This window comes from Sinohyriopsis cumingii, chromosome 14 (genome assembly GCF_028554795.1).
Source record: "Sinohyriopsis cumingii isolate HCF-2022 chromosome 14, ASM2855479v2, whole genome shotgun sequence".
In the NCBI taxonomy this organism is placed as follows: domain Eukaryota; kingdom Metazoa; phylum Mollusca; class Bivalvia; order Unionida; family Unionidae; genus Sinohyriopsis; species Sinohyriopsis cumingii.
The window spans coordinates 24,229,414-24,517,771 of NC_142974.1; the positions used below are offsets into that span (position 1 = coordinate 24,229,414).

A 288,358-nucleotide genomic window follows, 5' to 3' on the forward strand; every position below is an offset into this window, starting at 1 on the left:
GAGTTATCGCACGTGATTTCTATACAATTTTTGAATTTTTGTGCAAGGAGGTCCATAAGGGTGGCACAATGAGTTACCGCACATGACATGACGCACATGACTGTCTATAACAAATTTGCTTTTTGTGCATGAAGGAGGTCCGTGGGGTGACATCAAGAGTTACTGCATGTGACTGTCTATAAATGTTTTGAATTTTTGTGCATCAAGGAGGTCCATGGGGATGACACCACGAGTTACTGACTGGGGGACACCAACCCAAACCCACCACATGTCTCTCGATGTCTCTCTGCCTCTCTCTTGCTCTCTATCTCTCTTTCTATCTCTCTTTCTCTCGTTATCTTACTGTTATGCTTGATATCAAGTTCACTTGTTTGCAGTGAATATTTTACTCAGTAAGTCTCATCAGAATCGGGAAAAGTTACATTTACCCTAGCTTCACTGAATACCTTATATCGCTTTACATTGAAAACTGAAACCTTTCCAATTAACCAGACCTCAGACTAGTACGCCAAATGTATTCTAAACAACACCTCTTTTATTCAAAGGTGTATGAAATTAATGATCAAGGTAATTTGTAATAGATGAACCACGTTGATCAAATGAGTCCAAAGTTTCATTAATTATGGGCACGAGACTTTCGTATGTTTTGAATAGTTGGTACAGTATCTGATACAACACCAATTTAATAGATTAGTGGTCCTGTACTACTTAGAACTTTTCTAAAATCAAATCCCCTTATTATGAAGAATAACATATCCAGAACACTTATATATTCCGAAACACCACCATGTTTCTAAACCATAGCAATATTAAGGATTTGGACCACTAATAATTTCTATACGAAAAATTACATTTGAGTTCATGACCACGTTATCATTTCTTAAATTTGTGCATTCAGTAGAGCGAAACACAAACGAAACACTGTGAAGAACATAAATAATCACAAAAAAACAAACATTGCGATAGATTCAACATTTTTAAAAATGGTGTCAGACTATTTCTTGAAAGGCACAATTTCAGTATCAAAGATAATATATATATGATTGCAAGTTTACGTGGTATGAAGGTTAGGTCATTGCTGGTAGTGGTATACAATGCCATTCAAGTGTAAAAAGCGTTGTCTTGTCTCTTTTAAGCATCACAAGATATGTCCTGCACTGTTTTAAAAAAGAATACAATCTACCGATTACATACAGTAATGCATGTAGCCAGATAGTCATGAACGATTCTAGCAGCAAAATAACATAATGTAACGTTATAAATAGCGAACATATTATATATTTCATGCGACCACATACACTAATTTGTATTCGGCTACATTTACGGTACAACTTGAGGATCTCATAAATTTCAGAAGGCTAATCTGTAACGTTTTCAACCTAAACAGAGATTGAATTTATTAAAGAAGTATTTGGTTGAAACCAGCAGATGGTCACTCATCCAGTAAAATAGCTGCTTTTGTATTCATCCAAATAAATATCAAAATAGAACGTAACCTTAAATTATTTGTGAGTTTGAAAGGATTTAATAAATATGGCAAATTACATGAAAATATAAATTCTAGTTGTAAATGGATAATTTATAACTTCTGCGGACAATGTGTCAAGCGTAAGGTATTATCTTGATAGCTTGTACCGTCCCAATGGCTGAGACTTTGCAGTGTAAAACAGAGACCAATATTACCGATATCTTTCCACCGATATTGAAATGACCTTGCTTACATACGGGAATTTCTTTTGGGAAAAAATAACGCAGGGTATATATAGAATAAATTGCACAAAATTGATGGAATGGTCAACGAGCCTCTTTAACTGCATATTACACAAGCAAGATATGTTCTTATGCTAATTATACGCTACTCACATGGATAAAGGGAGGCAGCCGGATACGTTTCAACAAAAGAGTACATTTTTAGTAGAACGGTTTAATTCTGAAGAAAATAATTTGAAATATTTCCATGAAAATTACCTCGACCTTTCTGCCAAATCTCTTGTGTCAATACGGTAGCACTAATTATAACAGACATGCTTCTGGCTAAAGCATCTTAGTAGAATGGTCAAATCTATTCATTAATTGATAATTTATACGTCCGAAACTTCTAAATTCAAATTTAGAATTAAAATAGCAAACCAATATTTTCAGACGGCTCTTTTTGTAAATGTAACTAAGAACCATAATAAAATCATGAATATAGTATTAGATAATACGATATTTATGAGGTTGTTGACTTTATGCTAAAGTTATATTTAACAAATAGGTGTGCTCTCTATACGACGAACCAGATGACGTATACAAAATTGAAACGGTTTTGGAGACCATGAGATTGAAACATAACAGGTATATATTAGTGAGATGAAACTGAAATAATTGAGTTGCGTAACAGTTTTGATAAGGCAATAGGTATTATTCTATTTAATTAAGCAATGTACGAACAGCACACATGTCTCAAAGAGACGAAAAAAGAATAATAAATAGACAACAGTGTTAAAGAATGTGAATAATTTGAATTTTTCAAACAGGATTAATTTCTAGAATATAAGGGTGTTAAATATTGCATAAGAAATAATGGCGTTACCTCAAGTACATCATGCGAATGTCTACTGAACATTCAGCCAGATTGAGAAACAGATGTGTATTTGAAACTTTGTTAATAAACAACATAACGGTATAAATGAAGAGCGCCATAAGGTGATTACGGTGTGGATAATATCTTATCGAGATAATCTGTGATACCACAGGAGAACTGAAAAGAGATAACAGTCAAACATATTATGTTATTCCAAATAATTTCAAACATCTTTAAAGTAAATACAATGTAAAAAGAAACAAAAATATAATGTGATGGAGGAGACTATCTTGCAACTACAGGGGCCCCGAGTGTCCGAGTGGTCTAAAGCACTCTCCGTTACGGATCACTGCCACCTCACTTCTGTCTGCGTGGGTTCGAGTCTAGGATTCAGCCAATGTGGGTATGTGAGAAAGCTTGCCAGTAGTTTATCGTGGGTCGGTGGTTCTTTCTGGGGTTTTCCCGGGTTCTTCCTCCACCATTAATACTGGCCGCCATGTATAGCCTATCGTGTGCTGAAAAATGGCGTTAAACCCAACAACCACCACGACCACCGTGCAACTACGTTTAATGCTACTTTGAACACTTATATCACACATTTATTTACGTTTAATGCGACAATGAACACTGATATCACACAGGTATTTACGTTTAATCCTACTGTGAACATTAATATCACAAAGGTATTTACGTTTAATGCTACAGTGAATATTAACATCACACAGGCATTTACGTTTAGTGCTACTGTAAACACTGATATCACAGCAGTATTTACGTTTAAGCTACAGTTAACACTGACATCACACAGGCATTTACGTTTAATGCTACAGTGAACACTAACATCAAACATGTATTTGCCTGTAATGCTACTGTGAACATTGACATCATAGGCATTTAGGTTTAATGCTACAGTGAACACTGACATCACACATATATTTACGTGTAATGCTACAGCGTACACGGACATAACACAGGTATTTACGTTTAATGCTACAGTGAACACTAACATCACACAGGTTTTCTGCACTGAAAACGTTTCACACATGCAAGGCATAAAACGTGTTGATATGAACACTTTAAAACGTCCAAAGTGGTTACTATGAAATGTTAAGCAAAATCTTGGTAAAGCAAATTAAACTGGGTCATATTTGTCGGTAAAGTCTATTTCTGGTATTTGCTACTTGCTTTTGGTAGACACAAGGTACAATGGTTATGTAAATCTGAATACAGCTTTCATGCATATTTTCAAGTGCAAAAGATGCAAGCTGAATTTAATTAACCCTTACACGATGCATTCAAATCAAATAACATTGTCATTGTTACGAACTAAATTACGTTAAAATTCCAAGAAAGCCTGACTGAACATCCATTACACGACAAAAGAAATACCAAACTAATAATGGACAGGAAGAATATAAAGTGTACACAAACGTTTTGCAAGCCTGCCCTTGCTGTTGAGTTAACTGCTAACATTCGTAAACGTAACTATGAAGCACGTAGCTGCTATTCCGTTCCTTCTATGTTTCAAAATCATTTTATTCTATCACGAAATTAATGCATTATGACGCAAGTGGGAAGAGTTTACGTGATAAATCCTCCGTAATCTGTTCATATAAAGGTTTCCGCCTGTCTTCACTTTACCGTGTTAGAAGCATTTTAATCCAATGAGGTGGATTGCAGTTATTTGAAGCAATTCAGCGGAACGCAGTTGAAATCTTATATTAGTTCTCGATCTGAAATACTCCTCTCATAATGACCGAGCTAAAAATCTCATTAAATAAAACAATAATTTTTACACAATATGAATATGCGAAGCTGCGGCAAAATATAGCTATGATCTTGGTGCTCATTTCTTGATTTCATTCATCCTTTGATTGAGTAAATGCCTTTGTTTTGAACTGTTCATGTATTTCAAGTAAGGTGTACAAACAATGTAGCAAACTATTGAGTCACTCATGATTCAAGATGGCGGTTTCTTTTATTTATGTATTGGAATTATTTTAAACACAAACTATAAATTGCTTTCGCAATAAATTGTACCTTGTATAATGTATATTCATAATTCTGCATTAAGGACAACAGTAAATTATTCGTACTGTTTCATTTTTATGATCGAGAAACACTGTTAAGCTAAAAGAGAATGTTTATTGATTTTCTGTCGAAAGAGGCCAGTCTTTATCTGCTTACTTTCTATTCAGTGCACAATAGTACAATGTGGCCATGGAAATCCAGTGTATTTTGTTTTATGGAAAGTATTAGTGGTCCATCCCCGGATATCGCGATGGTCTGGAAACATTTGGCCTTTTAAAATACGAATACGAGAGTATATACATTTTTAAAATTAAAGTTGTCCAGGTCTCCCCGTCCCTATATATGTTTACAATCAGACCAACTCAAAGTTTGGAGAGAACCCGTAGCACTGCGAGACTTTGACTTATATAGACCCATGTTATATTGAAATTTGGAAACGAATCGAATGCCAAAACAAACCTATGTAGTTTACTATATAAAGCTTTTAAAGACAACTATGTACACAAGGAAGTAAATGTATCATTGTCTGAATTGGTTATGAAAACCAAAACGATTTTACCGGCAAGTTAGGAGTTGAGGTCCGGGCTATGCAAGGAAATAAAATGTTAAATATTAATTATTAGCTTCGACTTTTATGATTAAACGCATCGTGACTGGAATCTATAGAGGAAACCATTAGCGAGTTAATCGGTCTGCAGTAGCATCACTGTCGCACACGTATTCGAATGTACTGGTTGTTCCATCTTTAGTGAAATTCATTAAAGATTACATTCTTCAAGATATGATATCGCTGCTCTGGTAATACGTGGAAGGAAGGATATAAAGATGATTGATGTATGGTTGGATTGTTGAACTGAATCTCAGCTTGGTGAAAGATTCTGGCACGTTACTCAAAATTGCACTATCTCTGCCAATTATTTGCGCTTTAGTTGTTATCTCGAGATGCCATTATGACATAACATTGTTTATATCGATAATTGATTTCCAAATAAATCAAAATATTTTTCCTACGTAAGAAATGCAACAACCTTTCTAACTTCCAAAGCTATATAAATCACGGTGGTATGTATATCTAATTTAATTGTTTATTTGTTAGTTTAATGTTTCCTTAAAATTTTCATCACATTCTATTGTAACGTAACATTGTATGCTTGAATTCACCTTGTCCAAAATCGAGTTTATTTCTGCTTGATCTTTTTTGTCTTATTTATTTTTTTAATATTTATTTCATTTATGTAAACAACTAATAATATTTATTTTCTCTACGTTATGAACTTATTATCAGGATTATTAATACGGTAAACAAGAAGGAGTAAATATGTTCATCAGGGTTAGGGTTTTGAAGATTCCAAAGTGAAATTGGTAGGTTATTGTGTTGTTCGTCAACAAGGCCCATTAGATCATTCCAGAAAGTTATTTCCATTAGGTAATGGTTATTTTTAGAAAATGCTAATTGTGACATGAGGTCAAGCAGGAAACTATGTTATTCTGTGACTAAGGATGTTAACAGTCGTGCTTTAACATCGAACACTTTAACTTGTATTTTGTTGTGACCAGTTTGGGCTGAATTTTATTTTCTTCAAATTATTGAATTCAAGTGATTATTTTCTCTGAAATACAAAACGGCTCTAATAAATAGAATTCAAACCTGGGATAATATTTCTGTGATTCAACAAGCTTCACTTGACTATCTGATCCTGTAACGCTATGAACTACCACTGTTTAACGTCTCATGAAACCCATAGCAATACTTCCCCCATGATGCAAAATTGCTCGACACGAATTACGTTGTCAGCTTTGACACCTTGTAAATCTTTATGGGAGGAATCAAATTTTCATTTTGTCAAAACCCTTAATTACTGCTGCAATATATTTTAGGGAAATTCTAAATATGGAAGCATAACCATGGACAGGATTCTTCCGACATAGACTCTGGAATATATTCAGGTGATATCGGCATCTCGGTTTAACCTTAAACATAAAGACTTTGACCTACGTTAGCAAGTTTGAAAATTATCGAGATCTCTATGGCATGAACATAAACACTCTTATTTGGCATTCAAAGACGAAATAAACTAACAATTATAATTGAGTCTAAGACCCAGCCTCTGTATCATATCTTGGAAAATGTCAAGATTCCAGCGCCAGAAAAATTCATGCACTAGATCGACGTGGAAAGACATTCAGATTGGCCCAAGGGTATATCCTTACTATAATCCCTGCTCATAGAACTAGACTCTGTATCAAATCTTGGAAACTGTCGAGATCCTAACTCAAGATTAATACACACACACTAGATGGGTATGGAAAGACTACATCAGATTGGCACCATGGTATATCCTTACTCTAATCCCACCGCAAAGTCTTCGCTTCATATGTTGGGAACTGTCGGAATCCCAACTCCAGAACAATACATATACTAGATAGTCCTGAAGTACGAATTCACATGTGCACGGGACATTGACCCTACGATATATTCTTACTCTCATCCAAACCAGGAACTTAGCCCGGGTGTCATAGCTTTGAAACTAGTATGGTTCAAATACTATAGGCATGTATATACTTACAGAGCATAACAGGACCAATACACAAACGCACCTACATTATACTACTGATACTTAACCCACAGGTAATACCTTGGAGACTATTGAAAGCTCCAACCCATAACCAGTTATGAACCTAAAGGAAATGATAAACAGAGCCAGTGTTGTAACTGATATTGTCCCTTGGGCTATATATACATTCTTAGCCGTTTCAAAATTGGACCTTTTCATATCAATCACATAAATGGCATGCCTCTATAAAATGCTCAGAATGAATAAGAGTAGCTTTCTATTTGACCTACTGTGAACACGTGTATAAAATGTTCAATAATACACCAGTCTCTAAATTTGTACTTGTTATATAAACATGCTTTATTCTAATTATAAACGTTGTGCCCCGGTTGAATAAAAGAAATACATACAATATGTAATGACACATAATGCACTTACCAGCCAGAAGGAATCATTTATCAGTCAACACATTAATCCACAAACAAATTTCACTGTAGCACTTGCAATATTTCCAGGACAGATAAATAAATTTTCAAAGAATCCGTGAACTTGAAAGTTTAGCACATGGTTATCCGCTAGAGTCCGGTTTTACGAGGGTCTGTTATACACGGGGGTAATTTTACAATCAATATTAAGAACAACACAAGTATGTGACACACAGTTTCACCTCCTCCAAAGAAAGGAATAGTTATATACGACAGTGATTCATCTCTAATTACCAATGAATAATCTAAAGCAAGATGTTACTCTCCGTTACAGCTTGTACTAAGTATAACTACAGTAGAGCTGAGTAGCCAATATAGTTTTATTATTTACAATATATCTTTCCAAAGTTGGAAATGATGAAAATAAAACAGTTTTTTGTAATAAATATTAATCAATTTTTGTCAATTTGATATAACATCCATATATTAAATGCGATAATACTTCATCATTATGCGACATTTTATGTTCTTATTTTTCTTTGCTCATGCATATAAACTGTGTAGTTCGGATGCAACGGTCACACCACAGCCCTTATTAACATATTTATATTCATGCGCCGCATGTATACATTGTACGTGAGCATTAGTGAAGAATTCTTTTTACTTTAAAGGAAAATATTGGGTTAGAAAAATAATCTACGTTGGGATTTGGACCAAGGCAAGGAAAATCCCAGTCGCGGGGTTACATTATATGTCTCCCCACTCGGGCAAGCCTCGTGGGGAGACAAATAATATAACCCCTTGACTGGGATTTCCTTGTCTCGGTCCAAACCCCAACATAGATTATATATGTGTCTTCTATTTTACTTCTGTCCCAAAAAATGCCGTGATGTGATGATACTGTAATGTAATTTACGTGTGGTAAAATATATTAGTGCACAGTTCCCAATTGAGTGCACTTTTTCGAGTTAATAGTATCTCATTCTGACTATTTGCTAGTTTTCGTAGAGAAACGAAGACTTAAACCATTGATGAAAACTAGCATCATCAATCCAAACAACACACACAATATGAAATGTATGTACTATATATGATCTGTTTAAATTCGGAAACTTAATTATACTGTATTACGATCTGGACTTAATCAATTTAGGCATCTTCATTTCCAACGTTGTAATCGTCTTTTATAGACATTTACAAGTTCCTTGTTCAGGGAATATCACAAGAAAGGAACGTAGATCCACGAATAACTACTAAATGAATACTTCGGCGATATATATGCATTAATGTGTGTTATCAGTGAAACTGTAATACTAATTTGACTATGAGGATTTTTAAAAGCTGTTACCTTACGGTTGAAAGTGTTTATTGTCGAAATTTTCTGTGGAATCATGTTGACAGCAGCAGAGTGACTTGAAAGCGAGTAGAGAGAATTAACGCAATTATCTCGTGACTTGATGATTTGACCTTACCCTCTGGGACACTGCTGAAAAGCTCAATGTGGCGTTGGTGATGAAAATGATTAAACGTAAAGATCTGTGTTTTTAAAAAGCAGGTTTATAAATTTCTTTTTTAATCAATGTTATTTGCTTTAATGTAACTGTTGGTAATAATGCCTTCTTGCAAAATAACTCTAATGCATCATTACGCACCCTCGCGACTGCTTTGCAAGCCACTATGTATTCTTACCTCTTAATCCAACGAATTTAAGTTGGTCCCAGAATGCTACCTAAAAGAAACATAGCAGTCTCTTGACACCTTAATAGGAAGCAAATAACTGAATGACCTAGCTGTAGCTTTCATCAGGCTTCATTCCAGAAACTAGCGATGGATATATATCCGTATAAAAGTCGACGCCGGGGACGAAATGATAAACACTCAAGTTTCAAGCATGGTAGAAATTTAAAGCTGCTCCACCTTTTTTCATAATGATGAACAAGATGACTTAAAGAAAGAGGTACACATCAAGCAATTTATCTCCAATTATGCTAATTATTGCGGCATTAATTATGTCTTTTACCCCTTGGTTATTTTAAATAACAATTTATCATAGGTTATGCAAGGCAACTGTCATAATCGATGCGTTATTTATGAATTCCTCGCCTATAGTAATGCTAAGAATAAACATTTAGATGCAATAAAACAGTAATCGGGAATTGGGATCACGTATGAATAGTAAAACAAACATTCTGCATCCAGTCTTCAAATAATAATCGTTTTAAAACAAAACTGTGCCTAATATTACAAAATACCGTTTCTTCAAATAAGTCATATTTAGCAATGAAAACTGAATACGCTCAGCTAACACTGAAAAATCTAAATTTATGACTTTTTCCCAACATCACATATAGGTCATATTCTCTAATTTCACTGCTTAGCCACAATAATAATTTATTTGGAAAATGTATCACCTTCTTTAGCTATTGTTCAGAGATTTCAATTTGCAAGACCACACACACACACACACACACACACACACACACACACATGCACACACACACACACACACATCATCATCATCATCATCATTGGCGACTCAGTCTCGAAAGACCATGCGAATAGCGCCCTTGGAGTGTTGTCTGTCTCTGTTGGCATCGTCTACTGCGACTGTGCAGGCCTATACGTGAGTGACGGTCCCTATTGCAATTGATGCAGTTATACTGGGAAGTCTGTGTTACTGTGGTTGCTGCCGCGTTCTTCTTTCTCTTACGTTTCTCCGCCGCTAACTGGCCTCTCCTCGCATCTGCGACTGATATGCCATTGTTTACCGTCAGTCTCCAGGTGCCTCGGTCCTCGGCCAGCTCTTCCCAGCCATCGGGTGAAATGTTGAATGCCTTCATGTCCCTCTTGCATACATCCTTGAAACGGAGTGAGGGGCGGCCGACTCTTCTCATGCCAGTGGCCAGCTGTCCATATAGGATATCCTATGGCAGCCTTCCATCCTCCATGCGTCAGATGTGTCCCAGCCATCGAATGCGGCGTTTGCTCAACAGGGAGTATATGCTGGGGGTACTTGCATGCTGCAGGATCTCGCTGTGTGGAACACGGTCTTGCCAGCTGATTTTCAGGATGCGTTTTAGGCACCGTATATGGAAGGAGTTGAGCCGGTGTTCTTTCCTCATGTAGGTACTCCAGGTCTCACTTCCATATAGAAGGGTGCTGCGAACGCAGGCCTGGTAGACTCGGACCTTGGTGTGCTTCGTCAGCGCGTTGTTTTTCCACACCCTCTTCGTTAATCGAGCCATGATGGTGTTTGCCTTTCCAAGCCTTCTGTCCAGCTCCATATCAATCAAGTGTTGCTGATGGTTGACCCCAGGTAGGTAAAGTTGTTGACTGCTTCCAGGGTGACACCGTTGATTTTGATGGAAGGGGCAATGGTGGTATCTTGCACGCTGACATTTGTTTTTTCCAAGCTGATGGTGAGACCAAACTGCATGCAGGCATCAGCAAAACAGTCTCCCAGTCTCTGGAGGGCTTCCTCGGTGTGGTTCACAAGAGCTGCACAATCTGCAAAAAGCATCTCCCTGATGAGCACAGCTTTCACTTTGGTCTTTGAGCGCAGTCGTGCCAGGTTGAACAGCCTCCGGTCGGACCTGGTGTGTAGATATATGCCATCTGTGGACGTGTCGAAGGCGTAGGACAGGAGCAGGGACAAGACGATCCCAAAAAGTGTTGGTGCCAGGACGCAGCCCAGCTTCACACCGCTGTTAATTGGGAAGGAGGGTGAGGAGTATCCATCATACAGGACTGTTCCCTTCATATCTGCATGGAAAGAGATTATCATGCTGAGGAGTTTTGTGGGGCAACCGATCTTACTCGGAAGTTCAAAAAGGTCCTTCCTGCTGACCAAGTCAAAGGCCTTGGTGAGGTCGATGAACATCATGAAGAGTGGTTGACCTTGCTCTCTGCTCTTCTCTTGGAGTTGTCGTAGGGAGAAGATCATGTCTGTCGTCGACCTGCCTGCTCTGAAGCCGCACTGAGATTCCGGGAAACACGGTCCGCCAGCAACTGCAGCCTGTTGAGTATGATGCGGGCGTACACTTCACCAATGATACTCAAGAGCGAGATCCCTCTGTAATTATTACAGTCACTGCAATCGCCCTTGTTTTTGTAAAGGGTCACAATTGTGGCATCGCGCATGTCTTGGGGGACTACTCCTTCCTCCCATCAGAGGCAAAGTAGCTCATGCAGTGGTTTAATCGATGTTGGTTTTCCACGTTTGATAGCTTTGGGCGGGATGCTGTCACTACCTGGTGCTTTGTCGTTTGGAAGGGAGTCGATTGCCTTGCTGAGCTCCTCTAAGGTTGGCACTTTGTCGAGCTCTTCTATGATGGGCAGATTCTTTATGCTGCTGAGGGCTGTATCGGTGACTGACGTTTCTCGGGAGCATATCTCTGAGTAGTGCTCCACCCATCTGGCCATCTGTGTGTAAACGGTCAGAGACTGCTGGAGCTATGCACCTACCATTGCCTGTGCATCACAAACACCTTCTTCAAGTGTATGCCACAACACAAAGTGTCATGGAAACACCCTAGATATCATCACTGGCACCAGCTCGACATGGTCATCACCAGGTGCTCTGCCCTTAACAGCGTCCTCTCCACCAGAACCTACCACAGTGCAGACTGCGACTCCGACCATGCCCTCGTGAGCAGCTGAGTGCGACTACATCCCACACACTACACCACTCAAAACCAAAAGGACGTCGTCGCATAAACACCGCGCAGATGTCAGTCCCGCCAAAGGGGAGGAGTATGTGTCCGCCCTGGACAAGGCTCTCCAGGACCTTCCTGAGCACGACGCTACAGCCAAGTGGAACGCTATGAAGGGTGCCATCTACAGTACAGCTATGTCAACGTTTGGCAAGAAGGAACGACCCAGCCAGGACTGGTTCAACGCACACCTATCAAGGATGGAACCACAAATCGAGGAGAAACGAAAGGCCTTCATAGCTTACAAAAAATGACCTAATGAACGGACGGTTGCTGCTCTCAGAAGTGCGCGAAGAAACACCCAACGCATCGCTAGACAGCGTGCGAACGAGTACTGGCAACAACTGCGTGAAGAGATCCAGCGCAGTGCCGAGTCCGGACACATCCAAGGTATGTACAGTGGCATCAAGAAGGCTCTAGGCCCTACAGTGAAAGGGGTCGCTCCCCTGAAATCTCTGATGGGAGAGAAGATCACAGATATATATATATATATATATATATATATATATATATATATATATATATATATATATATATACTCCATGTTTAGTGTTGGAATTTCCATATATAAAAAAAACAATTACATGAAACACCAAAATTATCTGTAATATTATTCAGGTTATCAAAATAAGCTATATTTAATTACTAACTTTATAGAACAACCTGTCTGCACAAACATACTTACAACATTATTTCTCCACAAACATGCATACACCATTCTTTCTGCACAAACGTACATACGCCATTCTTTCTGCACAAACATAAGTGCACCATTCTTTCTGCACAAACCTGCATTCACCACTCTTTCTGCAGAAACATACATACACCATTCTTTCTGCGCAAACATAAAAACATCATTCTTTCTGCACAAACATACATACGCCATTCTTTCTGCACAAACATGCACACACCATTACTTCTGCACAAACATGCATACACCATTCTTTCTGCACAAACATACATACACCATTACTATTGCACAAACATACATACACCATTCTTTCTGCACAAACATACATACACATACATGCAATTACTGGGATAAATGTATAATCTATACGTACATGCAAATAATGCAATATCTCACGGCAAAAAATCAATTAATGCAAAATGTAGTACATATTGAGAGAAACCAAAAACAGACATGTAGTTCACATCGATGCAATATACAATATATACTGAGGGAGATCCTGAAACACTTATGTAGTTTACATCAATGCAATATGCAACACATATTGAGGGAGATCATAAAACAGTTATATAGTCCACATCGATGCAATATACATTACTTGGTAAGGGAGACCATAACACAGTTATGCATTTAACGTCGATGCAGTCTGTAAAGGCAAAGCTACATGTATGTTTTGTTCCGAGCAGGCGAATAATAAACTCAGATACGGTGTAGGAATTAGGCAAAATACATGTGTTTTTTTATTCACACATTATTGTCCATGCTTATAATGTATAGTTAACGAATGAATCAGGCAACTGACCTTTTATGATCAAATCGCCGTGTTCGTAACCGGGGCTAAAACGGTGTATCGTCGGTTTCCTACATTGCAGATATAGTGACTAATTCTTTAGTCTTGAATGTGAGGAATATAGTGTTGTATGTGACATATGAATATTCATTCATAGGCAAGTGGATTTCTTTCCTTACTTCTAAAATAGAACATAGGTTATGACACGCATATTTTACTGAATATACCCTCTTTAAAAAAGCATCTGCCAGGGCAAACGATAGATAAACAGCTACTGCATTTTATATGATGCAGAAAGACCATATAAAAGGCAGTACTTTCGAACTCTCATTTAATATATGAAATTATTCATGCATTGAAATCAAAGGTGAAACTAAAAGCATATATCTTGTAAGAACAAGTAGATTCGATCTCTTCCTAATATGTTGACAAGATTTTTTAATATTTATTTGGATACTTTTAACAAGAATATTTTAAACAATATTGTGTTGTTTTAGGCGAATTAACTTATACTTGAACAATAGCAAGAATGTTACATGCAAACAAACTTCCATTCGTGTGCCCCAGTAATGAAAAGTCCCAGCAACATTGTAACAAGATTTGATTCGTCTAATTTTATATCACAGTCAAAACACTGCTCTCTGTGATACGTCTATCTTTCTGCTGCAAATGTTTGTCAGTTTTATCCTCAGATTTACAAAATAAATTCGACTCCTGAGTAATAGTAAAAGACACGAAACGTTCCTCCACTCAAACTTGCTCCTTATAACATATTTAAAATACTTTTGCTAAATGTATTCAGGATACATTTGCAATTTTAGATGATTTACGTTGTAAAGTATATCTTCTCTGTGCCATCAACGAGTGCAACGTTCCGAAGGTTGGTTCTTTGAATTCATAGACCAATTGTTTGACGTCTATGCCCACAGAATTCATCACTGTCTTCCTATTGGGAAACTCATTTGAAGTTTAAATGCTGTAATCACAGTCATTGTCCCTTAATTGGCCCTTTAACTTGACATGAATCCCTGAATCTTTCTTACTTTCTCGGGATTTTAAACTCTATATGCAAAATTTCATCGGCACTCTATTTGGTCTCGTTATTTCTGTCTTTAACTCTCATTTCTTTGATGTCTTTAGGACAACAGCTTCATATAATAACTCATTGTCAGTGATACTATCCAAAATAGTGTTGCCAGCCATAACTAATTTCCTCGGTGGTAGATACTGTGAATTTACGCATAAGCTCTTTGCTGCAACCTAAGGTACTGTAATATTATTCCAATTTTAACCAACTGTGACCGCATTTTTTAAAAATACAAAGGTGTGATGGCATTGTTTAATAATTTAAAAATATATATATCAATAATAATTCCCGAAATCTTATTAATGCACATTTATTGAATATTTCAAGTGTAAAAGGTGTTCTAATCTGGGTGTGTGACACAGAATGAATGACAGGACATCTATATCGATCTCCAGATCAGCCATGTAAGACTAAATGGATATATCATAATTACAGGGGGACATCATAAAACACAGTTATGTAGTTAACGTCAATCCAATATATATTATATACAGAAGGAGACTGAAGATACCGTTTTGTAGATTACATAATTTATTACTTATTTATTAAATGTTGTACAAAATGCAGAATAAAACAAAACTTAAATTCAGCTTAAATACTGAGGACATAAAATATAATGATATCAGTACAGTATCATGATCTGTATTTATGCTCTTACATTAAATAATTGTATAAACCTACTCCAAAATGGGTTGTTAACAGAGATTTCAACTGTTTAATATTCGTAACGATGCATTATTTGATCGAAGCACAGCTCCATAGCTTTGCTACTAGAAACTGTTAGCCGATACATGGCTCTTCCTACACATCAAATCTCTTATGAGTTTGCACGCCTTAAACAATGAGACAATTGCTTTAAAACCTCTAGCATCATGTAATCTAATGGAACAATGATGTTTTATAGTCTTGAAAACTTATTACACCTTTAAGTGCAAGATTCCCCAAATTCAGTACTTCAGAGGATAGTTTATTGTGTTTGTACAGGGGAAATAGAGCTCTTTGATTCAGTTTTTTTAAAGTCGATTCGTAATCCTGACTTTGCTTAAATAGGTGAATACTAAATGTACACCAGTGAAAAGACCATCAAATATGGCTTTATTTTACCATAGATTGTAACCTATTGCCTTTGATTAAAAGAATGTGCCACTTCCGGTTAGTGGATTAACAGGTCAATAATATGGGAATCCTAAACTTCGACCATAAATTGTGACGTTGCAATGATATTGATACACTTTAGAAAAAAAATGTCGGTCGTACTTATACTTGCTACACGAAGTTATATCTCTGGATTGTGTTTTTAATTCATGAATCTTCAAATTCCAACGAATTACTTTTATTTGAAATTCTCAGTGGGCTGCTAGTTACAGGAAACTTGTGTCCACTACGTAATCACTCATTGTGTACTTAGCTTGTCTAAGACAAGATCTGCTGTCTTAATGGTTAGACAACATGACGTTTTGTACTTTATAACATACGCACAAATATAATTCTTAATACACTTATTGTTTTTTACCCAATATAATTGAAACACTGAATAAGAATCGAAAATGTATCTCTCAATGTTCTAAACTGCTTGAAAGAAACACCTTTGGAGTTAAGAATTTGTATGCTGATAAAAAGGCCAGGTTATGCATGTTATAGTGATTAATCAGTTAATGTACCAACTGATTTTATTTTATTTATTTAGCTTTCGCACTTGATTTTGTTTACGCATTTGCACTTATCTTATTATAATCATGTCTACTGAAGCATGGAATATTTGAGATAATTAGGTACATGCATGGAATAATCAATAGATAAGTACATAAATAGATCGTAATTGTGTGTTTTTTCTTTTTGCATTTGAAGTTCAAATTCCAGTCATATGTGTATTTTGTTTTAGTACACTTAGAGTAGGTTTATAACGATGTTTGAATCTAAAGTTACTTTTCAGCCATACCTTTGGTTCTCTGAAAAGACATATCATGGGATTAGAAGACAGTATAATGTATGACTTGACTTTTTTAAGCTTGATGGTACAACATGTATTTTTAATGCTATGTTTAATTTTATGTTTTGCTTCATGATTTTATATGTCTACGTTCTGTCATGCCAAATATAGTGCCGTTGTTTGTCATTCTGGTATGTCTTGAAGTTACTGCATTCTTTGATTTCTTTATGTCATAATTTAGATTTGTTTCTACTTTACGTTACCTGTCTCTAGTTCCTGTTAGGTTTATACAACTCTAAAATGTTCTTCTTCCCATTTAGGATATGTTCTGAAACCCATTACATTCAAAATGAAAGCTTAATTGTGTAAATACACGTAATGGTTTTCAAAGCAATCCCTCAAAGCAAAATATAAAGAAGATTTAATTAACCTGTATTATGACTCAAGTTAATATGCATTCAGTCTACCAATTTTCCCTGAAACGTTAATAGAAGATAATGAAGATAAACATGGCATAAATTAGAAGTCAAAAATTGGTTTGCAAAAAGAAATATAAATATCCATAGAGAGATAAAGTGTATTTTAACTTCGAACGCGTTAATAAGAATTTCAATTGGCAATAACTGGAGTTTCGCAGATAAAACAACACGCGTTTCAAACATAAAACAACAACTAAAAGAAACATTTTCAAAGGAAATATCTTTCTGATTGGAAGTGGCATAACTGTTTTACATATTTTGTTATGTTGTCAAATCAAAACTATTTCGTCTAAGAGTATTCAAAACTATAGTATTGACAATACAGAAGTGGACAAGGAAAAATCATGCAAATCACAAAAATAAGATAAACCTCTATCCATCATACGCATTAACCTTTCTCACGTAATTAACACCATATCTTATAAAAATAGATAGATCTTGCATTAAACAAAAGATATACGGAATACCATCTCCCATGCTGCACCAACCACTCACGTTTAATGACTGCAACAGTAGAAACAAATTGTCTTTTGTCTGTCTCATCCTGAAAGACAAAGAAAATAATTTGACCTGGTAAACATAGCATGCGATATCAAGTAATAACGAAAATACTATAAAAATATATTAAATCATTCAAGATTGCTAACTTCCTCATGGCTGCGACTGGTGGTGAGATGGGAATGGTACGCCACCAGGAAGAAAACATTATATCATATTGAAAAACTTTAAAAAGGCTAAATGAATATTGCTAATAGTTTATTTAAAATAGCCAAAAGATAAACATCAGTTGTACCCGATGCGATATTAATAATCGTGTGATGAATATGTTATATTTCCTGTTCTTTTTTGAATATCTCTAATCGTATGGATCCATCGCCAGCTGTCTATGCAATAAACTATCTAAAATGTTTCAACAAATATTGCGCATCATTACTATAATCAATAATTATTATTTTTTCTATTTAAATCCTAATTAAGATGAGTCGTAAATTTGTTGCCGATCAGATTAAATTACTTCTTGTATATTGTTTTGCTATTTGGATTACAATTAACTTCAGGATGCTTATGGTATTAATAAATACGGAATGTTTTTAAAGTAAGTTTACTAACTCCTTATCGTTCAAGCAGTAGTAGCCATTTATGAAACCAAATTAGTTCGTCAAATAAATTTATCCGAATGTCGTGGCACAAAGTGCTATACCCTTCCTTTTTATATGGATTTTTAACGATTAATGTAATAAATGCTTAACGTTTTTTATATACAGATTAATTTCGTTGAGGTACAATTTTCGTTAAATAGAATTATATCAAAAAGAGTTTCATAAACAGATAATATGATTGTTCGAAAGCCATCAGATAGTAAGTGGAGTCTGTTACTTCAAATATTTATCTTAAGCCAACGTTATTGTTTCTATTTCGGAACCTAATGGCCATAAATGAGACTAACAAATAACGTGAAATTGGATTTTCATGCGAACACAGTGTTCAGCCTCAACATTCACGTTAGATTCTTTCTCGACTCCACTCTCATCTTTTCAATTCCTCCTTGATATGGCCATCTTAAAATCATTGCCTTTACACACTCTTTACGTCCATTGCATGTTGTATTTCGTTTTTCATTTTTCCATTTACCCCATCAATTATTGAAATAAGTATATATAAAAAAAACGGTCAGAAGCATCATCGTTTGTAAATTTCAGCAAATAATTTATTTCCCTAGCCTACAATGTAAAAAAATAAAAAAAAGAACATATAGTATTGCGAACTAAATCCCAAATAATCACAGAATTACTTAAAAGAATCTCAATGAATAAAGGTCAGATTCCATCTTAGCGGTATTAAAAATAGGTTTTGACGTTGAGGGTGTTGATGTGCATGTAGTGACCTTTGACATCGAATGTCCTGATGTACCAAAGGCCTGAATTGAAATGATGGGGCAACACTCTTTTGTTGATCACAGTAATATAGTCCAAGGTTTACTTGTTTAAATGCAGTATAATTTCAAGTTAACGTCGCTTTCAAAGGATATTTAAGGGGGATTTTGTATTCCCAGTGAGAAGAATAATTTGAATTAAATAATTTCACCCAAGTCAAAATACTGAACACAACAATGATTGACCTCTGTCCGGATGTTATCGCAGGAATAACTTATTTCTCCAGTAAACTAAGATTATAAAGCCCACTACTTGACATAGTTCACTGTTCAGCCCTCTCCAAAAACCTCAGTGGAAAAGTGCATTCTAAAAGATTATGTTATTAAAATTATAATAAAGAACATGGTAAAGATAACGTCCTTGACTCAGACTAAGATAAGGATTCGAATATTTAATCTACCTTAATAGAGAAATACAAACGATGTATTAATTAACTCTTTCCAGAATTTAAATAATCAATGATTCTGGTCAGGCAGACAATACAATTGATTTTCGACAAGGTAAGCTACAAACTGCAATTTTACATAATCTATGGAACATAATGAATAAAAGAACATAACAAACAATCCAAATTAAACATACACAATATATGCAACAACTAAATATACGTTTGGGGCACATGGCTGTGCGAAAAGTAAGTGTCTGAAGCAGGTTCTTCGGCACGTGACGGCAACATTATATTTACTGACATTAGCATTTGTCATTACAGCGGTCAAATAAAAACTATATCTTCAAATCTGTTTATCTACACACTGTTAAACCTAGACTTGATTTTCAGGATCCATATCGCGTACATATGCCTCCCGCGTTAACTAATTTTCCTGAATCTTCAATCAATTTCTTTATCTTTGCGTTCGTTTGTTGTACAATAATGTGTAATATATGTACTACAAATAAGCAGGACAATATAGTTCCAAAGCAAACGGGATAGCTGATTATGTAATTGATACATACGTTTATATGCAGTTTGAGAGTTTCAACTGTCCTGGTTATTGCATCAACATTGCGGTGTTTTTAAACTACTATGTAAAGGAATTTCATACATGAGGTTGAATGTCTTTTGCATTGCATTTGCTTGTCTGCATTTTTTTCGAATTGCATTTGGAATCAGGTTGCGACCATTTAGTGTAATATATCTGCATTTTTCTATATTGTTATTTTATGTACCTTGACAGTCTTTTCGTTTGACCTCGATCGCCTTATCACGTTTGCATAATTTTCTTACTGCGTTTGTAATCAAGATAATCTATATAACATGTATGCTTGAAATTATTCTTGCTCTAGTGCACCATTCATCATAATTCATTCAAATTTTAGAATATCTGTATATTTAAGATTTATTTTCGAAAAAAAGGTGCTCATGCTTCTTTACGCTAATGTGCCCCTTTTATTTAAATATCGTAATATTTTCAGCTGTTTCCCAATTGCGATTATCAACATTTCAATGTAACCGGCAATTTTATTTTACCATTCACCCATTTAATTTTGTGTCAACTTTGTCATATTGAATGACATAATGAGATATAAATTATTAATAATAGATGCCCTTTGTATTTGCTTCCCTTACGGCTTCCATATTATAAATGATTGGATCAATTCAGATTAATTATTTTGCGTTAGCTGTGTCATTATTACAAAAGATAGGAAAGTGGCATGTTCACTTCTTTTTTACGACTTCTACATGTACATGATGTTTAGGTAAACCAATACGCTGATCCACCACTTTGATGTTTTCTTGAATGAAAACAAATGTATTTGTCTGTGATGAGTTTAATTTCTTTGTCTATCAATTAAAGGTAGTAATACATCAACCTATTGTAGGGCTTCATTTTGATTGAAATACTTCCGCAGTCTATTCTTAGGAATTTTGTTAAACCATTCCGCTACAGATGGTTTCATTTGTGTGAGTCAGTTATATTAGTCCATGTGTTTTTCTTTCTGTCGCGTATTTAACGTTTTGGCTGTATAATGTAAAATATGATATTAGTTTTGGTCACACACGTCTGAACACACATGCATACATTTTCCTTATCATGAACGGTCCAAAAGAAATAGCGCTCATTCGAAGACCACAAAATTAGTGTATGGTCAAGACTCATTTTTCAGTTTTGAAGAGGCAGTGTTCTCTGCCATTGATTTGAGGATTGTCTTTCATGTAAACATCTGTGAGATAAATTGTAATAATTTTATTTTATAATCAGCACAAAATGTGCACATAGTGTTAGTATTACAACTATTTTTATTTTAGTAGCTTCTTTTGAATTTAATTGTTTTATATGTAACTGGTCTTAACATCAAAGAAGCTGTACACTTAAAAACAATACAATGCAAGTACGGAGTATTTTATTGTGTGTATCATTGACAACTGCACAGTCATTCTTTACAGACGATTCAACGTCATCATTTATTTGTTCACATATACTACATATTGCAAGTGAAATAAACGTTCTTTTTGTTTGGTTTTTGTGTGTTTGTTTTAAATCTAACCCACGTCTGACTAGTATGGTGATGTATCCGTCGATTATTATCACTGCTTCTAGTTATGTTTACGTTTTGCATCACACTGAAAAGACCCAACATAGCATAATATCACATTCTAATGACCTGCATTGTATTGTGTCACGTCAGCACCCCGCAATGTATTGCGTCACATCCTAAGAAACCTGTACTGTATTGTGTCACGGCTTATACTAGGTCTGCACTAATTAGGATCGTGTATTCACTAAACTGCATGTTTCCCTTTTCAAATAAATGGTATTTAATGAGACACTATCACTGAACAGCAAGAACAGAAAACTGTATTATCTGACAAAGTCAGAATGCAGCAATATTTCTAATTCCATGCAAAGGTTTGACCTAGAATAAAATTCAATTCAGTGAAACTACTGAAAGAGTCCCCTTACTGTCGCCCTTTTGTGACTCTCTGGCCTTTTGAGCAAACAAGTATGTTGACTCACGCTCATAGTACAGATATAAAGATAATCACACATTTGTAGACTCTCGCCCAGAGTATAGATATCAATATATTCACATATTCGTAGACTCTCGCTTAGAGTATAGATATCAATATATTCAAATATTCGCAGACTCTTGCTTAGAGTATATATATATCAATATATTCACATATTCGTAGGCTCTCGCTCAGAGTGTAGATATCAATATATTTACATATTCGTAGACTTTCGCTCAGAGTATAGATATCAATATATTCACCTATTCGTAGACTCTCGCTCAGAGTATAGAGATCAATATAGTCACATATTCGTAGACTCTCGCTCAGATTATATATATCAATATATTCACATATTCGTAGACTCTCGCTCAGAGTATAGATATCAATATTCACATCTTAGTAGTCAAAGTCATCATATTGGTGTGAAGATATTAATATATTAGTAGACTAACAGTCGCAATATAGATATCAAGAAATCCAGATTTTAGTACGCTCACAGTCTTATGTAGATATCAAGATATTCACATATTAGTATAATCACAGTCCTTATAAAATTATCAAGATCATCACATATTATTACACTAACAGTCATCATATACATATCACGATATTCAGATACTAATACACTCACAGTCATCATATACATATCACGATATTCAGATACTAATACACTCACAGTCATCATATACATATCACGATATTCAGATATTAATACACTCACAGTCATCATATACATATCACGATATTCAGATACTAATACACTCACAGTCATCATACACATATCACGATATTCAGATATTAATACCCTCACAGTCATCATATACATATCACGATATTCAGATACTAATACGCTCACAGTCATCATATACATATCACGATATTCAGATACTAATACGCTCACAGTCATCATATACAGATCACGATATTCAGATATTAATACGCTCACAGTCATCATATACATATCACGATATTCAGATACTAATACGCTCACAGTCATCATATGCAGATCACGATATTCAGATATTAATACACTCACAGTCATCATATACATATCACGATATTCAGATACTAATACGCTCACAGTCATCATATACAGATCACGATATTCAGATATTAATACGCTCACAGTCATCATATACATATCACGATATTCAGATACTAATACGCTCACCGCCATCATATGAATATTAAGATATTCAGATAATACCGTACGCCATACACAGTATTTATTTACAAGGCTGTCGATTTTCAATACAACTTTTTTTTGTCCTGAAGAAATGAACGCAAACAACATTTTATGGGGACTATCCAAGCCTGACGTAAGTGGGTTTTGTTTCCTTATTGATTTATTGTGTCTGTTTTGTTCATTTGTTTCTTATTTTGCTTTAGTGAGTTTGGTAGTGCCTTCTGGTTGTTAGTAATCTGGGGCTTTTTTGTCTCTCTAAGCCTCTAGTAGTATGTGCTGTATTTGAAGACATTTTTTATTGCATAAAGTCTTTAAGTATGTAGCTGTAATTTGTTTCCTTTTTGTTGTTGCTGTTCTTTTCGTTTTATCTTAACATTGACAATGAAGATAAAATTAAGCATTATTCATTTTGAGTACCAGTCTTTCCTATAGACAATCTACCCACTGTAATAACTCAGGCAGAAAATGGAATTCAATACATGCGCATACTGATGTTACAATCTCATTAATGAACTCGGTCACGTTCTTTGTTGAAACATAAAATAACCGCGTATTTTTTAAACACGTCTAGTTTGTATCTAATGTCAACTTCATATACATATATATATATATATATATATATATATATATATATAATATATATATACAAATGATACATGATTTAAATTTATGTTTCAGATTGTCATCTACGGGCAAATGAAGAACACTTATGAAAAATCCCAAAATCTTTTAATATTTCATTCTCGTTTCTAATTAATGTTGCATAGTGCCAAACATTTTGTTATTTGATATCGTAATATAAAAGAATAGCTGGAAAGTAAAATAAAAGTCACTACCGTCTTGTTCGATGATTTATTTTAGAACCTGCATCGTAGTTGTGATTTTGGATGATTAAAACTATTTGCCAGAACTTTTGGAAACTAAATATATATTGTTCATTCGAGTCTGGTGTTTTTACTCCTGTGGCAAGTTTTCGTTAATTTATCAATACTCCATTTTCGCTTGTTTTTTTATGTTTTTTCAGTGTCTTATATTTAACCCAGTGGCATTTCTGACGCAGTATGCGTTTTTAAAGTATGTGTGTTTAAATTTTCCCTTCGGGCTTCATTGCTAGATCATTCAATTTCGGCTCAAATTCTAGTGCAGAAAAGCTGTTTCAATTAAAGTTTCAAGTGTGCTGCACCAATAAGTCAGGACTATTTATTGTCTTTTAGCTTATTCTTGATCTTGTTGTTTTCGATACAGGATTTAAACTCAATGGTGATTGCAATATTTTATTAAAACTAATATTTGCTTCACATAAACTTTATATTATATTTCAAATCGAAACAACATCTCGTACGTGCATCAAGCCAAATTTAAAAAAAATACGAAAGATAGGAAGTAAAATGCAAGGAACAATCCTCTTTGCTGAAGGCAAAATTACGATAGTAGTGTAACAAGTTTACACAAGGAAAACGTATACACACCCAAACCAAAATAATATGACATGGGTACAGTGTTAGGCTATGGCCATAGTTGCCTTTGGATTTATTTTACAAATTTGACAAAATCACATGCATGGTTTTGTTTCGTTATGTAACATAGTATTGTCAAATAACATAAAAGAAAGCTATCCCGCGCTGTTATATCATTGCAATATGATGCCTAACAAAATAGATTACCAGCGCTGTTACAACATAACTTGCCCACGCTATGACCAAATATAGGTTCTTGTTAGGTTTTATAATGTCAGAGTGATCTAGAAATAAATGTAAATATTCTGGAAATTACACATCTACAACTGACAACAGAACAAATGTAAATTGCGAGATAATAGTAATAATAATAATAATAATAATAATATGGCAGGATACTGCTGTTCAGCTACCTGAGGCAATATCATTCATGGAAAATGATTCAGAATTGCATTTGTGGTAATACATTAATATATTGTTACTTTAAAACATATTGGAATTGGCGTTTTAAAAGCATGCAGCAAAAACACATTAGTCTTTGCGTGTTAAAGTTTGCTAAACTACCTAGCAGTGTCACGTGGAGATCGTCTACCGCCAGTTTAAAAAATAAAATCGGTAAAATGTTTCAGTGTAACTACAAAATCCTGTATATATTTATATATGTCTTGCTGTATGTATGCATGCATGTATGTATGTATGTATGCATGTATGTATGTTTTTATGTGCCTGCATGTGTTTGTGAAAATATATCTGACGTACATTATACAGCAGGTAGTCTTATGTAAACTCATATTTACGCATCCATGCAAAGCCGGTGTATTTTGCCCATACAGAATACTGGTGGTAATTATTTTCCAGCAAACTGGAAAAATGTCGGAATCGTGAAGATTGTCAAGCAAAATATATTTCTTCAATGACGAAGTTTTAGATTCATTGCGATAAATACCTACTTATATCTTTTCATTGCAAGACAGAATTAAGTTTAAGCAAAATAGTTGAGATCTGCGAAATGTCTGTCTATTCTCAATATTGCCAAAATATTTACGATGTATTCCTTACAAATGTCATGAGGATATTTTAGGCACTTGATAAAGATTTTGTATTTGTTTTATTTTTTTATTTTTTTTTTCTTCTGTTTTTATTGTTTTTGGTCATTTTGTTTTGTTGTGACGAGAGTTGGTTTGTTCGAATAACAAAATTTAATATTTAACCAAAATTACAATCCATTTGATTTGTACTGTCCATTTGATATTTACATTAAAGGCATCGTCAATGTTTTCATTCGAATTGACTAAAAAGCAATTCATAGAAAGACATCATATAAAATATCAAGGTAATATTAACGTGTAACCTTTACTTCGGAATATCATATCTTATTCGCATGTTATAAAACAAACAATGGCAACACGACAGCCGGTCCTTGAATCAGAACTACAGCTACAGAGCTTTGCCAAAGGAATCTATATGAATGCATTCCAGTCAAAAGCCTGGAAGCAGTTGCTGACATTTTCAGAAAATGTATAGGAATTAGAGAATACTTAAGTATATGTTGTTATAGGTACACTTTGTAGATACGTTTATTGGACGCATATAATTACAACTTTTCATGCTATGCACAAACAAACCTTCTGTGAGTAATTAGCAAGACTTTAATTAGGGCTCATATAAAAAACGATCAGAGACGGGAACGAAACTGAGTTTCATATAAATGGGAATCCTGTTTAAGAACAATTGGAACTGAGAAGACGAACAACTGCTTGTTATCCGTTGGCAGAACTAAAATTTGGACATTAACCTTTTATGACATGTGCTGCACCCTTGTTAACTTTTCCACACCCATTGATCCAAATGCAAACCATTGTTAACCTTTCCATATTTCTTGATCTAATTGCAAACCATTGTCAACATTTCCACAGTCATTAATCTAAATACTAATCCTTGTTAACCTTTCGACACCCATTGATCTAAATACAAATCCTTGTTAACTTTTCCACAAACATTGATCTAAATGCAAACCCTTGTTTACCATTCCATACTCATTGATCTAATTGCAAACCATTGTCAACATATCCACACTCATAGATCTAAATACAAATTCGTGTTAACTTTTCCACACCCATTGATCTAAAAATGCAAACTATTGTTAGCATTTTCATACTCATTGACCTAGATGTAAACATTTGTTAACATTTCCACACTCACTGATCTAAATTCAGACTTGTATAAACATTTCCACACTCGTTGATCTGCAAACAAACCACTGTTGGCATCCTCACGCCCAATAACTGAGATGCAAATTCTTGTTAAAATCCCCACATCCATTGATATAAATACAAACCCTTGTTAACCTTTCCATACTCATTGATCTAAACACAAAACATGTGTTAATATTTCCACAATCATTCATGTAAATGCAAGCCCTAACTAACATTTCCACACCCACTGATCTAAATGCAAAACCTTGTTAATATGTCTACACTCATTGCTCTAAATACAAACCCATATTACTTTTTCCACACTAATTTATCTAAATGCTCACGTATATTTACATTTCCACAGTCATTGATCAAAATGCAAACCCGTGTTAATATTTCCACACCCAGTGATCTAAATGCACACCCATATTTACATTTCCACACTCATTGATCTAAATTTAGAATTGTATTAACATTCCCAAACTCGCTGGTCTTAATATAAACAACTATTAACATTTCCATTAGAAGGAGATACACGATTTGGCTACAGTCGACTTTTGATCGTACAATGAAGTAAAATACAAAATGTCCCACACAATGACGACCGTTGATCTTGTAACGACATACAAAATTGCTACACAGTGACAACAGATGATCATGTAATGAAATGTGAAACTCATAAAATATGGCGACTGTTGATCTTTTAATGAAATACGAGACTACTAACATAACGTCGACTGTTGATCTAGTAATGAAGAAAGAAAGTCATACACAATGACCATTCTTGTAATGAAGTACGAAATCACTACACAATGACGACTGTTGACCTTGCAATGAAGAAAGAAACTCTCACACAGTGACAGCTTCTGGAGCAGTAAATGACAGTAAAGATTTAGCTCTGATAGTAGTCTTCCAAATAATATTATACCTATCAGAAACAATCGTTCTTTTCATGACATTCCTCTGTAAATAATCTAACACCCGTCACAAGAAACTTCGCGTTTCAATTGACTCTTTCCTAAATGTCGTGTCGTATGATTCGTTTATACATTTGCCACAAGTCTCTTATATATTCATATAAGAAGAATGATTAGGCAAAATCCGTCTCGCCCATGTCTCAATTATTGTAGTTTCCATGTACAGCAGGCAACATGTACTGCTTACGTGTAAAACTAATGTTGTTCAATTGTGCATCATAAACCACAGTGGTGCATCATTGTTTCACAACCTTCAGTTGGAAATGACTATTACCGGGTCAATACAGCTGTGTCACGTTTTGGTTACATATCATTATATATATATATATATATATATATATATATATATATATATATATATATATATATATATATATATATATATATATATATATATATATATATATATAATTCATGGCTAGGTGTTTCGCACACTTAATAACGATGTAACTCCTCATCTATATCAAGTTCAAACCTTACCATTTCTTTGATTTGATTGTGGTTGAACGGAGACTGTCTGTCTTTCCTTTATGGCATTGTCTATATTTATCTCACTCGTTGGCAAAACCTTAAACGTTGCTCATATATCCTCTAGGTAGGCTGCTTTAAAAAAAAAGGTTTCATTTCAACAGGTCATATATCCTGAATTCAAAAATATTAAAATAATTGTTCCAAGTGCTAGGCCTATCATTTAAGGTCAGCATCCTTTAATGAATGTAATATTTGTGTAATTTTATATGCATGAGCAATTTTTAGACTGATATTTCCATTTATAATTTGCTGATTCTGTTTGTGGATCGTGGTCTGGTTTCTAGCTTAGAAAGATGTTATGATTTGTGCAGAAAAACATACTAGCAAAATCCTTTTAAAGTGATTTAATAGTTGCACGTTGATTTCGACCAACCAATACAATCAATAAATTAAACAGATCGACGGCAGTATTTGTCTCTGCCACGCCGAAACAAAACGGTACCTTTCTGTAGCACCGACAGTGCGTTCATATATTTCCTTACGTATTGAAAACGTATCTGAGAAGCGACGCTATTTACAGGGATGACTCTTGTATTGCAGTTCTTTAAATTGTTTTTTGTGTGTTCATTTTGCAGAAGCCCATGTAACATGTCGTGTAAGTGTAAGCCTTAAAATTATTCTCTCTCTAAAGTGCATTAAAACCAACAGGTGTGCGATGAGAATCATCGGGAGTTATTAATTGTGCAGCTTGTTTGAGCGAACGATTTTGTAATTTTATTTGTGTGTTAACTGTTTTAAATCATTTTAAATATCACAACGCTGCGTGGATCTCCGCAAGAAAACAGATGAAGACTTGACATGAACCTTAGTCTTTAATCTAGCATAGGTTAAGATCTGACATTCGTTATTAATAATTGATATCTGCCTTTAATGTGCATTGCATATTTGACCTCTGTCCGTGATTGATGACCGAGTTTTAGTCCGTACCTGATATTGGCCTGGCTTGTAAATTATATATAGGTTGTTTACTTGAATCTGAGTTTAAAAATTAGCCTTGGCAATGCCTATAAAAGGTTTGGAAGTGATCATGTTTACAGTTGTTAAATTATTCATTAAGATAAATAAATATATATATATATATATATATATATATACCAGTCCTTTCGAATCAATGATCGGAGGATGTTTTGCTATTGTTACTGTGTTCATTCATAGTATGAAGGGAATCATTTAATTACATTTTTCATTGGAACTAGAAAATGTTTATTGACGGTTTGGACTAGCAAGTGCAATTTTGGTTTATTGTGAATTCATTTAAAGACAGTTTCTGCTATATAATCGTGATATGTCATGATTATTGGTACACCATTACTTTATTTAGTTCACAAACATGCATGTTCAATTTAAATTTTCACTATGTACGCTAGAGAAATATATTTTACAAAACTCTTTGGTGTGACCTCTTTCTGTCACTTAGTTTAAGACAATTGAGTCGTAAAATCTTGAAATTTTCTGAAATAAGATCTAGACATCAAGTATTAAAGAATAAAGGTGAGAAAAAGAATTATAAAATGGAAAAGGTCAAGGATTTGCAGTCTTTTTGACCTGCCAATGGTGTATTTTTTCCATCCTTATGAATCGAAAGTATGCTTGATTGTCGGATTGCATGCACGCTAAGATACTCGTAGATTATGACCGATTATGATATGAGAAAGTCTCTAACTTTATTCATCAATTACGCCAGAGAGAAGGGAAGCTTGTAGCTACAGTCTTTGTAAGATCTAATCTGTCATTATTGACAGATTTCAAATATGCGTTCAACTTGGGTCAGTTTTGACCTAAATAAAAAAATAATAAACAAATCACATAGTGACATTAATAATAATGTCTTACGTCAAGAATCACGTGGTTAGTAGCTGAATCATACAAATAAACTTGCAGATTCATTGCATGAAATCTATGTTGATTCGGTATTTTTTATCTGAAAAATAAACTCTTACTATTGTGCACATTTCATAGGAAAGTATACAATTTGTAGAATATTTTAAATATCAAGTGTTGGATTTGTTTCATAAATTTCATTATAAATTAGTTCTCCTAAGAGATTCTACATGTCACATATTTTATATGAAATGCAGATTACGAGAATAATCTCAGACAGTTGTGTAGTCACAGAAAATTGATTACTCATGTGAGAATGAATGTCATATTATATCTAGTCACGAAGCAGCTAATGACATTATATCAAGCATCGCGTTATATCAAGCATCGCGTTAAGTCAAGGCCCTATGATGAGTATGACAGCTTTAAATGTGTAGCTCACGGAAAGAGGGAGCACAACACCTCTGGCCATGAATTCTGCATGTGACGGCAAGTTTGCATCGGTGCACGTTATGATCAACGAATGAAAAATAATCTCTATTAGCTTATGGACGATGCTAGTACAAAATAAGAAAACATTGGGTCTCAATCGTTTCTAACAGATTTAACAAATAACTTAAACCTCTTTAAAATGAGGCACACGGAAGCTATGGTTCAATGGCAAAATACGTCAGATCAAGATGAATAATAAAATTGTAGTTATTGATGTGCGCAGGGAAGTATTTATGAACATAATTGTGTTTGGCAACGTGTATGCATGTGTTACTCCACTACACGAAACACGTGCCCCCTCTGAAATGGCAGCTAGCATATACATTACACGATGAGTACATTCAGGGGTCGTATAACAGAATCATGTATCATGTAATATCATGCATTATGTATCCCTTCCAACAAACGGTTGCATGATTACCCTTGTATTTCAAATGATAAGTTGTCTTAAATGAACTGATCGAAATTTAGACAATGTCCATTATTATAAGCACAGAGATTTAAAATAAGATTGTGAAGTAGAATTCACCAAGGGTGAGAATTAATCTTACCACTGCATCTCAATCTTGCAGTTGTGTTATTAGATAATATTATGTTATAATTTAAAAATCCAACTCGAAAATGTAGTTTTATTTTCTTCATTTTCATTCTTAATTTTTCATATTATAATTTAAATATGAAATCAAACACGTTAGCGGGTTATTATCGATTTCATGCATGACTCTTGCACCGACTTCGCTTTTTCCCAACCTGGACATGCGCTCGTCGTCTGAAATGGAAAGAATTCTTTGTCGGGCAGAAATAAGCTTTCAGCTATATGTACAAACTTGATGGATTTTTTTTGTTTAAAACAAAACGATAGTTACATGAAATTATATTTATACACATACTTAAACATATCATCAGATATCAAGCAATATATTCGAACCTTTTTCCTTCATTATATCTCCACGACAGCATAATACAGTCGCGGACATTTCTTCGACCCCTACGGTCTCAAAAATATTTAACTTTATGACGTTCTTTTTCTCTACTGCGCTTCCTATTAGGACACAATACCAGATTCAACATATAAACTATACTTTGTACTCAAAAAGATAATTTTGAAAGGGCATTGACTCACATATTGTTCTTGTAAACAAATCCGTCACTATAGAGATCGCAGTCTGTAGTGCAAAACAAAAATATTAAGTTACACAAGATTGTATTCAGAGGACGAAAACGTGATTCAGTAGCTATTTTTATCATCAATATCGTTCAAAACTTAGAAAAACTGCGAAAATCAATATCTACAACGCGTTTATCCTTTGATTAATTACTTCACAACGAACTCTTGAAATTAAACATGTACTTAAAAGAATTTTAGCAGCATGATAAAATGTCAAACAAAGGTATATTCTTCATCTCTTGTAAAACAAATTCCTTCAACTGAGAATTGATAAATATCTAGGAAACACCATATTGCATATTGTATTCACTGACTGTAAGAGGCAAAATGCAAAGTTTTATTGAATCCCAGCCCTCTAGCCGTGAAAGAGGTCTAATTCAGTCCAAACCATATTGGAACCTTTCCGACGAGAATTGGCAGCTGTCGCTTAGTTGTCTTTCGTCATACATACATACATACATACATACATACATACATACATACATACATACATACATACATATATACATGCATGCATGCATGCATATGTGATGTTATGTACATTTAATTGTAAACGATAGTTACATGAAATTATACTTATACACATACTTAAACATATCATCAGATATCAAGCAATATATTCGAACCTTTTTCCTTCATTATATCTCCCCGACAGCATAATACAGTCGCGGTCATTTCTCCGACCCTTAAGTTCTCAAAAATATTTAACTTTATGACGTTCTTTTTCTCTACTGCGCTTCCTATTAGGACACAATACCAGATTCAACATATAAACTGTACTTTGTACTCAAAAAGATAATTTTGAAAGGGCATTGACTCACATATTGTTCTTGTAAACAAATCCGTCAGTAGAGAGATCGCGGTCTGAAGTGCAAAACAAAAATATTAAGTTTCATAAGATTGTGTTCAGAGGACGAAAACATGATTTCAGTAGCTACTGTTGTCATCAATATCGTGCAAAGAACTATATTATCTTGTGACTGTGATGATTTTAACAGTTATGATTTAACATCTAGCACTTTAAGTAGTATTATTTTGTGACCCATTTGGCCTGATGTCATTTTGTCTCTTTGTTCGCTTTTGTTCTAGGGAAATAAATTATTTGTTAAATTTTACAAAGCCTTTTGTCTTCACTCTTTTCTCTTACCTATTTTAAGAGCATAGACTCGTAACAGAAAATTTGGCGCTCGTCCTTGGGATACGAATTTTGCTAAAATGTTTCAGAAAACAGTTTTTGAAATTTCATTTCCCCTAGTTTCGGAATTTTTCAAATCCCAAGTATTATTTGATATTTTTGATCTCTTTATTGAAATCAACAAGCTTTTCACAATATTATCTAAAGTAGAGAAGTTTATTTCAAATCCTACTCAGGAGTGTTTGGAAATTTTGCAAATGGAATCATAGCTAAAAACGTTGGAGATAGAGTTAAGACAGATTCAGTTTCAGGTAGAAAAGATGAAGATGCAAACAAGATCATAAAAGACAATGGCTAAAGGAAAGGGAGAAAACACGAATGCAACTGAAAAATAAACACAGGATAGGAAAATGCAAAGATATAAGGAAAACATGGAATTGGTATTAGATTAAAAGAATTAGAGCTGGCAAATGGAAAACACTACCCCACTTTTGATTGTTTAAGAAATATCAATTGAGTAACCCCTTTTCTGTAGAAAGAAGTAGATCAATATTTGTGCTCACTGTGAGAAAAGTTCTGAAATTTTGAAATGGTCAAGAGAGCACTGGACTCTATCATTACGATGGGAACTACTGGTAAAGCTCGTGATATTGAAATTTCGCTGTCACTATATAATAGTGCTGAATACGGTCTGGTTTAGGAATGCATCTTAAAGGATTATGAATACGTACCCGAGGCGTATCGACAATGTTTCAGGAATTCTAGGAAATCAAATATCCCGACCTCTGTCGAATTTGCATGGGAAAAAGTACGACAACGTGATAGGTGGTGTTCTTACAAAAAGGTTAATAAAGATTACGAAAATCTCAGACAACTCACATTAGTGGAAGAATTCAAGAGCTGTGTCCATAGTGATTAAAGGATTTATCCTGATGAACATGAGGTCGAAACTTTAAAAAAGGCTGCTCGTACTGTTGACGAATATTCCTTAAATCATAACATTTTTTTGTAAGCAAGTCTTCTATTCAGCTGTCTTCTGGTAAAAAAAAGTATTTCAGCCTAATACGAACCCTTCCAAATTTCAATCTTGCAGAACATTTAGAAATCGAGAATCTGATAAGATTGATCAGAAGTCCTTATCTCTTCCATACGCTTACCTATTGTAAGAAGAAAGAATACGGTATTCCTGATTGCTACATATTGAAACATAAGCATTAGAATAAAGACAGACTATTCCAAATGCTCTTATCCTAAAGAGGTCAAGGTCACGGTTATGTATTGAAAGCAATGCATTTGTTGGGTATAATCTCAGTCTGATTTTATTATGGATAATTATGAACCATTCATGTCGAAGGGTTCTCTATCACCCATGAGTCATTCGGACAGTCCTATCCCTATTACAATTTTAAGGGACACAGGACCTTCTCAAAATTGTTTATTGTCAGGTACTTTGCCTTTCTATGAGAAATCTTCTTGGAATATAGTGCGGCTTTGTTAGTATTCCTCTCCATTGTGTATATATGTCATCAGACTTATTGTCCAGTGATAGTCGTGCAGTGTATGTTTTACCCCTTGAGGGCGTTAATTTATTATAGGCAACGACGCCGCTGGATATAAGATTTTGGTTAATCAACTTGTAACTGACAAGCCTTGTTTGGGTCAGAAAGTCGATCAAACTTAATAGAATACCCTGATTTTTACCCAACGTCTGCAATTCATATAGCTATGGCAAAGAAAGTTCTTGAGAATGATAATAACACATGTGTTGGTCAGGCTTTTGATGAGGTTACGTCTACGCCTTGTTTGGATCAGTGAAAGGGTATTCATCACAGTGATCCTATTGCAGCTAATCACTCTCTTTATTTTAATCAGGGTGACAAATGACAATCACTTGTAGCCGAACGGATAAAAGACCCTGAGATCTCCTGATTGTATAAAAGGACCATTAATGAAACTGAAGCCACATAAGTACCTGCTTGTTATTTCATTAAAATGGGATTCTTATGAAAAAAAATATGGAGACAACCAGAGGTACCTGCTTGTAAAGAGTGGTCAGTGAACTATCAAAGTGTAGTTCCAAAATCATACAGACAGGGAATTCTTAGTCTGGCCCATGACAATCCGTTGGCTGGTCTTTTAGGGATTAATAAGACTTATCACATGATCTTGAATCACTTCTTTTGGCCAAAAATCAAAAGTGATGTTTGTAAATACTACAAATCTTGTCATTCCTGTCAAATGGTACTAAACCAGATCAGAAGATTCACATGGCTCATGTGCAACATATTCCTGCATTTGACGAGCCATTTAGCATAATAATGGTAGATTGTGTCGGTCTCTTATCTAAGATCAAATCAGGTAACTAATACTTACTGACCATAATGTGTGCGTGAACAACATTCCAAGAGGAAATTCCTTTGAGGAATATTTTAACTAAAACAAAAGTAAAAGCTGTGATTAAAATTATACTCAATTTGGGCTTCCTAAATCTGTCAAATCTAATCAAGACTCAAAGTTTATGTCGGGATTTTTGCAGCACGTTATGTACGAATTAGGCATCCAGCAACTTAAGTCAAAAGTGAAAGCTTGACACAATTACAATGGAGATAACTTTTTGAGTCTGGTAATTGAGTTCTGTCTCTTTTGCTCATTCTTCAAAATCTTCTTTAGATTAGGTATTACGGCCATTACAAAATTAAGAAGAAAACTAATGAGTTAAATTATAATAATAGTACTCCTGTGACGTAAATAAATTAAAGGAGTACCAGTATGTTGATATAGATAGCCAGGTTAATCATGCAATTAATTTAGTTGTATCTGTCCCACTGAGTGAGGATTTAAGCGAACGAATGCACTGGAACTCTGATTTTGGAATAATAAATCTTCGGAATTCAGAAATGATGAACAATCTTGACGAAAAACTTACACATTTACAGCAATAAGAAAAGAGTGAAATAAAAGAGTTATTACTTGAATGTGAGCACTTATTTCCAGATGTTCCTACATGAACAAACAAAATATACCATGACATTGAAATTGTACATTCCAAAGCTGTGAAACAATGCCCGTAGCGGATGGACCCTCTCAAACAGGAATACTTGAGAAAAAAAAAAATCAGTATTTGCTGGAAAATGATTTCATAGAGCCCGGTAAAAATGAGTGGAGTGTACCATGTATACTTGTTCCGAAACCAGATAATACTTATCGCGCGTTCAGTGATTACCGAAAGGTGAACAACGTGGCTTAAACAGATTCTTTTCCATTACCAAGAATCGACGACTGCATTGATAAAATTGGAAATGCAAAGTATGTAATAAAAATGACCTTTTGAACGTAATTTGGCACATTCCACTGACAATAAAGGGCATAGGAAATTTCGGCATTCGTGCTCCAGATGGACTTTATCAATATAAAGTGATGTCGTTTGAGATCAAGATTTCACCAAGTATTTTTCAACGTTTAATGAACATGATTACCTCTGGTCTTGATAAGTGTGATGCTTACATCAATGATGTCATCATTTACAACAAAACCTGGAAGGAACATTTAGCGACAATTCGGAAAAAAATTTGACAGACTCACTGATGCAAGTTTGACAATTAATTTGTCCAAAAGTGAGTTATTCCGTGCTTGTGTAAAATTTCTACGACATATCGTGGGATATGGCCAAGTTAAACCTATAGATGCTAAGGTTAAGGGTATTTCTGAATTCCCTGTGCCTATCAGTAAAAAGCAACTAAAAATCCAAATTTTGGGTATGGCTGGATACAGTCGGAAATCTCGTTCCAATTTTTCTATAATTGCTGAACCCTTGACTAATGTAATTAACACGAAAACCAAATTTAATTGGTCTGAAAAATGTCAGGAAGCTTTTGATAAGTTAAACGCCATGCTTAAGAGTGCACCAATTCTTACAGTCCCAAATTTCAGCCAATCATTTAAACTGTATGTTGATGCAAGTGATTTTCGGCATTTAGCAGTATTGATTCAAAAAGATAAAAAATAGTGTTGATCATCCGGTTTGCTATATTTCTAAGAAATTAAAAGAAGCACCATAGAAATTGTTATACAACCGAGAAGGAATGATTAGCTTTCATATTGGTATTACAACAATTTGAAGTTTACGTTAGTTCAGCTCCTGCTCCGATTATTGTGTTCAGTCATCACAACCCACCTACTTTCATCGGCAAGATGGGAAACAGAAATCAGAGATTATTAGGGTAGAGTTTATTGTTGCAGTAATATATATTGACATCAGGCACATCAAGGGAAATGCAATTTAATAGCAGATGCATATTTACGTGTATAGAAATATATTGTTTCATGTATACTTCGATTATTAATAAGATTTTAGCTTATGTTTTTTATCACCACATGCATATTTGACTTCTAGCAAAACTAATGCTTTGCTGCATAAATCTTTATTTTTCTTTATGAAGGGAAGTGTTATATATATTTAATATAATCGTTTGTTTGTTAATTAAATTTGTTTTATTTCATTACATGCCTTTGTAATGTAACATTGTATGTTGCACTTGATCTTGTCAAAAACTGAGCTGATTTCTGATTAACCTGACTGACATTTTTATCTTATTTATGTGAACAACTAGTAATAGCTTCTTTATTCTCTATGTGTATGAGCTTATTATCGGGCTCATTGTTTAGGTAAACAAGGCGGAGTAAATATGTTGATCAGGGTCAGGGGTTTTAAGATTACTAAGTGAATGTTGATGGCTATTGTGCTGTATATAAATAAGGTTCATTAGATCATTCTAAAACATACATACATACATACATACATACATACATACATACATACATACATACATACATACATACATAAGTAGTGAATGGCGCCACATTAGGGACAATGGGACTTCGCATTAAAAACACCCCTGGGCCACTTTAGGGACAATGGAAATTTAACATGGAGAAAAACGCTGGGCCACTTTAGGGACAATGGGATTTTAACATAGAGTTTGGGTCTGTCTAGGGACAAGGGAAATTAACATGGGAATAGAGTTTGGGTTTGTCTAGGGACAAGGGAAATTGAATATGGGATTTTTTTTAAAAGATTTTTTAAATTTAAATTTAAATTTAAATTTAAAAAAGGGTAGGCAATTGAAAGGCTATCTCTTTTCGAGAAATATGGCTGGCCCTGAAAAGGGCCTTTGGGTTTTCTTCTTCTTCTTCTTCTTCTTCTTCTTCTTCTGCTTCTAATTTCTTCTTTTCCTCCACCAACTTCTTATTTTCTCTCCTACACTCTTTCTCTTCTTTTCTTTCTTTTTTTTTCTCCTCCTCTTCTTTCTCCTTGTCTTCCTCCTCTTCTTTCTTCCTCTTCTCATTTTCTTCTTCTTTTTCAATTTTTTCGTTCCATTTGCTTATTCTTATTCTTTCCTCTTCATCCTCCTTCTCCTCCTTTATCTCTTTCATGACACCACTAATCTTGTCCTTTACCTTTTTTAAGTTATTAATTTCCATCTTTACACGATGGGGACTATAGGAATAATGGTCTTCAACGAGTCTTATTAACATCTGTTCCATCATTCCTAAGTTGTCTAAAACGTCTTGCAATGCTTGGATTTTGTCCATTTGGTTAGAAGCCATCTTCTTTGTAGAATGGTTTGAACGACGAATACTGTGGGTTCTTATAGTGAAAGCGCGGACGTGAAGGAAAACATCCCCCTAAAACATAAAATTGATATTACCTAGATCATGACCTAACATCGTGCAGACGTGAAAGAAAACATCCCTACTTTTCTCATTTCATATAATATACTATCCACATAAGTGAAGCAACAATAAACAAACCCCAAATCTACTATTCACACACGCAAATCATTAAAACAAAATTCATAATCTACTATCCACACAATCGTATGTAAGCGCTTACAAAACCCAAACTATACTCTCCACATACGCTAAGAAACAATAAACAAAATCCATAATCTACTATTTACACAAACTTACGTCAGCAGTTACAAACACAAACACAAACACACAAAATAAACAATAAAGAAACCCATAATCTACTATTTACACCAGCCTACGTTAACAATTACAAACACAAACACAAACACATACATTCTCACTATTAATAAAGAGTTAGTGTTTATATTCACACTACTCTACATACACACATTGGCAAATCGATCGTTATTTCTTTTCCAGAGTATTGGGTAGCCCTTAAAAGGGCTGTTTTTTTTTTTTTTTTTTTTTTTTTTTTTTGTTTGCTATGGCATTCTTTTTTAGTTTCTAAGAATGCGATGTCCTCTGAGGATAGACTTTCTGGCGATAGGTCTGCTTCTTCGGAAAGAGAAGAAGAACTCTTTGGTGTCGATACGACAATCGACAAAGCCTCTGTCAGCTTCAGGTTGCTGCTGCTGTTGTTTTTGCTGCTGTTGCTGCTGTCTCTGAAGTCTGTACTTCTCTGTCCATTCTTCTTTCTCCCTGTTCATTTCTTCTCTGAAGAGCTCTTCTATCAGGTCTTCAGTGACTTTTAACATTCTCACATTCTCTATTTCTTCTGGCTTCGGTATCAGACTGTGTCTGACCCTATGCAAATTCACGTAGGCTTCGTTGAGCTTAGCTAGTTTGGAGCACATCTTCTTAGGAGGATGAGTCGACAATGGATGGTTAGACTGGAAACAAACCGGTTCTTAAAGTCAAAGCGCGGACGTGAAGGAAAACATCCCCCACACGGTTTTCGAGTCGCAACGTTCAGTGAGTGTCATGAGAGGGATAGTAAGAAATGAAAGAGCATCAATCCAACATTCTTATAGCTAAACAAAAGACAAAGGCATTTTTTTCAAAACACAACATTTTTTATTCAAAAATCACTTAACACTAAACAACAACTCTAACATTTTTTAACAATAATCCAACAATATAACATCAAACAATTTTTTTTCAAATCACTAACATTTTTTTCTCAATTTTACAATCTACTTTAAACATGGCTGACAACGTTGTGAATGAAATTGTGATTTCCACTTTTGGAAATCATTAGGCCATTGATGGACACTACGTTTCCTAGCTTGAGACAAAAGATAAGCATAATGGTCACAAAACCATCGATCTACTTTCACATCGTTTCTAGTAGAAGAACGAGGATCAAAATGAGTCACTAAATGTTCTAAGGAATAGCCCAGGCTGCGATGATGCAGAAAATACACACAGTACTGTCCACACACCAAGGAATCTGTGCCTTGTAATTTCACGTTATTGAATCGGGTGATCTAAGCATTTCTCATAAAGTCGATGATATCGTCTTCCAAAGAGGTAATCCGTACGAATCGAAATATTCCACACATCCTTCTTGAGGAAAGTAGACGGCTACCCAGTGGGTTCCTGGGAGATGACTTTCGTCCGTGTTGATCACGTAAGCTTGATGGTCTTGAGGTTTGCGATGAGGGAGTTCATCTTTAGCACAGACGACAGGATTCCAAGAAGCCGTATACGAACTGTGGTTCAAAAGGTAATAAAGTTCCCAGGTATCCATTGATTTGTGTGTGCTTTTTTCTTCTTCACAGGTAATAATAAGTCGTCAATTCGATCCTGACTTTTTGCTTGAAAATGTCTGACGAATAAACGGTTATTCGTTCTGTTTCCTCACTCTGATTCAGGAGAGCTTCGATACGATGGATCTCTTGAGTGGTTAATGGTGGACAAGAATGTTCACGCAAGTCTTTATACCACTGGTGCAACACGTCTTTGTTCGAGATGAGACTCCAAGCTTCGTCCAGATATTCGTCCAATTTTTCTTCTTGACTCAACATCAGGCATTTATCGTGTTGAATTTGACTGGGATGATCGTTTTGACATCCATAGCAATTTTTCTTGATCAATTGCGTCATTTTTTTCGGCTAAGTGTTTGGCAAAACAGGAGACTAAATGGGCTTCTTGTTCTGGCCATCCTGACTTCATCATGATCACTTCTTCTTTTTCCACGGTCTCCTCACATTCCATCTTTAAAGTTTCTCCACTAGGTAAAGAGGGATAACAGTCTTCCATAGCTTCTAATAGTCTAGAATGACTTCTCTTAAACTGTTGATTTCTATCGTATTATCGAATTCTGCATACAGGATGACGTTCAACGTTACATCTTCAGGACCGTCCCGTTTTGCAAACTGAATTTCCACACGAATCTGGCCGGATTTTATAGGGTGGAAATGTCCCTCGTCGCTGCCTTGGTCTGGAGTGAAATCGAAAGCCCACAAAGCGTAGCCTCCTGCATAATCCTCGTACGTAATGCCGTGACTGGTGTTGGTTCCTAACTGTCCGGTGGCTTCGTACAGGGACAAGTACGATCTCAAGTAATTCTTCTTCTCAAAGTCGGGTTCGAAAGGTCGGATACACAAGGTCTTGCCATCGCGACTGACTTTGATCTTGGACACTTTGTAATGATGAAAGTTGAAAGGATTTTTTTTTAAGGCTCCGTTGAAGGCTTCATTCGAGACCATACCAAGGATCAAACGTTTGGGTAGCTGTCCTTGGAACAGATGATCTTCGATCATGGATCGCTGTCCCCTAGGAATGGTGAAGGTTTTCACTTCCACGCGTAGTATGGGATACTTGGCGGTCGTTCTGCTCAACGTCTGACTGATGTCGTTTCCCACTTTAGGTAACACTTCTACGCGTCGTACGTAGAGCCTGGCTTCCTCGATGACAGTTTTGCAAGCGACAGTACCTATCAAATGGGAAGCGGCACTGCTACGATTCAGTCTCAGGCGAACATTCACCCCGTTCAGCAAATATTTCTCTTGCAACCACATGTCCAAATGCAAACGATCCATTAGTTCTAAACTTTGGTTGGGTTCTATGATTCTCTTTCTTCGTTCTAGAAATCCATCATTTGTTGATTTAGTTTTATCCTTTGTATCAATTTCGAAATTTTCAAACTCGCCTGCATCGTCAGCTTCCCATAGTACGCAGGCAGTGAGGTGAGTGTTCTTGGCGTCTATTCCGTACGTCAAGAGATTTTCCAGGTACGCTCGATAAGGGTAAGTATCCATGCTGCTGCTGACCAGTTTGTTGTTCAAGTACAAGTCCACTCAGCTAAACAAGGAATGCATGAAATTGTTAATGGGAGCTATTGCCTCATCGCCATCTAGGGGCGAATTGTCCTCATCGACAACTTTGACTTTCAAGTACAAGTAACTGCTATTCAGATCGATGTAATCTTCGGGCTGTCCTTTGATTTCAAACTCGATGGGAGCAGAGGCTGTCAATGAGGAGACGGGGTGAAATTCCACCCATTGGGATTCTTGAATCGTCATCATGGTGGGGGGGCATGACAAACAGATCCAGTTCCTTCTTGGAACAAGCGCAAGACTCTCGGTGCATCATTTTTTTTCTGTGTTTCAATAGTCGAAAACGTCTAAGTCTCGAACGGTTCTTCTTCTTTTCTTGATCTTTCTCGCTTGAAGTCTGGTGAAAGGGTATTTTCTTCGTCGTCTCTTTCTGCCTTGTCCTTGCTGAAATGCCTGATTCGGTAGCGTGCAGGGCATTTATAGGTGTGTCTCGTCGGCCCAAAATGTCTTTGCCCGTTTGCAGCAAGACATTTTTGCCTGCCCTCATGAAGGCTTCTTTAGGGTTTTGTTTGTCGATGATGACATTTTGGAGAAATTCTTTGCCTTGCGTCAGTGCCGCATCTTTCAAGGCGTGCAATCCGCGTGTCACCATCGGTTTCAACACCGGGGCCACCGAACGAAAGGCCGATTTTAACATGTCTCCTAAACCGTGTCCTCGCTGTCGTGCAACCCCTCGGTACACTGGATACATGACTTACTTACGAGTCGTGAGAAAACCGTTTTCGAAAATGGAGTTTCACCGTGACTTTTCCTTTGGTGAATGGAATATTTTGTCCCAAATCTCCTTTTATAGCAATGTTGACCGTGTCCAAATACGACTTGCTGACAGGCAAATAGTGAGGATGTACAAATTCGCGGTGGACGTGGTAAGTGTTTCCACCTTCCTGGTCACTGGTCGTGGCACTATCCACTTTGAAAGGAATGACACGCAGTAACGGTACAGAGGTGTGTCCCACCACGTTATACTCCACCACATCGGAGTACACGAACATCAAATTCAGTCCTTGGTTCAGTTCTACAGGGAATCGAAAATACTTGTAAAATTCCGTATTGCTGTTGATCTTCGGATTAAAATTTGTAGCCATTTTTGTGTCTCCACCTAAAATATCAAACAAGTCACGATTGAAACTGATGGACAACATTTGGGTATCCGGAAATTTCATCAGTAAGCGACGAGCTGTTTTGTGGTACTCCAGGGTGACACATTTTTTTATTCTGTTCAGGGCTTTGCCAAAGGCTAACTCGAACCTGTCCGCAATAGTGTCTACCAAATGTTGGCCACTAAAATAAAACCCTGCCGGAATTTTCAAGGTGTAGATATTGAAGGGTGAATTGCTGGCTGATCTTGTGATCCCTGAAAACCCACCGATGTCATTCATGGCTTCTTGTAATTGTTGGTTCAGGATTTCGACCTCAAAAGTGTTTTGCTTTTCGGTGATGTTTTGGATATGTGTAGGGTGAATCATTTCTACCAAACCCACTTCCCAATGGGCTTCGTGATCTAAGGGGATGGCTTGAGGTAATTTGGCCGTGTAACAGCACAACGTGTTGTGGGGAAACACCTCCATGGAACTGTCACTGGGTAAGGTTAAGTAAAATTGGTTTTCGTGACTCACTGGGTAAGGTTAAGTAAAATTGGTTTTCGTGACTCATAATTCAAGAGTTCTGTGGCTGTCCGAGGGGTTACTGGAAGTCAGAGGCGTGTCTCCGCCCAAAATGGGGTTCTGGTTGTGGTTGGACTGGTGACTGGCACTGACACTGGCACTGGACACAAGGTTCCCGTGGTTCCCGTTGGAGGAGAATTTCAGGGAGGGATTGGGAAGCAGGTAACCGATGCAACTGCTCAATAAAATGGTCCACAATTGTTTGTCTCCTTGTTGCAAACTCAGATTGGCAATGGCTGCCCCGATGACACAATACACCACGAAGATTTGGCAGAAAAAGACGATTTGCGTTTTAGGCACACGTTCTCCGCACCACACCCACAAGGGTTGTTTTTGTAAATCTTGCACAGAAGAACTAGGTGAAGGAGGAGTGGTCGACGTAGCTGCGTCTGCTGTGTGAAAGGGCATGATGGTCATTTTGTTTTATAGTCGATGACTTGCGATGCGTCGATCCATGAATCAAAACTGGGTGGATATCCTTTCCAACGTACTTCTTTGACACGTCGTTTGCCCACTTTACGGGTTCTGCGTTCGAGAATGCTTCGATGTCGTACACGTCGTCTTCTTTTTTGGTGACACGTTGTAACTCGGGCAAATAAAACGTTCCTTTGAGCACTTCTCCGTTCATGTCTTCCAATTTATAGACGGTAGGATGACGGCCATGCACTCGTCCAGTGACGCGAAACAATTCGGTCGTCCAGTTAGGTAAGTAACCTTTGTCGAACGTGCGTTTGGTTTTGCCAATGCGCACCCAATCTCCTACGACCAACTCTCCACTTTTCTTGGGGACAGCCCTCGTCGGCGATGTACCAAACAGGCGCTCAAACACCAACACTTCGTTCTCGGGAGTCACGTCTTGCGGGGCACGTCCAATGCTTCGATGGTAAGATTGGTTGTACGCTTGCACCAGGTGCGGTAAGATGTCGATGTACTTCAGAGTGTGGTGATGCGTAAAATATTTCCACATGCGTTCTTTCAAAGTGCGTTGAAAACGTTCCACAATGCTGGCTTTGGTTTCGGGATTCTCGGTGGTAAAAAAATGAATGTCACGTTTCTTTAATTCTTTTTGGAAAGCTTGGTTCAGAAATTCGGTGCCTTTGTCCGTTTGCCATCGAAGAGGGTGACGACCGCTTTGTTTCAGCACTCGTTGCAGGGCTCGCACTAACTCGCTGCTCGATTTGGAAGTCAAGGGCACGACCCAGGCAAATTTGAAAAAGACGTCGATGACACAAAACAAATATTTGTAGCCACGATTGTAGCTGGCCAAATGAGAGACATCGGCTAAATCGGCTTGCCATTGATGATCGATGCCTTCCACTCGGGTGCGACTTCTGGCAAACTTGCGTCGAATGGGTTTGTGTAAAGTGTAGGTAGCTTGTTCTTGTAACCATCGTTGCACTTGAGGTAAACGGAGACTTTTCAGTCGCGTTTTGGCAGCACGATACAATTTTTGAACTCCTGCGTAACCTGCAGGATGCGAGGGATCGTAGTAAATGCTGGCTAAGACTTTTTCCATTTTTTTGTGTTTGTGTGTTAATAAGACACCCACTCTTGGAGGATGCTACTCTTTTTCTCTTGGGGTATTTTCTTGGATTGCAATGCTTTGCGTGTGCGACCGGCAATAGGTGTTGAAGAGGACGAGGATGTCTGAGCCAGGGATATCGGTTCTTGTTTCACTTCTGTCTTCACTTCTGTCTTCACTTTCTTTTTCTCTTGTGATGAAGAAGGGGTGGCCATCATCTTTTTAATCCATCCAATTCTGGAGGTAGGTGGTGTTGTTAACTTGCGTACTTTTTCTGGTGGAGTTTGAAACCCTTCTTCTTCTTCTTCTTTTCCTTTTCCTGTCTTGGTCACGGGTACTGGTGGTACTTGTACTGGTACTGGTACTGGTACTGGTGATGGTGCTGGACTTTTCATCATGGTCTTAAAATCTTTCAAAGTGGGTAGAGCTGTTTCGTCTAAAGCTTTTTGGTGAAAGAGTTCCAGTCGTTGCAAAAGTTGACCGTACTTTTGCGATTTTTCTGTTTTGGACAAATCTTGGCGATCCATCAAGGACTGCAATTCGTGTTGTAACTGGGACATCTCGCTCAAATTGGGATTGGGAGGTAAATGCGGGGTGCGTTGTTCTTGCCACCGATGGTATTCCATCCATCGTTTGTAAGGCACTAAAGCTAGTTTTCGTCCTTCCATGGGTTGTAAGGGGTCGAATATGAGATCTTGGGACTTCCGAAGGCCTTTTCATCTTGCTCCCACTAGTCCTCCCAACATGGCTCCCAAGACTCCTTTCAGTATGGGGCCTAACAAGAGAGGCAAAATGCCTCCACGTTGCACTGACATCTTTTTCTTTTGACGAATGGGAATTTTCTTTCGAACCATTTGGCAAAGAACGTGACGATGTTTGCTTAAGCATTGTTTCTGGTGTTTGGACAAAGGGATCGTGCCTTTCAAGACGTTCAAACAACATTCGCACACGGTATCGATGACCTCTTTGGAGGCTGTTTGAATGAGTTTTTTTCGTAGGGGTGGAGAAGCTTTGGACAGGACAGATAACATGTCCCTATGTTTGGCTAAACGTGGTGTCAGTCCTTTCCTTTTCTTTCCTTGGGGTTTTCTGGAGGGTGACATCTTTGAATCTTCAGGAGCACCAAAAAAACACTGATACCCTACTTGGTCACAGGCCTTTTTTATACTGGAACGCGTCGCCACTGATTGTCTTTACGTCGTATCAGTTTGAGGACAGGCATGACACGTCGTGCAGGGGTACGCAACGGACTAAATCGAGCCAGTTCTTGCTTGGACAAATCCAGTAAACTTTGTAACATGCCCGATCTTTCATGGACTTTGATTTTGGGAGAAGGTACTTTGTGAGCAGCAGCCACTACCACTAAATTGGAGGGTCCTGCCATTGGGGAAGTTCTTTTGGGGGTCATCAACGGAGAAGTTCTTGGTGTAATCAATGTCTCCAAGTACTCTTCAGTTCCTGGTGTCATCAACGGAGAAGTGGACAAACGTGAGGATGCCGGAGACGCAGATACTGCCGTGGCAGATCGTGGTTTGCGAGTGTAAGGTTGCGTCCTGGCCGAAGTGCCTCTCTTGCGACTAGCTTTCTGTGGACTTTTCTTTTTCTGGGGACTTTTTCTCTGTTTCTTTTTCTGGGGGCTTCTTTTCTTTTTCCGGGGTGGTGGTGTCTGGTCAGAGGAGGGTCCTGCCACTGGAGAAGTTCTCCTTGGGGACCTGGTCTTTTTCTTCTTGGGGCTTCGTTGGACTTTTGTCTTGGGCATAACTTTGGGGGCATTAGGATCCCATCTTAAGAGTGAGCGAATGATGACCCCTCCTAGAGTACCGCTCCCTCCAGGTTTCAAAATGATTTGTTTTTTGGTTTGAGTGTCGATGCGGGGATCGGCCAGTTTGACCAAAGCGACTTTGTTTCGATCAAAAAAGCGTTTGGTTTGATGAGGAATCTGAATGATTCCTTGGAGTAATTGACGTGCCGTCACCGTGAACCATCGTAAGACTTCTTTGAGACTAGCTTCTAAGACACGAGCTCGTGTTTGTGGATCTTTTTCTCGACTGATGCCATACAAGGCACGAATCAATTTGACGGGAAGATGCGACTGAAGGGACGTCATGTTCACACTGTGTGAGACAGACGAAAAAGGGTCTGAGGTTTTTATAGATTTTTTTATGGGGAGTGAAATGAAGTCGAGGACGGAAACGTGTACAGGACAGGCCCTCCGTCTTGGCACCAGTGGTGAAACAAGTGGGTACGAAATCGCAAATCCTCGGGAGTCGTAGGTTTCAAATCGACGAGTAAATAGGCGTGTGGCGTTTGAGTGGCATCGTCGTACGCCTGAGTCAGCCAAGGCGTTCCTAACTGTTTGGCTAAGACTTGCACTTGCGATTTATCTCGAGGGCTTTTAAACAAGACCACGTAATGCGCATTGATACTGATGGTGCGATGGGCTTTACTTTGTTGAAACAAATTTTGGGTGATGTAAACGACACTGGCATTACGGTGATGCCCTTTGCGCGTGAACCACAGTTTAATTTCTTCTTCGTCTTCTCCTAACATGTCGTCGAAAATGACCAAATGGGTTTGACGGGAGTCAGAGACGATGCCGTCATCTTCTTTAGGAATGCCTTCCACAAACACGATGGAATCGCCTTGACTTTCTCGCAAGAGGTTGTACGCCGATTGCCACTCTTTGTAACACCACACGATCCGTTGAGGTGGCCGATCGATCAAATGATGTTTATGTTCGATCAATCTTTTGACGAATTCAGTTTTGCCTGAACCGCTAGGTCCAGCAATGAGCATGTTAAAGGGATGGCGAAGATACAAAGCCTCCCAACTGGCACGATCTAAGTGTTCGTCGATGACTTTGACAGTAGAGGAAGAGGGAGCAGAGACAGCAGAGGTAGCCATGGTGTGAGAAATGTCACTTGTGACACGAAAAGCAAACAAGACAAGAGTTTATATACTTTTTCAGAACACGTTATTGCATGTTTTTTTCAAACATGAATACGAAAGACAAAAATACATAAAAGCCAAAGGCTTAAGTACAAGAATAAAAGGCACATGATAAAACCATGAACGTGGAATAAAAACAAGTGTCTGTACAACAACCACATGTTTTGGGTAAAGTTCTAACCAGTTCTATAGTAGGGGGTAAGGTCACACAAGTGTCCTCCCGAAAGGGTCTTTCAGACCTGTCCACGACAGTACTGTCCTGGGTGACGGGTTCTTCTGGCACCGTCACTAACACAGGTTGAAAAGTAACTTTTTTCCTTGAATAACTCTCGTGCATACTGGGCCATCTCTTGTGTCCAAGCCTCAAAACCCTGGTCTCGGTGATGTCCAACATTTGACTCCTAACCAATCTGGTTTCTTCTTCGTCAACGACATGGTAAGTTACTTCAATGAACAATGAACTATCGATCTTGCCTAGGGTTCCTTTTTATATACAGACCAATAACGACGTGACCGTACGGCAACGTAAAGTGATTGGGAAGTCGCACTCGCTTCTGGTATACAATTTGACAGACTTTTTCCAAGGGTCGACTGACGATGTGGTGAGTGGGTAAACGTACAATCTTGTTCGGTTGATAGGTGGTCACTTTAAAGTTTCCATCCTCTCCCGATTGCAAGGCTTCTTTCAATACCCCAAAGTTGACCACTCGACTGGTACAATAATTCAGAGTCAGTCCTTTCACTTTGCACGTCGTGTGCACTTCTCCTTGTTTGTCCCGGTATTCGTAGCCGTAATTTTTGGGGCCGCCCCTGACGAAACTTAGAATCCTGTCGTCGGGATGCTCGTCTGTCCAGGCTCCTAAACGGTCTCCTTCGATGTCAGGGTGCTGTTGACTGGGGTGATGGATGTAAATGCAACTGTCCGTGTCAAAGTACAGGACGCGTTCTTCTAACAGTTCTAAAGCTTCGTACAATTTTAAGCGAGCATGAGCTGTCACGTAAGCCGCAATGATGACATTTCCAAAAGGGTCGTCTTGTACAAAGTCCAGATCTTCTTCGTAATTGACCAAGATCAAATCCTCTCGAACGACGTCCACGTGTTTCATGTATTTGGTTTTGTCGTGAATCATCTGGAAGTAGCGGGAAGGTTCTGTCAAATATTCCGTCTTGGGTAAACACGGTCGTTGTGCCATTTTACCCCACAAGCAATTTAACATCACTTTGGCAAACGATCGCCTGCCTTCGTTTTTTTTCGATGTGGTCTAAAGAGATGCCTTCTTGTTCGTAGTATTTCTCTTTGAATTTTATTTGGTCTTCGGGAGTGTGACACCAGGAAGGATAGCCGCTGGCTTCTTGTTTCAGTTTAAAAAAGGCATCCACGTAGTCGGCGAAAATGCCTTTTTGAGTAGGGTCACCCTTGTGGTACTGTTGTGTCTTGGGAAAGTGGCAAATTTCGTACACTTCTAACAGTTGGTATCCCATGTCCAGAGCTTTGAACAATTCTATGCTGACCCAGGTTCCCGTCAAGGCCCGTTCTTCCTGGGTGTGATGGCAAGGCTGATCGTGGTTGCACGTTTCGGCACAAGTACGGCACAAGGGAAACATCAGTTTGCCTTGACAATGGTGAGGTAAGACGGGATGGTATAGGTTCGTGGGAGGCAAAACTTTACACTTGATCAAGCCTTCGTATTGTCGAATATTTTTCAGGTCGATGTGTTCCGTTAACAATTGCGGGTGCCCTACAGGAAAGCGACAATATTTGCACACGTAGTGATACAGCGAACACACGTCCAAGTATTTGATTTCTTCTCCTTTCTCTTCGTCGGCTTGGTACAGCAAACAGGTGGCATTGGTCCTTCCTCCGTACAAACTATCCCTCGGGTTCAGCGGGTCCATGAACTGGTAACCTTCCACGAGGCGTTTAAACTCGGGATCGGTTTTCATACGGTGATCGTACTCGTGTTCCCACATTTCCACCACTTGGTATCCTTCCTGTTCTAACTTTAGGCGCCGCTTACAAGTGTCCTGGTACAAGTCTTCCATGGTTCGTTGCAAAAACTGATTTTTAGTGCCACGGTCAGGGTAACAGACGGGATATCCGTGAAATAAGCAACCGTTAAACTCGTACACGATCTTGGGGTTTTCTAAGTCTCAACCATCGACCGAATACGTTCCGATGGTCTTTTCGCCCCCTCCGTTGCGGGCATGCTGAATCCACTTGTCTTCCTTGTCGCACAAATAATGTAACCAACGTAGGGCTTTGACCGAGTATTGACGTTTGACAAAGTGGGTCGTTTGACGACCGATGACAGCCACAGTGTTTTCAGGCATGAATCGTTGTCGATACACTAAGGAACACGCTTTGGCAATGGTGCAAGCTTCTTTCAAAGGATCGACCCCTCCGTGTTCCATGAACAGTTCTCGAAATTTTCCACAGCAACGCCATAAAATGTCCACGTCGGAACGACAATACTTTAGCATTTCTTCCTGAAGGTCGATAGGGTCCGAGGCGTGAGCTTGGTACCAAGCGTAGAAAGCTTCTCGTTGTTCGGTACGCATGTTGTTGGGGTCGTAATAGTGAGCCTCAGGTAAATGGGGTAGAACGGCATGTTGATTGGCTTCCGTATTGAAAAAGTGAGGAAAGTACCCTTTAGCCATTTCTGTCATTCCAAACGTTTTAGGCATTCGACTCAAAGGCATGGCCAAGTAACTCATCGAATCTTTAAACTGCACTTGTCCCACTTGCATGAAAATGATTTTTGCTCCGTTCAAAGTCACTTTAGGACGCTCGATTGCCTTGTTCCGTATAGTATCTGAGAAGAAACTGTCCATCGTATCCGGAGAAATTGTGAGCCATCACTGTGGCATGACGATGACAATCTCCGTAACGTTCGATGTCCTCTTGGCTCCACGTCTTGTCGATGGGATCTAAGACCCATTGGGCAAAATCGGCTAACGTGTTCGGTCCTCGAAAGATTTTTTCACGCCCTCCAGGAATCTTGCTGCAGTGAGGGCAATGACTGAAGATAGGTTCTTGAATGCACTTCTCGCACGCTCGATGAGCCACGCAGAAATTAGGAACGTGAATGCCGGTCTCTTGCATGCATTCGAAATCGAAAAAGATGAAATTGCCTTTCTTCTTGTGACCGTCCTCTTTCTCTGGTGGGGGTTGGTATTTTTGCACGTACCATTCGTGTTCCAAGTCGACGATGTGGTGACAAATGTGACATTTTTTCTTTCCTCGACATACGTGTGCCTTGGTACTGTTGGTTCGTATGCCTTGTCTACACGTAGGGCACAATCTCAGGAGTTGACAAGCACATTTCTTCTGTGAACCTTGTGTTTTCAAATGTTGTTGGTAACAGGTAGGGCTGACAAATGTGCTCAGACAAGTCGAACAAGGCACTGGTTCTTCGCTCAGACAGGGTGGAGAAGCCAAACATCCTGGGCATTTCCATCCACAATGCTTGTGTTGCTCTCGATTATTATAACCATAGTCACATTTCTCACAGTAATGTCTGTATCCCAGGAATCCGGTGATAGTGGTAATGGTATCGAAATGGTCATCGTGATGATAAACATGAATGTATTTTCCGTCCTTAAAGTCTTGGCCTCGAAACAACAGAGGTCCGTGCATTTCTTGAGGGTGCACTTTCAAGGTGTAGCGTGGAGCTAGGGCATCTTGCAATTTTTGCATCTCAGGAATGCCACAGGGTGTGTCTTTGGACAGGCCAGCTTGTTGCAACAGGAGTTCTGCTTCGTTTCGTTGTTTGGTTCGGTTCGATTTTCGAATGTTCTCCCAGGTTCTTTTCCATTCTACCGTGTCGTTCTTGTTGGCATAGGTTCGTCCCACCACGATGGCACGGGCTAAGCACATCTGGTCTTGAGGGTTGTTAATTCGGACGAGACTCTTTTTGGTGTTGCGAAGGTCGTTCACCAGTAGGACCTTTTTGCGTCCTGTCCCTTGAGGAAGAGAGACGTGAGCCATTTTCAGTGTGGCTTTACCATCAGTGATGTCAAACTGGTCATTATATTGTTGTACGTGTTGAATCTTGTCCATGACTTTGGAAGGGGTTAGTTCTGCGGGTCTGCTAAACTCGATCCAAACAGGGGATTTCAAACCGTCGTGATCTATGGATAGTGTCAAGCGATCGTCTTCTTTGGGTTGACATTGTCGCTTGAGTGAGGTGAGCAAAGAATCCCACATCTCGGTGATAAACCCTTCTGCTTTCTCCAAGGGTACGTCGGCCTTGAAATCTTTAAACTTCACCGTGTAGGTGTAAGCCGTGGTTCTAAATTTTCTAGAGGAGCGCTTTTCCGTCTCTCGAATGGAATAGTACTTTTCAGGGTTGACTAAGGGTGGTGAACTTTGTTTAGAGGGTTCGGATTCTGGTTCACTCATGTCCTCTTCAAAATCACTGGCATGAATTTGTGCCAAGATTTCAGCCCTGGTACGAGGCGATAGATCACGTTTCTGCCTCTTACTTTCTTCTTCTTCTTCTTTCTTCTCGAATGAATAGGATCGTTTCATCTTGAGTGCAAAACGTCAAATGACTCAAGTTTAAACACCATAGACTAATTTATAGTCATGACAAACCAGCGTATATAAAAGGGTGTGTGTCTTGTCCTTTCACTATTCATTTCACTCTCAAACCGAGCACAACGATGGAAGAGACTACCCAGATGGAATGTTTCGTCAGAGCTTTGCGAGGGGTCATTAGAAAATTCTCTTCAGACCAGCCTACGGACTACTCTCCTTCCTTTCGAGATAAAAGTCAGGATACTTGCTATATCTGTCAAAAGAAAGGGCATTGGTCTTCAGAGTGTCCAGACCGTCAAAAAAGAAAAAAAAACAGGGGCTAAAAAAGACAAAAGTCAAGATACCTGTTATTATTGTAAAGAAAAAGGACATTGGTCTCCAGATTGCCCAAAAAAGAAACAAGAGGAGTCAGAAGAAAAGAAGGATTCTTCAGAAGAAGAGAGGGATTCTTCGAAAGAAGAGAGGGATTCTTCAGAGGAAGAAGAGGAAGAAAGAAGACAATTCTATTTAAAAGAGGCAAAGAAACAGGAGAAGAAAAGAAGAAGGGAAGAAAATGAGGAAAAACGGTGAAGAAATTCAAAAAACAGAGAGAATAAACAAGGAGAAAGAAGAAGTCAATGAACTTTTAATTAAAGTGTTATGTTGTGAATTGTGAATTGGATTGTAAAAAATGGATAAAAGAATACATTAATGATATAAGGTAAGTGTCTTTGAGTTTTGATTTTAAAATAAGAAGCTACACTCACGCACTCATACACAGACACGTACTATAAGGGTAAAATGGGTGGGGTTTATTTTTGAGTTATTGGCAAATTGAAATTGTATTTCTTTTCGAGAAATGTGGGTGGCCCTGAAAAGGGCCTTTTTTCTTTATGGTGTAGGAGTGAGTTTAACCAATCAACTTTAACTGCCTTAAGCCTTTGCCACGGCCAAGGCCTACTTCTGATGATTGGGTTGAAATCACTAAGGGTGGTACGATAGGCTTAGTCACAGGGTTGGCGTTTTTAGCTCGGGAAGGCCGTATTCTCTTCGGTCGTGATAAAGAAGTCTGATACATTTGTTTCAGACTTCTTAACTCCGCTAAAATGTCCAACAGTACCGTAGCCGTTTGATTTTCACCCTCTTGTTTCTTTGCTGCTACTTCTTCTTGCTGTTGTTGCTTTTGTTTTTTTCTTACCTCTTCTTGTTGCTGTTGCTGTTGCTGTAGGAGAAAAGCTTGTTCCGCTTCCTTTTGTCGTTGCATAAATTTCTCCAATTCTTCTTTCTGTCTCTGTCTAAAATTCTCCACTTGCGGTAATGAAGAATGAGACGAAGGTTCCGGAACAAATTCTTGCGAGGTAAGAAAATCCACAAAATCCCAATTCACCTCTTCTGAAAGTAAGTCCGGGTTCCCTTGGGCGGTCTCCCCTGCTGGTGCACCCCAATGGATCGTTTTCTGAATTTCCGTCATGTTGAATCACTGTCGCATAGATTGACTGCACACAAGCGCTAGCGAAGCTATATAGACCACGTGACGTCACAGACTGCTCTCTTCGGATTGGATGCGGGCTGACTGAATTTTGTAACGCGTGTTTGGATTGGTGAATGAACTCAATCCGTTTCAATCCTACCTCTACCTATAAATAAGCGCAGTTCAGTGCATTGATTCACTTGTTCTCGTCGCTTCAAGATGTGGACCGATGTGCAATCTTCTACGCTTGTGTCTTCCATGATGTTCCGGACGGACATACCCATGTATGTCCGATCGAAGTGGACCGTTGTCCACAGGACAAACACCAGTCTGTGGATACGTAGGATCTACGTAGAAAGACAAGGATGCCTCAAAAGAGTCCTGATTTACGGTCCTACAGTGAAACGCAACCTAAGGACAAGAAGAAGACCAATGCGGTGCCCTTTATGTTAATGGATACATTAACATAAACCCAAAGGCCCTTTTCAGGGCCAGCCATATTTCTCGAAAAGAGATAGCCTTTCAATTGCCTACCCTTTTTTAAATTTAAATTTAAATTTAAATTTAAAAAAAACTTTAAAAAAAAAAAAAAAATCCCATATTCAATTCCCCTTGTCCCTAGACAAACCCAAACTCTATTCCCATGTTAATTTCCCTTGTCCCTAGACAGACCCAAACTCTATGTTAAATTCCCATTGTCCCTAAAGTGGCCCAGAGTTTTTCTCCATGTTAAATTTCCATTGTCCCTAAAGTGGCCCAGGGGTGTTTTTAATGCTAAGTCCCATCGTCCCTAATGTGGCCCCATTCACTACTTACATACATACATACATACATACATACATACATACATACATACATACATACATGCATACATGTATGCATGCATGCATACATTACATACATGCATCCATACATACATGCATCCAACCTTAAATTCCTCCATTCATTCATCCATCTATATATATATATATATATATATATATATATATATATATATATATATATATATATATATATATATATATTCAACTCTGTATCAATCATTCTAACACACCGCTTTTGCAACTCGTTTCTAATTGAACGAATGTCAAAATTGTCGACAAAACAAATCCACGATATACCGTCGAACTCTTGTACATCCATGAATCTCCTTATGAAGCGATGCCAAAAAATTATACATTTATTTCTTTTTTCTTTTCAACAAAAATGTTCGAATGAGTGTTTCAGTCGAGAATCCAGACTTGTGTTTAGGGATTTAAGACACTACTGTTTTTGAAGTCAAGACCAATTAGAATCTTTAACCACCATCGCAGCATACACGTCTGGGTGAATGAAGATTGTTAGTAGTAATTAGCATAGGAAACAGCATTGCCCCTGGTCTGCCGGCTTATAATTCGATTCCAAATCTGTGTCTGTGCAATGTGCAGTTGGAGTCGACTTACGGGCGAGTATATGCGGTAATGGTTGTTTTACTGACACAAACATCCATTTTGCAGGCTCAGCTGACATTTCGCGAAGAAAGCTAAATGTGCGATAACACATTGTTTTTCCTTTTTTAAAATTTAAAAATGTCCAGTAATATTCTAAGTCTCATTCTACTTCGGATAACTGTTAGGACTGTTAGGATTTCATTGGAAAACTATGTCTTTGAAAAAAAGCGTCTTTGAAGGTTTGCATATTCTTTAATTTGACTTTCATTTTATGTGAGAGTAATAATGCTGTCACAGCAATCACATAATTATTTGAGATGCAGTAGATTGTAAATGTCATAGCTAATGCAGAGACTTTTGCCGGAACACCTGAGAAGATTGTGGACTCGACACACCATAAGCTAGATTTAGCGACCAATATAATTTGAGGGTGAAGAACACGAAAAAACCGGAAAGAACCACCATACCGAAACACTTCAAGCTACTGGCAAGCTTTCTCATATATTCTCATTGGCCAAGCCCGAGTCTCGAACCCAAGTGAATATAGATGAGATATCAGTGATCTTCAAAGGCAAAAGCTTGAGACCTCAAGTTGCCACCCTTTCCCTGAAGTCCGAAGATAGTATTACATGCGTGATTAATAACCGAGTGAATTCATCCTATGAGTAACCAGTAAATATTAGGTTTGTAAAGAAAAATGTACATGTTCTCTAAAAACGAATATTTATGTTTAAAACGATGCATCTTTTAAATCCGCAGAAAACACACACTATAAAATAATAATTTCGTTCCTCTGAAAGAAATTTGATTGTGTAGATGATCTGTTTTGCTTCAAATAGATATATACATTTACGTTTAACAAAAGAAACTAGTCTTTTTCTCTGAACATTCGTTGATTTCTGATTACTAGTGTTGATATTTTCCTAATATATCCAAAGGTCTGGCTGTATTGCATCAGCATTTAACATATTAAAAGGATTCATTGTTTTGATACAGATATAAAACTTACCTTATCAGAATTTTGCTTACGAAACGACATAAAGATAGACTACTGATGGTATCAAAATTGTGTGATTAGGTCTACGTTTTTATGAATAAACAGATTATATTGACATTTTCCTGTTTTGCATATATATACAAAAGTAACAAGACAAAGTAAAGACAACAAGTTTTGTAAAATTTAACAAATGGTGTATTTTTCTAGAAAAACAAGTTAAAAATGAGAAAAAGAACTTACGGTTTTACGAATCAAATCCAAAAATAATCCAAAATTTAAAAAAAATAATTCATGTTATTAAAAAGTCCTAAATGAATCTGATTTCGAGTCCCGACGAAATCCAAAATGTGAGGGCATGACGTATGATGTGGTCAGCGTTGTACTGATTTGTCAACAGTCTTTTTGTTGAATAACAGAAAATAATATTCTAGTTTTTGAATACTGTGTAAATTTTGATAAATGTCCTTGTCCAAGAATTAATCTAGAACACTAACATTTCCAGATAAATTATTTAACTTTTCAAGTGTTATGGCAAGAATAACTATTATTTATCAAAACATCAGTAATAAATCTAACAACAACGCGACACAAATGCCCGGATGTGGGTCAATCCTCTGGAAAAACCAGAGTTTGTAACGATTGCTACATGTTATTTGTCATGTACTCCAAGTATAGCATCGAATCTTCTTTATGAATCTTACGTTGAGAAAGAATTAAAAGAATAATAAAAAAGTTCTTTACTACAACTCTTACTGATTCTGAATCAAGGTCAGGAACTAGGTCAGCATTATATACAAAATTGTCTATTATTAGTTGCTTACTTTGAAAAATAACAAAATCTGTCCAGAACTGAACTCTATTCCAGTAAATAAAGTTCCATGATAGTAGTATGTAAAGGAATATTAAAAAAGTATATATATATATATATATATATATATATATATATATATATATATATATATATATATATATATATATATATATATATATATATATATATATATATATATATATGCATGCATGCATGCATGTATGTATGTATGTATGTATGTATGTATGTATGTAAATACGTGCCTGTGTGCGTGGTGCGTGTGTGTAAGCACTATCTCTCGCTTCAGATTTCAAGCAATAAAAATCATGTACAGTGTCAGTTGTGCTTCACCTATATAAATTAAGTCTATCCCGAAGATGTCGAATCATCTCAACTCGAATTACGGTGACATGTGCTTGGTTGCATCTAAATTGATTGTATATTGCACATGGGTGAGTAAACCTATTTGGATACTAAATGCATGTATCGTTACATAAACACTGAAGCCTTACGGAATATGTAATGACAAATGACTTTATGACCGCTAAAATATCAAGTCGTTTTAGCCCAGATGGGAGAACTCTATCGAAGAAAAAGACATTTAGCTCCATTTTTGCTCGGCAGGATATAGTCGGAAATGTTTTCAAAGTACCGCTGATGATCAAGCACATAATCACCCAAAACAAATTATTTGAACTGTCAGTCTCACTTCTTAAAATGAATTGAAATATGACGTGAGATTTGATGTTAATGCTGAATAAAAGTTTGCGTTATGATACTTAACATGTCAAATACATGCTTAATTATCTTTATTAGAAAATAAGAATATACACCCTCAAATGCCAACGCTCAAATCCTACTTTTCTACACGTGTGTAACAAGGAAAATCCACGTTCAGAGAGATATGAACTAAAGTAAATGACATGTAGTGTCATTGTTCTCTTGCATTTTGAAACAAGATCTCACACAATTCTATAGATTTTATCATGCAAATGTTTGTCGATAGCTCTTTTTGCGAAATAAAAAGGCCTTGAACGCTGAATTTGAAACGAAATAGAAAAGGATCACTTTCAGTTTGACGGAAAAAATTTCTGGTAATATCTTCTTTGATCTGGAAATAACATTTGATAATCGTGAAGAACGTAGTTTTACACAGTGATGGAAAGATTTATCTGCGTTCTGAATTTTGTTTTCTGAAAGCGTGTCTCTCTAAAGCCAAACCAAAATTTCTACAACTATCCGGTCAGCAGATGCGACGATTTTGATGTGCGCAGTTGTTTAGTTGTACCCGGTAGAATATATTTTTATTTTATGATCTTTACTGACGGATATTGGTCTTCTGTCTTATTTCGAGATATTATTTCAGTAAAGAACTGCAATGAAACAAACATGAATGCATGGTCTTCATCAAGATGAAATAATCCAAATGTGCGCGGACACTTTTGCAGAAAAATATTATTCAAAGTCTCTGTCAACAATTATCCAAGAATCTCCATACATGCATTAAATAGGATAGTAACAAGTCATTGTACTGCCAACTGAGATTAATTACGGAATATATAAATGCTCTCACGTAAGTAAGATCTTAGACGGGATGATGAATATTTCGACAAATAGCATTAAGATGGATATAGCAACAAACACTATTAAGATGGATGGAGAATCAGACCCTAAATGAAATAATGAGATATATGACACAGTACCAACAAAACACACACAGAATTATGTTTCTCATTCGTTTACTTCTTTCACAGTTTGATATTATGTACAACTAAACAAATCTCCTAAGCACAACTGATATTAACAAAACCAACTTTTGTATAATGTATTGGACACATCAAATGTGATGAGGATGAGGAAAATACTTTGAAAATTAACACTTCAGCCTAACGTTTTCTTTATATCCCTACGCAAAATCGAACTTGTTCTTTTAGCCGTCTTGGAAAGGAACACGAATGTAGTTTTGCGTCTGTACAAATAAATAATCAACACATACTGAAATATAAAAGTCCCATGGACAATTCAAATAGATGATGACATGATAATATATAGCTAGGTTCTATTAATAAAACCATTCTCTTAAAATGTAACGTTTATTCGTCTTCATAAAACTACAGTAATAAAAATGCTTCACTTCCCTATTCTTCTCACCAAGACGTAAATATGATGCATTACTTTTATATATATATATATATATATATATATATATACCAAGCAAAAAATATCTGGATGCGTGTGGCTTTACGAATCAGGAGATATTTAATTTTGTAACATTACCATTTTTATATGTGATCTTCATGTGATGTGGCTAGGTATTTATGTTTAGAACTTCATTATTATTATTATTATAAATGTCATTATCGTTGTTGTTTTTGTCACCAACAAAATATGCTACAGTTAAACTATTTATTAACGCATACACATACTTTGATGATCATCATCAATGTGAAGTAGGGCTTCTAGTGGGACAAGTTAAGGCTCTTAATTCTACAATATTAATGTGTAAGAGTTTTACCTTTCAAAAAGCTTTCTTCACATCCAGATTTACACACGGACCAACACGTTTCAAACCAACACTTCCATACAGACCAACCCGTGTCATCTTCACATGTATTGAAGACCAACACGTTTCAAAGACATTTACACATAGAAAAACACGTTTCATATCACATTTACACACAGACCAACATGTTTCAAATCCACATTTACACAAGACCAACTCGTTTCAAATATACACTTACACATAGACCAACTCGCTTTAATCCACATTTATACACAGACCAACACGTTTCAAACCGCCATGTATAGTCTATCCTGTGCTGAAAAATGGAGTTAAACCCTAGAACAATAACAACAACAAATCACACATACACACTCACCAACACATGTTAAATTCACATTTACGCACAAACCAACACGTTTCAAATCTCAATTTGCAAATAGAGAAGAAAACATTTCAGACTAAAGCAAAGAAAGCCAAAATACCGCCGAATAGAAGACAATTATATTTCTATTTCAACTTCAAATGCCTTGAAATGAAGATTAGCGATGTATTTGCTTATCAACATTTGAATAGGCGTTAAAAAGAGACCCGTGCACATAAAACAAACCTACGCACTAATTTAACTCCTTGTATGAATACGATATTAAACTTTTAGTGAGCGTGTATTTGCAGTCTGGCACATTCGATGCGCATCCTTCTCAATCGTTGAATTATGATGATGAATAAATGATGACAGACTTCTTAAAAAGAATTTAGAATTTCAAAGATGTCATTCTATCATATGTTTCAGAATGTCTTTTGGGGTTCTCGTTCGGCTATCGGCATTGGATGGTTAGTGTTAGGACTGGTAGTGTTAGGACTGGTCGGCCTGGTGTCAGGATTATGTGACGGTGAGACATGATGCTGCATGTCTGTGGCATGACGCCTCAGTAGAGTCGTCACTATAAACTGCCACAATGCCTACATCGTAGCGACACTACTGACTATTTGTTAAAGCTACGTTAAAAATCTAAATCACACATACACACATTTTGCTTTGTTTGTTGAATGTCTGTCACGAATATACAAATATAAAAAACAAAATTTAGATCAGGACTTGAGGAGATGGATCTGAAAGAAACAAGCCCCCGCCCACACACACATCCACCTGATGTGTGTATTCACCCAATTGTGATGGGCTGTGAATGCCTTAGCTTCGTGTCGTGAACATCATATGTGAGATCATTAAAACAAACTGATGTCAGTATCTATCATTTATACATGAGTACGTGCATTGTCACATGCTGCGATTCAAACACGAATAGGCTTTAATTCGTTAGCAGTTATGGCATTTATTTGTCAAATGAATATGCTTTAATTCGTTAGCAGTTACGGCATTTATTTGTCAAACGAATAGGCTTTAATTCGTTAGCAGTTACGGCATTTATTTGTCAAATGAATATGCTTTAATTCGTCAGTAGTTAGGGCATTTATTTGTCAAATGAATAGGCTTTAATTCGTAAGCAGTTAGGGCATTTATTTGTCAAACGAATAGGCTTTAATTCGTCAGTAGTTAGGGCATTTATTTGTCAAATAAATATGCTTTAATTCGTTAGCAGTTAGGGCATTTATTTGTCAAATGAATAGGCTTTAATTCGTTAGCAGTTAGGGCATTTATTTGTCAAACGAATAGGCTTTAATTTGTCAGTAGTTAGGGCATTTATTTGTCAAACGAATAGGCTTTAATTCGTAAGCAGTTAGGGCATTTATTTGACAAATGAATATGCTTTAATTCGTTAGCAGTTAGGGCATTTATTTGACAAATGAATAGGCTTTAATTAGTTAGCAGTTAGGGCATTATTTTCTCAACTTCTATCTGATGACATAACATAGTTCCGCTTGAATGAGCACTTGAAAATCAAAATGAATGTAATTATCATGATCAAGGAAACATCTGTCACTTTGTGATATAATATATTCGAGAGTCTCGTCTCTATCAAACAAACAGATCTACCTAGCAATATCTTTTACTGCATACGTTATATTAGAAGCCATAAATCATTTCGTCGAGAAATAATAATGGAAAAATAGCCATGTAAATGTTTCCTGATTATTAAACATAAATGACCAATCTACGAAGCAACTTCTCTCTGCTTTAATATATCCTAAGAAAATACATCAATGTTCTTATTATTTTGTTTCGATATTAGCTCATTAACACCCTTACCTGTAATACAAGAATGATTATAAATGATGCATGCACATATTTTATTCTATCACTCTCTCTCTCTCACTATAAATATATATATATATATATATATATATATATATATATATATATATATATATATATATATATATATATATATATATATATGGACGGTTGAGTGAGACATTTGGCGAAGCCTTTCTACTTTTTTAAACTCCAATATTTCCCCTCTAAACTGCCTTCTCTTCAAAGGTGAACATTTGAGAACAAAGTAGCAAATATTCCACATATATTGCCATGATTCGGTTCAAACAAGACGCCTGAGTGGCCGAGTTGCCTAAAGCGCTAACCGATCACTGCCATCTCACCTATGTGTGTGTTCGAGTCTCATGTGGTTATGTGAGAATACTTGCCAGTAACTTCTCGTGGGTCGGTGGTTCTTTCCGGTGTTTTCCCGGGTTTTTCCTCCACCATCGATACTGGCCGCCATGTATATCCTATATTGTGAATTAAATATGTGGAATGAGCACGTTCCATATATAAAGAAATCTCCTTAACGTCCCGCTGTACAAATCGGGCAATGTATCAACATAACGTTAAACAGTGCACGTGAGGTGCGCGGTTAGGGATTTGTTTCTGTATTGGGTATTCCATCAATGAAAAGGGTCAAATTGGAATCAGACGACTGGGCTGCCATTTATAAACAAAAAAGCAGCACACGATACCCACCACAATTATACAATTTACCGGCTTCATTTACAAGTGTAAGCTTAAGTTTGTATTGATATGCAAATGAAGGAGTACATATAGCTTTTCCGCAGGGGATTTTTGTGCGCTAAGCAAGCTCATTTGTGTAACAATTTCTATATTATTTACGTATTTATTGATTTACAGTGTAAAATATGAGTCATCAAGTACAGTTTTTGAAGTCTACAACAATCAGAAGAAGACTCAGCCTTAGACTCGGATTATTTCCTTGTGCTCAGGCAAACAGTCGCAGACATAAACAAATACACGCACATCCACACATGCACAAAAACGTGTACATCATCTCCAAAACTGACACAACAAGCAACAAACATTCTGAAAGGTGACAAGTAGCCTGCTATATTTATTCAACAGCCCGGAGTTTGCACGCCTTACACGAATCTGGTGAAAGAACATTGGCTCTCTTAGAAATGGGATGATATTGGGCATAAAAAAAGAAAACTTAAAAACAAGTACGGAAATATGGAGTGAGATGACATTTGTTTTAGATCTGGGTAAAAGTAAATGATCACGGATTCCAGTCCAGGATGAAACCCTTGATGACAACAATCTAACGAAACATCACATTTTATCTAGCTGGACTTAAAACCGTAGCAAGGTTGAAATATGTCAGTACTGACCAAGGATATCCTGAGTGTCAGGTTCTCCCACTTCATTAAATATGTGTGGGACATTTAGAGTTCGATCCCGTATTCAATGCTTAAGACACATTAATTAAATATGTGTGGGACATGCTTAAGACACATTTAATTAATTATGTGTTGGACATTTAGAGTTCAATCCCGTATTCAAGGCTTAAGACGCATTTAATTAAGTACGTGTGGGACACTTAGAGTTCAATCCCGTATTCAAGGCTTAATACACATTTAATTAAGTATGTGTGGGACATTTAGAGTTCGATCCCTTATTCAAGGTTTAAGACACATTGAATTAAATGTGAGTGTGACATTTATAGAGTTCGATCCCGTATTCAATGCTTAAGACACATTTAATTAAATATGTGTGGAACATTTAGAGTTCGATCCCGTATTCAAGGCTTAAGACACATTGAATTAAGTACGTGTGGGACATTTAGATTTCAATCCCGTATTCAAGGCTTAATACACATTTAATTAAGTACGTGTGGGACATTTAGAGTTCGATCCCTTATTCAAGGTTTAAGACACACTGAATTAAATTTGAGTGGGACATTTATAGAGTTTGATCCCGTATTCAATGCTAGACACAGTGAATTAAATTTGAGTGGGACATTTACAGAGTTGGATCTCGTATTCAATGCTTAAGACACCTTGAATTAAATATGTGTGGGATATTTAGAGGCCAATCCTGTATTCAAGGCTTAAGACACATTGAATTAAATATGTGTGGAACATTTAGAGTTCAATCCCGTATTCAAGGCTTAATACACATTTAATTAAGTACGTGTGGGGCATTTAGAGTTCGATCCCTTATTCAAGGTTTAAGACACACTGAATTAAATTTGAGTGGGACATTTATAGAGTTTGATCCCGTATTCAGTGCTAGACACAGTGAATTAAATTTGAGTGGGACATTTACAGAGTTGGATCCCGTATTCAATGCTTAAGACACCTTGAATTAAATATGTGTGGGGCATTTAGAGTTCAATCCCGTATTCAAGGCTTAAGCCAATTTTAATTAAATAGGTGTGGGACATTTAGAGTTCGATCCCGTATTCTAGGCTTAAGACACATTGAATTAAATTTGAGAGGGACATTTATAGAGTTTGATCCCGTATTCAATGCTTAAGACACATTGAATTAAGTATGTGTGGGACATTTAGAGCTCAATCCCGTATTCAATGCTTAAAACACATTTAATTAAATATGTGTAAGATATTTATAGAGTTCGATCCCGTATTCAATGCTTAAGACACATTGAATTAAATATGTGTGGGACATTTATAGTTCGATCCCGTATTCAATGCTTAAAACACATTGAATTAAATATGTGTGAGACATTTATAGAGTTCAATCCCGTATTCAAGGCTTAAGACACATTGAATTATATCTGCGTGGGACATTTAGAGTTCGATCCAGTATTCAAGGCTTACGACAAATTTTAATCTACTTCGTCCAGATATGCTTTTTGACAGCAAAGGCAATGTAATTCAGTTCGATATCGAATTTTAAATATTTTAATGGATTTATGAAATATATGATACAATGTTTCATGTGTAAACAAAATTGATTAAAATGGCAATGCATATCAATGTCCAGAATATTACATATATTACATATGGAAGTTCTGAAATATATACACTTCTGCATGCAGCACACACTTTCTATCCAGAACATAACAGCTCAATATATATATATATATATATATATATATATATATATATATATATATATATATATATATATATATATATATATATATATCCTTAAAACGTTATTACGCAATTCTTCTTTTCACTTTCACATAGTTTTATACGTTTAAAACCATATCAGCAGCAGCAGGCGAATGAATACTGTCCAAATTTAACAACATTAATCCGACTTGGATCTATTTTAACTGGAATGAACTGGACGAAATCTTTGATCATGGTTATTTTTTCTCCGGACTTGTGGATAGATCACATGATCGTGAAATATGGAGGGTGTTATACTGAAGCTCTCTTTCGGTTTAAAAATGAGCTATTCTCGTCAACTGAAGTGTAATAAATTTCTTCTCTCCCAGCAGGCAAATTATGCATTTGTACCAAATGAGATATCCTTCCAGGCGATCTTGTTACTTTGTATCGATGTTTGTCTTTATTGGAGCAGAAGTCATAACACGAGCATGAGCAAACAGAAATATGGTCGTTGAATTCGGGCAGTTCTTGAGCACCAGAAACAACGTTCCCATTGGCTGTGATAACATCCCCATCTAACCTAACCGCCGTCTGCGCAGCCGCGGCAGCCTCTAATTCATCCCTTCGTTCATCTTCAGTATTCATCGTTAAGAATCGAAGCACCAACAAATTCATAGCAGCAGATATCACGGTCAACCCAAAAAGAATAAATATCAAAGAAAATGCTACATACTCTGGTCGTTCCTGTAGAGAATTTTTAGTTTGAAGAGCGACAAAATCACCAAAACCTATTGTAGTTAACGTTATAAAGCAGTAATAAAAGGAATCTATATAGCTCCAATTTTCGTACGTTGAGAAGGCCCATGCGCCAAAAGTGAGCACTATTGTTGATAGGTTCATGGTTACTATAATAAGATTTGTTTGGGATATCTCGGAATTCTTCATCTTAAAGCATTTCTTCATCTGCTTCATGAGAAAGGTTACGAATGTATTGAGACGTTCGCCGACACTCTGGAACATCACGATACAGAGGGGAATTCCTGCCAGAGCGTAAAACATGCAGAAAATTTTTCCTCCTACTGTCTGGGGAGTGCTGTGGCCATAACCTGTAACGACAAGGTAAAATGATGTTACTAACCGGCATTTGTTGCAAGAATTAATGACGTGAAACACTATATAACCAAAGGAGCTGACTTGTCAATTCTGGTATATGTTGTAAGAATTAATTATGCAAAACTCTGCAAAAATAATGAATTGCCATCCTAGTATATATTGTAAGCATTAGTTATTTTATTATGTGTATCACTTGTAAAAGAAAAAGCCTTGTCCACCCTGTTATATATTACTAGCTTTAGTTAAGTGGAACGCTTATAACACATGTCCATTGTATGCATTAATTATGTGGAACAATTGTAACAAATAGCTTCGTCAAACCATTTATCTAGGTGTGGTATCTAATAGTTTCATCTGAAAATATTTAATTGGCCATTTGTTTATATTGCCATAGCTTACGGTCGATGATAGCAGGCTAATTTGTCCTCTTGTTTCAAAGGAAATATGGTTCCTGTGCGGTGCTACCTGCCCATGCGTGCATTGCATCCAATATTCCGACCTTTTGTTCTTTATTTTCTCTTTTTGCGTCAGCTCTTTTGTTGTCTGTTTTTAAAACAACAACCTTCATACGACGATCTACACAATGTTGTAGGAAAGAGAGGTTGAAAGTGACTGTGTGTGTACAAGGGATGGGATCAGTGGGGTTAATCAATTCGGATATATTTTAAACCCTGCCACACACTTGTTTCATTGCTTCATAGTAATACCATTCCAAACTTCAGTTGAATAAAGGACGAGGAGTTAAACTTCCATTTTAAAAATGATGCGGGAGGTCGTGGGTTCGAACCCCGGCCGACTCAAACCAAAGAAGTATACAAAAGTACTAGCAGCTGTCTCGCTTAACGCTCAGCAATAAGAGGATGGTGTTAAGTCTGGTCGGCCTGGTGTCAAGATAATGTGCCTATGTGGGACATAACGCTACAATTTTTCAGCATGATGTCACAGTGCTAGACGTCACTATAAACTGTCACGCTGATTGAAAGACTGTTAAAGCTATGTTAAAAATCCAACACACACATATACAAACATCTTAACTATGATATAATTACTTATCTTTGCACTTCTTACCAAATACTCGCACAAATGTCTGGTGATCGAACGTAACATATGTTTGAAACAGTTCTCCTACCTAATGGAATAAACCAGACTGGTATTCATTGAGGTACACGATACGCTATTAATTTAACTTTTTCTCCCTTGTTTTCCTTGTTGACTGTTTGCTTCATTGATGTTTGTTTTATCTTTTCTTTTCTGTTTATGGAAAAAAAGCTAAAGTATCAAACTTACTCTTAGCGTATTACTGGCGAAAACTGTAAAACAACAGCTCACTACTGAAAGGCGGAAAGATATATGTTCTACAGACCGATTAAAAGACGACATACACTATACACGCCGTATTGCAAATAAAAGCCAATGAAAAGAACTGAAACCACCTGTGCACTAATACCTTGAGCATACGCTCATGCAGTGAAAATAGTAATTTTAGGCATGGGGAATAATTTTTCTTCACACTTCATGCTGATACATTTAAATACGTTTTTTTTAAGAAAGGCCTTTTCGAACTTCCGTTTATATTAATGTCTTATTTGTTTAATTAATTTCGAAACATAGTTTGTCAAATCATGCACCTTTTTCGATCGATGCATATAGATGATACACATAATTCATCTTGTCTTTCCAATTGTACGAGAACACAGACAGTTCCACTTAGTACTTACGACTGGGAACCTGGCAAAGTTTCAATTACATTAAGAAGGAAACTAGGAAACGATCCAAGTAATAATGACCTATTTTGAACTACTTTGGATGGGTTTTCTAAAACACATAATATTTTGTTAGGAGGAAATGTTTGTTGAAGCAGTCAGAATTGTCTGGACTGTCAGTCTAATGTAATTAGTGCTGCGGAAATTATAGCGATTGGCTGTCGCCTAGGAATTAAGGTTGCCAGGAAAAGGCGCTTAATCCTGTTATTGTCGGATTTCAGCGTGTAAATAAGAGAAAAAATAATTCGTATGTGTACCGCAAACTAAAATCTACTTGCATCAAAGTTGATATCCTCAGGTGTTGATTACTGTGATTCTTTAAAACATATTTTTCTTGTTTACTCAACCAAAACCTTTTTTAACATCAAACCTGTGGGATAATCAAATAGCACACGTAATATCTAAGTATCCGTTTTCATAACATTTTTGCCTTTTCCTTTAAGCCCACTCACAATTAACAGCGTGTGTGAAATCTTATAATGATAATTGTTATACGTCATTACTCATACGTAATGAAAGATTATTCGATTTGTTAAGCCGTATAAATATCATCATCAAATAGCATTATTTCATACAGTAAGGCTTCTTGTTTCCTCGTGGGTTTGTTCTTTGGGCTTTGCCAATCAAAGGTTTTAGGAATTACGTCAACGCAATTAGCGCCAATATAACCATAGTTCAAACGGATATTACCCCTTATATATAAGTCAGGGTAAAAATATATCACAGCGATTCGTGTCCATATTTTGAATAAAAGTTAGAAGAAAAGAGAGCGATACGTTAGTACCCGTCCCAATGGTCCATCACAAACAAGGATGTAAGTATAGGGGTTTTAATGATGCATGGTGACAATCCGATCTGAATAAGTCTACATAGGATAAAGAAACCAAAGCCAAAAAGGTCAATGTCAATTCCATAGAGTACAAAGTCCACTACATTCTATAAACCACAATGTTTGACCGCTCCGCTGGACTAGTGGTTTGAGCGTCCGCCTCGGATGCGTGAGGTTGCGGTTTTGAACCTCGGCCGAGTCAAACCAAAGACGTATAAAAATGTTACTAGCAGCTGCCTCGATTGGCGCTCAGCATTAAGAGGTTAGTGTTAGGACTGGTCGGCCTGGTATCAGGATCAAGTGACTGGGTGTGACATGATGCTGCATTTTTTCAGCATGATGTCCCAGCGTAAGACATCACTATAAACTGTAACATTGCAGATATCGTAGCGAGTTGACTAAAAACGTGTTAAAGCTACATACAAAATCCCGGTTTTCTCTCGTAGTCGCCTATACTACAATGCAGGATGGCGCATTTGGGTCCAGCATGCGTCCTCAAACCAACGGGAATATCCATTTAAAGCAAAGAATGCAAGAAGAAAAACATGAGATAGGTACCAAGAAAGATAGATAATGTTAGCTTATGTTTTTATTACTTCTAATAATTTATATTAAGTTTAGGAAACGTTTTGTATAAATAAATATTCATTTTTCTTATATAGTATTTTATAATCATAGAAGATGTTATTCACCAGAATTATCATGAAACTTCACTCAATTTTTACTGAAACTAACATGGATTGAATTTAGTTGTCGGAGAAAATGGAGGCCGTAAAATGGTTCAAAACGACTTCAGATTTATATGAAACATGAATCAACATCAGCACCAAAACATTAAACCCCATCAGCACCACATCATGATCCCCATTAGCACCACAACATTAATCCCCATCAACACCAAAACATTAATTACCCATTAATACCACAACATTAATCCCCATCAGCACCACAACATTAATCCTCATCGACACCACAACATTAATCCCCATCAATACCACAACATGATTCCCCATCAGCACCACAACCATAATCCCCATCAGCACCACAACAGTAATCCCCATCAGTACCACAACATTAATCTCCATCCACCCCACAACACTAATCATCATCAGCACTACAACATCAATCCCTATCAGCACCACAACATTAATTTCCCATCAACACCACAACATTAATCGCCATAAGCATCCCAAAATCATCAGCATCCCAACATTAATACTCATCAGCACTACAACATGATTCCCCATCAGCACCACAACCTTAATCCCTATCACCACCACAACGTTAATCACCATCAGCACCACAACATTAATATCCGACAGCACCACAACCCTAATCCACATTAGCACCACAACGTTAATCCCCTTCATCACCACATTATGTATTACCCATCAGTACCACAATAGTAATCCCATTCAGCAGCACAACATTAATCCCCATCAGCACCATAACATTTATCCCTATAAGCACCATTACATTTATCCCATCAGCACCACAACCTTAATCTCCATCAGCACCACAACGTTAATACCCATCAGCCCCACAACATGAATTACCCATCAGCACCACAGCAGTAATCCCCATAAGTACCACAACCTTAATACCCAACATCATCAGCATCCCAACATTAATCTCTATCAGCACCACAACATGATTCCCCATCAAAACCACAACCTTAATCCCCATCAGCACCACAACATTAATTACCCATCAGCACCACAACAGTAATCCCCATCAGTACTACAGCTTTAATACCCATCAGCACCGCAACATTAATCCCCATCAGCACCACAACATCAACCCCTATCAGCACCACAACATTAATTTCCCATCAACACCACAACATTAATAACCATCAGCATCCCAACATTAATCGCTATTAGCGCCACAGCATGATTCCCCATCAGTACCACAACCTTAATTCCCATCAGCACCACAACCTTAATCTCCATCAGCACCACAACCTTAATCCCCATCAGCACCACAACATTAATTACCCATCAGCACCACAACAGTAATCCCCATCAGTACTACAGCCTTAATACCCATCAGCACCACAACATTAATCCCCATCAGCACCACAACATCAACCCCTATCAGCACCACAACATTAATTTCCCATCAACACCACAACATTAATCACCATCAGCATCCCAACATTAATCGCTATAAGCACCACAACATGATTCCCCATCAGCACCACAACCTTAATTCCCATCAGCACCACAACCTTAATCTCCATCAGCACCACAACCTTAATCCCCATCAGCCCCACTACTTTAACCCATATCAGCACCACAACATTAATCCCCATCAGCACCAATTTTATCTTTCACATGTCATGACACATATACTTCAAGAAAATTCTGTCACAGTAAAACAGATGCAATGCGAACAAAACAAAAACCAAACAATCCGACAAAACTTTGATAGGTAATTGTTTTGAAGTACACAATTAGATGTCATAACATCCGTCATGAAATTCTTTTCCAGATCCTCTGAGCACGAAAACGTAATAATATATAAATATCTTTAAAGACCATGAATACACAGCACAAATAATTAAATCTCTGGTCACTCCGATAAAATCTTCGGTGTGAAGAAATCATCTTGGTAATGGAACCAATATTGTTATTTAGATTTATTTTGATGGCGTAAAATTGTTATTCTCCAACTTCTCTATTCGGAGGAGAATTTGATTACATCATTACAAACGACACCCGGCTCCTTTGCTAGAGGACAAAACCTTTAGATAAGTCGCGAAATGGGACGGTCTAAAACTCTAATCGAAATCCTATGACCTGAATACTGATTTGTACATTTGAAATGAATTGACCTGTTATGGAGACTTTATTATATTCGCTCTTTTCACTTCAGGTACCTTTAATAATTTAAGTTTGCCTGGAAATGAATCCGAGGGTAAATTATAAGGGAGATTACATCTGCATAAGGTGATTACAAAGTACAGACGGAATACACAACGCCATGATTCGAATTTAAAAGAGGTTGAAAACATTTTGAACAGCTAAATTCAATGTATGGTCTTTGTTGCCATATTTTGTTACACTGTCCATGTAGAAAAGTCGGCAAAATGTGTATACATATTCTGAGTTAACGATCTCATTTGAATTTTATTTACTATCATTTCTATTTTGATAGTCACTATACATTCATGAAAATCAGCAGATGTTCGCAACACCAACCCGCAGACAATGATGACTGAATTCATTTTGGATTTGTTTATACGTACCTTTCTTAATTTCGTCTACAGTCGGTGTGAATGATTTAAATTTATGTCTGGCGACTATTGTTACATATTACCAACAGCGGAGGAAAATCAAATACAGTACACTGAATTTCATAAAACTCTAAAATGCTCTTGGGACGCTATCATAATTGCAGAAATGGTCCTTAAAGTTGGGAATTGCTCATACAACTCATTGTCGAAGATGAGATTTTTGTTTTTCGTTATTCGTCTCCATCCTATTTCCCCGAGAGGATCTAAAGTATTTGATTACCTAATTTACAATTCATATGAATTTCTCCCCCTGTGCCAAGGCCCTGCATATATCATAGCGAACTCATCTTGCTTCTCCACAATCTACCGAACACAAACTTAATTTACAGATTCCATGTCTCATGGGTTGTCGTCCAATTTTCCTAGGACACTAATAATACCCGTGAAGGAAGAATTGGTCACCTAATGTATTAAACTCCTAGGCAATATAAGTCATAACTTCTTGGTCATATTAACGTTTTGGATTAAAAATCGAGTCGTTTCCTGTGATACAGCGCTAGATTTAACAGAGATAGTGAGTAATACGTAAATAATTATGGACTTTGTACGAGACTGCTAGGACACTATACAGCAACAATCGCATCCCGACAGTCCCATAAAGGCACTCTAATCTGTATGATAATATTATTCTCTCTCTCTCTCTCTCTCTCTCTCTCTCTCTCTCTCTCTCTCTCGTGTGTGTGTGTGTGTCGAAAATCGGTCGTCCAGTGGTTTAGAGTAAGGATCTCAAAATGTACTTTACAAAATGGAGAATGCAGGGTGGTAAAGTGTAAACTCAAATCCACTGTTAACATTGTAACAAATACAAAGGACTAAGCCTAACAACAAGACAAATATATATATATATATATATATATATATATATATATATATATATATATATATATATATATATATATATATATATATATATATATATAATCTACATCATATACCTGAACAGAAAACAAAAGGACGATGGTATCTTGTCACTTTACATTTTATTTCTTTATGTGGCATATCTAATGCAATTGTGTTATTCCACTACCAAACCATGCGAATGTATGTATAACATGACTAACCTCCTAACCTGAACTACTACCAAACCATGTGAATCTATAAATAACATGATTGAGCGCCTAACCTGAACTACTACCAAACCATGCGAATCGATGTATAACATGACTGACCACCTAACCTGAATTACGCTTCTACATTAAGACTAATAATTACAGTACACCGATTCCGATACAATTTTGAAAAGACATCTCCCTTCGGGTGGGCGGCGAGTGTTAAGAATGTAAAATAATACTGTGGCTTGATCGTTTACATCGAAATTTAACTGTGTATATGAATTTGCCGGTATGTTTGTTAAACTATCCCATAAATGTTCAGATGTACCTAGTAAGATTCGTATGCTTTTCTCTTTTCTTGTGAATGTTAATTACAAAGATCTTGCGATGAAAGAAATGCATTTGCATCTAAATAAAGTGCCCAAATTAGACATGAATTTGCATCTAAATAAAGTGCCCACGGAAGACATGTATTTGCATCTAAATAAAGTGCCCACATAAGACATGTACTTGCATCTAAACAAAGTGCCCACATAAGACATGTATTGCAACTAAATAAAGTGCCCACATAAGACATGTTTTTGCATCTAAATAAATTGCCCAAATTAGACATTAATTTGCATCTAAATAAAGTGCCCACATAAGACATGTATTTGCATCTAAAAAAGTGCCCACATAAGACATGAATTTGCATCTAAATAAAGTGCCCACATAAGCCATGAATTTGCATCTAAATAAAGTGCCCACATAAGACATGTATTGGCATATAAATAAACTGTCCACATAAGACTTGTATTTGCATCTAAATAATGTGCCCACATAAAACACGTATTTGCATCTAAATAAAGTGGCCAAATTAGACATGAATTTGCATCTAAATAAACTGTCCACATAAGACATGTATTTGCTTCTAAATAAAGTGCCCACATAAGACATGTATTTGCATCTGAATAAAGTGCCCACATAAGACATGTATTGCAACTAAATAAAGTGCCCACATAAGACATGTGTTTGCATCTAAATAAAGTGCCCAAATTAGACATGAATTTGCATCTAAATAAAGTGCCCACATAAGACATGAATTTGCATCTAAATAAAGTGCCCACATAAGACATAAATTTGCATCTAAATAAAGTGCCCGCATAAGACATGTATTTGCATCTAAATAAAGTGCCCACATAAGACATGTATTGCAACTAAATAAAGTACCCAAATTAGACATGAATTTGCATCTAAATAAAGTACCCAAATTAGACATGAATTTGCATCTAAATAAAGTGTCCACATAAGACATGTATTTGCATCTAAATAAAGTATTTGCATCTAATAAAGTACCCAAATTAGACATGAATTTGCATCTAAATAAAGTACCCAAATTAGACATGAATTTGCATCTAAATAAACTGTCCACATACGACATGTATTTGCATCTAAATAAAGTGTCCACATAAGATATGTATTTGCATCTAAATAAAGTATTTGCATCTAATAAAGTACCAAATTAGACATGAATTTGCATCTAAATAAAGTGCCCACATAAGACATGTATTTGCATCTAAATAAAGTGCCCACATAAGACATGTATTGCAACTAAATAAAGTGCCCACATAAGACATGTGTTTGCATCTAAATAAAGTGCCCAAATTAGACATGTATTTGCATCTAAATAAAGTGCCCACATACGATATGTATTTGCATCTAAATAAAGTACCCACATAAGACATGCATTTGCATCTGAATAAAGTGCCTACATAAGACATGTATTACATCTAAATAAAGTGCCCACATAAGACATCTATTTGCATCTAAATAAGGTGCCATAATCGATAAATTGCATCACATATATTACTTCTCGTTAACAGTTTAGCCGTACATAAGATTTCTGAGCCACAGAGCAGTTCAATTTCAAGCCAACTTTGAGCAGGGCCATGTTGCTTTAAATGTGGAAGATTTCCCAGCGACATAGAAGGTAAGGGTCCAAACACATGCAAAAATATATATAATATAAAATTACGATGAAAGGCAGAAGACTGTTGCTGAAGTAAACGCAATCAATTTGGTGCAAATATTGACCCTGATATTTTACACACTGTCCAGTTATGTAATAGAGTTAATATTTATTTTATTTTTTTTCTTCATAGTTTCTCACACGATCTATTATTGAAAATATGTCCTTCACTGTCCGTGCTCAATAGGTCATTTTCTCAGCATTCATTTTGTAAAAACGTCAAGAAAAATCGGCCTTTCCAGCTATGAAATATTTTTCGTTTAAAAAGTCACTGTGTGGATGCGTAATATAAAGAAAACACTATAGCAGATCTTTGGTCATGTAATATAAGGACAGCTAAACAGTAAATGTTTGGACGGGTATTATAAGTATAATACGCCAAAGAGGATTCTTTACCGAGCGATTTCAACCCTGGCGTGAATCCCGCTAGAAGTCACTTGTTTCCCCTTGATTTCAAAGTACTGCTATACAACTGATGTTGCAAACTAGAAATTCCGACGCGCCCGGACTATACATAATTTTCCTCCAATTAATACATGACCACAAATGTCATTTCACAATTGCCTGTCAACCTCACATCTGCACGGTTTCTCCTCGTTACATTTTCATCGCATGGCGCCAGTTTTTCAGGCCGTGGAAATATACAACGCAGCCACCTAATACATGGAACTGTTTTCCTACGCTACCTTAGACCAGTCAATTTATGATTTTCAGCCTCATTTCGACCATAACTCTACACCATATTTGCCATCATTGTAACAATAAACGTCCTATACATGGTACAATCATACAATTCACTTGGATGCTTTCTGACATCGATTTCGTGTAGATTGGATAAATTTCCACAAGTTCCAATCAAGACATAATGCTGTAATTTCCTCCTGTAAGAATCCCAAAATCAACAATGCACAGTACCAATAGCTGGTAAACTGATGTTACAGAGCTAAAAACCAAAAGGCCAATTACATGGTTTGCACTTCAGCCTATCCTGAAAGCCGACGAGATTGCGGCCTTTACAAAACACAGCAATATTGTGTTGTCAATGTGTGGTACCCATACAGAAATTATGGACGAGAAGGGAAAGATGGGTAACCTCGCATGGACACCGATAAGTATAGGACCGGCTTGTATTCCAGTGTCCATCGAGGCCTTGCAATCATAACCCCAAAACAAAAGGAATTATAAGCCATTACAGGAAAGAGATGTTTACGTAACGTTTAATAAACAATCGAGAACAACGACATTTACTGTTATGGAGAATCCAGAAAACTCTGACAGAACTTTAAGACTGGTCCATTTAATGGATATTTCTATAGATTGTGTCATACATTGCAAACTGAGGCATCTTCAAGCATTGTTTTAAAATATTGAAGAGACATCCATCTTTTCCCTGTTTGTTTACTTGGATAAAGCCACTCGAAAAGGCACAAAATCAAGTGTAAAACATATAGGAATGCATGTAAATGTCAAGCCCTGACTAAACTGCTGTTTAAGTCATGTTTGTTCGAATACACTTCTACTTAATTAAAATAAAAACTAATGTACTGCAGTTAAACTGGTTGTATTATTTGATGTTTTGTGGGGGTTTTGTTTTGGGTTTTTTATTTAGTTCCATGTTTTGAATTTTTTATGTTTTTGTTGGTTCAAGAATATTCCTCAGCTGCGTGCCTAGTTTCCTTATTATTAGATGTTTAAGAACGGGAAAATGATAAAACGTTTGACAATTGCTTGGTGACGTAAAAGTACACATAAGCTATTATATCTTCACATATTACCAGTTTAACACATACGATGCAAGATGCAAAATGCGTTACTTGACATAAATATTTGCATTTTTTACTTTTCATTCATTGTTAACACCGTGGATTCAACCGTGAAACAGTATAACTTTTTTATCGAATTAATTGGAATGGAAAAAAACATGTATGATCAGACAATTATAAAATTGACTTTTTGAACATAAACATAAACATAATAAGTAAAATGTAAAACCTGGTAGCGACTAAGCTCGCAGGGTGTCACGTGCATGTAACGTAGTGGGTCTAGTGTGTGTTCTTCACGTGTGAAGTGAAGCTTTTGAGTTAGATGTATTATTTTATTCTACTTCTTTTTTATATAGCTCTTGAACTGCAAGAAATAAGAGTACAAATCGTAGAGACTTTTAACAGTGAACAGGCCCTGCATTTACTACCACTTCTTTTTCCCTCTTTATTTTTTTTTTTTTTTCACTACAACGAAACATGTAGAAAATCGCGGAATTTAATGGCTGAGACTCTAGGCACTTCCTGTGCCACTGTTTGCCTCACAGACTGACTTTGTAACTTGACGGTCCACCCAATATCTCCATTCTTTTAAGTTTCACGGTACTTAGCCTTAAAAAGCGAGATTCCAGTGTCCATAAAATTCGCACAGCAACTAATGTGTATAATGTAGTTTACTTGAGTTATACTTGAAACGGAGATTGGTTTGTTTTTAGAAATGAGAAACAAGGCAGTTTTTACGATAGACCAACGGTAAACTTTAAGTAATAAGTCAATAAATTATGTTTGAACCGCCTTCCCACATTAACATATTCGGAACTAAATATCGTAAAAGGGGGGATGGGGTAATGCCAGTTCATTATAAAATCTAGTATGAAAGTGGCAGTATCTAATACTTGCGCAGTTTATTCACTACTCGTGATATCACTGATAATATCTCGCCTGATTTTATGCAGACAGTGGGGCGTGAGATGAGATCTTAGCCTAATCGGATGGAAACAATATTAAACCGGAGACCCAGTTGGCCTAGTGATACAAGGCACTCGCCTTTACAGATCACTGACATCACACCTCCGTCCGCGTATGTTCCGTCTCAGCTCGGCTGATGCAGGCATGTGAGAAAGCTTGCCAGCAGCTTCCAGTGTGTCAATGGATCTTCCTAAGATTTTCATAAGTTTTTCCTCCGCCATGCATAGCCTCTCATTTGTTGAATAATGGCATTAAGTCGACAAAACCAAACAAAATTAAATAGCAATATATATATATATATATATATATATATATATATATATATATATATATATATATATATATATATATATATATATATATATATAAAAGTCCATTTAATTATGTAAATTACAAGCATTTTATTTTCTTTGTCCCAAGCCTTCTGCCCGTGTTATAATTGGTTGGGTAGCGTTGATTTGCCATCTAGGTATCAAAATCGGTTTAACTGATTGGAAATCTTTTGTTTTTTGTTTTTTTCTAACGCACAACTCTGTTCCGCTTTCACTACATATCTACGACTGACGACTATATTTCGAAGGGTATACTATGGCAAATCTAAATTTAGATATAAACGTAATCATAAGAGTTCACATTGCAAGTGCTGTTTGCAGTCAATTATACCCAGAAGTCACCCGGACGATGTAAACATAACATTATATGCACGTTTTTCGCATAAATCAAGGATAAGCTTTTATTGGCAAATTAAATGTATAATTATTCTCGTGTTTGTTTTGTTTTTTTTTCTTTTGAAGTCTCCCAGCATTGCGCGCGCGCGTTTGTGTGTGTGAGAGAGAGAAAGAGAGTTCACTCTTTTATCAACATTTTACGATTTTCCCAAATTGATTAATTTTACACATGTTTTGGATATAAAAGTACATTAGTATCTGCAATTACAACTGAAGCACTTTCAACGTTATTTTATTTTTATTTTTATATTGCTGGTTAGCTGATTAACGCATGTCAACCTTAGCATTTTAAGAAAATAAGCAATCTTACAGTAAAGCTGACGAGAATTTAAGTCAGAATATGACCAAAATCTGTGTCTGTGCGATTTGTTATGAGTAATCAGTAGAACAAACAACACAGACCCTGATGTGCAGGTCTATTATCTTTGTTGTTTGCAGTTTGACTCGACTTATTAGGGAGACCATGCGGTGGTTGGCTACAATGAACGATATACATTGGAGATCTTTTGACGCGTTGATAAACGGTATTGACAAACAATTAACGACTAGTATGATCGTACTACAGGAGTAAATCAAAGATCTGTCATTTACAACCGGCACAGGTTTACACGCAACATACTCAAGTGCTGATTACTATCAGCAATCAATAGTAGCTCACATCGTTGACTTAAACTGCAATCGTTGTTTTGCGAAGTGGACTACTGTAGTGGTCCACACAGGAAGGAGGCTCGTGAAAGCCAGTCTCAAACTTCACGTTTTGACTTTTGTTTCTTCTTCAAAACAGATCACTTCTGTCTTGACATACTAATAATGCGGACTACGTGTAACATTTATCTAAACTCCGGAACTGAAAAGATGACGAGCGTTTAAAACTACGCACCTCCGAAATTAAAGACTTGACAACGGCTGTGCTCCAATAAACATGGGCAATTTTACCGTTTGCAAAAGCACATACTAACACAATTTGTGAGAAATAATTATGTTTAGTTTAAATTACAATCAAGAGTTGTATCAGACTGACCTTAGCAAGTCATGTAAATAACCAAAGTAATAGGGCCAGTAGCTTTGAACTAATTTGTTACCTTTAACATATAAACGTGACCTCCGCATTGGTCGGCGAAGGGATAAAATCTATGGTTGGATAGTAAATCAAGAGATAGCAGAGGTGCTTATTTAGCGGCAATGGTTCAAATTGAATCCGTTTGTATAATACGTATGTCAGCTACCCAAACGAAATTTCGAAAAACCAAACATAGCTTTATTTTCGTAATTTTGATTTTGTTTGCATTCGATATTCGAAACAGTTTGTACATCAATATAGTTTTGTTAAATTCTGCTATATCTTTGTTCTGTGAAACCATACTGCATTTGCGTATTACATTCCAGCACCAAACAAATTCAATTGTAATCAAGACATGGTCTATGTAATTTAGAAACAGCACTCACCCACACTTTATCGTAATCTTTAGAATAATTTTGTATCGAGTTGTTTTATGACACAAGGCCAAAGTGTCAGACAGAATATTCTAAAACAATGAACGGAATAAATTGTAACTAAAACAAATACTGAAAATCATATACTGACTAATACAACGTCCGCCATTGCTGTAATGTAACATGATAAAATTATATTGATTTGTACTATGTGTATGTACCATCCACAATAATTGAAGCGAGACATAAGTAGAGCCTACGAGTGAACAAGTGTTAAATACGTAGCAATCAACCTGACTGCACACATTAGAAAAACTGGAGATTTACTAATTCTTGGTTTCACCAAAACTCCCTCTTTGAAGATGCTCAAATTAACAAATTAGAAACAATTAAGCTTACACTCTTTAGCATGACCGTTACACCTACAACAAAATGGATTCCAATCCACTAAGACAGGACACAATGCCTAACGTAAGCGTCTGTGTTTTATTTTAAACAACACGGGCTTTGTGGTTATATTGTGTTTGCATCAGTATCCAAGAATGAAATCTGCAATCTTATTTTGTGAATATCAAGAGGTCGGTTCATCTAAGAGACAGTATTTCTATTGTGATATATTATAACTGCTGTTGAAAAGTTTACAAACATTTAAATTCTGTACTTCTTTTGCCTGAGTATAATTGGTGGATTTGTGTATTTGAATGGTTTATCATTTTATCCAATGCAACTCATATAAAAATAAACTTAATGATTTGACATATAATAATAATAATATTAATAATCATAATAATAATGAGGACTTTGTATAGCGCCTAATCTTTAAAAGCTCAAAGCGCTTTACAACATTAGACAACACCTATAAGATAAAAAACATATAATAATGTTATTACAAAAACAAACACAATGAAATTAGAAGAACATTAAAAAATATAAAAATACATGCTGAGGATATTTCAGGTAGGAAACATTATTAGGTCTTTAAGTTTGTTCTTGCAGTCGAAATAAGTGAGTTTTGAGAGCCCTCTTGAATGGGATCACTGTGCCTTTGTGTCTAAGTTCAGTGGGCAATTCATTCCACGTTGCTGGGCCTTGGTATGCAAAAGAACGCTGTCCATATGACTTTGTTTTCATAGTGGGAATAATGAGTATACGATTGTCAGAAGAGGAGCGTAAGTAACTTGGTGTGTACACATGGGTGAGATCGGATAGGACTAGAGCCCGACAGTGAAACGTAGCACAGAAAACAAATTTTGTGTTTGATTCTGGATCGAATGGATAGCCAGTGTAGGGTACAGAACAGCGGTTAGGTGTGCTGTGATCTGTGATCGTGGTACGCTAAGCATGATCCTAGCAGCTGTGTTTATATATATATATATATATATATATATATATATATATATATATATATATATATATGATAAACCAATCACGATCTGGGATCAGTATTGTTCCACATCAACACTTGGCAAAAGTTACATGCTGAAACTGTATCTAATGCTCCACTTTGACGCGGAATGCATCATGTGGTTCGTTGCATTTCCTGTCGAAGATGGATGATGATGAGAGTTATCATTGCAACATCTTCACTTTTCAATTACTCCAATTTAAAGCATTCGCACACGTCCTTTTTCTTTAGAGTCGCAGCATCTGGGCATCGTGACTGTTGCATTAATCTCGTACCTAAAATGTGTATCGAGCTCTTCCATAAGACATTGTATTTCGTCTCCAACATGGTGCAACTTTTCCTCAGCAAAAGAGCATTTTTTTAAAACTCAGTTTACTTTCAGTACATTTTCCAAGGGTCTCTGTAAACGATGAGGAAAACAGTTTAACGATAATAAGATATGACCAGTTAAGCGTGTCTTGCAAGATAATCGCTTCGCAGATGTGTTGGCTTGGTTTTGTGGGCTTAACATCATTTTTCAGCGCATGATATTCTGTACATTGTGATCAGTATATTTTGCAGAGGAAGAACCCAGAAAATCCCCTGTAAGAACAACCGAGCCAAGGGAAATTAATGGCAAGCTTTCTCACATACTAACGTTGGCAAAGCATAGACTCGAACCCACGCAGACAGGGTGAGATATTAATGATCTGCATTGGTGATCCCCTCGGACGACTCGACCAATAGAGGCCCACGCAGATGTGTAAAGTATAAATGCAGCAGTAAAGGTAGATTCTCAATTGCATTATATTAATGCTGCTAAAGAACGTTAAATTCCATGTTTCATTTGAATCTTTTTTTAATGGTGTTAACCCATCTAAAAAGTTCATATTAAATCAGCAGCCTACTAATGTAATGAACCCATTTTGACCACTTAACATGTATCATACAGGCAAACCGAAAGTCATATCGTTCCAGGGTACCATTTGCTCCTATTGTCATTTAGGTGTTTGGGCAATAGCAGAGGAACTATTGCCTGCAACTGCAAGAATAAGTAATTAGGGATTAGTTTTTGGATGCATTTATTGTAAAAGACTATCCGATTCCTTGATATGAAAACAATATGTATACATAATTTATGATCCTTCTCCTTCGAAGACATCTTGTGTACGGTCTTTTCAATAATCGACGTAAAAGATTCAAACTGATTCAAAATTATATGGCCTTTGGAAGGTCCCGGTTAAATATTAAATAGCCTATGGAAGGTCCCGATATCACGATAAATGACCTATGAAAGGTCCTGGTGCCACATTAAATGGTCTGTGGAAGGTCCAGGCGCCATATTAAATTACCTACATGGAAGGTCCCGGTACCATATTAAATTACCTACATGGAAGGTCCCGGTACCATATTAAATTACCTATATGGTCCCGCTGCCATATTAAATGCTTATGGAAGGTACAGGTAACGCACTAACTAATTACAATAAGGTCGCGGTACCGTATTAAATGGCTTATGTAATGTCCCGGCACCACATTCAATGACATATAGAAGGTCCAGGTACCATATTAAATGACCAATGTAAGGTACATGTACCGTATTATACCTACATAACGACCGAATTGCTCATTTATTTATGACTTTAAATTTTACACATACCCCTACACTTTCTCAGCTCCAGTGCAAAATGACACATACTAAAGACATTATTGTCAGCGAAACATCAAAACTGTGCAGTGTTTCGTCTATTGACCCTTTACATCCCGAAGATGTCCATTCCTGTCCATGATGAACTTTAAAAAAAATAGAATTAGGATTCGTAATTTTCCAAACCGTAAGGAGCGAAAGAGATTAAAAGTGTATCCGTTTCAAACCCTAATAAAATAGAAAAGAATTCTTGTAAATGAAATGACAGAAAGCATCCCAGCTACAATAATTATTTGACATGGAAAAATAATGACATACTGGAGATAAAAATTGCCTTTTTCCGTCCTGCAGAATGGACGTGGTAAACAGTTGTCATCACAATCGTCCTTCTTTGCATGGGTCTACAAAACATGAATGCATACAACTTTACATTTGAACTTCGGATGATCTTAGATGTTAGAAGCAGACGACTTTTTTTTCTAATAGGCTGACAATTTTTCATCATGTCTTACTGGGATCTAAATTAAACAAATCTATGATTTCCACCGTAGACACAATCCGGCGGACATTCGTCGACCTCGAGGTGATGGATGCTGCATCAGACGGACACTGACATTGATTGACAGCATGGGCCTTGATAATACAAATGTGGATGATAAATAAATGTAAGCCTATTATATCCGTTGTCTGTATAAGAATTTCTCAAAAAGGTTAGACTGGTACTTGACTATTCCCACTGTCCATACAAGCATTTCTCAGAAAGGGCAGACTGGTATTCATTTTTCATAAAAATGATCTGAGCTGATTAAATAACAGTACTAATGACTTAATTGTAACTGTTATTTTAAAACATTTGTATTTGATATAACTTCCTCCAAAGTCCTAAGGTCTGTATACATCATAACGGCTTTAAAGCAGTCGTTGAAAATCTAACAAAAATATCATACAATTAAAAACAAATTTGTAACTTTGACAATCCCAAAACCTAATCAAGCTTGATAACTGTTTATGTTGCAGACAATTCCATATATGGTATTAATTTATATTTTAACATCAAATGGCAGCCCCATGTATGTATATATATATATATATATATATATATATATATATATATATATATATATATATAAAAACATTGCAACTTTACAAAAATATGAATATGTGAATATATATCATAAAGAAAGCTATTCGCTGTTTTTTAATGGTAACTTCTAATTCGCTCTATATGCTTCTTTTGTTATACGCAAACTAAACGCAAACTATGTTGACACTAACCTAACACTTTAACCCTACAGTGAGACAGTCTCAAGGGTCAATAAATGTGAATGTATATTTATCACTTTTTACTAGAACTTGACTTACAAACAACCTTAGAAAGCAATTAGCTAACAAACAAACAATAACAAATTCTGAATTGTTTCTGCTTTCATTCCGATTCACTCTAGAAACATCCTGTACCTGGATCTCGTTCTTCCCGATATTAATTATTATTCTAATTAATGTCCCACTTAGTCTGATGAAGACTTATATCGGTAGACGTCAGAAAAGATAAACTCGCAACACGCATATAATGTTAAACTGGTATTACAACACTGACACTATTCAAAGAGTTGACCAGCTCAGTATTTTATTCTGATTATATAAAACAGATCCTGCTTTGTTCCCAAACACCTGACAAATTCAGCCTGAATCCTCTTGTGTGTTTCCCCAGGTTTCGAAACTGAATTTATATATTGTTAGACCCACCACAGTTAGTTTCGGTGTTTATGATCTAATGACGTTTGGATAACATTTTCTGGTCTTGCTTTAAAGTGCCACAACAGTGTATCTACATTTATTCAGGGGGCCCCGAGTGGCCGAGTGGTCTAAAGCGCTCACCGTTCCGGATCACTGCCATCTCACCTCTGTCTGCGTATGTTCGAGTCCAAGGCTCGGCTAGTGTGGGTACGTGGGAAAGCCTGCCAGTAGCTTCTCGTGGGTCGGTGGTTCTTTCCTGGGTTTTCCAGGGTTCTTCCTCCACCAGTTATACTGGCCGCCATATATGGCCTATCTTGTGCTGAAAAATGGCGTTAAACCCTAGAACAACAACAACAACAACAGTTATTCAGTTCATTTCTTGGTGAAAGAGATTATATATTCAAAATACGAATGTAAAAAATCCGACTGAAAAATTTTCAGTAATAACTGCGTGGGAGCCTACCTAATATCGCGTTTGCACCTGTTTACGATAATAACTGAATGCAACCGCCGACCACTTCCGGTATTTAGTGAAAACAAAGCGTGACGTCACATTATCAACACTTGTTGTAAACAAAGGCTCAGTTGGTATCGTCACCCAAATTAATCCCCCCTCTATATTTCTAGAGGTGTTTTAGTCCCTCGCGTAATATCTCCATATGAACTTTACTACTTTTAATTAAAATGAATTTTCAAATTTATAAAACCTCTAAGAGATTAATTTTAATGTTTATGCATTGTGATATATAGTGCATCGTGTTTTATTTGCTCGTAACTCTTTCTTGTTGTTTTATGTATACTTGCCTCATGTGATATGTTTGATAGATCTATAATCTTTTGATATCTTCTTGTATGTGTGTTTATATTTTATATCACAAGTATGTTTCACGTATGTGTGCTTGATGTTGCAATTTTTATGTTATATTGTCTTACTTAACCATTCTCCTCCTACCCCCAGCTGTTATAAATTTGCCCTCATTTTATGTAAATTATACTATCTTTTACGCACTGTTTTTACGTTCTACAAGAGCACAACAAGCGGCGATCAGTTTATAAATGAGTGGCCAGAAACCGCGTTCTTTATAGTGTAATGTATAAATCAGAAGTATGTATTACGATACCAGTCTATATCCTAATTATTCACGTGCGAAACACTTGCAGCAATGTAGTTCATCAATTAAAAACAGGTGGTGCTAGTACGAAATACACAACCATCATGTAAAAAAAAAGTTTTTTTATTCCTTCTCCTCATCAGACGCAATTAGATACAACTCAGGTATTGCAAATTATCGTAAAGTTGCATCCCAACTCCGTCTGTGAATATGTAATTAGCAAAACATTCAATTGCTACGCAAAAAAGTTGATGAGCCAGCAGATCTGATAGCGTCTTTGTCTTTGGAATCGTATATCAGAAAGACAAAGCGGAAAATAACCCATGCATTTTTTTCCATATAAATAAAAAATCGTATTGAAGTGTATGTAACTCAAATATATACCGTGTCGACCAGGTAAACTTTCGTAAAACAAGGATGAAGGTTACACGTGGGTATATATATATATATATATATATATATATATATATATATATATATATATATACACACACACACACACGCACAATAAACTGACAACCAACAGTGCGAAACAAGTATCTAGCTAGCCTGAGCGCTTTCTACTATTTGATGAGTCTTTTTCAAAACCAAATACAAAACAGAGACAAGACAAACGGTTATGTTTGCGAACCTCTACATGGTATATTCTACAGGAATTCATCCTTTTAACTTTATTATGTTTCAACTAGATTATTTCAGCTTGTCGCATATACTGGAAAATATTTGTATTGACCTTGAAATTGATGAGCCACGCATATACGGGAAAGATATTTGTATTAACCTTGAAATTGATGAACCATAACGAGATCTGCTATTTTATGTAACTTTATGTAAACGCAAATTATATCCCGGATATTTCATTGTTGTAGAATTCATAGGCTATTAAACAAATTTAGAGAGTTATTTAAAACAAAATGTGTCGGCTACAAAAGATAATTTTAATAATAATAATAATAATAATAATAATAATAATAATAATAATAATCTGTACAATCGAGCGCTTTAGAAAACTCGGTAACACGGGGCCACAATAATAATAATAATAATAATAACAAATAGATCAGAAATCGCGTTAATAAAGAAATATAAAGTGATTTTATTCTTTGCGGAAATACACGTCTCTCGCTTAAAGATTTTAAAAAATGGGATGAGTGTATTATGGTAACACGTACCTAATTTCTACGAGCTTTTAGGACATGATCACGTGACCCCTGTTTACGTTTTAGAAGACGACATAACCTTTGTTTTGGAGACTTATTCTCAGCTGGGCTTTTTCTTACACTAGAAGTTGTATGTTGTGCTGTTTGGAGTTATTTCAAATTACTTGGATTGGAGTTATTTCAAATTACTTGGATTTAAAAAGGATTAATTCTTTCTTTCCTGGAAAATACATATGCTCACGAGAGATTCTTAATCAAAGACAGTTCTTGTAAAACAATTTTTGGATTTCCAAAACCGGAGTGATAATTTCTTGTTTCTACAAGGAACTGTAGACTTCAGCACTACATGTTACAGCACAGGTCATCGTCTTTCATCTTGGATTCTTTGTCGGGATTCGAACTTGAAATCAGTAGAACGTTGTGCTATTAGGACTACTAAAATTTTATTCTTGGATTATTCTTGGATTATTTTTGGATTTGATTCTCAAAACCGTAAGTTTATATTATTTCATTTTTACAGAATTTTCCAGGGAAATACATTATTGTATTTTTTCGAAGCTTGTTGTTTTCACTCTTTCTAGTGTTATTATTTATTCGAGCCTAAGCACGTGACATAAGTGTTATCCTGACCAACAGCACGTTCCCCTACAACGCATCAATGTTAAGTCCTCTCTTCTTACAATGTTTTTGATACAGTGTACCACGTGTAATATTTTGTTCTCCTTAAATTCCATCCATAGGGAAATATCATTGATAAGCATGGATGAACATATAGAAGTGTAATATAAAGCTCAAAAGCATATTGCTTGTATACAATTTCAAATGAAAACATTACCGGAATAAAACATATTGCTCTCGTTTCTACAATACTTCTGACAACATGTTGTTAGAATTGCATTTCGTGGAATTCCAGAATCACTTGAATGTGTCTATTTATCACCCGCCTGATTAAACACCAGCAATTCCTATCCTAATATACATATCGAGAAAGATATCATGTGAACTTTTCTTTATTCTCTGGTTATACATAACGCAGCTCACTGTTTTAAAACTGCCGAGGCTTGAACTGATGCCCGTTGCAATATGTAAGAAGTATAACCTACCACTTGATACGCATGAAAACCCTGACCAATTTTTAAAAAAAAATGAACGTAATTCCAAAGTACAATAGAGTGGTGTTTCGAAGGACGTACTGTTGCGTGGCTGTTCCAAAACACATTTTTGATTTTTAAACTTTATAAGCAATGCACGGGCAACGTGTTCTACCCCCGAACACCAACGTTACACTTGAAGCAAGAAATCACTTGCAGAATGTACACGCTGATGTGTGGAGTCCAAATGAAAACAGCAAATGCCTTGACCTGTGATAGCATATCAGGGTCTATTTTGTTTGTACAACTGAATGCACCGAACAAATTGCAAAACCCCAGATATGCCAGGGTATTTATTCAGTATTTGGAGTCGACAGATGGACTAGGCTTATATGAGAGAACAGCTGGTAACAAATTCATTCTGTAAAAACAATGTGTAACGGATATCGAAAACTGTTCTGCAAATAACTGATACCAACAAATAAAATTTCATACTCTGTACATATTTTTCGTGCCATTTATCCACAGGTAACATGAGATGTTCAGGTTCTAATGATATATAACCATTTGTTTGTGAAACAGAAATATGATGTTTGTAATTGTTCAAGATTTCCTCAGTAACATATTTTTGCAGTAGCACACATATATAGTTTGCTAAATCAATAACTGCATGACAGTGCTTATTCCGTTGTAAAGATGTGTTATACTGACTATTCTACTGATTATTTCTAACAAACTATAGATCCAGATCTGCCGGAGCATTATGCTTTATGGTTTGATCTATGTGATTACCATTTTGGACCGACTAATACGCGCGTAAAGACGGTACAGTGAAACTGCGTACGCCAGTCTCAGCTTTAATTTCCCTTGCAGGGGCTTAGTGTTTGTCTAGCCTTTGATATTGTTTTCATTCAAGTGGCTCTCGTTTTCGCCTTATGGAAGATCCACTTACCCTCCTCTGCCTGTTCCAGAATTAATGTACTAAATTTCGTATATCCTTATAAAACCAAATAAAAACCGTGTACAATGTCAGTATTGGAAGTACGTTTACGTTTGAACACATTATTTCATGTACCAGTCCATCAATTAACATGCAACAACCGATCGGCATCGTGGTTTCTTGATGCTACTTACACAAAATAAAGTTTGACTGCCCTGTATCGAGTCATCCGCATATCCGGCGTACGGTGTTAGATGACGCAGTTCTGCATATGCAACCGTATGTTCTCTCTTATAAATTGTTTAACAAACTATATCGATCCAGATCTGTCTGCGCATTAGGCATTATGATTTAATGTATGATGTTACCATTGTTGACCGACTAATTAATAAACGCACACGGACGGTACATAGAAGTTGTGCGTTCGTTCGTTTCAGGCTTAAATTTGCTTACAGATGATCATCGTTTGCATAGCCTTTGTTCTTGATTTCGCTCAAGTGCCTCTGTTTTCGATTCACCAAAGATCCACTTACCCTCTGCCAAAACCAACATTAATGTACTAAAATTCGTCTAGCCTTTTGATAAACGTGTATAATGCCATCATTAAAGTACGTCGAGGTTTGAGCACATGATTTCATGAACCAAACGATTAATCAATATGCAATAGCCGATCATTATCGTGGTCTGTGGCTGCTACTTACTCAAAATACAGTTTGATTTTCATGTATCGAGTCATATCTGCATATCCGGCTTCTGGAGTTAGATGACACAATTCTGAATAGGCAACCGTATTTTCTCGCATATAGGTTATTTATAAGCTGAGTCCGGCTGCAAATTACGCATTCCCATAGTTACCGTCGCTGACAGATCTGGTCTTGGCAGATTTTTAGGAGTAATGATTAGAACAAACTGCACAGACTCTGACCTGCCGGTGCATTAGACGACTGCAGATCAGAGTATATGCTGTTTGCAGTTGGATTCTGCTTACAAGCAAGCCAAAACGATAGCCATCAGCAATCAAACTTAATGGAAGAACAAATTTAAATTTCACACCTGCAATTCAAGTTATGTAATTCATATCTCATTTTCTTTTCAATGGATATGTTACACTTCTTCAATAATCGATTATCTTCAGAAGTTATCGAACATGACCTTTGCTATTGATATGATGTCAAGGCAAGGGAAGTATTGAATATATATATATATATATATATATATATATATATATATATATATATATATATATATATATATAATACAAATCATCTGGCGAATAACAATCCTTTAAAGTAAGGGATCACGTGTGTCAAGTCTTGATTAAGATAAATTCAATAAACTTACAATGAACAGTGCGAAACTAGTATCTAGCTAGCCTGAGCACTTTCGACTCTTGAATGAGTTTTTTTTTTTCAAAGGCAAATACAAAACATAGACAAGACAAACCAATAAAACAGTTTACAGTTTCGCAAACATAACCGTGTTTCTGTTTTATTTGTCTTGTCTATGTTTTGTATTTGCCTTTGAAAAAGATTCATTAAAGAGTCGAAAGCGCTCATGATAGCTAGATACTAGTTTCGCACTGTTCCTTGTATATAAAGCGTGCAATTTATCCGCAGGTAACATGAGATATTCAGGCTTAAGGATTTAAAACAATTGTTTGTGAAACGGGAAATATGATGCTTTTAACACATTAATCCCTGGAGGTTTTTGTCACTTTCGCCTGAAATTCGAGTAGGGAACACATTTTGAAAGCTATTTCTGAATACATCCTGATATATCAACTTCCAGGTGATTTTCAACTAACCTAATGCCTAGTTGTGTTAGAAACATCGTTTGTATTGGCTATTTGCCTCGCGCATGAGCAGAAGGGTAAAAGTTGGAGGTGTTTTTTCCTCTTTTTTTTTTTTTTGCTTAACGGACGCATTTTTTTTTTTTTCGTTTCAAGACCACTTCTTATTCCAAATGCTCATCTTATCCTACTTTTTGCAAAGGTTCATCTGTCTGTTTGCAGTTGATACCGGTCTGTCTTAGATCTGAGACCAAAAAGTCTAAAATCCGGACACAAAATCGGATTCCGACCAGGGCGAAGTTTGGATGGAAAACAATCGGGTCCCAAAAATTTGGGGTTTCCCTCTGTATTTTGTAGTGCAACTAGAACTTCCAGATTAATTAGTATCATTGTAGAGCCACCCACTTTAGTGTATCATGCATGACCATGACGCTACAGAGCTCCTCATTAGGCTACTAGCTTCTGCCACATAAACTGATCGACAGGGGTTAATTTGTTAATGGTTCAAGAGTTGCTCAGTGACATATTTTTTTTGAGTAGCACACATAACATTTGCTACATCAAAAATGATATGATAGTGTTCATTTCGTTGTAAAGATGTTTTATACTGGTCATTCTACAGACTATTTCTACAAACTGTATAGATCCAGATCTCCTGGTGCATAATGCTTGATGATTTCATATGTGCAGTTACCATTCTGGACCGACTAATTTGCGCGAACGAATGGTACATTGAAACTTCTGCGTACGCCAGTTTCGGGTTTAATTTTGTTTACAGGTGCTCGGTGTTTGTCTAGCCTTTATCTTAATTTCTCTCAAGTGTCTGTTTTCGCCTCATCGAAAATCCACTTACCCTCTGCCAATAATAAATATAATGTACTAAAAAGTTCGTCTAGCCGTAAACAAAATCGTGCATTATATCAGCATTACAAGTACATATTCGTTGGAACACAATATTTCGTGTACCAAACCGACAACTATTATGCATGACCGATTGGTATCGTGGTCTCTGGCTGCTACTTATACAAAATAAAGTTTGTCATGTACGAGTCATATCGCATATCAGGTGTCTGGAGTTAGGCGACGCAATTCTGCATTTGCAACCGTATCTAATCTCTTGTAAGTTGAGTCCGGCTGCAAACTAAACAGACCAATAGTTGCAATCGCATAATGCGCTGGCAGATCTGGCCTTGGCAGGTGTTTTTTTTTCAGGAGTAGTCAAAAGAACAAACTTCGTAGATTTTGACCTGCATCAGGAGAGGGCAGATTAGCATCTGTGTCGTTTACAGTTGGACACGACAGATCAGCGTCTGTGTCGTTTACAGTTGGACACTGCAGATCAGCGTCTGTGTCGTTTACAGTTGGACACTGCAGATCAGCGTCTGTGTCTCTTGCAGCTGAACACGGCAGATCAGCGTCTGTGTCGTTTGCACTTGGACACGGATAACACGCAAGAATAAACCATACCCATCAGTAATCTAAGAAAATATTAAAATTTCACACATGTAATTATAGTTAGGTAATTCACAGTGAATCATTTCTAAAGGGATATTCTGCACTTATGCAATAACCGATTATCTTCCAAAGTTATCAAATGTGGACTTTGCAACTGATGAATTCAAGGAATGTTTAGATGATTACAGCATTATGCACTTGGCCACCTCTATTAAACTTAATCTACTGTTGGTAAATACGAAAATTATTGCATTAGTTTCTTGCAAGATTGTTTACCAATCTCTCTAGCTGCTGGTCGAGGCAAGTAATAAACATTGCAATTGTTCAGTCAGTGGGGAACATGTAACAACGCTTGTCTTACTCTCACAGATTAAAAAGCTGTGGATCTCAACTCTCGCATTGCTTGTACCCTGACTAGTTTAAAGTTTACTGATTTGTTATTGTTGTTGGGTTTAACGCAATTTTCAACACCAGATAGGCTACACATGGCGGCCAGTATAAACAGTGGAGTAAGAACACGGGAAAATCACGGAAAGAACCACCGACTCACGAGAAGCTACTGGCAAGCTTTCTCACATACCCACATTGGATGAATCCGAGACTCGAACTCACGCAGACATAGTTGAGATGTCAATGAGCCGTAACGGAGCGCGCTTAAGACCGCTCCGCTACTCGGGCCCCTTACTGATTTGAATTCATAGCGACACCACTGGCAATCAACCGATCAATTACATGTCCGTATCTGGAAAGTCACAGTATGTTTGGTGTGTGTGTGTGTGTGTGTGTGTGTGTGTGTGTGTGTGTGTGTAAGATCTATGCAGTGCTGCATTTTATAGTCATGTCTAGCACTGGGACATCATGTCGCAGACATATAGCTTCATGTCCCACCCAGTCACATTATCCTTACAATAGGCCAACCAGTCCTATCACTAACCTAGTGATGCTGAACGCCAAGCGATGCAGCTGCAAACACCAATTTTATAAGTCTTTCGTATGACTCGACAAGGCGTTCGAACCCGAGACCTCCTGCATCCGAGGCGGACGCTCTAACCACTAGGCCAACGGAGCGGTCTGCTTCTTGATTGAAGTGGGAACAAACTTTCTAAACAATCAAATGCACGTGTTTCGCTGCATATGCTTGAGAAAAATGTCCAGAAAGCAGGCTTGTGATAAAAGTTACAACAATCCTCAGTTTCGCACCGGGAAGACACAAAATATGTTTATCCTGCTGAAAAAGACGAGAGTCAGAGAAACCTACATTGAAATGAACTCACTCATAAAATGCACGGAAAATTAAAACAAGACAAATTCCACGCTGATATTACAACCAATGGCCCAGTCTCAGAGCATTATGTACGGTACCCATTGTTGTCACACTCTGGCACTGGTACTTCTCAAATATTAATATAATTAGTAGTACGATTCCTAAACCAAATTGCATTTTGCACAATCAGCCATAATAAAGAGCATTTTACAAACAATCTCTGTAGAAAAAACAATTGCGTGTCGCAGCAGAAGTTTCCTAGAAAGTCTAAAATTATCGCATTTTGTAATTCGCTTTGTAGTTTTCAGTTTTTAAGCTACTTCCAAAGAAACAATTATTGTCCTCCATTTTTGCTTTAGAAACGTACAACCGATGAATACATTCGTTATGCCTTGGTCTGATTATTGTTTGGAGCTAGGAATAAGATGACACCAACAAAGGGAGGTAACTTGCGATCTTTACCTTGATTGCCGACAGCGTTTGATAATGAATACTGGTATGATTTTGGCAACTATTCCAAGCAATGGACATAATGTTCTCTATATCGGCAAACTTCAGCATTCCACTCATCGCGGTGCACAACTGGCATTCTTCTAGCCTACATATGTCTCAGAAAGTCAGATACCGCTCAATTCACGAGCCATGTAGCTTTTCTGACATAATCACATAATAGTATTACATAGGAAAGGTCTCACTATTTAGTGAATCAAAGACATGCATGAGTCTGGAATGAGCCCGTTGTTTTCTCCTACTTCCGAAGACATCGAGACAAAATTCCTTGTGAACAAAAGGTTTCAAACACTATCAATAACTGATTCTAGTTAATTAATGACCACACATCGCATACACTAATTTCTCACGAGCGTGGGTTTTTTTGTCTCATAATTGTATGACGTATTAGAAAGACCTTCTAAGCCGAATATTACTACTTCACGCAATGCAATACAAAATGCTACTTAAAACCCAATATGAAGAATTGTTCGTGTATGAAATTACTACATGCATAGACTTAAAACCATCCAGGGAATTCCCTATGGTAAAAAATTAAGGAAGGTCCATTTTACGAAATTATTCAAAGCTTTCATAAAGCCTCGTAAATACTGTACATTATGACCTCTGCTCCTAAAAATTACTCTGGTTTAGTATATCTTCCCATCATCGACTTCCCATAATCAACCAATAACCACCAAAATCTAGTAAAGTTGTAAATGTAGACTTTCAAGAAAATAGAATATGCCCTATTTTCATTAAAACATTGTGTAAGTTTTGATTATTTCTCTAATTCGCTGCATTTCTGTAATTAGCAGCAACAATGAGAGCATGGAAAAAATGGAGAAAGCTTCACGAAAAATAGTAAAATATCGGTAAAATTAAATCTAAAAATCTTAATCTAAATGACAAGATATCTTATATAACTACGTTATGAATTTTGAGCACGGAACTATCGATTAAACAAAAATTAAAAAAGATTAGCGTCATCGTGTTTTCTTCAAATTGATGAGATCGAGTTCCAGTCAAGACCTCTTTCAGTGATGTGTATTATAATCTTTAACACATGGCATTCTTCGTGCATCTGTGTTGTAGGTGCAGAACAATTACATTTTCATGTAACAAGTCATATTTCCTCAACTTGCAACAACGTGATTATTTTATGACAGTTTTATATAAATAGACTATTACCTAGAGATTAAACGCGTTTAACAGTCGTTGTACATGTATTATCCGGAACATAATAGCTAGCATGTACTTTTCCTATAGAGTTCACACCAAATCGTGATCCGTACGTTCCCGAACCTAATCATTTTGCACTGACACCAATGTTAACTTTGGAGAAAATTAAATTGTCATGTACACTAAAGTAGGTGAATCAGTAAACAACACTGTACCTTTGGACTGAACTAGGCACAAGCCTTGTGGACAATTAAATTGTTCAGAAAGCTTGATACCGATGAAGCTACATAAATCATCAGCTTCGCTCTGGCTTGGCACAAGATAATTTTAATCTCTTGGAAAAAAAGAAATCGTCTACTTGAACAGACAGGATATATGTAGAAGTTCAAATCACAGATAACAAAAATTCTATTTAAAATATTACAGCCAATGGCCCGATAACTAGGTATAAAAGCGGTATGCATTATTGACCCACTTGCTGATTCGTAGCCAGCTCAATTAATAATTAGCGCTCTAATTTATAAAGGCAATGAAACTAACTATTGACAGCAGTCTATTTGTAAGATGAACGATTTGTCCCTTACGCTAAGAATATTCAGGGGATATAAATTCCTTGCTGGAATAAATGTTATTGAGATTTCCTTATGGTTCCGCTCCGGAGTTTCGCACTTTTTGCATGAAGTTAAGGAAATGTAAAGAGCGGTTATTTCATGGATTTTCCCCAATGGCATTTCCGGTTACAAAACGGAATGCATATACCCTTGGTAGAGTGTAAAATACGGGATCGATTTTAGGATTTTAAAGTATAAATTTTAGAAACCTGTTTGGTGTGCAAATCTCAAAATGTTTGCTATGTTTGCGTGGTCATTTTCGCTTTCTGAACACGACAGGCAAATTTAAAATATCTGTAAAAAATGTAACAGAAAGGCACTTTCAGAAGATATTAATGCCTGAACTGTGGAAATTGATTTATATCTTAAAGCACAAGTAATTATATCGTGATTGCGTTGTTTCATTTTCTGAAAACACAATAAAATACAATTTCCTATTTTCTTCAGACAGCACCACTTTCCAAATAGTGATCCAATTAACTGTCATTCATTCATTAATTCATTTATTCATTCATTCATTAATTCATTCATTCATTCATTCATTCATTCATTCATTCATTCATTCATTCATTCATTCATTCATTAGTTTTCTGCAATGATGCAGGTCTGAGATATCCCTTTTTCCATTCTTTGCTTGACATTGCTCTACTCTTTATCACTTTGAGGTCATTCAGATGCATACTTTTTAGTTTTTCTCTTGTCTGCTTTCCATCCATCCATTCTCTCTTCCATTACGTCTCTTAATAGGTTTCACCTCTCAAGATATGCCCTATCCATCCTGTCTTCCTCTTCGAAATTGCTTGCAAGAATCTTCTCTTTTCACCTAATGAACAGGGTACTTCATTTCTTTTCTTATCACTCAAACTGAATTTGTCCATGCGTATCAGATCCAAATCTCCAAAACTCTTTACCTTCTTGTTACTTCCTAAATGTGCAAGCGTCTGATCCAAACAATGCTACACTACTTTCATTGTTTACAATATTCTTTTTCAAATCTGTGTTAATTGTCTGCGTTAGTAATTCTTTCTTCTTGTTAAATACATTATTTGCTGTTCAAATTATGTTTCACCTCTTCTTTACACCTTCCATCGTCCGTAATAAGATATTCTATACATCGGAACTTTCTCACTTGTTCAACTTGCTTGACATCAGTTGTGATATTGAGATACGTATTTATCTTTCTACATACTCTCATGACTTTAGTCTCATTTTGATCTACATATCGTACCGCTTATATTTCTTGTTTAAGGTGTTTATTAGCTTTTAATGCATTTTCTGACCCGGCAACCATGCCTTAGGCATCTGCAAAATCTTACATCCATCACCAGTCGTCCTCCAACTCTTACTCTTTCTACGTCTTTCATCGTCTTGCCCATCATCATTTCTGCATATATAGAGAATAGTAAGGGTGGTAACAAACATCCCTACCTGACTCCACGTCCAATCTGTCCTGGCTCAGAATTAACCTCTCCTACTCGTATTACTGCTTCTTGGCGCATGTAGCGATTGGTGATGAATCTACTGTCTCTCCAGTCAATTGTGATCTTCTTCAGTTACCCCAACAGTTTAACACAGTTTACTCCATCAAAAACATTGTCTAAGTCCACAAAACAAACGGAAATCCCATCTTTGTGTTCTATAGTGCGCTCACACGGAGTTATCACAACAACTTTAGCTTCACGAGTAAGAGAACTTTTCCACAATCTAAACTTCGTTTTACCATTGGACTGGTTTGTAGTTGTTTCCCAAAAATGCATTACTTGCACATTTATCTTGATTTATTATGCATGTGATATTAAACTAATTGTTCTCTTAACTGCGCAGTCTAGCGCATTTGGTTTACTTGGTAAGGTGACTGTTATTGACCTTGTGAAGTAATCTGGCCACTTCCCCGTATTCTATACATGTCCTTGCAAATTGATGTAAGCTCGTTTATTGCCATCTCTCCAAGCTTTTTGAGAATCTCTGCTGGAATGCAAACGATTTTTTCTGCTTTGTTAGTTCTTTGATTAAGTCTCTCACTTCCGAATCAATTACATAAGGTCCTTTCTGATCTTCCCCAATGATGTCTTCTTTTCCATGTTTTATGTCCTGCATACTCGGCTCTCTGTCTTTGTCATACAATTCTTCGATATATTATTTCCACCCTATCCTAATTAATCTTATTCTTTTAATAATGTGTCATCATGAAGGTCTCTGATCTTGGCATCCATTAAATCAATCATCCCTAACCTCGCAAGTGAGTTCAAGTAAATTGTCTCTGTTCGGTTATTCATTCGAAAGCACATTTACATGGGGTAATGAAATCAGACGTATGATGAGTGTGCTCGTAATAGGTCGTCATTTTGACCGAGGAAAAATATTAAGGTTTCTTCCGAAAATATGAACCCGTCATTTGATATATGATTTCATTTAAAAATTTAAAGGCATTTTGAACAATACGATCCAAGTAAACTGATTTCACCTACCAGAAGCAGGGCTGTAGCCAGTATGTAATATGTTACTGATACATTTCTTGCACTATCTATCTATCTATCTATCTATCTATCTATATATATATATATATATATATATATATATATATATATATATATATATATATATATATATATATATATATATATCCTTATTTGTATTAATGCTCTGTAAAGTATATTAATGAGTTAATGCATTTACATATTTCTGTACCTAGATACAATCTCGGGCACATCAAGACGACAAAACAAAGTCAGTGATTTTGCAATTACCCTCAATGACAATAAAAATGTTCAAGTATAAGTACATATTTAACATTAGACATTACAATCATGACAAAAAGTATATATCATACTCGGCCACCTCCCTACCTACATATCCATCCCGCCATTGACTTATATATCCATTGATTCATATTCAATTTTCGTTCCAGCTATATACTGATACATATTTACATCGACCCAAAAAACACATCATTTCTACACAAAAGCAAATAAGACTTTAACGGGCGTTGTTTAAAAAAAACGTAATTTTTTATGTAGCTGAATCTGTAGTGGCGCTAACATGGATTATGTACGGTAAAGAGCGCTATCGATTGGAACTTTGCACTTATCTGTACGGTTATAAGTCTGATATTGATTCCTGCATAATCACGGCTGGTACTGGCACGATTCACAGTCTGGTTTCCTTCCAATATCACTTTATTTTATGTGGTTCCTTGTAATTCTGTTAAAACAGCTTTTTGATTTTAACGAGATTTCCAATCTCCATCATATTGTTTTCGTAACTTTGAGGTGAATTACTTTCTTCTCATTTCATCTTTGGCATCAGAAGATGAAAAAAATAGTTTTTCAAACTCGTCTTTAAAATAAATTTTCGAAAATAATTCAGGTTAAAAATGCTCATAATGACGTTCTGATATAGTTAACCAGTTTTATGTAATTATCATCAGATTTCATCTCTTTCTTGTAGGAAAGAATAATCTACATACATATAATAAAATCTTATAAATAGAAATAACATAATTTGATGACACTGTGTTACACTATAATTATTTATTGAACAAACATTTAAAGCAAACAAAATAAAATAAAAATACAAAATACAGTTAGCCCTGATAGCCCTAATTATAGCAATAAGTGTATCCCGGGAATACTGTACCCGCATTCTTGACAGTCGAATGAAAGAATGGCCTCAGTCGATGTGTAATATTATGGTGGGACTGACAGGCAGCATTGCCGTAGCAATCCTCGTTACAACAGCGGTAAGATCATCGTCATTACCTGAGGACAGAGCATTAATCTTTCAAAACAATAGTGTGAGAACCATGCAAGTGGAAGACAAAGTTAACTCATAATGGCTGGCTGACGACTGTATCATTTATCTATGTCAATTGTTGGCCTAATGCTTTGTGGTTAGTCTTCCAATTACTCCAGCCAATCCGTCACTCAAGTCTCATTAAAAACGAGATTAATCTATCACGTATTTCCACGGATTTGTACCATTTTCGGGCTTATCTTGTATTTATCATCCCCATATCACAATGCTTTGAAAATACCAGTGGGGTGGATGTGGGGGGTAGAATACCTGCTTCGTTCCGTTAACTGCAAACATTGCAATAAAACCAAATTTTGGTAATCACAATACCAGTACGCCTGAATGACATCATTTTGTACAATTCACAATCCTTAGATTTCCGCTACATAAAGTATACATTCATTTGCCAGTTGTATTCATTGTCCGAAAGATGTGAAAATACTGATTTTTCGTCAGTTAATATAAGCAACTTTGTCTTTGCGAATGTCGAAACGAAACCAGCATTACCTGTCTTTAATGCAAATTCAATCGGACATTGCTGAACAAAGCCGTCGTTTGCAACAACATCCTTCGCTTTAATAGGCAGCAGTTTGAAAGTTGGACACATTGGACATGTTAGCTTAACATGTTTGCAAAAGAAAATTAATACAGTAAATCAGGTACGAGGTCCTTGATTGTTAGTCAGGTTTCTACTGACGCACGCAAGTTTTACATAGAAAAGTCATGTGCCTCTCTCTCTCTCTCTCTCTCTCTCTCTCTCTCTCTGATAATAGCATTTCAAACCACGTTGTTTTACAATTTTAACAATTCGCCTTGTGATCTAGTTGATGAAGTGATATATATGACAAATAGTCTTGCGATAGAAGAGCTAGCAGGATATAATGGGTTCGATACGCTTTACTGCATACCTCATGGATAACAGAGGTCATTAGGTACGGGCATATCGACATTCACTGCGTAGACTGGTAATTCTTTGTGCAAGATGATCACAATGGTGAACTATAAGGTTTAACACTTGTCTGCTAGAGAATTTGCAAAGTTTCTCGAGTTTTGGTAAACTCTAGTAAATATTTAATTTGCCGCAAAATTGTCTAGACAGTTATATAATTTATTATTCAGTAACGCATTCGAAAAGCAGGTAATGTGACATTTTGTATTGCAAAAAAGGGCGAATAGAGTTATTAATTTCACAATAAAATTGCCAGAAACCTATGTGTTGTGGCAAGCACATCATCAAAACACATCACAGTTACCATTATAGTCTATGATCTATGACAATTGCATTATACTTCGTCTGCCATTCTACCATCAAGTCCATGTGGTCGAGTATAAAGCTATTAATTCAATTTATTACGCTTTGCACCTGATATCGCGCTCTAAATATACTATTCCAGTCTAGTGATTTCATGTTTAAAGTCGTCTGCTGATACAAGGGTTCACTGGGTTCAGCCAAGGCATCTAATAGTACTCATTCCTTTTCTACCTTTCGCGTCAATTACGTTGCCAAGGAGTAACGCATTTGGCACATGACCACTGACGTCACGAAAAATTGTAGCCTAGACATCTAACGAGTTTCATTTCCAGTGTACACCATGAAAACAGCTTAAAAAATTGCAATAAACATAAGCATCACGATACGAATGGGTTAAATAGATTTTAACATTCTACATTCATCCTGCTCGAGACTCGTTAATTTGTTATTTCAGATTTTAGATCGGCACAAAGAAAAAAAATCGACGATACGAAAAACAATAAAATAAAAAAGTAAATAATCAAAGAAACAATCAAGGATATAAATACTGTCTTTTTATATTTATAACGAAACCTGTATATATTAAAGCTACGAAGTTCAAGTTTTAATGTAAATTTGTTGCATATAGTTTACTAGGTTATTTTAAATTGTTTTGTTTGTTCGGGAAATCCTAGTGTTACTGTTAAATTATCAGAGCATCGATGTCAAGAAAATGGCAAATAAATGGCAGTTCTTGGTATGACCTATCTATCCATGTGTGCACATAAGTAAATCATTTTTCGTTTGTACTTAATTTTCAACGAAGTTCATTTTATCCACATGGTATAATAATGGGGTCGAAGAGTCTGATGGGTGATACTAATCTAATTCAATACAATACGGCCTTGGCCCTTTCACATTCACTGCAAATAACATCACAGCAACCTATCGGACTGGACATAAAAGACTGACAGATTTAATTTTGTGCACCAAAAAAGAAAAAAATGACTCTGCCGAAGTATATAATAGAGAAGCCGACCATTGACGTAAACTGATCTGCCATTTTCGCTCCCAGTTGGACGGTAATATTCCTCAAGCAAACTACACGTCTCTTTTCACTTATCATATCGGCTACCAAGAAGTTATTTTAATGCGGGATTAACTACCGTTGTAAATACAATTTGCCACGTAACAATACGCACAGATTTACACACACCCTCCCCGAAAAGAATGTTTTATAGACAAACTAGGATCGAAAGCAAATTGTGAACCAAATGTTAGGATTTAAGCTTTCTGATCTGAACCCCTACCCAACTTTTAACCTAACATCGGATTGAAGAATACATTGTTGAATCGTGATGTTGGATTCTGCACTTTCTCCTTGCAGCTAAACAACTTGAAAACATAAGCAACTATAAGAATGGATTAAAGTCAAGTCTTTATATAACATAAACAAACCCCCCCAAAAAATAAAAAAAAAATACAACTAATAGAAAGTCTGACACATAATTTTGTACATAACCGTATATACTGGCTTATAAATCAAATCCATTTGTAAAATGAATAGAGCCAAAAATCCGTCATATAATGCGCCAGCAGATCACGGTCTATACAGCTTGTTAGGAGTAGAGACAACAGAACAAACAACATAGATACTGTCCTGCTGCAAAATTTCAAAACCCATCAAGAACATTTCTTTGAAATTTTGGTACACATTCCAAATTAGTGGTGCAGACTCGCTGTTGACAATTCTTGTTTATATATATATATATATATATATATATATATATATATATATATATATATATATATATATATATATAATGTTTTCCTCCATTTCATGTACTCGTCCATCCAACCATCCATCCATCCATCGTATACGGTTATAATTTATGGACGAAAACTTCAGAATCGTTTATATGCAGATAAGGGTCCATGATGTTTGTTCTGTTCTTACTCCAAACAATACTATATATATATATATATATATATATATAGAGAGAGAGAGAGAGAGAGAGAGAGAGAGAGAGAGAGAGAGAGCATATTAGTGACATTGATGAGCGTTTTTAAATTAGGCATTTTTTCCGTTTCAATCTGTTTTGGTTCATATTTTTCTCAGTCGGTCTTTTCATTTTATTGCGAGAGGGGGGTACTATAAATCGCTGCGTTTCTTTCTTGTTATTCGTGAGGCTTCAGACCTCGACTGCTTTGTTTAAGAGCGCCTGATACTGTGTTAGCTTTTCTATCATTATATTCTGTCTCTTACAGGACCGCTCTGGTGGCCAAGTGGTTAGAGTGTCCGCCTCGGATGCGGGAGGTTGTGGGTTCGATCCCAGGCCGAGTCATACCAAAGACTTACAAAAATGGTACTGACAGCTGCCTTGCTTGGCGCTCTATGAGGTTAGTGTTAGGTCTGGTCGGCCTGGTGTCAGGATAATGTGACTGGGTGGGACATCATGCTACATGTTTGCGGCATTATGCCCCAGTGCTAGATAGACATCACTATAAACTGCCACACTACAGTCATCGTAGTGATATGACTGAACAATTGTTTAAGCTACGTTAAAAATCCAAATCACAAACACACACAAACTGTATCTTGCAGACACCGTGCAACTGTTGTTTCAGATATGATGTCCATCCTACTATATGCCAATTACCTATATACCAGTATAAATTTGAAAGTTATTTTAAAAAAAATTATACGTGATTAAGTTTTAAAGATTATTCTTATCTAGGATGAGCATTGTAGAAATGTTTAGCATAAACAATCTGAATTTTAGCAAGAACACTGACATAAGACTACTGTAAACAAACGCAGTAATCCATCGTCTGCTTCTTAATGTGGCTAAGACGGGTACACCCCTTATATATCGTTGACTCGCATGTGAAACAAACGTATGTTTTCGAGACTTTGGAACGCATGTAGTTCTAAGACACTATAGTAAAACGTTAAAACATCATCAAGTCTAAACAGAAATGACCTGGTTCAACAACATAGTTATCAAAACAGCTGTATGTATTATTCGCTAATACGTCGAGACTTACTGCAAACATCACTGCATAATGCGCATGCAGATCAGGGTCCATGATATTTGCTCTGCTCTTACTCCTAACAATACCTCAGATACCCAGGTCTGCCGGCACTTTGTGCGATGTGAGATCGAGATAAATGCAGTTTGCAGTTGCACTTGATATATAATCGAGTGCAGACGATCTATTTGTAATAATAATAACTGATCTGCTTCCCTTATTTCATAGAAAAGATGACAGCCGTTTGATAATTCTTGGTTAAGTTCTCGATGTTGTTATGAATTATTATTCTTCCAAATCAATATTATTCATTTTATAGGGAGGCTTGTCCCAGTCTTGAGATGATACAGAAATGCAACAATTGATTACATTCGACCCAAGAGAGGTATATATAATAAGGACAGAGTACGACAGCAGCAACAATTTACAAGTCCTTTCAAAAGCTACATACAAGGTAAAAAAGGTGCATGCTATTCTACAACCTATGTCCGGGCTGTCAAACAAGAGGTCGCGATTTCGGAACATGCGGCGACACCCCATGTTGTTTTGTTTTCGTTTGTTTGTTTGTTTTTTTTCGTTTAATTTTATCTTCAAACTTTCTTTTAAATTCTCTCAGCCCAATTTTTGTTCTATTTCTTTTTACTTATTTATATGCTGTAATTTTCTCTATTTCATGCTTCACTATTAACAATCTATGGCACAAAGATTAGGTTCTGATAGAAGAAAAAAAATATAAAGTGTAACGCAAATTTCTAACTCGTGATGTACATTTTCTGTTGTATAAACAACAGTAAAGTCATGTTCTCTCATGGACAGTTTTATGTGGCATTATCGCGATCCCAAACTCCCATCAATATCAACGTTTACATCAAAGAAAACTCGACTCGACACACAGTCGACTGCCAGAAAATGATGAACGGTTCACTTCAACGGTTTTATTTAAATAAATGCTCCAACAGCAATAAACATGAATTTAGGTTGGTTGTTTTTTCTAAATTAAAAACAAGACTCATTGCAATGAAAAGATCTTTCTGGAAATAGTGTGAACCCCCCCCCCCCCCCCCCCCCAGGACGGCCTATTCAGCCGATTAGTTTTACTGGCCTATCGGATAAAGCGTTGCGAACCGTTTTGGATAGTTATCATTATTAACGATGCGTTTCTTGAGTGCCCACCCTACCCTAACCCCGCATAGAATGGGGTGCGGAAGCGACGGTTACGCCCCTGGAATTGACTGGTAAATCTTAAGGTCCTCATAAATTATTTGCATCAGTACTGATAAATCTGCTTCTTGACAAGTTTGCTGTGATTTTGTGCCGACTAATACTGTGCACTATCCATGACAGAGCAGGAACCATGTTATAGACCAGACGAGCGCATTATCCTCTGGATAGCGGGAATCGTGTAATATACTAAATTAGTCCATCGCCATTGGAGGGCATGAGCTGTGTGTTGGACTAATGCATTATCCTATGGAGATCAGAAACCGTGTAACAGACTAGTGTATTCTCCAATGGAGAGCAAGAACCGAATGACTCAAATAGTGCATTAACCATCCTAGGACAGGAACGGTATAATATACTAAATTAGGTCATTACCTATCAGAGTGCAGTAACCGTGTGTTAGACTAATGCATTATCCAATGGAGATCAGATACCGTGTAACGGACTAAACTATATCATTGTTCATTGGAGGACAGGAACCGTGTGATAATCTAGTGCATTTATCCAATGGATAGCAGGAACCATGAAATCGACTAAACTAGTGCATTGTCCATTTGGGGACAGGAGCCGTATAATAGACTAATGCATTATCGGGGGGGGGGGGGGGGGCAGGAACAATTTTATTGACTAAATGCAAAGTAAGAGCTAAAACCATGTACGATTGGTGATGTTTACTAAAATAAACGAATGTCTGACAATATTCAAAACGTTCGAGTTACATTTTGCAATGAATCGCTTACGATATCTCGTTATTATTATTTCCACAATGAAAGACTGTCACAGAATTACCTGACTGGAGGTGTTTATGACGTGAAGATCTTCTACCTAAAAAGGTATGGTTAATTAAATGTTTCATCAATCTTAATTAAAGTCCAAAAGTTTGAACACAATCAGATGATTTCTTTTTAATTAAACAAAGGGAAAGAAAGCTTTAGTCATAATGTTTGAATAGAAAGATAACATCAGACGTATGATCTGGACTATAAAGACATTCGAAAAGTTCTTTGTACAGCAACTAAAATAAATTCTGACAATAACCGCTCTCATTGCTACAACTGTGCAAAAAGGTATTTTTTCAGTTTGACCTACATTGAAAAAGAGACCGCGTGACATAGTTAGAGGTGAACGTCTGTTTTACTCCCAAAAGCACGTAATCATATGGAGATAGTTTAATGTCATGAACATAAATACAGAATCTATAATGACTGGTAGTAGTCGAGTTGGAAAGACGATTCACATCGATGTCAACGCGGTGTTCTTTATATGAACTATGCGAACAGGATGTTTTAATTATTTTACGATTATTCCGATTGATGTTTTGACATCTGCTTACTCAAAATCACCTAGCACAGCCGAACATTTTTTTACAAATAGTCAAACGTTCTGACTGAGATTGACGCATCAGATTCTATTCAGGACTCCATCGCTGTCTGAAGCTATTCCGGACTTCATCGGAGTTTGTTTATGTTTCATCTTTCTGCCTATAAATGCAATACATTGACCATTATGTCAACCTTTAAAGTGGTCGATCAGTCCAGACAGATTAATGATTCCGGACTTTCTTAACAATAAACAGATAAACGAATAATTCCCTACTCTGAATGAAAACGGTATTCAGATTAAACATTTTGCTAGAGATGTAAGTACGCATTAATCAAACCAAGTTGGAATTTAAATCCATCCATCTAGCCTTCCATCGATCCATCCCTCCATCCATTCATGTCTGCCTGTCTACTTACCTACCTACTTACCTGCCTACCTACCTACCTACTCTCTGCTCTTATTTCAGATACACACAAACACATACTTGCATACACACATGCATCCATCCATCCATCCATGCATGCTTGCATGCATGCATGCACGCGCACGCACACGCACGCACGCACGACATACATACATACATGCATGCATGCATGCAAACATACATACATACATACATACATACATACATACACGAAGGTTCAAATGTGTGGACTAACAGCTGTGATCGTCTAGATTCTTCTTGGAGTTCGTCATTATTATTATTAACATTGTCATCCTGCCGTCATCTATTTAGCATTAAGCAAGCACCTTTCATCAGCTTTTGATAATTTTGACGAGTATTTTGTAAGATCGTTACTATTTTAATAACGGTTAAACTTATTGCAGCAAACAATACATTTACATTACTAAATCATTTGTCTGCCTATATATATATATATATATATATATATATATATATATATATATATATATATATATATATGGTTTCGAGCTAGTAACAGTAGATTTTGTGTATAAAACTGTTTTACATCAATAATGGGGAGGGTTTAAAAGTAAATCAGAAATATGATAAAACATACTTAAGGGCTATTGGTAATGCACAGTTCAGTACATGTGGGTGGCTAATGGTGGTCTTATTAGGAAGAAATGTCCAAATATTATGGTAATTACGGTATCCCATTTCTTTCACTGAATTATCCTCCACCATTTAGGAGTGGTTAATAGTTAAATAAAGCTTGTACTAAAAATAATTCCGTTCCTTTTTGTCTACGGAATTGGTGCTGTTTTTTCTGCACATATTGTTTGCAAATCAAATGGATTCTAGTCAGGTCTGAACAACCTTGACAGTAGTTCCTAAAGCAATTTTCAAAACACTGTATTGGCCATATGCGGTATTTAATGATAAAGAATATTGTACGTTTCTATATATATTTTGGTAATAATAATAATCACAAAATGTTTTAGTCACAAACATTATGATATTCCCCAAAACAAAGTGTCTAGGATAATAATTAATTGTTTCTTTTCACAGGTCTTACTCTGCATCCTGAACAGTTGACTGTACTACAATTGACTGTACTACAATTGACTATACTACAACTGACTTGACTGTACTACAATTGACTAAATTGACTGTACTACATTTGTTACTTCAGCTTTCTAATCTTTATTAATTATTGAATCTTGAGTTAAAATCTCTAACTACTTTCATGCAATCCTCATACTGGCTTAACAGCACAATGTACGAAATCAAAAGACTTCCGTCTAATATTTTTCCTTTAGGTAGACCACATGCATCATTAATATGCCTCATTGTATTCTGGTTTTTAAAGCATCTTTGCAAATAGCTGTATGGTACAACGATACCAACTAATTTACCCAGTATTCAGATGTCATACACAAAAGACCATAAATAACTAGCAATCAGCACAATGTAATACGACTGTCAGTCAAGGGACCAGATTGACTGGACGGCGACCACTATGGCATTTCCCATTACGTGGCATCGTGATGTTTTCCACGTGCATTGTAGACAAGGGCCAATCTATACAAAAAATGTAACGCTCCTTGCATCTTGACCAGTCCTCATGCAGTAAGATAATTACAATGCAATAGCTCAATATTATCCCCATGCCGTGATCTATTGCGCGTAAAATACAATATTAAAGTGCCTATTTTATCTCATATAGCTGTTTTTTTTTATTCGTTAAACGGATTGCACTTGAACATTTAAAGTCACTTTTGTTAAGTTAATAATATACAACTTTAAACTCATTACATACTATACGGGATATTTGAATATAATAATAACAATAATAATAATAATAATAATAATAACAATACTAATGAGGACTTTGTATAGCGCCTAATCTTTAGAAGCTCTAAGCGCTTTATAACATTAGACAACACCTATAAGATAAAAAAAACATATAATAATATTATTACAAAAACAAACACCATGAAATTAGAAAAAAACATTAAAAAATATACGAATATACCCACACCCACCTGCTCGTTAAGCCAATTCGTATTACCAATAGCACTTAAATTCAAAACATTGCTTTTGTATGTGGCTTTCTTCGCGAGGTTTAGATTGGTTGGTCATTAACATACAATTATCGAACAAAACAACATCTGTTTAGCTGTGTACGGCTGGGTGGATGTACACGTAAAATATTTCCTTGCAACAGATGTACAAAACAATTTAAAAGGTAATGCAATATTTTTATGTCGTTGTTTGGAGCTTTTAAGAGAGATACTATGGTAGTCTACTTACCTGTAATGGATAGGTATCAATATATACACCTGTCCCGACTTATAAGGAGAAATTATGTTTTACTATGAACACCTCATCTTGTGGCTTTATATAGCTGTAGTGAAATATCCCTCTAATGGATAAGAGCAGCAAAAAACAAAGAAAAGATCGCCTTGTCTATTACGTTCCTATCAATGTTCTCTTTTTTTGGGATGGGGTGGGGTGTTAACGGCATTTCATACATTCTTTAGCTATATCATGCCAAAGAAACGGGAACTAAGTGCTGACCTCAAGACTCACCGAGGCAGCCGATCAGGGCATACATGGATGAGTATTGAACCTAGACCCTCAGATTATGAGTCTTATCGCTGCTACCCGTACCCAATATATATTCTCAGGTTAAAAACGTATTTTGCCGTAAATACAACGAATGAGGCGATCTTAACTTAAACGCCACATTTAAATTGTCATAGCTGAAAAAGAAAAGTATTTAGTCTTTTAAAACGTGGGAGGAGACACTCCTAATATTATAACCAAGTTCAGGGTTCATAGAATATGACATTATAACAACAATGCAAACCAATATACTCAGTCAGAAGAAAATCAAACTTATCATGCTTTTTCACAAAACAAACAACATTTAAGAATCAAAGTTGATGTTTCACAGCATTCAACAAGTAATAAAGCTTGAAAATCGATTACAAACTGCACAAATGGCCGTAGCGAAGAGAAAGCTTGAAAAATCGATTACAAACTGCCTATATGGCCTTAGAGGAGCGAAGTCCGTTTAGGCTAAGTGTCTAATCGATTGTCAAGCCTTCATATTCCTGTAAAATGTGCAGTTCAATTCTTACAGTTAGAAATAGTTATAAAACATAACATTCAAATTCAACTAATAAACTAATAAACAATAAAACTGTATTTTAACCACAGTTTGCAAATATTGTCAAGCACAAGCAAATGGCGTATAAATACATAAACAGTGTATTCTAGTGTGCTGAAAAAATAACTTCTAGTTTCTGCATATCATGAGGCAATTTTAACAAATCTAAATGTTTGCTACAAACGCTTTGAAAAAAATATTGTCAAGATATAGCTTCAAAAAAAGGAAATCTGAGTCATATTTCAGAAATAGAAGCGTATAGCAGATAGTTAAACTCGACTAATTTTAAAACGGGATCGGTATGAAGTAACGAAAACCTCGCATTAGTATTGCTCCAAGAGCAATAATAAGAGATAGTAGACCTATTGTTGTTTTCTGGATGACTAATTCAATTTTTAAACGTATCAACACTACTTTAACTTTTGCATTATCTTTTAACTGAAAATGAGTCATTTGGACCGTCATAAGGGTTCACTGGTTTTCTGATCTAGGGAGACTCATCACATATGGTACATGTACACGTATCCAGCTCATTCTCTACTTTTGCGTATTGTATATAGATTACATACATTCATACATACATACATATACATGCATTCATGCATGCATGCATACATACATACATACATACATACATACATACAGCCAGTTGCGTTATGTTGTCCCAATGAGTAATAGAATAGAGTGGTCTCTTCAATAGTTACATACATACATACATACATACATACATACATACATACATACATGGAACGTGACAGCCAGTTGCGTTATGTTGTCCCAATGAGTAATAGAATAGAGTGGTCTCTTCAATAGTTATCTTGGCTAAATAAAGCCAGTGCTTTCGTCGTCTTCGAGGATACAAGAACTCTTAATTTTTACATCTTTCAACACACTGTTCATCTCCGACGCCATCAGGCCATATAGCACTGTGTGCAATGATATATCTTGTAACAGATGTGTTCGACAAAGTCTTCGCTGGAATTTTGCATTCTAAAGGCTTGTAGTTGAAACAAAGAAAAAGAGACCATTTTAAAATGTATTATTTGGCTACAAAAACGATCTGGTCATCCCGACTCAAACAAAGCTTTTCGAAATGGACAAACACGACTGTAATTAGTTGTTTTTTATATAAATTTTATTTCTCTGTGTTATTTTCATCTATACCTATTTGTCATTGGCAGCTAGCTATGAAAAGGTTGCGAACTTCAAATAAACCAAAGGCATGCATCCAGTAATCCAGTGCAAAAACATAGTATTTAAAACAGATGACTGGAATTACATGATATATTACTGTAAAAACCCAAAATGGCGCTTTCGTGCTGGAAATCGCGACAACAAATTGAACCTAGCACGCACGTTTCCCTGCTTCACGCTATATTTCGATATCGATCTTAAAGAAGTTCCTAGATGTTATCGTCATAAATTGCACCTTAAGGCTATTTCCTCTGCCATCCTGTGGGTCTGTGCAATAAATTTGAAGACATAACAGCCATTGAACTATTGTATATTCTTTCATATGTTCCCCACGGCTTCCTTTGCCCCCGGATAAGTACACAAGGTAATGAGAGCATATACATTGCAATTGGAAGCTGGGTCGAAGTCAACTAACAATTAATTTCTTCAGCACCTGTTCTTAGTCAGAACGATATACAAGGGGGATAGTTAGCAAACGTATTTTTAAAACACGACTAAAAAAGAGACACGTATGGCACCAGTCACCGCTCATACCATTCATCCAGCTGTCAATCAATATATCTAAGCTACTTATAGTCTAGGTATATATTGACCAACCTATATCTACTACTTCTCCGTCTATCTGTGCATCTGTACTGCTTAATAATGTCAACGATCTGCTTGAATTGTGTCAAGTCTCGGTCACTGCATTCACCAATATCTATCTATCTATCTATCTATCTAACTGTCTGTCTGTATGTCTGTTAGTCTGTCTGTCTGTCCATGCATATGTTTTTCTACTACTTTACACAAACACACACACGCGCGCGCGCGCGCATGTGCTTCTTAGGAGTCTACCAACCGTTCTTTGTGTATTATATCCAACGGATTAATAAAATCCGTGTTTAAGGAGACATTACTTTGTTCATCGTAATAAATACAAGTGCTATCCTAATATGTATTTACAACTATGTAAGACTTAAGTAAAAAGGTTAAATGCTGGAATGTTTCATAAACCATATTGTTTCAGGTCAGACTGTTCTCAAATTGAGAATTCATTGGAATATGTCAACATACATTGTGCTGAAAGCGTTAACATCCATTATGTTGAAAACATTAAATATCCATAGTCTACAAGCGCATGCTAAAACCTATAGATTAACTGTAACCAGGTATTTCACCTCTAGAAAGGGGGAATACAGATATATACATTTTGCATGTCACTAAGTCAGAAAAGGTGAGAAAACACGTGCTCTTGATTTAATACGCTGATCAGATTGTCTATTCCTTAATGACCCTAATAATGGAAACCATGAAACCTATAAAAATGTAAGACTGTTTTTTATTAGCCAAACAAGTGAGATTAATGTTCGTAACGCCACTTTTGATTGGTTGATATTTTCAATCGCAAAGTCTTAGTTTTATGATCCGCAGACAATCAATGTAGCGTATTGTGGATGTAGCTGCTTAAATTTACCAGCATCTCGAGAAATATTCGTCTAGTTATATTAAAGTTGAATCCTAGATTATGTTCTTGAACATGTAATGCTGATGCCTTAGTGCACATGCATTTAGCGACAGCATTTAAATAATTAAGTCAGATTATAACTCCATATTTAGTAACTATAAGAGAAGCTGGAACAAACTGATCCCAGAATGCATCAGAGACGGAAGTAACATTCAAGCGACATGCAAATGTTCAAGGGAATTGGCTCATATTCGGCCATAATAAAGACCTGGGCAGTTTACTTGTATCAACTTTTCGAACTATGCTGTAACTGTTCAGTTCATAATTCATAAAACTGATCCAAAATGTATTTGTTTCAGTTCGAATAGGATTTATTCTCTTCATTTTCTTTAAACGGCAAAAAAGTTGAAGTCTCGAGTGGTCTCTAGTATGGAAAATACGATCTCAAAGAAAACAAAAGTCAAATATATCTACATGCACATGATATATCACAATTGTAAACATGTCCCACTTTCATGGACGCAAATACATTTTTAGCCTTACAAGACAGCTAAACTGTATATACTTCTGTTCGTTTGGTGTTGTACACCAAGGTTTACCACTGAATTGGGGGCCCGGAGTGGTCTAAAGCGCTCGCAGTTAAGGATCACTGCCATCTCACCTCTGGCTGCGTGGGTTTGAGTCTCGGGTTCGGCCAATATGGGTATGTGAGAAAGCTTGCCAGTAGCTTCTCGTGGGTCGGTGGTTCTTTCCGAGGTTTTCCCGTGTTCTTCCTCCACCATTTATACTGGCCGTCATGTATAGCCTATATTGTGTTGAAAACTGGCTTTAAGCCCAACAATAACAACAAAACAACAACAACAACAACAACCACTGAATTGTCCGACATTTTGTCCAGTATTTCTGACTATCGTCCATTAATTGATTACGAACGTATGCAGATGAGTTTTATTCAAGTTCTCTATTTACCACATTTCGTACTCCACATAATCGACTGTAGTTCAATTAACATTGTTTAGGCATGTAGTCACAGTTCCTTACCTAAGTACGTAATATCAATCTTTCTACTTGATCAGCTGAAGGCTGTGTTCCATGAATATTTATTAAACACTACGAAATCTCAAAAAGGAAGGTGGGTGGGGGATATTTAAAAGCACGTGTTCTCATCCAGAACATGATCATTGATTACATGATGTTACAACTTTTGACTTTGTTGATATAGACCGAGTGTAAGGCATTACTCAGTGGTAGGTAGTATTATAACATTCTACCATAGTTCTCTAGCAGTCAAAGGAATGACAAGGGGAGCATGGCCTAACTGCACTGCTGCTTACTGGGTAACAATAAGAACCTTTGTTATTGACTGAAGTGCAAACATCAGCTCGATATTTTGAAATAAATATTTTTCTCTCGGGACACTTCGACACTCGATTGATGTTAACGATATGCTAATTGTTTGAGTGTGTGAGTCTCCCTCCCCCCCCCCCCCCTCTCTCCGTTTGTGTCTGCCAAACAGGCAAACTGGAAATAACAGGTTAATAATATGTAGATGATTAAACATAAATACCGAAATGTATAGATTATAAATTCATCGCAATAATGGAAAGCTCCAGAAAATCTAACAATTATTTCATAATGTGCCCTAGACTACAACGGCACGGCACACAACACAGATTCCTTACATTTATACACAATGATATTTTGCAGCAACAAGTAAGGTTGTAGACATGACATCTCAAAGACTTTTTACAAATTCATGCATGCAAGACACCATCTAAAGATCTTACATGCAGGTGAATTAAAGCAGTTAGGATTCAGAAAGATCTATTTTTCATTAGCCAAAAATATATCCGAAAACTTAATTAAGTTTAGAACTGCAAATTATAGATTTCCAATTGAAACTGGTAGATGGGCTAATGTTTCCTAAAGCGAAAGTGCACATTCTGTCATTCTCAAGAAATGGGGACGAATATCACTAGCTTGACATTTTGTTTTCATGATGAAAGACAAACATTTTTACCTCATTTTTACACTTCCAGGACTAACGTTTATAAATATAAGCTAATTAATATATACATTTAACGTACGATTCTTAAAAAAATATATGCAGGTTTTTAGAACGTGTTTTCCGAATTTTGTAATCCGCGATAAGCATTATGTAATAGCATTACACGCTATATTGATGTAATAGCATTACACGCTATAATGATGTAATAGCATTATTTTCTATATTGATGCTCGTTTTCTTATATACCTCATATGTTGTGAACTTTACAATCTGAGTATAATGAAGCCTTGTCTTGTCTTGTCTTGTCTTGTCTTGTCCTGTTCTGTCCTGTCTTGTCTTATCTTGTTGCCTTCCCTTGCCTTGCCTTGTCATGTCTTGTCTTGTCTTGTCTTGTTTTGTCTAGTCTTATCTTGCCTTGTCTTGTCTTGTCTTGTCTCTTGTCTCTTGTCTTGTCTTGTCTTGTCTCGTCTCTTGTCTTGTTTTGTCTTGTCTTGGCTTGTCTTGCCTTGGCATGGTTTGTCTTGTCATGGCTTGGCTTGGTTTGTCCCATACGTGTGGATGAATTTGGTTTTTGGCTCACGGCCTATGAACAACTTTTTTCTTCTCATTTCAAGCAGTTTATTTTACTTTGCATAATCCTTTCTTCACATACAATTAAGTTTGCCAGTTATTTCATATAAATTGCAAGCATATATGTCTGTATGCACTCCAATTGAAGGCCTTTCAATATAGGATTTTAATTTTTCTCGCTTCAGAAAAAAAATCAATGGCCATTATACGAGAGGCTCGTGACAATTGAGCGACTGTCCAGCCATAAAAAAGAAGTGACCCAACTGAGTCGTTCGGTCCCGTCTAATTCGAGGCTTTTGCAGGCTACTTTTAGAACAATAGAAAAATACCGACGATGAATATGCATGTACCTTCTTCGTGCTATGGACAAAAATGTATAAGGAAAGAAATGAAGTGGAGAGAATCTCTTTATCTGGTAATTGCCGCAGTATTTTATAAACAAGTACATCCAGTGAGAATGGATCACATTATTTCGTGTGTGTTACTTGCTTAAAGTCATACCTTTTTTATTGACCTCTCTACAAAAGAAACTACATGTAGTCATCATTAAGCAGCATCATATAATTAGACCGTACACACATGATGTGCATACTATGTATCTTTTACTTATGTAACAGAGCTCTGGAGAGCGAAAATCACGCGTGGGTGCTGGCTGTAAAAGTATCTGAGCAAATTGTAATAGCTGAATGGCTCCAGCTGGAACAGGCAAGGGTGGAAGATTTCGTAAAGGTGGGCGAATATGGTAGCCCTTGACTTACTAATTTTGACACCCTTGAACTTGTCTGAAATCGTTGAAACTAAACTACTGTGCACACAAGAAGGAATTAAACTTTGATCTAACACTGGAAGTATAGGCACATAACTCAACACGTGTGTTGAATTGTATTGTTTTGCTTGCCTGAAAATGTATATTCATAATACTTGCTGGGGCTTTTCTTCCACTTAAAATGCGATTAAGGACTGCTTTTAGTCTAACTGATACTGCCAACTATTTCTTTATAAAGACAATGCCTATTTCATTACTTAAGGTCGGCGGACGAATACATAGGGATTTGTATACTTCAGACACAGATGGTAAATACTGTTTTATATTGTTCCACTTTAGACTGGTAGCGATATTTGCCTTTACATGGGAAAGTCTTTCTATTCTTAAAGGAGACTAGAAATCAAAATTTTCCTTTTACGAATGTAATTCTCTACAGATTTTAATTCGACTGCAATGTTTATAAATTAAATATCGTAAGCAGGTAGTGATTATATTGCGTGGAAGATACCACGACTCCGTAAATTGCCGAGTTTTTCCGAGTTTTGATGAGACGACAGATCACGTGGTACCGTGACGCTATACTAGCCAGTCCTCGAATACAAACATAAATATTGGCGAGCGAGGCAGACAGGAGGAGACCACATTTGGGTTGCACATTCAAAAATTGAATCTGCAGTCTGATATAATAGTTTATGTACTGTACTGGTAAGTACTAAAATAAATTTGTTAGGCACAGGCCCCGGGCTGGTGACTTAAATAAACTAAAGTCCTGAATGAAATTCCACAAGCCCGGACAGTTCATACCTGTCAACTCTCAAGCCGGGAGGAAAAACCTCCCGATTTGGGGGGTATTTCCTCATTTACCTCCCGATCTCGTAATATCTCTCAATTTCGCGCAGCGAAGTCCCGATTATTACATTATGTCTGTCAATTTTTATTTGTCAGAAGAAAAAACCACAACCCCAAACCATTTATAAATAGATATAACGTATGCAATCCGCAGTCTAAACTGCCACACTGCAGACATCGTAGCGATATGACTGAAAAATTGTTAAAGCTACGTTAAAAATTCAAATCACACGCACACACGTCTAAATCCGGCACTGGACGAAATAATTAATATCATACAACAGTTTTTTTTTTGTTTTTTTTTTCTTCAGTAAATAGAACGTGAAGATTAAACATTATTCAAGTAAATTTCAGATGTTTTTAAACAACTACAACAGTACTATAGTATAAAAAAAATTAAAAGAATAAAATTGTCACCAATTAGCTTAAATGAATGATCACTTTGAATTTTTTTCTGCAAACAAAATCGCATATCCATTTCTGCCAAAGAAACTCGGCCAGTTACCACCTGACATTCCTCTCCCGTATATGAAAAGTTTAATTACCATGATTAAATTACAAGAATAAAACAAAATATACCATGTAGTATATGTGGCCCTAAAGAACTAATTCTGAATAAACATTTTATTCAGCAAACAGTGTTACATGCATTAAGACTTAAACCTAAGGAAATAAGGTGGGGCATAAAACGTGAGAAAAACAGTTGCCAGATGTACGGTAACTTGTGACTGCAGATTTGAACTGTTAAAATGAAGTCCATGGCATCGTAAGTAACAACAAAATAGGCATCGTTTATTTGGTAATCAATTACTGGTGCTTACACATACACACACTGTCGAACATGGTTTCTTTGAAGTATGTCCAAAGGGCAATCCTTTTCACAAGATCAATACAAGGATAACGAGTATGTTCATTAGTCACACCAGCTTTATTGTTTGCTACTTAAATCAAAACTTTAGCTATTTTGCAATTTAGCCAGAGCTGACCAGAATATGCAAAAGGGGCTTGTCATGGGGGAATAATAAGGCGTATCACAGGGAGAAAAGGCACGTCCCATGGGCGGTCGCACATTGGGGCAAGGGAGTTGGGGTCAATAGCCCCACCACCCCGTTTCTATTGTCAGACAGTTAATGTGAAACTTTGACCTCTTTTCTTTTAATCGCTGCTTTTTAAACTGCCCAAGGAATAATTTTATATCAGTTAAAATTATTACAGATTACCGTTTATACATACTACATTTTTTTAATTTTAATTTTTATAAGATTACTGAAAATTGTGTTTTCTCGAAACACGACAGGTTTAGAATCTTATTTTTAGAAAAGCTTCCATTTGATTAAAATTCAAATCTAAATTTCACCTAGGACAGTGGTGATTTGATTTAGATTGTGCCGTGTTAAGGCATGTATGTCAACATCTTGAAAATACATTTACTCATTTCACCAGCGCGATCGAAGTTTCCTCAGGCAAACAATTTTTGTTTCAACAAGCCTGACGGGCACCTCACTTTGTATACAGGATGGGCCGGGACTAAAACCAGAAGGGGCCCAGGGTGTCGGGCTATCAGATTTGTTTTTAGCACTGCTGTTTTAGATAAAAGATATGTGGATTGATTGTTGCATTTTGTGGTCACTTACTCGTCCTTCTACCTATTTTCGTAACTCACACGTTTAACACTTTTCCCAGGATTTAAAATGTCCAAAGATATGTCTGGAACAGCGCCAACTTTTAGTCTAGGCCAAGCATTTGCGTACTTTTGAGCTGCCATTTTTTCATGATCCCTCTCGTAACATTCTTTTGAGAAATGTAACGAGCACATAGTGCTGTATGGTGTTGCCTTGAAATCGACTCGTTTGTAATAATGTACCCGTTCTTTCATTATGCCTTTATCTTTAGGAAAAAATATGTCCACAGGCATTTCTTAATGTTCTATTACACCCGTAAGCAACGCAAAACGGTATTGTCTTTTACTATGGCAACTCCCACTTGGGCTGCTGGAGTCGTTACTATGACGTCACAAAGTAACCGAATAGGCGCGGAAATTTTGCATACGAGGTCACGGAAATTCAGCTCCTAGAAGATAGGCCAATATTTAAATATTGGCATTACGGTCGCAGATGATACTTCAGAATAAGGTTTTCTGCTATAGTACTTTTATTATTATTCTATATTTCCATTGGTTTCTGGTCTCCTTTTGGCCTCATATGACGTGTATATCGTTTACAAATGGCATCAGTCGATCAAAAAGCTTTGCCTGAAACGGCGCGTCTTTTGCGTTGTCAGTTTGATGCTTGGTTTGCTAGACAGCAATTAGACCAATTGGTAGAGATGTAGAGTGGGGCAAGTAGATGAGTAAGTAGAAATTTTACATGAATCCTATAGATATAAAATATTAGAGAGGTGTATGCTATTGGAATGATTTAAGACCAAGAACAATATTCAGATATTAACGTACAAAATCCAGAAACAAATTGTTAGCCATACATTCCAAACTACAGGTAACATAAGTTGTTTATTTCTACTATATTTTTTTAAATATTTCACATTAATATTAAACATATTCCTAACTATTTGTTCAGGGTGAGATGAGGTAGAGGAAAACAAAATAAAGACGACGTATTCAATGAGAGTCTTCGCATACACAAATAGATGCTAAACATAGCAAATTCGAATCTGGACATACTCAAATAGAAGCTAGGCATCATCAAAAAGAGGCTGGATATAACCAAATAGCTTAGACAATTATGAACGAATTAAAATACGGGACAAATGATGCTCTCAGAGCTGGATATTAAATCAGTCAGATCCGCATTTTGGTTAAACAAAACCAACTACGATTTCATTGCGATATGATATCTTCCTATTCTGCATTACTAAATGCAATCACGGGATTATGACGTCAATCAGATTATATTCAAATCTCCAACAGTCCTGCAAGGACACCTGATGGGCACCAGTAAGAGGTCGTTTTCTGTCGACCTTATGGTTCACCAATCAGATCACGACTTTCCAATTTCTAAAAGTGACACACGCCATTCGTAACATTTCGTTATGACACACGCCATTCGTAACATTTCGTTATGACACACGCCATTCGTAACATTTCGTAACTAACAATAGCTGTCCCTAAAAAGAATTTGCAATGCTTTATCTGATAGGCTACTAAAATAAATGGACTGGGAATTCCAAAAGTAACCAAAACATAAACGCGTATCGGTGGCTGTTAAATCTCCAAGCAGAACTGTGGAGACCTGATTCATATGCTAGTAATCATAATAATTTCGACATACGTGATGCAACCGGCTTGACGCCCGGTTTGGGGGGATAGGGGTGCGCGTGGGTCAGGTCATATCATTCGTCGTTTGCTTTACATGTCTCGAATTGCATCATCATAGCATTTCCCAAAATGAGTCTTGGAAACTCTTGGGAATACTTTCTAACATGTTATTGGTTATGAATATTTAGTTTTAAAAAAAGTAGCAGGCTATTATGATTTTCTTCGCTATCTAAGACAAAGATATGAAAGGATAAAACCTTGGTCAATCACCTATTCGAATGAATCAAACAGGCGTGGTTGGTTGAATGCCGGAGATGATGACATGTCAAAATTATCAAAGCAGTACACTACTAAGTAGTCTTGACTACTTATGATATGACATTGCAGCAGAAAACCCTACAATCTTTTGCATACTTGACCACTTGTGCATATGGTAATGCCTTCTCCCTGACTAAAAGTAACTACACAGATCCAAATTCATCGATCCTGTTTGTTTTCGAATTGGCTTGGTTGCTTCAATTTTTGTGGCATGTTTTCATTTATTTCTCGAAAACTGCTTATACAAAATGATGAAGGCAGAACTCGCGCCAATTGCTATCGGGGAAATGCGATTTCCAGCAGTGAATCTAATGGTACTGTCGACGCAGTCAATTACTTTTACAATGTATGTGCTTTGAAGTGGCCTTGCAGGTCGTATTCGTCTTAGTATTAAAGTAAATACATATGTCGAGTATTAGATGTTAGACCATTCCTTGTAAATTTACAGTAGTTTTCATCATAAATTTTGCAATTATCTCATCGCAGCTGTGAATGTAGCTTTTAGTTTGCTTTTATGTTGGATCCTAATTTCCCCAAATATGCCAGCTAAAGTTGTTTTATAATTTTCAAGTAAAACTGACAGTTTTATTCAAGCTAGAATGACCGATCTGTTAGACCATTGCTTTTAAATTTACAGTAGTTTTCATCATAAATATAGCAATTAAATGTTCGCAGCTGTGAATATAGTTTTTAGTTTGATTTTATGTTGGATCGTAATTTTCCCAAATACGCCAGCTAAAGTTGTTTTACTTTCACGTAAAACGGACAATTTCATTCAAGCTAGAATGACTGAACGGGTGCACATACTCTGAAGCCTAGCAAAACACCGAGTTAGCCGAACGTCGACTTGATATTCATTAGAAAGAAAGAGTGTTTAACGCAACGCATTCTTGCTTCAGTCGTGGCATTGGTATATCCCAGAATCTCGGTCACTCGGCATAATTCGATTTTCATTTGTATGCAGTAGAAAACTAAACCGGGGCCCTGAACTGAACATGAGGTTCCCCAAATGTTTGGGAGTTATGGGGCCTTGTGAGAGCTGATTAATGTTTAGAAAATTAATTCACACTTTTTAAGTAAAAAACATAAATTATTCCCAGTCTAAAAATGGCATTTATTTTCTCCCTTTGTCTAATATCTGCCAATTGTCTATGCGGATACTCCCTGGGAAGGCCGAGTTAATCGTATCTTCTAGTCACGTTTAACCAGACTCTCGCGTGGTTCTGTATGATATCTGCTTTATGGTGTTCTGGTAAAATTGTTCATTGATATCTGTTGCACTCAGGAGGCACTTCAGCAAACTTTAACAGAATTTAAACTACAAAGACATATCTTCCAGCAATTATTTTTGTAGTATAAGTTTTCTGTACAATACAACTTAATCCAGACGCTAACTCAGGTGTCTGAACCACCTATGACAATGACCATGTCTTGATGAATTGTGATATCTCATCATCACGATGACAGATTATGTCACCTCATCTCATTAGCCAATGTAAACACATTCACAAAGTTTGGCAAATTCTCGTTCTAACCTTACAAGACAAATGGCCTTTTCTTGCCCACAGACTCTCGGTCAGAGATCGCACGAAGCCATATGAGAGGGCTGGTAGAATAAGACAGTGTATTCACTGAATCAAACTGTCGAAAATGTCAACACAAGCCTTTAACATTGTTGAACACGTAGATTCGACCGTCGCCGATGAGGGAATGACACATATGTATCACTTTAATAACGAACGTGAACCCAATAAAAATCGTTTGACCTTAGATGATGATGGCAATCATTTTGGAGGCGCAAAAATAACGTGTTTACTGAAGAGAAAATCGATAGACTTGGTGGTAAATGACATCAAAATCAACCAGTAATAAAAACTAAACGTATTACCGCACTGAATATGCACAAGGAACAACATGTGTAACATAAGTATCAAAATCTGATGTCTTACCAATCGAAAGTTTATTTGACAACATTTAATAACTGACAACATTCAGTAAGACAACACTCAGTAACTGACGTCATTCATTGGCTCTGATAATACTCAGTGATTTGGACAAAATTCAGTCTATTCATTGTGTCCTACCACGAAGCAACATTGCTAGGGTATATATTGTCACATTCCAATGTGTGTACAATATCATCGTTTCGTGTCTAATAACGACGAGGAACATCTTTTATCATTTATCACTTCATTTCTGTCTTTCATCACATGACCTTGTATATTGCAATCATAATGCAAACTGGAAAAATCTCCGTAATATTTCTACATCTCTTGAGTATTATTTCACAGTAATAAAGAAAAGCCTTTTCCATTAATTGCTGCGCATTTAGATCATGAAAAGTTCATGGGTTTAAGTTTGTCTCCCGCAAACATGACCTATTGTATTGAAATTATATATATATATATATATATATATATATATATATATATATATATATATATATATCAAAGCCCAATCTCCATTCGCTAAAGACGTTCGAGTTGCAATTGTCATTTTGTTTTGTTTTGTATTTGGTGTTGTTGCCTAAATTCATCTTCTATTTGTTATGTTGTCATGTTTAAAAGGAAAGGCAAATTTAGATCAAAGCTGGATGGACGACTATATCGTTATTTTTTCGTCCCGTTTAGCATTACGACTAACAGGGTAAATTTTATTATATGGAATATTTGCATTGGCTACAGTCTTCGAGCGATCTTTTTCTCATTTCAGACTCTCTTCCTTGCCATTACTGTTACTGTACGGTTACTGTTCTTTGAGCGCTGGTATATGTTTACATGTAATTTTTTTATTTTGTATATTAACAGAATATATGTTTCAATAGTTGCTTTCCTATCTGAAATTTGCATCAGTTGACTTTGATCGTCATTTTTGGTTCATGTTGACTTTGACCGTCATTTTTCATTCAAGAATGTGACAAAAAAGTGATATTGTAATACAGGATAGGAAATTGCACCCTATGGATCATAAGTTTTGTCCTATACGTGGCAATCACCTTTTCTAACCTTTGTGTGGAGTTTTCCTATCCATCTCCAATGCAAATGAAGCAATCGATTATTCCTAACCATCTACGTTCCTCCTTCTGTCACAGTTTTGTTCGGTTTTGCAATTAAGTCAGATTCAGATAATGTGGTGATTTATAAGATTTCAAACTGATCTTCATCATGTCGAAATAATTATTATATAAACTGAGAGTTGGGGCAGGGGCGTATGTACATGTTCCGTGGAATCAAATAACGACGACCGGCAAAGGATGCCTACTATGAACGAGCTAATTCTCCGTATAATTCTGATTCGGCTCAGCTGGATATTAGTCTTGCTGGTCGTAATTTCATAAAACGTTTTAACCTGAGCATGTTTGCAACAAAAGCATTTGCCCCGTCTAGAAATTTGCCGTCAGCGATATGTAAAGATATTACTTTTGGAATAAAAACCTAAATCGTGCTCATTTTACTGGACTGTCGTTCATTTTTGAATACTAATGTTTGGAAATCTGATCTAAGTAAACGCAACATTGAGATATTTTATGCAAGTTATACTTGATTACATAACTCAGATTGAGACCAATGAAGGAAAGCAGATTAAAACATACACATGGGATTAATGGTGAATAATTGATGCTGTAGTCTTGCTTGACACTTCGTCTGAAAGCATCAGCCAAATATACTACTTGGCAATATCATGATGGAGCCGACAATATTGAACTTAATCAAGCTGGTTGCATGTAGTACATGTTCATGATGTTCCTTAACTAAATTAATTAATAATCAGTCATATCTCTATCAACATGTAAAAAGGAACAGACCAATTACTTCCCGTAACACAATCAGATGAAATTGGATACTTTATATTACAGAATCTAAAATCACGAATGATTATAAAATAACGCACGCGATAATCAGCAAAATATGTTTGCTACATTCAGCTCTAATTTGCATTTTAGCATCACAACCTAAACTCTTCCGAGGAGATCAACTGGGGTTTTACATATCCGGTCTGACGATTTAGTGTAACTCTTTTTACTATCCAGTACAAGAAAGCATTATTAACAACCAGACTTTACATGTGTCTTGGAACTTCTTATACTAAAATGCCCCCTAAGTAATGCAACATTATTCAACAGCTTACATGGCTTGTTTGGGAATGGGGTGTTGTTTTTTTGGGGGGTGGGGTGGGGTGGGTGGTGACAGCGAAAATATTCAAGAAATAAAAGAAACACGTTGGTGAGTGCAAAAGATCAAGATGCAGTTTCACGTATGTGTACCATACATCAGCCCGTTCAGAACTTGGTAAGATCGTTAATAGACAATCAATAGTGATTGCAATGGTTTTTTTTTTTTTTTGGGGGGGGGAATTGATCGATACGTACATCGTGTGCTTACTAAAGCTGTGGACACCTCACAATGAATCAGCCTCTCTATAGGTTTGTAATCGATTCAAGACCTTATTTAAAAACAATATTTATCTGCCTTTAAAAAAGCGACCTTTAGAGTACATATACAAATTGTATGTTTCCTATTTATTTCAAAGTTGATCATGTAGAAAACAAACATCCAACTGTCACTACTGTTTTATCACCACGTCGACTGTTTAGGAACTGTAATTCATAGATTTTTGGAGGGTTACGCAAGGATGATTCTAATATAAGAAAGAAGAACCGGTAAGTTTCGAATCACTAACCAGCAATAGCAATATTATTTATAAGTCAAATCGGGTCTCTTGTTTCCAATAAATAATTTTCATGTCAAGCAGCTTATGTTTTGTGGTTGCCAAACAATAGAGAAATCAAAGGTGTATTGACTGTATATTGCTTTAATGATGTGTTATTATATGTATTGACTATATATTGTTGTAATGATGTGTGTTATTATACGTATTGACTATATATTGCCGTAATGATGTGTTATTGTATGTATTGACTATATATTGCTGTAATGAAGTGTTCTTAGATGTATTGACTATCTACTGTGGTAATGATGTGTTATTATATGTATTGACTATATATTGTTGTCAAAGGTGGTCATCTCTCATATAATAAATGCCATAAAAGGTGATCATTTGTTATGTACCAACTGTCCTCAAATCTGGTAATGCGTCTTCTAATAATTGCCCTCAAAGGTCATCATTTGTTATGTACAAAGTGTCCTCAAAGGTGGTTATCTCTCATATAATAAATGCCCCCAAAGGTGATCATTTGCTATGTAACAAGTGTCCTCAAAGGTGGTCATCTCTCATAAAATAAATGCCATCAAAGGTGATCATTTGTTATGTACAAAGGGTCCTTAAAGGTGGTCATCTGCTATATAATAAATGCCCTCAAATGTGATCATTTGTTATGTGCCAACTGTCCTCAAATGTGATCATTTGTTATGTGCCAAGTGTCCTCAAAGGTGGTCATCTAAAGGTGATCATTTGTACGCACCAAGTGTCCTCAAAGGTGGTAATCTCTCATATAATAAATGCCCTCAAATGTGATCATTTGTTATGTAACAAGTGTCTTTAAAGGTGGTCATCTCTCATATTATAAATGCCCTCAAAGGTGATCATTTGTTATGCACCAAGTCTCCTCAAAGGTGGTCATCTCTCATATAATAAATGCCCTCAAAGGTGATCATTTGTTACGTACAAAGTGTCCTAAAGGTGGTCATCTCTCATTTATTATATGCCCTCAAAGGTGATCATTTGTTTTCTAACAAGTGTTCTCAGAGGTGGTCATCTCTGATATAATAAATGCCCTCAAAGGTGATCATTTGTTATGTACCAAGTGTCCTCAAAGGTGGTCATCTCTCATATAATAAATGCCCTCCAAGGTGATCATTTGTTATGAAACAAGTGCCCTCAAAGATGGTCATCTGTCTTATGATAAATGCAATCAAAGGTGATCATTTGTTACATAACAAATGTCCGCAAAAGCGGTCAACTCTCATACAATAAATGCCTTCTAAGGTGATCAATTGTTATGTAACAAGTGTCATTTAATTTGGTCATCTCTCATATAATAAATTCCCTCAAAGGTGATCATTTGTTATGTAACAAGCGTCCTCAAAGGTGGTCATCTGTCTTATAATAAATGCCCTCAAAGGTGATCATTTGTTATGTATCAAGTGTCCTCAAAGGTGGTCATCTGTCTTATAATAAATGCCCTCAAAGGTGATCATTTGCTATGTAAAAAGTGTCTGCAAAGGTGGTCATCTGTCTTATAATAAATGCACTCAAAGGTGGTCATTTGTTATATATCAAGCGTCCTCAAAGGTGGTCATCTCTCATATAATAAATGCCCTCAAAGGTGATCATTTGTTATGTACCAAGTGTCCTCAAAGGTGGTCATCACTCATATAGTAAATGCCCTCAAAGGTGATCATTTGTTATGTAGCAAGTGCCCTCTAAGGTGGTGATCTGTCTTACAACAAATGCCCTCACAAGTGATCATTTGTTATGTACCAAGTGTCCTCAAAGGTGGTCATATCTCATATAATAAATGCCCTCAAAGGTGATCATTTGTTATGTAGCAAGTGTCTGTAAAGGTGGTCATCTCTCATATAACAAATGCCCTTAAAGGTGATCATTTGTTATGTAACAAGTGTCTTTAAAGGTGGTCATCTCTCATATAATAAATGCCCTCAAAGGTGATCTTTATTATGTAGCAAGTGCCCTCTAAGGTGGTGATCTGTCTTACAATAAATGCCCTCAAAGGTGATCATTTGTTATGTACCAAGTGTCCTCAATGGTGGTCATCTGTCTTACAACAAATGCCCTCAGATGTGATCATTTGTTATGTACCAAGTGTCCTCAAAGGTGGTCATATCTCATATAATAAATGCCCTCAAAGGTGATCATTTGTTATGTAGCAAGTGTCTGCAAAGGTGGTCATCTCTCATATAACAAATGCCCTTAAAGGTGATCATTTGTTATGTAACAAGTGTCTTTAAAGGTGGTCATCTCTCATATAATAAATGCCCTCAAAGGTGATCATTTGTTTTGTAACAAGTGTTCTCAGAGGTGGTCATCTCTGATATAATAAATGCCCTCAAAGGTGATCATTTGTTATATAACAAGTGTCCTCAAAGGTGGTCATCTCTCATATAATAAATGCCCTCCAAGGTGATCATTTGTTATGTAACAAGTGTCCTCAAAGGTGGTCACCTGTCTTATGATAAATGCCCTCAAAGGTGATCATTTGTTATATAACAAATGTCCGCAAAAGCGGTCAACACTCATACAATAAATGCCTTCTAAGGTGATCAATTGTTATGTAACAATTGTCATTTAATTTGGTCATCTCTCATATAATAAACTCCCTCAAAGGTGATCATTTGTTATGTAACAAGCGTCCTCAAAGGTGGTCATCTGTCTTATAATAAATGCCCTCAAAGGTGATCATTTGTTATGTATCAAGTGTCCTCAAAGGTGGTCATCTGTCTTATAATAAATGCCCTCAAAGGTGATCATTTGCTATGTAAAAAGTGTCTGCAAAGGTGGTCATCTGTCTTATAATAAATGCCCTCAAAGGTGGTCATTTGTTATATATCAAGTGTCCTCAAAGGTGGTCATCTCTCATATAATAAATGCCCTCAAAGGTGATCATTTGTTATGTACCAAGTGTCCTCATAATTGGTCATCACTCATATAGTAAATGCCCTCGAAGGTGATCAGTTGTTATGTAGCAAGTGCCCTCTAAGGTGGTGATCTGTCTTACAATAAATGCCCTCAAAGGTGATCATTTGTTATGTACCAAGTGTCCTCAATGGTGGTCATCTGTCTTACAACAAATGCCCTCAGATGTGATCATTTGTTATGTACCAAGTGTCCTCAAAGGTGGTCATATCCCATATAATAAATGCCCTCAAAGGTGATCATTTGTTATGTAGCAAGTGTCTGCAAAGGTGGTCATCTCTCATATAACAAATGCCCTTAAAGGTGATCACTTGTTATGTAACAAGTGTCCTCAAACGTGGTCATCTGTCTTATAATAAATACCCTTAAAGGTGATCATTTGTTATGTAACAAGTGTCTGCAAAGGTGGCCATCTATCATTTAATAAATGCCCTCAAACGTGATAATATGTAATGTAACAAATGCCCTCAAAGGTGGTCATCTGTCTTATAATAAATGCCCTCAAAGGTGGTCATTTGTTATATATCAAGTGTCCTCAAAGGTGGTCATCTCTGCTGTAATAAATGGCCTCAAAGGTGCTTATTTAGTATTTACCAAGTGTCATAATCGGTGGTCATCTATCTTATAACAAATGCCCTCAAATGTGATCATTTGTTATGTACCAAGTGTCCTCAAAGGTGGTCATCTCTCATATAATAAATGCCCTCAAAGGTGATCATTTGTTATGCACGAAGTGTCCTCAAAGGTGGTCATCTATCTTACAACAAATGCCCTCAAATGTGATCATTTGTTGTGTAGCAAGTGTCCTCAAAGGTGGTCATCTCTCATATAATAAATGCCATCAAAGGTGATCATTTGTTATGTTACAAGTGTTCTCAAAGGTGGTCATCTATCTTACAACAAATGCCCTCAAATGTGATCATTTGTTATGTAGCAAGTGTCCTCAATGGTGGTCATCTCTCATATAATAAAAGGCATCAAAGGTGATCATTTGTCATGTTACAAGTGTTCTCAAACGTGGTCATCTCTTATATAATAACTACCCTCAAAGGTGATCATTTGTTATGTAACAAATGTCGTCAAACGTGGTCATCTGTCTTACAATAAATGCCCTCAAAGGTGATCATTTATTATGGAACAAGTGTCCTCAAAGGTGGTTAACTGTTTTATAATAAATGCCCTCAAAGGTGATCATTTGTTATGTAACAAGTGTCATTTAATTTGGTCATCTCTCATATAATAAATGCCCTCAAAGATGATCATCTGTTATGTACCAAGTGTCCTCAAAGGTGGTCATCTCTCATGTAATAAATGCCCTCAAAGGTGACCATTTGTTATGTACCAAGTGTCCTCAATGGTGGTTATCTCTCAAAAGATAAATGCCCTCAAAGATGATCATTTGTTGTGTAATAACTGTCCGCAAAGGTGGTCATCTCTCATATAATAAATGCCCTCAAAGATGATCATTTGTTATGTACCATGTGTCCTCAATGGTGGTTATCTGTCTTATAATATATGCCCTCAAAGGTGATCATTTGTTATGTAACAAGTGTCCTTAAAGGTGGTCATCTATCATATCATAAATGCCATAAAAGGTGATCATTTGTTATATAACAAGTGTCCTCAAAGGTGGTCATCTGTCTTATAATAAATGCCCCCAAAAGTGATCATTTGTTATGTAACAAGTGTCCTCAAAGGTGGTCATCTGTTTTTGATAAATGCCCTCAAAGGTGATCAATTGTTATGTAACAAGCGTCCTCAAAGGTGGTCATCTGTCTCATAATAAATGCCCTCAAAGGTGATCATTTGTTATGTATCAAGTGTCTTCAAAGGTGGTCATCTGTCTTATAATAAATGCCCTCAAAGGTGATCATGAGCTATGTAAAAAGTGTCTGCAAAGGTGGTCATCTGTCTTATAATAAATGCCCTCAAAGGTGATCATTTGTTATGTACCAAGTGTCCTCATAAGTGGTCATCACTCTTATAGTAAATGCCCTCAAAGGTGATCTTTGTTATGTAGCAAGTGCCCTCTAAGGTGGTGATCTGTCTTACAATAAATGCCCTCAAAGGTGATCATTTGTTATGTACCAAGTGTCCTCAATGGTGGTCATCTGTCTTACAACAAATGCCCTCAGATGTGATCATTTGTTATGTACCAAGTGTCCTCAAAGGTGGTCATATCACATATAATAAATGCCCTCAAAGGTGATCATTTGTTATGTAGCAAGTGTCTGCAAAGGTGGTCATCTCTCATATAACAAATGCCCTTAAAGGTGATCATTTGTTATGTCACAAGTGTCTTTAAAGGTGGTCATCTCTCATATAATAAATGCCCTCAAAGGTGAGCATTTGTTTTGTAACAAGTGTTCTCAGAGGTGGTCATCTCTGATATAATAAATGCCCTCAAAGGTGTCATTTTTTATATACCAAGTGTCCTCAAAGGTGAGCATCTCTCATATAATAAATGCCCTCCAAGGTGATCATTTGTTATGTAACAAGTGTCCTCAAAGGTGGTCACCTGTCTTATGATAAATGCCCTCAAAGGTGATCATTTGTTATATAACAAATGTCCGCAAAAGCGGTCAACTCTCATACAATAAATGCCTTCTAAGGTGATCAATTGTTATGTAACAAGTGTCATTTAATTTGGTCATCTCTCATATAATAAATTCCCTCAAAGGTGATCATTTGTTATGTAACAAGCGTCCTCAAAGGTGGTCATATGTCTTAAAATAAATGCCCTCAAAGGTGATCATTTGCTATCTAAAAAGTGTCTGCAAAGGTGGTCATCTGTCTTATAATAAATACCCTCAAAGGTGGTCATTTGTTATATATCAAGTGTCCTCAAAGGTGGTCATCTCTCATATAATAAATGCCCTCAAAGGTGATCATTTGTTATGTACCAAGTGTCCTCATAAGTGGTCATCACTCATATAGTAAATGCCCTCAAAGGTGATCATTTGTTATGTAGCAAGTGCCCTCTAAGGTGGTGATCTGTCTTACAATAAATGCCCTTAAAGGTGATCATTTTGTTATGTAACAAGTGTCCTCAAACGTGGTCATCTGTCTTATAATAAATGCCCTCAAAGGTGATCATTTGTTATGTAACAAGTGTCTGCAAAGGTGTCCATCTATCATTGAATAAATGCCCTCAAAGGTGATAATATGTAATGTAACAAATGCCCTCAAAGGTGGTCATCTGTCTTATAATAAATGCCCTCAAAGGTGATCATTTGTTATATATCAAGTGTCCTCAAAGGTGGTCATCTCTCCTGTAATAAATGGCCTCAAAGGTGCTTATTTATTATTTACCAAGTGTCATAATCGGTGGTCATCTATCTTATAACAAATGCCCTCAAATGTGATCATTTGTTATGTACCAGTGTCCTCAAAGGTGGTCATCTCTCATATAATAAATGCCCTCAAAGGTGATCATTTGTTATGTACGAAGTGTCCTCAAAGGTGGTCATCTATCTTACAACAAATGCCCTCAAATGTGATCATTTGTTATGTAGCAAGTGTCCTCAAAGGTGGTCATCTCTCATATAATAAATGCCATCAAAGGTGATCATTTGTTATGTTACAAGTGTTCTCAAAGGTGGTCATCTATCTTACAACAAATGCCCTCAAATGTGATCATTTGTTATGTAGCAAGTGTCCTCAATGGTGGTCATCTCTCATATAATAAATGGCATCAAAGGTGATCATTTGTCATGTTACAAGTGTTCTCAAAGGTGGTCATCTCTTATATAATAACTACCCTCAAAGGTGATCATTTATTATGTAACAAATGTCGTCAAACGTGGTCATCTGTCTTACAATACATGCCCTCAAAGGTGATCATTTATTATGGAACAAGTGTCCTCAAAGGTGGTCAACTGTTTTATAATAAATGCCATCAAAGGTGATCATTTGTTATGTAACAAGTGTCATTTAATTTGGTCATCTCTCATATAATAAATGCCCTCAAAGATGATCATCTGTTATGTACCAAGTGTCCTCAAAGGTGGTCATCTCTCATGTAATAAATGCCCTCATAGGTGACCATTTGTTATGTACCAAGTGTCCTCAATGGTGGTTATCTCTCATATAATAAATGCCCTCAAAGATGATCATTTGTTATGTAATAACTGTCCGCAAAGGTGGTCATCTCTCATATAATAAATGCCCTCAAAGATGATCATTTGTTATGTACCAAGTGTCCTCGATGGTGGTTTTCTGTCTTATAATATATGCCATCAAAGGTGATCATTTGTTATGTAACAAGTGTCCTTAAAGGTGGTCATCTATCATATAATAAATGCCATAAAAGGTGATCATTTGTTATATAACAAGTGTCCTCAAAGGTGGTCATCTGTCTTATAATAAATGCCCCCAAAGGTGATCATTTGTTATGTAACAAGTGTCCTCAAAGGTGGTCATCTGTCTTACGATAAATGCCCTCAAAGGTGATCAATTGTTATGTAACAAGTGTCATTTAATTTGGTCATCTCTCATATAATAAATTCCCTCAAAGGTGATCATTTGTTATGTAACAAGCGTCCTCAAAGGTGGTCATCTGTCTTATAATAAATGCTCTCAAAGGTGATCATTTGCTATGTAAAATGTGTCTGCAAAGGTGGTCATCTGTCTTATAATAAATACCCTCAAAGGTGGTCATTTGTTATATATCAAGTGTCCTCAAAGGTGGTCATCTCTCATATAATAAATGCCCTCAAAGGTAATCATTTGTTATGTACCAAGTGTCCTCATAATTGGTCATCACTCATATAGTAAATGCCCTCAAAGGTCATCAGTTGTTATGTAGCAAGTGCCCTCTAAGGTGGTGATCTGTCTTACAATAAATGCCCTCAGAGGTGATCATTTGTTATGTACCAAGTGTCCTCAATGGTGGTCATCTGTCTTACAACAAATGCCCTCAGATGTGATGATTTGTTATGTACCAAGTGTCTTCAAAGGTGGTCATATCTCATATAATAAATGCCCTCAAAGGTGATCATTTGTTATGTAGCAAGTGTATGCAAAGGTGGTCATCTCTCATATAACAAATGCCCTTAAGGTGATCATTTGTTATGTAACAAGTGTCCTCAAACGTGGTCATCTGTCTTATAATAAATACCCTCAAAGGTGATCATTTGTTATGTAACAAGTGTCTGCAAAGGTGGCCATCTATCATTTAATAAATGCCCTCAAACGTGATAATATGTAATGTAACAAATGCCCTCAAAGGTGGTCATCTGTCTTATAATAAATGCCCTTAAAGGTGGTCATTTGTTATATATCAAGTGTCCTCAAAGGTGGTCATCTCTGCTGTAATAAATGGCCTCAAAGGTGCTTATTTAGCATTTATCAAGTGTCATAATCGGTGGTCATCTATCTTGTAATAAATGCCCTCAAAGGTGATCATTTGTTATGTACCTAGTGTCCTCAAAGGTGGTCATCTATCTTACAACAAATGCCCTCAAATGTGATCATTTGTTATGTAGCAAATGTCCTCAAAAGTGGTCATCTCTCATATAATAAATGCCATCAAAGGTGATCATTTGTTATGTTACAAGTGTTCTCAAAGGTGGTCATCTATCTTACAACAAATGCCCTCAAATGTGATCATTTGTTATCTAGCAAGTGTCCTCAATGGTGGTCATCTCTCATATAATAAAAGGCATCAAAGGTGATCATTTGTAATGTTACAAGTGTTCTCAAAGGTGGTCATCTCTTATATAATAACTACCCTCAAAGGTGATCATTTGTTATGTAACAAATGTCCTCAAACGTGGTCATCTGTCTTACAATAAATGCCCTCAAAGGTGATCATTTATTATGGAACAAGTGTCCTCAATGGTGGTTAACTGTTTTATAATAAATGCCTTCAAAGGTGATCATTTGTTATGTAACAAGTGTCATTTAATTTGGTCATCTCTCATATAATAAATGCCCTCAAAGATGATCATCTGTTATGTACCAAGTGTCCTCAAAGGTGGTCATCTCTCATGTAATAAATGCCCTCAAAGGTGACCATTTGTTATGTACCAAGTGTCCTCAATGGTGGTTATCTCTCATATAATAAATGCCCTCAAAGATGATCATTTGTTATGTAATAACTGTCCGCAAGGGTGGTCATCTCTCATATAATAAATGCCCTCATAGGTGACCATTTGTTATGTACCATGTGTCCTCAATGGTGGCTATCTGTCTTATAATATATGCCCTCAAAGGTGATCATTTGTTATGTAACAAGTGTCCTTAAAGGTGGTCATCTATCATATAATAAATGCCATAAAAGGTGATCATTTGTTATATAACAATTGTCCTCAAAGGTAGTAATCTGTCTTATAATAAATGCCCCCAAAGGTGATCATTTGTTATGTAACAAGTGTCCTCAAAGGTGGTCATCTGTCTTATGATAAATGCCCTCAAAGGTGATCAATTGTTATGTAACAAGCGTCTTCAAAGGTGGTCATCTGTCTTATAATAAATGCCCTCAAAGGTGATCATTTGCTATGTAAAAAGTGTCTGCAAAGGTGGTCATCTGTCTTATAATATATGCCCTCAAAGGTGATCATTTGTTATGTACCAAGTGTCCTCATAAGTGGTCATCACTCATATAGTAAATGCCCTCAAAGGTCATCTTTGTTATGTAGCAAGTGCCCTCTAAGGTGGTGATCTGTCTTACAATAAATGCCCTCAAAGGTGATCATTTGTTATGTACCAAGTGTCCTCAATGGTGGTCATCTGTCTTACAACAAATGCCCTCAGATGTGATCATTTGTTATGTACCAAGTGTCCTCAAAGGTGGTCATATCTCATATAATAAATGCCCTCAAAGGTGATCATTTATTATGTAGCAAGTGTCTGCAAAGGTGGTCATCTCTCATATAACAAATGCCCTTAAAGGTGATCATTTGTTATGTAACAAGTGTCTTTAAAGGTGGTCATCTCTCATATAATAAATGCCCTCAAAGGTGATCATTTGTTTTGTAACAAATGTTCTCAGAGGTGGTCATCTCTGATATAATAAATGCCCTCAAAGGTGTCATTTGTTATGTACCAAGTGTCCTCAAAGGTGGTCATCTCTCATATAATAAATGCCCTCCAAGATGATCATTTGTTATGAAACAAGTGCCCTCAAAGATGGTCACCTGTCTCATGATAAATGCCCTCAAAGGTGATCATTTCTTATATAACAAATGTCCGCAAAAGCGGTCAACTCTCATACAATAAAAGCCCTCTAAGGTGATCAATTGTTATGTAACAAGTGTCATTTAATTTGGTCATCTCTCATATAATAAATTCCTTCAAAGGTGATCATTTGTTATGTAACAAGCGTCCTCAAAGGTGGTCATATGTCTTATAATAAATGCCCTCAAAGGTGATCATTTGTTATGTATCAAGTGTCCTCAAAGGTGGTCATCTGTCTTATAATAAATGCTCTCAAAGGTGATCATTTGCTATGTAAAAAGTGTCTGCAAAGGTGGTCATCTGTCTTATAATAAATACCCTCAAAGGTGGTCATTTGTTATATATCAAGTGTCCTCAAAGGTGGTCATCTCTCATATAATAAATGCCCTCAAAGGTGATCATTTGTTATGTACCAAGTGTCCTCATAAGTGGTCATCACTCATATAGTAAATGCCCTCAAAGGTGATCATTTCTTATGCAGCAAGTGCCCTCTAAGGTGGTGATCTGTCTTACAATAAATGCCCTTAAAGGTGATCATTTGTTATGTAACAAGTGTCCTCAAACGTGGTCATCTGTCTTATAATAAATGCCCTCAAAGGTGATCATTTGTTATGTAACAAGTGTCTGCAAAGGTGTCCATCTATCATTGAATAAATGCCCTCAAAGGTGATAATATGTAATGTAACAAATGCCCTCAAAGGTGGTCATCTGTCTTATAATAAATGCCCTCAAAGGTGGTCATTTGTTATATATCAAGTGTCCTCAAAGGTGGTCATCTCTCCTGTAATAAATGGCCTCAAAGGTGCTTATTTATTATTTATCAAGTGTCATAATCGGTGGTCATCTATCTTATAACAAATGCCCTCAAATGTGATCATTTGTTATGTACCAGTGTCCTCAAAGGTGGTCATCTCTCATATAATAAATGCCCTCAAAGGTGATCATTTGTTATGTACCAAGTGTCCTCAATGGTGGTCATCTATCTTACAACAAATGCCCTCAAATGTGATCATTTGTTATGTAGCAAGTGTCCTCAAAGGTGGTCATCTCTCATATAATAAATGCCATCAAAGGTGATCATTTGTTATGTTACAAGTGTTCTCAAAGGTGGTTATCTATCTTACAACAAATGCCCTCAAATGTGATCATTTGTTATGTAGCAAGTGTCCTCAATGGTGGTCATCTCTCATATAATAAATGGCATCAAAGGTGATCATTTGTCATGTTACAAGTGTTCTCAAAGGTGGTCATCTCTTATGTAATAACTACCCTCAAAGGTGATCATTTGTTATGTAACAAATGTCGTCAAACGTGGTCATCTGTCTTACAATAAATGCCCTCAAAGGTGATCATTTATTATGGAACAAGTGTCCTCAAAGGTGGTCAACTGTTTTATAATAAATGCCCTCAAAGGTGATCATTTGTTATGTAACAAGTGTCATTTAATTTGGTCATCTCTCATATAATAAATGCCCTCAAAGATGATCATCTGTTATGTACCAAGTGTCCTCAAAGGTGGTCATCTCTCATGTAATAAATGCCCTCATAGGTGACCATTTGTTATGTACCAAGTGTCCTCAATGGTGGCTATCTCTCATATAATAAATGCCGTCAAAGATGATCATTTGTTATGTAACAACTGTCCGCAAAGGTGGTCATCTCTCATATAATAAATGCCCTCAAAGATGATCATCTGTTATGTACCAAGTGTCCTCAAAGGTGGTCATCTCTCATATAATAAATGCCCTCATAGGTGACCATTTGTTATGTACCAAGTGTCCTCAATGGTGGTTATCTGTCTTATAATATATGCCCTCAAAGGTGACCATTTGTTATGTAACAAGTGTCCTTAAAGGTGGTCATCTGTCTTACGATAAATGCCCCCAAAGGTGATCATTTGTTATGTAACAAGTGTCCTCAAAGGTGGTCATCTGTCTTATAATAAATGCCCCCAAAGGTGATCATTTGTTATGTAACAAGTGTCCTCAAAGGTGGTCATCTGTCTTACGATAAATGCCCTCAAAGGTGATCAATTGTTATGTAACAAGTGTCATTTAATTTGGTCATCTCTCATATAATAAATTCCCTGAAAGGTGATCATTTGTTATGTAACAAGTGTCTGCAAAGGTGGTCATCTCTCATATAATAAATGCCCACTAAGGTGATCATTTGATATGTACCAAGTGTCTACAAAGGTGGCCATCTCTCATATAATATATGCCCACTAAGGTGATCATTTGTTATGTAACAAGTGTACTCAAAGGTGGTCATCTATCTTATAATAAATGCCCTCAAATGTGATTATTTGTTATGTACCAAGTGTCCTCAAAGGTGGTCATCTCTCATATAATAAATGCCCTCAGATGTGATCATTTGTTATGCAACAAGTGTTCTCAAACGTGGTCATCTCTCATATAATAAATGCCCACTAAGGTGATAATTTTTTATGTAACAAGTGTCTTCTAAGGTTGTTATCTCTCATATAATAAATGCCCTCAAAGGTGATTATTTGTTATGTAACAAGTGTCCTGAAAGGTGGTCATCTGTCTTGTAATAAATGCCCTCAAAGGTGATCATTTGTTATGTACCAAGTGTTATCAAAGGTGGTCATCTGTCTTATAATAAATGCCCTCAAAGGTGAGCATTTGTTATGTAACATGTGTCCTCACAGGTTGTGATCTATTATGTAATAACTACCGTTGAAGGTAGACACATAGGTACTTGATAGCTGCCTTCAAAGGGATCCCTCTGCCACGTAATTATCATCAGGGATGGTGATATGTTATGTTATTATTTCCATCGAAAATATACATCTGCCATGCAATAACTGCCTTTCGAGGCCGGTAATCTTTTATCTAATAACTGCCTTCGCAGGTGGTCATCGGGTACTTAATAACTGTCCTCGTTTGTGGGCCTCTTTTACATAATATCTGTCCGCAAAGGTGATTATCTTCTAAGTAGTGACTGCCCTTAAATATGGTCATCTATTACGTAATAATTCATGCAGAATGTAGTCATCTAACTGCCACCTAAGCTGGTCATCGGACCTGTAATAAATGACCTCGAAAGTTCGTCATCTGCCATGTAATAACTAACCTAGAAGATCGTAATCTGCCATTTTATAACTACACTCAATGGAATCCATTTGTTACGTAATAAATTATGTCAAAGGTTTTCATCTGCTATGGAATAACTGCCACCAGAAGTCATCTGCAATGTAATAACGGTCTTCAAAAGAGGTCATCTGCCAAGCAATAAACAACTTTTAAGGCTGTCATCTACAACAGAATAACAAACCTCACAGGATGTCATCTACTTGTTATTATACGCAACACAGTCGCAATCGATAACCATAATATCAACGCATCAACCATAGTGAAAAAAGAAAAATAAACAAGCTGGATAGTCTCCTAAAGTGCACCAATTGCATAGCACTAGGCAAGGTAGGTAGTCCGACATTTATTGATTTAATAATGACTTGTGTCTGTTTTAAAGTCCTCTGATAAGTTCTGTTCCAGAATACGAAAGAATCTGAAATCATTGACAGACAGTACCCGGCAAAATTGGCATCTTCGACCATACGTACCCACGTGTGTTGTGTGTCAGAAACAAATCAAGCAACAAATATATACACAAGTGTACTAATCCATAAGGTCTTCTAACATGAAGCTCGAATATTATGTTTTGTAAATACAGTATTTCAAGGAGTTGTCATCCTTCAGAAGTTAACCACACATAACTAGTCCCGAAGAGTGTTTCCAGATTGCTCTGTTATAAAACCCATTTTCACTTCTTAATGATTCTTTCAAACTCTCATGGAAACAATTCAAAATTATTTTACTTCCTACACGAAAATGACGTTTATTTTTCTTTTCCATTTTCAAAATGATTTGTATTGACGTAAAATGATATATTGCACAGCAAGTTGGAACTCGTTTGCTTAATTTACCTACAACGATGCAGTTGATAAGGTAATACAACAAGCAGCTACCAGCAAGAGAAAACATTTCAGAAGTCAAAACAAAATCCAAAATCTTTGGCAAACGAATTAAACAGCAATATCATTCCGACAAAGACGGAGCTGTGCTGACAGATGCATTCAAATTGAAGCATAATAAATTATGTGGGCACTCTGCATAGGCTTTTCTATTAAAATACACTAATGAATCTGTACTTAATACGGCGTATCAAAATTAAGGCGAACAACAGTTGTTGACCATTTTTTTCTCCTGATGAAAAAGTGCATAAGCCAAGCAACCTAAATAAACTTGAAACAAAATCTCAATTAGGCTTTTGATGCCTTAACGTTCTGTTTGGTTATGCAAACTTAGTATAATGCTGACTCTCTCTCTCTCTCTCTCTCTCTGCATTTCTTTTTTTTTTTTTTTTTTTTTTAATTTGCAACGGAAGAGTTAAGCAGGTTTGATGAACTAATAAACGAAATCGAAATAATTATGCAGGCATTCTGATAAATATACTAACTATTGTAATAAAGTACTCTCCAAAAAGGGTGATTAAGGAAACTTAATGGATTACTTTGAACCCATAACATATGTTGTGCTTTAAAAGGTTGCAATAACAAATTGGATTTATCACGCAAGGCTCTCAGATTTACACTCGTGTTAACTACAGATGCATTGATGCCTGTGAAATAAGTTTCAGCACTATAATTTCATCTGTCTTGGCTGCAAGAAGATCTTGCGATAAATGCGCATTTAACATTCTGTAATCATCAAACTGCGATAAATGCGCATTGGACACTATGTAAACATCGAACTGCGATAAATGTGCATGAGACACTCTTTAGTCATCGAACTGCGATAAATGCACATTGGACACTAGTCATCGAACTGCGATAAATGTGCATTTAACACTTTGCAGTCATCCAATTGCTATAAATGCGAATTTAACACTGTAGTGATCGAGCTGCGATAAATACGCAATTAATACCTTGCAGTCCTCGAACTGCATTATTTCCAATTATTTATGTGTCTGATAATATCAAAAGATAATGGACATAATACATATTTAAAATTAAGTATTTCCCCCACCCCCAGTGTTTTTGTTGACATTTTGACTCCTTTACTATGAGCGAAACAGCAAGTACAGTGCACCAGCCAGTGATGTAAAATTAGAAGTGACAGAATTCCTCAAATTCTGTTGAACAAGAATATGTTGTTTTATTTTTTTAAATTTCATCTGACAAAACATTTATTGTAATGCATCACACATTTCAAAGTCATTAAAAGTATAAAATGATTATGTCGTACAGATCACTCAAAATGATTAAATCTTTCTCGGCCAATTAAAACTATAATCAATTAACGATAGAACAAGCTTCGATATCTACTGAAATATTTCGCAGAAACGATTTATAGGACAGCAAAGAGAGAGAGAGAGAGAGAGAGAGAGAGACGGACATTAGAACCAACAATAATGTGGCTGGATGCGGAGGCTAAGTCGACAAACATTGACAGATCGACTAACTACTCTTATGCCAGACCACAATACTGTACCTTGGAGTTTGTGTGACGAAAACCATGAAAGTATGAGCACAGATCATAAAATGTAATGTCATAATCACTGTTTACTGCAAAGAAGAAAATCTGCAGATCCTGAAACATTGCAGTCTTTCTTTGAAATGCAAATGAAGGATGAACAAAATGTAATTGAACGAAGATCAAACGCTATGCAAATGCCGAACAAATGAAAAATGAACGAAAACCGAACTATATACGTTATGCAGAAAACACTACTTGCCGCAAAAATCAAATGCTGAATCACAAACGAAAAACGATGAATGATAAATGGTGGATAATAAACCATCCAATTATGATTTTGCTGGATTCACATTTTTGTGTTTGCAAACGAATTATTGAAGGCACGTAAACAAACAACGCATGACCTAACAAATAAATGGTAAAAGATAAGACGATGAACGCTACACAAATTAATAGTTAGTTGAGGTGCTAATATAAAAAGAACCGAAATGCATTCGAAATGCATTGTGGGGTGGTTAGATTTCCGTGTCTGCACATACGCCTGGCCTGAAAGATCAAATAATTTGATATATTTTCAATCTAAACAAACCATAAAACATATCGATAACACACACACACACATACATACATAGATACATACATACATACATTATATATATAAATATATCCATACATACATTATATATATATATATATATATATATATATATATATATATATATATATATATATATATATATATATATGTATGTGTGTGTGTGTGTGTATATATATATATATATATATATATATGTGTGTGTGTGTGTGTGTGTGTGTGTGTAAAGAAAGAGAACGAGAAGTAAACGAAGATGATGAAGAAAAAGAATATGAACTGGATCCCGTTATCTATATAAAAAGCTTAAAAAATGATTTGCCCTTTATACATAATAGTCATTGTACTATCCTTCCTCGCAGTCTAGTCAAGTCGATAAGTTTACTTCACTTAGTAGCAGTTGAACTGATGTTCTTTGTGCGGTCACCATTTCTTACATGTATATGCTTTACTCTGACCTTACAATTCTCTCCAATTCCGAGAAAGTCAGTTGTGTTTATACGGCAGATTCTTGCCAATAATTGGACACAATATGAAGTAATTTAATTGGATTCGCTGCTCGTGTTACTTTGCCTCTATGCTCGGGCTTCGTTCCATAGTATTGCCATGCTCATAGTTAACTGTATCTTATTCACACAAAAAACGAAACATGTACAGCTTAAAGTTTAGAAATGGGCAGGAAGTTGGAATAGCTCTGAGAAGACACACACAAGTACCTTCTCTCTACCTTAGCCATACATAGCAATTACAATTCTGAATGAAGTCTTGAATGTTGAGGGTAAAGTTAAGACTATTGCTATCATGACTCAGTTCTTACATTGATTACACATATTTTCATTACTGTCTATGCTTGTTTATAAGACGATTCAAATTGCATAAAACAAAGATCCTCATATGCGATAGCATAATGGGCTTGCAGACCAAAGTATATATCGTTTGTTCTACTGATTAAGCGTAACAAACTGCACAGACCCAGATCTGCCGGCGCATTTTGAAACGGCAGATCTGGGTCTTTCAGTCTGCAATTTGACTAGGCATATAAATGGGTACAAACGGTGATCAGAGGATGGGTTTGATGATTAATCTTGGGAAGCTTCATCATTGGTATTGTTGGCGTTAGTATCGTATGTTTTCGATAGGGGAATCTGTTTTCATTCCCGTGCGCCTGTGCGTGCGTTTGTGTCTGATCACACAATGCAGCCCCACCTGTACATCGTTCAAGATGGGTACTTCAAACCTTGGGATACAATATGGATGTTTACAGATGTTCGAAATAGTTGTAAATTCCGTATTTGTTCTCACCCCTCTAACAACTCGAATAATCTTCTTGGGGTGCTTATGAGGAGTGATGACACTTTTCCGTTCATTCGGTATTGTACAAAATGTAAAGTGTGGACTATTTTATAGTGTCATTCGTGCTACACAGCACACGACACACAAAAATAAACCGTTAGACATAATTTTCATTTAATTTTTATTTTATTTTTCAATTTCAATTTATTACGCGGTGGCATGTTATGAGGGCAGTGAAACTTTCGCGTGAATGCATCCTTTTACTTTACCCAATGACTTTGCCAGGCGGATCAAACTTGGAGCGTGGTTCAAAACGGCTAAGCATTGGTGTATAAGGTTTAGGCACACCTTCACTTCTATCTGTCGAAGCTGTACCGGTGATTAATATTATTTTAGCTTGTTTATTTACGTAACATGCTTAATATATATATATATATATATATATATATATATATATATATATATATATATATATATATATATATATATATATATATATATATATATATATATATATATAATTATTATTATTATTATTATTATTATTATTATTATAATTCTGGCCAGATCATAAGGTAATTATTGAACTATCTTTGGCATTTACTTCTCTGATTATTGATTTCTTGAAAAAGATTTAGTCTCATTTGTTACAGAAAAGTTGACTTCCTTCCACACAGTCCTTTCTGTCCATAGCTTCTTTTATAGACAGGATGACAAGAAAGAAGGAGAATGATATATATATATATATATATATATATATATATATATATATATATATATATATATATATATATGCATGCTGTAAGAATTTAACTTTTCTTGCTGCTGCAACATTATATGTTCTTGAAGCAGAATGAAATGAAAACAAAAGACTGCAAAACAGTCAAGTTGTAAAGTTCTCTTTTTCTTCAATACTTAATAATGAACATGCAGTTAGTAAACTAGTTGAAAGTATTGGGTCTAAACCCGATACATACTAAAGGTTATACAATATCTCTAGAATGTGTTATGTATAATGAGATTGTTTTAAAATAAAGCTAATACGTTTTCATTGAACACGAATACCTGCCACTCCTTTTTGATGAAAATAAGGCGTGGCAAAACGAAACTAATATGAGACGGACGGGCCAAAAAATGTAATACAATTAAGTCCCGTTGATGGTCGTGACGGGACGTACATTATCATCTTCAAGCGTATGACAAGTTTACATAAATAACAGAAACACGTCACTGCTTCCAAAATTAGCTAATTAACGTGTTATTGCATCTGTATAATATGACAGAAGCTTGGGCCTATGAAGTACAACGTCGACGGTGCAGTTTTCAGTGAAATATACATGATTACAAGGCAGTTTTCAGTGATATATACATGATTACAAGGCTGTCTTCAGTGATATGTACATGATTACAAGGCTGTCTTCAGTGATATGTACATGCTCACAAGGCTGTTGTCAGTGAAATATACATGATTACAAGGCTGTTTTCAATGAAATATACATGATTACAAGGCTGTCTTCAGTGATATGTACATGCTCACAAGGCTGTTGTCAGTGAAATATACATGATTACAAGGCTGTTATCAGTGAAATATACATGATTACAAGGCAGTGTTCAGTTATATATATATATATATATATATATATATATATATATATATATATATATATATATATATATATAGTGATCGTGATGCTGTTTTCAGTTATATAAACATGAAATTTAAACGGTTATACAATACCTTTTCTCTGCTTGATATCGTAATACTCCGGTGATAGGCTTTTGTCGATATCTTCGAACTGCTAATACAACACTTTTGCAGCAGAACTAGTCTGGGTCAATCAGCTCTGTGTCTGATTTGTTCTGCAGTAATCTTGTAGCGAATTTGATGATATTGTCGACATTGTTTTTCTTTATTTGCATTCTCAAATCCTATATTTAATTATCTGGTTGGTGAAAGCGGATTTCTTTCCATTTTAGGCGAAATGGATGTTACACAAAATGAAGTTTCAAGGATGGTGCTTCACGTCACACTATCTCCAACGAGTAAATTAGCAGCAGTGCTTTGTTTTGTAATTGTAACTGATCAAATTAATATTTGCATACACTAATTAACCGCGATCTGTTCAAGAAGAAGTCTGATATACTATTTCCTTTTCCCAAATGGAATTGTTATTTTAAAGCATTCTCTTTGTTATAATGCCCACGCCAAAGTAAGACGAGATTAAATGGAGAAGACAATGACTGATTTAGTACATCACGAGAACCTACATGACAGCAATGTTTTTCATTAAAGTCAAGTTTTAGGAGTCTGTTTCCAAATGGTGATAATAAAGACTTTACGATCTAAATATATGAAATGATTTTGTTTATATACAATACAGATAATACTATCACACAAGTTAGAGAATTTTCAACTCGTACTCAATGGAGATTCGAACCTGGTTTCGCATGTAAACGGTACCCATCGCCTCGCCTAGACACACCAGCACACATTCCATCACGATTAAGCACATAGAAATGAGTTGCGTTGTGGTTTATATACAAAAGTTATTTCATATATTTGGATCAATAATAGGATACTTACATTTTAGCTTTCGTAACGGATACTTCCACCATTTTGTTTTACACAATTCCAAAACATTAGATTGTGAACGTGTTGGAGTTTCTGCACCTCGCTTGAATGTTGTTTCGTCTTCCAAAATATTTGATTATATATCTTGATAATTGATCAATCATACCGTATGAAGCATCTTTATAAGGTAATAATGACCTTTACCAGGTACAATAGTCCAAGGTCCAGGAAAATGCAAACTCTTATAAAATTATTCCTCCTGAGAGCCAAAATCAAAATCATATATTTATATACTGTACAACGGAGTTTTTACCAAAAGGAAGGGGGGGGGGGGGCAACAAAGAACACATGATTGTGATTAAATCTGGTGGAACTACCCTTCATTATAAACTATGCTATTATTGCTATAGTTTTATGCACTGAAAATCTGCATATTAGTGAAGAAATCTGCCTTTGTAAGCACATTATTGGAATATATAATCTATCTCATGTAAATTAGATGAGAGAAATGCTTGGGGAAGGGTGGGGCAGTCTTTATGGCTTCATATTAGCCTGCGCGTTTGAGATGGCATCCATCCGCATTGAAAAACATAAATCAAGTCTTACTAGTATGACGCAAGAAATGAAGGACTGTTAAGAAAATCTCGACTTATGTATATGTTAGTCCCGGTTTCGTTTGACCCTTGTCACCCCATGTTTGATATTTGGATATTTATGTTGGGGTGTAGGGTCAGAGCCCATTCCCTATGGAATTAGCCGACACCATGGGGTAGCCGCTTACTAGCCGGCCCAACAAACTTGAACGACCTTTCATCGAGACATACCTGCATGAAATCGATAGGAATATGATTTATTTTCTCAGAACGCGTGAGCATAGCATTCGTCAGGTCTTTAATCCGCTGACAGACGAGACGAAATTACGTCGTTGCTGAAATTTGACCTGGATATGGTCATTTGCATCCCGAGTCACATGACTATACAACTCTCGCAAGCAACATGTTCTCCGACTATTTTTTTCTTTTTCGTACATTACTGGTGGAGAAGGTGAAGAACAAATTCTTGGTATAGTATGCACGTATTTTGGCTTACATTATTGTATTAGTTTGAATGAACTGTTCGCCGACACCATTTTGTGTCAGCGTGGGGTAGCCGCTTACTAGTCGCTTTCACCCTTTCTTGTGTTACTGTTTATTCGAGCCTAAACACGTTACATAAGAAATTGGGGAGCTCGTCCTAAGGATAATTTTGTATTTTGGATAGAATATTCCAGAAAACTTTGTTTTTTTTTTTGAAATTTGAACTCCTCATGTTTTTTGAAATCTTAGTGAAATCGGCAAGCTTTTTCTAAAATGTCATCAAAAGTAGAAATCTGTCTTTCAAATCCTACCCATGAACAATTAGATTTTTTCAAAAAAGATGATTTGATTCAACTTGAAAGAAAATACGATCTTTGTGAAGTAAACGATTCCTTATCCAAACAGGAAATAAGAAATATTTTGGTTTAGTATTTGGCAGAAAGAATGTTTTGGATATATGTTTTTTGGTTTCGATCAGTAAGTGTGTATCAGACTCTGACGTAAAAATGAAGGAATTAGAATCAAAATACAAGATGGAATTGGAGTTTAGGAAGCTGGAGCTTCAGAAAGAAGAAAGAGAAAACAAATGCATTTACAAGCAGAAGAAAAAGAGAAAGAAAGACAAATGCAATTACAAGAAAAACAAATGCAGTTACAATAAGAAGGAGCAGAAGGAGAGACAGGAAAGAGAGAAAGAAGAACAAATGCACATGCATTTACAAGAAAAACAGATGCAAATACAGTTACAAGAAAAACAAGTAGATATGGAAGAAAAAGAAAAAGAAGAGAGGGAATATTAATGTAGAATGAAAGAAATGAAAGTGGCAAGTGAAAAGCACATTCATACTTCAAATCCAGATTTAAGTTTGGACCTTCCAAAGAATATTAGATTAGTGTCCCCTTTCAGAGAAATAGAAGTAGACAAATGTTTTACTCGTTTTGAAAACGTTGCTGAAAATTTGAAATGGCCAAGGGAGCATTGGACTCTGTCATTACAATGTGTACTCACTGGTAAGGCTAGTGATATTTACAATCTACTGCCAGTTCACCAAAGTGGTAAATACGATGTGGTTAAAGAATGCATCTTTAATGGTTATGAGTTAGTCCCTGAAGCTTATCGGCATAATTTCAGAAACTATAGAAAATAAGCTGGACAAACTTATGTCGAATTTGTTAGAGAAAAATAGCAATTATCTGATACATGGTGCTTAGCCAAGAAAGTTGAACGAGATTATGAAAGTCTCAAACAACTTGTATTACTTGATATTTCCTGTTTGTTTCAAAAGGCACTTAGTGAAACTGAAGCATCTGAAGTTTCTGTATGTTATTTCATTAAAATTGGAATTCTTTTGCGAAAATGGAGACCTCCCGAGGTACCTGTTGATCACGATTGGTCATTGAACTATCAACTTTTAGTCCCAAAACCTTACAGACAGAACATACTTAGTCTGGACCATGAAACTCCATTCGCTGGTCATTTATGGATCAATACAACTTATCACAAGATCTTAGCTCACTTCTATTGGGCAAAAAATCAAACGTGATGTTGGTAAATACTGTAGATCTTGTCATACCTGTCAATTGGTAGGAAAACCAAATCAGAAAATTCCCAAGGCTCATCTACATCCTATTCCTGCCTTTGACAAACCATTCAGTAGAATTATGGTAGATTGTGTTGGTCCCATACCTAAGACCAAGTCAGGTAATCAATACTTGTTGACCATTATGTGTGCGTCAACAAGGTTTCCAGAGACTACACCCTTGAGGAATTTAAAATCTAAAATAATAGGAAAAGCTTTGATAAAGTCTTTTACTCAGTGTGGCATTCACAACACTCTCCAATCGGGTCAAGGGTCAAATTTTAGGTCTGGAACTTTCCAGCCTATTATGCTTGAATTTGGCATTAAGCAATTCAAGTCAAAAGTGAAATTATGGTTTGACTGAAATAAAGCCGAGAGAACGTTTGAGTTTTGTAATAATAGAGTTCTGTCCCTATTGCTCATTCTTCCAATTTTTCTTTAGTTTAGAGTTTACGACCCTTGCAAAGTAAGAAGAAAATGAATGAGTTCAATTATAATATTTGTGCTCCTGGGATCTAAATAAATTATTGGAGTACCAGTATATTGAAAGAGATAGCCCGGTTGAACATGCAATTAATTTTGTTGTACCTGTCCCACTCATTGAAGAATTAAGTGAAGGAATATCATATGATTCTACTGATTTTGGAGTGACAAATCTTCGGAATTCAGAAATTATGATAGATCTAGACCAGAAAGCTTATTATTTGAATATGAGCACTTATTTCAAATGTTTCTAAAAGGACAAAAAAATTTGTTATGACGTTGAAATTGTACATTCTAGATCTGCCAAAAAAAAAACAAAAACGCCCGTATAGGATGAACCCTCTCAAACAGGAGTACTTGAAAAAAGAAATGCAATATTTGCTGGAGAAAGATTTTATAGAGCCCAATACAATGACTGGAGTCACCTTGCATACTTGTTCCAAAACCAGATCAAACTTTCGGTATGTGTACCGATTATAGGAAGGTGAATAGTGTGACAAAAACAGATTAATTCCCATTACCAAGAATTGACGACTGTATTGATAAGATCGGGAATGCCAAGTATGTGACCAAATTTGACCTTCTAAAAGGATTTTGGCAATTCCACTAACGGAGAGAGAAAAGGAAATTTCGGTACTCCTGACTCCAGATGGACTTTACCAATATAACGTAATGCCGTTTGGGATGAAAAGGTCGCGAAGTACATTTCAACGTCTCTTGAATAAGATTACCTCTGGTCTAGAAAATTTTGTTGCTTACATCGATGATGTCATCATCTACAACGACCTCTGGAAAGAACATTTAGCAACAATTCTGAAATTCTTTGACAGACTCACAGATGCATGTTTGACAATTGACGTATCTAAAGGTGAGTTCTGCCGTGCTAGTGTAACATTTCTAGGACATCGTGGGACACGGAAAAGTTAAGCCTATAGATGCTAAGGTCAAGGCTGTCTCTGAATTTTCCATGGCTGTAAATAAGAAGCAACTGATCCGATGTTTGGGTATGGCCGGATATAATAGAAAATGTTGTTCCTAATATTCTATACTTTCTGAACCCTGACAAATCTACTGAGTAAGAAAAACAAGTTCCTTTGGAGTGAAAAATGTCAGGAGGCTTTTGACAAGTTGAAAGCCATACTTAAAAGCGCGCAAGTTCTTACAGCTCCAAATTTCTTTTGAACTGTCTGTGGATGCAAGTGATGTTGGGGTTGGAGCAGTTTTGATTCAAGAAGATGAAAATTGTATTGATTATCCAGTGTGCTATTGTTCTAAGAAATTAAATAAGCGTCAAAGAAAGTATTCAACAATTGAGAAGGAATGTTTAGCTTTGATATTGGCATTACAACCACCTTCTTCGATTATTGTATTTATTGACCACAACCCGCTTACTTTCATCGGGAAGATGACAAACAAAAATCAAAGACTATTAAGGTAGAGTTTGTTATTACAGAAATATAATCTTGACATCAAGCACATCAAGGGAACAGATAATTTAATAGCAGACGCACTTTCCCGTACATAACAATGTATTATTTCATGTACACTGTGTGCAACTTATATGAGTTTTTTTTAACCTCATGTATAATTAGTCTGTGGTAAAAGAAAGCTTTATGTATAAATCGTTCTTGCTCTTTATGGGGGGGGGGAGTTTTATGTATATTTGATTTAATTATATCTGATTTAATATATATTTATTTCAATTTAGTTGTTTATCAGTTTTACTTTTTTTATTTTTCATGACATGATATTGTAATTTAAATTTATTCACTAGAGATGAGACTTTTTTCAGAAAATAGTTTGACCTTGACTGCTTGTTTTATAAACACCAGTTGTTGATCTAAATCCTGACCTTGATTCAAAATTTGTAGCAAACACGTAAACAAGTTCTATCTTTATTTCAAAATGATTGGTTGTTGTCGATGTCATGATGGGACTTTGTGTTTAAGATGTAAACAATTTTATTTTACTTTTATTTCTTAGAGTAAAATGATTGGTTTTCGTCAGGGCCACACTGGGTAGACGTGATCTTTAACATGTACTTAGTTTATTTGCAATTCCAGAACATGATCACGTGATCCATTGTTTACGTTTTAGAAGACCATATAACCTCTGTTTTGGAGAATTATTCTCAGTAGAAGCTGGGCTGTTACACTGGAATTTGTTACGTTGTGCTGTTTGGAGTTAATTCAAATTACTTGGTTTAGAATTATTTCAAATTGCTTGGATTCATGAGGATTAATTCTGTTATGTTCTTTGGAAAATACGTGTGCTCATGTAACATTGTTGAACAAGGACAGTTTTGTATAAAAATGTATTCAGCTACCATAAACCGGAGTGATAATTCTTGTTTCTACCAGGAACTGTATAATTCAACGCTACAGATTTCACCATACGTCATTGCCTTCGATCTTGGATTCTTCGTCGGGATTCAAACTTGAAATCAGTAGAACATTTTGTTATTAGGACTACTAAAATTGTATTCGTGGATAATTCTTGGATTTTGTCTTTGGATTTGATTCTATAAACCGTAAGTTCATTTTTTTTTTTAAAGACCTTTTCCAGAGAAATAAATTATTGTATTTTTTCAACGCTTGTTGTTTTCACCCTTTCTTGCTTTACTGTTTATTCGTGACATAATAATCATATCCCACTCAGTCACATTATCCTGACACCAAACCGACCAGTCCTAACACTAACATCTTAATGCTGAGCGCATAACGAGGGAACTGTAAGTACAATTTTTCTTTTATCAGTCTTAGGTATGAATCAGCAGGCGGTTCGAACCCGCGACCTTCAGCATCCGAATCGGATGTTCTAACCACTTAGGCCACCGGAGCGTTCGGAACTATTATAATATGGAATGAGTGCAATGGATTTATACACAAATATTTGCCTAAATTAAATGGCATACTGGCTATTAACCCACGCTTTGTTGCTCAGAAGAAGCTGACGACCAGGCAAAAATATACCATAGTAGCCGCTTTGAATACACAAATCGACGGCAGCGTGACCCATACAGGGAGAAGCAGGTAAATCATGTTTGTAGATTAAAGCCTTAATAAGGCTTAAAATTATTTTTTTTCCTATTGCATTGGTTTTAAACTGAGCTAAACCGGCTCAATTAGATGCAAAAAACAAATTCTGGGAATTTCTATTGAAAAAAATTTAAACATATTTTATTTATTGGCCTAACTGATGCAATAATGTTTATTTAAAACTTGCGACTTTCGAGGAGGCAAGTGTGAAAGGTTTTTATCAAGGTTTTGAATCAATCCGCTGGTAAACATGTAGTAACACAGAGAGATGAATATTAATACGGTGACTTAAAACGATGAGAACTATAAATCCTTTTGTCTCTCCAAGAGAAAATGCTTAACGTTCCAATTTTATGTCACGATGTCTCAGTCATTAATAATAATAATAATAATAATAATAACAACAATAACTGGCAAAATGTATGATACATTACACCACCCAATTTATATTTGACTACGTGCAGTGTCATATTGAATTATACAATAGAAACAACATCAAGTCGTGACTCAATTCAAGGGCCGTCTTCATGGTTTCGCATAACAGGTTTAAATATTCAATTCAACTATTTTCAGACAATCAGTTCAGCTATAACAAGTGAAACAAAAATGTAAGAGAAATGCCGTAATCAAGCAGACCTAATTATGTCCCTGGAGATTTCTCATCGTACGAACCACTTAATTTATTCTCATCCACGCAAATGTTCATGTTGAGATGCAAACGTTGATGACTGAACCGTAATAAATAAGCCAAATTGAAAAAGTGGGTGTTCTAGGAAAAGTTATCTCACCTTTCATTTTCCGGACACATCAATTTTAACGCTTGAGGAACGAAAACAATTTCGTGTAATAGATGACCCAGTGATAATCCGATAATATAAATTTGCAGCACAACAAAAGTACTTATTATATTCTCATTTTTTCCGTTCACTTTACATTGTCAATATCGTGCAATATTACCCGATACTGAACCCGCGCGACAATACACATATAACATTCACGTGCATAAAGGAACTGCTTTCTATTGTAAACAAACAACTGACGCAGACGCCAGCACTTTTGATGTGTACACACATCATGTACACACGCGCAAGATGCTCTTTACCTTGTGGTTGGTTAAATTTGTTTCTGAATGAAATTTTGTCGGAAGGATATACTGCACTCCCAAGGTCGTGCAGTATTCCATCCAATAAACTCGTCCCATAAAATGCAGTAACCTATAACTATTGAATCAAGAAAGCAAACAGTTTGTCGATAACCTAAAATGTGTGATGCTAATATTGAATCCGGTATTATTTGCAGCCTGCTCTTGCTTTCGGATCCAGAAATATGTCAAATTAAACTTGTCCATTTTATTGATGTCAAAAGTGCGTAGACTGGTCATCTGGTTATAAGTCTACTTATGACTTAAGTGCAATGAAAATATTTAAACAGCCTTGCTTACCCACATGGTTCTCCCATACGTAAGAAAAATATAAGTCTAGAAAAGGTAAATACATGTACGGGTAAAATTTCAAAAGAATGATTAAAGTAGAATGCTTCAAAACTTTTGTGCCGAATCATCATCCAAACAAAAATGTTAGAAACATTCCTTAATTGGGCATGTGATTAAATGTGGAGGACTTCCACAATACGCTGTGTCGTATTTCCAGTGTACTACGCCTGTCTCGTCGAATCAATCATGTAGAATTTACACACTTGAAAAACAGATGTTTCTTTCCCAAGTTCGGTTCGAATGTATTGTGAGTACAGAAGAAAACAACGTTTCCGTTAGATAGTATTGAGAACTTGTCATGACAATCCAGTACTTAATGGAAGTCTAAACCGTGGTGTGTCATCATGTATTCCCGGTATGCCAGCTTGATATGGTTTTATATTAAGTACCACTGTGAGTATATGCACAAATACAAAACCTCGTTAAACTAATTATTAGTCTCACTAGAGATTAAATTAAACGATCTTGGTACCGATAAGGTTTAGAAATAAGACTCAAATTTGAAAGCGTCTTTATTTTGTTTTGTTTTTAACTATATGGAATGAGAAAGACCACCCCACCCCCACAAAACCAACAATCCCTACACACACACACACACACACGCGCGCACTCACACACACATTTCTAGTTGGAAAATATTCGAGTTAGGTAAATTTATAATGTTTCGTGTAGTTTTGAACACAAATATTTGGATTTACTGCACACACTAGGCAACGTAAACTTCTTACTTTCAATGCCAAACAAACGTGAGATATACAATGCTGTCGGGCATTTCTGCGTACTTAAGGTTTCCGCCACCAATATTGAAGCAAACTGCATACCAAATTTGACCGATTGACGAAAATAAAATACTGCAATGCTTACCATTTGAAAAGAGGCAATTGTCACCAGAATATTACGTTCAAAATAACATTATTTTGGACACACGGGATAACACCCCTTTGTTTTCATGACTCGCGATATGTCGGCATATTCTGCGCATAGCTTTGAAAAGATGTAATATTTATTCATCGGGCTACGGAAATGAAATACATTACTTTGCACTATTTCTGTCAGCATTGCAGTCGAAAAATTAGGTCAGGTCTTTAGCTGGCTTAGAAAATTCAACGTAACATTGCCAATAAATGTCAAGAGATATTAAGCAAACAAAACGGATCTTGTAAACAAATTAGTAAAGCTCAACATTTAAAAAATTTTTAGCTATTGTTCTTTTAACAGAAACAACAATGAATAGGATGAAGTTTATAACGTCTCGTTCATGGGAAAAAATACCTATGAATTTAGAAACAGATTATAAGCCGGGCATCATCTTGAGAATCCTGTTCTAGCGGCAAGTTAACATTTTGTATAACAGACGATTTTATATGTGTGGGACAACTGCTTGCAAACTTGGAAACATGGATTAAAATGCAGTTTCGTTTTATGGTAAATATTTCCATCTTTTATTTAATGTATTTATTTATATGATTCTAAAAGACATATAGTCAACAGGATTTTCTGGGTTAAAAGTTCAAAAGTAAAAGTGGGCCTTCATGTTGACATTTAGAAATCACATTTTCATATGCGTTTAGGGTAGAAATGTGGAATTTTTTTCTTCAGATTATGAATATCACTTCTCCTAATTAACGGAAGATCGTTCTTTCTTGATACAAACTGGATTTTCGACCAGAACCACACGTGAACCAATGTTTACAGGAATGTCGTATCGTTGAGCAGAAATATCATACGCACAGAACTGGCCGACATGGTGGTATGCATAGAAAACACTGAAACATAAAATATAGACCACAGTTACCCAATATGAGCAGAAGACTGTTCCTTTTAAAAAGGTGCATGCTGTTGAAAATGTTGCATGAACCTACCACTAACTATTTATGACTAAATAATACGACGGAACTATTTTATACGTAATCCCTCGTTTGCTAAATTAAAATGCACTGCTTTGATGCACTTAAATGCGACCTTTGCAGTCAGGATTTAACGCCGAATACACAAGAGACACGCGGACGCGCGTCAGATCGCCTCACTATGGATATGTTTCGCCATTTCCACTGAAAGCGACTCGTATTTTGTTTTGTTTTTATGCATGTGGAATTTAGCTTAGATGTTATCTTAAATAAAAATGGCGGATCCAAGAATAGCATATTCTGGGTGGAGGTGGGTCGGGTTGGAGGTCGTAAATAGGAAGGTAAACGACATGAAACGCTTGATAGATGGCCTAGGGGACAAATCCATGGAAAGCTGGATTTGTGTGTGTGTGTGTGTGTGTGTGTGTGACTTTTTTATGTTGAGATGTCGCTAAACGCTAGCACGCACATGCATACACACCGTATTTGCCAATAGAACTGTCCTCAGTGACGATATTTGCTGGTACTGCTCTGTGCAGTCACTACCAACAGCAAACTGAACATTATCGAATGATACTGAACGATAGACAAACACACTCACCATATTCAAATCAAATGTTGTTGTGGTTGTTGTGGGGTTTAACGCCATTTTTCAGCACACGATAGGCTGGCTATACATGGCGGCCTGTATTAATGGTGGAGGACGAACCAGGGGAAACCCCCAGAAAGAACCACCAACCCACGAGAAGCTACTCGCAAGCTCTCTCACATACCCACATTGGCTGAATCTGAGACTCGAACCGGCGCAGACAGAGGTAAGATGGCAGTGATCCGTAACGGAGAGCGTTTTAGACCACTCGGGGCCCCCAAATCAAATGCAGAAGTGTGCGAGCCAAGGACAAAGCAGGGGGTCAGTTCTAGCAAATGAAGGATTATTGGGAAAAGAATGTACCCAGATACTAGCATGCTGTGGATGCTAATACACAAATCCAACCAAATAAATCAAAATAGAATGCATGACTCTACAAATCCGACCCCCCTGTACCTAAAACATTACATATAGCACACTGGATGCCAGGCTTAAATTTAAAAATCATTTGAAAAAACAACAAGCCCACATTGCAAATCTTGAAGATTAATTTTAAACTTTCAGATAATTTATTTCACTTCCTTGTATTTCTCAGGCTATCGCTCAAAATTGTTAGCACATTTTCATCCTTTTCCGTTCGAGTTAAAGTACCTCAGCATACGGTGATGGTACAGTAACTTGAAATTTTAATTGCTAATTGGAAAGACATCCACTGCTATTCAAATGTCATTAATCCAATCACTACCTGCACGAGAAAACAATTCAATACTTTGCCCTAAAACAGAATCTATTTTGGCAAATGCGTTACTGTTAAGACGGGTTCGCCGTTCCGCCAATGGCAGATAGTCTAAAACAAAACAACAATGATCTAATATGCAAACACATTTTAGGCAATTCCGTGAAGAATACTGAATGTTCCAAAGTGTACCTGACACGGGATATCAATACTTAACAATACAATCCGTTTGTAATTTTCCAAAAGCAAACTCAGTTTCTAGTGTCTAAATAAGCAAAACATTGGAAAGAGAGTCTCTAAATAAGGAAGGAACGAATGCTAAGCTTACATATATGTAACTCACTTCTCTCAGTTACAAATGTAATCAACAAAACATATGTTTCGATTTCAATGTCATGTCTGACTGAGTCCTTCAGAGAATGTTAAGTGGGAGTCTAAGTAGCAATTGTCATGCAATAATGTAAAAGTAACTGAATATAACATCACTCGATCATCTGCATACGATAATAACCGATACAATATGCACTGTGCATAATTTTCATTCCTGTCACTAATGAAATGTATCGGCTGACAATCTAGAAGGTATGGCGAAACGCGACTCACTTGAAGCTACATTTTAATTTGATAGTATGATTCCTGCTGTTTATATTGACCTTAAAACCTCCTATTACATAACTCCCGCGGGAAACATACATCGGCACGGGAAACATGAATCAGGACGGGAAACATGAGTCAGGAAACAAAACCCGAGTTAATTCCTACATCTGGCTTGTGCTTCACAGACATTTCGTTAAAATGCAAACTCTTTTAGCAGCAATGCCATCTTTAATGTCAAACTGTTTTAAACTAACCTGTTCATAATGGGGAGCAGGAGAAAGAATAGACTTTACACATTGAACTCAAGCTTCGATAATATCTTCGTCATACAAATAATACAACAGATAATGCCGTATGCAAATAGTAAAAATTAAAAATGAACTTTGAATAGGCTACTTTATTGCTATTAAGTACAAAAATTCCAATAATCCTAGTCATCGTGATCAATTATATATTCGCAAACATAACACAATCCGAAAGTTTCATATTTCGAAAGTTATATATATATATATATATATATATATATATATATATATATATATATATATATATATGCAGAGACACTGAGATAGAGAAATTTTATATTATTTTTATGGTTGCCCTATTTCATAGGTGAGGTGGTCTAACATGTATGTATGTATGTATGTATGTATGTATGTATGTGTCTGTGTGTGTGTCTGTGTGTGTGTATGTATGTATGTATGTATGTATGTATGTATGTATGTATGTATGTATGTATGTATGTATGTATGTATGTGTCTGTGTGTGTGTCTGTGTGTGTGTATGTATGTATGGATGGATGGATGGATGGATGTATGTAATGTATGTATGTATGTATGTATGTATGTATGTATGTATGTATGTATGCATGTGTGTATGCAAGTATGTATTTGTGTGTATCTGAAATAAGAGCAGAAAGATCACATACGAACCATTACATCATAGAGTCCAGACCGATTGACTGACTTTGTGGTTTAATTTTAGAAGCAGAAGACTATCGGAAAACTTTGGAATATTTGATTTCCAATATTGCCCATTTTTGCAGTTTTTTGTCAACATATATTTGTTCATCATATATTGACAATTATTAGAGTAGTAGCTGTTTGCGTACGTAACTAGATAGGACGTTTCCACCAATGTTCAAAACACCTTTTCTGACCAGTCAATACTGTCATTTTGCTATTAGGCACATGGCTTTCTGCGGTATCAGTTTGGCAGGTGAAGAAATATTGGATGTGCATTCCTGTACTTGTACAAGTTCAGTTGTGTGTGTGTGTGTGGGTGGGTGTGTGTTTGTCTGTGTGTGTGCAGAAATCAATGTATGTGAATACACGAATCACTGATCATGAGAGTGAGAAATATACATATTTTGTAAATTAAAACGTTTCTTGGAGACTGTTTGCTTTGATGGTTTGTACTATACATTACAATAATTCCATGACGTGCCTGCTTGTCCTCTATGCAGTTCAATTCCAGGTAAAGCGTATCTAAACAGCAATCCGCTTACAGACCCAGGTTTCAGGCCGAATTTGGCAAGAAAAGCATTCGTACCGTCCATACTCACTTACAAGGTCGGTCCATCTCCAAACAGAATATACATATACAGGCCGTCGAATAATCTGCCGGCAGATCAAGGTAGTTTTGTTTCTTGCGCTGATTAATTCTACTAAACTTCATAGACTCAAATCTGCATGGTCGTATTTCGACGGCAGATCTGAATATATGGGGCTTGAGTTGGATCTGGTGTGTAAGGAATAAAGACGGTACCACGTTTACAAGCGGTACATATGAACCGTTATAGACGGTGCCAGGTTAAAGAGCAGTAGTCGTCAGTGATATTAGACGGTACCACGCGTACAAGCATTACTTACAAGCAAGTATAGTCGGTACCACGTTTAAAAGCAGTACTTAATCAGCGAATATAGACTGTACCACATTTACACGCATTGCTGTTGTTGTTGTTGTTGTGTGGTTTAACGCCATTTTTCAGTACACGATAGGCTATACATGGCGGCCAGTATTAATGGTGGAGGAAGAACCCGGGAAAACCCCGGAAAGAACCACCGCCCCACGAGAAGCTACTGGAAAGCTTTCTCACATACCCACATTGGCTGAATCTTAGACTCGAACCGCCGCAGACAGAGGTGAGATGGCAGTGATCCGTAACGAAGAACGCTTTAGACCACTCGGCCACTCGGGGCCCCCGCATTGCTGTTTAATCAGTTTAGATATAGCTGAATACGCATAAAATAAATTAGTCAATTCATAAATACTCACATTTCTAGTGTAATAACTATCAGAGTGTGTGATAAAAATCACTTTGCTCAAATTAGTGTATTTTAAGTAAAAGTGAAAAAGGAAATATGTATAATAGTAGTAATCGAACAGACTACACGTGTATCAGGTAGTAATCCGTATTATCGAGGTGTTTTTATTTCTTGGGTTGTAGATCATGGAATTACGAAATAAACATTTAACAAAACCAATGTATTTTAGTATCTAAGTGTACCACTAATGTATTTTCATGATACGTAAACAGCTAATATTCACGACTTCTCTTGTAGAGATATTTGTCATTTTCAAAGACGCCAAGACAATAGAAAGAGAGGTTCCTTTAAGACTCACAGTACTAATTCAGTTCCCAAAGTAAACCTATGCAAAAACCATGATATTAAAGATTCAGTAACTTCAAATTTCTGAGTGCTCATGATCAAACCTATTATTTATCTGTATATATGAAACCTGGATGACAGCTTCTGTGTAGAGAAAAGGATATGAGCCGCGTCATTTTCTGGACCTACATCTGTTCGAAACATATGCTTTCACTTCCGCACCAAGGAGTCAAGTGCTAATTTTAGCCACGAGTGTTCCAAACCCTAGACTGTTAAAGGACTGAAAGTCCATCAATACAACAATGTCTCTATTTTGTTCGCTTACAATTAGGATAAGCTTTAAAAAGTTCTTTTTACCTGCAAAATAACTTTCATTATCAACCAATACTGGCCACACAAACCCATCAAGATATATATCTCTTCTATTTTATGTACACCCATTTCCAGGCTGATTCCCATTTTCCCATACAATTAGTACCTTGTGTCCTCTAGTTGCTGTCGAATTATGCAGTAGTGCACACCCAGTAGTAGGGAAAACAAACAACTCTAGATGATGTATTACAGATATGAGCACAAAATGAATCATCTGCATAAAATATACAAGTGAAACGTGTGTAAAACAAATCTTTTTCGATGCGAAGCAGTTTACTGCAAATACCGATGATACGCATTATCTAAATAACAAGGGCTTCAGAGCAAAGGCGTTCATAATCTCTCAAACGGTACTGTTTTTATTTTTTATTTTTTCGCCTCTCTTGCCAAGAGACATACTATCCTGCTGGGCCCTTTTTTTTCAACTGAATAGCTTTATTGTAATGGTAGATAGCGCCTCATGGTCTTTGAGCATGTGAAATTAATAATAGAACCTGGGAAAAAAACGTAATGTTTTTAACAGTTACGTACATAAAAACGAAGATGATTCAATATCGTTTAAGTCTATACAGAAAGAAAAACAAACGTTTTGGTGGTCCGATGCATACAGCTGTTATCATGTTCGGTATTTTCAATTTAGCTCCCAGTACGTGCATTGCATGCTAAATCGTCTAAGACTTGTTATCAGTTTAAAACATTACAATCGTACGTTCCGTGCAAACATACCACTGTTAATCGACACATCGTTTTCCGGTGTAATTCGCCTACATATAAACCCAGTGGATGAGGTGTGAGTGTACTTTTATCACTCTTATTTCCCGTATTAAAAAGTTCGTTCGTTCGTTCTGATAAAAAAAATAGAGGTGAAACTATTTACCAATGTGTCGATGCATTGATAATTTTCCGTTCTCTTACAAAGAACTAGAGGTGAACCGATTCACCGACGTATCGATGCATCGATAAATTTGCCGTTTGGATATATAGAGCTTCATGTAAAATGATTCAGCGATGTGTCGATGAATCGATAATTTTGCGGTCTCGATATACACGTTGATACTAAATTCGGAAAATAGATTCAAAGGGACATTTGCATTATAAAAGCTTCTTGTATTCTTTAAATAATAGTTAGCAGTCGTTAGTCACTTTGCTCTTTACGTGTATTGATATGTACTGTATGCTGGGTTGTTTTGCTGCGACACAAGACCTAATTCCCTCCTCCAATTCACGGCATTAAGTAACAGACAAGAACAATGCATAATATCTGTAAAAAAAAAAAAAATGTTTACTCGTGTGCATAAAATCTCTGAAAAAATTGTCGCATTATTTCCTCATTTTAATCTCCAAAAAATATAAGGCTACAGTGCTTAGTAATAGTACTGACAAAATAAGTAAATAAATAAATAACATTTTATGAGTGAGGTTCCAAGCAGGTCGACTCATACTGCATCCTAAATATCGACGTATTTTGAAACATAAATCCACTATAATTACGCACGTATGGTCGTCATATGTTCACAAGCAAACTAGCGATCTAATATAGGAAAGATCATAAATTATTCACGGTCTTCGAGGCAGAGTACAAATATTTTATGTATTATATATCCTTCCTAAAGGCTTCCCGTGATTATCCAGGTGACATAAGAGAGGCGACTTGAGATTTGTATTGCGAATTAAAGCCACAGACAACTAGTTTAATGACAGAAACGGCTCATCTCCGTTACAAGAATTAACGGCGCTTCAATATATCATAATATATTTAACACAGGCATCTCTAAACTGAGTCTCTACAGATGAGACACAGCATTCAGTTAACATAAAAGCTTAACACATAAGATACACGATTATATCTCGAGTTATAATGTAGTCCAAATTTATAGTAGTCCATAATCATGACAAAGCCTGCATCAAGTTTTTTCAAATTACGTCCGAGCGTCCGCCTCGGATGCGGGAGGTCGCGGGTACATGTATGCATGTATGTATGTATGTATGTATGCATGTATGTATGTATGTATGCATGTATGTATGTATGTATGTATGTATGTATGTATGTATGCATGCATGCATGCATGCATGCATGCATGCATGTATGTATGTATGTATGTATGAAAGAACACGTCTTGATACGATTCTGATACTAAAGAGAAGTCCATGTCAATAACATAAATTGAAAATTATGCCACAGATAAGAAGTGTCGCGCAAGAAACCAGCAGATTCGCTGGGAATGCTGAATTATTTTGCAATATCTGAGGTGATGATTCAATGTGTATCATTAAAAACATGGGTTTGTGTGTGAGTATGTGGGTAGATAAGTATTTTTTGCACACCAGAACAATCTATCTGCATGTCATTCAACAAAAAGAAAAGGTGTGTACATCACTGAAAAATAAACAACCCGGGGGGGGGGGGGGGGGTAGGGTGGAACCCGAATTAGGAAGCCCTGTGTAATACACATTAATCACAGGGGAACACGAACAGTAAGTACTTCATGCATGCAGGGTGATAGTAGGGGATGATAAGTTCGTTGTATGTTGTCGTATCAATAAATCTAACCCTGATTATACCGTTATCAATATCCATTTAAATATGGACGAGGCTGTTCGCACAGTCGCCGTGCACTTAGCTGCGAAAGACTATTTTTAACATAACTCGTCCTGAAATAACGGTATTAAGGCATACACTTAAAATGTATTTTCGAAACTGTAGACGTGAGTAACGTAATTCTTTCCTAATTTATGATACCACATCATAAAATAAAAATGAAATTAAAATTTTGAGAAAGGGATTCGATCCTGGGTCTTTGGCATGACAGGTCGAAATGTTCCCATTCGTCCCTAATGTGTTGATCGGTCGCCTCGTATTTAGTCTTTTATACTGCATTCACAGAGCGGCCATGCGAATAGTCTTTCCTAAAGTTAGGACACGGCGGCCGTGCGAATACATACTTTCGTTTAATATAAAGTCGCCACAAACAAATGACACATATATGATAAAAAAAACTTACCGATTGTTGTAATTACTGTAAGAGAGAAGTAGAAAGCACCAGCGAATTTCCATTGAATCCCGGCCTTGTAAGGATCGGACTTAATGATGTTATATCTCAGTCTGGAAAAGTCCGAATACGAAATATTGTATTTTTCTCGGATCATCTTTTCCTCTGCGAATAGTTCTCGTTTTCTCTCTATCTCGTATTCTGATTCAAGAGCATCAAACACAGCCGCTCCCACCAGTAGGTATGTAAATGTGCAGACAATAAGCGATAAGGTTCGAACGTTCTGCTTCTTCATAGTTTTAAACTAGCCGCATGGGGCTGCGGGTGCAACTACGACCCCTAGAGGTCCATGCAAACTGAACAAAATGGTCGACTTTTTCCTTGTTCCGAACTCCATCAAGGAAATACACCACGTATAGTGAATAACATGTATAATTTAACGGATGTTTTCAACATGATTTTCGACTGATTGCTTTCGGCAACATGGCTAATACGTTCCAGAAATATTATAGTGCAACTGTGTTGTTTAGTTCGAGTCTTTATTTCTTTTTTTATACGAATTTTGATTAAATCTTCAGTTTTTAAAAATGGATCTCGACTACTGTAAAACAATTATTATTTGGAATTAATTCCACGCCAGTCTTCGATTACCAGAAAAAAACTGACTCTACGAATCTTAATGCGCATATCTCCTGCAGTTGACTGCTCAGTGTTCTTTCACTTCCTACTGCTTCTCGTCAACGAGAACATAGTTTGTAAAATGTATTAACAAGCGTTGAATTATTCACGATCAAATATTAATAGTTAAAGCGTGTTATAATATTAACAGAGAACAAAATGTGACCTTTCCCCAGATCGAACGTTGCAATGATAGCTCATACAAATCTCATTTAAATCCTAACATATCGAATTAGATGGGCATTCAGTATGCATCCACAATGTGCGCGGAATACACTTCTGAATGTGAACACATCCTCCGACAGAATCAGGTAAACACTTGTCTCTTTTCCCATAAAATATGTATTCGGTACAATCGGCTGCGTGATAGGATGAAAATATTTGACTAGTATGCAGTGTACAGCGCCCTCACCGGAATGGAACAGGCAAGACGTGCTTATGCAGTGTGGCACACGATTCTTTTGATTTCAGATGAACACACTTACAATTAATTGGACATGTTGTTCCTACGCAAGTCATTAAGCAGAAACAGTTGGATTCTCAGATAATCTCCGATTTTCTACAACTAGTATGGTGCCATGGAAACACTCGGAACATGACCTTTGTTTCTATAATAACGTTTTGATGAACTGTCTGCTTTTCGCATCTGTGAATCCTGTATTTTAGTTGTGCAGAAAGCTTTGTCATTCGCTGGTCTGGAATCGAACTGTAATATATATATTGTAAAACTGTACTTATGTATATTTGTATTCAAATATGATCTGACATATTTGAATACGATGTTATTATTTCCCCTCCAAGTTTGTGATGAAGCATGAATAACTACGCGAAGGTATAAGTCCGCAGATCAGTCTAAGAATTAAATCCTGAATAGAATCTTTGGTTGCTTAATTATTTTGGAGTTATTCCGATAGCAATATCAAATGATGACGTGAAGGCCATATATCAAACGCACAGCGCTGAAGATCTACAATCCTTGTATCCACTCGTATGTTTTTCAGATGTCTACAAAGAAACAACAGCGGGATCCTTGCCAAATAACTTTCTAAATATCTTTGCCAAATAACCTTCACGATTAGGTTAGATCTAGGTTATCTTCGCACTTGTTTGTATCTGCAAAAAGACAAGCAAAAATATTTAAGTGAAGATCATTTTTATGCTTGTGCATTAACGTTCAAAGCATACATACGTGCGTAAATAAGTTGAATGATTTTTTTATATAAAGATTTTTAAATTTAAAAAAAAATTAGTCGATTTGTTAATTTGATTACGTTGGTCTCTTTTTGAATATATGGTTTTAAGTCTGAGCTACTATCCAATATCTTTTTACAAACACATGTTGACGTTTCCAATGGGATAAACCAATCAGATGACGATATTAGCTAATGGAACTGGTGCTTGACATGTTTCCCTATAAATTATGTAACTTCTGTGACCAATTTAATTTTGAAACTTCACTTTGAATAGTCAAATAAATATATTATAAACATTAATGGGAAAAAAGATTGAAGACTTTTCATTTTCGACCGTCGATAAGGTTTGAGTAACAAGAATGTATCTTTCCTACCGGAAACAAGGTTTCGGCTACAGAAGCTATAGTTTAGATATTGTTTACATTTGTTATGGATTATATGCTGCATATAATGAAAACAGAAACGGAGAGCATCCACTAGCTAACGTCAACTACTATCAACAAGAACGTCACCTTCTGCCAGCAATAACGTCGATTCACGTCAACACTAGCTAACGTCAACTACTATCACCACGAACGTCAACTCCTGTCAACACTGTATAACGTTAATTCATGTCAAAACTAACGCCAACAACTATCAGCACGAACGTCAGATCCCGTCAACATTATCTAACGTCAACTCCTGTGACTTCCACCTGTACGGTAAACTTACATGTTATTTCAACATTGATATTACTATTATTCAAAAAGATAGATAGATAGATAGACAGATAGATAGATAGATAGATAGATAGATAGATAGATAGATAGATGGATGGATGGATGGATGGATGGATAGATAGATAGATAGATAGATAGATAGATAGATAAAGATTTAACAACGAACACATTAACAACTTATATAGTTTCTTCGTAAGTGATATATACTCATCACCCTAAAAAGTTCGTTTCATAAGACTATATAGATTCCTGCATACCAGTGTATAAATGGATTCATTCTGTAATGACTATCCGCCGATATATGAAAATTTGTATTAAAGCATGAACGTATGCAGCCATTATTGTTAATCTAATTTGTCTTTAAATTCATCCATCCATACATCCATCCACCCATCAGTAATTATCTGAATCTATACCTATATACCTTCCTTAAGTTCTATTTTCTTTCTTGCTTTGAAAGGAGTTTGTTTCTTTTGGAAAACGACAAAATTAGTGACAAAATCAGCAAACAATTCAATGGTCATTAACCATGGACCTAATGGCAAGAAATATACAAGAGAAAGATTTTTTTCATATTTCTTGCAAAGGTTAATGACACTATTGTTTTGCTAATGTCTACTATCAGGAGTTAGTTTATGTAAAGAATATGAGGGATCTAGGCTGACTGAGATGAAGAAACATTGGTTAGTTTTTTTTAAACAACGGTTTGGGTTCTTTCCTAGTACATGTAACGTGTTTTACAATGAACCAACACAACCCCAACCATTCTTTAAACGTTCAATATTGACAGTAAAGTGTTATTTTGAATATTGTCATGTGACAAGGCGTCTAAGACAAACAGCATGGTCCTCATTCATGTTTAAAGTTCACTGGTATTCCAACAAATTGGCATGCTTCTAATCACCCCTTAAAAATCTCGAATATTGAGATATTTACCGCTTAGCAGACATGCATAAATACTTAAACCAAACCGGTGTTATCTGCAGCCCAAGTTAAGTATTTGATCTCTAACGTTAGTCTAACTGTAACAGGCATTCACCAAACAACTTAACAAGCTAACCCATTTTCAAGCTGAAGTAAATGTAACTTTAAGGTTTGTGCCCTCTACCTAAATTTATTTTTGGGATGGTGGGGTGTGGGTGGTAAATGCGAAATATATATATATATATATATATATATATATATATATATATATATATATATATATATATATATATATAGTTATTGTTGTAAATCTGGATACCAGATAATTGAGCGGCACACTTTACCTTAGGGATTCATGAGCGACAATATAAAAACATGGATTAATATTGTTGTAGTTACCCAATTAGGTTGAAAATAACACGAAAATAAAACATGACATCTAGTGGGCTAATATGCTATATTTACTGTAGCTGAGCAACAGTATTATTTCCTTGGGACTTTAAGCTTTCAAATTATTTCTCTTTTTCAACTCTGACGAAAGGGAGCCTTTCAATACTCTGCAAAACTTACAACAAAGGGCTTATTGCGCCTGCAAAAAACATATATTCTCGATCATTGTACAAGAAAGATAGACATGCGATAGAATAGCATGAGGGCTGGAACTACTAAATAAATTTATCACGAATTATATGATCAACCTACATGAAATAATCAAAATTTATTTTTACGCTATGTTTTTAAAACTATGTTATTGAATTCATTCAAAGCATTTTTTAAGATATAATATAGAACTGAACAATAATCAAACTCCGACGAAACTCAAAAGACTGTTCTTATAAGAGTACAAATTAATCAAGGTGACGTCAACTTACTTTCAAAGTGTTCCATCACACGTCTAAATTTCTGCAAACCGTTTAGTAACATTCTTTTATTTTACAAAATCGACCACAAAAGGTCTTATATCTACACCCATTCCTGAATTAACAGTTAAAAATTGATCTGAGATTAAGACAGTTTAATTGACACAAAATAAAATTACAAGATTTGAAACTTTCAACATTTGAACCAGTTGGTTACGGTTTGCTATCCACATGTACATTTGTTGTGAATTTGTCCACCAAATCACTCACTTATACATTTCATTGACTCTGTAGTTTACTTGTATTTCAATGTTTACTAAATCCCATCTGCTGCATATGAACACTAATGGAAAACCTCCTCCGATTAATACACGATTCTGTAAAACCAATATGCTGTCCATAAGCGTTTACAAAATACGATTAAAGTCACAATTTGTGCAGCTTTATATATATATATATATATATATATATATATATATATATATATATATATATATATATATATATATATATATATATATATTCTCTATGTGCCACGTAATTCAAATTATACCTCGTGAATATTGTAATAGTTATACCTAAGCCATGTTCTTCGGTTTTGTGTTCCAGAAAATGAGGCTAACTATCTCTAAATTTTATGCATCACAAGTATGTATCTCTCTCGTGGGCGTGGTTTGAAAAGGTCGCTGCAGAAAACACAAACAATCAGTCACGAAAACACAGAGATCGTTATCGTAGCTTAAATGGTTGGAGCATAAGACTCGGATGCTGGAGGTCGCGGAATTGAACTCGGACGGAGTCATATCAAAGACTTATAAAAAATGGTGCTAGCAGCTGCATCGTTCGGCGTTCAGCATTAGGAGGTTAGTGTTAGGATTGTAGTCGGTCTGGTGTGAAGATAATGTGAACGGGTCGGGCGTGATGCTACGTGTCTGCGGCATGATGACCCAGTGCAAGACATTATAAACTGCCACATTGCAGACATCGTAGCTATAAGACCAAAATTATTAAAGCTACGTTAAGTATAAAAAACACAGACAAAACATAACACATGATATCTCTCTCTCTCTCTCTCTCTCTCTCTCTCTCTGTGAATCTAGCAGGCTTCAGGTCATGTTTGTCAATTCAAGTGTATAATGTTTCATTGAATTAAATACGAATGCGATGCATCATTAGCTATACGATACATATCTAACGTTTGATAATTACCCACTTTTGAACGTACAAGTTTTGACTAATGCTTGTCGTTTTGCACCTGACATGTACAAAACACAAGTGGTATATCATATGAATTCGCGTCCAAGTCGGAGCCACCTAGAAACTATATAAAAACTCATCTGTCGTCGCATAATGAACCTTCAGATCTGGATCTCTGCAAATTTGTTAGCACTGTGCGACGGAAGAGCAAGTTCTATGTTTTTCCTCTTCAGTGTGTCCCTACTTTTCAGCAAGTATTTATGGTAATTAATTTTTTTTTAAATTACACCATAAAATGAACATAATGTCTGAAGACAGCCATGTCAGATCTATGACGTATTAATGTCTGACGACATCCATGCCCAATCTATGATACAATCATATCTGATGACAGCCATGCCCGACCTATGAAACATGTATATCTGGCGACGGCCATGCCCGATTTATGATACATTCATATCTGACGAAGGCCATGCCCAATATATGATACATGTATATCTGATGACGGCCATGCTATATCTATGATACACTAGTATCTGACGACAGCCATGCTCAATCTAGTACTCACTAATATCTGACGACATTCATGCCCAATTTATGATACACTAATATCTGACGACTGCTATGCCCAATCTAGTATAAACTCATAGCTGAAGACATTCATGCCCAATATATGATGCGTTCATATCTGACGACAGCATGCCTGATCTATGATACACTTTATATCTGACGACGGCCATGACCAATCTGTGATACACCAATATCTGACGGCGGCAATGACCAATCTAAGATATATTCATATCTGACGACAGCCATGCCCGATCTATGATACATTAATATCTGATGACGGCAAACCCCGAAATAAGATACATTTATATTTGACGATAGCCATGCCTGATCTATGATACACTAATATCTGATGACGGCCAAGCCCGATCTGTGATACATTTATATCTGACGACAGCCATTCCCGATCTATAATATTCTAATATCTAACGACGGCCATGACCAATTTAAGATACAGTTATATCTGACGACGGCCGCCCATGATCTATGATACATTAATAGCTGACGACCGCCATGGCCGATCTGATATGCTAAAATCTGGCGACAGCCAAGCCCAATCTGATACACTCACATCTGACAACATTAACTACCAAACTATTGGTATACACTCACATCTGACGATAGCCTTGTCTAATCTAGAATACGTCAACATACGACGATAGCTATGTCCGATCTATGATATACTAATATTAACTGACCATATCAGCATAGATTCCAAGTTTTAAAATTTGAGAAATCAACATACCAAAAAAAAATGGAGTATTAATTATTCGAAAGTGCTTATTCAAGGGAATACTGACCAGTCCTTTACTATAATTTCCACGCGGTCAAATAAGTACTTACCTTTCACATCTGAAAACTTCTGGTATAACACTTTATGTAAAATGTGGAGCATCAAACAAACATTAACCCAAATCATACTACACCGGAGCTATCAAGTACTCGGTTCATCGTTTCCCTTTAACTTTCAACAATATGACAACTAAACAGCGAATCTAATTTCCTCCGCTTGTCATTAAAGGTTAACTTTGAGACAAAAAAAAAGAGTATAGTTCGAGTAAACTGTCATACAGCAGTTTCAAACTGAATAATCTGTTAGACATAGCAAATCAATATATCCGAGATAATATCCATAAAATATGGTAAACATCTGGAAAGTATTACGAACCTCGCCTCCCTGTATAACCTAAATGAATATGAATGCATCTGTGCTTTAAAAAGCCAATAAAACCTTAATTACTTGCAAATACCGGAAAAAGGGAACACGTGCAGGAAGATACCAACCCTCAGAATCTAGTTTTCCGTTCATGCGTGTCAAAGAGCATCCTCATTGAAAGAGATGAGAAATTTTAATTTTGACATATCCGGTGGAACCGTTTCTCCTGTACTCCAGAAGAAAAATTCTTGCAAATTTCTCTATTTCTCGATTATTCCGAAAACATTTATCTATTTTCATGAACTGATTTTATGTCATTTCATCCATTTAAGTGTCTGTTACATATTGTCTTTCCGGTAAGATGATACGCAAATCAACGTCTGAAATGAAGAACTGTAGCAGACAAAAATCAGTTTTTGAAAAAAAATATATATGTATTAAATATATCTCCCTTTTATGTGAAATGAAAAGTCATTTTGATATCCTTACCTACAGAAGAAATCCATCAATTCATAACGTTCCATTTTATAACTCTAACCGCCATGTGCAAGATACCGGCGCAAACTGTCTTACCACTACCATGAGAGTGACTGACTACACGCTAATCTCACTTCTTTATACATTCATCATTCGTTCTAACTATATCACTGTTTCTGCGTCTGCGCTAGTAGAGGCCCTGATGGGAAAAACGCGCAGCATTTTTTTCCAATAATCACAGGAAAACATTGGTAACTCAGATGTACCTATGACAGCAGTACGATATAATTAATTCTGTATAAAAAGCAACTTTGAAGATGAAAACAATGGCCAGCAAACACAGTTCTCTTTATTACATATTGGAAATCAAATACGATTTCAACCGTTTTAAGAGCTGTGAGACTACAAAACCAAGATTACGAACCTGTTTACACAGCAGCAGAGTATTTCTCTATCTGAATTGGTAATTTCTAAGAAATAATCTTTCATTCTAAATATTTTAATATATAAAACTGGCATTTCTTAAATAAAATTATATTCTCTAAGACTTACGTAATACAACTGATTTCTGCAAGTGATCCATTTTTTGATCGCCCTCAGTTGATTCATATTGGGTTAAACACGTCGCCAGATGTTGTGGATAAAATCAAACATACAAATTGTTATCGATTGGCGCAGTTTGACCATATTATTTAGTAATATTCGGGTTGCCTTGTTACATAGCAGTAGGGTTGTTCTCCGACTTTTTTCAACAGATTGCCGTCTGATTTATAGACTGATCGTTGTAATTACGATATGTGTAGTGGAGTGGCTTGAGTCAAGTTGAGATTGGGATAGACTGGGGGTAAAGTTGAATAAATTTTCATCCTTAATGATTTTTATTGTATTTGTAATGCAACGTAAATTTAAATCACTGAAATAAATAATTGTGATCTAGTTTGAAAGATAAAACATCCAAACAATGGACACAATCTTAACTATGTTTCAGATAGCATTTATCTTTATACTCTGGCAGGCTTCATGTAAGGTAGAAGGGTGTTTTTGTGCCTTACTGTAATTCAGGTACAATAGGTGGAAAACATGTTATTTACTAGTTAGAGGCCTTTACTCGTCATATTCACCATCAAAGCACATTATCTTTGCAACTGTATATTGTCTCAGACATTTAAAAAAGGACAGCAAATAAAAGAAACAAAAAACAAATGCGGGAAATATCTGGTGTAATATATTAGTATGGATTCATGCATCTCTTCGTGATCAATTTATAGTGCCACAAAGAACAGAATCTTAAAGTTGGTTTATGTGTGCTTTCAGAGCGACGCTAGACCTTAAGCAGGAGGGTTAGGAAAGACTTATAGCTTTATTGAAAAGGCTTATGCGGGATTGAGACAGACCTAGTGCTATAGTACATTGACTTACGTGGAAAAGACTTAGAACTAGTGTTATAGTAAAATGGCTAATGAGGGCCGCAACTATACATATGATGAGAAAGACACACAAAGCAAAGGTGTATGTGTGTGCGCGAGGCATCTATTAGAACCATTTGTTTAAATCGTTGGCTCGTTGGGGTTCGAACACCCGACCACCCACATCCATGGCTAGTTCCCGTGTAAGGTGCTCTTGAAATGGATAAGGCACTTTGGTGCAGTGCCAGGATTAAAATATTCCCGTCGATCGTCTTGCACATAATTCTTTTTTCCTACGTAAACGCTTTTCCCTTTATGACACCGATATATATATATATATATATATATATATATATATATATATATATATATATATATATATATATATATATATATATAGTCTAAAATAAAAGTCTAAAGATGTTAGATTAGAAACAAATTCTTATTTATGAAAAAGGTGACTATCTAATCGTTAATTACACTGGTTTGTGAGGTCAGTTTCCCTTGTATGGCTGAACTCAACAGGTTACGATCTTGTGTTCTTGGACTGGTGAGGAGGAATTTGGATTGCTTGGATAAGATAGGGCCAATTTGTGAAAATGTAATGTATATGCGTTTGTCTTCTGCCACTATGACAAACATGGTTTGGTCAGTCCGCGTATTTTGCCGGCAGTCGAAATCTAATACACTCCAGGAAGTCAGTTAGTGCTATATCCTGCCTGTTTTGGAGGCTTACGATGTACCGAACTATTAAAATCCTCAAAAAGTGTGATACTTTGACCCCCCCCCCCCGAACTTACAGACAGATACGATGAATTGGATTAAAAGAAAGATACAGATTATGAAATTACTTCCATTAAAGTAATTATCATATTTCAAATCAGTAAGCACAGGAAATGAGTGCCGTTGCTCACAGTGGACAACAACAACTGTACTACTGTATAAAATGGTGTAGCTGTCTGTGTTGTAAATTATACATTGAAAAGACCAATGGACATAGTTTGCGAGTGATGTCCCTTTACATCACTTCGGATGTCATTCAGGGTAGATACACATTATGTACTCATATTTGTCATGAAAACTTCTTAAGCAAGATATCCCAAAATATGTTTTGTCTCTATTAACAGGCGACAAGTGTTCATAAAACATGAAATCTGTGTTATTTACACATATAACTTCTAAAAATACTGTTTACTCTGAATGACCTTTTACCTTTATAGCTCTTCCATGCATAAAAGCAACATTACAAGTGGTGTGTCGTTGTTGGTGTAGGGTTTAACGCCACTTTTCAGCACACGATAGGCTATACATGGCGGCCAGTATTAATGGTGGAGGAAGAACCCGAGAAAATTCCGGAAAGAACTACCAACCCACGATAAGCTGTTGGCAAGCTTTCTCACATACCCACATTGGCCGAATCCGAGATTCGAACCCACGCAGACAGAGGTGAGATGGTAGTGATCGGTAACGGAGAGCGCTTTAGACCACTCGGCCACTCGGGGTCCCCCAAGTGGTGTGTCAGTTCATCTATTGGCATAACAGATTTAGAAGTGGCGTTTTTAAAAATAAAAGTTTTGCATATTTACCCCAGAAACGCACTTTTACCTTATATTTTGTAGTATAATTAGTATCCTCTAAATTTATTAATACTTTTATCAGATGGAACATTAGGGAAAATGTGGCATACAATAGCAAGTATAAAAATGCATGATGAAACAAATATTAGCAATCCATCATTTTTCATCAGCTGTGGCCATTTTAATGATGTTTAATCACTGTTTGGATACTGCCTGCTCAGTACGTTTTAAATTCTATGATTATCTATAAATATCATTACGTAATTGTAACAATATCTTTTGTTCCTGGGTAGTAAGTGATTTTTTTCTAATTGCTCGAGTCTCAGAAGTACAGAAAACGGCTATTATATATATATATATATATATATATATATATATATATATATATATATATATATATATATATATATATATATATATATATCTGTGTGTGTGTGTGTGTGTTTTGTGGGTGGGTGGGTGGGTGGAGAGAAAGAGCTCCTCATGGAAATGATTTAATATTGAATTTATGAAAGGAGTTGAACTATGTCCAGCTTTTGTGAGCCAAGGCCAGCAAAAGCTGAACGTTATCGAAGGAGTTTCATAAATTTAATATTAAATCATTACCCGTTTGAGATACTGTTTTTCGCATAGATGTTTTTAATATAAGGGGAATATATAGAAAGAAGAAGAAATAATTTCTTCATTCTGACACGGACGATGTACCTTTTTTTTTTGTTGACTCAGTGAACATCGTTTCTCAACACAGAATATGTACGGATGCTTCGTGTGATGTCACATAGTCTGATTCATTGAGGTAATAGACGATCGATGTAACAATGTTGATACCTAAGGTAGGTCACTTTCAGTACTGGATGTTGGTGGATATTTATGTGAAAGGGTTATTACCGGATGAAGAAATTCCATATTCACTGTAATGTATTTGTGACCGGATATTTGAATTAGTTGATTTGGAACAGGAGATAGTGGGAATTGCATCACATAAGAGACATTAGATCGTTGAGCTATTTTACCGCGTAAAAATAAAGTGGTATGATAGGCCTAACGTTCTCATTAAGTTATAATAATAATAATAATAATAATAATAATAATAACACAAATAATTCTGTCTCATATGATGTAATTCAATATACTCGGGGAAAAAATGTAATTTACTGGTATTGGACACTAGCAAAGTTTATATTCTTGTCGGTTCACCCTTGCAGAGTACTAATTCATCCTCAATAGTAATCATATGCAAACACCATGATAGTAAAAATCCCAAAACTTTGAATTTCCGAATGTTCATGATCAAACCTATATTTATCAGCATAGCAACATCCTTGATGACAGCTTCTGTTAGAGAAAACAATATGAACCGCGATATTTGCTGGATCTACAAGTGTTTGAAACACGTGCTTTCAATTAAGCATCAATGAGTCATGTCTTAATTTCAGCAATGAGTTTTCCAAACTCAAGTCTGTTAAAAGAAATAATATTTCATAAATAAAACAATATTTCTGTTTTTCAGTAACCACTAGGATAAACTCTCAAAAGACTCTTTCTACTAAAGTCTTACTTTCATTATCAGCTAATATTGGCCAGCCAAACCCATCTATATTATTGTAACATCGCCCTTTTAGTAAGAGGGGCGGTTAATTGGATTTGGCTGGCGTTATCTAGAGGATCACCTCATTCGATATTATAGCCTGGCGGGAGTGAAAGAAGAAGGGAATTTTAACAGGGAACTGAGCGAAAATACTGGGAAGAAATAAAGCAATACGAGCCCCCTTTGACAAGAAAATAACAAATTTAATCAGAATAATTTATTAAAGGCAATTCCAATTCAAGTCAGATTATATCAATATAATTTAACTGGTGCGTCTAATTTGGAGTTGTTTCATCATCATAACGAGAGGTGACAAGAGCGCAATATCCACGACCGATTTGCATCACCTTCCTGTCTGGACCGTATATCAACGTCTCCTAGTTCATCCTTCCTAAGCTCTATGCTTTGCCCCTTAATGGACTTCTTGATCCTTTTATTCTGGCCTCGTCCTTCTTTCCTTGGACTTCTGTCTTCAGACTGTCTCGTTCCTCTCTCTCTCTCTCTCTCTCTCTCTCTCAGAAAGCTGTCCCTTATTGATGTTCTCTTACAGAACTTCTTTATGACTGTTCTCTTTTAGAACGTCTGCGTCCTAGCACTAAAACCTGTCTTTAGTTTTACAAGAATGCCACCTGGTCCATTTCTTGTTTAACGAGGAAAGCACTAGTCTCTTTATGCCTCCCCGTAGCCTACTACACTTCCTCCTTCCAGGAAATTTTCAGACTAAAGAATTTCGACTATGGTCGTCACTTTAAAGTCTGATTGTTCTACGGTGTACACATTAATTTATTCTGCCCAATCGTAGACAGAGGTCCCTATTTTTCCCAAAGAAATAATTCCTTTTATTAAGTTTAGACATCTCAGAATATGTGTACGACAGTGCGTGACAATTTCCCTTTGAAAAAATAAGTGGACGTAGGTACCTACCAAGCAGTTAGGGTTGGTAGCTCAAATGTTTGCTTTCTAAGGACCGTGTTAAGATACCCCGGTCAGTTTCACTGAGTTAGAATCCTACCCCTTTGAAGTTTACACTGACATGGGGGAGATGAACGAAGAAAAGTCAACTTGACCCTTCACAAAGACTTTTCTGGCTTAAGTGCGATAAAATGTAACTTTAATGTTCGGTCCAATTCAAAACTGGACACTTCAAAATTATATTTTATCTTCATCAATTTCTTTACTAGTTTCCATTCTTCAATATCATTGGTACCATGAGTCATTTAGGACGTATTGCATCCAGTACCGGATTATCTTAGTAGCAAAAGTAGCTTATGATACATACGGGCAATTCACTGTCAAGGGCCCCGCGCTAAATGTGTTCAAGCTATCAATTACCTACGTGTAAATAATACTATTACTGAAAATATCAGACATATTTGTTGTATTATCTGGCTGTATAGTAATGCAAAAAAGTGTTACGCTATTATTCGAGTTAAAAATGTATGTGCTTTAATATTTTTGTGTGTTTTCTTTAATTTAGGTCCCATTTATAACATATGTTACTGGCTCCGCACTAGCTTAATCCGGCGCTGTATGCATTGGTAACATTTCAGTACTGAAATAAAACACACTACGTCGGTTTTGCGATTTGTTAAAAGAGACAAGGGAGAAAAATGGAACATAGGCAGATAGCTATACACGTTGACCAGGAATAAATAAAATGATGCAATACTGGTCTCTAGTATTTAAAAATATTTGTAGAATTTGTCTTGGGACTGTGTTCTTTAAGAACAGACACGATTTCATGCATACATGAACAAATATAATTGAAAGGTTTATAATTCAAAACTTAACAATTTTCACAAATTGCTTTTTCTAGTCGTTTTAATTGCAGCGTAGCCTTATGACATGTAAATTTTGTTGGCAATTAAAGATATTTCAGAACTGTTCCCAAGAAAATACACTTGCTATAACCTCGAAGGAGATTATTGTTACTAGGCGTGTTGACCTCTCCATGACCAGATGGGACTCATGCAATCCGTGCTGTGTTGAGTTCGTCAGCCTATTGTCCGGACTTATCATCGAAAACAAGTTAATTTGCATGCGTGCTTGATGTTACTTGTTATCTCTGCTTTAAAGTTACATTAAACCAGACTCCCACGGGGGTTCTTCATCCTACGAAAACGTTACTAGCTTCCAGTGAAGGACGGTTTACAATATACGTTTATACCGCACTGTCTGGAAACGGAGCTTGACTACGTGTATAAAAAGATTATGCAGGACTAATGAAAGTTGTTTCAGGATAACCCATTCCCAGAGTACCGCTTTTGCAAAGGATGTCAATCATTATATATATATATATATATATATATATATATATATATATATATATATATATATATATATATATATATATATATATATATATATATATATATAATTAAGTATGTGTGTATGTATGTATGTATATATGTATGTATGTATGTGTGTGTGTGTGTGCGTGTGCATCAGTGCGTGCGTGTGTGTGTGTGTGGAGAAGCCATAAACTGAACACAATGCAAATAGTTATCAGCTAGTTAATCGGAATGTCTGTATTGATTGGGTGTCTACTTTTTTATTGAAACTTATATATATATATATATATATATATATATATATATATATATATATATATATATATATATATATATATATATATATATATCAAAGTAAGAGTTTGAATATATTGATCTAGTTTCTGATTTCGCTTTTGTGTTTCTTATTGCATGGTTCTTGTTTTTTTTACCGGGGTTGTATTCCTTTTTTGTTATAAAATAGATCCTTATTTCAAAGAGACCCGTCTCTTGACTTCTAAAATTTGGGGGTTTTTTTGTGTCCATTTAGCAACACCCAACATAATTTTCCGAAATTGTTATCTATATAACACACAGGCTCATTTACACTGGCAACAACTTTTGTAGCATAGCAATATATCGTAATATACAAAATAAAAAAAATCACCATTCATCAGTCTACATTTCGCTAATGCATATATAAGCCGATTACGTAACTCTACTGAACATTGTTATTAGAACCATACATTTCACGTGCCCTTTTTGCAAGAGCTGCCAGTCATTGGATAAAAAGGGAAAAGAAGACACATAAAAAACAGCATCAATTATGAAATCAGAAATCAGTAACAAATAAGAATATTTTAAATTGCAAAGTAGTATATTGTATCAGCCATTTAGTCCATATATTGCAATACTGGAATATGTATGAAAAATACTTGGCAATAATAAGTAACATTAATCTGATAGATGCTAGTGTTTTTGTATCATTCGTCTGTTAAACGGTTGCGTAACATAATTTGCATATATTCATGCCAACTATAGAAAAGTACCATCTACTTTTCAATGAAGCTTTGTATGAAAGACAAAATGGGTACTCATTTATTTTTTTTATTTATTAATATACTGTCTATCATCAAATGAAATAGCTTGCTAAGGCGTTTCATTCCTTTTTTCTGTCCCTGTTTATCAAAACACAGGTAGTGTTCTAACATGCTGGCACAAAAACATTTTAAAAGGTAATGCCATTGAACATTATGGGGCGACATATATTAAGGACTAACAATTCCAACACTGTATCCAGAATATCCGGAACTTCTTAAACATCCTAATGTCGAATTCTTCATGTAGGACATTAGCGGAACCTACCCGACCTCTTTCTCTCTCTCTCTCTCTCTCTCTCTCTCTCTCTCTCTCTCTCCGTTATTTCTTTGGGATTGGGAGGGGTGGTTTACATACTAATTTTAGGTACATTTCATATGCGTATTCTTCTTCTAATGAAAGTCAAAATTGTAAGCCTAACAATGACTCACGTAATATTTGTCCATAGCAATACTTCAAGATTACTATGAATAGACATGTATTTCTGATTCATTATAGTAACTAACGGTTGCATTAAATTAAGAAGAAAAATGCTATCATCCGCTTCATTTATATTATTAGCCGATTGATCTGTTCTGAAACTGTGGTAGCAATCTTTATATATATATATATATATATATATATAAACGTTATATAGACGATCCGGAGTGGTACTAGTCAATAACGGTTTCTAAAAATAACTCCTTTTCTTTATATCATGCGTCAGAGTGCATAAAAACAACCAGTCTGACCATCTGTCACCTGGGCTACAAATAGCTACTGGATAATGACCTTGATGCCAATTTTGATTCCTTGTAATAAAAGCCACAATCATTCGGTCTCGCTGTATTGTATACGTTTCGTTTCCTAGGCAACTGTTTTCCTAATACGTTCACAAACTGGCGAGCTTGGTGGGTCGATATCCATTTGATACATGACGCAATTTGATCCACTTTTGTGGGCGCCAGTGAAATCCTAATGAAAATGGGAGCATGCTAGGAGATTCTTTTAAAAATCCTGTTATTAACTAAGAACTTCAGTACGTCACAGATGTAATCTGTTGATATTTTGCTTTTTTCTTCTAATATTAGTTCTTTCTTATCGTAACCCAAGTGTTTCAAATCTTTTGGCTTACTGTGGTCATGCCTTTCTTATTTTTATCTGAATGGTTGTTGTTCAATCAGATCTTTTCCGTTGTTCGTCAGCTTTTCATGGTGTTACTTTTTATGAATGAATAAACCGACTTGTATATTATATATAGTAGCTGCGGTAACTAAGTACAGCTTAGTCAGAATTTGTTTAGAACGTACGTTCATATGCATGGAAAGGGAAGGCGGATATGAAGGCAGATATGTAAGTAGGTAAGGTATTCTTTATACCCAGACATGCCTGGAACATGTTCACACAATCGATCATCTTTCATTTTCTCTCTCATATTACTGACTTCTCTCTAAGTGTTTGTAATGTACTGCACACAAAATATAATGTGAACCCAAATATATTCAAATTATTGTATCGCTTTTCCGGTAGAATTGCATTTACATTCGTAATCATATTTCAGACAATTATAGTTCTAATGGTTCTGTATTCAAATGGTACTGTATTCAGCACGCCTTTAGTTCAGACATGAATAATTTATGCCAAACTTTGTGAATGGCATATAATGAAACATTTTTCAGCACTCAGTTACAGATCGTCTTGTCTCATTATTGGTGCTTTTTGTTGTTGTTATTTTCCCCTCAGATAATTTGTTAGCTGTAAAGTTTTTGACCGGATGGTGTGTCCCGAATGTAAATTTGTTTTGTGACTGGTTCAGTGCGTATTGCATATTTACCCGCTCTTTGATATTTTAAAAGAATATTTTAAAACACAAACCAAAAGATTTATTATTTAGCGTAATAGGATTTGTAGACTAATCGTGTTCTTGTCAAATTCTAAATTATAGTAGTAGTAGTAGTAGTAGTAGTAGTAGTATTCCAAATTAATTTGTTTTACAAAGTTCAAGTATATTTCTCACTAACAACTCATTGACCTATTTCGGAATAAAGAACGTTGTTTATGTCAACTAACTCATCGCTGTGCTTTTGTGATATTGACAGAGTCATGTAAAGCAAAACGCCATGAACTCTTGGAAAGATCAGTTCAATAGGGTGTTATGGACACATATCTGCATCTTCCAAGAGCTAAAGGCTCAAAATCGTGGAATCACCATTTTATTTGTTATCATTATGAAAGAGATTTAACACAAATTACAATGCGACTGCAATGCCAATTCATTATCAGAAAGCGAAGAAAATGGCGGATGCAAAGGTCATATAAAAAGTGTTTTGGTTGATTTCTCTATTTGTATTCCCATAAAACGAACAATGCTGCTGGCGGTACCTACCACAGGCAGTGTCCAAAAGACTCCCCATTTAACCCATATTTTCTGTCACTGTAGTACCTAATACTGACTGACAAACGAACTTGTCAGTTTTAGTCGAGATTTTCAGTGGCGATCGAGAACTATGCTTTCCATGAGAGAGTACTTAATTTATAACAAGAAGAAGAAGAAGAAGAATAATGATAATAATAATAATAATATAATATATACTTAATAATAATAATAATAATAATAATAATAATAATATAATTTATACTTAATAATGATGATAATGATGATGATGATGATGTTTATTTTTTCCTACAGGTCACTGGCCCATGATACTTATCCATACATCATGCGGTACAATAAGATGTTTTAGTGCGCAACTAAAGAACAACGTGTATTGGACTTGATATACATGAAAGTGATCATTTTTGCAATTTTTGAATTAAATGAGATACAAGTACGTATTGTGCAGTAATCACACAAAGGAATTTAAGGGGAACCCTAAAACCTGCATGGAATACGTTTTTATATCGATCTAAAATCTTATGTAGCAGAAGTCATTGATAAAACGGTTTCTCTAATCTTCAAGGCTTTTATAGTAAATATTACTAAATTAGTCATCATAATTTTACTAGTATCATTTTGTATAAAAGACCAAAAAATTTATAAAGTTGGATTTTTATATACAAAAGTGGGTAAATATTTTCTTCGCATTTCTCCATGTAGATGACAAGCAGTAATAAAATGGAATTCATTTTCGATGTTAAAGGTTAAAAATTCGACACAATCTTTCCTCATAGCAAATACTTTCATATTTTCCCGTGTTACCTCTGACTGGCAAATTCTCAACTCTGAGCATGGCGATTATATAACTAACATCACTATCTCCAGACAATTATAGCTATTTTTGACACGTGAGTTATGCTCCCAATGACCAATAGAAGAACAGTCTTTCCATCGACTTAATCTCATCCTGCAGCTTTTGCCTAAAACCATTTTCGCATCTCTGGCTCAACAAGCTAAGAAGTGTATTTCATCATGTACATCCTGAGTACACCAAACATAGCCAAGACGAATGTAACAAGAAGCCTTTTAAAGTGCCATACCAGTGTAGATAAAGTAAATAAAATTCAATATTATTTGAATAGAAAATAAACTTTGGAAGCGGTATAAAAAATTAAAAAAAACTGGAAAAGTTCGTCATGATAACTGAGAAATACGCTCAGCTGTTTTCGAAAATAATACACATCGGACCAATTTTATCGCTCGGTAATTTCCGGAGTGTGTAGATCGCCTGACGTCATATTTTGAACACACACCTTTCTTCCGTTTCTATGAAACATAAAGAAAACGCGTGTTCCGTGCCATATTAGTTAGTTTGAAAAGTTTTATCATCACAATCATGCCAAGAGGAGATCGTGGAGGTTCAGGCAGGGGCAGCGGGGGCAGGTGTGTTGGAGCAAATTGTGGGAATACAAATGCTGATGGGTTTTCCATGCATTCCTTCCCGAACGACCTAGCTACGATATCGTCGCCTCAGCTTGATTTGTTGTGGTTGACAAGGTACGAGTAAGGGTACTAATATCAGTACGAAGAAAGACCAAGCACTTCGTCTTAGGTGGACAAATTTTGTAAAAATCAAAAGAGCAAACTGGGACAGAGTTTTCTGCCCTCTGCTCCTTTCATTTCACACAAGAATGCTTCCCATTTAGGTATAGATTTGAGGTTGATCATATGGGTAGGGTACCAAAGAAAGTCAAACTCATTGATGGTGCTGTCCCGTCTATCCACTGTGTGAAGGAAACTGACAACCAAGCCAAGGTAACTGCAAATATATCAGAACCCTCAACACCACAGCATCAACTGTGTTGGCTTGAAATGTCACCATCAGAGGAAGTAACTTGTCAAGTGTCACCGCCAAAGTAAATAAGAAGGGGCTATTCAAAGAGAGAAAGCAGCAAGGGTGAGGTTTTAATGACAAGTACCATTCATTGTATTACGTCTATGATATTCAAATCAGTCACGACATCATTTCCATTTGTACCTTGTAGAGCGTTCTTTAATAGCCCCCCCCCCCCCCAAACATGCAGTAAATATCTAATAAATCAAGAACTTAGATTTAAACATTTGATAAATATTGTCAAAGTTTTCATGTTGCCTTAAACTTTGTTTCATCATGTGAATAAAAACATTTTCTTCTGCTGGTAGATTTAGAAGGCCTACATATATATGTCTTTGTTGGACTAACGTGTGAATCAGTTTACATATAAATATTTACAATCATGGCATGGTTTATTCCCATCCCCAGTTAATGAAAATACCTATTAAACAAAATGTAGTAGAAATGTTACAGTATTGTGTTATGATTTGGTGGTGGTGTTGTCAGGTTTAACAATTGTTCAGTCATATCATGATCAATTATTTTTAGTTAGTCAGTGAATAGCCATCAGTATAAGTGACTCATTAATGTTCTCTAATAAGGTACATTTTGTTTTAGATTATTGCTGCACACGAGGAACAATGTTCACAACAAACAGACAGTGAGTCAACTCAGGATCAAAGATTAGAAAATTTATTTGACATTATGAAAGAGGTATATAACATTCAGCTTAATTATTTGTATATATATATATATATATATATATATATATATATATATATATATATATATATTATGAGAGTGACATTTCTGAAAACAACATGCTTTAACAAAATGCAAGTCATATTTCTAGAAATAAAATAAAGGAAGTCCTACAACTTAAACGTTTGGAGAAAAGGATAGGTTCGCTCATCATAAGGAAAAAAATGTCGGTATCTAAAAATACATTTTTTTTAACGTTTGCAACACACCCTGTTATGGTGGACAGGGCTTTTATTGAATTCATCATAGGAAATTTGTTAGCCCAGCAATCATAATTCCCCCCCTCCCCCCATCTTGACTGTAAATTGTAGCATTGTTTACTATATCTGTTTTCCGGCATTTTTAGTATTCTTAGCCAATACTTCAAAATACGTGTATATCTTATACACTGCATAATAATTCTTCCTAATTCGTTATATACGAATGCATTTGGTATAGGCTTAGATTTACCAAGAATATATCTACAAAATGATAAATTAACTTTTTCAATTTCATTGACATCGTATAACCTCCAAACTTCAGCCCCATTGTTATCGTCGCGTCAAAAAGACGAAGCAATTCAGTCACGGATAATCTGCGAAATTTGGAAAGACTTTGCATCAAAATATTCATAGCTTTTAGGGCATGCAAGGATAGAGTTTTTTGACATAAACACCAAGAGTTATTTGAAGACAGGGGCTGCAAGGATAGAGTTTTTTGACATATACACCAAGAGTTATTTGAAGACAGGGCCTGCAAGGATATAGTTTTTTGACATATATACCAAGAGTTATTTGAAGACAGGGCCTGCAAGGGTAGAGTTTTTTGACATATACACCAAGAGTTATTTGAAGACAGGGCCTGCAAGGATAGAGTTTGTTTTACATATATACAAAGAGTTTTTTGAAATATACACCAAGAGTTATTTGAAGACAGTATGCATCCTCAATACTTATAATATGTTTCAGTGTTTACCTCTGTATGGTCATAGTACCACTTTTCGTAATTTCTGAGATAGCCACCTGTGCGAAATAAAAAACACTCTTTATTTCATATTCACTTTTAGTTTATACTTTAGGCAATATGCATGCAGCCTATTTAACATATTTTGCAACAGGTTAGCAGTGTCAGCAAAGACAGTTAAATCATCTGCATACAACAGTAAAAAAAGTTCTAAGGTTCTTACCGACACTCCGCTGTGATTTCTTCAGCTAAAAAGGGTTTCAAATCGTTCAGAAATAATCAAAAGAGTAATGGCAATAATAATAATAATAATAATTAATACTTAATAATAATAACACTTATACCTGATATATTTGATACTTAATTGGACATAGTCACAGCAGTTCTGAGAAATATTTCGTGTTTCGAGTATGAGATTTCGATACAAAGGAACGTGCGATAATTGTGTTACAATACGGATCCATCGATATCACACACACACACACACACACACACACACACACATATATATATATATATATATATATATATATATATATATATATATATATATATATATATATATGTATGTGTGTGTGTGTGTGTGCTCGCGCGCGCGCGAGCACAGTTACTTCTACTATTTTCTTATTTTAAGATAAAGTAAAATACTCCCTTAAAATACATATATTATACTGTTTTTCATATAGGTTCATATGATCAAGATGCGCATTATACTTTTGAAATTTTATCTAACTTACTTGAACAAGGCAGGTTGTAGCGTGGTAGCACTAGAACAAACAAATGCTTTACATGCACTATACCAAATGATTTACATGCACCATACATAATGTTTTACATGCACCATACCAATTGCTTTACATGCACCATACATAATGTTTTACATGCACCATACATAATGTTTTACATGCACTATACATAATGTTTTACATGCACCATACATAATGTTTTACATGCACTATACATAATGTTTTACATGCACTATACCAAATGTTTTACATGCACCATACAGAATGTTTTACATGCACCATACCAAATGCTTTACATGCACCATACATAATGTTTTACATGCACTATACAGAATGTTTTACATGCACCATACATAATGTTTTACATGCACTATACCAAATGTTTTACATGCACCATACAGAATGTTTTACATGCACCATACCAAATGCTTTACATGCACCATACACAATGTTTTACATGCACCATACAGAATGTTTTACATGCACCATACATAATGTTTTACATGCACTATACCAAATGTTTTACATGCACCATGCATAATGTGTTACATGCACCATACATAATGTTTTACATGCACTATACCAAATGTTTTACATGCACCATACATAATGTTTTACATGCACCATACATAATGTTTTACATGCACCATACATAATGTTTTACATGAACTATACATAATGTTTTACATGCACCATATATAATGTTTTACATGTACTATACATAATGTTTTACATACACCATACATAATGTTTTACATGCACCATACATAATGTTTTACATGCAATATACCAAATGCTTTACATGCACCATACATAATGTTTTACATGCACCATACATAATGTTTTACATGCACCATACCAAATGTTTTACATGCACCATACAGAATGTTTTACATGCACTATACAGAATGTTTTACATGCACTATACAGAATGTTTTACATGCACCATACATAATGTTTTACATGCACTATACATAATGTTTTACATGCACTATACATAATGTTTTACATGCACCATACCAAATGCTTTACATGCACCATACATAATGTTTTACATGCACCATACATAATGTTTTACATGCACTATACCAAATGTTTCACATGCACCATACAGAATGTTTTACATGCACTATACAGAATGTTTTACATGCACCATACAGAATGTTTTACATGCACCATACATAATGTTTTACATGCACTATACATAATGTTTTACATGCAATATACCAAATGTTTTACATGCACCATACAGAATGTTTTACATGCACCATACCAATTGCTTTACATGCACCATACATAATGTTTTACATGCACCATACCAAATGTTTTACATGCACCATACAGAATGTTTTACATGCACTATACCAAATGTTTTACATGCACCATACATAATGTTTTACATGCACCATACAGAATGTTTTACATGCACCATACATAATGTTTTACATGCACCATACATAATGTTTTACATGCACCATACAGAATGTTTTACATGCATTATACCAAATGTTTTACATGCACCATACAGAATGTTTTACATGCACTATACCAAATGTTTTACATGCACCATACATAATGTTTTACATGCACTATACAGAATGTTTTACATGCACCATACCAAATGCTTTACATGCACCATACATAATGTTTTACGTGCACCATACCAAATGTTTTACATGCAACATACAGAATGTTTTACATGCACTATACCAAATGTTTTACATGCACCATACATAATGTTTTACATGCACCATACAGAATGTTTCACACGCACCATACATAATGTTTTACATGCACCATACATAATGTTTTACATGCACCATACATAATGTTTTACATGCACCATACCAAATGTTTTACATGCACCATACATAATGTTTTACATGCACCATACATAATGTTTTACATGCACCATACAAAATGTTTTACATGCACCATACAGAATGTTTTACATGCACTATACCAAATGTTTTACATGCACCATACAGAATGTTTTACATGCACTATACAGAATGTTTTACATGCACCATACAGAATGTTTTACATGCACCATGCATAATGTTTTACATGCACTATACCAAATGTTTTACATGCACCATACATAATGTTTTACATGCACCATACCAAATGTTTTACATGCACCATACCAAATGTTTTACATGCACCATACAGAATGTTTTACATGCACTATACAGAATGTTTTACATGCACCATACAGAATGTTTTACATGCACCATACAGAATGTTTTACATGCACCATACAGAATGTTTTACATGCACTATACAGAATGTTTTACATGCACTATACAGAATGTTTTACATGCACCATACAGAATGTTTTACATGCACTATACAGAATGTTTTACATGCACCATTCAGAATGTTTTACATGCACCATACAGAATGTTTTACCTGCACCATACCAAACGTTTTACATGTACTATACAGAATGTTTTACATGCACTATACAGAATGTTTTACATGCACTATACCAAATGTTTTACATGCACCATACATAATGTTTTACATGCACCATACAGAATGTTTTACATCCACCATACAGAATGTTTTACATGCACTATACAGAATGTTTTACATGCACCATACCAAATGTTTTACATGCACCATACATAATGTTTTACATGCACTATACCAAATGTTTTACATGCACCATACATAATGTTTTACATGCACCATACATAATGTTTTACATGCACCATACATAATGTTTTACATGAACTATACATAATGTTTTACATGCACCATATATAATGTTTTACATGCACTATACATAATGTTTTAGATGCACCATACATAATGTTTTACATGCACCATACATAATGTTTTACATGCACCATACCAAATGCTTTACATGCACCATACATAATGTTTTACATGCACCATACATAATGTTTTACATGCACCATACCAAATCTTTTACATACACCATACAGAATGTTTTACATGCACTATACCGAATGTTTTACATGCACCATACAGAATGTTTTACATGCACTATACAGAATGTTTTACATGCACCATACAGAATGTTTTACATGCACCATACATAATGTTTTACATGCACTATACATAATGTTTTACATGCACTATACATAATGTTTTTACATGCACTATACCAAATGTTTTACATGCACCATACAGAATGTTTTACATGCACCATACCAAATGCTTTACATGCACCATACATAATGTTTTACATGCACCATACCAAATGTTTTACATGCACCATACAGAATGTTTTACATGCACTATACCAAATGTTTTACATGCACTATACATAATGTTTTACATGCACCATACAGAATGTTTTACATGCACCATACGTAATGTTTTACATGCACCATACATAATGTTTTACATGCACCATACAGAATGTTTTACATGCATTATACCAAATGTTTTACATGCACCATACAGAATCTTTTTCATGCACTATACCAAATGTTTTACATGCACCATACATAATATTTTAAATGCACCATACATAATGTTTTACATGCACCATACCAAATGCTTTACATGCACCATACATAATGTTTTACATGCACCATACCAAATGTTTTAGATGCAACATACAGAATGTTTTACATGCACTATACCAAATGTTTTACATGCACCATACATAATGCTTTACATGCACCATACAGAATGTTTTACATGCACCATACATAATGTTTTACATGCACCATACATAATGTTTTACATGCACCATACAGAATATTTTACATGCACCATACATAATGTTTTACATGCACCATACATAATGTTTTACATGCACCATACCAAATGTTTTACATGCACCATACAGAATGTTTTACATGCACCATACATAATGTTTTACATGCACTATACCAAATGTTTTACATGCACCATACATAATGTTTTACATGCACCATACAGAATGTTTTACATGCACCATACAGAATGTTTTACATGCACCATACATAATGTTTTACATGCACTATACCAAATGCTTTACATGCACCATGCCAAATGTTTTACATGCACCATACAGAATGTTTTACATGCACTATACAGAATGTTTTATATGCACCATAGAGAATGTTTTACATGCACTATACAGAATGTTTTACATGCACCATACAGAATCTTTTACATGCACCATACAGAATGTTTTACATGCACCATACAGAATGTTTTACATGCACTATACAGAATGTTTTACATGCACCATACATAATGTTTTACATGCACCATACAGAATGTTTTACATGCACCATACAGAATGTTTTACATGCACCATACAGAATGTTTTACATGCACCATACAGAATGTTTTACATGCACCATACATAATGTTTTACATGCACCATACATCATATTTTACATGCACCATACAGAATGTTTTACATGCACCATACAGAATGTTTTACATGCACTATACAGAATGTTTTACATGCACCATACCAAATGTTTTACATGCACCATACATAATGTTTTACATGCACTATACCAAATGTTTTACATGCACCATACCAAATGTTTTACATGTACGATACAGAATGTTTTACATGCACTATACAGAATGTTTTACATGCACCATACAGAATGGTTTACATGCACTATACAGAATGTTTTACATGCACCATGCAGAATGTTTTACATGCACCATACAGAATATTTTACATGCACTATACAGAATGTTTTACATGCACCATACAGAATGTTTTACATGCACTATACAGAATGTTTTACATGCACCATACAGAATGTTTTACATGCACCATACAGAATGTTTTACCTGCACCATACCAAACGTTTTACATGTACTATACAGAATTTTTTACATGCACTATACAGAATGTTTTACATGCACTATACCAAATGTTTTACATGCACCATACAGAATGTTTTACATGCACCATACCAAACGTTTTACATGCACCATACATAATGTTTTACATGCACCATACATAATGTTTTACATGCACTATACCAAATGTTTTACATGCACCATACATAATGTTTTACATGCACCATATATAATGTTTTACATGCACCATACCAAATGTTTTACATGCACCATACATAATGTTTTACATGCACCATACATAATGTTTTACATGCACCATACATAATGTTTTACATGCACCATACCAAATGTTTTACATGCACCATACATAATGTTTTACATGCACCATACATAATGTTTTACATGCACCATACCAAATGTTTTACATGCACCATACATAATGTTTTACATGCACCATACATAATGTTTTACATGCACCATACCAAATGTTTTACATGCACCATACATAATGTTTTACATGCACCATACCAAATGTTTTACGTGCACCATACATAATGTTTTACATGCACCATACATAATGTTTTACATGCAACATACATAATGTTTTACATCCAACATACGAAATGTTTTACATGCACCATACATAAAATGTTTTACATGCACCATACATAATGTTTTACATCCACCATACGAAATGTTTTACGTGCACCATACATAATGTTTTACATGCACCATACCAAATGTTTTACATGCACCATACATAATGTTTTACATGCACCATACCAAATGTTTTACATGCACCACACAAAATGTTTTACATGCACCATACAGAATGTTTTACATGCACTATACAGAATGTTTTACATGCACTATACCAAATGTTTTACATGCACCATACCAAATGTTTTACATGCACCATACCAAATGTTTTACATGCACCATACAGAATGTTTTACATGCACCATACCAAATGTTTTACATGCACCATACAGAATGTTTTACATGCACTATACAGAATGTTTTACATGCACCATACAGAATGTTTTACATGCACTATACCAAATGTTTTACATGCACCATACAGAATGTTTTACATGCACCATACCAAATGTTTTACATGCACCATACAGAATCTTTTACATGCACCATACAGAATGTTTTACATGCACTATACAGAATGTTTTACATGCACCATACCAAATGTTTTACATGCACCATACAGAATGTTTTACATGCACTATACAGAATGTTTTACATGCACCATACAGAATGTTTTACATGCACTATACAGAATGTTTTACATGCACCATACAGAATGTTTTACATGCACCATACATAATGTTTTACATGCACTATACCAAATGTTTTACATGCACCATACATAATGTTTTACATGCACTATACCAAATGTTTTACATGCACGATACATAATGTTTTACATGCACCATACATAATGTTTTACATGCACCATACCAAATGTTTTACATGCACCATACATAATGTTTTACATGCACCATACATAATGTTTTACATGCACCATACCAAATGTTTTACATGCACCATACATAATGTTTTACATGCACCATACCAAATGTTTTACGTGCACCATACATAATGTTTTACATGCACCATACATAATGTTTTACATGCAACATACATAATGTTTTACATCCAACATACGAAATGTTTTACATGCACCATACATAAAATGTTTTACATGCACCATACATAATGTTTTACATCCACCATACGAAATGTTTTACGTGCACCATACATAATGTTTTACATGCACCATACCAAATGTTTTACATGCACCATACATAATGTTTTACATGCACCATACCAAATGTTTTACATGCACCACACAAAATGTTTTACATGCACCATACAGAATGTTTTACATGCACTATACAGAATGTTTTACATGCACTATACCAAATGTTTTACATGCACCATACCAAATGTTTTACATGCACCATACCAAATGTTTTACATGCACCATACAGAATGTTTTACATGCACCATACCAAATGTTTTACATGCACCATACAGAATGTTTTACATGCACTATACAGAATGTTTTACATGCACCATACAGAATGTTTTACATGCACTATACCAAATGTTTTACATGCACCATACAGAATGTTTTACATGCACCATACCAAATGTTTTACATGCACCATACAGAATCTTTTACATGCACCATACAGAATGTTTTACATGCACTATACAGAATGTTTTACATGCACCATACCAAATGTTTTACATGCACCATACAGAATGTTTTACATGCACTATACAGAATGTTTTACATGCACCATACAGAATGTTTTACATGCACTATACAGAATGTTTTACATGCACCATACAGAATGTTTTACATGCACCATACATAATGTTTTACATGCACTATACCAAATGTTTTACATGCACCATACATAATGTTTTACATGCACTATACCAAATGTTTTACATGCACGATACAGAATGTTTTACATGCACCATACATAATGTTTTACATGCACCATACATAATGTTTTACATGCACCATACATAATGTTTTACATGCACCATACCAAATGCTTTACATGCACCATACATAATGTTTTACATGCACCATACCAAATGTTTTACATGCACCATACATAATGTTTTACATGCACCATACAGAATGTTTTACATGCACTATACCAAATGTTTTACATGCACTATACCAAATGATTTACATGCACCATACATAATGTTTTACATGCACCATACAGACTGTTTTACATGCACTATACCAAATGTTTTACATCCACCATACATAATGTTTTACATGCACTATACCAAATGTGTTACATGCACCATACATAATGTTTTACATGCACCATACAGAATGTTTTACATGCACTATACCATATGTTTTACATGCACCATATATAATGTTTTACATGCACCATACAGAATGTTTTACATGCACTATACCAAATGTTTTACATGCACCATACATAATGTTTTACATGCACCATATATAATGTTTTACATGCACTATACCAAATGTTTTACATGCACCATACATAATGTTTAACATGCACCATACATAATGTTTTACATGCACCATACATAATGTTTTACATGCACCATATATAATGTTTTACATGCACCATACATAATGTTTTACATCCACCATACATAATGTTTTACATGCACCATACATTATGTTTTACATGCACTTTACATAATATTTTACATGCACCATACAAAATGTTTTACATGTACCATACAAAATGTTTTACATGCACCATACATAATGTTTTACATGTAATATACATAGTGTTTTACATGCACCATATATAATGGTTTGCATGCACCATACATAATGTTTTACATGCACTATACAGAATGTTTTACATGCACTATACATAATGTTTTACATGCACCATATATAATGTTTTATATGCACCATACATAATGTTTTGCATGCACCATACATAGTGTTTTACATGCACCATACATAATGTATTACATGCACTATACATAATGTTTTACATGCACTATACATAATGTTTTACATGCACCATATATAATGTTTTACATGCACTATACCAAATGATATACATTCACTATACATAATGTTTTACATGCACCATACATAATGTTTTACATGCACCATACAGAATGTTTTACATGCACCATACATAATGTTTTACATGCACCATACAAAATGTTTTACATGCACCATACAGAATGTTTTACATGCACCATACCAAATGTTTTACATGTACCATACCAAATGTTTTACATGCACCATACAGAATGTTTTACATGCACTATACAGAATGTTTTACATGCACTGTACCAAATGTTTTACATGCACCATACCAAATGTTTTACATGCACCATACCAAATGTTTTACATGCACCATACAGAATGTTTTACATGCACCATACCAAATGTTTTACATGCACCATACAGAATGTTTTACATGCACTATACATAATGTTTTACATGCACCATACAGAATGTTTTACATGCACTATACCAAATGTTTTACATGCACCATACAGAATGTTTTACATGCACCATACCAAATGTTTTACATGCACCATACAGAATGTTTTACATGCACCATACAGAATGTTTTACATGCACTATACAGAATGTTTTACATGCACCATACCAAATGTTTTACATGCACCATACAGAATGTTTTACATGCACTATACAGAATGTTTTACATGCACCATACAGAATGTTTTACATGCACTATACAGAATGTTTTACATGCACCATACATAATGTTTTACATGCACCATACATAATGTTTTACATGCACTATACCAAATGTTTTACATGCACCATACATAAAGTTTTACATGCACTATACCAAATGTTTTACATGCACCATACAGAATGTTTTACATGCACTATACAGAATGTTTTACATGCACCATACAGAATGTTTTACATGCACCATACATAATGTTTTACATGCACCATACATAATGTTTTACATGCACCATACCAAATGCTTTACATGCACCATACATAATGTTTTACATGCACCATACCAAATGTTTTACATGCACCATACATAATGTTTTACATGCACCATACAGAATGTTTTACATGCACTATACCAAATGTTTTACATGCACCATACATAATGTTTTACATGCACCATACAGAATGTTTTACATGCACTATACCAAATGTTTTACATCCACCATACATAATGTTTTACATGCACTATACCAAATGTTTTACATGCACCATACATAATGTTTTACATGCACTTACAGAATGTTTTACATGCACTATACCAAATGTTTTACATGCACCATATATAATGTTTTACATGCACCATACAGAAGGTTTTGCATGCACTATACCAAATGTTTTACATGCACCATACATAATGTTTTACATGCACCATATATAATGTTTTACATGCACTATACCAAATGTTTTACATGCACCATACATAATGTTTAACATGCACCATACATAATGTTTTACATCCACCATACATAATGTTTTACATGCACCATATATAATGTTTTACATGCACCATACATAATGTTTTACATCCACCATACATAATGTTTTACATGCAGCATACATTATGTTTTACATGCACTTTACATAATATTTTACATGCACCATACAAAATGTTTTACATGCACCATACAAAATGTTTTACATGCACCATACATAATGTTTTACATGTAATATACATAGTGTTTTACATGCACCATATATAATGGTTTACATGCACCATACATAATGTTTTACATGCACTATACAGAATGTTTTACATGCACTATACATAATGTTTTACATGCACCATATATAATGTTTTACATGCACCATACATAATGTTTTGCATGCACCATACATAATGTTTTACATGCACCATACATAATGTTTTACATGCACTATACAGAATGTTTTACATGCACTATACATAATGTTTTACATGCACCATATATAATGTTTTACATGCACTATACCAAATGATATACATGCACTATACATAATGTTTTACATGCACCATACATAATGTTTTACATGCACCATACAGAATGTTTTACATGCACCATACATAATGTTTTACATGCACTATACATAATGTTTTACATGCACTATACCAAATGCTTTACATGCACCATACATAATGTTTTACATGCACCATACAGAATGTTTTACATGCACCATACATAATGTTTTACATGCACTATACATAATGTTTTACATGCACTATACCAAATGTTTTACATGCACCATACATAATGTTTCACATGGACCATACAGAATGTTTTACATGCACTATACCAAATGTTTTACATCCACCATATATAATGTTTTACATGCACCATACAGAATGTTTTGCATGCACTATACCAAATGTTTTACATGCACCATACATAATGTTTTACATGCACCATATATAATGTTTTACATGCACTATACCAAATGTTTTACATGCACCATACATAATGTTTAACATGCACCATACATAATGTTTTACATCCACCATACATAATGTTTTACATGCACCATATATAATGTTTTACATGCACCATACATAATGTTTTACATCCACCATACATAATGTTTTACATGCACCATACATTATGTTTTACATGCACTTTACATAATATTTTACATGCACCATACAAAATGTTTTACATGCACCATACAAAATGTTTTACATGCACCATACATAATGTTTTACATGTAATATACATAGTGTTTTACATGCACCATATATAATGGTTTACATGCACCATACATAATGTTTTACATGCACTATACAGAATGTTTTACATGCACTATACATAATGTTTTACATGCACCATATATAATGTTTTACATGCACCATACATAATGTTTTGCATGCACCATACATAATGTTTTACATGCACCATGCATAATGTTTTACATGCACTATACAGAATGTTTTACATGCACTATACATAATGTTTTACATGCACCATATATAATGTTTTACATGCACTATACATAATGTTTTACATGCACCATACATAATGTTTTACATGCACCATACATAATGTTTTACATGCACCATACATAATGTTTTACATGCACTATACATAATGTTTTACATGCACTATACCAAATGCTTTACATGCACCATACATAATGTTTTACATGCACCATACAGAATGTTTTACATGCACCATACATAATGTTTTACATGCACTATACCAAATGCTTTACATGCACCATACCAAATTGTTTTACATGCACTATACCAAATTTTACATGCTCCATGCCAAATTCTATACATGTACTATGCCAAAACCACTGCCTACACTCCAAAGTACATATATGCATTTTTTCTCTGTTCTGTAGCACGAATTATTTTTATCTAAAACAGTATCTACAAGCAGCTGTTGATGTTTTTCTGTCTGATTAATATTTTAAATCGTATGTTTGGCTTGGTTGAAACAGATTTGACCGATGCATTATGGGTTTGTGCAGTTGCGTCTTAATTATAAAGGAGTAAGAGAGGGCCGTTATTTTCACACTTCTGATATTCTCTAATACCAACTCCACTTGAATTGTGTGTGCGTTTGCTCCCGCGCGCCTTTCTCTTATACCCAACAAGACAGGCATACAGCTTCGCGGTAAACAACGCGCATTGCAAATCAACATTGGACAAAAGTGAATCGGTCAATAATGCTTACTAGCGTGTTGACGTAATCCAACGTGATTCTACTATACCACTTGGCGTTTTCACATCAAACAACAGCCAGCTAATCCTTAAGATATTAAATACCCCCTTCAGTGTATTAGATATTCACCCCCCAGTATATTAATTTCGTCCTTCAGTGTATCAAATACGTTCTGTAGTGTGTTAAATGTGTCCTTCCATTTATTGAATACGTCCTCCAGTGTAATGCATATGTCCTCCAGTGTATTAAATTCATTGTTCAGTATACTAAAATCGTTATCCAGTATTAAATACATTCTCCAGTGTACTAAATAATCATCTAGTGTATTAAATACATCCTCCAGTATATTAAATAGATACTCCAGTGTACTAAATAATCATCTAGTGTATTAAATACATCCTCCAGTGTATTAAATACATACTCCCGTGTGCTAAATAATCATCTAGTGTATTAAATACATCCTCCAGTGTATTAAATAATACTCCAGTGTACTAAATAATCATTCAGTGTATTGAATACATCCTCAAGTGTATTGAATACATCCTCAAGTGAATTGAATACATCGTCCAGTGTATTAAATACATCCTCCAGTGTACTAAATAATCATCCATTGTATTAAATACATCCTCAAGTGTATTGAATAAATCCTCAAGTGTATTACATACTTCCTCCAGTGTATTAAATACATCCTCAGTGTATTAAATACATACTCTCGTGTGCTAAATAATCATCTAGTGTATTAAATACATCCTCCAGTGTATTAAATACATACTCCAGTGTACTAAATAATTATCCAGTGTATTGAATACATCCTCAAGTGTATTGAATACATCCTCAAGTGTATTGAATACATCGTCCAGTGTATAAAATACATCCTCCAGTGTACTAAATAATCATCCAGTGTATTAAATACATCCTCAAGTGTATTGAATACATCCTCAGGTGTATTAAATACTTCCTCCAGTGTATTAAATACATCCTCCAGTGTATTAAATACATACTCCCGTGTGCTAAATAATCATCTAGTTATTAAATACATCCTCCAGTGTATTAAATAATACTCCAGTGTACTAAATAATCATTCAGTGTATTGAATACATCCTCAAGTGTATTGAATACATCCTCAAGTGTATTGAATACATCGTCCAGTGTATAAAATACATCCTCCAGTGTACTAAATAATCATCCAGTGTATTAAATACATCCTCAAGTGTATTGAATACATCCTCAAGTGTATTACATACTTCCTCCAGTGTATTAAATACATCCTCCAGTGTATTAAATACATACTCCCGTGTGCTAAATAATCATCTAGTGTATTAAATACATACTCCAGTGTACTAAATATTCATCCAGTGTATTGAATACATCCTCAAGTGTATTGAATACATCCTCAAGTGTATTGAATACATCGTCCAGTGTATAAAATACATCCTCCAGTGTACTAAATAATCATCCAGTGTATTAAATACATCCTCAAGTGTATTGAATACATCCTCAGGTGTATTAAATACTTCCTCCAGTGTATTAAATACATCCTCCAGTGTATTAAATACATACTCCCGTGTGCTCAATAATCATCTAGTGTATTAAATACATCCTCCAGTGTATTAAATAATACTCCAGTGTACTAAATAATCATTCAGTGTATTGAATACATCCTCAAGTGTATTGAATACATCCTCAAGTGTATTGAATACATCGCCCAATGTATTAATACATCCTCCAGTGTACTAAATAATCATCCAGTGTATTAAATACATCCTCAAGTGTATTGAATACATCCTCAAGTGTATTACATACTTCCTCCAGTGTATTAAATACATCCTCCAGTGTATTAAATACATACTCCCGTGTGCTAAATAATCATCTAGTGTATTAAATACATCCTCCAGTGTATTAAATACATACTCCAGTGTACTAAATAATCATCCAGTGTATTGAATACATCCTCAAGTGTATTGAATACATCGTCCAGTGTATAAAATACATCCTCCAGTGTACTAAATAATCATCCAGTGTATTAAATACATCCTCAAGTGTATTGAATACATCCTCAAGTGTATTACATACTTCCTCCAGTGTATTAAATACATCCTCCAGTGTATTAAATACATACTCCCGTGTGCTAAATAATCATCTAGTGTATTAAATACATACTCCAGTGTACTAAATATTCATCCAGTGTATTGAATACATCCTCAAGTGTATTGAATACATCCTCAAGTGTATTGAATACATCGTCCAGTGTATAAAATACATCCTCCAGTGTACTAAATAATCATCCAGTGTATTAAATACATCCTCAAGTGTATTGAATACATCCTCAGGTGTATTAAATACTTCCTCCAGTGTATTAAATACATCCTCAAGTGTATTAAATGCATACTCCCGTGTGCTCAATAATCATCTAGTGTATTAAATACATCCTCCAGTGTATTAAAAACATACTCCAGTGTACTAAATAATCATCCAGTGTATTAAATGCATCCTCAAGTGTATCGAATAAATCCTCCAGAGTATTTGGGCTGAAGATAATGAAATAACGTGAGCCTCGACAGCTAATGTACAGGTCATGCGCTTGATGTCATGGGATGATGAGACGTTAAATTCGTCTTTGAAAATCACATTCATTTCGTATTCGAAAATCAGTAATACCGCGACATTCAGAATGGAATTATATTACTGAAAGCCTCACGGACGACAGCTCGACGAGGAGATCATCACATTACATAGATTTGTCAATGGCATGTATTGATTTGCATTTAGCCCAACGTTCTCCCTCTGTCATGCAGTAAAATTGAAAGAAAAAACTAGCCAACCCCTGCATAACACCCCAGTTATTATTATTATTATTATTATTATTATTATTATTATTATTATTATTATTATTATTTACAGTAGTAGTAGTTGTGGTGGTAGTGGTGGTTGTGGCGTTATTAATATTAGTAGTGGTGGTGCTAGTGGTGGTAGTAATGTCTGAATGCTGGGGATCATTATTATCATAAGTAACTAACTTTTAGAATGTATAAGTCTATTTGAAAAAATGACAATATTACCTATGTCATGACAAACTACACTCTACATCAAGTCCAGGGTTCAGATCTAAAGAAGCATTAACAAACCAACCAAGGTCATTTTCATAATTATTTGTCCAGGATGCAATTTTAAAAGAACCGGAAACAGATAAACCTGTTGGTGCTGTTTTGTTTCGTTTTGTGTAAATGGTTTATATGTGATCGAATCCATTTTGGAAACTTATCATTATGAACTTTACTATGTTATTAAATGAAAAAAGCTTTCTGAAAAGATTATAGCAACTACCGAGCAAATCTAAACCTTTATAATATTATTGCAATAAAGATCAATCTTACTACATGTCGAAGCGGGTGGTTAATTACAAAGGCTCGCCAGAGAGACTTATGCCTAGACTGACGAGTTTATATGTACCATACTGTTGCCATATTGTACACGCTTCTAGTCGTTCTGTTTTGTGTCGGGAGGGAGGTAGACGATTATGATGAAATGTAGAAATATATTAGTCATTCTGTTTTATACCGAACTGGGAAGTAGTCTGTGTGATACAATGTAGAAATATATCAGCCATTATGTTTGGGCGGAAAGGAAAAGTATACTATTTAATAAAATGTAGAAATATATCATTCATTCTGTTTGCGCTGAAAGGGAACGTACACTATTTGATAAAATGTAAAAAATATTCAGCCATTCTGTTTGTGACGAAGGGGGAGGAAGGCTGTCTAATAAAATGTAGAAATATATCAGCCAACAAAAGAAAAAAGAAACATAGATCTGGTAATTATTGTGCATTGGCCTCTTACTTGAATATCAAACGATTAGAAACTAGCAGTGTTCAAACACTTTCTCAACGGCTCAGGTTTTTGTTTTTAATTTTTATTTGTTTTCTTTTGCTTTCTTTTGTGTGTTTTTATTGCTTTTTAAACACGTTAGTTTCCTGTTATTTATCTGTTGTGTTTTTGTCTTGCTAAATTGTGAATATTTAAAAAATGATATTTATTTATTTCTTGAACTATCATCCAACCTTAAATTCTATTTGGAACATGCTGGACGAATCTTGAAATACACAGTATTGTCCCCTGTACAAAATGGCATGTCGGCGCACCTTGTACCCGTTACCATCTTTATGTTACCCTGAAAGTATACTGAAAAAGCAAGAAATGCTGAAAAATTGTCTTGCTACTTCAGCAATGATCAGTTTTGTCATCGAAATGGTTTTATAATGCCTCTAGCACCCTTAGAGGAAAGCTTTACTTCGCCTTTTTTTATAGTCAGGCGACAACACTGATACACTGTACACTGACTGTACTAAGTAGTATTACAAATAAGGTGATGCTCTACAGTTTCGTATTTTGCGTATGGTTAGATGTTTAAAGAAAAGAAATTTCCCAGTTTTCCTAGCTGGTTATACTGGCTATTTAAAAAGACGTTGCATACCTCAGGCATTGTTAAAATATATTTTCCTTTTTTTTTTTTGGTGTATGATTGATGGGTGTAATATGGGATATATAATATAGAGCTTGGACTGAATTCAGATGTGCACCTATAAAAAGAAATGTTGCTTGCTTTATAAGGTTATTTTCACTTCTTTGACTTCAGAGGTAACTTGTTTTGTAATTAATTCACTAAAGTTTTATAAACTGGTATTGTCTAGTCAGGCTAAATTAATTTTCACTTTTATTTGTATAATAACCATTAACTATCAAATTTTGTTATATCCATGTAGAGCATGCATTGTATTTTTCAGCAACAAAACAAAGTCTATGTTCTTTCTTAAAACATGGCAATTTAGGTCTTTTTTATATATAAATATCCACATTAATATATAAGCTGTTTTGCTAAAAGTATAAGTATATTTATTACATCATTAGCCTGTGTTCTCTTTTTGATTGGAAATATTACATTTCTATGGAGAAAACTAAGTTGTTTGGCGTGACTGCACTTACTCTCGATCCATTGTAACATCTCGCTAAGAAATCTTTGTAATATGCTACAATCCCAGAACAAGTGGGATATCTTTCCAGCATGTGACGTACACAGAGACCACCTTGCGACAATTTTGACTGCTTTATGTAAAGAAGTTGTAACCTATGTAAAGTCTTCAATTACATTCTTTACAATTTGTGGTTTTATATGGTAGCATAAAATTAGAACCAATCTTTTTTTCCATGTTACTAAATTGAACATTCCTTTAACTTTTATTTTGTTCTTCATCTTTTTAAAATTTATATATCAAAACCATAACATCCTTTGATTTTAATGATGGTGTGTGCAAAAGGTTTTAAAAGGGTTGTTGTATACTTAAATTACAATTGAAGTTACATTTCATTTTATAAGATTTTGTAGCCGTTAGTATGCTTTAAAATTCAAGGAAGTTCGTTCAGAGGGAGGATCTAAGTGCGACGTTGTCGAAACATCGAGGGCCCATCTTCAATAATAAAGTCATTTACATAGATGATGCCTTTATGACACCATATTTTCTTAAAAACACCCTTACGTTCTATTTTTATGTCAGGATTAAACCTTACAGATGCTTCAGATGTATTAGCTTTTATGACTTTTAGCAATTAAAGTGAAATGCCAAAACATCTTTTCGAAAGGGATTAAGAATATGTCCCATGACCTGAACATCTGCGCCGAAAAAGTTGAAATGACCAAGATTTGGAAGCGAGGATTATAAGAGATGTTTTCATTTATAGTTCCCAGTGAACAGTCTCCTAAGCCATATAAGTTTTACAAAATATGTAACTTGAAAAACAAATACCACTTTATACCCCACTCATAATACTCTTATTTTAATTTTTTGGTGCATGCTATATTTTGTTACCTGCCCTATAAACTAGTAAAGAACGTATTGACTTTAATAGTTACCGGTTATGAACGGTTTTGTTGAGTTAACAAAAGATGAGAGTCTTTCGATTGTAACACTTTAACACTACCATCTTTGCAATTGTGGTGCAAGAATACGATTTTAAAAGTAAATTCTTAATTTCGTGAATGTTGGTAGGATGCTATGAATTGGGAAATTGCCTGCGTTTGTTGATACTTTGACCCCCAAGAAAGCAAATTCACTGCAGTCTCAATTGAGTTTATATTCAGAACAGAACTTCAATTTTCTACCTGTTCTGATTCCAAGCCATATTACATTTTTTATTTTTATTTTTATACTTAGACCTAAGAATTTTGTCAATATTGATATAAAAGATCTAAAGCAGATTTTAATGACTTTTTGGAACCATTTATGTTGAGTAATGCATCATCTGATTATTGAGAATTATCGTAGGTAATATCACCAACCATTTATTCCATTGAATTTCCTATGTCTTTTAATCATATGTGTCAATATCCACACGCACAAGATAAAGATATATTGGGACACAAGGTCGCCCTGTCTACAGCCGCTTTCAATATGAAATATTTAGATGTTTGTCTATTAATACCTAAACATGATTTGATGTTAAAATAAAAATATATTTAATAACCGATTCATTAAAATTAGAACAAATTACCTTATCTATGAACATGCATGCAGCAGACGCCTCTTTCGAAATAGATTAAAAGCAGAAAACCTGTAATTCTATTTATGGATAGCCTTGCTACATACGTTTGTTTTAGAAATTAATTAAGGTAGCAGACCTGGAATTGTATCTCTGAACAGCCATGCAACAGGCGGACGTTCCTGTCTAGTCCAAGCCTTTCCTCCTCCCATTTTCTTCTTAATCTCTTCAAGTTTTCCCCTTTTTCATCTAAATTTGATATATCGTTTGCACCATTTCTCTCTTCGGTTGACTGCATCTCCTTAAGCAGTTGATATTCATGTCGATCGTGAGGTTGTTTCTTGAAGAAATAGAATGGTATTGGAATTCTTCTAATTTAGAACAAGAACATATAAAAAAAACGTTGATCACTAAAAGTAAATTTCAGATCAGAAAATAAAATACATACTAAATTTTAAGATTGGTTGCGAGAACTGCGTTGGTATTTTACATTCTGAATGGCTTCTTTTACTCTCTTTTTGTATATTGGGTCTCCGAGTAGTGAATTCTTAAATGTCCAAACGTTTTTCATTTTGGTACCTTCTTAAAGACTATTTTCATTTGTACCAATTTTGTATCGTGGTTCAATGTTATCACTTTTGAACGAAATGCATATAATGAAAGAAACAAAAACTGAATATATTTATTTCCTTTAGAAATTTAATATATTATTTATTTTCTCGAGCTCCACCAATCCCTGCAATTAAATATGGCACAAAATGATGTCTCTGACATGAAGAAGTACATTCATTTGGCTAAATGTTCCATTGCTACTGTATATATATATATATATATATATATATATATATATATATATATATATATATATATATATATACGTGTGTGTGTGTGCGTGCGTGTGCGCTAGTTCTATGAATTATGGTGTAATAAAAGTAACTGCATGACATTGCTGGTTTATGGTGTGCTAACCATACAGAAAATATTCAGAAGGTGCCACAAAATGGTAATAAAAGAAACATACAAATTCTAGCTTTCATAATCTTTCATAATGTACAGAAACTGAGAAAACAAAGAAGTGAACAAGCAAACGAACAAAAGCAAAGTCAGAGGTACACTGTCAGGCAAAGATCTCTATAAAATGAAAAAACAGGTGTTGGTGCATTGGTCTTAAACACACACACACACACACACACACACACACACACACATGCGCTCAGAAATATACACACAGGCACACAGAAGAAAGACATATTATGTTATAAATGTGCAGAGCTCTGCCTGATCCCCATGAAGATGTTTCCATGCCCGCCCATATTTAACATTAGCTTTTAGGCCTATAACGTAGAAAGATTGTACAATTACATACACAGCGATACAACTACCAGATTGTCTATTGACATTTAAAGAACATGATCCAATAAAAACAATAGTACAGTATTAACAAAAACACAAAGACAAAATAAACCAAAATAAATAAATAAACTAAATATTTCCCGACAGGTCGTATTAACTACTTTAGCGATTGTACGTCACCAATGCACATACTTACGTTTAAGTGCCGACTTCGGCCACCACGAACCATTCCACCCAACTGAGGCGCCTAGACCACGCAATACCGATCACATCATTCTTTCTTACCTCCACGAAAATAAGAAAAAGGTGTAATTCTTAACTACGAGAAGAAGCATCCCAGTCAGAACTAATCGCAACGCATATCTCCCCTCGTGTCCAGCTAAACCCACACAGCCATGATACATCACTCTGTGACTAGAATAGGCACTCCCACCATCCCTCTTCTGTTAGAAGCATTAGGCTTTTGATGTGCGATGTGTTGAGTAGTTACCTCCCTTGCTTACGCGAACTTTATAGAAATACAAAGAATGTTGCAACAAAGCCGAATCTGCCAAAACAAAACAACGCAAATCAAATTAAACACAATGTTCAAAAAGATATGCACGTGAACCAAAATGAATTATGGCAGGCCGCACTATTTATAGAAACTCACATGCAGGCTACTCGTCAGTTGCCCTCTCTCTCTCTCTGAGCTTTAAGCCATTAGAAAGTCGACGACGCAGTTGCAGTCACAAATCCAGGTTTGTACAGCTCAGTGCATATCCTTTAGTTTTGCTTGCATGCAAAAGTTTATTTGGTCAAATCCGGCTAGTTGTGTTTGAACACGGGGGGAATAATGTTAAAGAAATTCATGGATGATACTGGTCAGATATGAACACTTTGGGCCAAATATAGACACATGCATATACATTAATAGTCGGAATAGTTATTGAAAACGTAGGACACTGTGACTCGTCCTGTATAGTCTGGTCTTTAGAGCTCAGTCAAACCCAAAGTGGGCTTCATGAGTGAAATGGTATTCCCGTATACTGATCTTATAAGATGGCGGTGCATAAGAGTACAAAAGGAATGCTGAATTTTTATGGCTGTTTATGGCTTTATCTTCAACAATTGGTGTTCATTCCATGTGAAAAGTAAGCAATGATTCCTGACATTCGATGCTGACTTCATAATTCTATTAGCATATGTATATTATTATAGGTTCCTATTCAATTATATTGCACATGCTCTGATATACGTGGCATTTACTGTGATGTACAAGACCCGTCTCACACCAGGTTTAACAACAACAACAGCCTATATACACATCTAACCAGTGACAAAATACTGCAGGGAATAACGCAGAACGTCTGACTTCACATTTTAAGTGTTCAATCCTAATGACAACATTCTGGCACAGAGCCTAGTTTGAGAAGAACGGGAACCAGGCATAAGAATAGAGAGAAATGAAAAGGGAAAGGACGGGTGAGACCACAGTTTGATAGTTTTTATCGATTAGTTCATTCAGTCAAAAAGCAGATGGAATTAATTGTGAGCAGTCTTGACTCTCTGACCATTAAGACCGAGAAAGTGGCTTTAAAAGATTATTTTCTACTAAGCTTAATCAGTCTGAAAGAAGATATACAGGCTGATTTTAAGGACGAATCCCTAAAATCGGCAGTGTAGCAGACGAGGTAGAAACTGTGCAGATAGACAATGGAAGAAGATGCAAGCTCTGAAGAACGAAACAGGAAGTAAGTATGACTTCATCCGGGGTCTTCAGCTAGCGCAGTCGAGAACGAAATATTTAGAGTCGATCTGAATAATTGTTTGGTTTGGAAAACAAAAAGGAACCCGCGAACTGGACTAAGCAGTGGAAAGAGTGGTGAGTCTTTTTTAAAACGGCAAAACGGGCGGAATGATAGAAATACTGCACATCGCCTCACTATGTTAGATAGAGACTTCAACAGGCTGGTCATCAGCAAGTTTATTTCCAACTTTAAGAATCTTGAATCCCGCTGTGACTGTAAGTTACTAACTGACTATGCCAGTCGACACAGGTTCCCAATGCTAACGCCTTCAATTCTCCGTTGGAAAGAATTCACAACTTAAAATATACAAACGAATTACTGGACATCACTCATTGTTCTAACTCGGTTCTTTGCTAATTAGCGATTTATTGATATACATAGTACAATCAATTCTTAGTATACATGCTACACATCATATGAGAACAGAAATTAAATCTTGTAATTCGTATCCGAGTAATATATGATGTTCCTACAATACAGGATATATATTACATGCAAACCTCATAATCCGAACATGTTCACGTCAGTTAAATATCGAATCATATCTTGAATGCATTAGTCATATAACACTCACGACAAATGAAAGAAAACAATTAACATCTGAACTTAAGAAAAATGAAGCATGAAAATAGAAATAATAAACTCAGCAATTATTTATAAACTTGTATCATTGGGCATATTTATGCGATTGAGAAAACACTTATGTGCCTTCATGAGCTCTCATTCGCTTGTCATCGGATAATACCTCTTGTGTCTTCCCGGGTTCTGGGTCCGTCAAATTTGCAGACGGTGGTCTGTCCGCTTGGACAAATTATAACGGGAAAACACTTTCTACTCCCCTGAAGTCAAGAAGTTCCTGCTGGGCTGAAAACTCGGACTGCCTAAATGTCGTTTTATGATACTTAAACCTTGCAATTTAGTCTGGAGAACAAAGCCCCTCGTTTAACATCGCCAATTAGGATTAATTTATCTAACCTACTTTTTTTTGTACTCATATAGAAGTCAGAATAATTCTATCTAGACCGCATTTATTAACAACTATTCTAAAAGTATCATGTTATGACATCTGTTTTAAATGGCCCGAGATTTCCCATGTTTTGGCTCTGGTGTGTCTTAGCTTTGTCATTTTTCGCAAAATGACCTTACGTTAACATATTTGTCTGACCGTTATCTCAGCCGGTCCTCTGTTAAAATCCAATCACGCTCCAACTAGAGCATATCCCATCATTCACAGGCTAGGATTTATTGCGAACCTAGCCCATACGTCAATCACTATGTTTACGTGTCGCGCTGACCACAACAACATGTACTGCGAAAATATCAGCAAACAAATAGCACCATTACAAGTATTAGTAGTAGAGATGAGTCGTAGCAGCAACACTAGTAGTATTAGTAGCAAGAATGGTAGAAATAGCAGAAGTGGTAGTGCAACAGTAATAGTAGCGAATGTGATTGCTGTAGAAGCAGCAGCTGTAGTACTTGAAGCAAATTTGGTAATGCTAGAAGCATCATTGTTAGTAGTAGTAGTAGTATCGACATCAATAGCAGCAGCATGGTAGCAGCAGGAGTAATAGCAGCAGCAGTAGTTGTAGTTGTACTTTTTAAAAAAAATTGTAGAAAACGGATGCAGTAGTAGTGGCTGCAGTACTATAGTAGATATAATGGTGGTAGTATCAACATAGCAGCAGCAGCAGTAGTAGTAGTAGTAGTAGTAGTAGTATTGCTAAAGCAATTGTGGTAGAAAGCAACTGTGGTAGTAGTGTCGGTAGTATTACAGTAGAGATTATAGCGGTAGGTCAATAGCAACTGCTGTTGCAGCATTAGCAGCAGAATTAGAGTTAGTCATACTTGTAGCAGTAGTGGTTGTTGTTTTGATTGGTTCATTTTTTAGGTCATTTTCACAGCCTTCCTTACGATAAGAGTGTTTGCAATACAGTTTACTGCCTATGACGGTAAGTCCTGGATGAGAGATTTAACAGGTTAACGAACACTTGATATGATACAAAGCCGCAGCTTATAAATCACTTGACAAGAGAAGAAAACAAAGGAAATCCTTGAAAGCTCCTCTTTTTTCAATAACACAGTTGAATGCCAAATGAAAATGATAGCGGAGCTAGGTTGATCAATAATAGTTAAATATTGTTCGGTGCGAGAAATTGTGTCATATGTGTAATAAATTAAAAGCAATAATTATACCAAGCAGGAGAGAATTCAAGACCCACCTCCCCAAAACGTGCTTACTCATCCCCATATTTAGCAATATTTGAATCAAGGAACATACAAATATAGCATTGCAAGCAATTATAAATAAGTTTCCGAACAGACAAACAGACGGTTGAAAGAACGGAATACTTGACTATTGCATTTCGTAAAGGACCGCCAAAACTGAAACTAAATTTTGGATTTTATTTCATAGAATTACCAGCAAGAGCACGAAAAAAGAATCACTTCATAAATTAACTTAAGTTACATGGTCATGATTTTTATATTCATTGTGTTGTTTTTTTGTATTTTTTTTTTCTTCTCTCATTTAAATCTTAAGAAAATCTGTACTCTTAGTATAATCATCACAAGAAAGGTTGATATATAGATTTGCGCTAACGGTCACAGTTGCCATATTGAATAGACATGCTTTGAGGAAATAAATGTCAATATTAACGCAGGTAAATCTGGTGTGTGCTTTTGTTTTCTTCTTCAGAATAAATTATTTTTATCAGATGAAGGTGAGCACGTATGGATTTTGAACAGCTGCTGTTCATTACTATGAAATGATTTAGATGTTATTACAGCTATCGCTGACATAAATGTTTGGTTGTAGCAAGGACTCCCCTTATCATGCTAGCATCATTTATCCCTTGTGAATTTGTACTGCTGATAGTGGCTTTGTGACCTAGTTGACTAGATTACAGTTGAACTTGAATAGTAGAACGTCAGGGTCCACTCAGTTAGGGTGCAATTATTTCAATACATGCTTTTGACAGTCGGGAGGGGTGGGGTGGGGCGAAGATTGAAATCACAACTTATAAAACACTAGTATGCAAGAACGATACAAAAAATAATACGACAGGAGGGGAATGTATGAAGGAACGGAAGAAAGAAAATAAATATTCACGGAAAGATTGACAGACCTATTTCGAAAACCGCATGGATTGAAATATACCATGATGACGATTTGTTCTCCACAGGGTTCCATCACAATGGAATGGACTACACATTATTGACATTCGTTTTCCTTTGGGTTCCATAATAATGGAATACACTATACAATGTTGACATTAATTTTCCATTAGGTTCCATCATAATTGAATGGAATATAAAAAGTCGGCAGATTTGTTTCCCATTACTCTACATCAAAATAGAATGGAATACAAAATGTGGACAGATTTCTTTCACCTTAGGTTACATCATATACATAATATAATGGACGTTATTATTAATAACCTCGTTATAATCACTGCTCCTTTATAAGCTATGACCGTAACTCGGCCATTTAAAATATGGAAGCTATCCATAAACCTCTCATTAGAAACATCTTTTAAGCATTCATCTTGTTCTCTTACAAACATACCATTATACATACAATTTAACTTATGTGGATTATTTCACGACCTTTCTTCCGTAACTGATTTGGCAATATATACACAATACACACGTGAAAAACTTAAATATTTGCAATTGTTTTAGTTATATACGATCCAGTGGTGAAAATCCGTCAAAGACACGTTTCAGAAAATAAACTTACGTCAGAGAAACAAAATGAAAAATAATACATTGTACCGTCAGTATATATATATATATATATATATATATATATATATATATATATATATATATATATATATATATATATATATATATATATATACATATATATATATATATATATATATATATATATATATATATATATATATATATATATATATATATATATATATATATATATATATATATATACATATACATATATATATATATATATATATATATATATATATGTGTGTGTGTGTGTGTGTGTGTATGCATGCATATATGAATATATATGTGTGTGTCTATACGTGTGTTTATATGTGCTATTGTCTGTGTTTATGCATATATTCGTGTGCGTATGTATGTATGTATGTATGTATGTATATATATATGTATATATATATAATAGTATGTGTGTTTGTGTGTGTCAATCATTTACACAATCAACATTATGCATGACCTTAGTTTTTGACGTTATTATTCAAGTACCTTCTTTCCTCTTTCACCTGAGTCTTAGCTTTCTTCTTTCTATTGTCCTCAAACGAAATTCGTAAACTTACGTTTCAACTCTATTTGAGCTTGCAATATCTCAAACAATAATTCAATAGTTACATCCGCATTATCGGGTCACGTATTGTTAATGATCATTTTTAAAAATCTGTACATGCTTATCTTCAGAAATTTTAAATTAGGCCCCACGAATACAGTAGAAGTGGAATTTTGCTCACTTCTCTAATGGAACCACAAATAATCCAGTCCGTTTAGCAAACACCTACAGCTCTAAATAAGAAATCGAAACTTCTGATAATACAATGGCTGCTGTCAATGACAGAAAGATAATGGGCATGATAACATTTCAAAAGAAAAGTATGGGATTGAATCAGCAATAGGGAACGTCTCTTACTTTATTTCTAATCTCGAGACAAAATAGTCCCAGAAGATATGAGTAATTTTAAATAGGCTTGAAGCCCAAACGTATGACTTCAGAGTTTCAAAATGAAGAGGGCAGAGTATTTATATCTTTAAAGCGTTAGAAATAATATTCCTGGCACGCAAAAAAAAAAAAACCAACTGAGATAGAAACTTGTGAAGCTTTCCGTCCGCCGATTTTCAATGAAGGATTATTATGTACTTTAATTGTACACACACACACACACACACACACACACACACACACACACACTCTCTCTTCCAGAGATAGATAGATAGATAGATAGATAGATAGATAGATAGATAGATAGATAGATAGATAGATATAGTATTCGTATGAAATTAGTTACATATATTTAGGTCACACTGATCTACTTCTGGTAGAAGTAAATAACCTCACTATGAGGTGTTTGCATCCACGAATTGCCTTTTATAATGGAATATATTTGTGTCAACAAGAATAATTTTGTGTTTGTCTGTCAGTTATTGATCCCACAGAAGACAAATGCTATTCGGACGTATTATAGTATTTTAACGAGTCGTCTAAGTCGGGAGGCCCCTTCCCATACTTCCTAGAGTAAACTGTTACAATTATGTTTCTTTACTAGTCACAAACATTACATTTGTCAGTGGCATGTCTTTGTCTTCTTTTCCACTGTGGGATTTACAGCATAGAAAAGAATGCCATTTATTAGATTGGTTCCAAATGATTGTATGATTATCTATAGCAGAGAACGTGTGCTTTCTATTTTATGCGCATGTGTTTTGTGTGTAAATATGTGTGTGTGTGTGTGTGTGTGTGTGTGTGTGTGTGTGTGAGTGCGTGTGTGTGTGATTTTGATTTTTAACTTAGCTTTAACAACTTTCAGCCATATCGTTACGATGTCTGCACGTTGGCAGCTTATAGTGACGTCTAGCATTGGGGCATCTTGCTGCAGACATGTGGAATCGTGTCCCACCCAGTCACATTATCCAGATAACAGGCCGACCAGTTAGACGTTCTATTATACCGACAAAACAAACTTCGACATAGTATATAGTTAAAGACCGAACTTAAATTGCCGGCATGTCAGCATGTCCTTTCAAAATTAGACGGTGACAGGTCAGCGTAACCGTATTTACTTTCCTTCTATCCGTCTCTACTTCCAACCTCTTCGGGTCATCAACTGTAAACTGACTGCCTGCTTTCCTTTCCCTCAACGTGGTGTATACAGATGGAGCTATATTTCCTTCAAATGAATATGATTCGCAAGCTAAATATTTGTCAGGTTTTTTTTTTTTCTTCTGGCGTCGAACAATATTCCTGCATTTATTTCAAATATGGTCTTATCGTAATTAAACAGAGCTAAGCTGTGGTCTTTTCTAGCTGCTACTTGGAGTCTTAACTGGAAATATGACATAACTCGGTCTCTTCGATAACTATTACAGCCCACGGTGGGCTATAAATTACTAGGCGAACAATGTCGGGCGATTTTCTAGGTTAAGAGAATTCACCACTTGATTACACAAATTAATTAATGGATTTCACGTCTGTCTTGACTACATTACTTGCTACACAATGATTCATTGACATAGACATAGTAAAATCGAATCTTTGCATACATGAAATTCATACAATACATAATTTATATTACATCTGAACGAGATATATCATATCAGTTCGAAAAAAAATCCATATAATGCATGCGTCATATACAAATTCGAGACAAATGCATGAAACCCTTAGCTTCCGAACTCACGAAAAAAGATGAATACATTTAAAACGAGTGATTTCAACAATTAATTACAAACTTACATCAGTGATTGTTGTATGCACCTGAAACAATACCTTGTGATTTCCCGAGTCTTGGTCCTTTTCTTATGAAGCCGAATCTCGCTCTGGTTCCGGGTCTTTCAAATTCTTCGAGTCCCACGTCCTTTTGATGATTCATTTAACGAGAGAAATTACTTATTAATTTCCACGGAATCCCTCACACTTCCCTTTCAGCAGAAAAACTTGGACTGACTAATTTTGTGAGGGACAATTCCACCAAAGCTTGCTTCAGTACAGCATTATGCTCAGTTGTATCATTTCTCATGAAATATATTTGCACGTTTCCATTTTTCAAAGCAAAAGCGACTTTCACGAAGATCGATTCAGTCGCTTTTCATGGGGATATTTCGTACAAAAACAATTCAATTAAACACTACTGTAAAATAAACTTTATGTTTTTGTCAGTATATGGCACATGGCGATACATAATTGCAATGGGTTATTTACCTATTTCAAAAGCTATGGTTATTTCCCTTTCAGCGGAACATACTTTAACGTTCACTTCTTTGAGTTATATTAAAGAAATTATAATTTCAGTGCTTCACAATAATCTGATCTTAGCCTAATTGAAATTCATTTTAAGGTTTGCGGCATATTGATAACATTTGCTGTTAATGTAAATGACAAATTGGTTCTGAGAAACTTTGCAAACAAAATTAAACTAGTTACTACATTTCATTGTTAGCCGCTTAATTTAAAAAGGGTAGTGACTTTTGTAGAAGCTTAGCTGCTGGTTTGTATGCCGTACACAATATATATATATATATATATATATATATATATATATATATATATATATATATATATATATATATATATATATATATATATATATATATAAAGCAGATACAGTCTTATGAACATGCTGTAATCACGATGAGTTATGAATGACATATGGCTTGACTTAAACATGGATGTGCTCTCTATCTTTGAAGTTCCCTCCGTGGTTTTGTTATCTGATCCCAATAATCAAGGTGTTATAACTGACCGTTCTAAAAACATGGAAGTTTCTGTTTCTGATGATAGCATGCACCGACGGTACAGAGATAACTGGTATGCAGGCTTTAAACATGAAAAACACTGGGGAACAAATTATAACAGAGAATGCAATTAAAAAAATAATAATCGTAATGAAGAGTTAAAAGCCAGAGAAAAAAAAGGCAAGAACTGACGTTTAATATATATATTTAATTAAACATGATGATGTAAAAATTTCAAACAGCCGTTGCAAAGATTTTATATATTATATAGTAAAGGAAGTAAGTATTCCTCTGCAGATGACGTAGTTGAAAACTCAACTACCTGTACAGTCAGTTTCATCATCGTTCAGCCACGTTTTCCTCATTTTAAGTCATTTTTACACTAAATTTCGGTGGATAAAAAAATTATAAATTAAAATTTCCAATGATGGATCTGCTTCATCAAGCCTCAATTGATGTATAGTTTCACTTAATTTTTAAGAATTCGTTGGGAGATGCGATAAAACACGGCTTCCTTGTGTATGACGCGATACTGTGTCGATAAAACGATAAAACCTTGAGAGACCTGCCAGATAAAGTACCAGACAGATAACGAATGCAGACGGCACATTTCTTTTTCTGCATATCAAGTCTGAAAAAATATCAGATTATGATTCGAGCTAATTATTTTGTCATTTCGAGCTTTCGATAAATGGGACGATTTAGCGGATAAAGGACATATACGATGAAGACCGGATTAAAGGAGAAGTAAAAGGACCATTTGCTCCAATTCTCCCACCCTGGCCTGGCGGAGTGCGGGGAGGCTGTACGGACCCACAATGCAGTGAAAATGGTAACTTAATCCGGAAATGCACATGCTCGAAAATGCACGAGTATTGCATATATGTCTGGTGAAAAAATAGTGTCATACAGATTATATCATTTTATTGATCCATTGCTGAGATTCAAACATGGGTCCGTGAGCTATCGCTTTACAGAGTAAGTGCGCATCTCCAGCAAAGCGTGGAACACAGTGGATATATGCATTCTTGCGTATCGGGTACACATGCAGGGCGTCCAGTAATTAACTCTCATCTAAGGACACAGTCATCGTGCATTCCTCACGGTGCATATAGCTTAATTAGAAAGCTGGCACATATAGCTTAATATAGACAGTTACGAATATTCATCGGGATAGGAGAAGTTCTATCTCTGGATATCACAGGGGGATACGTTCTCATATGTAGTGAATTATATATGGAGAAAGCACTCTCTCATAAATGTTAGAAAATTTTCTTTAATTTGTCCGCTATTGAGATCTGAACTTGGGTCCGAGGGTTACGACATTCTTATATGCACACACCAACCCCATACAATCTGGACTAAGAGCAGATAACTCAAAGTATTGAATATAATCTTGGATGTTGGGATTTGTGCGTAAAAGGTTACACTTGTATGGTGTTTTGGGGATCCAGTAACTAACTCTTTCTAAGAACAAAGTCAATCGCGCTTCCTCTGATATAACACATGAACTATGTTGCATGTTGTACGGCTTTAAGGTTGTTTTGTTTGAGTGGAGGTAAAAAAAATATTTTAAAATTATTTTCACGTCAAAAAGGAAAGTGCAACACTATATCGTACTTTAAGTAACGTTTTATGAGAGCCGAAACAGTAGCTATCAGGTCTAATTATTCTTAGATATGCATCAAAGAAATGCTTCGATTGTAATTGGACTACCCACTAGGTCGTCTACATTCGTAATTCTTCATTCCTCTTACACATTATCCGAGAGGTTGCTCTCGTGGTTTTATCGGCATCACTTCGCGCTATGTATGAAAGAGACTGCGGATGAATTCATACAAGAACATATGTCTCTGTAAGATTCTTGGAGTTATGAACTTGCAGTGGCGTTTTGAGAAGAAAACAAAATACAGCACACTAGTAGCAGTCTGAAATGACACCTGAATCTGACAGCTATTCGCCCGCCAGATATAATTACTAGTATTCAGTTCACGATGAGAATTTTCCCCAAATCGACTAAAAATGAATTGTAATCAATTTCCATCGGGCTTTTATGTAAGCTTTCGGAAACTGCTTCAGATAGTGAAATCACTGGAACAAGCATCGATCATTTGTCGGTCCGGAGGAAAGATTTTCACAGCAATAATCTTCTTCAAGTCATGTTTAATCCTCTACTTGTATTTGCATATCACGCAATAACCAACGGAAAGTTATTGCTCTTATCCCAAAACGCTTGGAGTCATGAACTGTATGGTACTTCTGCTCGCAATTATTGACATTTTTCATATCGGTCAGTATTACTGGTTTTTTGTTGTTGATTGTGCCTTATTCTCAACAGCAGTTCAAGACTCGGTGGTTTAGTGGTTAGCGTGCTGGACTCGTATTCAGTGGATGGCTGGTTCGAATCCTGTTCATACAAGCCAGGATAGGCTGCAATGATGTCTCTTTGCGCATGACACTCTACTATCATTGTCTTGACACTAAACACTCTTTCAAATACCAGTGTATCGTTTATCACCGACCAATTAGTCCCAAAGAGGAATTCAGGAGGGGAAATGTTAAAGTCACTGATAAATTACAACTCAAACGGTTATCATGAGAGGAAATCAGGAGGGAAACTGGTAAAGATACTTACAAAGTACAATTTCCATGACAAGGGGTTATGATAAAGAAGAACACAGGAAGAAAGCTTCTAAATGTATTCATCAGTTTCAATTCTCGTTTCAAAGGTTTATCATAAAAGGCAAGAAAGATTGGATCTACAAATTCGCTAATGGCGCTACAGTTTTTCTTTCTTTCTTTCTTTATTTATTTATTCGAATGTATATTGCAATGCTATTTTTTCATAACGAACGTTTCAACACACGTTCACAAACAAATAAAATGTTCAGATCGTTTAAGCTTGGCTAGAGGTAATTAACATTTGCCTTGTTAATCCATCAATTTGTGTCGTTAAAACGTTACAAGAAAACAATGCACATATGACAATAATAGAAAATGAACCAGACCACTGAGCAAGTCTCTGGTTTCTTCTATGTTTTCTGGTTTCTACCCAATCCTAGAAAACATCATGATAGTGTGTGTCTTTACAAGCATGTTGCACATATACGCATTCACTTGACGGCACATACCATTTCATGCGACATGGGTTCCGTACCAGATTATACCTGTGAACAGGTAGGTAGTCGCTCATTGAAACTCGATGTTTGCCTCTAAAACTCCTTATTTTCTTACAAAATAAAAGACCGCACCATTCCAACTACCGGGTAGAGAGCGCGTTTGTTTAAGCTTGAAAATTGTATTGCGCAATGAACATAAACTAAATAAAGTTGGAACTTATCTATATATCTATCTATATATCTATCTATCATTTAATATCATAGTGAAGTAGTGTATGTATGTATGTATGTATGTATGTATGTATGTATGTATGCATGCATGCATGCATGCATGCATGCATGCATGCATGTATGTATGTATGTATGTATGTATGTATGTATGTATGTATGTATGTATGTATGTCTGTATGTATGTATGTTTGTATGTATGTATGTATGTATGTATGTATGTATGTATGTATGCATGTGATGGCATGTCTGTACAACAATGTCTATTTTGTGTTTATTCTTGACTGACGTAAGGAATGTTATCATGTGCTTAAATGGGTAGGTACGACCAAATGTATCTAGATCGTGCATAATAGTTTTAGTAATGGCAGTAGCAGTAGTAGTTGATGCTGTAGTAATTGAAATAGTAGAAAAAGTAAACATAACCACTCTATTTCCGACAATGAGAATCGAACAGATTTAAAGGCACTTTCATTCAGCCTCTATCACTGATATTGTTTGTATCCGGGAAATACATACATGGTACTAAGAACGTTTAATCCTTGCAAGGCCGTTTAGACTAATAAACAAATTTTTAAAAATCCAAGATTGTCAAATACCACTGGGACTACACATTAAAAAGTGAACCATGGAAGTTTCATATCCATGGTAAGTCAGATTTTTAAAAAACATTTCCAGCATTACTAATGCCACACGAACTTCTCATAAAGGTGATTTGTCAAAAGTATCCGTTCCTGTATTGTTTACACTTAGCTAATCGACTATTTCGAATTTAGGAATGACAACTTTGATATCACATGGAAAAGGAGACCACTGGCGGTTGTATCCCTTTGAAGGTATAGTTACCGCAGACAGGACCCACTGCGTAGCTTGTCGGAAGTAAAATTATCCATATTTGTCATTTAGAATCTTCTAATAAAGCAGCAGTCTCAAATATCCTGTTGATTTAAACTCTAGCCTGCGGATCCTTGGATGTTCAAAAGAGCCCACCAACCCATCCCTTTAAACATCCCTTCTCCCAATACACGATTTAAAATGTAATTTTATTTTGTACCAAACGAGGAAATAAATCCGATTTTAAGCATAAAAATAAAATGCTGAACTTGCTTCTGAATCAAAGTTTTGACGATTAAATTCAATTTTTAGCATACAACCCCCACCTACCTTTTCGTACGTTTCTCACAATTTCAATTGCATTTATTCGCTCATGATAAGAAACATTAATTCTTCGAGATAACGGTAGGTTTTGGGATAATCTAATTGTTGCTATAAAGTAAATTTTGGACAACCTGAAAACTATTTGATTCTATATCATAGTTATATCAAGGCCAAATGAACGATGCAAAACATGGATTTTTTTCTTCTTCTGTTTACATTATTGTCAAGATTGATATATCGTACAGAAGCAAATTTTGGAGAGTCAAGTATCTTCTGCAAAATATAATTTCCACGCCCAAGGAAAATCGACTAATTATTTCAGGACTCACACTAATAATTCAGCTCCCATAGCAAATTAATGGAAACACCACAAAACTCAGTAACGAAAAATTTCTAAATAGGCATGACCAAACCTACATTTCTTAGTATAGACACATCCTTGGTAGAAGGTTTCGTGTAGAGCACCATTTAATCCACGTCATTTTTTGATCCACCTGTGTCCGAAACAAGTGTTCTTGACTCTGTACCTAGCTTATATCAACTTGTTGCGGATGCTGGAAACTATTTTTATTGACCTTTCAATCGATGAGCCATAATGACATCTGTTGTTGTATGTAAATTTAAGTAAGCGCAAATTATACCCCGGATAGTTCATTGTTATAGTAGTAATTATATGCTGTTAGGCAAATTTAGATAAATATTTACAAGAAAATATATCGGCTGCAAAAGATAATTTTATTTGTGCATGGCTGTCTTTTTCTAGTCTTCTTGGTTTAAACCGCTTGTTTTCAATTTTCTAAGGCGGCTTATCCAGTAAGATTCCTTTTCTTTCCTGGTTTCTGAACTCCATAATAAATCTAGAGGTTTAATTTCTGTAGAAACAGTCATGTGAAGTTTTGCAATCACATAATCACATTGGCTTTTATGTTTTATTTATCTTTCTTGTCTATGTTTTGTGTTTGTCTTTGAAAAAGACTCATTAAGAGTCGAAAGCGCTCAAAATAGTTAGATACTAGTTTTGCACTGATCGTCGTCAGTTTATTGCATATATATATATATATATATATATATATATATATATATATATATATATATATATATATATATATATATATTCCTCATACATTAAAAATTACATGGCAGCGGATTTGATATTCCAATACAATGTAATCTTCCTCTGGGTAGGTATAAGGTATACATGTATGAGAGGACATTTCTCTTCTTGCTTTAAAATAATTTGGTAATGTCATGGTTGGACAGTAGGTTGACGCCTAAAATCATATATTCCTAACCAGCCAACCCTTAGACCTTAACATCCATGCGGCACGAGCCAGGGGTCATAAATCAAAATCCATTATATCTACATTATTTGTATTCGTCCTATGACTGGATGCTGAAGGATTGGCAAATTATATTCCATAATGCCACTGCAACTGTAATGTTTGAATAGTTCATCTTTGCTTTGCTCTTAGGGAATCAAGGGGACGAGATCAAAAGTATACCCATCTTGCAGGTGGCAGTTATATAGGCAAACTATGTACTATGGTTAGGGAGTTTCCACCTAGTGGTTTATGAGGAAATGAAGTTACAGACAAACGGAAAGACAGAGGGAGCAGCAGAGTATACCACATTATTGATTATGCAAGAGTAACGAGGAAAATATCGAGTCCACATGAGACAACGTACATATTTATTTTTCCATCAACACAACGAACATTGATTGCTCACTGTTATGGAAAAGGAAATAATGTTTATATGTATAACTTAAGATTATAATATCGACATTTCCACAGAGTATATATAAATACATACATACATACACATATATCCATTTAGAAAATATCATTTACAAAGTATCATGATATGGGGAAGCATATATACATACTTACGTAAACACATTGTTGCCATATACATAGAGATGTTTGCACACTCTCTCCCTGTCTGTCTGTCAGTCTGTATCCGTCTCTCTCTCTCTCTCTCTCTCTCTCTCTCATATACAGACAATATTATCACCAAAGTATCAATATAGTTGGTAAGCATATACATACTTATATATACACATCACTCCCATATACATAAAGATGTATGCATACGCACACACTCTCAAAGTATGAAGATAATTGTTGTGCATTTATACATGCATACATATATACATCACACCTGTATATGGTAGCAGGAAACAATTTTGCCAGGCATTATCTTCTCAATTGGTAAACTGAAAATTCCATTTTCTTCTAGAATTTGTTACTTCAGTTATATACATACTTTTGTATGAATGATATACAATTAAATATTTATAACACGTTGTTGTATATTTGAATCATAATTGGTACCTAATTTGTTTTTATATGATCTTATCGCTCCAAGTATGTTTTGATAATGTATGAAATTAATATTAACAGAAAATCTATTTTTGCAAACTACCAAAACTTATCAAATAAAATGATTCACACATATCATGTTCTTTTCTAACCATGTTTTGTGACACAACTTGTCCCATCTGTTTTAATACAAGGATCATGCCGTATTTTTCTTTTTTAAACATGTTCATGTGTGACCATCATTTATGCATTCATTGCCTTTTTTAATTCATTCAGTTATCATAAAAATCGGAAAATAATATACAAAGATTAGGGACTGTCAAAAATCTGTGTAGCGACTGATTGTTGTTTTTTGTTCATGATCAAAACCCAAACCGTAACATCATACTGTTTTGCTGGATGTCGGTAGCCGTGCATTGGCTATGTGTAACATTCGCATCCATTTGTAAAATACGAAAAGTGTTTGATATCATATATATTCCTTGCAAGAAATATGTACCTGTATGTTAGTTAACATAATGAGGAAGTCTTCACGGACTCGTACATCATTGTTTTTTTCCGTGCATCTAATACATACAGAAGACAATATTACATCACTTTGAAGTATTAACTGACCTTCATTAACTCTTTACATCAGTTTGAAGTACTCACTCACCTTCATTTGCTCTTCACATCACTTTAAAGTATTCACTCACATTCATTAGCTCGTTACATCACTTTGAAGTATTCACTGACCGTCATTATCTCTTTGCATCACTTTGAAGTATTCAATCACATTAATTTGGTCTTTACATGACTTTGAAGTATTCACTCACCTTCATTACCTCTTTGCATCACTTTGAAGTATTCATTCACCGTCATTAGCTCTTTACATCACTATCAAGTATTCACTCACCTATATTTGCTCTTTACATCACTTTGAAGTATTCACTCACCTTCATTTGCTCTTTATATCACTTTGAAGTATTCACTCACATTCATTAGTTCTTTGCATCAGTTTGAAGTATTCACTCACCTTCCTTAGCTCCTTACATCACTTTGAAGTATTCACTGACCTTCATTAGCTCTTTACATCACTTTGAAGTATTCACTCACCTCCATTAGCTCTTTGCATCACTTTGAAGTATTCACTCACCTTCATTTGCTCTTTGCATCAGTGTGAAGTACTCACTCACCTTCATTTGCTCTTTACATCACTTTGAATTATTCACTGACCTTCATTAGCTCTTTACATCACTTTGAAGTATTCACTCACCTTCATTAGCTCTTTGCATCACTTTGAAGTATTCACTCACCTTCATTAGCTCTTTGCATCAGTTTGAAGTACTCACTGACCGCCATTAGCCTTTTACATCACTTTGAAGTATTAACCCACATTCATTTGCTCTATATATCACTTTGAAATATTCACTCACATTCATTAGCTCTTTGCATCACTTTGAAGTATTCACTCACCTTCATTAGCTCTTTACATCACTTTGAAGTATTCACTCACCTTCATTAGCTCTTTACATCACTTCGAAGTATTCACTCACCTTCATTAGCTCTTTACATCACTTTGAAGTTGTCACTCATCTTCATTTGCTCTTTGCATCACTTTGAAATATTCACTCACCTTCATTTGCTCTTTACATCACATTGAAGTATTAACCCACCTTCATTTGCTATTTACATCAATTTGAAGTATTCACTGACCTTCATTAGCTCTTTACATCATTTTGAAGTATTCACTGACCTTCATTAGCTCTTTACATCACTTTGAAGTATTCACTGACCTTCATTAGCTCTTTACATCTCTTTGAAGTATTCACTCACCTTCATTAGCTCTTTTCATCACTTTGAAGTATTCACTCACCTTCGTTTGCTCTTTACATCACTTTGAAGTATTCACTCACATTCATTAGCTCTTTGCATCAGTTTGAAGTAATCACTCACCTTTATTAGCTCTTTACATCACTTTGAAGTATTCACTGACCGTCATTAGCTCTTTATATCACTTTGAAGTATTCACTCACCTTCATTAGCTCTTTACATCACTTTGAAGTATTCACTCACCTTCATTAGCTCTTTACATCATTTTGAAGTTGTCACTCATCTTCATTTGCTCTTTGCATCACTTTGAAATATTCACTCACCTTCATTTGCTCTTTACATCACATTGAAGTATTAACCCACCTTCATTTGCTATTTACATCAATTTGAAGTATTCACTGACCTTCATTAGCTCTTTACATCATTTTGAAGTATTCACTGACCTTCATTAGCTCTTTACATCACTTTGAAGTATTCACTGACCTTCATTAGCTCTTTACATCTCTTTGAAGTATTCACTCACCTTCATTAGCTCTTTTCATCACTTTGAAGTATTCACTCACCTTCGTTTGCTCTTTACATCACTTTGAAGTATTCACTCACATTCATTAGCTCTTTGCATCAGTTTTGAAGTAATCACTCACCTTTATTAGCTCTTTACATCACTTTGAAGTATTCACTGACCGTCATTAGCTCTTTATATCACTTTGAAATATTCACTCACCTTTATGAGCTCTTTACATCACTTTGAAGTATTGACTGACCTTCATTAGCTCTTTACATCACTTTGAAGTATTCACTGACCTTCATTACCTCTTTACATCACTTTGAAGTATTCACTCACCTTCATTAGCTCTTTATATCACACTGAAGTATTCACTGACCGTCATTAGCTCTTTACATAACTTTGAGGTTTTCATTCACCTTCGTTTGCTCTTTACATCACTTTGAAGTGTTCACTGACCGTCATTAGCTCTTTATATCACTTTGAAGTATTCACTCACCTTTATTAGCTCTTTACATCACTTTGAAGTATTGACTGACCTTCCTTAGCTCTTTACATCACTTTGAAGTATTCACTGACCTTCATTAGCTCTTTACATCACTTTGAAGTATTCACTCACCTTCATTAGCTCTTTATATCACTTTGAAGTATTCACTGACCGTCATTAGCTCTTTATATCACTTTGAGGTTTTCATTCACCTTCGTTTGCTCTTTACATCACTTTGAAGTATTCATTCACCTTCATTAGCTCTTTATATCACTTTGAAGTATTCACTGACCGTCATTAGCTCTTTACATCACTTTGAGGTTTTCATTCACCTTCGTTTGCTCTTTACAACACTTTGAAGTAGTCACTCATCTTCATTAGCTCTTTGCATCACTTTGAAGTATTCACTCAGCTTCATTTGCTCTTTACATCACTTTGAAGTATTAACCCACCTTCATTTGCTCTTTATATCACTTTTAAATATTCACTCACATTCATTAGCTCTTTATATCACTTTGAAGTATTCACTCACCTTCATGAGCTCTTTACATCACTTTGAAGTATTCACTGACCGTCATTAGCTCTTTACATCAGTTTGAAGTATTAACTCACCTTCATTTGCTCTCTATATCACTTTGAATTATTCACTCACCTTCATTTGCTCTCTACATCACTTTGAAGTATTCACTGACCGTCATTAGCTCTTTATATCACTTTGAAGTATTCACTCACCTTCATTTGCTAATTACATCACTTTGAAGTTTTCATTCACCTTCGTTTGCTCTTTACATCACTTTGAAGTAGTCACTCATCTTCATTAGCTCTTTGCATCACTTTGAAGTATTCACTCACCTTCATTTGCTCTTTACATCACTTTGAAGTATTAACCCACCTTCATTTGCACTTTATATCACTTTGAAATATTCACTCACATTCATTATCTCTTCACATCACTTTGAAGTATTCTTTGACCGTCATTATCTCTTTATATCACTTTGAAGTATTCACTCACCTTCATTTGCTATTTACATCAATTTGAAGTATTCACTCACCTTCATTAGCTCTTTACATCACTTTGAAGTATTCACTCACCTTCATTAGCTCTTTACACCACTTTGAATTATTCACTGACCTTCATTAGCTCTTTACATCACTTTGAAGTATTCACTGACCGTCATTAGCTCTTTACATCACTTTGAAGTTTTCATTCACCTTCGTTTGCTCTTTGCATCACTTTTAAGTAGTCACTCATCTTCACTAGCCCTTTGCATCACTTTGAAGTATTCACTGACCTTCTTTTGCTCTTTACATCACTTTGAAGTATTAACCCACCTTCATTTGCACTTTATATCACTTTGAAATATTCACTCACATTCATTATCTCTTCACATCACTTTGAAGTATTCTTTGACCGTCATTATCTCTTTATATCACTTTGAAGTATTCACTCACCTTCATTTGATATTTACATCAATTTGAAGTATTCACTCACCTTCATTATTTCTTTGCATCACTTTGAAGTATTCACTCACCTTGATTAGCTCTTTACATCACTTTAAAGTATTCACTGACCTTCATTAGCTCGTTACATCACTTTAAATTATTCACTCACTTTCATGTGCTATTTACATCACTTTGAAGTATTCACCCACCTTCATTTGCTCGTTATATCACTTTGAAATATTTACTCACATTCATGAACTCTTTACATCACTTTGAAGTATTCGCTCACCTTCATTATTTCTTTGCATCACTTTGAAGTATTCACTCACCTTGATTAGCTCTTTACATCACTTTAAAGTATTCACTGACCTTCATTAGCTCGTTACATCACTTTAAATTATTCACTCACCTTCATTTGCTATTTACATCACTTTGAAGTATTCACCCACCTTCATTTGCTCGTTATATCACTTTGAAATATTTACTCACATTCATGAACTCTTTACATCACTTTGAAGTATTCACTGACCTTCATTAGCTCTTTACATCACTTTGAAGTATTCACCCACCTTCATTTGCTCTTTATATCACTTTGAAGTATTCACTCACCTTCATTTGCTATTTACATCAATTTGAAGTATTCACTCACCTTCATTATTTCTTTGCATCACTTTGAAGTATTCACTCACCTTCATTAGCTGTTTACATCACTTTAAAGTATTCACTTACCTTCATTAGCTCGTTAAATCACTTTAAATTATTCACTCACCTTCATTTGCTATTTACACCACTTGGAAGTATTCACCCAACTTCATTTGCTCGTTATATCACTTTGAAATATTTACTCACATTCATGAGCTCTTTACATCACTTTGAAGTATTCACTAACCTTCATTAGCTCTGTACATCACTTTGAAGTATTCACTGACCGTCATTAGCTCTTTATATCACTTTGAATTATTCACTCACCTTCATTTGCTAATTACAACAATGTGAAGTATTCACTGACCTTCATTAGCTCGTTGCATCACTTTAAAGTATTCACTCACCTTCATTAGCTCTTTACATCACTTTGAAGTATTCACTCACCTTCATTTGCTATTTACATCACTTTGAAGTATTCACTCACCTTCATTAGCTTTTTGCATCACTTTGAAGTATTCACTCACCTTTATTAGCTCTTTACATCACTTTGAAGTATTCACTCACCTTCATTAGCTTTTCAGGGATACTACCCATAATGCATAAAAATACTTCACAGACTACTATATATTTTTTTTTATTTTTAAGCTTATGATTATGATTTCTTCTTCTTCTTATCATTATTATGATTATTATTATTATTATTATTATTATTATTATTATTGCACAGATATTCAGGACGGCATTCTTTTTTTTTTAAATTGAAATTTAGCTCTTATCTTGTTCCACACAATCTGAATAATGTATTATTACAAGCTAAGTTAACGTTCTTAAAAAATGATGATCTAGATACCGATTGAAATGAAACGTTTTCGTCTGATACGGAATGAGATATTTTTGACACGTTGTTTTGTATTTGAACCTTTGAGTTCCATTTGACATCGTCTTTCACAGCTCAAACTTATTTTGCTAGCCATCGCAATAGCGCAGCAGCACTTGATTGGGGTCCAAACACGTAACATGCACGCATCCCTGTTACAAACGCAGTCTAAATGGTAAACAGTATGTGTAAATAAACTCACATCTATTTAAAAAAGTCAACAAATGCCGGTCCCACAGTTGAAAGAATATCCAGTAACAAATACATGAAATCTGGAAGTACTATACCCAGCAACATATTTAGTCCAAATTAAATACCAGTTCTGCAAACAGTACTAATAATTTCACATGAATATCTATCTAGTGGAATTGACACACTTTGGGTGGAAATACTGTTAACATTTTTAATGATGTCGATGAATATGGCACGTCTAATTTAACTCGGAGAGAACTGTGTGACACGACAAAGGAATTTCCATGGGTGATACAGTGTTTTGAAAAATTATATTATCTGTATGAAATTTTGCATTAATTTGGATGGAGTGCTGCTCTTTGAAGTATATATTTTGTCAAAAATATACTTTGTGATATTACTGATTGTATTATTAATTTTACTCGTGTCTGGGACTAACTTTTTACGCGGAAAATTTTAAATGGTGCAGCATCTAAACCAGAATAGTCGAAATACATTTTCCTCTTTCTCTCAAAGCAATTTCCATTAAAATAAATATGGGATAAACCGAATTTGAAATGAGTAATGAAACAATATTGAATTTATCAAATAAATAAGTACCAGCTTTTGCTCGCCAGGCAATATGAATATGGTGTTTTACGAACCTGCAAAACTCTTTCACTGACGAATTCGATGCGAAAGTCAATGTGATATGTTTTCTGTTTCACAAAGCGTCATATTCGGGGAAAACAAGTTTTATAATTGTTTATTTATATTATTTAACAAACAAGAACAGAATTTAATTTGTTTTACAATTGAACAAATGCCATTGTAGCTCCATGGCTCTAAGAACTCAACCTAAAGTCGTCACGTAACGCGCACACCGTCATGATCGTGCTATATGAAGAACAACAATGCCACACGAAGAAACGATTCTTATTATAGGATGTCAAGAAAATCGAGAGAAAAAACATTCTACACGGGAATCATAAAATGACATGATTTATCACAAATAACACGCCCCTGTGTCTATCGACACTTGGGCCATTTTCTCTAGAATTATATAATAAAAAGACATCTTTCTTAACACTGTTAACGAAATGCAACATTCTGTCTCAAGGTAATTTTAGCAACGATTCGAAACGATACGTCTCCACTGAGAGTTTCTATTGATGCCAGTGATGCTACCAAGGCCACACTCATTGCATAGAAAAACATTTTCTCATGTTTCTAATTTATGAAATTCTACAAGCAACGAAATAATGTCGAATTTTGAGTATTTACAAAACAAAATTCCAGTTTTAAATCATATCTCACATATTGTAGTTTAATTTCTGGAAGGAATCCGTACAACCAAATCCACACAGGAACTGCCTGTCGTTACACAATATTATCTCGTCATTAACAGAAGGTTCAGAGTACATACTGTTTCCATGGTGGCCACTAATGATAAATTATCACAGAGTGTTTCGAAAAATGTACATGTAGGATATTTTACTTGTTCAGCAATCTCAAATTCTTGATAGCTTTATACTGGTCAGGTATTTCCATGAGTGCATTTAGAGCGAATGCTGCCTGGGGATTCTTGTATTTTGACATTATCTCGTAAAAATTGACAAATTGAAAGTTGTCAAATCTCCTTTGTGGTAATTGGTCATCAAATTCGTCCATCGTGTCCCACGGGCCGTCCCCAACCCCAATCATGATGATGGACAGTGGGTAGTGTGAAGCTTTCTCGATGGACTTTCTCGTCTCTTCTACCTTACTAACTTGACCATCGGCAACAATCACCAGAATGTGGTACTGGATAATAATAATAATAATAATAATAATAATAATAATAATTTAAACTATTTTACTGCTGAATAAAGAACGGTTTATATAATCTCACTATGCAATTTTCAGCTTGATTAATCAATAAATTGATTGATTGTTTGGTCCAAAAAATAAGATATACAGACAGAAAACGAAAGCTGATCTGTGATGCGAAGAGAGAGTATGGATAGGAATGACTTACCATATTACCGGAATTTTTTACAATTTCAACAGCTTTATCAATTAAAGGGGCAAAATTAGTCGGTCCACAGAGATGCACCTTTGGCGTTATTTTCTCATATGCCTCCAGCACGTCCATGAAACCTCTGCATTCGCCCTGAAAATAATAATTCGACCTGCATCATAATCTTAGATCCGGTTGTTTGCAGTATATATATATATATATATATATATATATATATATATATATATATATATATATATATATATATAGATAGATAGATAGATAGACAGATAGATAAATAATGCAAGCAACAGTGAAATATATACACAAAGACAAGCACACGAGTGATATGTGTAGAATAATGCATATGTGTGTACTGGCACAAAGACAATATCTATCAATGATAACAAAAAAGAATAAATTAAAATAAAGGAACAAAACAACCAGAAATAAAGTCATGTTATACAAAGGGACGTATCAGCTGTGAAAAAGGCAATCAAGATTTGTTGAACTGGTTCACTTTTGTTAATCTGTTTTGAGATGACCTTCTTATTTAGGACATTTCGATATCCTCTCAATTACGACAACCATCTATGGAGCCAATGGCCTTCAGCCAGTAACGTTTGTCGTCTTTCATTCGTTTATAAATTTCCATTTGCTTTTTATTTCTTCTTTGTGTCAAAATGTGTCAGTTGTGGATGTGTGTGTGTGTGTGTACGCGCATATATTTTAGACTTTTTAGACCATGCTTTAGATCCATTTGTTTGGGAACTTGTTTCCCAAGTTTTATGTCACAGGGTGCAAACAATAAAAAAGTCTCTGGATCTGTTATGATAGTTACAAAAACGTTTTGACAAGATGAGTGTATAAGGATATTTTCTCCAACAACGTCTTAAGTCTCACATTTTTTGACTTGTCAGAATCGATATCATATGGGCATTTTAAAACGGTGGTATGCCTACGCACTGTGCACTATCCCAGTGGCACAGAATATACACGGATTGAGACTTTTTAATTCAAAAACTTTTGTATATATTAAAACTTTCTGTACGATTATAACGTTTCAACTTTTACGCCTTTGTTTGTTTGTTTTCTTTATCTTCTGTTTGTCTTTTGTTTTGTTTTAGTTGTCATCCCAACTGTTGTTTCAATCAACAAGATTGAATAATTACCTCTTCTGGTTTAAGTTTGAATACGCCATTGCCCAGCGTAATGCTGTCTCCAAAGCCAAATGCTGGTATGGTTCCATCAGCATCACGATTCAAAGGTTCTAAAACTTCTCCCAAAATGCAGATCACCTAACGGTTGACAAATAAAAGACAATGTTGTGACTTAAATGAATGACATAGAAAGTTTGGGGACTTCTCCAAAAACAAATATGCAATATATCTATACAAATCTAAAATTTGTTGCCATTAAATATTAAAGGAAGAAAATTGAGACACTTAACGCTTAAAATTAATATTGCTAATAACTAATATTATTTGAAATTTATGATACAGTCTTTTAAGGTTGAGATAGAAATAAATTTCAATTATATACCATTTCGTGCAGAGGAAGCAATTTGTTTTTATTTTATTTATTACACATTTTACAAACATTGTCGACATTTGCCACAGGGATACAGAATATAAGATAAGAATAAGAAAGATGCTTTACAATATTGTCACTACATTTCTTTATTAACAAAGATAAATGAGATCGTTTATTTACGAATAAAACAAAATGTTCATTTCTTCGACTGCAATATCGTTAAAGCTTTCAGTTACTTTGGAACATAAATATAATCGAATTGTGTGCAATATAGACATATTACATTGGGGAAACTACTCTAAATGTTAAAACTAAACTAGTGGAGAGACAATGATACGTCATTGCAAACCACACACGTTTTTGAAAGGGTTTTGATGTCAGAGTGAAAGCGCTTTAGGTAGTTCAATTTTGATGACTCGCCACACAACCGTTTTTCCGCCAAATCCACACCTCCCTCTCTCCACATTACCTCTGGATAATTGCTCAGTTGTCTAAAACCCCAGTATTCACTATATAATATATAACGTGCATTCTTGCTATAACTTCATGTGGAGAGTGCCATACCTTGCTCTCTTCATTGCATACATGTTGCACCGTAGCGAATTATTTTAATATATTCTGCATCCCTATATCTCGGCCCTTGTGGGTTATCAAAGAATAAAATTAATTTCATGCTAATTACCGTAAATTATCTTTGAATGTACGTCTATCATCAAACGCATTGACGGTGTTAAATTTGGCACCTTATGCTTTAGTCTCTGAGACAATAAAGATGTTGTGGCATGCAATGGTGATATCCCATTTAACCCATTTCCCATGACCTCTATGACTGTGGAGGCGTTATGGTATGCAGTTGTTATGTTCCATTGAACTTTCTATGCCATGGTACTCTAGGGCCGTAACGACGTTATGACATGCAATTGTGATGTTCCTATTTACTTTCTATGCTATGACATCGGTTCTGAGAGGACATGGTGCTATGCAGTTGTGGTGTCCCGTTTTCTTCTCTGTGCATGGGCTCTGGGACATATTAGTGTTTTGTTTTTTTTATTCTGCAATAGTCATGATCATCTTACCTCCTATCTCATGCTCCTCAATTGATTTGTCCCAACTGTACCATTGGCTTAATATTGGATGGCATCTACGCCAAAACGTTGTGTTGCAATAAAGTGAAAATGCCCTAGATCACATGTCCCCTGGGGCCAAAAAGTGTTATGATGTACATTATGAAGTTGTTAAACATCTCATTGTCGTTTTATTAGACAATATGTATTGGTCTCGTGAAAGGTATTTTTCAGAACATACAAAACAAATATGAGATAAAAGATCACTTTCAGTCTATACAGTTTTACAAATGTAAATATAAAATCGGTCGAAAAAGAATATGCGTATATTATCCCAAATTTGGGCCACATCTAAAGACAATGACATGTTATATTTTGCACCGACCTCTTGGTAAGGGTTCAAACTTTCAAGATCATGCAAGCTCTTCCCGCCAAATGTTTTAGTTCCCTGACTCCGATTGCTTATCGTGTAATCAATTCCTGTGAAGATATAAAGCGAAATGCATGTATGAACTGCTTACTACCACATATACACAAAGACTGAAAATTATATATATGTGTTATACAAGTTAGATAAATTTTAGTTCGTAATCTACGGAAATTCGAATCCAGGTCCGCGCGTAAACGGTACCCATGCCTTGCCTGCACGAACCAGTCCATATGTAATCACAACAATTAGCTAACATCACCAAAACAGGAGACTATAAAGTTATTAGCATGCGCACTCCTGTACCTTTTGTTCTAAGAAAAGTTAATGAGGCTTAATTATGTTTTTTGTTTTGTTTTGGATCAAGTCATAATTGTCATGCAAATTAGAAGAAAGGCAGATCTTACTTTAATGTTTTAGTTACAATTGATAATGCAGTTCGTATTTGAGCATATCAACACTGAACAGTGTATTATTTATATGTATAAATACATACAAAGAAATACATTTATATGCATAAATATATACGAAGGAATAAATTTATATGTATAAATATATACGAAGGAATAAATTTATATGTATAAATATATACGAAAGAATAAATTTCTATGTATAAATACATACGAAGGAATAAATTTGTATAAATATATACGAAGGAATACATTCATATGTATAAATAGATACGAAGGAATACAAAATCTTCTCAGCAGATTGAAATACAAGAGGGTGCGATTATGCCAGTCTTGAGTTTAATTGTCATTTGATTGACTGATCACATGTCATAATTTTTGTTGAGTGTGGTTTTGAGAGTAAAAATTGTTTTTATAATTTTCAGGCCTAAAATTCAAATTGAAATCTCTATACACTTCAATAATATTACTAACTTTGTATATTAAACATAGTGTGTCCATAGTTCACACCATAGTAAAAAGGCGATACAATGGAAAATGTATTTTTTAAATATGAACAAATATTTAAACAACATGCCACACTTTCTTTATTTGGATCGGTTAGTTTTCTTTCATTTATATTATTATTTACCAGACAGTTTCCTTCGTGTACACATAGTTTGCACAGCACGAAGTCGATTTATACTGAGCAATGGGCGAAAGGTTTAAATTTTTTAAGACTATCATAACATCACGTACACCAATGTAAACTAGCATGCAATGAATTTATTACATCAGTATCTACTGTATGTACTACATTAATATTTTCAGCTGAATAACTCGTTAGTTCGTGTTGCGAATCTCTTAGCTGTCAGTGTTAGTAATGCAAACGATTTCAAACAAGGCGCTGACATACTAGTTGCTTTCCTTTGGTTAAAGAACCAATACTGTAGGTGATGCATCTCGCCCAAATATTCTTCAAATGTACTGTAGGTTTTGTAACTTTGAATAATATAACAGATAATTAATTATAATGTTAAATATCATAATTAGTCTTGTGTCCTGGTCTGCAGGATAAAAAGATGGCTTAGTTTTCGATCACTACTGCAAAATGAGTGTTTTTAAGTATGAGAATGTGTACAAGTTGATGACACATCTCCTAGAGTAAATGGCTGCTTTCGAAATGTTCAGGTGTGATGTCCTGGGAAACTATGTGAATACCTTCAGGCTACTTTGAGAGCACATACATGATGGGCGTCCTTTATTGTTTAGTCACATACTAAAATTCCTAGCACTGACTCTCAGCATCATAGTTATGTGAAAATTAGAACCGGAATTCTTACTTTCACATCTTTCCTGTAAAACAGCGCCTTGTACACAAAAGGAAAAAGGGGTAGTACTCGACCGTATTAAAGTAGAGTGAGGCATACGGACACATAGAGACAGATGGACTATCCATTAGGAAGGAAAGCACATAGGTATGTTCGAAAATGTATGTTCAGAAATGAAGATATAAAGATAATGTAAACCGAAAATCAGTCTGCATGATTCTAGGCCTTCCGCTTCAATGGCGGCCCGCACTTCCTCAAGGGAGGTAAATTTGTCTTGAATAGCACTGAATTCAGTATTTCTGTCCTCAGTTTTTACATCCCAGCCCGAGTTGCATGCGAAGTCGTCGAGCTCATCAGTCATAGCGCTGGAAGCAATGTAATCGCCTTGTGTGCCAGATGTGATAGATATAATACTGTCGTCAGATCTGAAAGATTGTAACAGGTTTAATTTGCAGTAAGGCTTAGCACGTCATTAAATCAAAAGCAACACATATTTTATTCCATCATTTCTCCGTCTGTTAAGCATGCATTAAAACCACAAAAAAATTTACACATGATAAGATAGTCAATTGATTGTGATGAATATTATTTTGGCCTGACACAGGAATGTTCTAGTCCTCTATACAAAATAGTTAAGTATCCAAGTAGAGTGTTATAACTATCTAACTATATATATATATATATATATATATATATATATATATATATATATATATATATATATATATATATATATATATATATGTATGTATGTATGTATGTATGTATGTTAACTTCTCGTATTAGAATTGTTATTACTTGAGATCTGAAGAAACAGTATTGACAAACATGTTTTTGTTGTGTTTTTATTGTATATACAATCAACCTCCAGTGTTTAAAGAAGCAATGAAATTATTTATTTCGGGTAAAACATCTTCATATCTTGTCATTATTGTAAAATTTAATAATAATAATAATAATAATAATAATAATAACAACAACAACAGCAGCAGCAACAACAACAACAACAACAATAATAATAATAATAATAATAATAATAATAATAATATTATTATTATTATTATTATTATTATCTTCTCTTTGCATGGTCAAACGGAGACAGGAACCGTTAGTCCGATTTCTATAATAACAGTGTTTCGTAATCATCATTTAAAAGTCCCTCTTGGACAACACACACAAGTTTTCACTTAGATAAAGATGAAAGGAACAATAAGGTTTACTGAACGTTTTATCATATTTGTAAGAAAACAATATGGCAGATGACTCAGTGCCTAGCGGGCAAATTACGCCATGTAATATTTATAGCTCGATAAAGGTTGCTATTTCCGATGTCAACAGTTTTCATGCCTGTACTTGTATTACAGCCTACAACAGGGAAGTTATTTAGTACCGTATGCTACGGTCCATGTCACAAAATAGAAATTACAATCGTAATTAAGAGAAAGCCATCTGTTGACTATACATTTCGTAATATAGACTTACTTAATCGAAAAGTATAGTATAAACATCTTTAATACTATATCGAAAAGTATGGTATAAACATCTTTAATATTTAGATATATCATCTGACTAAACATTTGACATTCTCCTGAAGTTATAACAAAGAAACCTTTACTCTGATATTAATGCCGTCAGATGGTACGTGTGATAGGTAAGTGTGTGTGTAACAAAATATACAAGGTAAGTGTGTGTGTAACAAAATATACAAGGTGGTATTCATCTTATTCATTATCATGCATTTTCTTTTAAGCTTAATGTATATCAACCTTTTTTTTTCTCTCTCTCTCTCACTCTCTGTCTGTCTGTCTGTCTGTCTCATTAATTCATATTCAGTACACCCAAGTCTTTGTAGCGTTTTGCTAAAGATAAAAAGGCAAGTCTTGCGTAAAACAGTTTTCCGTTTCCAGTACTGATTTATACTGACTGTAATCAATATGTACCAGAATCTATGTCTCATACATACTTCAATATCATTTGTCCGAAACTGACACGGTAACATATGAGGATCAAATCTGTCTTGGAAATATAATCTCTTATGTCCAGTGGAATAATTTGCACAATATACTATTCCTTTCTCCCCGTCCATCTTCTAAATGTTCAAATACCTCCATAGTACATTACCTCTATACAGTACATATGTAGGACTCGTATCTTTTGTTAACTACAAATTCTTACCTGTGCATCCTCTCACTATATCCGAGGCCGGTAAGTGTGCTGTGCATCGTATTGTTTGACGTTTAAAAACGCACAACAAGGAAGTTCAATCAAAAATCATGAACATATTTAATATATGTGGTGTGTAATAACACTTGATTTGTAAAGCTTAAGCATACTTGTAATTTAATATCTTGGTCAACTAGAAAACCAGAAGGAGGAGTAATTTATTGCCCATTGTTTATAGGATGCATTTACAACTTTAGATATTTAGCCATGGAATAATATTGTTTTACACTCGAGCTTTGGAAAAGTGTTTCTAGTTAATAATAGCAACAGTGTCACAAGTGCAGGATTGCTTACGGAAAGCCTGGTGGAATATCAATTTTGTGCATACAAGTTCTGGGCCAGTTGGGTTTCAGATTAAGTCAAAGGTCACGATTGCTATGGATTGTTGTCTATTTTTTCAGTTGCCGAAGGAAACAATCAAGCGAAAACACGTTACGTTATAATCCTATTTTATATTTCTTTATTTATTTGGATCTCGTTTGATAAACCTTTTTACTGACGTGTTTACTCTCTCGTTGGGTGTTGTTCTGTAATGGGTTTGAAAATGTAGTGTTTTCCAAGTTCCCCTCGCTGTCAAAGGGTTAGAGGCTCGAAAATTTAAATGGTAACATTACATAAATGGATGTGATGAGATGTGATTTGGATTTTTAACGTAACTTTAACATTTTTTCAGTCATATCGCTACGATGTCTGCATTGTGGCAGTTTATAGTGATGTCTAGCACTGGGGCATCATGCCGCAGACACGTAGCATGATGTCCCACCCAGTCACATTATCCTGACACCAGGCCGACCAGTCCTAACACTAACCACTTAATGCTGAGCGCCAAGCGAGGCAGATGTTAGTACCATTTTTGAAAGTCTTTGGTATGACTCGGCCGGGGATCGAACTCACGACCTCCCGCATCTGAGGCGGTACATAAATGGAAACGTTCGCCATGTAAATTATTTTGTCTACTTACATGCATAGAGTTGTATGCATGCTAGTTTATAATGTATTATAGTTGGCTGATTTTCATTCGACATCTAGCATGTATAGTGTTTGGATAATATTATTAAAAGAAGCAAAAGCAATCAAATAAAAGTACTTCATTGTATAATTACACTAGAGAACATCATTGGTGAAATATTCTTCATATTACTTCATTCTTATATTTCCATGTGCAAAGTGTATCCTTATATCTTCGCATGCGAAAATACAAGATTTTCTCATGATGCCATGCCATGTTTGATTTAGTGCGCCTATGGAAGTTTTACTTTGAAGAAGTGAAACAGGTATTACGGGAACTAGATCAATAATACATGGAAACTGTTTTACCTTTAAGACCCGGACATTATTTTGGCTAACCATATTTTGACTTGCCACCGTTTCCTTTACAATATGGAATCGGGTCGCAATTAATACTTCCAGTTCAGTATCCACGAATTGAAGGTATTTTAGATTAACATATGATTTGTATTGATTGTCACACAGTGGAAAGGTCAGTACTGAGAAACAAATGCAGAGAACATATGGTAAAATTAATTGTGTTCTATGTCCATATGGGTGTGCCCCATATACTGACTTGCAAACCGTTGTAAACATCCAGTGTAACTGAATCAATCAGTCGGAACCGCTCTAGTGCTGACAGGGTAAAATAGGTATTAAAATGTTCTACAATGTAATTTATTGCAACAGATTAATTCATTTCAAGCTTACCATTACCGTCGCAGCTCAGATTTCACTAGATGACGCACTATATGTCCAAATTTAATTCATTCTTTATGCCATTTGTCAGATCTTTGCTCAGATCAGTTTGTTGTTGTTGTTGTGGGGTTTAACGCCATTTTTTAGCACATGATAGGCTATGCATGGCGGCCAGTATTAATGGTGGATGAAGAACCCTGGGCAGATCAGTTTTATAGGTGGAAATTGCTAAAACCTGGAAAGTATCTAAATAAATGAATGTGATTTAAAAAAAAGTACTTGTGCCCAGCATGTAATCTAAATATGAAACCAGTGCATGCAATCCTCTCTCTCTCTCTCTCTCTCTCTCTCTCTCTCATTAGAAATTTTTGTGTATTTACTAATGCGTAACTGGTAGGGTTTTGTTTTACTTCTTCTGGGTAACAGGGTTAAAAAAAGTATGACTCAAACATTATTTTTTTCGTTTCTCACGGTGTGCCACTTGAAGCCATTGAAATTAGGTACAACTCTGTGTGTGTGTGTGTGTGTGTGTGTGTGTGTGTGTGATATGGATTTTTAACGTAACTTCAACAATGTTTCAGTCATATCGCATCGATGTCTGCAGGGTGGCAGTTTATAGTGAAGTCTGACTATGGAGCATGGTGCCACAGATATGTAGCATCACGTCCCACCCAGACACCTTATCATTGATACCTGGCCGACCAGTCCTAACAGTAACCTCTTCATGCTGAGCGCAAAGCTTAGCAGCTGCTAGTACCATTTTAAAAGTTTTTGGTATGACTCATATGGGGTTCGAACCTGAGACCTCCCACTTCCAAGGCCGACGCTCTAACTACATAGAGCACCGGAGCGGTCCAAACGTTTGTATAAGCTCAGTAAAGCCTTGGAAGATACTATAAAGCGAATACGAATTACTATTCCATCAAGTTAATTCCCGTTCAGTAAACACTTCCACCTCTTCTCAAGATAACATATTTCTTAAAGTATTGCCTATTTTCATATGTGCCCTTATACCCAAAATACATTGGTCTTATAATAATTATAGATTTTATTTTTAATCCACGTGAATTGTCGTTCGTAGACCCAAACTTCTGAATGTAACCTGTTTATGGTTTTACATGTGCGCGTGTGTAAAGACATAACGATGGAGATAGCAATAAAAAATGAGAGAGAGAGAGAGAGAGAGAGAGGAACATAAATCAGTATTTTAAAAAAGAGAATTGGTCAGACACAAAGGATATACAGACTGAGAAATTTAGTCCTCAATTTATTCACAATACTTTGTTTGACACTCAAGCATTGTATTCCGTATAACTAAGACTTATCCAATTCTTCAATCAACATTCACACCACTTACGAGCGAAAAGTATGTTCCACTGGTTTGACAAAAGCGGCAAACGATGCTGCAACCAGTGGATTTATTGCCTGTTTCTTATCATATGATCTTACGTCATAGTGGCTTCTACTACTTTTTTACTTTATTTAATCGAAAGTACATTTGCTAAACATTCTATTTCTTTCGTATTTCTGCATTTAATGCGAAATTTGCTTTCAGTATTTATCTTATTATTGAAACTATTGCAACCAGAGAGATTTTTCCTCTTTTAATTCTACTGATTCCTTATTGATTGTATCTGATTACAACATAAATGCGTTGTTTACGTTCTCTGATTTTATTTAAGTGCGGACTTTCTTTCCTATTGTAACTGAAGACGGAAGCAAGATGTTTAACATGTTTGTGGTGTCTACCTGCATGATTCTAATCTTTCACAATAAGAGAGAGAGAGAGAGAGAGAGAGAGAGAGAGAGAGAGATTTTTAAAGAGACTAATAAATAATAGATTATTCAGAAATTATTAACATCAGGCTAGATCCTGAATGTGATAGCATACTTTAGGCTGAGTTTTCTTCTAAAGCAAAATTATACAAAATGGTTTCAAATTGTAAAAATTGTTAAAAGGTAATGCATATAAGGTACGTAACCGTCTAATGCATACGTATGACTTCAATTTAACAGTGAACGATTTTCTATAATGTACTTACTTAACGTGCATTCTTTGTGAAGTGTTATATGTTAAATGTGCTACGTGAGCTAAGACTCGTAAGTATAGGAAGTATACTAGTATATGCTAGTATATCATGAAGTGTGTTCTCTGAGCTAACCCTGTGTGTGTGTGCGTGCGTGTGTGTGTGTGTGTGTGTGTGTGTGTGTGTGTGTGATATGGATTTTTAACGTAACGTCAACAATTTTTCAGTCATATCGCAACGATGTCTGCAGGGTGGCAGTTTATAGCGATGTCTAGCAGTGGGGCATCATGTCGCAGACATGTAGCATCATGTCTCACCCAGTCACATTTTCCTGACAGCAGGCTGTCCTTAATTAACACTAGCCTCTTAATGCTGAGCGCCTAGCTGTTTTAAAACGTCTTTGGTATGACTAGGCCTGGGATGGAACCAGCAATCTCCCACATCCGAGGCGGACGCTCTAGCTACTAGGCCACTGGGGTAGTACTGAGCCAGCTTTGATGTAAAAATCTTCGATGCTTCATATTTCCTTCTATTAATTATTCATACGCTACACCTATATATGAGCATGTGGGTGTGGGTATGGGTATGTCTGTGTGTGCGTATGTGTGTGTGTGTGTGTGTGTGTCTGTGAGAGACAGAGAGAGAGAGAGAGAGAGAGGGACGGAGAGAGAGACTCTAATGTTTATCAAAATTTATTTATAACGACGCTCATCATTCAAAAACATTTCGGGTCGAGCAATTCATGAATTGTCAGAGACATGTGACCTCTTTTGAATGGATAATGTTTTGTAACTCAGATCTGGGGATTAGGTTTTACGACCAACATCGAACATTTAAAGCAGACAAATTATTTACAGATGAAACTTGGCTAATATTTATCATAATAGCTATGGAAGCAGCGTTATTCAAATAAAGTTTCTATCATTTTTAAAAGAAACTATTAAGGCGCCTCTGCATGATACGCTATACTGATTTGCATTTTGTAAGAAAGCTTCGATGTTTGATAGTCATTAAAGTAATACAAGTGATTAGTCTTTTGAAATATGCGAAACATTTTACACGTCAATCATGGATAAAGATTTGAAATCCGGATACTATGATCGGATTTGTATCAAACAATGAAATTATTTTCTCTAAGAACGGACAGAAGGAATAGTTGATATGTTTACTAACCTTTAAAGTCTAGTAGAGCTGGCTTTCTATATGGTATAACGGTACCAATTGCGCAAGTCCAGGTGGGCGGAGCTTAAGGTGTATGGAACATTGTATTCAGAATTAAAGAACAACACTAGCTGTGATTGGTGCATTATGTAAGAGTTGTACTTTCTGTTTGGCTTAAAAAAAATGTTGAGCCTCTTGGCAACATGTGAGTTTGTGTTAATTTCTATCTAGATCATATTTTGTATTTTTTATGATTTTTTTAAAATATGGTACACATGGCTGAAAATGTGCTTGTTGTGACTAGATAACTCTTACCCCTGTCTAGTTCCAGTAGAGTTATCTCTCTTAAATGCAATGGAGTACCTTGTTATGTCATTGTCAAATTGACAATCTAGCATTGTTCTATATGGCAGTGTGTGACATGCATGCCCAAGTAGGACAGAAAGTATATTTATTTCACAGAACATTAGCATTGAGGTATATGGAAAAACAATTGGTACCGTGATACCATATGCAATCGAATAAAATGAACCTGCTATATGTCATAAATCCTTATAAATATATTTCGCAAGAAAACATAAATTCAAATTAAGATATTTTTATGTTTCTAAAATGTCATCCTTATGCCAGAAAGTGATGAAAATAGCTGTTGTGTAATTTTATACGCTAATTACACAATGCTTGCAAGTTAATATTTCATGCAAGTACATCAGAATATTATAGGCCTATGAGATACGAAAAACATGAAAACAACTATTAAAATCATAATCTATATTCGGTTATCAGCATCTTTAATTTATAAGCATAATATACATATTCTTGAAATACAGCGTTCATTCTTATCATCTGTAGACATAACATAAGTGTATACTATTATCATTTACAGCAGTTAGAATGCCTCCCAGACCAGTACAATGTGGCTCAGATCAGTATAATGTCGCTCAGGTCAGAATAATGTAGACAGTCCTAACACTAACCTCTTCATGCTGAGCACCAAGCTAAGCAGGAGCTAGGGCCACTTTAAAAGGTTTTGTTATGACTCATACGGGGTTCGATCCTGAGACTTCCCGCTTCCAAGGCTGACGCTCTAATTACTGAGAGCACCAGAGCGGTCCAAACTTTTGTATATGCTCAGTAAAACCTTGGAAGATTCTAGAAAGCGAATGCATATTACTATTCCATCAATCTAAATTCCCGTTCAGTAAACACATCCACTTCTTCTTAAGAAAACATATTTCTTAAAGTGTTGCCGATTTTCATCTGTGCCCTTATACCCAAAACACATTGGTCTTACAATAATTATAGATTTTATTTTTAATCCACGTGGATTGTCGTTCGTAGACCCAAACTTCTGAATGTGACCTGTTTATGGTTTTACATGTGTAAAGACATAGCGATGGAGATAGCAATAAAAGATGAGAGAGAGAGAGAGAGAGAGAGAGAGGAACATAAAACAGTATTTAAAAAAAAGAGAATTGGTCAGACACAAAGGATATACAGACTGAGAAAATTAGTCCTCAATTTATTTACAATAGTTTGTTTGACACTCAAGCATAGGATTCCGTGTAACTAAGACTTATCCAGTTCTTCAATAAACATTCACACCCCTTACGAGCGAAAAGTATGTTCCACTGGTTTAACAAAAGCGGCAAACGATGCTGCAACCAGTGGATTTATTGCTTGTTTCTTATCATACGATCTTACGTCACAGTGGCTGATACCATCTTTTACTTTTTATAATCGAAAGTACATTTGCTAAACATTCTATTTTTTTCGTATTTCTGCATTTAATGCACACATTGCTTTCAGTATTTCTCTTATTATTGAAACTAATGCAACCTGCGGGATTTTTCCTCTTTTAATTCTACTGATTCCTTATTGATTGTATCGGATTAAAACATAAATGCGTTGTATATGTTCTCTGATTTTATTTAAGTGCGGACTTTCTTTCCTATTGTAACTGAACACTGAAGCAAGATGTTTAACATGTTTGTGGTGTCAACTTGCTTGATTCTAAACTTTCACAATAAGAGAAAGAGAGAGAGAGAGAGAGAAAGAGAGAGATATTTTTAAAGAGACTAATAAATAATAGATTATTCAGAAATTATTAATATCAGCCTAGACTCCTGAATGTGATATTATAAATTAGGCTGAGTTTTCTTCTAAAGCAAGATTATAAAAAATGGTTTCAAATTGTTAAAGTTGTTAAGGTACGTAACCGTCTAGTGCATTCGTATGACTTCAATTTAACAGTGAACGATTTTCTATAATGTACTTTCTTAACGTGCATTCATTGTGAAGTGTTATATGCTAAATGTGCTACGTGAGCTAACACTCGTACGTATAGGAAGTATACCAGTATATACCAGTATATCATGAAGTGTGTTCTCTGAGCAAACCCAGTGTGTGCGTGTGTCTGTGTGATATGGATTTTTGACGTAACTTCAATAATTTTTCAGTCATATCGCAACGATGTCTGCAGGGTGGCAGTTTATAATGATGTAGTAGTGGGGCATCATGCTTCAGACATGTAGCATCATTTCTCACCCAGTCACATTTTCCTGACAGCAGGCCGTCCTTTCTTAACACTAACCTCTTAATGCTGAGCGCATGGCGAGGCAGCTGTTAGTGCTGTTTTAAACTGTCTTTGGTAAGACTAGGCCGGGGATGGAACCAGCAATCTCCCACAACCGAGGCGGACGCTCTAACCACTAGGCCACTGGGGAAGTACTGATCCAACTGTAATGTAAAAATCTTCGATCCTTTATATTTTCTTCTATTCATTATTTATATATACGCTACACCTAGATATGAGCATGTGGGTGTGGGTATGTGTGTGTGTGTGTGTGTGTGTGAGAGAGAGAGAGAGAGAGTCTAATGTTTATCAAAATTTATTTATAACGACGCTGATCATTCATTAACAGTTCGGGTCGAGCAATTTATGAATTGTCAGAGACAAGTGACTTCTTTTGAGTGGATACCTGTTTTGTAACTCAGATCCGGGGATTAGGTTTTACGACCAACATTGTATATGTATTGGATCCTTAACTGCTTAACAGCCAGTCAACCAGTCTACTTGTGGACGAACAAAAATAAACAAACAAGAATAAACACAGAATACAAAGCCATTTGCGATGCGCTTATTGACCTTTAAATAGGTTCAGTTTATACCATTATTAATTTCAAAAAGTTCAGTTTCTGAAATATTGTTGACAATATAACAGATTACTAATATTGAGGACTTAAACTACAAAGCCAATTTAACCTGTTATTCCTAACTGGGAATTAACTTTGTAATCAGTTTAACAAAAGAAACCACTGTGACATGTTCAGTTACAGAGCATTAAAGAACTGAAGGAAGAGCAAGATTCCGATTCAGAGAAAAAAGAGCAAGAAAAGAAGGCACAATATATGGTCTCAATGGCCTACAAATGGTCATTTTCTAAGTATGTAATTATTTGTCGAATGTATACATTTTGTATTCTTACGTCAATATTCCTTGTGTTCGGAAGCTAAATTTTTGTATTTATTTGACTTGAATGCTATATGACGCATGTATTCGAAGAATGTCATACAACATTTCCCTGATTTAAATTTGTTGGAATTTACTTGTTTGTATCATGTATTCAAGAACTTTGATGCATTACGTCTGATACAAATTGTGAGAATATGTGAATTTATCTGTCTTAAATTATATGAATCATGTATGATAGGAATTTATTTTTTTATATCTGGAGATGTTATATCAATGAAATGCTAGTTAGCACGTAATATAGCTAAGAGAAGACGTAACATTCATTAATTCATTTGTGAAATTGAATTGTCAATTCTTTTCAACCGAGAATAGATGGTGCAAGCATTTATAACACCTGTCGACCGACATTTAGTCAAGCTAGTCATTGATATAGCCCAGAATAGGACGTACTAATTTATTAGGAGGCCTATCTATGTCATAGTTGAACTAGAAATGCTGAAAAGCTCCTAGGTAAATGACAACATAGTCATGGTAACTGAGTTGTGTATAAGTCGTCCGGCTGAGAACTGACCCATATAGGCCTTGTTTCTGTTGAATTACGAGGAGACGATATCTGACGTAACAAGGGTGCAAATATTGTTTGATCCCAAAAGAGAAAAACCTGACAAATATTTAGGTTACGTTTTTATTTATCCGAAGGGAAAATAGCTCCATAGATGTACCACCCAGTGCGAAATGAGAGCGCCAACCAAGTTACGGTTGATGATCCAAAAGAGGCTGGAGAGAGAGAGAGAGAGAGAGAGAGAGAGAGAGAGAGAGAGAGAGAGAGAGACTCTTTCAGACTCTAATGTTTATCAAAATGTATTTATAACGACACTGATCATTCAATAACAGTTCGGATCGAGCAATTGTTGAATCTTCAGAGACATTTGTCTTCTTTTGAGTGGATAATGTTTTGGAACTCAGATCTGGGGATTAGGATTTGCAACCAACATCGAACATTTAAAGGAGACAAATTATTTACAGATGAAATTTTGCTAATATTTATCACAAGAGCTATGGGAGCAGCGTTATTCCAATAAAGTTTCTATCATTTTTTTTTTAAAAAAAGTATTAAGGCGCCTCTGCAGTATACGGCATACTGATTTAGCATTTTGTAAGAAAGCTTCGATATTTGATTGTCATTAATGGGATACAAGTTATTCACCTTTTGAAATATGCGAAACATTTTACATGTCAATCACGGATACAGATTTGAAATCCAGATCCTATAATCGGGTTTGCATCAAACAACGGAATTATTTTCTCTAAGAACGAACCGAAGGAATAGTTGATATGTTTACTAACCTTCAAAGTCAACTAGAGCTGGCTTTCTATATGCAATCGAATAAAATGAACCTGCTATCTGTCATAAATCCTTATTAATATATTTCGCAAGAAAACAGAAATTCAAATTAAGATATTTTTATGTTTCTAAAATGTCATCCTTATGCCAGAAAGTGATGAAACTAGCTGTTGTGTAATTTTATACGCTAATTACACAATGTTTGCAAGTTAATATTTCATGCATGTACATCGGAATATCATAGGCCTATGAGATACGAAAAACATGAAAACAACTATTAAAATCATAATCTATATTCGGTTATCAGTATCTTTAATTTATGAGCATAATATACATATTCTTGAAATACAGCGTTCATTCTTATCATCTGTAGACATAACATAAGTGTATACTATTATCATTTACAGCAGTTAGAATGCCTCCCAGACCAGTACAATGTGGCTCAGATCAGTATAATGTCGCCCATATCATAATGTCGCCCATATCAGTATAATGTCGCCCATATCAGTATAATGTCGGTCAGATATGTTCAGTAAATGTATTGGATCCCTAACTGCTTAACAGCCAGTCAACCAGTCTACTTGTGGATAGAAAAACAACACAGAATACAAAGTCATTTGAGATGCACTTATTGACCTTTAAATAGGTTCAGTTTATGCCATTAGTACTTTCACAAAGTTCAATTTTTGTAATATTGTTGAGAATATAATAGATTACTAATCTCGAGAGCTTGAAATACAAAGCCAATTTAACCTGTTATTCCTGACTGGGAATTAACTTTGTAATCATTTCAACAAAAGTAACCACAGTGACATGTTCAGTTACAGAACATTAAGTAACTGAAGGAAAAGCAAGATTCGGATTCAGCGAAAAAAATCAAGATTCAAGAAGGCACAATATATGGTCTCAATGGGCTACAAATGTTCATTAATATGTTCTCCTTGTGTTCGGAAGCTAAATATTTGGATTTATTTGACTTGAATGATATATGACGCATGTATTCGAAGAATGTCATACAACAATTTCCTGATTTAAATATTTTGGAATTTACTCGTTGATGCATTACGTCTGATACAAATTGTGAGAATATGTGAATTTATCTGTCTTAAATTATATGAATCATGTATGGTACGAATTGATTTTTCTATATCTGGCCATGTTATATCATTGAAATGCTAGTTAGCACGTGATATAGTTAAGACAAGACGTCAAGTCCATTAATTCATTTGTAAAATTGAGTTGTGAATTCTTTTCAACCGAGAATCGATGGTGCAAGCATTTGGAACACCTGTAGACCGACATTTAGTCAAGCTAGTCATTGATATAGCCCAGAGCATGACGTAATAATTTATTAGGAGGACTAGTTATGTCATAGTTGAACTAGAAATGCTGAAAAGCTCCTAGGTAAATGACAACATAGTCATGGTAACTGAGTTGTGTATAAGTTGTCCGGCTGAGAACTGACCCATATTATCCTTTGTTTCTGTTGAATTACGAGATGATATCTGACGTAACAAGGGTGTTAATATTGTTCGATCCCAAAAGAGAAAAAACCTGACAAACACTTATGTTACGTTTTTATTTATTTGAAGGGAAAAAGAGCTCCATACATGGACCCAGTGCGGAAAGAGAGCAGCCAACCAAGGTATGGTGGATGAAACAAAACGAGCTGGAGAGAGAGAGAGAGAGAGAGAGAGAGAGAGAGAGAGAGAGAGAGAGAGAGAGAGAGAATACGGCCTGACTTGTTACCTGCATTGATTTTGAAAGGACCTTAAGCAACTAGGCCATGCAGCCATGCCGGCAATTTAAGGTCGATCATTCGTCGATTTTTTGATACCATTTGTCTTATTGGTATAAATAGTACGGCTTGCTGCAATTTTTTGAGCTTGGTACTTTTATGTCTAGAAGAAACTACCTCTTTCAATTGTTATATTGAATTTCATTTTGTTTATGTAATTCATTATATTGTTGTATTTTACATACGGGTATCGCATTGTTCTGTTCGATATCTTTTTTCATACCTCTGTTATTCCATCCATTAATTTCTTATTTTATTTTCTCGATCTGGCTAATTACGCCATGGTCGATCATCTCTTATATAGCGATAACGAAACTATAGCGATATAACAAGTGGGGCCACGCCCCACCAATATATCGCAATCTCCCCACCCACATACGACTCAGACGGCCCCGAAAAAACGAAGAAATAAAAATTGAAGTATTTTTAATTACGCAAACATTTTAGAATTTAGACAAATGTTCATCTCTCACCGTATTGTAATGAGTACGAGAATGGCACCTTGCTCAAAATTGTGGCCATTTGCATAAGGCAAGCTAAGATTTTCAAAGGATGACAAATGCAAGAAGAAAATGATTGTTTAAAATGTCATTGATCTTTTTTTGTCCATTGAGTACAATAGTGTTAGGAACAGAATAAAATATGGTAGAAAGTAATGTTCTATTTATTTACTAGATTGATGTACCACCACATCTTTTAATATAAAATTGCTAATGTCTTGTAGGCAGTAAAACTGGTGAATGTTTGGTTTCTAGCTACCACAATGCTATTTTGAAAACATTTTGGCTCATAAGAAATACACAATCTACTGACCTTTCTCGCAATCTGCAGTCGTCGCCAATTAAGATTTTGAAGTTGCTTAATGCAGTACTGAGTTTTCAAATATTAATACCAGTTCATACACAGAAGTCGTTCCTTATTATGAAATAAAAGATCTATAAACACAGTGAATGTAGCATATTTTATTCATATCTAAAATAACGAACTGAGATAGGAAGTCATGAAATTTTGCAATATGTACTTGTTCATAATAGGGATCATAAAACAGCCCTTAATCAATGTAGTGCTTTGCTTCATCTTTGCATACGAATGCACAATCTGAACTACATTTAAATACTGGCAAATTAAAAATGCCAATCCGGTTGAATTTCGTCCTTACATAATGCTTTATTTAACCATTTATAGATTATTTCCCATCCAACTGCTTTGTATGTGGGCATCTCCACATGCATTCAGCAGAGAGTGCGAGAATAAAATAAATGTTTTCTAATAAAAAGTCCTGAAATAAACCGAGTTCTAATCCCGATGAAGTCCAAAGTGGAAGACAATGACATCTTATGTAAAATATGCTGCAGTGTCAATAGTCTCTTGTTGAATCACATAAAAGATTATTCCAGTTTTTTATTTCTGTACAAATTTCGATAAATGTACTTGTCTGAGAAATAATTTAGAGCACTAGTACTTCCAGGGAAAAGAATCACTTGAATTCAAAATAATTTGAAGAAAGTAAAATAATTAGCCCACTCTGGAAGCAATATAAACAATTTGACGTCTCAAGTGTTAAGGCAGGACTGACTACTCTTTCTCAAAACATCATTAATAAGTCTAACTAAGAGAGAAAACAGATTCATGCATTAAGGTGCTATAATGTCATTGATTGTTAAAAATGAAAAACATTATCTCTCTTTCTACATAATTAGAAAGTCACTTCATATTATCACTCATCCTCCTGTAAAACTCAGCGAAGCACCTTCTGTTTTGTCTGGTGTATATTTGAAATTCACTGTAATAACCTCTGTATACCTTGATTTGTGTAGTAGGAATCCAGAGTGACTATGAACTTAGATGAGAATTAATTATCGAGTCGATAAGCGGGTGTGACCGAAACGCAAGATTTCCTTTATATTGTCCTGTAACCGGCTTAACCGGATTCGAATATATATATATATATATATATATATATATATATATATATATATATATATATATATATATATATATATATATATATATATACAATGATTGATTATAAAGATATTCACCTGGTCCTTGATGGGTGGATAAATATGAAAAATTTAGTACATCCTGCTCCGTCTCGTTTCTAGGCAATCTGTCACATGATGCTAAATTTGAAAAGATATCTAGAGTATGGACCATTTCTCTTCAATATCGGTCTCAAACTCAGTATTTAGAAGACACCATCTTGCACCATGGTTGCATTACGTGCAGACTACCATAGCAAATGGTCAACACCTCCAGGCAGCGGATTGGGTCGCCTATATCTGCATTACACTGTCACGTGCAGACCATATGTATGGTGAAACCATCGAAAGACATGCTAAAACAAGCGGGGACGTTTACAGACATTGCGGCAAGGAGAAGTTGCATCAATCGGCAACTAAAACTGAAGATCTAAACAACCATTGCCTTGCCGTCGCTGTATCATCCACGGATAAATTGGATAGTGTACAGGCACCACTGAAAAACGCTGAACCACATTCAGATTGGCTGCCTGAGGAAATTGATGAAAATAAGATGGCATGCTGGGGTCATACATCGACGGGTATTACAATCGTCAACTCTTTGATGGTGAAATTACAGTTGTAATCAACTGGCCAAGTCACCTCGATATCAGAAGAGCGACTAACAAAAATATTTTCTTCGGCGAGCCGAAGGAGACAATACGATCTCATGGTGGCCAAAGGAAAATTTTAAAGATTCCCTGAAATCATCCATAACACATTTTGACATTGTTCCCGAGACTTTTGAAGATCTCGCAGTGACTCAATCTTATAAATATTGGAGCTCCAGACTTGTAATAGAGCACGTCCTTGATTAATCAAAGAAAACCCCAAATAGTATCACCTGTCAATTCTGCCACAAAAATGTCAGAGCACAAATAGGCCTGGTCAGCCACTCGAGTTCTTACATAAATCAAATTAGTGATGTCATGTCATTTTCGAACTTGAAGACCTTACAACTCAATAATTGTTTAGTAGCACACTTTATAAAAGACATATGTGCAATTGATGATAACAAATACATGATTACAATTTCCACAAATTCCCATATTTGTTAGGAATGTTTGGAAACAGAATTTCACATTAAGTTCTCTCTCTCTCTCTTTATATATATATATATATATATATATATATATATATATATATATATATATATATATATATATATATATATATATATATATATATATATATATCTGGATTTTTGCACTCTAAATATAAATACAAATGTTGATTCCATCATGAAATAGATACGTATGGAAAAGCTAAGTTTTAGTACCTTCATAGGGTGCGGCATTATATCGCAGAGTGATATTTCTGATGAAATATTCTATTTTATATGTGATAGCTCTTAAAATACATCGGCAATGCTGAAATCGATCATTAGGACACACTATGAACAATCGAGCTTAGTACATTACTACAAGTCCCACATCCTTGTTTAAAAATTTGAGTCTTTATTGGGGTAGAATTTCACGTACATTTAGTTTATGATACACGATCTAACTTATCTATAGACGCTCTCGCATGCAGATAATTTGTTCTGTTACGTATAGTTGATTTAATTATATCTGATCTAATATACATTTATTTCAATTTAATTGTTTGTTTGTCAGTTTTAATTTGGTTTCATTACATGCTATTGTAATGTAAATTTATTCACTAGAGATGATACTTTTTCCAGAAAATATTTTGACCTTGACTGTTAGTTTTGTAAACATCAGGTGTTGCCTTAGATTCTGAACTTGATTAAAAATTAATTGCAATCATGTAAATAAGTTCTATTTTTATTTTAAAACGATTGGTTGTTGTTCAGGTCACGATGGGACTACGTTTTTAAGATGTAAATTTTTAAAAGCTTTTATTTCTTAGAGTAAAACGATTAGTTTTCGTCAGGGCCACACTGGGTGTACATGTAATTTAACAAGTAAATAATTTCGACGAGGTTATATAACATAATCACGTGACCCCCTTTTTGTTTTTTATAGTACGAAATAACCTTTGTTTTGGAGAGATATTCGCAGTAGTAGTTGGGATTTTTCTTCACACTGGAAGGTGTCTGTTGTTCTATTTGGAGTTATTTCAAATTAATTGGACTGAGAAGGATTAATTCTTTTTTCCCCTGGAAAATACGTGTGCTCATGTGAAATTGTTGAACAAGGACAGCTTTTATAAAAATTTATTTAGATTTCCAAAATCTGAGTAATATTTCTTGTTTCTGCAAGGAACTATAGACTTCAACACTATATATTACAGCATATGTCATCGTTTTCCATATTGGATTCTTCGTCGGGACTCGAACTTGAAGTCATTAGAACATTTTTTTATTAGGACTTATACAATTTCATTCGTAGATTATTCTTGGATTATTTTTGGATTTGATTCTATAAATCCGTAAATTCATATTTTGTCCCCCAATTTTTCCAGCATTTTTCCAGGGAAATAAATTATTGTATTTTTCAAAGTTTGTTGCTTTCACTCTTTCTTGTGTTACTGTTTTTTCGAGCCTAAACACGTCACAACTGTATGGACAAGAAATATCACAAATCATATTTCCATCATTAATTAGCATATTTACGGTGATATCTTTTATTTTACAACTGTTACATCCAACCTCCTTGTATACTATTAGGTTGAGCAAAATGATCAAACCTCACCATCCATATTTCCTTGAACTTTATGATAGCTCGGGTACCGTATCAATTATTTAGCCTGTAAATAGCATTCTTCTAAAAATCTTATATTTTTGGGATGAATAGTCACTTAGGTGCATACCATTTGCTTCATAAATTGTCCAAAGTCACTTGGTCAAATTAATTTCCCTGTGTTTACACAGAATAATGTAATTTTGACAGTTCCATATCCAACACCTTTACACTTCATATATTGATAAGTTACTGATCTATCACATAAAGAGACACATGTTATCTATTTTCAGACTTAGTCTGGTATTTAGAACAAGACAATAGACTTGGATTAGATTGTATGTTCTCTGGCAGTCAGGTGGTGCTATCAATGCCTCAGCAGGGCATGTCGCTAAGATTCACTTACAGTGCCATAGCGACCGATGTAATGCTTCAAAAACGTGGCTTATGTCTTACGAGAGAGACAAACATCACTGTGCAGTAAGACAGAGCCTCCCAGGAGTTGTAATTTTATATTATAGGATCATCTTTTAGCTGGTAACTGACAAAAACGCTGCAGTAAAACACGGTACTGGTCTCGTCACTGCGAGTAACTTGAGAGTGATAGTGTCTATACTAACACTTGGCTAAATACCTAACACAATAAATCTTGAACACAATACCTGCTATTGTTTGTATAGTGCGTATACATATGAACATTTGCACTTGCCTCATAAAATACTGAGTCATCGTGCTTCACTATTCCTGGAACAAATGCAATAATACATACCCGGTCTTAAATATGATTTATTGGTCAACGTTACTGCCTAAAAGTTACGTTTTCATTTGCAAATTATGTGCAAACATTTTGTTTAACGATTAATTATTTGCAATTTTTTATTTTCATTACACTTTTAGCATAATTCAATTTAGAAATGCTTTTTTAATTTACAACATTTGTTTCAAATAACAATCGTCTTTTATTAGAATTATATTTTGACTGCATTGACAAATTTCTATAGCTAATGAAGATAGAACAAATTTGGTTTTGTTGTCTTCAAATCATCTGAACCAAAAATTGCATCTTGCCGAACACCATCGTTACAAACTATCTATCAGTTGTCACACTCCTTGTGTGGCCTCCGAACCAATTAGATTCAGAGTTCAAATAAGTGTGGCATTCTAACAAAAGAAGTTGGCTAAAATGAGCCATACATAAGTTGGCCTACGATGACTCAGGTAGCAATATTAACGTCTGTTTTTAAAGTAATTTTCCTCTCTTTTTCTGTTGTGATCCTTGGATTATACTAGGCTAAATTGGTATAACTTTAAAGAAATTATTTCATTTTGTTACCATTGGAATATGATAATTATAATGCGATTGCCAGAGTGATTTTGCGCGAACGTGCCCACAAGTGAAACCACTGACCCATGGCACTTTGTCTTCTGTTCAGTTCATTGTCTCAGAAATGACAGAAAAGCCAGTGTATGCTAACACAAGAACCTAGCAGTGAGTTCATCTTTGAAGATACTTTATATTAACGCTTGATTTATTTGTATGTTGACACCCTGGAATGTTCAGTACTGACAAATAAATGGAGATGTTACAAAACCAAAATAATTTAAACCTGAGTCCGACTGTAATATTTCTGTCAATAATGATTCGGTCCCTTAGTAGTGAGAAACATTCGTGATCAGGAATTTAGAAAAACAAATAATTAACCCCAATGTTGACAAAAATTATCATCAGGATGGCTGAAAACAATAACTTGATTTAATAAACCCAAAGCCGACCACCTCGTGGGGAAACTAAATGGTTGGCCCCAAGCATCTGGCGTTTGTTAGTTCTGTTCGTGAATCGGATCCAGGGTAATTGCCGTTTCTAACTTATTATCGTGCTTCAAAATTTTACATAAATGCTGTATTTGCCTGCAAATTATGAAATGGCAGCATTGTGTACATATGTAGTTGCCAAATTTACCAACGATAACGAGTTTACATAGTTTGAGATGATAAATGTTAATTCGAAAGTTAGGTCACCTGCTTGAGTGACGTCATGGAAGCTGAAATCTGCTTACCACTGAAGCAGGGCGGTACTTGTGAGACTTTTCCCTTCAGTGTAGTCTTTACAAGAAGATTAGACATGGTATCAGTTTGAACTCATAGCGGCCTCCAATGATCGAACAGCTGAAGAGAGTTTAAAAACTGACACAGGAACGTTCGGAAGACGATGAAGTTAGAGAAGGTGTATGAAGAGGGTTTTGTTTGCCTTCAGTTACTATATACTTCCAATATGTAAAATTCATACAATTCATGTTAAGATTTTTGATTTAAAAAAAAATTACTCGGCAAATACGTCAATCAATTACTGGTAACTTGATTTATAACCAAAACTCGTTGCATGCAATATTGACTTTACTTCATTCTGACACTGAATTCATCAAATGGCGCTTATTTATGGAGCATAAATTTTATTATACATTTTTGCACTGACGGATACATGTTTGTATTCTAACTGTCATTGTTTAATGTCGTATCAAACCTAGTACAGTACAACATTTGGGCCTTCCCTGCATCCGCTGCAACCCTTACAAGCTTGTAAGCAGATCCCATGTTACACAAAATATGTACTTAACATTTTCATAATATAAGTCAAAGCTCAACACTTTATAAGCATTGCAATACTATTTAACACTTTAAATATTGATATATTTTCCGACTTGACTGTAAAACTGCTGACAAGATAGTCTCACCAACAGAAGTTCCCAGAGACGGATTTGTCTAGTGTTACTGACGCTGAGTTCCAACTTAATGGGCTGACTATACAAACCAAATAAAGAATTTAAAAAGAAAATAAATTTGCTTTAGATGAATAAAGAAAGGACTGAAAACAGAAAGAAGCAGAAACTATCAGGAAACAAAACTATAATTAGAAATATTTGTCACTAATTCATGCAGTACTCGATTGTTTTGTCTCATTTAAAATAGTTAATAAATACATGACCTGAGTACGCACGCTTCTTATGACAGAAAAGATGGTTCTACAACTATATTCGCATTCAGATCTGGTCAGAGCAAATTTCCAGATGGCCGACACAATACTATACAAAGTGACATTAGTGCATCAGATACAATTCATTTGTTGGCGGTCTGTAGACTATCTGGGAAAACTTGTGACTGCGTCAAGTTTAACCGCTTGCCCACTACCACCATCTTTCCAAATAACTAAAGATTGTCTGGTCGACATGGTCGATATACTTATCTCAATGTCACTAGTGTGCTACTGAACTTCGAACCCCGGACTGTAGGTTAAGACACCCATCGCCTTGCCCGTATATGCCCACTATTATGCTGCTAATGATGATGTTGTTACTGGTTATGTTGTTGCTGATGATAATAATGATGTATTATCAATAAATAAGAATAAGGTATGCACACATTTATTGCATGGTCATACGTCACATCCTGATATATGTTACATCATATTTGCTATATATACATACTAGGTAAAACCTTTACATAATATACATCGTAAAGTTATTGTATAGTGACATACATTCTAACTTTCCTGCTAAAAGTACATTTTATATAATATTTAGTTTTCCTTCAGTAGCCTTACCTTATCTTCGAGGGAATTCTGAGGGTTTCAACAAATAGCAATGAAGACAGAAATGAATTCTTCATCTACCGTTTGATGAATAAATTGTGTTCTATCTGCCGAAGTCTAAAACTTAACAAGGGTTTTTGAACGTTCCGTTGACCTCTGAGAAAACATTGATATTGTATCCAGTATATTAATCAAGCAAATTGCAAAACTTACTTTAAAGAAACAAACGTGTGAATATTAGTGAAACAGGGATCAGGAACATTACCAAGGAGTTCTGGGTTCGGTTACCAAGACATGTATGATCGGCTGAAATTTTTGTCCTTTGACAAAGCACTTTGAAGTCATATCACAACGTAATCTAACCCAGGGTTCTAAGCAGCACCTTAAAGTGGTATTAGGCCGACCAAACCAGCAATTTATGTGCGTCTGATCTACACCAATCGCTTTTCAAGAGACAGACAACTTGTAATAGATAACAATCGTCTTTCACGATAAAGACAATGTCTGATCAGCACCAATTGTCTTCCAAGAGACAGACAACTTATAATCCACATCAATTGTCTTCCAAGAGGTAACTTCTAATCAACACCAATCATCTTCAAAGAGACAGACAAAGTTATGTATTATACTTTCTGATAGCTTTAATATTTTGAAACTCACTAATCTAGGCTACATATAAATGAATTTAGTGACTGTCGCATTGAAATTTTTAAAACCAGTCTATTTGTCTGTCTCTCCTATATATAAACAAAGTAGAAACAACAACCTCATTGTCATGTACCCAATGTAAAATAAACGGAAGTATTACATTTGATAAATCTGTTGCCCATTTCATTACAGTTTGACTGTATGTTCAGAAAGGCTGAAATTGAATGATTCCGCATGATTATTCATTTCAAGAGGATCACAGCCAGTATTAAGTGGTGATTCAACGTTGATATAGTGCTTTTAAACTTGCATATTCAATAATAATATACCATGCTGTTACTGTAACTTTGCCTATATTGAGTGCCAGTGTCAGGCAAAGCTTTTGTAACTGTACAGATATGTTTAAATCAAATTCCTCATTTTTAACATTGCTGTCTAATACACATGTAGCAATAAATAGTTTGATTAAATGTTTTATATAGGTATATATACGTGTGTGCGTGTGTCCGTGTGTGTGTGAGTTAAGTTTTGAGACAGTGAGACAATCATCATTTATTTTATATTAGTCTTAGTTTATAAGTAAGGGCATCAGGGTAAAATAGTATTAGGTTTTGTTACTATTATTATGATCGTTATTTTAAATAATAATCATTATTATTATTATTATTATTATTATTATTATCATAGACGATATCTTAGCTGTTTCTAATTATTTGTGAATAGCCAAAAATTATTTACCCCAAAACAGACACCAAGATAAATTTTATTACAACGGGCTTTACAATTTGTTATATTGTTTAAGAGGCTACTTTTAAAGTTCCTAACTTCACAAAAAACGACAAAGTCAGCATTGTCTATCAAGTGAATTTGAAACTCCTTCTCTGACAAATATTGGAACTAACTACGTTTTTCTGAGTAATAAATAATAGTGTGCAATCCATAAGAACAAATATTCCAAACAGCTTCCATGAAAACGCTAAGGATCAACAATATACTTTGCATTACTTTGATTTTGGCATGAGAAGATTTAAAAAGGGTTTATTGATGAAATATCATGTCCAATCGACTGGTTCCGTTCTGGCTTTCTGTATGTGTAAATCAAATGATGACGCTATCAATATTACATTTTATGTTTGACTTTGCGTGGCCACAAAGACAAAATAACTCATGGTACTGCATGTGGCGCTTGTTATGCATTTTCCGTCTATGGTTTCTGCTTGTAGAGTGCTCAAAACCCAGCTGATGCAAACTTGGCAGGAATCCTCCTGGCTATGAGTTGCTGAATGCCTTTCAAATGTTCAAACATGATGCCGATCCGCAATAATTTGACATAATCATACAAAAAGCATCTGCATTAGAGTACCCGTAATTATATAAAATAGGATGTCGATAAGCCTTCAAATATTGCCACCTTAAATTAAGGTCGATTAAAAACTAAAGACGTTTCTTAGAACCGTTAATCCTCTTTCCTTTTTTCTTTACGGAAGCGTCCTTGCATAAACACCCTTTTCATTCCGTAGAAATAGGCTTATTCTTGACATGGAAGTCTGGGAACTACATCTTTTCTAACAGCAAACACACACACACCCTCCCAGGAAAAAGAAACAGCAGAAACATACTTGACTGTATTAGAGAAACATACAGCTGGCAATACTAGATCTTTATCAATGGTGCTGTTCTGCAACTCATTACACCTGAAATTACTAAAAAGATATTTAGTAGCTTGTTGGCAATAACAAAAGCATGAACTATTAATACTGCAAACCCAGTCATCAATATGGCTACCATTGCTAAACATATGGAAAAATAATAAAATAAAATAACTGCACCTTAAAATAAAGTCAAAAAGAGAAACTGAATATATATACAGAATGTGTCCTAAAATGACGACTTTTAAAGTTTGTATTTAATGTATTTAAAATATAAAGTTTCCCGATCCATTGCCCTAACGCAATGAAAGAATTACAATTTTGGCCATTTACAAACTAAACGTTATGTTCTAAAATTTGATAGTTCTCAAATTAAAGTTTCATTCGTGGAAATAATCCACACAAGCATACTTGAATTAGAAATATGACTTGTATTCCAATCGAGATAAATTAACCTCCACTCATCAAGAGATAATATAATGTAAGTACTATTTCATAGTGTAACTATTTCACAATAAATCAGCTAGTAATGATGAATTGTCACAGAGGATTTTAATGAAAGTACATATGTCTCTTCTACTCCATCAGTTTCAAAAGTTTGATAGCTTTATACTGGTCAGGTATTTCCATGAGGGCATTTAGAGCGAATGCTGCCTGGGGATTCTTGGCTGTTGACATTATCTCGTAAAAATTGACAAATTGAAAGTTGTCAAATCTTCTTTGTGGTAACTGGTCATCAAATTCGTCCATCATGTCCCATGGGCCATCCCCAACCCCTATCATGATGATAGACAGCGGGTAGTCGGAAGCATGCTCAATGGATTTCCTTGTCTGTTCTTCGTTACTGACTTGACCATCAGCAACAATCACCAGAATGTGGTACTAGGGAATAATAATAATAATAATAATAATAATAATAATTTGTTGCCAGCGCTGATTAAAGAACAGTTCATATAAATTCAGAGGATGCAATTTTGAAGTTGATTGATCAATAAATTGATTAATTAGTTGGTCGATGTATAGACTGAATGAAGAAAGGCTAACTTAAGAGGTAGAAGAATGACAAAGGAGAGGAGGGATGTAAGTTACTTACCATGTAACCAGAAGCTTTAACAATTTCTACAGATTTTTCAATCAAAGGAGCAAAGTTTGTCGGCCCACTTAGTCGTACCGTGGGCGTCACCTTCTCGTATACCTCCAGCACCTCCATGAAACCCTTGCACTCCCCCTAGATATAAGAGAGTAACATATCAGTTTGGCACATTGTTGTATAAACCTTATTGTATATAATATGTGTATATTATATTGCATCGCAACTGTGCCTTATTTAAAACTCTTTGTGCAATAGTTCGAAGCTGTGTGAGGTTAGCTTTTAATTTTCCCTTTGTTTAAACATTATCGTTATAATGTATAGTTTTATATTCTTTTCCGATCAAATATGTAAATATTCCTTGTCCTGCATGTGACACGTTTTGTATGTTTGTCCTTGCGAATTTATTTCGTTTCCTCTTGAGGGAGAATTTGATTAACGTGAAAACATTGAGAAATCTTGCTTGTTTCCCCTAGCGCTGTTTCACGGCAAAACAGAACAATTTAAATTCATGGGGTTCAGTTACGTTAACGTTTTGACAAAGGGAAAGTCCTAAGTCCAAAATGTTTGTAAATTTTCTTTGTTAGTAAGACTCACTCTGATCGCTAAAATGTAAGTTTGAGATACCAGAAAGCATTTTGCTGTTATCTACGTGAATCGATATAGTGTGCGCCCTCTGCATACCCAGCACACTGGTCCATAAAACAATGTTATGACGATTACGTCCCGTCTCTATAAAGCTGTGACAATTAAATATTTTCGGTGACTTTCCGGTTCTAAATTATATAATAAGGTGTCACAATAATCAGTTCATACATGAATCGGAATGCTAGGTCAATAAAATGTGTTTGTGTTCCAGATTGCAGCTCTTATATCACTCGATTTTGAAGCTATGCCGGGTTTGAAGTTACCCTCTCCAAGCTTTTCTTTGCGTGTTTCAAAACTACAAAAATACAGATAATTTCCATCTTAGGACCCTAGGGAAGCCACCAGCTGAATTGAGGAAAACCAAAATTGGCAACCGTGTGTTCATACGAAGCATATTTTACTTTGGCAGATAAAATATTGTAAAAATAATATATATTTGATGTGTAAGTAGACATGTGAATGTTTACACAGTCGTATTTACCAGGATCAAATGCAGCATAATATTGCAGACATGAGTCATCTTGCCTTCATTAAAAGAGTCACATAGATCCAACCTAAATGGTTTTAATTATGTTAATCAAAACAAAGTCCAATAACATGAACACGTTGTTTTATGGTCATGAAGATGTTTATTGTTTTATATAAATGATAATCAGCTTTCTTTTATGTATATCATTTGTAAGCAGCTCCTCAGCGTATAACACCTATTTTCGATGACTCAGACATCGAATGGTGCTCTATTTTAGGTGGAGAACTCATGGTAACTAGAAATATAAAAGCGCAACCGATATGAAAGGAGAGTATGATTCGTGTTCTTGGGTATATTTATTTAACTGAAAGCTGAAAAAACGTTTTATTACACATCCATTTTATATTTGGTACATTTGATTTTATAAGATGCATGCGATGGTTGGTTGTTTGTTTGGATGGTTTTATTGGCACTTTAGCACTTTATTTGGCTGTATGATGCCGAGACGTGTGTGCGTGTGAGATTTTAACGTAGTTTAAAAAATATTCAGTCATATTGCTATGATGTTGGCAGTGTGGCTGTTTATAGTGTGGTCTAGCACTGGCGCATCGTGCCGCAGACAGGTAGCGTCATGTCCCATCCAGGCACATTCTCCTGACACCAGACCGAACAGTCCTATCGTTACCTTCTCAATGCTGGGCGCCAAGCGAGGCAGCTGCTAGTACCATTTTAACAAGTAGTTAGTATGACTCGGCCTGGGTTCAAATCCGCGACCTTTTGCATCCGAGGCGGCCGCTTTAACCACTTAGGCCACCGAAGTGTGATGCCAAGCTAATTTAGCGATGTGCTTTAATCAAGAATCGAGTCCGATGAATGGGAACAGCTAAGCATTGAATCTACGAAGATTCGTTTACGAAACTGTTTAGGATAGGATGCATAATTAAAATATATTTTACAAACAAACGGGTACATGGTAATATTATTTACTGCAATAGACTGCTGTTCATAACATACATGCCAAATAGAGGAAAATGAACCCATCCTCATATAATTATAAAATATAACCATGACAATTATGAAAGATTACATTGATTGAGCCTTGTCATCATTGTCGTCCATTTTCCTTTCTTAATCGTCGTTGTCATTATTGTTGTTGATCGAATATTTACCTCCTCTGCTTTAAGCTTGAAGATGCCTTTGTCCTGCGTTCTGGTATCTCCAAAGCCAAAGACAGGTATTCCCCCGTCTGGATCATTATTCAGAGGCTCTAGAACTTCTCCCAAAATGCAAATTACCTGACGATCAACGAAGAATCAAAACTAAATTTCATTATCAAAATAACGAACTACAATCCTGGCAATAAGTGTACTTCTTCCAAGCATTGTTGTTAGAACTAAAATCCAAGTTTCTTGACGGAAATTAAATATGTAGCTAGGTACAACCAGATGTTAACAAAAATAACATTATTATTGACAAAATGTAACTCTCCTTGTAACTTTTACTATTATTGTGCAAGTTGCGATTAAAATAAATTACAATTTACTGGCATGCTAAGTAATGTTTCATTTTATTTCCATTAAGAATAAAAAAATAAATTGACTTTCTGCAAATACAACACTTAAATCATCCAAGCATGGGGACGTAGCCATGTTTCCACGAATAAAAAAATAAATTGACTTTCTGCAAATACAACACTTAAATCATCCAAGCATGGGGACGTGAGTTGATCATTGGCCCTGCTTGATCCAGTAAAAGTCAACTGTTGTTAAGTATGGTTTTACAATGGTTAACATGGTTGTGCGGAGTGGGTCATCGGCCGCTGACCAACCGTGTTATGGTGTTTTAAAACACGTTCAAAAAGCGTTAAGTGACAAAAGATAGCCAAGAACTTTTATCTATGTCAAGACGACTTTTATCGTCAACAGTCAATTTCTTTTCCATAATTTTTCTTTCGATGAAAGCAAAAGTGTGTTTGTAGTATATGAAAATGTGCTGTTTGAGAACCAAGTCCATTCCGCACAGGTATTTGCAGAAGGCATGCAGGAAACACTGAAGGCATCTACGTGACGTAAAGATGCGCACATATACCCAAAATGATTTGTGACAACTGTAACACGATCATGATATTTCATGAAAGTGACACGCGTGGTCTTAGAAATATTCATTGGACTTGGTGTTCCACGGACCAATATCGTGGCATGTTTGCGCGAATCACCTAGGATTCGCATAGATTTCTCACCATTGATTTGACAAGAACATCCAAGGGTAATATTGTGCGGGTCTGTACACGAACGTGTCTAACACGCCAAATTAACAATCAATACAGCAATTATAGAAAATGTCTTCCAGTAAGGTCATCCAAGAGTATGGAAAGCGACGCCGTAAAGTCACTCAAAAACAACAAGGATTGATTCAAAATGTGACAGAAGGCCACAAAAATGTAAAATATATGTTGCAGTCGCGACAAACTGCAGGAGCAGACCTGACAGCCGAATTTGAACAAACATTTGAGCCGCTGATTAAACTCACAAAGGAAATAGACGAATATAGCGAGGATATTATGAAAGCTACAATAGCCACCGTACAACAAGTGTGGCACTAATGGGAACATAAGCAACACCTCTTCCAGTCCTTACGATGGCTCAGCGCACCAACGATATAAAAAATATGCAAGAGCAACTGCAGACTCTATCACTCGTCAATGAAGACCTTGGCGAAAGTGGAGAAGCCTCTGGTGTTTTCGCAAAAGGCACTCATCTCATGTACCTGATGAGGTCACAAGAAAAGCACTGGACAGGATATTAGATGTGTCGTCCGAGTACAAGTTAAAGATACACATACCAGTTCAATATTTTAAGGAAACAGTCATGTATATGTTGTCTTATCAGACTTCCTGTCTGGACAGAGTACATGGTAGAATGTTATCAAAGACACGTGATAAATAATGAACGTTGAATGGACTAAAATGATATTCAGGGAGATTGCACGAAAGAAACAAGCTACCGATGATCTATGGGTTCAATTTGGAGAAAGGCTTGATGCGTATATGATTGTGTGGAAAAAATTTATAGAAAGATTGGGTCCACTTGAACCATGGATCGAACCATAGCCTCCTGTGGACCCAGACCTCGATATTACATATATTACAGAGGAACAACTTATACTAGAGGAAGAATACGCATTTCAGGAAGACGAAAACATTTTAAATAGTGGCTAGAAAAAAAATAATTCATCTCTATTTCGTACAGACGATGAACGCAAACATTGGCAAGGTGTACACATAAAATAGTGGCAAGAAGTACAGCTGTTTAAAGAAGAACTTACATGTGTTGGCCAGAGTGTAGTTGTAAACCCAACAGATGGAAACGGTCTTTCCAAACATGTACAATTAAAAGCTACACAACCCGAAGAAAGCCGTCTTTAGTAAGGCAGCAAAGAAGGATTCAGACATATGTGGTACCTGCACCAACATCCACACCGGAAGAAAAATCGAAATGGGCTCAAGAATAAGTAAAAACGTGGCATGGGCAAGAATAAAGAAAAAATGCATTGAGAAACGACAAAATCTGAGAAGGACTTTGTGAACTGTGTGAGCCTAACGACCTCGCTGATTGATTGGAAACACTCGTGGGATCAGTTCGTACGGACAACAACACGCCCGAAGTCATCCATGAAGCCGCTTTGATTTGTCAGCGGTTGCTCACCAATACTATTATAGACAAAGATAAATAACATTTGCTGATGTGTGAACCTTTTGAAAATATCCATGATATATACGACGAACAAAGTTTGTACACTCATTACTAGTTATGAAACAATTGAGACGGTTGCTTTATTTACTTGAAATCTATGCTGCGATGCAATATGTTGTTGTAAATACCACCCAGAGTGTTAACTCGAATATTACAATTTCATAAACGAAACCAAAATTCATTGTGACTTTCCTGCATCTGTTACCACTGGTGAACCAAGAATACTTAAGTTCGCCATGTTATCGATGCAAGAGTGTTACAGTTTTCCTAATGTCCTATCACAACCGAATAGCTCATTTGTGTACTTGCAGCAATCAGAATATTATGAAAATGTAATTGCTTGCGTACTACACATAAATCACGTAATTAAGAAATTCAACGAAAAATCACATTGGTGACCGGCAAAGACTCAAAAACTTATATATGTGCCAATGAGCGCAAACTCAGTTTGGTTATCACATTTGAATCTCAGACGTATGCGGTTGATATGAAGCAATCGCCAGTTTTAGGTTGGCCTGACAACATTCCAGATGATAAACGATTTATAGCGAGTGGGTTATGATAGCACGTCCGATATTGTCAGAAATTCACCAACGACTCAGATCAATTTAACTTGTGATGCTGTCAGTGGCAGAAATGAAAGCAGATCTGATATAGATTGCACCCATGTATCTTCCATGTAATAATAATCGGTTAACACGTATTCTTTTTTCCTCTAGGATCAAGACGGGCACGTCGAGGATCTGCGCGATGAAATAATATTAACAATACAAATATACATGAGAGATCGAACTGACATTTCAATATAATAATGACAGTGTTGCGTGTACGTGTGAAACCCTTGTGCGTTGTTCACGCATGAAAACCCGTTTACGTGACGTATTAAATAATTGGCCTCAGTGATGTTCGTGGATTGTTCATGAGACAATCATACTCACCATCTGTGGTCATATATGGACCGGTATTAAAACATTGACAATGGTTTGCAGATTTCCCAATATGACTACAATACACTGTACCATATTTATTACTTTTCATTGGAACATCTGCAGTTTATTAGGACATCCATTGTCGACCTGTAATTTATAGCACGGATAGGTTTGGCTAATTACAGATGCAATGTTGTGATATTTTGTGACAAGACTCTGTTGTTGGCGGGTGCTGTTAGTCGAATGAAGGTCATCGATGAACCAGTGGAAAATTCATAGAATTCATAATTAAACATTTAGATATTTAATAAAAATGTCATATCACGAAGCGAATGTTGACCTTAGTGAGAGTCCGCTGACACAAATACGAGACGCAATCAAAAGCAACTTTCTCCATAAAAAAATAATGAAAATATTCCGGTGTGGTTGACCCAAACACATCTCGGTCAGCTTAATGCAGCAAAATATTCTAAAATCCTCAATGACTTGAAAATGATCCAAGTCATAGGTGACACAAATGCAAAAGACCTGTGGAATATTTTCATTCCTTGCATCCATCCATGATATTATTAGCATAAGTTGCTCCAGCCGTTGCAAAAGCTGCGGAGCTAGTGGCTGTGGGAACTGCATCAAAAATAGCAATTAAAAAGGCGGTTGGCGGTCGTCGAGTTGGTCTTATCAAACTGGGACAAACCTTCAATTACCAGGAAAGAGTCCTCGAAAACTCTCGGGCAGAGGTCTTCGATTACTAGGTCGCAGAAGATCACGCCGTTGACCAATCTTGGTTTAATCACGATGACAGAATCAATCAAAAATTTTTGTGGTGTCTTTATGCAAAACGAATTTGAAACTGGCAGTGTCAAACTGGATTTTACAACATGACCTGGCACTAATTAGATTGTATATGTGGCAACACTTCAACATCGTTCTGACTTGTATTGACTAGCTCCACAAACTGAAGATGTTATTTAACCAGACACTTTGGACAACAATCATTGTTTTATTCGATTATGCCAGAACAGACCCTGGTGGAAGGGTCTATATGTGGTCATCTTATCAATGGAGCCTTCACCAACACCGCAAGCACTTACTGATTTCACATTAAAGTACGTTTAATATTATACAAAATGTATATTAACATTTAAGGATATTACTCTGCCCGACGACACTGTGCAAATGTGAATCTGAGCCGATTTACCACCAAAGCGGATTTGTCCAGTTTACTAATTGTAATGTTGTTGGTATTGATGCAGGTGAGCGTGTGATTTTTGACGATCACAATGGAAAACTTAAGACGTCTAACATTGACGTTCAGGATATTTTTGTCACGCTCAAAGGCGTTGTTGGAAAGAACCTGATTGAAGTCAGATAAAATGGGGGAATCAGAAACAGTGTTGTGTCGTTTGAGTTTATCTAAGACTTTGACAATTTTGAAACAAGACAATATATAATTAATCAAACCGCCAGCGTGCCAACACCACCACGTGTAGTAACGTTCTGTACTGAAATTCTAGTAATATTAGTCAAAGCAGGAGACGAAAATAATAACGTTCCAAACTTAAGCAAATGGACAACTTATTTTCAGCTGTCTTGATAGAAATATCTTTGCTGGTCATAAAAGTCACATTTTAAAAGTGCGCTATTCCAGATCATAATTGTTTATCAATACTAGAATGAAATTTACTTGAGGTCGAATGGTATGTTGACAAATAATAAGCGACATCATGGTCTTGATAATGTACATGTAATATCATGCCTGATAGTAAAATTATAAATTCTTACACAGTGGTACTATCAACATCGTTAGATTCAAAAGGTGCAGGCGTAATCGGTGTGCTATTTTATGAAAGGAGTGCCAATCATCAGAATGCACAATCGCCAGAGATTGAAGTATTCCCGAGGAAAAGGTTTTCTATAATTTTATGACAATTTTAACAGTAAAAAAGAATAACTGATTAGAAACACGAGTACGAGATGCGCCTGCGCGTGATGATCTGAACGGAAAAGATCAGACTGTCATACAATTAAAATATGCGATTGTATTATCAATAGAATAATTATGACAAAACTACAGTCTAATCAGCGTGATAAAATAATCGAATTGGAACATTAGTTACGAGACGAAATTACAAAGAGAACCGTGCTAATCATGAAATACTAACACCCGTGGTCGTAGACGCTCTTTTGGTCTTGTTTCGGCATCGACTATTGGTCTTGGTGTAACTGAAATTTCGGCAACAGCAACCATCGTGGGTGCACCAATCCGAATTATTGTTGGTACTATATCAATATTAACCGGTGTCTCTGGTAATATCAGCAAATTAATTTCGATGCGAGTGCATTCATGAATACCTGAGTTCTAATTGCAGATCAGCCTTAATGCCATCTTTTAGCTGTATTCTTTTGCAATCGAGGACAACATAATCGGTGGGGATGTGGAAATTCACAATTTTTAAATAACAAACAGCGCCAATTTACAAAAGGTAGGAATCGTATAATGTTAAAATAGCGATGGAAAATAAGATATCTTGGTTCCTGTATCAAACCTCTAGCTGCTGGTGCTACATTAAATTGATTGTGTTGCTGCATTGTGTCGATTTGTATCGTATTCGACCACATTTCTAACAAGCACAGTAACACAGAGTAAAGCCAAGAAGTGGTAAATGACTGTTTTGTTCTTTTTCAGGTTGTTTGAGGCATTGACGTCCCACGTAGACTCTACCTCCATGACTGGTCGCATGTGTGGATTATTACGTTGCTAAACATGCATGGGTCACAACTGGGCTAAGTAAGTCATGAGAATAGAGGCTATGACTGGGTGTCAGATACGACAAAGGGCCAAAACCCAAACGTCATTGTTTGCTACTACTACCAGGAACAAATCAAGGTTTATATTTATCTATCAAGTCATATTGGTGCAAAGCCTATATAGATACCGACACTGTGGCACGGTATGGACACGTTACCATTTTGAACAGTTTAATTTTAATCTGAAATACGCCACAACATAATCGTACTCGAAGAGTGCTTCATTGTCACACTGTATAGCTTCTATTCAAGTAGAGGCTGAAATGAGTTTAGGTACAAAGACGCAGTTTAGGTACAAAGACGCAGTTTAGGTACAAAGGCGAAGTTTAGGTATAAGGACACATACAAGATTAGTTTTTGCTGTAGTGAATTTTATTTGAACATCAAATAGGGGTGTTATCATTAAAAGTAATGTATCTAATATTTGAAAAGAAGATTCATTTACAAGAAACATGACGGACCTTATATCCACTTGGACGGACATTGAGATGGCACGAACATATCCACTCTTTTCCAAGACTGTTGTTGAAAAATAAGTACATTACTTTCTATTGGAGGGTATTTGTTACCCATACATTTTATTGATGTAGATATCAAATCGTTCCTTACAGAATAGGCGTATATTATTGTAAAGGTTCGCCATACAAAAATGTGACTGTCTTATAAGGTAAGAGTGGATTACTTTGACCTACTGACCTCTTGATAAGGGTTCAAACCTCCAAGATCATGCAAACTCTTCCCGCCAAATGTTTTCTTTCCCTGGCTCCGGTTGCTAATTGTATAGTCGATTCCTTCATAAATATAAAACGATATACATATCAAAACTGCTTAGTGTCACATGGAATGGAAATTAGACAGGTATGATATAGGTTTGTAACATATGATTATCTACTCCTTTTCTCTTGCGATCACTTCTTGAATATAATAGCCACACCTGAACTTATTTGTGCAAAAGTTCATGACCTTTAATGGAATGTACGTTTTCAGCAAGTTAAAGTTTTCATACAAAAAGATTAGTAAAATAACCAAATATTGTTTAATTTATTATCAACAAACGTTGACTCAGTTCTTCTTATAGTCGCTTGAAAATATTAAAAGGAGGAAGTCATAACCACCAGAGGGTGAATAGATCAAGGTAACAACTAGAGGGTAGAGACTAGTCAAACATGGACTACCAGAGAGTGGAGAATAGATCAAGGCTAGCTGCTTTTGAACAAATACACTCTGTAGGTAATTCCTTATTACCAGCCTTCGAATAAGAAAATTTCTATTAGGACCTCGTGCTCGAATTCGCTGCTAAACATCTATAAAGTAATTAGATCAAAAACTCTTTTGATACCAAGACTCCTGAAACAAACTTAATTGAACATCAGCGCCTTTTCTCTACATCATCCACTTCTCAATGATTCGGTTGTATTTAAGACAGTAAACTGCTTAGTAATCTTTGCAGACACTGTTCCATTGTAAATAAGTTGCATGATTGATTGTAATTTTGAAGGAAAGTTGAATCAGGCCAGGTAGTCAAGGAGTATATGTTTCCTCCGTCTTAACGTCATTTAGGTACTGTCAAGAAATTACGAAAAATCCTCACACAGAGATCCAACTTCTGACATCTGATTGGCTAATGTTAATTAGTTAATTGATTTAATGTAAGATTTTAGTTCAATGTGATTTTCTGTGATAGAATGTTTTAAAACGTTTCGCACCTGCAACCCAAATTGACATTCGCATATGCTGCAGGATCACACACACACACACACACACACACACACACACACATATGGGGCCCCGAGTGGCCGAGTGGTCTAAAGCGCTGTCCATTACGGATCACTGCTATCTCACCTCTGTCTGCGTGGGTTCGAGTCTAGGATTCGGCCAATGTGGGTATGTGAGAAAGCTTGCCAGTAGCTTCTCGTGGGTCGGTGGTTCTTCGCGGGGTTTTCCTGGGTTCTTCCTCCACTATTAATACTGGCCGCCATGCATAGCCTATCGTGTGCTGAAATATGGCGTTAAACACCACCACCACAACAAAAACAACACACACACATATATATCTATATCTATATATATATATATATATATATATATATATATATATATATATATATATATATATAGTGTGTGTGTTTCATTAGACCACAGCCATCACATATAAGTAATATCATTGTTAAGTATCTTTTTAAAACATGACGTAATGCTATTCACACTTATTATATTTCTTTGATTGGTATATTAGTTACCTATCAGTTTACGTTTGTGTATATACTGTTGGGATCATCTGAAGAAACTGCACCTTCAGCGAAGGGAATATAAAAGTTGGTGGCCACCCAGACTAGGGTTTTGTTGCTAACCTGCTAAAACCAGATTGGACAGAAATATCGAACTATTAAGGTTGATCTCGGCGACCTATTTAAACAGCATAGCAACCCAGTTTTGGAACCCGATTCATGGGTGACGGACCACTGATATGTAGGTTTCTAGGCCGAATTAATGTTTCTTACAACCAGTAAACTAATATACAATGAAACATTGAGTAATATTTGTTCCTGACACTTCTTTAAAGTCTTTTAAGTTACATTGTTAGTTTGCGTGACCAATCTCTTATTGCCTTTCTTAGCAATGCAAGCTATTGTTTTGCTTACACAGTATAAATGCAACTTAATTAGCATTCTTCTTACTAAATCGACCAAAGTCTACACGGTCATTCTTGTAACTTAAACTGTGAGCAAAATATATGGCATAGTGTTCAGGCACTACAAAAGTATGAATCTGTTTAACTATTTGGATGTGCATCGCCATGTAAAACGATGGAATAAATCAAGAGTACTTTCCGCAGAAATTCGGCGTTATAGATATGTTGGTGGTTATATTATCTGTATGCCAAATACAAAAAGTCTTGAAGATAGCTCTCATTTGCATAGTTGTGTGAGAAATAAAAAGCGTAATGCATTTTCTGGATCCGATAATTTCCTTGACATGCATCGATTTACTTGCCAAATTAAAAAGGGAGTAACCAGAAAGTAACACAGTAGTGAGAAGCAATAAGCAGACTAGGGAGGAAACCCTACGCATGGAGAGAGAGAGAGAGAGAGAGAGAGAGAGAGAGAGTCTACCGAAGATAAGTCTGCATGATTCTAGGCCCTCTGATTTTATACCAGCCCGCACGCCGTCAAGCGAGGTAAATCTGTCTTCAATTACACTACATTCACTTTTTTCTTCCTCTCTTTTTGCACTCTTGGAAGCGTTGAATGCGAATTTGTTGAGTTCCAAACTTAAAGTGGTAGAAGCCAAGTCATCGTCGCCAAGCGTGCCAAATGAGGAACTGTCTTTGGATCTGAAATATTCTCACACTGTAAATTCGAAATACATGATAGAATATCCTTATCGGAGTTGTCAATAGTATCCATCCTACTTCATCACGTCACCTCCCATGCATCTCTTCTCCCTTTGATTCAAGATGCAATTCACTGCCTAAAAAGTTGTGCGCGCCTAGGGATCGCATACGACATGATAGTACATTAATGTGATGAAGGGATTGTCTTCGGGATGGATCCAGGAATGTTCCCATATTCAACGCCAAATATTTTAATTATGTGTAAGTTAAATATTGCTATAATGGAGACTGCGTGTCTTAGTGGCATAAAGCTTGACTCGCATTCTCAAGGTAGCGGTTTCAAATCTTAACCTGATCAGTCCAGGTAGGCTGTTGAGGTGTGTCCCTAGGTATAGAAGACTCATTTGTATGATGATGTGCGTCTATAAACGAAAGAATTAAAAAAAAAAAACGTGCATATGGCCGTTTCAGATGTATTATATTCCATTATAATGTTTGGAAAGCAGAACAGTTTTATAACAGTTCGCTTTACTGTAATTGTCACTTAACTAACTTTGTTGCAAATTCAATTCCATATATATATATATATATATATATATATATATATATATATATATATATATATATATATATATATATATATATATATATATATATAACCCATACGACAGAAAATTCTACTTGTTTTGCTAACCTTACTTTCCTTATCTCAGTCTAGTCGTCTCAGACCAGTCGTCTCAGTCAAGGTGTCCACGCGGTCAGAACTACTTTAAAAAAAGGAAACACTTGTTGTCATCTGCTGTGCCTGGTGTAATTGTACCAAAATCAAACAACAACAACAGCAATAGATATATAACAAAAACATAGTAACTTTAGTTAAATTCATCTTTGAGAACACACCATGCAAAAACATTTCGAGAGAGACAAAGGCAAACGCATATGATGTCGAGCTTTTTGGTATTATGCTTGTTCGTTCCACACAGCATGGTCAATTTTATCCTATATGCAGGCCTAGCTCAGTACATTTTCAGGTCAGCGTCATTAAATGAAGCTAAAGCTACCTAACTAGTTTTAAATGCTACGTGTGAAACAAATTATATACTGTTAGCTACAGTTAATGACGCTGACCTGAAAAATGGCTGTGCTACAGATAGGATAAAATTCTCAATGTTGTGTGAAATAAACTATAACAGAAAACACTGATCCATGCACATATACTATAGACCTATACACTTCATAGCCTCCCAACTCTCTTAACAACTACGGAAAACTTAGTAACAGCCAGAAAAGTGTTATATAAAACATGCTTTATTCTAATTTTGTTATGCATTTCCATTGTGCCCAGGTTGAATCAAAAATATACGTTCACTATTTAATGACAAATAATGCACTTCCCAGCCAGAAGGGATCATTTATCCGTCGACACATTAATCCATAAGCAAATTTCACTGTAGCACTTGCCATATTTCCAAGACAGAAAAATAAATGTTCAAAAAGAATCTGTGAACGTGAAAGTTTAGCACATGGTTATCCGCTAGAGTCCGTTTTCGGGGGATCTATTATAAACGGGGGTAATTTTACAATCAATATTAAGGACAACAGAAGTATGTCACAAACAGTTTCACCTCCTGTAAAGAAAATAATAGTTATATACGATAGTGACACTGATCTCTAATTACCCATCAGTAATCTAAGGCAAGATGTTGCTCTTCGTTCCAGCTTGTACTAGGTAAAACTACAGTAGAGCTGAGTAGCCAATATCGTTTTATTATTTACAAAATATCTTTTCAAAATTGGAACTGATGAAAATAAAACAGTTTCTTGTAATAAATTTTAATTATTTATTGTCAGTTTCATATAACATCCATATCTTAAATGTGATAATACATCATTACAATGCGACTTTTTATGTTGTTATTTTTCTTTGCTCACTCGTAAAAACTGTGTACTTCGGACGTAACGGTCACACCACAGCCCTCATTAACATATTTATTTTCATGCGCCGCATGTAAACATTGGAAAAAAACACTAGTGAATAATTCTTTTTACTTGATAGGAAAATAGTGGGTGAGAAAAATAATCTACGTTTTGGTTTGGACCGAGACAAGGAAATCCCAGTCGCGGGGTTATATTATATTTCCCCCAATTCGAGCAAGCCTTGTGGGGGGACAAATAATATAACCCCCGACTGGGATTTCCTTGTCTCAGTCCAAACCCCAACATAGATTATATATATATATATATATATATATATATATATATATATATATATATATATATATATATATATATATATATAAGATTGCTCAACGTACGTTGCATCTAACCAATAGTGGTCAGTGTGGGGTTACTGAATATATGTTCCACTAGGATGGCATTTTTATCAGTAAAGCAGTTGTTAGAATCATGAGTTAATAAGAGGAATCTGAAGAGTCGTCTTCCACCATTTCCCGAGGATAACGTTTAAAATGTCGATGAAGTGCAATTCGTTCTGTCTGTGCTATTGAACTTTTTCAATGGGATTTCTATGTCAAGAATTTGTAAAACAAGTTTGCATAAGTTATGAATTCTAATGTTGGCACACAGGAACAATCATAGTTGTAATAATGTTGTTTTATTACTTACTATAACAATACTTTCCTACAGTAGATAAATAAATCCTAAGGCCATATGAGCGTAATTTTTTTTGTACTCAGGGTCTAACTTAGCACTGTTCAATGAACAATCCAGATAGTAATGCACCTTCTAATATCCGTCCATAATTTGTAGAGTATTTAAAGACTATAATACATTGCTTTACTTTCGTTGTGAGACAGACCGCACTGGTGGTCTAAGTGATTAGAGCGTTCGCCTCGGATGTTGGAGGTTGGGAGTTCGAACCCCGGCTAAGTCATACCAAAGAGGTATACAAAAAATGATACTAGCAGCTGCATCGCTTGGCGCCCAGCATTGTTAGGGTAGGACTGGTCAGCCTGGTGTCAGAATAATGCTACATGTCTGCGGCATGATGTCCCAGTGATAGACATCACAATAAGCTGCCACACTACAGACATCGTAGCGATATGACTGAAACATTGCTGAAGCTATGTTATAAGTCTAAATCACACACACTTCTTGTTAGACATACGTATTCACTATAAATCTGAGTCACAGCTTCTTGAGTGCTTAGATCAAGTATTGCCTTCACTAACTAATGTTATTAATACCTGTCTCTCATCTGGGGAATTCACTTTATTTTTCAAAACTGTCATAGTAAAGCCTCTGCTGAAGAAACCAACACTAGACCATAACGATTTAAAGAACTACCGCCCAGCTTCTAATCTCCCATTCATATAAAAAATCTTAGAAAAGGTTGTTCTATCCCAGGTTGTATCTCATCTGAATTCAAACAGTCATTTTAGCAATGTTCAATCTGCATATCGACCTTGCTACAGTACTGAAACTACTCTTCTAAAAGTAGTTAATGACATTCTCTCTGTGTTGGATAGCGTAAAGATTACAGTCAGAATCTTCAAAAAGTTCAGAACACAGCTGATCGGATCATACTTAGAGTACCACGATCAGAGCGCACCTCCCCGCTGCTCTGTACCCTACACTGGCTATCCATTCGATCTAGAATCAAACACAAAATTTGTTCTCTGTGCTTCGTTTCACTGTCGGACTCTAGTCTAACATACCTATCCGACCTCACCCAGGTGTACACACCAGCAAGATACGTACGCTCCTCTTCTGACAATCGTATACTCATTATTCCCACTATGAAAACAAAGTCATATGGACAGCGTTCTTTTGCATACCAGGGCCCAGCAACGTGGAATGAATTGCCCACTGAACTTAGACACAAAGACACAGAGATCACATTCAAGAGGGCTCTCAAAACTCACTTATTTCGACTGCAAGAACAAACTTAAAGACCTAATAATGTTTCCTACCTTAAACATTCTCAGCATGTTTTTTTATGTTTTCTGATTTCATGTTGTTTGTTTTTGTAATCATATCATTATGTTTATTTTTTTTATCTTATAGGTGTTGTCTAATGTTGTAAAGCGCTTAGAGCTTCTAAAGATTAGGCGCTATACAAAGTCTTCATCATTATTATTATTATTTGAACACAAGGTGAGACATTTAAAAAAAAACAAATATCTGGAAGTTCCTTGGTAAAAGGACAAAACCTAAATATAAATCTCTTGAAGGAAGAGAATATGGCTCACTCCGAAAACTATTTGCTAGGTTTTTATTCCTCAATTTTTAATCTGTATGTGCTTATTATGCTCATCTTAGGTTTATATGTGCCACTTTTCATTTTGCCAACTTTTTATGTTCCACTTTAAACTTTGCCAACTTTCTATGCGCTACTTTTCATTGTGTCAACTTTCTATGTGCCACATTTCATTTTGTCAACTTTCGTTGTGTCCCCTTTCATTTTGCCAACTTTCTATGTGCAGCTTTTCATTTTTCCTACTTTCTATCTGCCACTTTTAATTTTGCCAACTTTCTGTCTGCCGCTTTTCATTGGGCCTACTTTGTGTGTGCCACTTGTCATTTTGCCAACTTTCAATAGTGAGATCAGTCCCTGTCCAATACATATCGTGTGCACGTTATAAACATCTCGTCCAAAATTATTTATATGGTTGTACATCTGGCCTTGAGAACATCTTGCAAGCACAAACAAACCAGCACTGATATGCTAAACAAAGGATATCCAGCCATAAGCAGGAACTGAATTATAAATCATAACAAGTCAATTTCATCTATGGGATGTAGTTACCAAAAAGTTATTGTTTGTTTAAGACTAGCGGACAAAATTGAAGTGTCCTAAGAATGGGCATGAATGAGAAACTAAGACACCCGGGCAATGAACCTAGCAATATCACCCGTCCACGTAAAAGCTAGAAACCACTGTTGCAAGTGGTCTACATGTCACGGTATATCGAAACGAAACAAAGAATGAAACGTGTACATAAATCCGGCAGATATCACCAGATCCCTGCCAGCATGTACTTGCTCTTCGCTGTGTCACTCAAGACAAAGTGTTACCGTCGAGGTCAAACTTTAGATAACATATTTTCTACTGATCTTAAAATGTGTCGAATGCATGCTTAGCATATTTGGGAAGGTGTTCCAGACAGTGTAAATCAATCGTCCTGACACAATAAGTTTTTAAACAAGCATTTCACTATCCAGGAAGCAAATAAGACCTGAATTTTATGCCGTAAAGGACAAGAATATAAGAAGAAAGTACAAAAATTAGCACGTAAATTGCATGTATATATATATATATATATATATATATATATATATATATATATATATATATATATATATATACGTATGCGTGTATGTATAGAGACATAGAGACAGTGACAGACAGACACATAGACACACATACAGACAGACAGCGATAATGCAAATATCAGATAAAGTGATTGAAATCTATCGCTTGAGTTTTTGACATTTGAATACATATGTATGCACTAGTAAGGTGAGAACAATTATTTTATGCTTTTACATAATATAGTTGGTGACAGATCGGAATGCCGTCTGGTGACAGATATGAATACAAGATGGCCGCTATGGCTTAACCGGCTTAAGCAGCTGTTCCGTTGTTTAGTGCCGTTTTCATTATATTTGTGCTTGTTGCCTGTTTTCATCTTCGTTATTGTGTTAATTATGTATTGGCTGTCAAATTCGTATGTGTTTCTTCATCTCCTTGTTTTGGAAACGAGAATAATTAGACTTTTTCTAAGCTGTCTTGCTCCACTGTTTTTGAACAAACCGCCATCACGTGATACTCGCCAGTCAACCCGTTATGCTACGATGGACCCTCATTAATTGCTTTAAATGATCACTGCTTGGCTCTCCACACTTCATTGTGCTCTAGACTAAACGAAATGGGACTACATTCATCATTACCTAAATGTAAACAGAAGCGAAGAAAGAAACGTTGTTTCAACGCTGGCCGGCGTAGAACAGGAAGAAGAATTCCAGTTATCTCTCTTATTTCGGCACAACCATTTAAAAACATTTCGACCGTTAATTTAGATAACCTAATTCAAATCCCAATTAATTCGTCAACCTTTGTGTCAACTGTCCAAGAAATACCTCTGCGCATTGCATTATTCAATGCCCAGTCAGTAGGACCGCCGGAAAAGCGCACATAAATAGTTAATGTTATCAACGACCAAAATGTTGACATATTTTTCTTGACAGAAACATGGCTAAAAACATCAGACGATGAGCCCAAGTGTGCGGATCTAACACCCACTGGTTACTCCATCAAGTCGTTCCCCCGTAATTCTCGCGGAGGTGGAAATGCTGTCATCACAAAGAACTCCATGATAAAACGTCTTAACTACACCACAACATTCAATTTCGACCACACATCGTTTGAACTAGTCCAAACCTCACTCACACTGGAGCAAAGGTCAGTCCATTTTTTCTGCCTATACCGCCCTCCGCCTAGTAGAAAAAACAAGCTGGCTGACTCTCTCTTTTTGGAGCAGTTTCCGAATCTCCTGGAGTATGGAAATTCGATAGGTGGCAACCTGATTATTCTTGGAGATTTCAACTTTCACTTTGACTGTCCCGGAAACTCAAATACATAAAAACTCATAGATTCCATTAATGTTTTCAACCTCAAACAGTCAGTTAACCAACCCACCCATAAACATGATCACATTTTAGGCTGGACTCTTAATAGACCTGATGATAACATTCTACGGTCCTCCCTGGAATCCACTGACCTTGCATCAGATCACCTCTGCATTATATGCCATCTTGACGTATCAGTCCCTAACCCTCCACCTTTATCTGCTACTAAGAGAAACCTCCGTATGATAAATATATCCAAACTAATGCACGACATCCAAGCTAACCTAACAACTTGTTTACCTCCTACCACAGAACAACTCGATAACTGTCTGCGTTCATTACTTGACAAACATGCCCTAGCTACCAAGTGCAGAGTATCAATTCAAAAGTGTTCTCCATGGTATAGCAGTGTTAGGGACCAGCTTCGCACTGCTAAAAGAGACCGCCGTAAAGCTGAGAGGCTCTGGCTTTCCACCAGACTCACTATTCATAAGCAAATCTATGAAGTCGCTAAGAAGAATGTCACAAATATAGTCCATGCAGCGAAATCAGCCCACTAAACTACTAAGATCACGGAAAGTTCCAGCTGCAAAGAGCTCTTCGAGATTACTAACAAGCTAATGTCAAGGAACTAATCAACACCACTTCCAACTACCTTCTCTCCAGTCCACCTTCCGGACATATTTGCAAATTTCTTCCGTGACAAAGTACAAACCATTACAGATAAGACTGACACCACAGTTTCAATTGACTAGTCGTCACCATACAGTTGGGATACAGAATTTGAGCGGCAACCATTAGCAGCATTTGAACCTGTCTCTATGGATTTCGTACGTACAATCCTGATGAAGAGTGCACCAAAGTCATGTGAACTTGATCCAATTCCAACATCACAGCTGCTTGAGTGCTTAGATCCAGTACTGCATTCGCTAACTGATGTTATTAATACCTCTCTCTCATCAGGGGAATTCCCATCATTTTTCAAAACTGCCATTGTAAAGCCTCTGCTGAAGAAACCAACACTAGACCATAACGATTTAAAGAACTACCGCCCTGTTTATAATCTCCCATTCATTTAAAAATCTTAGAAAAGGTTGTTCTATCCCAGCTTGCATCTCATCTAAATTCAAACAGTCTTTTTAGCAATGTACAATTTGCATATCGCCCTTGCCACAGTACTGAAACTACTCTTCTAAAAGTAGTTAATTACATTCTCTCTGCGTTGGATAGCGGAAAGATTACAATCCTCACCCTTCTTGATTTGTCTGCAGCATTTGACACAATAGACCATGATATATTACTTCACCGTCTCCAGCATGCATTTGGCATTCATGATACAGCCTTACTGTGGTTCAAGTCCTACTTGGTCAACAGGACACAAATTATATCTGCAAATGGAATACACTCCAGTCCAGTTGATTTATGTTGTGGTGTTCCACAGGGATCTGTTATTGGACCTGTTCTCTTCATTCTGTACACTCAGTCGCTCTCAAGTGTCATAGATCATCATCCAGTGTCTCACCAATTGTACGCTGATGACACCAAAATATACAAATCTAGCCACCCGACTGAAGTTGATGCTACCATCCAAGGTGTAGAGAGGTGCATTTCTGATGTGAAATCACGGATGACTTGAAACAAGCTGCAGATGAATGGTGATAAAACTGAGGCCATTCTGATCACAACACAAAGACTTTCTCATTCACATCCTTTATCTCAAACAATAAATATCAGCAACGCCAACATTAAATTCACACAATCAGTACGAAACCTAGGTGTTACTCTGCACAGTACTCTCACATTGCACCAACATGTCATGAACATATGCAAGGCTGCATATCTTGAGCTGAGACGCATCAGCTCAGTTCGCAAATATCTTTCAGATGATGCCACTAAAACACCTGTGTGTTGATTAGTACTTTCAAGACTGGACTATTGTAACTCAATTCTGTCTGGTTCATCTCAATATCTACTTCAGAAACTTCAAAAAGTTCAAAACACAGCTGATCGGATCATACTTAGAGTACCACGATCAGAGCACACCTCCCCGCTGCTCTGTACCCTACACTGGCTATTCATTCCATCTAGAATCAAACACAAAATTTGTTCTCTGTGCTACGTTTCACTGTCGGACTCTAGTCAAACATACCTATCCGATCTCACCCAGGTGTACACACCAGAAAGATACTTACGCTCCTCTTCTGACAATCGTATACTCATTATTCCCACTATGAAAACAAAGTCATATGGACAGTGTTCTTTTGCATACCAGGGCCCAGCAACGTGGAATAAATTGCCCACTGAACTTAGACACAAAGACACAGTGATCACATTCAAGAGGGTTCTCAAAACTCACTTATTTCGACTGCAAGAACAAACTTAAAGACCTAATAATGTTTCCTACCTGAAATATTATCAGCATGTACTTTTTTTTATATTTTAATGATTTTCTTATTTTATGTTGTTTGTTTTTGTAATAATATTATTATGTTTTTCATCTTATAGGTGTTGTCTAATGTTGTAAAGCGCTTAGAGCCTCTAAAGATTAGGCGCTATACAAAATCCTCATTATTATTATTATTATTATTATTAGAGAGAGAGATAATTTGTTACAAACCCCTTTGATCCACGAGCATTTACTCTTTTCATCTTATAAAATGTTGAAAAGCTCCAGTGCAGTGTATATGTGTATCTATCTATATCCAGCCTGTTGACCCAACATGATCTGAAACGAAAGAGTGAGTACATATTTTAATATTGGACTTATTTAGCATGTATTTTTGTGGCCTTTTTACATTGAAACAAATTGCTACTTTTCGAGCTCTCTAAATTCAAAAATAATTCTGAAAGTAGGTTTCAGTCTCGAATGATATAATTTTGGAATGAGTATATTGCGTCTAAAAGTGAAGTTGAACGTGATTTGAAATTAGATTGTTTTCTTCTTTCCCCAACAAGAATGGCATCTTGCCGCTGTTGGGCGTTTCGAAACTATAGTGCCTTGCTGAACTGAAATGTGATACGGTCACAGTTCATGAGAGATGTCCGTTTAAATACAAACAGGCCTGATTATGCAGTCACATATCATTGAACGAAACAAATGTGAAACATGCATTTGGCAGTCGTAGTCGTTGCAGAGAATCAGCGATCACGTACATACCTCTGATTTCTGAGTTTTATTTCCGACATAATCTCTTTTCTGGTCGGTAAATCTTTAACAGAACATACTATAACAGAACAGGAAGTGTATTCGGTACGATACGCCTCTGGACCATGAAAACATAATAAAATATGCAAAGTCAATACTTAATTTACAAAGTGACAACTGTCGAATATACGTGTACTTGTATGTATCTCTATAATTAATTGATAAGCATAATGTATTAAAGCTACGAAAAAATCGACCTCACACAGTGCGAATGCATGAGACAACTTACTTCCTTGTACCTAATGAAAAATATACCAAGGAATACATACAACTTTCTGCCTTAGATTGGTAAATTTGGACAAATAGCTACAAAATGGCATTTGTCTTCTGTTAATTTAACATTTGATACCAAGGATTATATATATATATATATATATATATATATATATATATATATATATATATATATATATCCTTTTCTATTTCCACGCAACCCTCCTCTCCATTATTAATACATGCTTGGAACACCTAAATATTGTTGATTTGTTTGCACAGCTAAAGTGGGAGCCAAAAATCAAAATGTAACTTTAAACTACTTACCTATGTATCCTGTCACTATATCATGGACCAACAATAGCGTTGTACTAGATATTGTGGTACGTTTTAGAGCGCATATCTAGGTAGTGAAATAATAAATCATGATATTATCGAATGTATGTGGTGTGCAATAACACTTGATTCGCAAATTCTGTTCCTATCTGTAATTGAAATCCGACTGGACACGAAACATGTTTTGACAGGGGAATACATTCTTGCCAGCTCTATATTATTATTTATAGGTGGCTTTAAATAGACTTGTATGATTATCCATAGAGTAAAAGAGTAATGCTGGAGGTTGTATTTGGATAGACCACATTATTGCCATTATTATTACTAAACTTGTCATGAATGCATATGTACATATGCAAGGCCACGTGGAACATTAGTGTTTTGCCTACGGTAGGTCTCGTCGAGAATCTGTTTTGTGTATGTGATTGGTCGTTTTGGAGCACCAGTTTTGTGAATGTGATAGGTCTTTTGGATTATCAGTTATGTGATAGGACTTTTGGAGTATCAATTGTGTGAATGTGATACTCTTTTAGGAACACCACTTTGTACATATTATTCGCCTTTTGGTGCATCATTTTTTTGCATAAGGCAGGCCTTGTGGAGCATTTGGTTTTTGCATAGAACGTTTGTATGACTTGGGTTTGAGGTTACATACACGGTCCCAGCTTCTATTCGTATCTGTTTAAGTAGAAAGTGCAGTTCTTTAAATAAGACAATGTGTTGAACAGCTCTCCGTTTACATTGATGTTTGATATTTATGTGGGTCTCACTTTATAAACATTTTCTACTGTAATGTCTACATTTTAATGTCGGATTGAGCTATAATTAGCAAGAGAATGTTGAGATTTGATTTCTTTTCACACACTGGTAATGGGTGTGTTGTGGACTGGGCTTTATCTAATGTGAAATATGCAGTTGTTGAATGGAGTATGTTGTCTGCAATAGCTCTTACTCAATTTTTTTTGTGTGAGATAGACGTCTATGAGCATAATGAATTAGAAAAATTTCATTGGTAGTATTAATAACACACTTCGAGAGAGTCATGAAATTTAACAATATTTACTTGTTCATGACAAATGTGCAGAAAATGTTTAATAAAGTGGTTTCCTTCACAACACTTACTTTCATGATACATTACGTAACACTTATTTTTTATGTTCTATTCTATTTGTTTGCGTAAACATCGAAACTGGGAGCTCTGGGAAATAATTAAGATTTTCTTGTTTTCAATTTAAACTTTAAATAAATGGATAAATAAAAACGTATTCTGACATGTGATGATCATATAGAAAACTTAAATTCTGATTCCTGTATGTAATCTACATTTAGAGGCAAAATAATATTTATCAATAGATAATAAAGACGTTAACTGCAGATAATAAAGTTGACCTCGTGAGTTGAATTTGCAACCACACGACTATACTGTCCGATCAATATGGACCTGCTGACGAGACAAAGTTTGTATCCATATGAATACGAGAGACTGGGACAATTTGCTGATACTCAAATGCCACTGATAGAAGCGTTTTATATATCTCTGTTACAAGAAGGTATCTCAGAAAAAATATTACGAGCACGCGAAGTTTGGTCCGGATTCGAGTATAATACGATAGGTGCCTGTCACTATCTGTATATGCTCACTAATGAGTTTGAGAAATTTCGTGCCACTGCCGCTTTTATTCATGCTGTGGAATCATTTACTCTCTAGTTCAGATATAATTTTAGAATAACTATGTATTTAAATTATTCAATGGAATTGCAAAGTGCGCATGATTGCTTGGTCTAAAACACTACTTTTGGGAATTTAGTGAATTCATTCGGAGACATGTTGTACATCAGAACACTCAGTTTTGGAATTCATTCGGAGCTCACTTACCTGATATATTTGTCAAATAACATTTAGGCTTTATATTGTATTTAATTCACAATACTGTAAGTTTCTCTTAAAACTTTAGTTTGTAATTATTTGTTGATTTTACTAAACCTGTTGGCTACTTTCTGTTATTTATTTTAAGACCATATAGTCGTAAGAATATATATATATATATATATATATATATATATATATATATATATATATATATATATATATATATATATATATATTCATGGTATTAATCATCTTACGATCTAAAATCGGTGTTCGAAAGGGACATTAGTTTTTATTGGTCCTAAATCGCCTTTGCTTGGTTACGAATACCTACTAAATATTGTGGTTTGACCCAATAAACACATCCCATGTCCCAACAAAAATGTATATAAGCTCGCCCATTTTGTTGAAACTTTGTTCAACCGCCCTTGGTCTGATCTCCGTTGTGTCTGCTGCAAGCTTACAACAAAGGATACTTACTTATATAGTCTTTCAACTTGTTTCATATTTTTCGGTTTATATGTACACCAATCTGTGTTTAAAACTGAACTAAAACATTTCTTTTCTCAAAAAAATGACGTTCTTTACCATGTTGCAGTCCACTTATTTGTTGTTAAAATCTGTAGCTGTCTTACAGAGATGCAACCCCCAACCCCATAATTGTTTTTATGACACATTTTATCAACTTTCTTTCTCTGTGATTATTATGAAGACACTCGCAAAAAATGTAATAAACACCAAGATGATAATCATACTGCTAAAAGCAGGGTTTCGAGGTCATAATATTTATCTTGTAATTTCTGATAAGATCATGAGAAATATACACTTCGCCCTCCCCCTAGTTTATAAATATGGCCATACATTATGCGCACTGGGAGCATGTTTACCACTTGGTTCCTACTCTGTATCATTTATGTTCTTGTTTTGTCGTGCAAGACCTTGCGTTCGATGACGGCGTATTTTTATACTTGTTATTACCACTCTTCATTTAAAAGTAATCTCCAGCCAGTCAGCCTTTTATACTCGAATCATTCTAAATACAGGGTTTACAATGGAATTTTAATCAGCGATCGAAATATAATTTCAGTTCAATGAAACCCCGGGCTACGCCTTGGGAAAGAATATACCGTTAAACGCTAGGTTATGTGGACTTTAAATAAAGATGTATACGGCTTTCAGAAAAAGTTGATATATCATTTATCCATTTTATATTATTAAAATGTTTTATAAACATTGCAAATGAAGTCAATAGGAAATATTTGTCATTCAATTTTGAAAGACTGATAAATTTGTTTACGAGGTAAAATCCCTCAATTACTTTTAATCGTAACTGTGTACCCATTTTCTTAGGTTGGTACCATAATGTGACAAGATTTCCTCAAACTGGAATGCCGTCTATATCTCCGTCTTCTCTGATAGAGGCATGTGTACATGACAAAACTTTTGATGAAAGTAAATGAAACACGGTCAGAGATGGCTTAAGTTATCGTTTTGACAAAGTGTGAAGACAATAGGGAATGACGAAAATGTTTGCTTTTCAGAAAAAGAAAATAAGCATGTACTTCAAAACAGCACACATATAAGCCAATATTTAAAAACAACACAAATGTAAGCCTATAGATCAAACATCAGACATTTGAACTTATAGTTAAAGATACCTTTAAATCTAGAGTTACACAGCAAACGTGTATTTATATAGTTCAAACAGCGAACCTATTAGCCTATAATTCTAAACAGCACACATGTAAGTCTATAGTTCAACAGAACACGTGTAAGTCTATAGTTCAAACAGCACACGCCTAAGCTTATAGTTCAAACAGCGTAAGCCAACAGCTGAAGTAAAACACACATAAGCCTATCGTTCAAATAGCACACGTAAACCTATAGTTCGATCAGCACACATATCACCAAGCAAAGAAAGACTTGGAATAGCTGCCATATACGAAAAAATTCGTATCATGTCGATATGAGCGAGATCGCTGATACTCCATCAGTGTCTGTCATTATTGTCTAAAACAGAGCCATTCTGTTTTGATATATGGAGTGAACTGTTTAATGCATGATCATAGTATGTCAAAGCCAAAGAAGTATAACTTTCTGAAAGATCGGTATTTTCTGTCTCCAATTAAAATCAGATCTCCACTGTTATGCATAAAGATCTGACAGCGACCGCTTAGGGGTCATGTTCTGGTAACATATGTCATTACCATAATCGCTATTTGCATCAGCCAATCAGATGAAGTCTTATATTTTCGCGTTTGGAGTCTGAGCAGTGTGGATATAAAGCACGAACTAGTACTGAACGATATGATTCACTTTCAGATTTTTGAAAGTTGCATTTCCTTTGGTTAATTCAAAGATCACAGAACATGACCTCTAACCGGTCGTCGTCAGATCTTCACGAAGGACAGCGGGATCTGATTTTAATCAGATTGTTTCTGTCTCATAAAATGCCACTTCATCATCGAGTTAAGGTAACGGAGTCAACTGATGCTTTAAAACATGTAGATATAAAGTTGGTGAAAATGCTTTCCACGGACGTCATCAGCCGAGTGTCCATCTTTCTCCGGATGTTTCGCCCCTCATCTTGGAACACCTTCCGGAGGGCGGGGAGGCAGCAGTGATCAAGTACTACCCGTCTGCGATGGCTGCCTTATATTGTCTTCACGTCTGAGCCAGAGCCAACTAGACGCTTTCTCTGAGGGCCCTGGCCAGTACTTGCACAGATGTCTTGCGTGTCTTTCCTTTTATTCCCAGTGCAATGGGCATCCTCCAGACTGACTGGGATGGGAAACCTCTACGTATAAAAACTGCACGAACATGGTACAGATTTCATACTCTGACCTTAATTAGGTTGCTATTCTAACCTGCACCAGGTTTTAGAAGCACGCATGCTTTTGGACCTTTTATACTATTTTGTCTCAATGAAGTAATCAAACAACTAACTTTCTCTTTGTAATGGCTAACTATGACATACTCTGATGGAACCGTTCCCGTGGATAAAATCATCAATACGGCCGGAATAATCTAGATAATAATAGATATGACATCTTTTCTCTAAAATGAGTAGCTATTCGGTTTGTCCCTTATGTGCCTCCAGTATCTCTTCAAGGTTCATATCCTCTGTCAGTGTCTCACACAAAGCATTGAATGACGTTTCAAGCCTCCCTGGCAGACTGAGCGTCATCAACCAGAGAAAACGTTCTACTAGAAGAAAAAAATTGTGGATGCTTTTCGACTCTCATTAGAATTGGATGCATAAAATTCTGAAGAGGGAATAAGTTAATTGAAATCCAAAATTAAATTTTTCACATGTCACCATCTTTTAATATAATCAAACCGATGATACCGATGATAACTACTAAAAAAAGTATACACAATTAAAATTGTTGCTGTTCAAAGAAAATAATGATGAAAAGGGAAATGTTTTAATTGTTATTCAGTCAAAGGTCTATCACTCCCCTTTCTTCGTAAAAGAAGAAGGACCACAAAAAGAGTAATCATGAATTACTTTCTTGTGCGCATGAGCAGTGACATGCTTTCTTAACAAGACCAATTAATTTGAATCAACGTTAATTTTCTACTAAATGTTCTTGTCCATATACAGGAGATGAATTATCAAAACACTTAACCGATTAAATTGCTTTTAATACAGTTAATCATGTAAAAGTAAATATAGATATATTTCACGGCGATACCTGATACATAGACCATAAGCACATACATGGATCAATTCTATCCTTAAAAACGATTTCTCTCACACTTGAGTAAGTTTCTAGCAGGCGTTAGAGCATGTACTGATGTCATAATGCTAGAGACCTTGACAATTAACGTTTTATATACCCACGAAGAACGCGTTAAATTATGGCTGTCATTCCTCTCCGTACACGTGGGATAGCAACCTTTCTAATGATAGCAGCGCCCCTTTTTTGTTCCAAGTTAGGTAGAGGTATTGAATCCAGATCTGGTCCCGTCCACTGACGTAAAAAGAATCATCCACAATGACTTCTTGCCGATAACATACTTTTTTTTTTATCTATATAAATGTTTACACTTCACAGTTTAAATATTAACAGTGGTATCTCAGACGTACGGAAAAGGCAAAATAAAACATGTTTATCTTTGACAAGCTTGAACAAATTTGCATGCATCATGTGTAATCTATGTGGTTAAAAGAAACTGCGAAAATGATGCAAGCCTGCATTAGAAATATCAATTGCATTGGTACACACATCAAGGAGGTTTGATAAGTGAACAATCTAATACATATTTGCTATTTAATAGAGACTCTCGAGATGTAATCAATCCAGTTCTTGTAATCATGTATAATTTGCTAAGATGAAAGCCTTTCAGTACACAATGAAGGAATTTTAGCTGGAAGGCATAGACGCCTTTACATAGGGACAAGGTGAAGGGGGCATCCACCCCCAAATTTCACCTCAAAACACATGTTTTGGTCTGCATCCGTAAAGCTTAATAGCTAGCCACTGTATAATTATCAGCCCCGACCCCAAAATAATTCTGAAGACACCACTGCTCGAAGGTGAAGCATTGGGGTTCAGAGTAATTCCTGCGTGTTTTAGCGTATTTCAGCGAACGTCTGAACTTGAAAAAGGTATATAATAATTATTCTCAGTTGTGAAATATGTAATATTTGTAACGAAAATTATCAAATATTTTGTATGTATGTACGTATGTATGTATGTATGTATGTATATATGTGTTTGTGTGTGTGTGCGTGCGTGCGTGCGTGCTTATGTATTTATGTGTGTGTGTGTGTGTGTGTGTGTGTGTGTGTGTGTATTCTTAGGTCACGTGTTTAGGCTCGAATAAACAGTAACACCAGAAACGACAAGCTTTGAAAAAAATACAATAATTTATTTCCCTGGAAA

The 288,358-nt window shown here is 35.6% G+C and overlaps 3 protein-coding genes and 1 long non-coding RNA gene across 7 annotated transcripts; 1 reads left to right on the forward strand and 3 right to left on the reverse strand.

Moving 5' to 3' along the window:
- Positions 1-59,292: 59,292 nt before the first annotated feature.
- LOC149783428 (two pore potassium channel protein sup-9-like) lies at positions 59,293-204,132 on the reverse strand. 2 transcript variants are annotated; one of them, XM_089931653.1, is made up of 3 exons: positions 203,972-204,132; positions 162,941-164,719; positions 59,293-66,449 (listed from the first exon to the last, which is right to left on the reverse strand). In XM_089931653.1, exons 2-3 carry the CDS (start codon positions 163,221-163,223, stop codon positions 65,653-65,655), a joined length of 1,080 nt encoding a protein of 359 aa, XP_089787779.1. In that variant the 5' UTR covers positions 163,224-164,719; positions 203,972-204,132; the 3' UTR covers positions 59,293-65,652. The 2 variants fall into 2 exon arrangements, with proteins under 2 accessions (XP_089787779.1, XP_089787778.1); XM_089931652.1 differs by lacking the exon at positions 203,972-204,132 and adding an exon at positions 170,712-170,813.
- Positions 204,133-228,200: 24,068 nt separating this feature from the next.
- Positions 228,201-237,993, reverse strand: LOC149783429 (uncharacterized). 3 transcript variants are annotated; one of them, XM_089931656.1, is made up of 6 exons: positions 237,879-237,993; positions 234,156-234,382; positions 232,196-232,290; positions 230,386-230,511; positions 229,232-229,366; positions 228,201-229,017 (listed from the first exon to the last, which is right to left on the reverse strand). In XM_089931656.1, exons 2-6 carry the CDS (start codon positions 234,316-234,318, stop codon positions 228,709-228,711), a joined length of 828 nt encoding a protein of 275 aa, XP_089787782.1. In that variant the 5' UTR covers positions 234,319-234,382; positions 237,879-237,993; the 3' UTR covers positions 228,201-228,708. The 3 variants fall into 3 exon arrangements, with proteins under 3 accessions (XP_089787782.1, XP_089787780.1, XP_089787781.1); XM_089931654.1 differs by lacking the exon at positions 237,879-237,993 and adding an exon at positions 236,133-236,216; XM_089931655.1 differs by lacking the exon at positions 237,879-237,993 and adding an exon at positions 235,921-235,946.
- LOC149783430 (uncharacterized) lies at positions 237,554-270,866 on the forward strand. Its single transcript, XR_016413601.1, has 3 exons — positions 237,554-237,611; positions 247,467-247,519; positions 267,796-270,866. It is a non-coding gene; the product is annotated as an uncharacterized LOC149783430 (long non-coding RNA).
- Positions 254,715-281,713, reverse strand: LOC149783431 (uncharacterized). Its single transcript, XM_089931657.1, has 7 exons — positions 281,588-281,713; positions 280,460-280,567; positions 271,031-271,251; positions 268,614-268,708; positions 261,598-261,723; positions 259,315-259,449; positions 254,715-259,103 (listed from the first exon to the last, which is right to left on the reverse strand). The coding sequence occupies exons 2-7, from the start codon at positions 280,489-280,491 to the stop codon at positions 258,798-258,800; spliced, it is 915 nt and encodes a 304-aa protein (XP_089787783.1). The 5' UTR covers positions 280,492-280,567; positions 281,588-281,713; the 3' UTR covers positions 254,715-258,797.
- Positions 281,714-288,358: the final 6,645 nt, after the last annotated feature.

Excerpts from the sequence above, each read along its gene's own strand:
- LOC149783428 (XM_089931653.1), bottom strand. The coding sequence starts at position 163,223 with ATGAAGAAGCAGAACGTTCGAACCTTATCGCTTATTGTCTGCACATTT. Across the intron at positions 66,450-162,940 it reads TACAGTAATTACAACAATCG|GTTATGGCCACAGCACTCCC; the intron begins GTAAGTTTTTTT and ends TTGTCGTTACAG.
- LOC149783429 (XM_089931654.1), bottom strand. The coding sequence starts at position 236,179 with ATGCACAGCACACTTACCGGCCTCGGATATAGTGAGAGGATGCACAG. Across the intron at positions 232,291-234,155 it reads ATCATGCAGACTGATTTTCG|GAATTGATTACACGATAAGC; the intron begins GTTTACATTATC and ends ATATCTTCACAG. Across the intron at positions 230,512-232,195 it reads GTTTGAACCCTTACCAAGAG|GTGATCTGCATTTTGGGAGA; the intron begins GTCGGTGCAAAA and ends GTCAACCGTTAG.
- LOC149783431 (XM_089931657.1), bottom strand. The coding sequence starts at position 280,491 with ATGAAAAGAGTAAATGCTCGTGGATCAAAGGG. Across the intron at positions 261,724-268,613 it reads GTTTGAACCCTTATCAAGAG|GTAATTTGCATTTTGGGAGA; the intron begins GTCAGTAGGTCA and ends GTTGATCGTCAG. Across the intron at positions 259,450-261,597 it reads TCAAGCTTAAAGCAGAGGAG|GGGGAGTGCAAGGGTTTCAT; the intron begins GTAAATATTCGA and ends TCTTATATCTAG.